Source organism: Cheilinus undulatus, linkage group 2, assembly GCF_018320785.1.
Source record: "Cheilinus undulatus linkage group 2, ASM1832078v1, whole genome shotgun sequence".
Taxonomy (NCBI): Eukaryota; Metazoa; Chordata; class Actinopteri; order Labriformes; family Labridae; genus Cheilinus; species Cheilinus undulatus.
In genome coordinates this window covers 37,817,749-38,063,653 of record NC_054866.1, presented here as the reverse complement: position 1 = coordinate 38,063,653, position 245,905 = coordinate 37,817,749, and the positions used below count along the sequence as shown (strand labels likewise).

At 39.5% G+C, this 245,905-nt stretch overlaps 10 protein-coding genes and 1 non-coding gene across 16 annotated transcripts; 6 read left to right on the top strand and 5 right to left on the bottom strand.

Annotated features, from left to right (window-relative positions):
* The first annotated feature begins 11,991 nt into the window (after nt 1-11,991).
* On the top strand, nt 11,992-21,094 carry LOC121527200 (zinc transporter 1). Its single transcript, XM_041814036.1, has 6 exons — nt 11,992-12,028; nt 14,571-15,236; nt 19,084-19,379; nt 19,956-20,192; nt 20,347-20,534; nt 20,782-21,094. The coding sequence occupies exons 2-6, from the start codon at nt 14,579-14,581 to the stop codon at nt 21,092-21,094; spliced, it is 1,692 nt and encodes a 563-aa protein (XP_041669970.1). The 5' UTR covers nt 11,992-12,028; nt 14,571-14,578.
* Nucleotides 21,095-24,055: 2,961 nt separating this feature from the next.
* trnastop-uca lies at nt 24,056-24,142 on the top strand. The gene has a single exon. It is a non-coding gene; the product is annotated as a tRNA-Sec (tRNA).
* A 1,286-nt stretch (nt 24,143-25,428) lies between these two features.
* Nucleotides 25,429-29,149, top strand: mrpl28 (mitochondrial ribosomal protein L28). The gene is made up of 6 exons (XM_041808004.1): nt 25,429-25,547; nt 26,234-26,539; nt 28,004-28,156; nt 28,239-28,373; nt 28,472-28,558; nt 28,698-29,149. Exons 2-6 carry the CDS (start codon nt 26,255-26,257, stop codon nt 28,791-28,793), a joined length of 756 nt encoding a protein of 251 aa, XP_041663938.1. The 5' UTR covers nt 25,429-25,547; nt 26,234-26,254; the 3' UTR covers nt 28,794-29,149.
* Nucleotides 29,150-44,546: 15,397 nt separating this feature from the next.
* relb (v-rel avian reticuloendotheliosis viral oncogene homolog B) lies at nt 44,547-62,335 on the bottom strand. 2 transcript variants are annotated; one of them, XM_041805357.1, is made up of 11 exons: nt 62,031-62,335; nt 61,803-61,823; nt 59,606-59,733; nt 53,147-53,470; nt 49,674-49,840; nt 49,455-49,546; nt 48,965-49,096; nt 48,755-48,859; nt 47,535-47,750; nt 47,344-47,415; nt 44,547-45,771 (listed from the first exon to the last, which is right to left on the bottom strand). In XM_041805357.1, exons 1-11 carry the CDS (start codon nt 62,089-62,091, stop codon nt 45,320-45,322), a joined length of 1,770 nt encoding a protein of 589 aa, XP_041661291.1. In that variant the 5' UTR covers nt 62,092-62,335; the 3' UTR covers nt 44,547-45,319. The 2 variants fall into 2 exon arrangements, with proteins under 2 accessions (XP_041661291.1, XP_041661282.1); XM_041805348.1 differs by having other exon boundaries at nt 44,547-45,774; nt 62,031-62,334.
* A 2,126-nt stretch (nt 62,336-64,461) lies between these two features.
* Nucleotides 64,462-82,969, bottom strand: clptm1 (CLPTM1 regulator of GABA type A receptor forward trafficking). The gene is made up of 14 exons (XM_041811690.1): nt 82,877-82,969; nt 78,603-78,742; nt 74,855-74,978; nt 74,469-74,627; nt 74,248-74,365; nt 73,364-73,449; nt 71,766-71,886; nt 71,416-71,660; nt 70,864-70,957; nt 70,561-70,751; nt 70,234-70,329; nt 69,892-70,027; nt 67,113-67,280; nt 64,462-65,659 (listed from the first exon to the last, which is right to left on the bottom strand). Exons 1-14 carry the CDS (start codon nt 82,925-82,927, stop codon nt 65,484-65,486), a joined length of 1,905 nt encoding a protein of 634 aa, XP_041667624.1. The 5' UTR covers nt 82,928-82,969; the 3' UTR covers nt 64,462-65,483.
* Nucleotides 82,970-85,138: 2,169 nt separating this feature from the next.
* On the bottom strand, nt 85,139-90,269 carry tbcb (tubulin folding cofactor B). Its single transcript, XM_041813310.1, has 7 exons — nt 90,130-90,269; nt 88,792-88,952; nt 88,513-88,656; nt 88,180-88,276; nt 87,593-87,784; nt 87,058-87,130; nt 85,139-86,952 (listed from the first exon to the last, which is right to left on the bottom strand). Exons 2-7 carry the CDS (start codon nt 88,909-88,911, stop codon nt 86,838-86,840), a joined length of 741 nt encoding a protein of 246 aa, XP_041669244.1. The 5' UTR covers nt 88,912-88,952; nt 90,130-90,269; the 3' UTR covers nt 85,139-86,837.
* Nucleotides 90,270-94,689: 4,420 nt separating this feature from the next.
* On the top strand, nt 94,690-108,361 carry six5 (SIX homeobox 5). Its single transcript, XM_041813389.1, has 3 exons — nt 94,690-95,408; nt 101,397-102,856; nt 105,862-108,361. Exons 1-3 carry the CDS (start codon nt 94,723-94,725, stop codon nt 106,527-106,529), a joined length of 2,814 nt encoding a protein of 937 aa, XP_041669323.1. The 5' UTR covers nt 94,690-94,722; the 3' UTR covers nt 106,530-108,361.
* A 2,689-nt stretch (nt 108,362-111,050) lies between these two features.
* On the top strand, nt 111,051-114,338 carry six9 (SIX homeobox 9). Its single transcript, XM_041798300.1, has 4 exons — nt 111,051-111,088; nt 111,190-111,595; nt 113,338-113,510; nt 114,161-114,338. The coding sequence occupies exons 1-4, from the start codon at nt 111,051-111,053 to the stop codon at nt 114,300-114,302; spliced, it is 759 nt and encodes a 252-aa protein (XP_041654234.1). The 3' UTR covers nt 114,303-114,338.
* A 21-nt stretch (nt 114,339-114,359) lies between these two features.
* Nucleotides 114,360-124,781, bottom strand: qpctla (glutaminyl-peptide cyclotransferase-like a). The gene is made up of 8 exons (XM_041795786.1): nt 124,059-124,781; nt 120,738-120,794; nt 118,856-118,945; nt 118,475-118,768; nt 117,974-118,135; nt 115,716-115,815; nt 115,522-115,638; nt 114,360-115,414 (listed from the first exon to the last, which is right to left on the bottom strand). Exons 1-8 carry the CDS (start codon nt 124,278-124,280, stop codon nt 115,269-115,271), a joined length of 1,188 nt encoding a protein of 395 aa, XP_041651720.1. The 5' UTR covers nt 124,281-124,781; the 3' UTR covers nt 114,360-115,268.
* Nucleotides 124,782-126,379: 1,598 nt separating this feature from the next.
* On the top strand, nt 126,380-132,167 carry LOC121524518 (ribonucleoside-diphosphate reductase large subunit). Its single transcript, XM_041809947.1, has 4 exons — nt 126,380-126,562; nt 128,690-130,671; nt 131,388-131,576; nt 131,658-132,167. The coding sequence occupies exons 1-4, from the start codon at nt 126,544-126,546 to the stop codon at nt 131,850-131,852; spliced, it is 2,385 nt and encodes a 794-aa protein (XP_041665881.1). The 5' UTR covers nt 126,380-126,543; the 3' UTR covers nt 131,853-132,167.
* Nucleotides 132,168-134,421: 2,254 nt separating this feature from the next.
* sipa1l3 (signal-induced proliferation-associated 1 like 3) lies at nt 134,422-243,481 on the bottom strand. 5 transcript variants are annotated; one of them, XM_041802394.1, is made up of 25 exons: nt 243,348-243,481; nt 217,994-218,130; nt 192,827-192,896; nt 177,772-178,493; nt 176,361-177,309; nt 169,817-169,947; nt 165,017-165,205; nt 164,309-164,483; nt 163,313-163,416; nt 160,092-160,249; nt 159,079-159,661; nt 156,810-156,908; nt 156,519-156,694; nt 150,463-150,714; nt 149,483-149,665; nt 148,928-149,052; nt 147,387-147,496; nt 146,862-147,304; nt 143,288-143,518; nt 142,815-142,977; nt 142,563-142,734; nt 142,259-142,408; nt 140,242-140,368; nt 139,755-139,836; nt 134,422-138,394 (listed from the first exon to the last, which is right to left on the bottom strand). In XM_041802394.1, the coding sequence occupies exons 4-25, from the start codon at nt 178,264-178,266 to the stop codon at nt 138,203-138,205; spliced, it is 5,289 nt and encodes a 1,762-aa protein (XP_041658328.1). In that variant the 5' UTR covers nt 178,267-178,493; nt 192,827-192,896; nt 217,994-218,130; nt 243,348-243,481; the 3' UTR covers nt 134,422-138,202. The 5 variants fall into 5 exon arrangements, with proteins under 5 accessions (XP_041658328.1, XP_041658337.1, XP_041658320.1 ...); XM_041802403.1 differs by lacking the exon at nt 243,348-243,481 and adding an exon at nt 234,266-234,352; XM_041802386.1 differs by lacking the exon at nt 243,348-243,481 and adding an exon at nt 231,086-231,195.
* Between the last annotated feature and the right edge of the window lie 2,424 nt (nt 243,482-245,905).

Sequence of the window (245,905 nt, the reverse complement as noted above, 5' to 3'; positions counted from 1 at the left end):
AATATTTATCTGTAAACACATTTTGTGGCCTCTCTCTAAGTAGTATTAATGTCTCAGAAGAAACTAATAATCAGGAAGCAAGCAGCATAATGGAATGTTAAACAGAGCGTCACCAGTTAATCCAACACCAGTTAAACTATTGCACCAGTTGTACAGGTTCTTTGCAGATGGCGTTGCACTGCTGAACTCCTGTCGGGGGGCAAGTAGGGATTTTTGCATGGCTACAAAAGGCCATGATTTGAGCTGTTCATTGCTATGCCAAGCATTCAATGAGTAAAAATAAAAGCATTCTTTATCCTTAAGCTTTTTTGTGTCAATAAAGTAGTCGGGAAATAAAACATTTCAGAAACTCTATGAGAAGCGTCAGCAGGCAGGAATCAAAAAAGCCTCCGTCTAAAGCCCGGACGAGTGGTGTCAGAACGCCCATGTATGGTCCATTTCCATTAAGTGGTCCAGTTTGGTTCAGTACCATTTTGTGTAGGGTCTCTTCTAAGAGATCCTGATCATATGGCTCAGCTTAGTGGAGTTGGTTATTTGATTCCCAAATGGCTCTCCATTTGCTAAAGGGTGGAGGAAAGGAAACTGGCACTCAAATAGGAGCTAGGTAAGAGCCGATTTGCGAAGGCTCGTTTGTGAACGGCACATCATTATATGATTGCTTTTCCCACGAAGTTTTCGATTGATCATCCTCCATGTTTGTTTTTCATCTGAAGTCTATTATTATTGATTAAAGTTCATCTATATTTTGGCCAGACTCGATAGGAGGGTGTGTGAGTGACCAAAATTAAATTTGTGTGCCAGTGTAGCGCAGTAGTTAGAGCAGGTGTTCTCAATGCACTAGTCTTGGGATCAATACTGGTCTCCGTGCGTGTCTTTCTCCCAAAAGATAACCTTAAAAATGTAAATTTAAACAGCCTTCTGCCTAATATTCAGTACATCACTCCCTCCTGGGATACTGCTGCTTATGTTTTGCGTTTATGTCATTCTCTCTGACAGCATTATGAGCTTCTTTTGTATATAAAGGCATGATAAACAAGCATCCCTCTACAACATCTGAAATAACATGATGTTCAAAATAAACTTTTTTCTTGAAATTCCTCAAACGTTTGCTGATGATATTTGAGAACTTTTGAACATATGGTTTGTTGAATGCCTCTAAAATTGACTCCAGTAAAACAAAGAAACGCTCCCATGTTCCCTGCAGTGAGGGTGTGCAGAATTATGTGGGAACTCTGTGATGTGTGTCACTGAAGGAATTCCAGACTACACTAATCCCACCAAACTTACACATTACAGTTAGCAGAGAAAGAGAGAGCTTGAACCTTTACAATGTCAGTAAAAAAAAAAAATCACCCCCTTTAAAGAGACTGAATTCAACAGAGGTCCAAGCCATTGGTGCTAGTAGTCGCACAATTACTGAAATGGGGATCACCCGAGTGAAGTGAAGTGATTCTAATATAAAGACACCTGTGTCTGGAAGGTCCAATCACTTGTTAATCAGTATTCCTGACCACCATTACACCATGAAGACAAATGAACACTCCAAGCAACTCAGAGAAAAGGTTATTGAAAAGTATAAGTCATGGGATGGATACAAAATATTTTCAATGCACTGAGCATCCCCCAGAGTTCAATTAAATTCATCATCAAGAAATGGAAGGAATATGGCACATGTGTAAATCTGCCTAGATCAGACCATCCTCACAAACTGAGTGACCAGGCAAGAAGGAGACTAATGAGAGAGGCCACCAAAAAACCTATGACTAATCGGAAGGAGTTACAAGCTCCAAGCAGCTGAGATGGGAGAGACTCTGCGTACAACAACTGTTGCCTGGGTTCTTCACCAGTCAAAGCTTTATGAGATTTGGAAAAGAGAAAGCCACTGTTGAAGAAAACAGAGTTTGCAGAAAGCATGAGACTCCATGGTCAAGAGGAAGAAAGTTCTTTGGTCTGATGGAACAAAAATGGTGCTTTTTGGCCATCAGACAAGATGCTATGTTTTGAGGACATCAAACACTGCACATCACCACTGTGAAGCACGGTGGTGGCAGCATCATGCAGTGGGGATGCTTCTCAGCACCTGGCCCTGGAAGGCAAAATATGGGAAACCCCTGGAGGACAATTTTATTCAGTCTGTAAGAGAACTAAAGCTTGGAGAAAATTTCTTTCCAGTGAGACAATGACCTGAATCATTCAGACAGAGCTACAAAGAAAGTGTTTAAAGACAACAAGGTGAATGTTCTGGAGTGGCTGAGTCAAAGCCCAGACCTAAATCCAATAGAGAATTTGTGGCTGGACTTTATAAAGGTTGTTCACACCAGATTCCCCTGCATCCTGGCAGAGCTTGAGCAGTTGTGTCTACATTGAGTTGTTTTGATTATTAAAGAGTGAACTCCTCTAATCAGCTGATCACCAGAGCAGGAATGAACGGAGAGAGAGAGACAAAGAGAGAGAAATAGTTTTGTGTTTTCTCAATTTAACAGGAATGTTTTTCCTGTTTAAGACTTAAGAAGGCCTAAAAACGCCTCTTCCTCCTGAGGCTAAACTGACTTACCCGTGAACCTCTGAGGAACTTTTATCACTACACAACAGATTATCCTGATGCATGACTACAATGTCTAGTACTTTGAAGAAGACAAAAAGGATCCTCAGAGACATTTACTCAAGCCATCTTCACAAACTTATCCATCAGAAGGGACACATCACATCCAGGACATTCAATGTTCACCACCCTCACCTCAGGCAGACTTAAACGATTCCCACACCGACAAACAGGCTTAGAGACGGCTTCTTCCCCAAAGCTGTAGACAAACTGTCATCAGCTCCCAAATCCAAACCGACAAGATCACAGGAGCAACCTTACTGCTTTGATATCTAGATGCAAAACCTTATTCACTTACAGTATAACTAGCTATTTAATCACTTATTCACTGCACACTAACTAACACAACATCACATGCTGAACAATGTTTGCCCATTTAGGAAACGTCCTAAATAGAATACCTTCTTAAGTAAATGCTAGGAGGTGATTTAAAAACCTTATATTCACAATAAAGTCACCAAAGAAGTATCACTTTAACTTTAAGCATTACTCATAATGATATTTATGAGTTTCTCATTAATCAAAAATGATTGTAAGGTGTTGGATCTCAAAACACAGTAGAGAAAAACAAAGGATTTTGGTTTAACGCATCTATTTCAACATTCCTGTAACATTATTGTTAAACAAAGATGTCCAGATGTTTGTCTTGTGTTTTTCTGTTATTCATGACTTCTTAAATGATGAGAGAGAGAAACCCCCGGGGCTATCGCTCTGTCCTCATCGGTATGAATCATGTGATGGTGCACCTCAGGGTGGAGAGTCTATCAATGTAAACTTTCTCTCTGTGAAGTTCTGTTATTCTCAGAGAAGACGGACAGAGAACCAGAGAGGTTTCTGCAGTCAAAGGTATGAAAAAGCTGGATTGTTTGATTCTGATTGTTTAATTTTCACTAACTGTTTTAATGCTCAATGATAACATAAATTAGTTGGGTTTGAAGGTGGAAATAAGACTGACGGAAGTGTTATGTACACCTGGTTTAATACTTTTCTCTGAAGCCTTCAACTGGATGATGTTTTGTATTGTAAGCTGCACTACTCAGATCTGAAATATAAATACCTAAATAGCCCATAGCTCATAGAGGAGAATCAACACATCCAAATTAATAAGATATCTCTAGGCCTGGTGTAATTTTAACACAGTAATCCACCAATTCAATTTTGTTTCCTTGTGTCTGTAGACATCTACTAAACTTTAATTTGCATGTTATGAAGACATTTTGGGGCTTCAACCTTCCTGTTGGAGCCAGGGGTCCTCCCCAAGGCTTTTCTGGAAAATCAAAATATGTGTTATACTTTTTAGTGTCCACTTATTTACATTTACAATGCACTTCTTAATCCCTGATAGTAGTTTTAGACGTGATATTTGATGCACATAAAAAAAAGCTATTTTACAATTTGCTAACAGCTCTTTCCCTATCATAAAATCATCTTTAGACACTGGGGAGCAATTAACAGCTAAATTTCCTGATGTTTGTGATGAGGGGGGTGATGTTTGTGTACACTCTGTTGTGAAGCAATTGCCATGTTAATCCATAAAGTATTGTCCCACTAATGTAATCAAATTATGACACTTTAAGGCGCTTGCTTCATTATGGAATGAAAAATGCAAAATTACAAGTTATTATAATTTGTTTAAGAAGTTGTATCATTATGCAGTTAGCATTTTGTCACATAATCAACCAGTTGTTACTTTATGAATTTTTATTACAATTTTTGTGACATTTTGTTTTTTTATATATATATTGATTACAAGCCTTGTCTCCCCTCCTCCTCAACATTAAGCTGCATGCAGCATCAGACTGTCTGCTGTTTAACTGCAGACAGCACAATTTTTACAACCTTTGCAGCATCTTCATTGACAGTCTTTCTTTTCTTCTTTTTTTTTGATGAATATATACATTTCCCATGATCTTTCTCAGATGGAAGTTTAACTTTCTAAGCTGCAACAGAAGACGGGGAGGGGTGTGAACAGACCTTCAGGAAATGTAATTAAGCCTGTCAACTGTCATTATAAAGAAAACAACCAATGGGCCATTATCCCTGCTCTATGGGCTCCATGGGCTGGTGATAAGCAGAAAAAAATGCCATACCAGCCAGAGGGGAAAACACCCAGTATGCCAGACTACCAGTCCAGGCTTGCTCTCACTGATGAAAGTGCAGTGGCTGTATTGTTAGATTTTGTTGTGTTTTCTCTCACCCCTCTTCTTCTACTCCAGTAATCCAGTGGCAAAACACTGCAAGGAGCCACATTTGTCAACAAAGCTTTCAGTAGTGTTGCATCAACTCCTCTTTATATAAAACATTTAAAAAAAAGAAAAATTAACATTCAGTCATAAATCAGCGTGATCAGGGGTGGTTTTAGTGACTTGGAGGCCCCAGGCAAAGATCAATGTGAGGTTCCTCCTGATACCACTCATGTCAACTTCTTTGATGGCCGCCATATGAATGTGATTTAACAGAAGCAGAACAGTGTGCAGTAGCCACTAACAACACATTTAACTCCATTCAGTGTAACATCATCTGCATTATAACCAACATCTGTTAGGTTAAGTATAAGTGAATACTTGGTTACATCAAGATGGACAAACATTACATGAGTTTTTATTATAGTAAGAGAAAAATACAATAGGATCTATTTTCAGTATTTTGTTCATCTGAATCATACTGTACTGCAGCAAAACAGGGGTGTCAAGCTCATTTTGGGTCGGGGGCCAGATTTGCTCCAATGAGACATCCTGCGGGCCAGGCAATACATCTATACGACCAAAGCTGATATATAGGCTGCTGTAATGTTTATAAAGAGAAATGATCCAATATTAGATGCAGGTACCATTTAATGAGTGCTGCATGTTTGCCCACAAAAGGGTTAAGTAGCTACTTTAGAAAGAGAATTTACCCGCGAATAATCTAAACAGGTCAGGCAAAAAATATTCTGTCCTTTAATCTATATGACAAGTTTTACAGATTTTAACGTTTTTAGGACCCACTGATGATGAATTTTTAATATTGAAATATTCATTGTAAATATGCATTTAATGTTACTCTTTATGGATTTAAAACGGCAGTCTATCATCCATAATATTTGATCTGACCCTGAGATTATTTCAACTGACCTGTGATCAGTGCACAGAGTCCAGAGAGGAGACAAGTGAGATTAAGGTGCGAAAGAAAGAGAGAGAGACAGAGACAAGGATCCTACGAGATTTATCGCACTATTGTGTTTTTACTGCTTATATAGCAGCAAACCCTCACCTGCTGAGTGAAAACTTGATTTTTAAGCACATGCCTGAGCCCCTAGAGTCATTCTTCTTCATGTCCACTCTATCTGAATCCTCCTGACATCCCAGCAGGCGTCATGAACTGGGGCATCTCCGTGCGCATTTTGGATGCATTTTAGTACCGCACCAAGACCAAACATGCCAATCTCTCATGTCATATGGCAGCCTGTGTCCAGATTAGGATTGAATGTTCAGTTGTTAAGCCATTTAACCATTATGAGAGGAATTTCTACCATTTAATGAGAGCTGGAGTTAAATATGTCACAAGATTTATAAATGATGTCCTGCTTTAACTTAAGTGATCAAGACCATAATTTCACTTCTTGATGACATAAAATTGAATCATATGTAAATAAAATTAGTTGATATAAGTCTGTCATCGCAGATTTATTATAATGAGGGAATAAATCAGACTGGAGATTGAACTGAGACGCTCACCAAAGCAAGATACGATGTCCGCATTTGTGGTTTAGGGACAGTTACGCAGAGAAAGTTTGTTATCCCTAGAGCAGCTGTTCAAATCCCACTCAGGGGTAGAAGTTTGGTTCTACAAGGCAAAAATCTCTGGATTTGACATTTGTTTAGGCCCTTGTGCAAGAAACTAATCAGAGTTGTGGACAGGACTAGACTCACTGAGAGAGCAGAGGTGATGCTGCAGTTCACCTCCAGTCAGTTCTTGCGTTGTCCATCTTATTATATGGTCTATGAGCCTAACATGACATGTCCTTTATGTCTGTTTGATAAGCACTCCTTCACTGTGGTGTTTGCTGTGCTGTCGTCATATTCTCATGGTCTGTGTATTTTGTGTTTTATATTGTACTCATACTCAAGGGTGGTTCAATTCAAATCACTCATAGCAACTACCAGCCCTCCTCTAGGTTTAACAGACTAAAGATTGAGTCAAATCAAATCAAATCAAATCAAATTTATTTATATAGCACATTTAAAAACAGCACGAGCTGACCAAAGTGCTTCACATAGCGAGGCAAGATAAAAATAGTAGTATATACACAACGGTGAGGAACAATTGACAATAAGCACAAAGAGTGAAGAGACGTTAATAAAAGGAGTGTTAGTTTAGCAGAAAAGGGATATGAGGGAGCAGTCTAATTTTAGTCAAAAGCCAAGGAGAACAGATGGGGTTTTAGCTGTGATTTAAAGGAACATAACGAGGTGGCAGATCTAATGTTGGGGGCCAGTTGGTTCCATAAACGGGGGCCTGCAGCTGAAAAGGACCGATCTCCTCTGAGTTTTCTCAGGGTCGGAGGGATGACCAGGAGAGACTGGTCAGAGGAGCGGAGTGAACATGTTGGGGTGTAAGGGGTTAAAAGGTCAGATAAATAAGAAGGAGCCAAGCCATGGAGAGATTTAAAAACAAGCAATAAAATTTTAAAATGGATTCTAAAATGGACAGGGAGCCAGTGGAGGGAAGAGAGTACGGGGGAAATGTGTTTGCGTTTTTTAGTACCTGTTAAAAACCTGGCAGCAGCGTTCTGGACATATTGCAGACATTGTAAAAGGGACTGGCTGACTCCTAAGTACAATGAGTTGCAGTAATCTAATCTAGATGAAATAAAAACGTGGATCAGTTTCTCAGTGTCATTAAAACTTAAAAATGGTTTCACTTTGGCCAGGATTCTTAATTGAAAGAAACAGCCTTTCACCACCGAGTTTATTTGTTTTTCAAAGGTAAATGCAGAATCAAAGGTCACGCCCAAGTTTTTAGCAGAGGGTTTGACACAGGCTGACAGAGGGCCAAGGTGAATTTGAATTTGGGAGGTGAGGGCAGGGGGGCCAAAGAGAATTATTTCAGTTTTCTGTTGATTAAGTTTTAAGAAATTTTGTGCCATCCAATCATTGATCTCCTGGAAACAGTTGAGTAGTGGTTGTAGGGACTGAGGGCTGTGGGGTTTCAGGGGGAGATATATTTGAGTATCATCGGCAAAGCAGCGGTAGGAGACATTGTGTTTCTTTATAATGCTACCAAGTGGCAGCATGTAAATGGAAAATAAAAGAGGAGCTAAAACTGAGCCTTGAGGGATGCCACAGGTAAGGGGGGCTGTGGAAGAAGGGTTGTTTTTCCAGGTCACATTAAAACTTCTGTTGTTGAGGTAAGATTTTAAAAAGTTAAGAGCCATCCCCTGTATCCCAACCCAGCCTTCTAGTCTATTAATGAGCAGCTCATGGTCAACCGTGTCGAAAGCGGCACTTAGATCTAAAAGAACTAAAATAGCACAGTCTCTATTGTCTGCTGTTAAAAACAAATCATTAAGAACCTTTAAAAGAGCTGTCTCAGTGCTATGATTTTCCTTAAAACCAGATTAAAAAGTTTCAAATAATTTATTGACTTTTAAAAATTTTGATAGTTGTTGATAGATAGCTTTTTCTAGAATTTTTAATAAAAATGGAAGTAGGTCTGAAATTGGATAAAATGTTTTGGTCGAGGTGCGACTTTTTAAGAAGGGGCTGAACCACTGCATGTTTAAAATAAGAAGGGAAGTAACCTGAGGAGAGGGAGCTATTTATGATGGCAAGAATGCTGGGGCCGATGGTATGAAACGCCTCTTTGAGGAGCTGAGCAGGGATACAGTCAGAACGGCAGGTGGTTGGCTTTAAATGGAGGACTATATCCTGTAGGGTGGAGAGGCAGACAGGGGAAAATTGATTGAAAACAGGGACAGCTGTGGGAGGGTTGGGAGGTTCAGAAGGGGAAGGGGTGATTTGTTTTCTAATATCAGTTATTTTATCTATGAAAAATTGTAGAAAGTTCTCTGAAGTTAATGAAGAGGAGTTACAGGTGTTGTCTGCTGGACTGATCACAGAGTTTATGCTGCTGAAAAGAACTTTTAGTCTATGGAGGTTTTTAGATATGAGGTCCGAAAAATATCTTGCTCTTACAGTTTTGACTGAGTCTTGGTACCGGATGAGTAATGCTCCTCTCTTTCCATACGGGACAGTATCAGTGATCAGATCCTTTCCTACTGGCTCTTTCCTCTGGCTTAGCAGTGCCTCAGGAATGTGCTGGTAGCTCGTTGGGATTTATCCAGGGTGTCAGCCCATATCTGCCCTGTTGATACGCAGCCCACTGGACTGAAACAAACCCTGCACCCCTGGCACCATGGAGCAGAGGCTGATGGGTCTGCAGCATCATCTGTGAGGTCATGAGAGCTGAGAATGGGACAAAGAGGTTACACAACTTCAAGAGCTTAAGAGGAGCCAGGGGTCATGTCAGCTGTTCCCCTCGGCTAAGCTAACAGTCTTAGCTTTAGCTTTAGATTTCTTTAGACAATGAGAGTGATATTAATCCTTTAAGGAAAGAAAGGAAAGAAGTTTTTCCAAGAGTTTTTAATCTTCAAACACTAGGTGGAGTTTGTAGAAAATTCCAGTTAATAACATTGTTAGCTGAAGTGACCAGCAGCTAGCATACAGCATTGGCTACCTCTCAACTGCCTAAAAATGCCATTATAAGTTTTAAAAGATTTAACCATGTATAATTTGCCTGAATAATGAGTTAAGCAAAATATCCTCTCAGTATTTTGAAAACAGCATTAGGGAGTGAGCATGCAGTGTGGTTAGTGAGCTAATGCTAATGTGGTCAGCTATACTGTAGCTTTCTGCAAGGTTTTGATGTTATTGTCTTAACATTTGTTTTTCTCTTTTTTGAGCAATATGAAAACCAAGCTAGCTGTTTACCAACTTCATGCCCATCATAGAGTCAGTAGGAGTTGCTATTTAGGGCTTTACTCATGCTTTCCACTGGTAATGATGGACTAAGCAGACTCCATCTCTCAGCTAACATTCGCTACTTTTGGTTCTGTATGAGGATGAAGAAACGCACAACACATAAGAGCACAGAAATGTCCACAACAGTCTGGTTGCAGTCTGCAGCTTGCAGACTACTTTTGTGAGATGGCGCTTCTGTCAGGATAGGAATTCACACTAAAATTTTCAAAATAAAATTAGACTAAATTAGACTAGACTAGTTAGGGTTAAGATAAAAGCCAATAACCTGACCTCCAAAACGTGATGACAAAACATTTAATATAGCAGATTAGCAACAAATGTAGCTAACACGAACAAAGCTACATGTAGCTAATGTAGCTAAAGCTAACAAGCTGGGTTTGTTTTATCTTTATGGCTATGACAGCTTTAGCTAAATTTGCTAAAACCTCACATAGCTAAAGCAAACACAGCTACATTGGCTTACATAATAATGATGACATTTTTTAGTTACCATAGCTATGTTAGCTTTAGCTAAAGCTTACAAAGCCCAAGCTTCCATATTAAAATGGCTGTCTGAACCAAACTTTGGATCCTAAAACAGTCTGCCCACTAACGACTTCCTGTCAGCTAGCTAGCTAGCATTGTGGTTGTCAGATAGGTAGCTTCTGCCTGTCAAGCTATCTGTCAATCAAATGAGACGTGACAATCAGTGCACAGTGAGTTTTTCCTCAATATAATTCTAACCAATATTCAAATTCATTTCTAACCATATGCTGTGTTTCTTTCTGCTGCACTACAAAGTTATATCTAAACACCCTGGCTTTCTTTTTTTACAGTTACTCAAATTTCAAACCTATTTATTCAGATTTGGAAGCCAAAAAAAAAAAAAAGTTTAGTGATCAGAATGAGCATCAGCCAAGTATGCTTATGCAACAAGGAATTTAAGTCTGGTTAGCTTTGATTAAATATGAAAATTAAATAAACTGAAAAACTTTTTCAAATCAAGATTTGGGTACAAGCTCTATGTATTTTTTCTACAAGTCCGTGTGCGTTGATAGCATTGTTGCAATGGGTGCAAGGGGTGTAAGGATGCTGACTAGACATGATCAGAGTATAAAACGTGAGGATGTGAACAGATTTACAAGGTAGAAAAGATCATTTATGATAGCTGATAGCTGATGCCTACAGCATTTGAGTTTCAGTGAATAGATCAATTACTTTCAGTGTTTTGGTACATTGAATAGATGAGTAGGGCGAGTAGATTAATTAGTGCAAATATGCATATGAGAAGAGTTATTTTCAAAGCATATGAATCTTAAAGGTCAGCCTTCATCTGCGAGATTTGTCAAAGGAAACTTTACTGACATTTGTTACAGTCCGTCCCAGCTTCACTAGTACAGTGTGAGCCAACCATCAGACCATACAGCGTGACATAAATCACGCTCAGTGGTCATACTTTGTAGACGATTCAGTCACACAGTGTGGGCTGACAGTCCACTTCAACTGTTACACATTTGACTTCAGATTGCAGTGTTTGCCCAGCTTTAGTGGGTATTAGTTCACTTGATCCAAGCTGGATTTTTTTCTGTGGTTGTAAGGAGGGACTGGCTGGGATGACAGTAAACTCAGTCTTGGACAGGTTGAGCCGAAGGTGGCGCTCCTTCATCCATTTGGAAATATCACCAAGGCCAAAATAGTTGTGCCATCTGGTGGGAATGATAGGACGAGCTGAGTATCATCTGCAAACCGTGGGAGCAGATACTTGCAGTGAGCAGTGGTAGTAGTGCAGTAGCAGTAAGTTTTCAATAGAAAACTTAATGGAGAGCAAAAAACTTAATGGAGAGCAAATGTTGGCTGTGTCACAGCCAACATTTGCTCTCCTTCCTGCTTTTCTTAAGGTATATTCTGATTAACTGTGTTGAATCCACATTTAAAGGAAAGCTGTTCCTCTGTTTCAAAGCTCTGAATAAATTCTGCACAAACTTAAATCAGCAGCGGCTAAAACTGTGCAGAAACATAGTGACTGGGTTTTCAGTTTATTAGTTCTCTGACTGATCAGGTTATGTAACAGCAGATCTGGTATCTGTAATCCTGACAACACAATGGGGATTTAATTAGTGCAAATTAGCTTCACCCGAACTGTTCAGATTGTGAGGGGTGGGTGGGCTCTGTGTGATCCTCTCCCACCAACCAGCTGAGGAGGGAATGCAAACAGGGATAGCTGAGGAGAGGACGATACCACCCACTCGCCCCCTTCCCAGCTCACATGACTGCGATTAGAGCAGAGGAGGAGTGAGGGGGGACAGAGAGAGGGGGAGATGGGAAGACACCATGAATGACATTTTTTTGATCTCACTGCACTGATCACATCAGAGAAGACAGCTTGTCCTGACCGCTGGCCGAGGGGCGTCCGCTTTTCTCTGGGGTAATTCCATTCTGAACTGAAACTTTTGCATCATTTCTCTTGAATTTTGGTTTCTTGGTTTTGCTTTTGTGAACAGTTGTATTGAGCTACATGTGTGCTGTTTTATTTGTAACTTTTATGTGCAAAAAGGTGACCGGATCTTTGTTTTTTAAAATGAAAACACAACAGGAAAGTTGAGAACTTATCACAAGAAAAGGTCATGCATAAATTCTTTTACCCAATAAAAATATTTGCATCAGAATATATTTCACTATTTTTCCTTTTATACATGCTTTCCCTCTTCACAGTTAGATATGCTGTAATACATGCATGCAGTCATTTTTTCATTACTGTGTTGCTGCTGCTCTGCAAGGTGGGCCAAACTTTAATAACTTAAAATATTGATACTTAATTTAGTATTTATCCTAATGTATAGTTTCAAAATTAATCTGTTCATAACTTTTGATATCAGTTTGGAAAGTGATTAATGACTGATGTAATCAGAGACACTCTGGATCAGTGGTAGACTTGGTCATCTCGCAAGTGTCTTTGAGCAAGACACTGAACCCTAAAATTGTTCTTTCTGCTCTGCAGTGTTGATGTTAATGAAAAGAGTAGTGTTTGATGGTCACCCCTGGTATGTGTCAAAACTAGCATCGACCAAACTATTTAGACAGAAAAAAAGCCAAGAATGAACCCATAAATCATATGAAATATTATCAATATGGTATGATTTAATGCAATCATAGAGAACACTCAGTCCGGTAGGACAGTCTTTTCTTTTTAAACCAAAAAGATCAGCTTCTCAAGCATTATGCATGTTGTCTTTTTGGAAAATGTTAGGTACACTGCTAAAAATTGCTGATTCTCTGCATGATAGCTCACCTGTGGAAAACCTTTGCAGGAAAATGTCTTTCTAACAGCCTCCTCAGATACCCTGGGGGCCTCAATGATGATATGTCTCCAAAAAGTCTGCTATTTACACACTTTTCTCACCCAAGCCAACATGACAATCTTCTTTAACCTTATTTTTTGCTGCTTCTCCTTTTGGGCATTGCCTAGTGATTTCAGTCCAGCCATTTAACTTTTTGACCTTTCCACACAAGGTAGCGTCCTTGAAGCAGAGGATGGATGAAACTATTACTATGTACTTTATTTTAGAAAGCCTAGTTATCTAGTAATTCTATAGCAATAATTGTAATTATCTACTAATTTCTCAAGAATAAGGTGTAATTACCTGATTACCCTGGTTAGGGTTACCCTATTTCATCCAAGCAATAATTCGTAAATATAATAATATTAAGGAATAATTTACCTAGAAATGATGTAGTAATTTTTAAGTAATGCCTTGTAATATAGTGGATATCCTCTGGTAATTATGTATTTTGCCCTTACCCTGACCCCTAACCATAGTCCTCCTCAACAACAGTGTCATCGGGCATTGTGAGGAAGTCGATGGGAGATGAGGTTTCCTAACCCTCTACCCTTCACCCTAACCTTCATAATATTGTGGCAAATCTCTGGTAATTAGGTGGGATTTTACCAAGTAATTTCTAAGAAATAAGATGATAATTTTCTATACAAGTTGCTTGATAATTCCCAGATTATTTCTTTGTTGGTTCCACTAAATTAAAGCGAGTCCCTCCTGAATCATTTTTCAAGTCATTTTAGAGTTAGGGTTAGGGTTAGGGGTTAGGGGTTAGGGTCAGGGCAGGGCTGGGTTAGAAATGAAACAATGACCCTCCTCACCCAGGCCGTTGCACAGATTGCAGTGAGCAGTGGAACGAATGTCTCATGTTGAGGAAGTTGCAATAAGAAAAGACAAAGATGGTAATTAATCCAGAAGTGGAAGTTACCGTTACAGGGTCTAGGGGTTTCTGCTCCATGTGTGGCTTTTGAGACAGATGTTCATCATTGGGAAGCTTCTTGCCTAAACCTAACCCTTGAACTTGGATCATCTCAAATATTTCCCCTGCCTGAGTGCCATACCCTAAACCTAAACATTTGGGATGCACACCTAAACCTTGTCTTAGACGTATGGTTGAAAGGTTTGGAAATCTTGTATCCAATCAAGTGCTGCCATTTATTTGTATTAAAACAAGTTGGGTCTCATTTTTTTTACTTTATCAATAATAACAGTTTACAAAATTATTAGGATCTCCATTTATTTCTTTTTTTCATAAGAGGAATGAGGAGTCATTCTAATTGGCCCAAATGGTACATAGTTTGGTAGCCTTTTTGGCATTTGTCTAAATTCCAGATGGCCAATCCATCGCTGCTTATCAGAAAAAAAGGTCCTGTACTGCAATAATTTAACAACACAAATCTTCATATGAAGTTATAAATATTAAGCCCATGATCAGTGTTGAAACACGTTACTTTTATGGTCTGCACTCAATACCCTGAGTTCTCTATGACAAGAAATGTCACCAAGTCAGGCAGTTCAAACATATACAGCTTAAGAAAACAATTTTATTATCTTGATGCAAAGCATGCGCTGTTTCACTTGTTGGAAGAATGTGTTGTGTTCGGTTGTGCTGTAGTTTGTGTTTTATTCTTTCAGTTGCAGGTATGAGAGTGCTAAACTGGTGCATGCTGGGAGTAGCCATCCTGCTGCTAGTGTGCCAGGTCGTCATCCATCAGTTTTGCGAGTGTCTCATTGTCCTGGTGGATGGATTTCACACACTCTTCATCCTTGTGCACATGGCTTTCCCTCTTTCTAAACCTGCAAGCCTGAGAAAACCTCTCTCATCTGTGGAATCCCCTGCACCTCCTGCACACCCTACCCCGTCCTCAGCTGCACCTCCTTCCCCCCAGACTGCAGAGTCGACCATCAAAGCACTGCCTGGCCTCCACACCTCCACTGATGGGTTACTCACCCATGATCAGCCTCCTGTACATCACCCTCCCACTGAAGCAGCCTCTAAAGCGCCTTCTCCAGCTGTGAACTGTGGTCTGTCGTTTACCAGCAGTAGGACTCAGGCTGTGGGAGCTTTCATCTCAGCTCTAGTCCTGACCTCTCTGTGTCTTTCTTGCATCACTGAAATTATAAGTTTTTCCCTAGATCCACACCCAGTACAGCACCCCCTGCTGCCTGTGTTGGTTGGGGCTGTCAGTCTGCTCTATAAGGTGCTGCTGCTATGGCTGAACTGGGATCAGATGCAGGAGGAACAAGCTGCAGTGAACAGGAAGATGGAAACTGAACCTCACCTCGAAGTGGACCACAAAGGTAACATGCTTAAAGCTATGTAATTCCAAATCCAGTGGAGATGAAGTTTTTTCTCCTAGCTAAGTGGAAATCTCAGTTTTCTAAAGCAAATTTATTTCTTGTTTTCCAATGAAACTTAGAATAATCAATATGGAGTTGGTGCTGATTTATATCCTTTTTAAACTCTAAGAAGAGACAGTTAAGTATGCCGCTGTGTCGTCTGCATCAAGGCGCAGTTTAAATGCAGAGAAAGAAATGAGGACATGGTTAAATATAATGGAAAGAGACAATGTATTTATAAACAAGAAAAACATGGATCCATCATCAAAATAGATGCATAACAGTGTAGAATGTACAAGTTTTCAAAGACATTCACTGATACAACTTTCTCAAGACTTTGCACATTTACAGCTTAACAGGACTGATGAATGTGTCATACTGATACAGTGCCTACAAAACTTATTCATCCTCTTGGATATTTTCTCCTTGTATCATTCATTCCGGCATGCATGTGTATTGTGGATATGTTTGTGCACTGTCCTTACCAAATAAACAAATATTGATTTTGTACATCAATCATGGTCACTATAATTTGGCTTTTTGACAAAAAACAATTTAATGTCAAAATGAAAACAGATTTCTACAAATAAATGTCAATTAAACAAAATATGTCAGGTAAAATCAATGACTGCATAAATAATCATCATCTTTTAAGTGACTGACCTAATTCAACAGAGGTCTAGCTAATTGGTGCTAGTAGTCTCGCAATTAGTGGAATTTGAATAGCCTGAGTGCACTGAATGTGTCTAAAATGATAGTAGAATAAAGACACCTGTGTCTGGAAGGTCCAGTCCCTTATTAATCAGTATTCCTGGCTACCATTTCACCATGAAAACAAAAGAATACTCCAAGCAACTCACAGAAAAAACTTATTGAAAAGTATAAGTCAGGGGATGGATACAAAAGAATTCCAAGGCACTGAACATCCCCAGGAATTCAGTTAAATCCATTATCAAGAAATGGAAGGCATATGGTACATGTCCATTCAAGATCAAGAGTTCATTAGGTCAAGAGGAAGAAAGTTCTTTGGTCTAATGAGACCATAATGGGGCTTTTTGGACATCAGACAAGAAGCTATGTTTGGCAGACACCAAACACTGCACATCACCACAAACACACCATCCACACTGTGAAGCACTGCAGTGGCAGCATCATGCTGTGTGGATGCTTCTCAATAGCCAGCCCTGGAAAGCTTGTAAGGGTTGAGGGTAAAATATAGGGAAATCCTGGGGGACAATCTTATTCAGTCTGCAAAAGAACTACAGCTTGGGGAAGATTTGTTTTCCAGCAAGACAATGACCTGAAGCATACAAAAAAGATGCACAGAAATGGTTTAAAGACAACAGGGTGAATGTTCTGGAGCAGCCAAGTTAAAGGGATACGTCAACATTTTGGCAAATTGGCCCATTGCCATAATTCCTATAGTCTTAGTAATAGGTTTGTTACCTTCAGTTGTCGGTGTAAGCTGTTTCTAGATCGGCGCTGCTGAGTTCGGACCTGCTGTGCCAACTCAATGTAAGCAGACGGTATTACAGCTTTCCCTCATCAAACTCATCAAATACACAATCCAACAACTCCAAAACGCTCTCGTGGACAAATCGTGATCTGTACATTCACCACGCTATGAAATAATCATGGAACATTACGAGACAGAGATGTTTTAAAGCTTAATGCAAAGCCGGAACTACACTCCAGACATGGCTGCTGCACTGTGTCACTCCGCCCAGTGCTTTACTCAAGAAATAGTTAAGAGTATTTGCTTCATGTGTCATAGTGTTGCATAAGTATACGTTATTATTTCATAGTGTGAATGTGCAGGTCACAACTTGTCCACGAGAGTGTTTTGGAGTTGTTTGATTGTGTATTTGATGAGTTTAATGAGGGAAAGCCGAAATACCGTCTGCTTACATTGAGTTGGTACAGCAGGTCCGAACTCGGCAGCACCAATCTAGAAACAGCTTGCACCGACAACTGAAGGTAACGAACCTATTACTAAGACTATAGGAATTATGGCAATGGGCCAATTTGCCAAAATGTTGAAGTATTCATTTAAAGCCCAGACCTCAATCTTAGAGAGAATTTGTGGCCGGACTTGAAAAAAGGCTGTCCAACCCCAACAATCTGACAGAGCTTTAGCAGTTTTGCAAAGAAGAATGGAGTTACATTGTACCGCCCAGATGTGTACGCCTGATTGAGACTTATCCACACAGACTCAATGCTGTGATTGCAGCCAAAGGTGCATCTAAATACTGACTTGAAGGGGTTGACCATTTATGCAGTTACTTATTTTACATTACAGATTTTTATTTAATTATCATTACTTGTAGAAACATTTTTTCACTTTGGCATTAAAGATTATCTTTGTAATTTTTGGTAAAAAAAAAAAAAGCCTAATTATGCTGACTGTGATTAATCTATAAAATCATTAAAGAGGTGAATACGTTTTATAGGTACTGTACACTTGATGGGAAAACAGAGCAAACGATTCATATTCTAAGGTGTTTTGGGGCCAAACAGTTCTGAGGGCCCTCTAAGAGAATCTGCCTGTTGAGGCACTCCCTCTAAAACTACAAATTCTAAGACATTTATGCTTGTGCATTCACACTACAGGTGGGACAGCTGAATACTATGATGATGAAAGTGGAGCATCAAAGATCTATGAGAGGAGAGAAAACCGATTTAAGGAGGTTTCAAAGAATAGACTGCCAGAAAAGTGAAGGAATAGTCTCATCCACAGTGAATACTAGTTTCAAATGACAAAAACTTTTAATGACTAAAAAGATCACAAAAACCAGACAGAAGAGGAGACAAACACTCCTAACTTGCTCCTCATTCCTTTTACCCTTTTGACCTGACATCCCAACTGGTCCCAGCTTGGCTGGTCCAGTTCTTTTTTCTCCAAGCAAAAAATAACGTCCCAGACATGTTACAATGCACTCCCAAGTCTAGCCACCCCTCACGCCTCTCAATTTTTCTTGGTATTCTATTAATACATTGTCAAATAATAACTGTAATCCTATTATATTTCCCTTTTATGAATCACTTTGAAGTTTTTTTCTCCCAGAATTCACATCAGCACTTATCCGCTTCCCCTTCTGCTGAATCAATTCACGATGAGCCTTGTGTCCTTTATCTATTTGGTGTCTATTATGAGGCTACTGTAAGGTTAAATGTTTTGCAGTTTGAGGAAGACTCTTGGAAGGAGGGGAAGGTAAAATGGCTCTTTCAGGTTCCCTACCCCTGTACTATACTTAAAGCTCTTATGAGGAACTTTTGGTTTATGCTGATGTTGTCCTGTGCAAGTGCAGATAATGTTTATTTATTTAAGAATAAAATCTCATGAAGCTTTCGTCTAAAAGTTAGGAATATCACTCATTAATGTTTTGTAGCACTTTGTCCTGCACCTACCACTCACGAGTGGATTCAAACAGTAAAAATAACTCAGTAGATATACTCACTTTATCTCCTGATAGTCCCTTCTGCTTCTGTTGGTCAAATAAAAGCATTCATGTTATTTTTAGCTTTTTTATGAACAGCTGAAAACTCAAACCAAAATATATGTGGATGTTGTGATTCTTTTTGAATCATACTATTATTCCCTTTCTCTTTTAAACTGAATTGTGTGAAAGTTCATGACAAATGCTGCATTCTGTCATAACAATCTAGCATTATAGGGGAATTATTATCACTCTGAGTGATATAACTCTCACAGTTTCACTTTGAAGTAGCTGCCAGTTGTGTATTCAGCTGTCAGAAACATCAAACCATGTCCATGTTTGTTTTACATTCTCCTCTTTGTCTCCCACAGTCTCGGCTAAAGGGGAAGCAGAAGGCTGGGCTGATCCAGAGAGAGTCCTGAATGACGTTTGCCAAATTCAGTCTGCCGTGGACGACTCTCTTCACAATGGGGCACTTGTCCTCAGTAACCCGGGAACCTCCTCCAGTGTCCCCGACACAGACTGTCAAACCCCACAGCCACACTCAGGAGTCCAGGATCCTCAGGACAGCAGGAACTGTGAAGATGTGACCTGTGGCACAGGTTTGAGTCACACAGACGATGGTGCAGAGATCTCTGAAGAAAACATGGGACATCATGGTAAGAAAGATTAGATCCTTGGACTTTCACCTTTCTCATCATCGTCCATTAAACAAAAGTGATACCTGAAAAACATCAGCACAGAGATTCTTCTTTCTACATTTGATATTAATATGTAAACAAAGACGTCAATGTGATGAATTAATCCAAATTGTGCACATATTTTGCAATGATATGACAAGAAAGCTTTGTCTTAAAAACTGCTTTATCAAGGTATGAATTCTTGCATAAACAGCTGCAAACCTTTGCAACATGTGTCACAGATAGTGCTGCAAGGTATGAGTCAAATAATCTGTTAATGGCTAAATGTTGATGCAAAATGTAAATCTACTTCAAAATGATCTTATTGAAATATCAGCAAACCCATACATTTTTCAAGCCCTCATGAAAAATATTCCCCTGTTAATACTTTGATTCTGATTTCATTTCAACCCTATCCACAAGGTTATGTGAACTTTCTCTGTCCTCGGAGAATGGAGTTTTAAATTCACATTAAAGTCAAAATTATTGAACAAAATGTGATGTTTTTCTGTCTTTTAGAGGCCAACGCCAGTCAAAATGCATCAAAAACCTCCCAAGTCTGCAAATCCTCAACCCACATTAACACACCTGCACCTTCCAGCGGCGTCTGTCTCTTGCCGTCCATCTTCGTTGTTCAGGGTCTTTGTACCCCCCTCCTGGCTCTGATCAACAGCCTGGTGACGCTGCTGATCGAGCCACATTGTCTGCACAGCTCCAGAGCCTGTGGCATCCTGGCTTACCTGGATCCTGGCCTATCAATGTTGGCTGTGATTACACTGATAGCCACGGCTACTCCACAGGTCAGACACTAGCCGGTCATTTAAAGAGCATGTCATAATGAGAGGCTCTGTTTCACGCAGTATGCTGACAGTCACTTAAGAAGTTTAATAAAAGTGACAAATTGTGATGTTTGAATATAAATCTCCTCTGACTGCTCCCCCTAAATTTCTGCAGGTGCACAGGTACGGACTGCTGCTGCTACAGTCCACACCTCCACACATTTGTGTGTCTGATCTTGGGAGGAGGATTGCAGGAGTCCCTGGGGTGCAGGCTGTGCATGACCTCCATGTTTGGCAGTTAACTGGATCTCTGACGGTGGCCTCGGTGCATGTGCACTGTCACGCCGGGTTTCCATTACACAGGTGAGGTGATAACATGTAGAATCTGCTGATTCAGCCTGTTTATGGTCTCTGGAAGTTCTCTGATTGGCTGGAAGATGTGGCATCAGTTTTAGCATCCATGTTGACATGTCTAATAATAAAGTATGCAGTATATAAATGAATGCACCAACATTTGACTCTTGATCAAAAAAAGTTTGAATGAAAGTGTGAGAGAATGTGTCAAAGCTAACGTTTGAAATTAATGAGGAATCCTTCCACCAACATCCAGGTGTGCTGATGTGCTGTCGGGCGTCACAAAGGTGCTGCAGAGTGTAGGCGTGAGCTGCTGCACTGTTCAGCCAGAGTTTGTCTCCTGTTCTGGCTCCTCAGCAGGTGGTGAGAGTGACCCCTCCCCAGTCATCCACAGAGAGGACCCCACCTTGCCTCCACTCCTGCTGGCCTGCAGCCTCGCCTGTGGAAAGGCCTGCGCTGGAAACATGTGCTGCTCCCCTCTAGAGGAGGAGAGCAGGAGCATGCTGACACCAGCTGGAGAAACAAAAGAAGATCCTCAGACACTCATTATTGAGAATACATTCCTCTGAACTGTCAGCCTTAACCAAAGTATTACCGCTGATTGTGATGATTTCAAGACACAGGCTTTGAAGCTAAACAAAGTGGATGATGGGAACTTCAAGATTAATAAAAACACTGGCTGTACTATTTATAGTATGAAAATGTTCTGATAGTTTTTATGATGTTAACATGGTGCTCTCCCAAAAAGTTTTATGCAGCAAAAATGCTAGCAAATTTTTTTTTAATATTATGTAACTCCACTTGTGCCGGGAACCTTTATATTCTTTGCCATGTTTGTACTGAAATAAAACAAAGAATACCAAAGTTTGCAGTTTCATTTGACTATGAAATAAAATGTGTTTATCAGAGGAGGCATGAATATTTCATGGTTTATTAAGGAATATCTTTTGAGCATATGAGTATTTGATTAACGAGTCATTAATAAAGTGCTTAACAAACACAGTAGTGCCAAGTAAAGGAAAGGACGATATTTATGTGAAGCACTAGTCTCAAGAAAAATTTGATGGACAATCAATATTTTTGTTCATATGCTTTGGTCCATTTCTTTCTTTTCTTTTTTTTTTTGTAAATTCTATTAATTTTCAGAAACATTGACAGCAGCAGAAGACAACCAAACAGCACAGAACAAATACAAAACATGAATAATATGAAAAACATGACTAATACAAAACCTGACAATCACAAAAGATAACAAATACAGAACAAGTGTAAAACTTAACAATGACATTAGGACAAGACAGCACCAAGATCAAGACTCAGCCATGCAACATCACATAACATGTGGTTATCAGAAGTAGTGTAACACACCCACGCTGAAAAAAATAAATCTGCGGTATTGTAATATACCACTTTTTCATAATTTTTCTTAAAGAAAAAATGGTAATAGGATTCATAGAATAAGCACAAAATAAATAAATTAATAAATTAAAATGGAAAATAGGAGCGAGAAATAGTCATTTCAGTCAGGTCGAGTCATTCTTTCCCTTTACATGATAACTTTTAGGAGCTGGGATTCCAACCAAAAGTTAATCTGCCCCTCCTCAGTAAATCTGTAATTTTAAATAGTAAGTGAACTGAAACAGGTTGCCAGATTTTGAAAAAATGTGTCGTTCCCCTTCAATTTAGCAGAGAGGCTTTCCATTGATATAACTTTGTATAGCTCTCTGTACCCCTGTGTTATTGTTGGGGGTTTCTCTTTGATCCACTGAAAAAGAATACAACATCTAGTTAGTAGCAACAGTTTCATAAGAAGAATGTGTTGTGAGGGGTTGCTTTTGTCCATTTATTATGACCTACATTAGTAAATCTGACCGATGGTTCAACCCTTGAGATGAGTCATCTCATTGTTGTTCAAGGTTGTCCTTATCATCCCTTTGAAGGGCAATTGTTTTGCATATGCATCCATTTGACCAACCATAAATAAAAGACTCAAGAACAAACTATTAGAGGCCCAACAGGCAATAAATACAAAAAACAACTTCTAAGAAATAACACTAGCACACAAGAAGTCATTTGAGAAGCCAATGACAGCTGCAACAAATGAGTGTTTTAGTCTCTTAGTCTTGTATACTATCCGGCTGAAACTGTGGTCTGATGGAAGCAACTATAAGATTAAGGGAATTTGTGACCATTCATTCTGTAATGGTCCTAGCCCCAACCCTGAAAAACAGCCCCATACCATATCCATCCTCCAACAAACTTCACAGTTGGTAGTCAGTGGTAACATTCTCCCGGCATCCCCCAGTCTGAGACCTTTCCATCTGACTGCCAAACAGAGAAGTGTGATTCATCACTCCACAGAACACTTTTCCACTGCTCCACAGTCTAGTGTCAGTGTGCTTTACACCACTCTATCCAACAAATGGCATTGGACTTGGTGATGTGAGGCTTGCATGCAGCTGCTTGGCCATGTCCATGAAGCTCCCGATGCACAGTTACATCAATGCCAGTGTAATTCAGAACTCAGCTATGGAACCAGCAGAGTGTCGGCAACTTTTAGTCATCATGCACCTTAGCAGTCATTGACCCCACTGTGATTTTTCACGGCTTTCAGCTTCATCGTTAAGTTGCTGTTATTCCTTAACACTTCCACTTTGTAATAATATCATTACAGCTGACTGTGGAATATCCAGTGGGGAGGAAATTCCCCAAACTCTTATTGCAAAGGTAGCATCCACCTCAGTAACGCTCTTAAAGTCACTGAGCTCTTCAGAATGACCTACTTTGTATCACAAATGTGCGCAAATGGAGACTACATGGCTAAGATTTTATTCACGAGTGGCAATAGATCTGATTGAAACACCTGATTTCAATAATTAGCAGATGTGACCAAATGCCTTTATCCATAAATTTTTTTTTGACTATACAAAAATGGCTTTCATTAGTCCAGCCCACCCACAGAAATGGCTGGGCCCAGAGTTAAATTAAGTTGTGCACATAGGAGCAAAAAATGTAAGACAATGACAGAAAATCACATCACTCAAAGCCATTATCTTTTCATGTAGACATTTATCCGTGTCAAAGCAGAAAAACACCGGCCTAACTGGCAATACTGGTGCAGGTTCAGTGTCGACAGTAACTGACACCCATAAATGGCATGCAGTTGTTATCAGTATGAGCAGTGCCTTTCCTGCATTCATATGTCATCATATTTGTGTTTTATTGTAATCATAAACATTTAGTGTCACTGACCTGCTATGACGTGATGTGGCTCCACCTTTAGATTTTCAGACAGCCAATCACAATGCTTCTTCTTTGCATAAACAACAAGGACCAGACTATTTTATCCTTTTTGGAACTTTTCAAAGAATATTTAAGTACCGATGTGTCGAGTATGTGATTGTACTTCATTTACACGAGCTTTTTCCGATAAATGCAAAATAACATCAACCTAAAACGATGTCACCATGACTGAGAGTACGCTCTGTCATACCAGCTTTTATAAACCGCTGGTGTTGCCAGTGAAAATTGCCCGGATGAGCCTCGGTGGTCCGGGGTGCAGGCTTCAAACCTGTAGCTGCTTAGCGGCAGAGTGGTTCAATTCCACCTTTCGGGCGGAAAAATTGTGAACCTTGACTCGTTTAAGAATGTAGTAGCGGTTCATTATTCCCATTATGGACAACATGCGGAAACCACAATAGCCACTTATATGTTACGTCGTTAAACAATTTCGCAGTTTGAAATTTTAACTAAGGCTGACATTCACGGTGAAAAATTATAATACTTCCCCTCATCATTTTACAAGCTGTATTTATTCGTATTTTTTTCCAACCTACGGTCTCCTGAGCTTGGACGATGCTACTTCCTGTCACGCTTTATTCTTGCATTTCACAATAAAATTCCGAAATTAAACGGTCCTGTTTATTCGACGTTTAATCCAGCCATCTTCTTTTTTAGCAATTTTGACAGTGTTTAGGTTTACAGTGTATCATCTTTGATTTTTCATTAAATGCTCCGTTAAAAAAACATTTACACCCCTCACAGGTTTTGTTTTTTCTTTAATTGTAACTTACTGTTAATTTTGTCGACTTAAACTATGACTAAAATGTCTGTCGAGATTTTTTTACAAGGACCAGGAGCCTTAAACTAGCTTAAAATAGATCTTTAGATAAAACTCTGACAATACGTTTTTCTAGTTTTAGTTAAGGTGACTAAGGTGTTAATGTTAGACAATTTAAATAATGATATTTCCACAGTGTATATAAAAATATCAGTGGTTTTATCACTGTGTTTTAAATCAATTAAAGAATTGATAGCACATTGATTTGAGTGTTTTACTTTCATAATACTATACAGTTTGGCTGCTTACATTTGCTCAAACAAAATAAATATCTTGGCTAAAACTAATGGCAAAAATGTAAGGACTTTTCATCGACCAAAACTGAACTTAAATGTTTTACAGATTTTGTCGACTAGAACCACAAAGAAAATAACTGAAATGACTTTAACTAAAAGGCATTTAATATAAAGACTTAAACTAAGACACACTGAGAAAATAGGAACCAAAATTAAAACTTTACCAAATGTAAATAAGCAAAATGTTAACTGAAACAACCTTAAACTTAACAGAGTAAGTACGCCGCAAATGGCATTAACATGGTAATATCTCTTTTATTAAAAGGGATTTTTATTTTTATCTGCTATTAAAGATTAAAATGAGTGAAATATATCAATGAAATCGATAATGTGCAACTAAAGACAAAATACAACGTAGCATGAAACGACATCCGCCTTGGCAGGGATAATTATTGACTGACAGCTGGACAAAGCCAATCACCGCTGAAGCTTTTTTGTCAGCCAATCATGCTACTCCTTCTGGTAGGCGGGGGCGGGATGTTACAAACGGAAATGAGCCTGAGCTGTAGAAGATGCATGATGTCCTTGCCTGTTCGATTTCGGCTACCAAGTATTAAAAACTGAACATTTTTTGTTAGTGGTCTTTTTTTTTCCTCTTATTTCCGGGTAAGAGAGGCTTTCTACGTTTTCTCAAGTGTGAATTAAACTGGAAGAGTCTTATTTCATCCCATAAAATAATATATAAACCGTTTTTTTGCCTATGCCTTTTAGCATGCTGCTAACATGTAACGTTATGGATGCAACTTGTGTCTGTAAATTGATATATCGAAATTGAATGTGCAGTTGTTACTGAGTAGATTTGCTTTTTAACAAATCTTTGCACCAACACTTATTGTTTTATTAATCAAAAGCTATTAGCGGACAAAGCTAGATTGCAGAGAAGTAGTAAATTCAGTTTTCTATCAAATAAAATGTCAATCATTCACTGTTTCTACACTTTCTAATAAATGAGTGACTGAAGGTTTAACTGAAGATGTTTAGGTGGCCAGTTTCAGCTGTTTCTAGTGTTTCAGTCTACCCGAATCACTATCTAGAAAATATTTACTCTATCAAAGACAAAAGCCCTTTTAAAAATAAAAAAATAAGTTTATGAAAGGGTTTTAATCTTCAGCTCTTAGACAATTTAAACATTTCCTGCATTTAATAAAACATTTTCATGCAAATTGTTATTGCTTCTTCACTTTCAGGAAACGTTAAATGATGGTTTAAGTTGGTCTAGAGTTGAGTTTTATTGTTTCTATGTTTCGATGTCTCCTGTTTCATGGTGAATTCTTCCTCATTCCCTTCTCCAGGTCGACGTATAAAAGTGCATCATGCCTCTTCATAAATACCCACCCAAAATCTGGGATGCTCTGAAACTGAAGCAGGGCATCTACGCTCGCCTCCCCAAACACTACCTCAAGTCCCTTGAGCAGAAAGAACCCACCCCTGTCCACTGGAGGCCTCTGGGAGTCCAGTATCGAGCTAACCCAAAGACTGGGCAGAAGGAACGGGTGCAGGATGTCCCGATCCCCATCTTCTACCCCCCACCTTCACAGGACGGTCTGTGGGGAGGAGAGGGCTGGATATCAGGCTTCATATACGCCAACAATGATAAAGTGAGTCTTTCTGAAGATTGGTTTACTTTTAGTTTTATCAGTTTGTTAACACAATACCACACAATATAAAAATAACAAAGCTCCTCCAGGTTTATACGCTGACAGACATTTATTTCACCATGACCACCCTCTTAACATTTTCTTCCATGCTGTATGTTCTTCAGTAGAGAAGATATATATAGTTTGAATTTTATTAAACCTTTGGGATGTTTCAACTCAAAAGGCTAAGGGCCATATTTCTACCCCGTAAACATCTTTAAAACATTTTCTTTGTTGTTACTGTAACTACCAGGTCCAACAATATTACAGTATACAAACTTGAGCTACAGTTTGACAAAATGTTTTTTTGGTTTTTTTGTTTGTTTTTTGTTTTTTGCTTCATGGGCATAATATGAGTGGGCCTGTTATATATATTGGAAAGTGAATTAAAAGCAAATTCTACCTCTGAATGAAGATTTTTGTATGTCTATAATGGATAGAATACTTTATCCATTGTATCCCAACTTTTTTTTCACCATTATACTTTAATTTTTTGCTTGAATAAATGACAATTATTAAGTCATTGGTTCTCAGACCTAAATGTGAGTCATGGAAGCATTTTTTTACAGTTGTGGATAAAAGAAAAAGTTGTGGCATAAAGTCGGTGTTGCACATTTATCTTATAGGATGTGTTATCACATGATGTTATTTGATTTGAAATTTGATGTCAGTTTTTTTATTTCAATACACTTTCTTAATTTACTGCAGCAAACAACAAACACATATAGAGGCAATAATGCCATAAACCAACAAGTATAAACAATGACAAACAAATGTAAATAAACAAACAGACAGCTCAGATAGGTAGAGTTCAACAGAAAGCTACAGGCAATTATCCATTTTACACTTAAAAAAGATCGATCCATGCTTAAGAAACTCCTTTTAAAATAACGGCAGAGGGATTAATTCCAATGTAATTCAAATAGGGCTCTGAGATTTGCAAAACTTTCTTTGCACTTGTGACATATTTGAAGGGAACCAGTTCTAATACGACTTTATCCTTTAACAGAAGGGCTCTTATTACTAATCCATTGTAACAAAATACTTTATCAAAAGTGAGAGTATTATCCAACCTTTTGTCAGCATCAGTGCTTATATTCTGAGTAAACATTAGCAAGATGATAATGTTATAGAGAGGACAGTTTTTGGTCATTATGGTAGTTGAAGATGAGCAGCCACAAAAACGAACAAAGTTTTAAAATCAATAATTTATTTATTTTCACACCAGAAGTAAAGCCTTTATTTTTCTATCCTGTATCTGTTAAATCTGGAGTTTTTGAACATTCATTCAAACCTTCCTAACATTACAAGGTTTCAGCAGTGCCCTTAAAATAGAATGCAGTTTATTCACTGCCCACACAGACAGCATGGTGTCACACACTGTGCATCTTAGAGCTTGTTGTTCTAAATGTTTTCTTTCCATAGTTGTCGACTCGTCTGAGAAAAACCTGGAAGCCGCAGCTGTTCAAGAGGGAGTTGTATAGTGAGATCCTCAACCACACGTTCACCATCACCGTCACAGGACGCACTCTGGACCTCATCGATGCTGCCTATGGATTCGACTTTTATATCCTCAAAGTAATGTGATATATGGGATGGGATTAACTGTAATATAATTTATTTGACTGTTGTTAGACTAACTTGTTCTTACTCTTGTCAGACATCAAAGGAAGACCTGAACTCAAAGCTGGGGATGAACCTGAAGAGGGCGATGCTGCTGCGTCTGGCACGCAGAGACAAAGAGCTTTACCCTGATGACCCTGTGAAGAGAGAAGAGGTTTATAACAAATACAAGGTAGGCGGGATATTCTGTAACAGCTAAGCTTGATATGAGCTCTAAAACTGAAGGTTTAAATATTAAAACATTTGGATTTTGTTTGTCATTGTGAGCAGCAGTTTGAGATCCCAGAGGAGGAGGCTGAGTGGGTGGGTCTGAGTCTGGAGGAAGCTGTGGAGAAACAGAGGCAGCTCGAGCACAAGGTAAGAAAGTGTTTACTACCTTAATCCAACTAAATCAAAGGTCCCCGTGAAAGTAGATTTGCTTTAAAACGATGACATCAGATTCAGTCTGATGGACAGTCTTGTGGGTGTTGACCCTATTTTTGTTTTTCTCCATAAGGAGCCAGAGCCTCTCTTCAAAGCCTGTGTGGATAAATTGGTGGAGGAGCTGAAAATCCAGAAACTCTCAGAACCACACCTCATAGAGAAGAACTGAAGATCTGAAGTGTTTCTGCAGGACCAGAGGAAACCTTTCAGACTGAAAAATGAGTAGGTTGAACTGTCAGACTTATCCACAATTTGGTGTGGGTCACATTTTCAGTTTGGTTGAACACCTGGGAGAATTTTCTGCCGTTTGAATCATATTTCCATTGGGGAACAACACAGGGTTGGAAGTGATGACAAATGAAGAGGTTCTGTTGAAGAGGAGCTTATTTATTTCCCCAGAATTTAAGATCCATACATCAAACATTAGAGAAACTTAAGGAGGTGTGTAGATACTCCACGACCAGCTGTGACATCAGGATCTTGTACAGAATATAAAATAAATTAAATGTATCTTTATTTCTTAAACTTTGTCTCTGCTCCTCTTTTCCCCATTATGTACTAAACTTGTTTTTTGTTGTTTAATTTGCTAAATTACTGCATGGTTTTGTTGATAGTTTGCTTTCTTGAGTTAGTTGGATGTAAAAGAAACAGTTCAGTCTATTTCCTCCGACGAAGCTCACCAAAACCCTTATTGCTTGTGTTTAACTTGCATAAATCTAAAATAAAGAAGATACCAGAAGAACAAGATATAATTTGTCCATCCCTTAAGGGGAAAATACATTTTTAGACTCTTTTTTTAAATCATGCTATACGCACGTAGGTTGAAATGCATGCACAAACAGGATCCTATGGATGTGCATTAATGGAGAGACTTCACAGTGAGGGGCTGTTGCCCTCAAAGGAGTGTTGCCTGAGAAGTTAAAGGGGACATATTTTACTCTTTTAAGACAAGCTTATATTGTTCTCAGAGGTCCCCAAAACATGCCTGTGAAGTCTGTTGCTGAAGAAAACACTCCAGTATTGGATTTTTGCATGTCTAGAAAAACCCTAGGTTTCTGCCCTGCTCAGAGTGAGCTGTTTCTGTGTCTGTAGCTTTAAATGTTAATGAGCTGTCTGACTCTGCCCCTCTCAGGAAGTGGATGTGGCTTAATGGAGGGCAAAATTTTTAAAGTGGGGAGGGCCAACCGAACTGAACCTGGGGGCGGTACTATCTCCCCACATGACATCATTAGGGGGAAATCCCTAAAAGGCTTGTTTCAGCACACATTTTCTGAGGGGGGGGGGGGTGTTCTGGTGCTTGAGGGGATTGTGGACAAGCCAGGGACACATATTTTTGTTAGAAAAGCCTGAAAAAGTGATTTTTGCATAATATGCCCCCTTTAAGGGTTTAGTGCCCTCAAGAGGACCTTGGCAGTAGTCTGGAAGTGGACTTGGACCTCTCCAAGCTTGTTTTGACAGGGACTTGAGCTTGCAAACCTCCCAACTTAAGCCCTTTCAGAGTGAGCTTCTGCTGACTCAAAAGAAATGACAGCTTAGAGTCACACCAAGACTGAAAAAAGAATCCAGGAAGATATATTTCCCAAACAAGAATCCTCTAGCTTTAGTCACCTGTAAGACACCAAAAATAAATGTTGGATTCTTTTATTCATGGGAACCAAATCCACGCATCAAAATTTAGGTCATTGCGAAGTCGTCCAACTTTCAGCAGTGATCAATCGATGAGACATTCATAAAACAGTATAGATGAAGAAATGGAAATATTGCTTAAAGTAGCAGAAACCTCAGCAGCAGAAAGTTTATTTTACGGTGTGGATAGTGTCGACAGTGCCATATGTGAGACTGTATGAATCTACAGATTAAATACAAGCAACAATATTTCTGCATCTGCTGGACAGTCAGCAATAGCAGACCTATAGTATTAGTATTGATATTAATAGAAACAAAATTATTTGAAAATCAAGTGTCTTAGCAAAGTGCTTAAACAACCTGATAAATCCTGAAAGACGTGGGTTTTTTAAGCTTTGGCCAAAGGAGTGTTTCATGTCAATGCTACCACATCTTTCAACTGAATTAATGCCACAGTTGTCTTACAAGTAAAATTACATATCTGTTGGTATTTTGGCATGAACACGTATTTGTTATAGATAGAGATAAAATACAGGAATATGCATCAAACAACCCAACATAATCAGAAAAAGTCTCAAATATATCATTTTTAGTCTGTTACATCAGCCTTAAATTTGTCTCAAAATGCCAACGCATTATTAGTAGCAATCAAATAATAGTGCACAGTATCATGTAGTCTATTCTCATGAGATTTACATCATACTTGGTATTTGTTTGCTTTACCTAAATATAGCCTGTGACAGAGAATTTTTAGTGTTGTATTTTGTTGGTGAAAGGAAACACTTCCTTTTGCTAATGCTTCTGATCTCCACTAGGTGGAGCTAAAGTGCTCTGAAGCTGCCTTGTGCAATCTGTCTCAGTTGCTTTGACTGACTTCTAACACTGAAGTGAGCTGTTATAAGTACTATCTAACGTTTGACAGCATTGCTTTTCTGTGTCAAACAGCTTTACCCCACATATATGTGAAAATGGTTTATTTGTAGAACATAAACATAGAGAGTAAGGTTGTAAATCTGACAAAACCTGCTGAGCTATATGGAGCCTGATGAAGTGAAACTACTAAATCATTATCAAATGAAAAAATAGAAAAGAGTATTCTGTGACTGCTGAAATGTGTCAGCAGTTACAGAATAAGGTCTGCCTATGTTTAACGGATTTCTGGCACTGATAGATGTTTCATTTTCCATTCTTGTCTATTTAACTCCTGCACTCACCCATTACTTTATAAGGTTCAACTGCCAATAATGCAAATATCTAATCAGCAAATCACTGGGCAGCAACCACTTCATTTGCACATGGAGATATGGCCAAGACGATCTGCTGAAGTTCAGACTGGGGAAGACAGACACTTTCTGTTTCTTTCATTCTCACGCTTGGTTTGAACTTAAGCAGATCATCTTGACCATGCTGAAATGGTTTGGTTAATGCCATGTGATTGGCTGATTAGATACACACTACTATACGTTTAAGTATTCAGACGCATGACTGCAATGACATTGTATTCAAATACACATACTTGAGCATTGTTGGTCCTCCTTTTGCAGCTATAACAGCCTCCACTCTTCTTGGAAGGCTTTCCACAAGTTTTTGGAGTGTTTCTGTGGGAGTTTGTGCCCATTTATTCTGTAGAGCATTTATGAGGTCAGGCACTGATGTTGGACAAGAAGCCTGGCTTGCTATTGCCATGTCTTTTAGTCCTTGCTTTGTGCCCTGGGGCACAGTGATATAGGGCCTTCCTCAAACAGCCCCATAGCATTATCCTTCCTCCACCAAACAAGCTTGCACTTTCTAACAATATCAAAGTTGATGGTGGAATATCCAGCAGGGATGAAGTTCCACAGTCTTACTGCAGAAGTGGCATCCATTGCAGTATCACACTTAAAGTCACTGAGCTGTCCCCAGTTTGTACCACAAATGTTTGCAAATGAAGACTGCATGGCTAGGTGTTTGATTTTATACACCTGTGGCAGTAGGTGTGATCAAAACACCTGAATTCAGTAATTGGTATGTGTAGCTTTTGTCCATATAGTATGTGTTAATGAGCAGGTGTACCCAATAAAGTGGCCAGTAAGTGTAGAGCTTTGTTGTGTAAAAACTTACTCAACTAATATACCGTATATTGAAGTTCTCTTTTTTCTACCATGGGATTTCAAACGTTGGACTCAGCATCTACAGAGTTTCACTCTGAAACACAACAGCAGTTCATTTTATTTTCTAAATGACTCAAGGCTTTAAGAGGACTATACTGGAAATGTAGATGACAAACATACTTTCATGTCCTACATGCTTGTTCTACATTATTTCGTAAGCAGTGACTTTTTCAGTGACACATTAACTTCATTTTTTTATATTTACTGTTATTACTAAGACTGAAAAATGTTTGAGAAAAAAAAAACTTTAAAAAATGTAGCGCAGAGATAGGTACTTAACAATACTTAAATAGTTGATCAAGTCTAAATAAAAACTGTAGTTCAGCTCTTTAATCTGGGTAAATTCTGTAATTTCTCAAACAGTGTCGTAACAGACCACACATCTCATAAACAGCTTTAACACAGCAGAGGTCTGGCTGGTGTACTCGAGTTAATTGAGGGTTGAAAAAAAGGGGGATTTATGTAAACACACAAAAAATAGCCGTTTATCACCTAGTTTCTCTTTCTACACTTGCTGATGTGATCAATGTCAGTTACATATGGGTAACTTTGTGGTTGAAGCTCCCTTTCAGAGCAGGCTGGGGAGTCCCGTGGGTGTGTAACCTAGCAACAGAAGAGAAAATAACCATGCAAGGCACCTGTAAACATTCAGGCCCTTATATAGACAAAGTCTCAGCGTGGAATTACCCTTTCATAAAGTGCCCACAATTAGCAAATAATTCCTATCAACAAAACTAACTCTGACTGACACAAACTGAGAGTCAAATCAGGACAGGTGGCTAAATATGGAGTTTGTAAAGCCTGAAACACAATCAATGCAAATACTCTTGTAAAGGGTGCTGACACTGTGAGTAGGTGATGTCATTCGAAACCAAAGACAGCACAGTGGGGATTGACTGGTAGAGTGTTGATATCCTTCCCCTTCCACTAACTAAATACACATTTAATGTACCAGTAAAAATGTCAGTGTTGGTTTAAAGCAGGCACTTGGAGTTATGGAAAGGTTGGTGACTCTTGTGTTAGTGATCTTTTAATCAGGGGTGGTTGTAGTAATCGGGAGAACTGAGGCAAAGCGCAATATGAGCCGCCTCTTCATTTAGATCAAAAACAATCAGAGCTGAGGAAGAAAAGCATTTTGTAGGATCTCTTTTTAGTCAACAAAGCAACAACACTGTTTAACTACAGGACATAACCAACTGAAAATAATATTTTTCTCTACAACAAATGCAAGAAAGCATTTGTGATCACCAGCAGTAAGTCTTTCACATCACTGTGGAGGAATTTTGGGCCATTTTTCTTTAAAGAATTGTTTGAATTCAGCCGCATTGAAGGATTTTAAAGCTTGAATGGCTTATTTAAGGTAATTCCACAACATCTTATTTGGATTTAAGTAGGGACTCTTACTGGGCCGCTACAAAACCTTTGTTTTTGTTTTTAAAGCCATTCAGAGGTGGACTTGCTGGTGTGTTTCAGATCATATTTCTGCTACATAACCAAGGTGCACTTGAGACTGAGGTCACGAACTGATGGCCAGATGTTCTCCTACAGGATTTTCTGGCAGAGAAAATCCATTACGGAAACTTGTCCAGGTCCTGAAGTAGCAAAGCAGCCCCAAACCATCACACTGCCACCACCATGTTCGACTGTTGGTATGATGCTCTTTTTATAAAATGCTGTGTTATTTTTACACCAGATGTAACAGGACTCATGCCTTCAAAAAGTTCATCTTTTGTCTCATCAGTCCAGAGAATATTTCCCCAAATATCTCGGGGATCATCAAGAGGTTTTTTGGCAAATGTGAAGTGAGGCTTTGGTCTTTTTGGTCTTCTTAGTCAGCAGTTGTTTTGGCCTTGGAACTCTCTCACTGATGCCATTTTTGCCCAGTCTCTTTCTTATTGCTGAATCATGAACTCTGACCTTAACTGATTCAAGTGAGGCCTGCAAATCTTTAGATCTTCTGGGTGAGTGACCTCCTGGATGAGTTGTTGATGTGCACTTGGAGCAATTTTGGTAAGCCGGCCACCCCTATGGTTAACCACTGTTTAAATTTTTCTCCAATTGTGGATAATGGCTCTCGCCATGATTTTCTGGAGTCCCAAAGCCTTAGAAATGACCCTGTAACCCTTTCTAGACTGATAGATGTCAGTGACTTTGTTTCTCATCTGTTCTTGAATTTCTTTAGATCACGTTGTCAGACAGGTTCTATTTAAGTGATTTCTTGATTCAACAGGTCTGGCAATATTCAGGCCAGGGTATGGATAATAACATTGGACTCAGCTTTTCAGAAAATGTAGATAATCACAGTTAATTCATGAGTTAACAAGGGGGTCAATTACTTTTTCACATAGGGCTAGGTAGTTTTTGGATGCCTATTTTCCCTGAAGTAATCATTTAAAGACTGCTTTTTTTCTATATCTTTGTCTAAAATTTGTTTGATAATCATGAACTTTTAAGTTGAAAACACAAGCAATCAGGAAGGGGTGTGTACTTTTTCCACAGCACTGTCAACCACTATTTTCCATCATCTTTCTTCACAGATTTTTTTTTTTTTAAACATGTCACGACTTTTCCAGCTTCTTGTTGCCACTGTCCTAACTTTTTTATAACATGTTGCTGACACAAAATTGATAATAAGTGTATAATGAATAAGAATCCAAAAGAATCCAAATTCTCAACTTCAGTAGTTGATATTTTGTCTTTGGTTTTAATGTTTTGCAAATCATGGCTTTATATTGTTATTATCATTCTCCACAACCTCCCCGCCTTTCAAATGGGGGTTATTTTCATGTACTGTACAATATTTATTTCCCTAACTGTGCGTGTGTGAGTTATATCAGTAAGTGCCTAAGCACACATGATGATAGAGTGGGCATGACTCTGGTGAAAGCCCCACTGTTGAAGTTCTCGATGACTTCATCACAGGAACTACAGTGAAAGTTAAAAAATCATTCAAGTTCTATGATTACATTTTTCCATATCATCACCATAACCACATTTCCATCACATGTCATGACTCATTTATTCCCCAGAGCCCCCAAACAACCAACAGACACTTCCACACAACCAGGACTCAAGGTGTTGTCTTATACAAGCATTTACTACACTGAAATAAAAACCTTTGATAACCTGATATCATGACTAAAATCAAGTTTAAGATTGATCAAATAATAAAGTTTCTTTGAGCTTTTGTGAGAGTTGCTCCAGGCGTGATGCTTGAGTCTAAAGTTGTCCACACTCACTGAATAAACGAATAAAATCATGTGAAATGACATGTTTAAGGGGCATGTGCTCTGACAGTTGGCATCCATTTGACCATTTTAATGCCCGTGTCTGCAGCTTCCTAATGAGCAGTGTTATGGGAATGATCCTTTCCATAACCGTGACCATGATGTTTTCGAACAAAATTACTGATCTCATGGTGAACACATTCCGTTTTAGAGGAGCTGCTGCACTTGTAAACATCGTTTTATTGAGATCATAAACTTCGCTTCAAAGGAACACTCCAGCATTTTTATGACTAAACTGTTTACCTTGATACCACCAGGTCTGGGTCTTACAAAGGTAATAAATCCACCTCCATGAAACTTAAACAACCAAAGAGAACTGTGGACCTACTTAAACATAACTTCAAGTGGTGAAGTTTATCCAACTTAACTTCATGTAACTTGTTAACTTGAGTTGAATACATTTTAATTGCTCTTGTCACCACTTGCAGTCTTTTTAGAGAATGTTTATGCAAAGTAACCTGACACACCAGATGGATTTGTTTCACACATCCAACTGGAAAACCTTCGATATACAGCATTTGGGAAAGGGCAGAGCCTTTGGAAAAAAAACTTGGAGGGTGACTGGATAAACGTTTTGTCTGTCACATCCAAGGTTATTATAGTTAACTAAAACTAACTAAATTACTAAAACTAAAATTCAAAAATCATTTTAGTTAACTGAAACTAAATCAAAACAAAGAATTTCTGAAAAAACGAAAACTAACTAAAACTGTAGAGTGCGCTTACAAATAGAGAAAAAAATATCCTTCGTTTTTAGTCTTTTTTTAGTCTACAACCATATTGACTAGCACCAACACCAGAGTCTGGGTAGAGTAAAATTGCCTGAACTGATTGGTTAAGACTTCATACAGTGGCAGTTTTATGTCTGAAGTTGTATTCAAACATCATCTTTAAACAAATAAAATGAAAAGTGAAGAGTAGCCTGTTTGAATATGTTTTTAAAAATGTATGACGTTCCCTCAGCCCCGACATGTATCCAAAAAAACTAAAACTTACACTAAACTAATAAAAGCAAAACTGAAACGAAGCATTTTGCAAAATAAAATCTAATCTAAACTAACAAGCCAACAGTAAAAACTAATTAAAACTAAATTAAAATTGAAAAAAGAAAGTGAAAACGAAATAAAAATAAAAACAATTGAAAAATCCAAAACTGTTATAACCTTGGTCACATCTCTACGGGCCAATCAGAGCAACAAAACATGTGACGTCATCGCCGCTACAAAGGATAAACTCCATATACAACTGCATAACGCAAACCATGGTGACTACAGACATGTCAGTACACGACTTTTGTCGTTTTTGAAAAGAAACTCACTGCTGTTCTTGGTTCTTCTTTAACAAAGAAATGCCATGAAGTTCTGATAAAACAGGCACTTTAGCAGCATCCATGCAGTCTTCCGCCATAATTGCACCAGCCTCTGGTTGCTGCTTGCCTATATCACCACTCCACCGCGCCCAAAAGTACTGACCCTCGTCGCTGATTGGTGCTGTCACTTTCTAACTGGACCCGAACGGTTCAGACTGGAGCTTAGCAAGATGGATTCGCCAGTGAGAAACAAGGAAATGGGCGTATCCATCTGCTTTGCAAGGTTATATGCAAAGGGTTATACAATTAAAATTTCTCTCTTTTATCTATTTTATTTATCTCATAGTCCCAGAGTTGAGAACTCATTAGACAAATCCAAAAATAGGCTTCACTTTAAATCTGGAACTGCCTTTAACTGTAGGACAATAAACACTGTATGGACTAAAGCATTTGGATGCCTGACCATTACACCAACAAGGGATGTAATGAAATTAGAATCAAATTCATGTACTCTAGAGTTGCCCCCCGCCCTCCTGCAGGTATAACAGCCTCCACCCATCTTGGAAAGCTTTCCACAAGATTTTGTAGTGTTTTTGTGGGAATCTGTGCCCATTTGTTCTGTAGAGCATTTATGAGATCAGGCACTGATGCTGGACCAGAAGGCCTGGTTCCCAATCTCTGTTCCAGTTCATCCCAAAGGTGCACAGTGGGGTTTTGGTCAGGGCCAGTCAAGTTCTTACACACTGAACTCAACAAACCAAGTCCTTATAGTCCTCGCTTTGTGCACTGGGGTTTAGTCATATTGGAAAAGAAAAGGGCCTTCCCCAAACTGTTGCCACAAAGTTGGAAGCATAGCATTGTCCCAAATGTCTTGCTGAAGCATTAAGACTGGCATTCACTGGAGATAAGGGGCCTAGCCCAAACCCTGAAAAACAACCCGGTATCATTTTCCCTCCTCCACCATACTTCTCAGTTGGCACAGTGCAGTCAGACGGGAAATGTCCCATGATCCATTAAACCCAGACTCACCCATCTGACTGTCAAACAGAAGCGTTATTCATCACTCCACAGAGCATGTTTCCACTGCTTCACAGTCCAGTGCCAATGTGTTTTACACCACTCCAGCCAACGCTTGGCATTGGACATGCAGCTGCTTAGCCATGGAAACCCATTCCATGAAGCTCCTGCTGCACATTTTCTGTGCTTACATTAATGCCAGTGATCTTTTCAGCTATGGAATAAACAGAGTGTTGGCGACTTTTACGCACCTTGTGCCTTAGCAGTCATTGGCCCCTCTGGGATTTTATGTGGTCTTCCTCATAGTGGCTGAGTTGCTGTTGTTCCTAAACGTTTCCACTTCCAAATGTCATCACTTACAGCTGAATGTGGAATCTCCAGCAAAGTTTAAATTTTACAGTCTTATTGCAAAGGTGGCGTCCACCACAGCACCACCCTTGAAGTCACTGAGCTCTTATTATGCATCACAAATGTTTGTAAACGGAGACTGCATAGAGAGGTGCTTGATTTTATACACCTGTGTTAAAGGGTCTGACTGAAACATCTGAATTCAAAAATTACCGGATGTGGCCAAATACTTTTGTCCATATATACAGTATCTTGGATATAAATCTGAAGAATGGCTGAGAAATCTGATTAATGAATGTACAGCTGGTTCTGGTGCAAAGACTCTAGGAAGTGGGTATTACAAGAGAGCTTGGATTCAACTTCATGGATTGGAATTAAAATGGTTATCTACAAAATGGAGAGGATAGCGGCTTTTGGATTAAAATGGATGAAATATTCTGAGTAGGCCTGACTTTTAGATCTTTGCAAAATGCCAGTGAAAGTCAGATTTTACATATAAATGAATAAAAACAGGCATAACGTCCATGGTAAACAGCAGCTGGCCCACTAGTGTTGTTTTGTAGAATGCAAAAACTGCTCTAGTTACACAGGAAAATGAGCTGTTATCTTGAGATAATGACATGAATCTCTGGTTAAATAAAGGTTAAATAAAATTTAAAAAACTAGTTTCATCATCCTGAGATTACAGTAAAAATAAGATCTTAAGGAAACTACTGAAATTCATACATTATCCTGCGAAAACCAGTCATTTTCTACAAATGAAAAATCAAGTCAAGAGCATGAGGAAAAAAACAGTAGTTGAATGGAGTATATAAAATATACGTGCATATTTACTTAGGACTGCTGTGTAAACACCTCCTGTGGCCCTGAGACTCATGCTACAGTTTAATTCAGTAAAAATGTTATCTAAAAGATAATAAAAAGTTGTTTTAAACCTTTGTATTCCCGCCTTCAGGACAGAACTGACCGTTTGTTATAAGTGAGCCTGTGAACATGTCCAGACATGTACTACAGATGAGGAGAGATGGTTCCATTTACAGGAAATACTGTCTCTCTCTCTCTGTGAACGCTAGATAAAAGTTCTTGGACGTGAGCCTAGTGTGGAGTTTCCCAGCTGTTAAACTCTGCTCAGCTCAAGTCAACAGTGACAAGCAGAGGAGAAAAGGTAACACCTGCTGTAACTAATACACTCCCAGCAGCAGCACACGACAGGTAAACATGAACACAGATGGACTGAAAGGCTGCACTCATTGTTTGCTTTTCTGCTCTGTCAGAAACAGGTTTGTGGAGGTCAAAGTCATCCAAGTGTAGTGACGTTCAGTAAAACTAAGTTAATCAGCAACATCTCCTCTTCGTGATTTAGGAATTTGTCAAAAAAGGCAAACATTTGCAAAGTAGCCAACTTCTTGTGAGCATATTCTACTAATATCGTTTAGGGTTTTTTAATTCTTGAAAAGAAAGAACAATCTGCTAGAGTCACCCTGGATTACATGAAGTTGCTTATTGGACTGATATTGAATAAACTATTAAAGCTCCTGTGGTGAATTTATAAGAGGCTTCAAAACAAACTAAAAGTCTTACCGATACTTCTATTCAACCTACAAAAGTAAACAAGACTATCAATGATGAGTATTTTATTTATGGTCATTTTTCTAATACCTGTGACTGCTGGAAGGGGTAGGTGTTGAGTGAGACTTTCTTAGCGTGCTAAAGAAATGATCTTCTATTAAATTTTCAACAACAATTATTCAAAATTAAAGCTGCAATGATGAATCAATAAAACTAATCATAACTGATATTTAAATGTGCCACCAAATTATTTAGTAATCATTTCATTGTGTCACATGGTTTTCATCTACGGAGCTGTTTACTTCACACAGAGGTGTTAAGTAATGAGATTTAAAGCGTTTGTTCAAGAGGGGTCTGGCATGTTTTTGGATGCCCCCTCTTGCAAATTGTCACGGTGAAATGCCACCCCTTCAGAATAGAAATACACTCCAAAACTTTCCAAATAAAATCAAGTTAAACTTTTGGTTAAGTTAAGGAAAGCATCGAGATGCCAAAAGTTAAAAACTTGACCTGCAAAAGCTAATTACAAGACATTTAATAAAGCCAAATAAACAGTCTGCTCACAGGAAAAAGTTTTTCCTCCATGAAAACATTCTAATGTTGTGTCTGTAGCTCTGTTAGCTGTGTAAACCACGTAGATTATGTGGAAACATAGCTAAGGCTAAAGCTCACAAAACTCATGGATATCTAAACAAACAAAGCTACGAAGCTAACATTAGCTATGAGTTACAAAGCTAATGTTACATACATAGCTCAAATAGCTAGTTTAGCTCACGTTGATAAAGCTAACGTAGCTACATTGGCTCATGTAGTAATGTTAGCTAAGTAGCTAGCATAGCTATATTAGCTTTACCTAAAGCTAACAAAGCTAAAGTGAGCCACCGTTCAGGCCTCTACTTCAAATGGTTCTTTACATAATTTACCCCTGGATAAGATCTCTGACTTTTTTTTCTCTTCTATTTATAAAATATTGCTCTGTAATGTTTACAGTGTGATTTTTTTCAGGCCAATTACCAGCTCTTGTTTATAAGTAATGGTGAATGTTTTCAAAATAATTTAAAACTGGAAATACGTTTCACCGGTAAATTACGTCATTTTTGTTTTGACAGAGACGGCGTCTCACAGTAATGGTCTGTGAGAGGGGGGCATCTGAGATCTACAGTCTGCTGCCAGACTGTGTGGAAGGAACAAGTACAAGACTATTGTACTATATTTATATATGACATTGTTCACTATAGAGTTTATATCTTAGTGGAAATTGATGATTCCGTTACTTTCAAGTAAAACCAAGAAAAGGGGTAAAAACATTATAGTTTACAGTTTACGGTAATGAAAGGTTTCACAATTTTGAAATGGTTTCAGAAGTTAGGCTCAAAAAAGTTCCCTAATGCTTTATATATCTCATATTGTGTCTAAATATTGCTGATGCGGTGTAATAAGTTCCCCATCATGTCAGCATGTAGTGACAAAAGAGTCAGCGTGACCACAAAAACCAAAAGAAAAGTTTCTGGACAAAGACGGCAGGAAGATATTCAGGAATAAAGTTTTAGGCCACAAGACAGCGTGACTAATTACCACAAACAACAAAGGACATTTTTCATTGTGCTCTAATTTCTTGGACAAACAATCCATTCAAAACTTGTCCTGTGACATTTCTGACATTTAAAAAGCATTAAATCATCTCCTTCTTGTTGCCGAGACTGTGTTTTTAGCTGTGAGCGAGCAGGTCAGGAATGTGTGAAGGAAAGTTACATTCAGAGGTAATGTCAGGTTTTGACCCCTTTATTTCTTCTCACGCCTCATAAATCATCACAAAAGCAGCAGTTGGTTTAAAGAGGAAGTGAGGACAAGACAAAAATAACATGTACTGACTTTTTTATTTTTTTGTTTTATAAAATATTGACACTACAGTGCTGAAGCGAGGGCTGGACTTTGACCTGATTTGAATTCTTATCACGACTGAAACTATACAGAACAAAAGACACTGACATGGGCAGCTATGACTACAAACAAGACTGGTTTCTATTGCATTGGAGTTGATTAAATATTAAACAACACAGCTAGAGTGATGGCCCTTTAAACAAAATCAAGAAAACTGTGAAAAACAATTATTGTCATTTAGGACTCTTTGTGTCTTGAACTTTCTACTCTGTGGACGGCTTCTAGTAGGAAGTGAGTTTGCTTCCTCTGAATCATGATAAGCAAACAGAACAGACCTTACACAAACAGTACATGACAGGAACTTCAGTCTTTCACTACTGATTCACTACAAAACAAAGCATTAAATGGATGGGTGTCTCTTGTGGTCCCTTGTTAATAATGCCAGTAACTTCTCTTTAAGCTCCACTGACACTGTACATCACTTGTCTATGACTTTCAGCTTGAAGCTAAATGCTAGCAGCGTTCAAGAGTCAATATTTACTTATGTTAACCTTCTAAAGCCCTGACCAGCAAGGCATCTGGATAATGACTAAGATTTGGCATTAGTCAGGGGACAGCAGTGCAGTTGTGAAATCAGATTAACTAGAGATTGTGAAAGCAGCTGGAAAGAGACTTTAGCTTTCTCTTGTAGATTGGGCATCTGAGTCTGGCTCTAGGAGCAAAAGTTCAGCGTCTAAGGAGGCTTACAAGCTTTCCAGATGAGAGCTAAATGTGCTGTTACCAATCTCACCATGATTGTACATTACATATGAAGCTGAAGCTAGCAGCTTTTGCTTTGCTCAGCACAAAGACTGGCAACAAGGGGTACTACAAGCTAACTCATGCTTATGCTTCATTGTACAGAAACTAAAAAGGTTTTGTCACAATAACCGGAATTGTTAAAGTCAATAAAATATAAATAAGAGTCAAACAATGTTGAAACTTGTTCTGATACCACAGCGATAAAAGTATTTGGTCATTTCTAGTCTTTAGTTAGCAGAAACTGCAGGCAACATCCTGTACACTGTCATGACGGCATTAAAATCAGGGGTGGAAAGTAAATGACTACATTAACTCACTATATTGTAATTGAGTAGTTTTTTGTTGTTTTTTTTAGTACATTTTGAAATCAGTACTTGACTACACAGTAGCACATAGAGAATGATTCTGCGTCACATCCCAAAACAGCTGATCTACACTTCAAAAACTGGAGTATTGATATCTCAGGGTTATACATTTCCAATTTAATGTAACTCCCATTGTGTAATTTCAACTTCATTTTGGGTGAAATGGTCTTCAGTGTTGGAGTTGGCTTTTTATTCACCAGTGTTAGTTCAATTCTGAAAAGGATCAATTAATCTAAGCACCGCCCACTGCAATTTCAAATCAAGGAGGAAAGTGTGGGCGGAATTACCCATCATGCCCTTGGGCAGAGGTTTTATAAGCGCTTTTAGATGTGTTCAGATATGTTTGGATGTTGCCTGTTGTACACTGATCACTGCTTTTTGATGTGAGACACATTAGCACCATGAGTGGTTATCCACCGAGTTAGGGTTCCCAACTATGAATTTAGGTGTTCCTTGAACCAGGCATACACCGTGCGATTTCAAGCTGACTCTGTAACAGTAATGGCAGAATGCCAGCTCGTACTGTGTGACTGAATCACTTGCGACACACGACCATCACGCATGATGGCTGTGCAGAGTGTTCACACTGTATGAGTGTAGTTGGGATGGACTGACAAAAATCTGTGGAGTTTCCTTTGAAAAAGTCTCATATACTGAGGTCATATCCAGTCATATCCTCGCTCTCTCTTTCTCTGTCCTGCACACACAAACAGTATCACCATCCGTGTCAGCTGCAGGTCTGTGGGTAGGAATATTTCCTGCTCATTTATTTTCTTTATTATTGTGGGGGTGGGGGGCATCAGAAAGTCATTCCTGCTGTTGTCATGACAGTTTTAGATGCTGTCTGATAGTTTATCAAGGAAATAATACCCCAAAGTTGAGAGCTGTACTTTCGGTTCTGCTCTCACTGTGGGATTGTCTGAAGTCATATAATCAAAATATTAAACATGTCAGAAATCCATCCGACCAGTCGAGAGCAGCTGGTCGGGCTGTAGTCTGGCTATGGTCGGCTGTTGTATCCCCCTGTACACAGCACAACAGCCAACACATGATCTGACTGAAAGTTGGCGCGACTTCCAAGGGTGCGACCCAAAATTCGTGACAGAATCTGATGAAATTCTCACAGTGTACGCCCGGCTTAAAGGACAAAATGTGCATATTCTTCATCACTATGCATATCCTTGCTATGATGTTGACTCTTCTTTATTCTTGCCAGAGGAGCCTGCCTTGCTACAGATTTTGAAGAGTTACTACAGCTCTGTCATATTGTAAAATAATTAACATGTTCAACGGTGGAGTTTAAGTATATGTAATGTGGACCAATAGAGACACTTAAAGTGTGAAATTTATTTCTATACAAGTTATATTAACACTGTCAATTTTGTTGTGTATTTAACATTGTTAAAGAGGTGTGGCTTTGCCTGAACAGCCTGGTTGGAGATTGAGTCATTTGTTGTTCTTGCCAACGAGGAAAGATCATATTTTACTGTACAACTCCTCATTAGCTACTCTCTACTCAGTACTTAAATTCAAAAAATATATTTAATTAACTACCTTTACTTGAGTAGATTTACTGGCCAGTAATTTTACTTTTACTTAAGTAAATTTTAACCAAAGTAACTTTACTTTTAGTTGAGTGCAATACTCTGGTACTTTTTCCACCAGTACCTCAGTACCCAAATGTTGCCAATGTGTCAGTTTAATCTAGTTATTGTCATCTCAGCTGTCAACTCCTCTTTCTATTTTTCAGGACTTTAGAAATGTCAGTATTTACAGACATGAATTTTAAGGGCCTGTGTCCTTTTTTGTGCCAGGAGTGCTGACCTCCATCACAGGGGTTTATAGGGGGCTAGGTTATGATAATTGACTTCTGCTTCTCTTGGTAGTATTTATAATGTTGTTTACAAATCACCCCATGCTCTGAATATCTGTTATTTTTAAGCTCTTTGATATTTTTAATTATTTCAACAATGTTGAGGGTATCTTTTTAAAACACATAGTATCAAAAGTGCAAGTATCAACAATGTTGAAAACTTAAAATGTGTAAAAAAAAAAAAAAAAGAAACTACTTTGTGCAAGAATTTCTTTGCCCTGAAGCAGTTATTTCTTTGACTGGGCTACAGGACGAGAACAAGACAAGAAAGTCACTGCATATGAAAAATATGTTGGCTGGATGATTGTTGACCAAGCACAAGCAGAAAAGCAGTTCCCCCTGTTTCTAGTCCGTGTGCAAAGTTAATTGTTTCATTTACAATGAAGGCATAAAAGAAGAGTGAATCACCTCATAACAAAGTGGACAGAAACTGTATTTAAGTGCTACATGATACTGACTCTCCCCATCCTCATAGCTCCTCCTCTGTCTTGACCTGAACGATGTTAGTGGAGTTGTCCTGCAAGTTGGACTGCGTCGTCTGGCTTTCATTCACAAGCATGTTGAACTGCAAGTCACTGTATTGGGAAAAGTCCTGTGTGTATGGGCCAAAGTTTTGGTTAAAGTTGTTCATATCCATGTTGGCAAACATGGCATTGACGTCGGACCCCTGCTCAAAGCCATTGAGCATAGCTGAGGTGAGATTTGGGTCAGAAAATAATTCCTTTAATGCAGGGTTTTCTAGCAGCTCGTTGAGGATGGCTGAGGCGTCGTTGTCACCGTTTGAGTCCTGAAGCTCGCTGAAACCCATTTCGCCTAACGCTGCTGCTCCTGGCTGGACAGCAAAGAGCCGACTGTCTGGAGACATCATGGTTTGAGACTGAGGTGGGAGGACAAAGGGCTGCTCTGGTGCAGGTGCACTCTCTGCTGCGGGAGAGGAACAGATTGAGTTACTGGGAAAATTTAAACTAGTAGGAAATATGATGAAGTCAGTTACCTGCTTGTACCTTTGTCTCAGTTAACCCCTGCCCACCCAAAATTAACATTTCACAAATATTTCAATAAAAGTTCAACTGTGTTCTTAATTAGGTAGGATTTATTAACTGGCAACTTAGCAAATCTCTCTTTGTCAGGGATGGAAAGTAACTAAATACATTTACTCAATTAATAGTTATCAAGTATCTTTTTTTGTGTACTTGTTTTTTTTTTTTAAATCAGTCATTTTTCTTTTCTTGAGTATATTTTTTGGGGCAGCATTGTACTTCACTACATTTTAAGAAGCATTAAGTAATGAGTAAAAATTTGAATTATTAAAAGCTTTCTGCCAACAACATAAAACTGGCCAGTAGTTTGGCTTTGATGACACACAACAGTCAGTAGCATTTAGCAAGAGGAGATTACATTTCATTCCAAAACAGCAGTTGCATCTTGTTTAAGGTAAAGTCATACCTTAAAATAAAAATGGGTTGTAAATTTGCATTTTTCTTGTTGTTATAGCAAATTAGGAATTGTTTTTCCCTGTGCAGGCTTAAAGTTAAGCATGTACAGGTTAAGATAAGGATTTTATTATTTTGTTTGTTTGTTTTTTACTAAAAGCCTAAAAGTAGTTCTTTATAAATAGTGTGCAAGTTTTGCACTGTAGTGAGAGTTACATTAGTATAGGTATGACAATGGTCCCACTTGTATTTACTTGCAATACCTAATATACAAGAGAGTGCTTAATCTGTATCTGATAAGCTGTATGTCTTTGTCTATTGTATGCAGAGTTTCTTCAACTTGTCCCTGCACAGCTTAATTGTGTGTCAAAATCACATTTTAACAAACACCTCTGTGTTCCTGTGCCTCTTGTCCAGCTGTGCTTGAATGCTGGCGTATGCCCAAATTTCTAATATGCATCCAATTTCTGCATCAGACCAATGTGAATCCTTCACTGCCACTGTTTAGAATGATTGTTGAGAGGGATGGTCGCATCTACTACACCAATTCCCAAGCTTGTGCTCCTTCAATTGCATCCATGCCGTGCTTCGGTCCACCTCGTCCTGCCGCGTCAGGGCCAGGGAAGTGTGCAGCACCCAAGCACTGCACTGCACTGCACACTCACACTGGTCTAACAAACTGGACTTTGTGCCCTTACACAGTTTCTTTACCCACACGCACTTCAGCATTATGAGCCCAGAAAAGAAATTAATTTCAATGGGTAAATGGAAACTCAGATATAAATCAGTTTTCAGACACAGTTATGGACATGTTTTCAGCACACTCAGATACTTGCCACAATTTGGATTTTAACAGCCACACTCCCTCTATTTTTACTGTCTGCTATGTAAAACCAATCAGGTTTGTCATCTTTCTATAAATTTCTGGCAGCACTAAAAGGCTAATAGACTGGATTTTTTTTTAGCTCTCAGCTGATTTTTAAACAGCAGAGGAAGAAAGTGTGAATAATGAAAACAGTAGTAGAGATAAAAAACAGAAGGAGCATTGTTTTGCTCTCACCTGTTGCACAAGGTTTGTCACTGAAGCTGATGTCTGATTTGATCTTTCTCTTCCGCTTCACCTCATACGGATCTGAAACAAAGAAACACATTTTTGTTATCCTCTAAAATAATTACATGCTGTATTTGAGTATTGTTCATTTCAGCCACCTCAGCTGACACTGGTGACATAGACATACAGTCCTGACTCGCCTGGGTTACGTGGCAGGTATGTGAAGGTAACAGGCTCACTCTCCATCTGGTCTGAGAGGCGACGGAGGGATACACTGACTACGACCTCCTCTGTGATGTTCTGGTCCTGGTAGGGCGGAGTCTTAAACACAATGGCGATCTGCCGGTGCACATCTGTCTGTGCAAACTCCCCGTTTGCCTTCCACGACCCTCGCCTGAAGATGATCTCTATGTCATCTGTGGATCATTGAAAACAACCAGGGGCATTTTCATCATTATAAATGCCATAAGCTGAGAACTCAGGGTGGATGCAATAACAGAACTCCTTTAATTACCAAAACCCAGCAGTGATGACTAAGTTTGTGAGGCAGTTTTTTTTTTACTTTGTTTACATTAATCAAAAACAGCTTTTTAAACACAATTTTATGAATGCTTTTCTGAAGTACAGTAGTACATGGCAACCTAAAAAAAACTGCAGAGTGCAAACACTTAACATGTAGCATGGGAAAATATCTAACATATGAAGATGATGTACAATAAAAGATACTGGGGTATTTCTTTACAGCAGTAAAGATACAATTTGTGATTAAATAAAAGTCAATAAAGACCAAGCATTAGTCAACACACTGGCAAAAAATATAATATCATATGATCAATATAAGGAGCTAAAATTCTGCCCTTTAACACAATTAATGCTTTTGAGACTATTGGTTTAATATTATAGCATATGTTGCATATGTGTGACGAAAAAGTCTATGAAGTACTGTCTTTAGTTAACAAGCATCCTTACATATTTTTTACTATGGGTACATGAAGTATTTTTTCAATATTTCAACTAATTTATCTTGTTTTCTTGCATTAACATGCTGCTTTTCCCACTTAAATGAGAAAATCTCTCAAGATCTTTGGAAATTGCCAAAACTTTCAATGCTATTATGTGGAATTGTGGTGTAAAATGTGATAGTTTTGTTTCGTCTCTTTTTTAATCATTGTATTTTGTTCCATCTAAAATCCAAACTGTAACATTATTCATTATATAAACATGCACGGCTTAACATTTTTGGAAATCTGGGTCGCAATTAAATTAGTTATTGAAGGGACTGGTGGGTCCTGAAGCAGGACCAATTGAGTACAAATTTTTTAGACAGAACAGAGGATGTGCAAGTTTGATGATTAAATCCTGTTGTAAAAAGTCTGACACTGTGCCCTGCACCCAGATGTGTCTGCACAAATTCTCTTACCTTTTTGCACTTTGTCACACAACATGTAGACCTCCGTCTTGCCTGTACACGAACCTCTGTAAAGGTTCAAACAGGTGATTTTCAGTTGTGATGTCGTTGTGGCCTCTGTGAAAAGAAAACCAAAACACAATAATCACGACTTTAATCATCTCTGTGTGGGTTAGATTGTGGTTATAGAGAGGTGCAGGTGCATGTTTGCGGAAGCCCTACTCTTGTCATAGATGGGGTTTGAGATCACTGGGCTCAGACTGTCTTTTCTGCCATCCTCCCACTCAAGCTCACACTGAAAACACAGACGAACCGAGTTCATGTCCATATCTTCGATGCCCTTTGAGTGACCAGCTGAGGGGGTGACAAAACACAAAAGCAACCATGAGGAAAAAGCAGACTTATCCTTTATATTCACATTTGGAAGCAGAGAAAGGTTGTAGCAACTCATAATGTATTAACGGTTCATAATGTAATAACAGCTCATAATGTAATAACCTAAATGTAATAAAAGTTCATAATGTAATAAAATCACGAGCACATAACGTAACAACGTCTTTGCGCATAATGTAATGATGTAACAATTTATTACATTTAAGGGCCGATTATTACATTATGAACTTTTATTACATTTATTATTTTATGAGCTGTTATTACATTATGAGTTGCTACAAAAGTTGACAAATTTAGCATATGCTAGGCTCTATCTTACTTTGAAAGGGGTCGATATTAAGGTTTCTTCTCTTCTCAAGCGAAACATCAAGCTCTTTCCTCCTTACACACTGAATACCAAGGTTAGCAAAGCTGCAGCATCGAAACGAAAAAAAGAAAAAAAAAATTTAGCGCATTTTGAAAGAAGAATAAAGAAGATGACAGCGTATGAAAGATGTTCTGATAGTAAAAGTCATGAAAAGAAAGGTCTTTTCTGTACCTGTGACGTCGGCTGCTGTGAGGATTAAGTGTGACCACACAGATTCCTGTACCATTGGGGCAATCTTTACCTACAAGGCAGTGGGGGTGAGGTCGGTGTGGGGGGTCTTTGGTCACTAGGGAAGCGGTGACTGTGACCTTCTTTAACTGGTCTATGGGACCCTGAATCTGAAAGAGAGAACAGGGAGAAAAACAGAAAATCCCAGTTAACAGTTAATACAGCCTCCCACGATACAGGTGTAAACTGCGTGTGATAATGGTATTGGCAGGTAATAGCTCACAAAGTTAAACTGGGAGGAGAAAAATTCTACTGATATTAACAGCTGACATATTCACCGTCATATTGGTAGAAATTTTTATATCTCCCAAAAATTTAAAAAGTACAACTGAGTTTGTGGAGTTTTTAGCAGAATCACCAGTCTCAGCTCAACTTAAGCTGAGGAACTTGAGCTTTAGGTCTGAACTACAGCCAGTGTAGGTATGGCAGAAGCCATGTACAGGCAGACACTTCACTGCAAAACTGCATTTTATTTGCATCACAACAGAAACTGCTCAAATAATCCCTGTGCAATAAGTAATATTCATATGAATAATCTGTATACACACACACACACACATATACATATACATATAATTGTGTATGTATGTAGATGTACATATCAACATCTCCACCCTATCCAATCTGTACATAACAGCTTGTACCTACTATTTGTTATTTCTAAGTTGACATTTTTTATTTCATATTTTGTATTTATTCATTGTCTTTAATTGCATGCTCTTTACACTATTTTTATTTTTCTTCTATTTCTATTCTATCATTGTTGCCAATGGCCTGCTTTGTCTACATCACTTTTAACTGTGGTAATTTTTTAATGTCCCCTTGTGGGACTAATGTTAAGTACCGGCCCTTGCTTCAGCTCCAACTCCTTCTCCGTCAACCACTTTGTAGAAAACTTGCATTTACCTATCATTGCCTACATCACTGAATCACATAGTTAACTAGCTATCAGGGAACACTGTGGAGCTTTAAGGATGCACTGATAGTTCAACGGGCAACAACACAAATAAGCGTGTAGACTGATGTCGGACCGGGTGGAGTTCCATCGGAATCTCACTTGTGATTAAAACTAAATACAAAAAATCTGAAAAACAAGGCTACAATCTCTTTTGAGAAATATATATAAACTGAAAACAGATAAAAAATCAAGACTTTATGGTCGTGAATTTAAGACTTTAATACTTTTGAAGAGCCTTATTTTTTGCAATACTTTCAAAGACTATGCAGACACCCTGTGATAGTAAATGTTACAGCATTTATGATATAGCCTATACTTTTTAACACAGATAAAAAGTAAAGGTTATATCATCACTTCCTGTTAGTGCAAAAAGGTAGTGTGCGATTTGAGACCATCCTAGCCCACTGTAAGTGCTCTGCAGTACATTTAAGTATACTGTGTTACAGTGTACCAACAGAAGTATGTGATTTAAGGCACACTCATAATATTTATAAGCAGACCTAACTAAATAAACGTTTAATCATCTGAAAATAAAAAATTGTTGTATTTTTATCAACTTAGTATAAGATTATTAATTAAACCTAGGAGGGTACCCTTAATAGGCTGGGATAGACAGCTGGATAGCTTAGTGGTTTACATTGCTGACCTTGTATCAGGAGATTGAGGGTCTGAATCCCGGTCAGAGCACAACAAGGAACCAGTGTGGGCACATTGGCAAGTTCCTCAATGCCAGGAACATCGCTCCCTGAAGAAAGTCGCTTTGGATAAAAGTGTCTGCTAAATTGCATAAGTAACTTCGCCATCTTAGATTTCTGGATCTTCTGTGTTTCTACACTACCGTAGACGGGACCTTTTTTTTTTTTTTTTTTAATTCCTCTGGTTGCCACTGTTTCCACATTAAATGAGAATCACAACCCAGAATCGGACTGCTACATGTTGCTAATATTACCAATTTTACTCACTGTACCATTAAGATATCCAGGCCTTGTTAATTTACTTTAAATACCTTAAATAAGATGTTTATCTGGACTTGTGAGGCTTTTATTAAATGTAATATGTTTTTTTTAACTTGCAATTTTAAAAACATAGTTGGTAAGATTTTGGAATATATCCTTAAAGGTCACATATTTTATCCTTTTAAGACAAGTTCATATCAGTCTCAGAGGTCCCAAAAACATGCCTGTGAAGTTTATTGCTGAAAAACTCCAGTATTGGATTTTTGCATGTCTAAAAAACCCTCTGTTTCACCCCTTCTCAGAATGAGTTGTTTCTGTGTCTTTAAATGGTAATTAGCTGTCTGACTACGCCCCTGACCACACCCCTCTCAGGAAATGGATGCAGCACTGATGATATTACAGACACTTTTTTCCAAAGTTTAGACTGGGACTTGAACCATCAATCTCACAGACTGTAGTCAGCAGGGTAACCCACTGAGCTATCCAGCATCTCAGCTGGTAGCCAAGAGGATCAGTAGAGGAGAGCAGAACTTTCCTCCAAGTGGGGGAGGGCCAACCAAACCTGGGGGCGGGTGCTTAGGCCCCTGGTGAGGTCACTAAACGTAAAATCTGGGAACGGCTTGTTTTAGCACACATTTTCTGAAAGGTGGAGAAAGAGAGGGGGAGAGGGAATGGATTTTTCTGGTACTTGGGGGGGATTGTGGACAGGCCAGGGGCACATACTTGTGGTAGAAAAGCCTGAAAGGTCATTTTTGCACAATATGTCCTCTTTAAGATCTAAGTTTTTGTAGCATCTCCATCAATAAGCTTTTACTGGCCCATTTAGAAAGAAATTTATCCATTTTGAACATATAAAATAAATATTACAAGGATTTTTAAAAATCTTGTTGTTATGGCACGCCAGTAGTCGAGTGGTTAAGGCACTTATTACATGTGCGCAGGCAACCCGGGTTCAAGTCCGGCCTGTGGCACTATTTCCTGCATGTCTCTCCCCACTCTCTTCCCTGTTTCTGACTCTGTCCACTGTCCTATCCAATAAAGGCCAAAAATAAATCTTTAAAAAAAAAAAAAAAAAAAATCTTGTCATTAGCACCTAATGAACCTCCAGGATTAAGAAATCAAAAGTTTTAGAAGAACCAATTTCACAAAATTAGTTCATTTTAAACTTAATACTATGCAAGTTTTGACCTACATATTTGAAGTTCAGGCTTATTGCAGAGATCTCTCACTTAAATTCCCCTCAAATGTAAGTGTAACCCTCAGCGTGTGGAGTGTTAGGTGGGTATGTTTGTGTCTGTGTAGGAGTGTTGGTGTACATAAGAGGGGGAATCCTTTTGTCTTTAACCACACTCTACTTTGGATTTGTGGGGACTTTCTGATTGAGAGCAAAAACCCACGTTTTTACAGCTCCACCCACATTTACAGATCAACACGGGGGGATAAGAGTGAACAGCAAACAAAATAAACTGTGGTTAAAACTCTCTTCAACGGTCTCAGTCTACCTCTATGGCGGGCTGAGTCTTGTTGGTTTCAGTGCTGGACGCCCCCAGGATGCTTCCGGCCGAGCGTCCTTCACACTCATAGCGAAACCTCATGCCTCTCTCTTTGGGCTCCTCCACTACCACAAGTTTGGGTTTGTCCAAAATCCGCTCCAGCATCTCGGTGTCAGGTCTGCGGTTTGGAGAAGAAATGCAGCTGGAGCCCCTGGATCCCTGCAAAAATGACTGGTCTCGACCCCGCCGGGAGTAACTGCCTCCCCTGGAGGAATGAGCCATCTCTCTGGAGCTGCAAGACTGTGGCAGGGGCTGGGGGAAGGAGCAGGGTGGCTGCAGAAGAAAAACAACACAGTCTTATTACAAAGCAATTGGGCTGAAAACCTCCATGATGGCAGACAAGAACAAGAAAAAAAAACACCCAATGAAAAACACAATAAACAGAGGCATCATTCACTCTTGGACTCCTAGTTTCCATATTCAAACTCTCAAATGGATGGAGCACAACACGTACAGGATCTTTTTTTCATCTCTCTGTTTATATTAGGCACTGTCAGGGTAGATATGTAGCATTTAGGGATACATCGATGTATTGATCAAGCACTGATATTGACCAATCAATAAATTCAAAATGTAAAAATTTCACAATGAATCCAGGTCACTGCATTCGTCTGATAGTTAGAAGTACTTTTAAGTTTTGAGTTACTTTCTAAGATTTTATACAGTGTAGATACATTTGGGAACATTGTTTTAATGTTTAATTTGCAGCTTTTACATCTCATTGCTTGTTCCAACAAAAAAAAAAAAAAAAAGAATTTAATCTTAATGTCTCTGGACCTCAAATATTTTAGAAACAAAGAACAAATGAGAAGAAAACAAAGCAAGAGGAAAATACAAACTACTTTCATTAAAGTAGGGTGCTAAGTGTTGGAGATTTGCTAATTTTTGATTTTTACATGGATTTTTTGGCCAGTACCATTATCAATATCAAAACATTAATGTAGTCCAGACCTAAAACTTCAGTCCTTAACCCTTGAAGACCTAATACACTGATCATATGCCTTTAAAACCAGATTAGATGCTGTTGTGCTTCCAACTTTAAGAACTGATGCAATTTGGATGAACTTAATGTTTAAAAATAGGTGACTAGTAACCTTGCAAAGCAGATGAATATGCCCGTTTCCATATTTCTCACTGGCGAATCCATCTTTGCAAAGCTCCCATCTGAACCGTTTGGGCCCAGTAAGAAAGTGACAGGACCAATCAGAGACGAGGGCCAGTACTTTTAGGCACGGCGGAGTTGTGACGTACGCAAGCAGCAACAAGAGGCCAGTGCCGTTATGGCGGAAGACAAAAGTGGATGCTGCTAAAGTGCCAGTTTGATCAGAACTTGATGACATTTCTTCATTAAAAGAAGAACAAAGAACAGCAGTGAGTTGTTTTCTACTAAAAAGCGACAAAAGTCGTGTTCTGACATGTCTATAGTCACCATGGTTCATGTTATGCAGTTCTATATGGATTTTTTTCCTCGGTAGCTGCGCGCACACCTCGGTAGCGGCGATGACGTCACGTGTTTTGCTGCTCTGATTGGCCCGTAAAGATGTGACAGACAGAACGTTCATACAATCATCCTCCAAGTTTTTTTTCAAAGGCTCTGCCCTTTCCCAAATGCTGTATCTTGAAGGTTTTCCGGATGGATGTGTGAAACAAATCCATCTGTTGTGTCAGGTTACGTGACTAGTGAACTTCAACACAATTTGCTATAATGCATGATTCAGAAAAGATTTTAATTTGATTGAGGATGATGGATGGTTGAGCTTCATCCATCTATTTTCTATACCGCTTTGCTGTTGGGAGTTGCAATGGGGTGGGGGTGGGGGGGCTTGAGCCTATCCCAGCTGTCATTGGGCGAGAGGCAGGGCACACCCTGGACTGGTTGCCAGTCAATCACAGGGCTGACATATAGAAATAGACAACCAGGCACGCTCACATTCACACCTACGGCCAATTTAGAGTCACCAATTAACCTAATGAGCATGTTTTTGGTGGTGGAAGGAAGCCTGAGAGAATCCACGCAGGCTAAGGTGGAACATGCAAACTTTGCACAGACAGGCCATGACCAGGAAGCAAACCAGGGACCTTCTTGATGTGAGGCAACAGCGCTAACCCCTGCGCTGCCGTGCAACCCTTGATTTAAGCTTAAGATCTTGCTTTTTTAATTTCATGGTTTTATCTGCTACCAAGGCTAAGAAACACAAATTTAAGTAACCACTGAAATCCTGTGCATTTTTTTTCAAAACCCTCTGATTTTGAGGTGGTTTTCCAACAAAACTAAGGTTTGAGAGGTTTTTTAATGGTGGCCTTCGGTTTTTACAAATTAAAACACACTACAATGTTTAGGGATGAACAAAGCAACAAACTTCAGTCCTTAGAAAAAAAATAAAATAAAATAAAGTTAAAAGAAACTTAACCTTGTTCATGCATATAACTGATCTTTACAAACAAAATAGACCAATGTAGCAGGCAATATATCAGCTATAAATATCTGAAAAAATGTTAATAGTCTGAAAATGTGGATATCATGCAGATAATTTTGTGCATCCCAATATTTAACACCATCATTTATGTCAAGACCCCTAAATGGTTATCATGTGACTCTAAATTGAGAACAACTAAACTGGATCAAGCAACTGTAGAGATTTTGCCATATCATATTATACCTTAATGCAACATATCTATGGCTGTCGAGCTCAACTGCATTAATGGCAATTAACTACAATCCTCAGTTAGTGCATTCTTTTTTTCAAATACCTGTTAAACGCATGCTTGATTGTATCTTTCAGCACACTTTGGTTAAGCTACTGCAGCATTTCCAGACACTTACAGTGTGATAAATATATAAAAGTCCACCACTGCTTAACAATGTCTCATTTAATTTTAAACTCTCAGACAGCTCAGTGAGCAAGCCAGAAGTCCTCTGTACCTTGTGTTAATGAAGATTTACATTTTTACTGTTTGCTTATTTCCTTTTCAATCCATATCAAGTTCCTTTTTCATGGTTAAATTCAATCTACCTATGAAAGCAGATCTGTATCCAAACTGGAAGCAGATTCCCTTTAGTTTAAGACAGTAGAAAAATCCAAAATGACAAAAGAACAGTTCTGAATGCAAAATAGTGGAAATTTGAAATGTGATAAAAGGGATGTGATTAATCAAAATTAACTACAGAAATCCTAGATTAATTGTGACTAAAAACTTCAATCTTTTTACAGCCTGTAACATATCATTTCACCTCACGTTACATGGCATCAATCAGACATTTTCCCTAGTACTCTGTACCTTTAGTACCAGAATATTTCCCTCCTATTTCTGAACATTGAATATTTACTTTTATATCTTTTCCAGTTTATTTAATTTTAGTGACAGATCTCAATGTCATTTAAGACTATGATGTGTAGGAAAACATCAACTGGAAAAAAGAAAAATCAACAGCATTGAAAAGAGAGCCAGGCTCTGTCATCCATCACACTATGACATAGTGTATATGAATCATTCTGCATCACAGAAGCCATGAAAAGTGAGTCAGTGCATGTTTTTTCTTCATACATGTGCTTTCTATCAGTGCACAGAGTTAACGGCTTGCTCTTTTGACTCCTCCTCTAACATTTTCATGCCTTATTCTTTGTTTCACCGCAGACAATCCAGCCTTTCTGTTACCACCTTCTTTTACAGCCCTGTTTTGCCTCTCATGCTTCAAAGTGACACAAATAAGTGAAGAAGTATCCAAAACAACAAGCTAAACATCATTAAAAACACACTTAGGTTTAAATCTATCAGCAGCATAAGTTTAAAAACAATTTATGACCAAACCTGCAGGGAACAAAGAAGTTCAGATCCTCTCGAGCTGACGTTAATCAGGCTGAGAGCCCATTAAAGTGTAGCTGCCGGGTTATGCCTCTGCACAAAGTCATGCCTCATAATTTCCTCTCAACAGTCTGCTGTCAGTGAGCTCATAGGTCTGCAAGGATGTTAGCCTGAGTTTACCTGTTAGCCTAAAAAGGCAGCAGAGCTAAACAAAAGCCAGGCAGAACCGAGCCACAGAACAGGAAACAGGAAGTTAGCTCAAAGTGACGTGGATCAGCCAATCAGAGTTACAGTGCAAGATGAAGAATGTTACCCCTCAAACCCCCGGGTGGATCTGGCTAATAAACAGAAAGGAAGGCAAACTGAAAGTAGGAGTCAGGTTACAGTACTACTAACCTCCCCTCCTCTGTCTCCTCCTACACAAAAACATGTCAAGGAAGTGTGTGAGCATCAAGCACACACCACAACAATTGTAATTACAGCCAAATTTAGCCCTTTATAATGACTACTAAAGACATAATAAAGAGTCTCAGCTGTCTGCTTGTGCTGACTCTTTTGATTATTACCTGCCTGTGTGGGCTGAGGCCTCATTGAAGCCTTATCAGATTACACCGCTCCCGATCTGCCTGCTGTCTATAAACCACGTGCTTTCTGGTAAGAGCCAGATCGGTCTGCTGAGTAACTACTACTCTGTACAACAACAACACAAACAACCTCCTCTGTGCTACATGTGTGCAGTTTCACTGAGCAACATGTGATTGTCTATGAATTGTTAAACTGAAGCTGCAGACTCATAACACCAGAGAAAAACTGAAGCTACCTTAGCTGTTTTTATATCCACAGTATTTCGGAGAGGACATGCAAAAATAATGATTGAAAAAGTGATACATGCATAAACTGTACGTGTTTCCATGAATAAATAGTGGTGCACAAAAAATCTTTAGTCTAGGGACGCAACAAACAATTAATTCCATCATTGATGGATACAGAAGTTGTTTAAAGTAATAGTTGAGCCAATCAAATGTCATAAAACTCCTTCAAAGTGGCAAGGTAAAAGAAACATCTCCTAAAATCAGTTGTCTGAAAAAAGAAACCCAAGAATGATCATTCAAACTGCCTGAAGGTTATCTGTTCAGCCGGCAAATCAGTTATTCAGACGATAAAAATGGCTTGTAAAGGTAAACATTTGTCATGTTTATTCAGTCATATTTCCTCTCATGAATTCTTTGCAACTTGACCAGCTAGTAAATATAAAATCTTGTCTGGTTTGTATAGTTTTTCAAAGGTGAGGACAAAAGGGGAAAAGCCCACAGCTCTGTTAACATAAAACTAGAACTACCACCTAGCAGTTAAAGCCTCCACAAGTGGTGCAACTGTCCAATAGTGAAAGTGAAGAAAATATAACTTCTAGGAAGCTACAATATGGTCACATGGTCCTCACACAGTGTAAGGTTGCATTGACCTCTGACCTCAAAATTCTAATCAGTCCAAGTTGAAATCTGTGCCAAATTTAGGTGTCAAACACTTCATTTAAAGGGGTATACATAAGACTGGTATGACGCTGGCATAATCATGACATGACACATGTCTTTTCACACCAAGGAGCCTTTATGAATGTTGTCATTAAGTGTCAGTCAATTATGTCACCTTTAATGCAATAAATTAAGAGCATATCTACTTCTACACACAACACTGGACACCCCAAATCAAGAGTGGAAGTTTCAGTGTACAGTACCTTGCACTCTATCTGGTTGCACTGGCCTGCAGTTGTTCTCCTGTCCTGGAGAGCCACATCAGTAAAAACTGGATCTTACCCCACTCTCCCCTATTATTTCCAGTCGTTATGCTAGGCTAAGACAGCTGGCTACAGCTTCAACCTTACTATATAATAAAGCGAAAAGCGAACAAACAATGTCGATTTTGCATTAAAGGTGGCATAAGTGACTGAACAACTAAAAAAAAAATATTAATAAATGTTCATAAAACCTCCTTCATGTGAATGACAGGTGTCAGGTCATGATTTTGACAGTGTCATGTCAGTCTTATGCATACTGCTACAAATCAAGTGTTACCCAAATTTGACCTCTGATGCATGTCAGAGATATTGTGCTCACAAGATATGAGTTCACGGTTACCCTTTTGACCTCCAAATTCTAATCAGCGCAGCCCCATGCAAAAGTAAGGATATACTGTATGGATGTACAGACACATAATACCTCTGCAGAAGTCACCAGCAGGGACATAAATAGTTTAGATTTTTTGATAAACCTAATTCATTTCAATTTTCGGTGATCTTTCTTAAAATTACAGCTCAATAAAGATTCTTTTACAGTAATTATACAATCATAATTTGGTCTGTGTTTGTGTGTTAGCTATCTGTTTGTCAATGACTGTTTCTCAGAACTGTCTCTCACCTGAAACAAACACTTGGTGCCCGCCCCCCCCCCCGGGTGTGACATTGAGTCATTCCTCAAAATGTAGGTAACGGTAAACCAAGAGCAGACACCATCTCATTGACCACAACACCACAGACGACTACACTGTTACAAATACATCATGACAGAACTAAAGCCCGTCCTGTGATGTTTTTCTGATCAAACTCACCTGACATGCAGTTCCTCTCGGCACCAGTCTGGGCTGTTGGACCCCTGTGTGGTCAGTGAGGTCAACAGGAGGGCGAGGGGGTCCAGGGAGGGGGGTTTCATACTCTGTGAGGATTTCTTGAATGAGGTCTGGTTAAAAAAAAAAGAAAACACTGAATAACTGATTTAGAGAAATGGACATTAAACATTTTAAGGTAAAATTGCTCCACCATTAAAATGTCAGCTCTTGTAGAGCTGATAGTGAGAAAGCACCATCACAAAAATATATAAGATGATAAAAACCTGCAGAATTGACACAGTACTCTTTTTAAACCATTAAAATCACACAAGTAGGTGACAGATTATATTCAATCTCTGCAGTTGGATATGGAGGATGTCTCTGAGGACATCAAAGCAGAGTTTTCCACTGTGTTTTACAGAATAGACATATGGCCTGATTTATTATTTATAAAAATAATATAAAAATAATCTTCAGGGTGAAAAATGCACTATTTTTTTAAATAATCGCTTTATAATAACTAAATTTGTGACACACAAGAAAACAAACTTTAAGTGGATTTTTTTCTTGATTTAAGTGTGTATTTATGTCAGTGTTTATATTAGATTTATATTAGATTCCTTTCATGCAAGTTTTAAGCAACACATAAGAAAACGTTACTTTACAAGTGTGGCTGACATCTTCACAAATATAAGCATAGTCCTCTTAAACTTGCAGTTAAACTACTCAAGTTTATTCATGTTATATAATGAGAGGAGGGCCGCTTGAAGACACTTTTTACCATCACTGCTTTTGGTGTCACAATCCCACAGTTTCAACATTTTCTTCCATGTTAGAGCACCAACGTTAGCTGAATGTCAGCACTAAATTGATATTACAACAGATAAACATCTGCTACTGCCATCAGTTCATGCCCTATCATTTGCTGATGGATGATGTTTGTCAAAAGGGCCAAGGTTGGTCAATACCGATGTTAAACTGATGCATCCCTGCATCCCTATTATCACATATATTTTAAATTGGGTATCTCAATAAATCATGCCTCCTTTTCCAACTTTTCCAATATGTCATATTGGTGTTGCACATTTAGAAAAAATAAAGTATATTAACTAAAAATAGATCTATTTGACTTCCCCTTCAATTATTTCCAATATTGGAACATTGTACACCACATTACTGTTGTGAAATCCTAACCAAAGTCAATAAATATAAAATATGTAGTGTTAGAATAGGAAGTTAGTTTGTTGAAGATTCGTTTTTCCCCGGTGATACTGAACCAGTTATGATGTGTGAATATTTTTTCGCTATAGCTACACCTCAGACACTGATTTATGCCTGCGGTTTTAGTTTCTCACACTTGCAAGTAAAATAGAAAAACAATGGTGCCTGCAAGCCCCCCCCCCCCAAAAAAAATCAGCAAGCAGCCACTGCAATCTTCAAAAAGATGATCTATTACCCAACCTGCTACAGACAATCAAAATTTTGTTATATAATTAACTGAGTGTTAATTGAATTGTTTACAAACTAAAATGTAAGAGTCAACTTTTCAAGAGAGATGTTATGCACTACACATCATGTAAAGTGTCATTTAGAAATAATAATAAGCAAAAACAAACAAAAAAAAACACCCTACTTTCCAGTTTTTTAATGTTTGTCTTATTAAAAATGAGAAGTGCATTTAATTATCATTCCTTCTATGCAGCAGTTAGACTAATATCAAATTTGCAATGAGTCAAAACAACTGCAATCAGAATTTTTTTCAACAATTTTCAGCCTTTGTTAAATTTACCAAATATTGTTTTTATTATAATACAGAATTATTTATTGCTTGTTGTATGAGAAATACAGATGTGGAACTTTATACATAACCGCATATTAAATAAAAATTGCAAAAAGATTATTATCTCAAACAGTTCAGCCGTTTACATTATTACATACATCTTTTATAGCATTTTTATATTTTAGGGTATTAATTAAAGACCTGAATTTATGGCCCCGTACAAAGCAGCTGCTATGCGAGGAACATCTTTTTACAAGATGAGACAGCGGAAAAACAAGTAAAAACAAAAACAAAAAAAGAAAACAATCGGGCATCCGACTTCTTTTTGAATGCGTTCGCTACACACTTTGGCACACACACAAATAACGCTTTACCAACTTGTACTATGGTAAGTGTATTTGGGTAAAAGTCTGTACTCACCAAAGTCTGACACCCCTCGCTCTGTGGGACAAAAACAGAGAAAAGAGAGTAAAAACAAAGGTTAGTAGATGTCAAAGCTGCACACCGTGCAGAGCCTTGAAGCCGGGAAGGCGTGCTCTAGTCCCGGGGATGGGTGTTGGCTGCTCTGCCCTCACAAATCACATGTCCCAGGATGATGTCAGCCCTCTCACGTATACACAAACTTTAACATTAAGATTTAAAACCTACCAGAGGCCCCGTTGCAGATGTCCATGTCTTTCATTTCATGTGCGGAGCCGTTGGAGACCATGAACTTTGCTGACGAGTCCACGAAGTCCGTTCAAAAAACAATATTTTGGGCTTCTCTTCTCTCTTGGGTCTGAACGTTACTCTTTACAAAAAACAACAGCTCAGGTTAAAGACTCTCCGGGCTGTTAACCGGCTATGAGAGTGTGTACCAAACAGCGACGACCTTCCAAAACGTCGTACTGTCATGTGTTGGATGTCTAAACGCCAGTTTTTCTCCAGCTTGTGTTTCCGCAGTGCCGCTCTCTCTGATTGGCTGCTTCTGGAGATGGAAATCCCCTTAGCATGACGTCTGTCAAGCTCGGCGCTGTAGGTACCTGAGCGTTTCACGTTTCAATATTCAAAATAGATATCTACTTTTAAAGCTCAGTCTCTTTCTAAAAGAAGGGATTGCAAACTGCCCTTAAATTAATCATAAACGTTTACTAATTTATTATGACATGAACTCATCAAAAATTATGAATAACCGTTTTAAAACTCCGTGTACAACATTTTTTCTTGAGGTGAAGAATAGGGATTGGAAAATACTTTGTTTATATAAAACTCGAGAAGGCAGTTAAAAATAAGAGCATAACACCTAGAGATGATTTTTGATTTAGTCAGTAGAGTGTAAATAAAATCTCATATCGCGAGACTTTATCATTAATGACGATACTCCATATTGTCTTAATGGTACAAATGTGCTTTCATATGAATAACCACATATCTACACACAAGCCAGTCTTAGTTTTATACCATCCAGAGGAACTCACAGCTCAGAAATTTCACCTGGTTGCATCATGACCCTGCTGTAGCCCACAAACTCAGAGTAAGTCTGGGAATTCCTCATTTCATCATGAATAATTACAGCCATTAAACTGCACCAATCATCTCTCTGCACGTTTAGTGACCGCCTCTTAAAGTGACATTTCCTACCTTCATTTTACCATCAACCCAACCAACTTGGCTTTGCAACTAAAGCGAGACAGCGACATCTACCAAAAGAAAAAAAAGGAAAGGCAAGTTATAGGAAAGGGAAAGAGAAAGTTGAAGTGTTTACAGGAAGCAGTGACTCAGCCAAACAGAAAAATATAGAGCTGTTGTTGTGAGTTGAAAGATATCAGCAGCTCATAGAAAAATATAGTGTCACAGTGTAATGCACTGACGGGTGTAGCACTTTAGTCTGTCAACCTCTTTATAACAAATTGACTACTGTACATCGAATGACTTTTTGTGCTTTATGGGAACCTTGGCGTATCAACTGTATTAGAGAAAGTGTTCTTTTTATGCACGTTATACAAAGAAACGCTACTTTCCACATTTTGAGAAAATATACAAAGGCTCATGTAGGCTGCCATTGTACATAGTACTTTGGGGTAGTGATGTCAAATAACTGCATTTGTCTTTCAATTAAGTGTCACATTTAAAGAGTTTTTTAAGTTTCAACTGCAGTGCAGTTTTACTAAAGAAGACATTAGGGAAGAGATTGCTATTAGGCAGATTGGGGTGTGAAAGATGTGGGGAAAAAAGTAATGCAACCATATGACAACATATCCCAGAATGCATTGCAAAACAATGGCAGCCTCCATGTCAATCTATTTTTTTAATGTTTATAAAACGTAGAAATCTAGTGTTTTAGTGTAAAACATACATAAATGTTAATCTAATTAAGTAAACATGGCCTAACATGCAGGGTTTCTTATAAATGCATTGCTTTTATCATATACAGGCTGCATTTTTTGTGCTTCAAAACAAAAAAATACAACGTATTTTATTGTGCTTTTTACCAAAATTGTGTCTATTTGTTCTAGAGGTCATCATGCTGTAAACTACTCACAGCAGGAATTGTTGTTCCAAACGTGGTGTAAAAAAATCCTGGAAATACACTGGAAATTGTATTAGATAGGCCTCTAGGACCAATTTTGGAACCCTTCAGCAGCCATCATCTAATATCTCGCACCTGTAATACCACTAAAGCAGGAATGTGGCACTCCAGTAATTTCTAAATAATGCATACCAGTTATGAGAAAAAAAAATACAACAAATTTCCAGCGTAAGTCCTTTGAATCAGAGTAAGTTGCTGGATGTTGAGGTTTAATAAAAATGTTTAAAATAGGAAATTAGTTTAAAATCAAGATCTTAGGCCTGACATAATAGTCATGACCAGTCTTTTCCTGTGTTAACGAAAACACAATTAATCTGTCATTACCGTTTAAAACCCTCTGATTTGAAGAGTACAGAGGCATGATGATGCTGTTCATTTATAAACCGTATAAGCACATTAACCAACCTGTTTCAGATATTTTAAATGTTAAGTTTAAAGCAAAATTGTTGTTAATAAGCCCAACCTGATAGGTAAATTAGAAATCAAAGACTAAAATCAACAATCAGCATAAACTTTTTAAATCACACTTAAGTTTTACTATAAACATGAATGAATCAAAATGTAATATGTACCAACATGGAACCAACAGCACTTAAAATTAAAACAATAGACTGTAATTCTTCCAGCACACACCCTACACCTGTCTCCACAGTGTCAGGGGGATCTGGTTTGGAGCGTGAAACAACTTAAAATTCAGACATCTGGCTGAGGGAGTGAAATAAAAATTAGACTCTGTAAATTAGCTACTCTTAGACGGTTTTGACATCGGTATTATTAACATGACAAGCTGAGATTCTGTACAGTTTGAGGACATACAAAAGAATGTTTCAGTGACTGGAAAACAAAAATTAAGTCATTGACAATTAATATATTTATATTAATACCAACAAGGCTGTTATTTTTTCATGTTCAACTGAAGAACATTAACCATTTGTTTAAAATCGAGGGTAGTGGTCCCTCTCTGGTGGGTAGTGTTCTGCAGGGTCGTCCATCTTGTCTCTCTTTTCTACATCCGTCGTGGCTCAGGGTCTTTCCAGTTTCCTCCAGTACTACTCACCGGTTTCCAGACAATCTGAAAGCACGGTGCTCACATGGAATGAAAAAAAAAATTCACAAGGAATCTACACAAAGAACAAAAGTCTCACGTTCTTCCCTGTATATGTATATCAAAAAAATAGCTGTGTTACTGCGACCCATTTCCCTCCCAGCCTCTATTCCAAGACACTTTTACCCTCAGAGAAATCATACAGAATACAGTACATCACGTTTTGTTTTACTTCACTTGAACTGCAAAACGAGAGGGCAGGGAACAGAAAGAAGAATTGACCAAAGTCTAGAACTGAATATGATTCTTTGTGGATCCGCACAGAAATCAGAGGGAACAGTTGAACTGCTTTTTTTTCTTTTTTTTTTTTGTAGTGGCATCCATGACGGCTAAACAATGGCTCCCCTCCATGCCTGATTTCCACAAGTCCTCTTCGCCCCAGCAGTGAGGGCCGGGGGGGTGGGGCAGGTGAGGGCACCTTACTGTTTTAATCGTTCTTCTTCTCCCCCTCTGGTTTGTCTGTGATGGATGCAGCTGCAGCAGGAGCAGCATCTGCTGTGTTGTTCTGAATGTGGTCGACTCCGCTGGTGCCAAACTCGTTGACTCTGTTGGGATCCACCCGGTAGATCCAGCGCTGGTAAAGGTAGATGAAGAACACCACATCTGAAAGCAGAGAGGAACAGATTATAGTTTAGTAAAAAACTGTATAATAAAACTGTGTTATTCCTTTATAAACCAGCTGACTATGGCCTAGATTACACAGTCCAAATTAGGGATGCTCAGTTAGTTGGCTGGATTCCCCTGTCGTCTGCACCAGAATTCAAGAAGTCAGTGTAACTAAATATGAACTTTTTTGGTCAGCTCAGGCCCACAATCCCAGTCAAATGCTCTGTCTTAAACTTTAACATTCTGCCATTAGTTGCCACTGTAGTTGTTCTTAATGACTACTACCTTGTAACCTTACAACATTGCTGTGCGATGTTTTAAATGGTAAATCTACTTGAGCTTGTATAGCTCTTCTGACTACTCAAAGTACTTTTACACCACAGTCACGATGGTAAAGGCTGCAGAGGAGAATTTGCCATCAGTATTATCTAATTCCATTTAAATGCCGCCAACGAAGCAGTGGGAGCAAATTGGGGATACGTGTCTGGCCAAAGGACATATCGACATGTGACTGCAGGTCATGGCTTTCCGATTGTAAAACAACCAACTCTACCTATATAGTCGCCCCATTACAGTGTTTAGTTCGTCTAAAGCAGTGATTCTCAACTGGTCTGGTCTCAAGAACCACCATCAACTCCTCGATGGGAAATGGCAACCCAAATTTCCGATGATTTTAGACCAGCTGGATTTATTTAATGAAAAACAGTACAGTTTGGACTGGTTACAATACCCACTGAAAAAGTCCATGCTACCCACTTAGAATAGTTAGCTAAATGCATTTTTATTTTGTGTTTAATTAGATGAGAAATGATACTAGTGTGAACAGAGGCTGGACTGACTTCAGTTGTGTGACTGATTTTGAAGTCTGATTTTCTGTTCAGTCCCGTGTCTTTATTGCACAGCGTACATGGAGGCACAAGGACTAATCATGGCCTGATCAGAGGCTCTTGACCAGCTGGATGAATTTCTGGCATTTTTAAAATTTTGGTCATACAGTTGCAATAAATTGCAAAGTCAAAGCCGTGCCAGAAACACAGTACCTGATTTCTGTCCTAGTTGTGTCTGTACAAAGAGGCAACCCCATGACTTAATGAAGTCTTAATGAGGTCCAGCTTATAAACAAATTAGTAGCTTTGTATCCATGTTTTTAAGTATGTAAAGCAAAGGGGTCTTGTCTGTTTGATGGAGAATGAGCTACCACACATACCAGACAGCTCCTTCCAACGTTTTGGTTGTGGCTGAAGTTCTTGTTCTTTTTCAACGCTTTTCAAGATTCAACCAAATGAGCTTGTGGTAACATTTATGAATCTAGGCTTGTAAAATCTGGTATGATCAGCATAAAGGCATTACATACACTTGTGTAGATGACACTTCTTAGATTTGAGAATAAACTAAGTCAATGCAGTGAGACACATCAAAGCCCTTTTTTGATAGTAGATAGCTCCCTTACCATCTCTGAGGCACCCTATCCTGTACATCATGGGCATCTTGATGACGAAGGCAAACAGGTCATCAATAAAGGTATTTAGAGCCTTGTAGGTGAGCATCCTCCATGGGAGGTGGGCCACAGACTTCATTTTGTAGTTGATGAATAGCTGTGGCGTCATTGTAATGAAACCTAAAAAGCAAGAGAGAAGCAGAAAGAGAAAGACCGGGTCAGATAAACAGTTTGACCCCGGAGGGTGAAAATTAGACAGCAGGCAGCTTGACTGAGAGTGCCCTCATGCAGTCTATTAATACACAACACATTAGCAGAGGCCACTGGGAATTAGAGATGTAACCATGATGCAAGTATGAAAACATTAGCTCTATGTACATCCATATACAGAGCTTGTAATCAAGAGAGACATTAATAATCAGGCTTATCGCTGGTCTTTAAAAATAGATTTTCATGAATAAGAACCGACACTGATGGGCACCATGCGTGAGCAATAGAGAGAAATCAATATTACATCTAGAAGAATGAAACAGAAATTGATCCAGGATGAGGGAGACAAATGGCTATAAAAGGAAAGACATTGAACATAAATAAATATTGTGTTTTAGGGTAATTTATGAATCAGTAAACAAATTCTGAGGACACCGAAAGAAATGAAGATACTGAAAGAAATCCCTGCAGAAAATATGTAATCTGTAAAGTTTTAAGACTCATGATGAGCAGGAATACTTATTTTTCATAACTGAATACTTCCACTAAAAAACACTAAACTCATGACTGGGATTTTACAGAGCACAAATGTCAAAATAAAAAAAAAACTGAAGGCCAGTTTCTCTGCAGCTGTACAGTTTGTTATCATAAACACAGTTCCATCTCAATTTTACCGTAATGAAAAAGAAATTCAAGCTTTCTATCTACTCTATTCCTGTGAGCTCTGTTGTTGATATGATCGTGTGTACAACTTCCAGTGATATAAATGACATAGAAAAAAAATGTTTTCCCAGTGACTAACAATAGTGGCTAATCACCAACTGTGGTTGTTTAGAAAGGGATTTACCTTCAATATAGCATATAACATTTTATTATATTAAATCAAACTTCCAGCCAAATTTTATTATAAGGTGTAAGTTATAAGCTATATTTCTGAAATGTCAGAGCTCTAGTACCTGTTAGCATCTCATCCTGGTAGCACTAATACCTAGATGAAGTTAAATTTGTGGCTTCAACAGTTGTGGTTTTATAAACATGCTGTTAAGTGTCTGAATGCGTCAGAGATGTGATTCTTCAAAAAATGTCTGATTTATTAACCTGAAGAAGTGACCACAGGAACCACAGATAGTAATAAAAATATAAATTAAAAAGGGACTAGTTTTTAATAATATGATTTCCAAAATATGTACACACTGAAATGAGAAATGTTAAGGACCTGACTGGGCTCTACCTCTGCTTTAAAAATATATGACCATGTCACATCTCATTTAACAAAACCTTACTACATTTGTATACAATACCTAAGGCAATTTCTTCATATTGTCCATTTTTTTCATTTGAGATGTAATAGATGATGTTCACTAATTTTAATCTCTGAAATCGCTCTAATAATCAGGATTAGCATCTTGTTAGTATAGAAAAAATGCCAGTTTGACAGAAAGAACCAGAAGGCACACCCAGAATTCCTGAAAAGTAACATGAGGACAAGGAATAAAGTGGCTACTTATCATGAAATGTTGGACTTGGCAATGAAACAAGCCCTTATCTTTAATCTTACTGGACATCAACTAACCCATTCAGACTGGATGCAAGAATATGTGTATATACCGTTAAACCAAAGATGCTGCTGTGCTCCTACCTTTGAGACCTGATATGACATCGGTGCATTTTGGATGATCTTAGTGTTTTGAGGGCATGTGACTCAGGAGATGCGATGAGACTTGCTAAAATACACACTAGGAGGTGCGTGGGTGGGATACAACATATTTTGGTTTTGCTTACCATTTGCCTGACTGATAAAAAAGGTATAAAATTGAGCAATGGCAAACTGTAGCAATGGGAGGCAGGCTACAGCAGCATTTTAGTTGATAACAAGACAATAAATAAGTCTAACAATTTCAACAATAACCCAGATTCTGACATTACTGGAGACCAGCAGGTCATGTCTCAATGGATGGTGGACATTTTTGAAGAGGAGGATGCTGTCCTTTATGATTTGATTGACTGATATTAAAAAATGTTAAACAACTGTATTGCAAGGGTAACTATTTGCAGCCCTGGGTTAACGCTTTTGATGTTCTTTATTCCATGTGTATTTGTCACAGAAGCAGATGAAGAGAAACTATAGTAAAAGATGAAATTCTGTGTGTTATCCTCAGGATTTGGGAGCTTGTTTTAAATAATACTTGACAGCATTACTTTTAGGGAACTTTAGGTATAAATGAGTTTATTAGAGTCAACTCTGTTTATGTCACTTATCTAATTCATTACTCTTTGAGATAATGTTATTGTTGCATGCATTTAATGATATTTTTTTCCTGCCTCAGAATCTCCAACAAGCTCAGCAACAACCTGTTTTTCATTCTAGTAAATTTTAGTATCTAAGGGGGCTTACTTTATTCTGGTGGTATTGAAAGTTATTGATTTTTTTTCACCTCAGGGATGTCAGTGCTCCTGGCATCATTTCATTTACACAAGCAGAGTCATTTTAAGCTAGTGTGCACTCGGTAAATTATCAAAAAGTGCTCCTCTACACTAATTCTGTTTTATACGTGTGCTGTATAATGTCAGACAATCTTACCAAAGGTTAACAAGAAGCCATAGAGCATGCTGAGTACCCATGAGTACCAGCCTTTGTGCTCTACATACAATAAACTGTAGACAGCATAGCAGCCAAATAGAGGGTAGAGCAGCCACGACAAGTACTTGAAGGCCATCTGTTCAAGGAAAGAGGAGGAAAAGAAACAATCAGAAACAGTGATGAAAAATATGTGAAAAACCTGGTCACAACACTACATTGATTTCAACAGAGAAAAGTGTGTTTTGGCCTACAGCACCATACAGCACCACATGATCAGTTATAGCACATACTGGAGCTATCAGACGGTTACCTCTCACATCTCTAAGGTTCTCTTCAACTTACGTCGTCATAGATTTTGGTTGATGACTCCACATATGTTGACTTGTCTTTGAATACCAATTTTGGAATTACCCCTGCAATTTTGTTCTCTCTGTCCAACTGAAAAAAAGACCGAAAATAGTTGGTGAATGGAAAATTCAAAATTCCAACAGCATAAGAGGAAGTAAAACTGCAAAACAGCAGGTGAGCTTTTATTTTACTAAAGGGAAGTACAGTCTGGAAACATGCCAAACTTATTTTTTGTCTGTATTCATGCTTTTTAGTCATCATATAGAATGTTAACACATTCAGCTGCTGTGTGTAAAGAAAACAAGTGTTGTTGTGACTCACTTTGACGTCCATGACTTTAGTGATCTTCCACAGGTCGATGAGAAGGCCGATGAAGACGCTGACCTGCACCACAAAGTTGGTTTCATTGTCTAGGATGTACAGCAGCACCACCAGAGACTGAAAAACTCCAAATATGATGGAGCGCACTGACAGGCCTTCCAGAGACTGTCTGCTGTTCCAGAATTGGATGTCTGAAGAAGAGGAGGAGGAGGGGAGGAGAGTTGAAGTAGAGACTAGACAGACACCAGGGAAAATGCACTTTTGTAGCCAAAGGAAAACTACCTCCTGCTACTGTGATCTTACCGTTCTTGAAGGCAAGAAATTCAAAGATGCTGTGCACAATGGAGACAACTATGGTGAGTCCCAGCAGGTATGGGTTGGTTTCCAGAAGGGCCACCTACACAAAAAGAATATTGGTTTTAATTTGAAGTTACAGAAGGAACTTCATGGTGTAATGGTAGCCAGAAATACAGATTAACCAGTGACTAGGCCTTCCAGACACAGGTGTCTTTATACTACAATCATTTGAGGCACATTCATTGCACTCAGGTGATCCCCATTTAACTGAGAGACTACTAGTACCAATTTGCTCAACCTCTGTTGAATAAAGTTGGTCACTTTAAAGAGAGAATTTGTTTGTTTCTATGACCACGTCAAGCTCACTCAAAGACAGTAATAATGTCCTTGATGTGAAATTTTTCTTGTAGTTCCTCTGCAATGACCATTTAATTTTCAAAGTTGTCCCACCAAGCCCCAAACTGAACTTGGTCCAAAGTTGAATTGCCTTACCGGGATAAATAAAGCCATCCGAATCCTAATCTTAATCTATTCCTTCTGTGGCTTTTAATTTCTTACCTTGACAGAGTCTTGGTCTTCGTCAGACTGCTCATATGTGTCCTCAGGTAAGAAGTTCCATGGAGAGCGAGCATTTTGAGCTGCATACAGCTGCCAGCGCCACAGGGATAGTGGGCAGTAGTTGAGGCGCAGTGGGAGTGTCTTCAGGGTCTCGTTGATAGGATAGTAGTCCTTCTGAAGGTTCCAGTAGTCATTGAAGTAAACAATGGGATAGTAATCACCACTTACTGCATCAAACTTTACATCTAGGGTTAGAGAGGGTAGAAAAGGGTGTAAGTTGCAGGTTTGCCCTTAGGAATTTAAATCACTGTGCTGAATAGGGCTGAGAGAGGACAGTGGGGGAAGCTTACGTTGATCTAGAGGAGGGGGGACAGAGCCTTTCACCCAGGCAGTGTGGTCGTCCACCATGTTAATGGTAAGGTTAGGGTGCCAATGGGAGATGATCTCCACTGGACCATGGCTCTCTGCCCGCTATGAGAAAACATACATGATCAAATATGTAACAGTGATGAGTCTGGCTCTGGAAATCTCTCAGATATGTGATGAATCACCAGAAAACTGAGCTGTGGCTGAGGAAATTTTATGTTTAAAATCAACTTGTCATTGGTCTCCAGACAGCTTTCCAAAGGTGACAATAATTTTAAATGACTTGTACTCATTGTCTAATTAGTTTACATCAACACCAATATAGATTTCTCTTTAATAAGCTGCTTATACAAAGTTATTAAACTATCTGAACAATGCAGAGCAGTTATTTATCAATAACTGTTTTTCGTCTTACAAACAACTAAATGAGAAATTCAACTTGACCAACACTCATTTCTTTAGGAATTTACAAGTCAGACACTTCATTCACTCTAGGTTACCAAAGTTTCCTACAGCGCCTGATATTTGCCATGTGGACGAGGTTCTTGACCTACATCCAGCACTCAAGAGTCTAATTTCAATAGTGTATAATAAATTGATTGGTATAAGAAATGCTCCCCTGGACAGAATTAAAACGGCTTGGGAACAGGACCTAAATCTGCAGCTATCTGATGAGAAACTATACTAAGACTTATAAATTCATCATCTTTTTGTGCCCGCAACTGCCTTCTGCAGTTTAAAGTCGTGCACAGAGCCCATACATCTAAATCCAGACTTTCTCATTTTTACCCTGAGGTCAACCCCTGCTGGGATAAATGTAGAAGTGAGGCTCAAAATTCAAAAATTCTTAATGTAACTCTGAAACCCAATCCTCTGGTAGCCCTCTTTGGCACTACTGGAGATGATGACGTATACCTGACCCCAGCTAAAAGCAGCTGTTTGTCCTTTGCCTCTCTATTGGCCAGGCGTGCAGTATTACTTAGATGGAGAGATGCTGCCCTGTCCCTCCACTCTCTGTGGTTGAGGGATATCATGTCCTGTTTAAACCTCGAAAAGATTTACTACTCGATCACTGGGGGCAATACAAAATTTGAAAGGGTAGGGCAACCTTTTCTGGATCACATTCAAAATCTTCCATCAATTAGTAGTATCATTCTCCTTCTTACTGCTTATCTCTTCTTATACATTGAATTTTTGTGAAAACATTCATCATTACATACATTTCCTGATTTGAAGTACTTTTTCTGGCACCATTCTGCTTAGTCCTTTCTTTATCTGTATTGTATCCTATCTCACAGTTGATCTCTTGTTTTTTCCTTTGATGTCATGATAAGTAACCCGACTTCCAGCATTATTTATTGTACTGTGTGGTTCAATCTCCAGGACTTAATATTAAGTAGAGTGGTCTTGGAATATATCCGGTGATGAGGTCTGTAGAGGGTTAGGGGTGGGGATCTTTATATGTTTCCTCCTTACATAATGAAGTTTTTGTGAATTTCTTATTGTTATAAAACCAATAAAAATATTAATGAGTAAACAATGCAGAGCTAGAAAAACGCAAACATGAAACATTAGAACCAACCTTGATCATTTCAGGATCTGCTTCTGTCTCCCCTGTTAGCAGATTCTTGGTTTTCAGAAACTTTCTTCTTTTGAATTTATTCAGCACTGAAATATAAACAAGTAAAGGTTTACACATAATGGCTTACATTTATTGTCCTTCATATTTTAGCAATCTTTTTTCCACATGACCTTAATTTGTGTTGTTATAGAGGGGTACTGATAGTGTGATTTTTGGTTGTGTATGACTGTTTGTGGACACATAAGACACTTAAGGGATTTGGATAATTATGTACGGATGCATGTATGTGTGTATAGGTCGCTGTTGCTGTTTGAGTTTATATAAGTTCCCAAAATTAAAAATCAAAAAACCTCGGTTATTTTTTCCAAGTTCTTTTTATTTCTTTGTTAATCCTGTCCATAAAAATTAGTTGAATGTCTTTGACTGTATGACTACAAAGCTAGCTTGCAGTATGGACATGGAATCAAAGAAGTCACAAGCACACCTGAGAACTTCATAATATCATCGTCTCCTTATACCTTTCTGCTGGTCATCAGGTGAACACAGAAAATGTGATGAAAATAATAAAAATGATTCTATAGTTTTGCTGTGAATGTATTTTCATTTTATTTTTTTTATTATTTTGATAAAGAAAAAAGACTCTGCATGATGGGAGATTACCTCAAAATCGTCTTGTTTGATCAGTCTTTGTTTGCTGTGGACATTTGCATGAATTAAGGGCCCTTAGTGATCAACAGTAATAGTATGTTTTCATTTTCGTGCATTTTTATAACATCTCTCTGTCCTGAGTAATCTATCTTTTTTTTTATTCCTTTGTTTTCTTTGTTTTTTTGCATTGCTACTCATACTTCTTTTAAAACCTAACAAAATTTCAAATAGCTTACTTCGAGTTGAATGAACTGTTGCCAGTCTGCGATACTGCCCCTTGCGTTTTGGGTCTGGATGAAATCCACTTTTAGTAAAGTAGACGTGCATGTAGAGTGATCCATTCTGCTGCACTTTCTGCAGGCACAGGCAAAACAGGGCAAAAAAAGTCAAATCTGTCTTCTTCATCACAAACATGACTTCCTTGGCCTTTGTTGGCATCATCCTCGGTCAACCTCACCTCAGGGATGTCCATCTCCTTATAGTGCTCGTAACAGCCATCCCCGTTCTCCCCCGTCGTCCAGTCTCCATAGACAAGGTCCCTGTGGAACCAGAACAGGGCTTCTGTGTTGTTGAAGTCAGAAAACACCTCCTCCTGGGACACATACACGTACAGGTCCTGTGGGACAGGTGAGGAAATAAAATGTGTTTATAATATTATATAGTCAAGGAAGAGCTGGTGAGTTGGACTGGAAGGGAGAGTTAACACTGGTTTGCTTTTCTAATACTTAAGGGGATCAGAGGATTAGGACTGTTTAAGAATGAACAGCTTTAATTCAATTACTAAGGTTTAATAAACAGCTGGCTGTGGAGATAAAGGGGTGAGCAAGGGGGCAGGTGTAATACCATTAGGGTGTCCTTGGGGAAGAGGTTCCTGCTCGGTACTCTGGGCGCACCAGCTGGCGTGTTGGGGTCAGGAGTGGACGGCCCTCTGCGGAACCAGCTACTGATCGCCCAGATTATAAAGATTCTAGAGGAACGTGCAAACAGAGTCAGAGGAAGAACAAAACTTAGTATCAACACATTATAGGGTCAAAGAAAAAGAAAAACATAAGATGAGTCCTTGTATTTGTAAATGGACAAAAACTGTGTGTATTAGATTTAGGAACTCGATTGTCTTGAGAGTTGCAGAACCTCTTCAGGCGAGTGAAACCAGGAGGAGGCATATCTTATTCAACTGTATCCAGTCAGACAGCATTTCATGAGACGTCAACAAACACGCCTGTTTTGCAACATAAATCAGTGAAAGTTAAAAATGGTGGATTCAATTTAAGTATCCATTGGGACACAAAATTATATCAAGAACGGGTGTTAAATATAACATTTTGCATGCCATTGCTTTATTTCATGTATATTTCTATTTTGGTTGTTAGGAATTAAAAGGCCTTACAAATAATAAATAAGCTGTTCGAGTGTCATTCTTTATTGAAAGAATTACAGGAAATAGCAAATATTACATGTTTTGCTAACATAGTAAACACACATAGAAATGTTGCTATTTCTCTATTTCAGTAAAACATGATCTTGAACAAAAGCCTCTGCTTTTCTGCTAAAAACTCTACAAACAGATTGTTTCACATAACTACGAGAGACATTGTAGTACTGTAATAATTCTTTCATTGTGTGCAGTTGGCCCATGTATCAGCTATAAATATTAGCAAAAAATGTGGATCTGCTGATCCCACAATTGACTTTCTAAGTTTCATCTGCCATTATCAGTATTATGCTGTTACCCCTACTTTATTAAGGCTGGGTCTTTAATAAAATGTGAACCACACTGTCTGGAATATATGGATGTGTGTGGAGTGTCGTCGTGCAAACAAAACCCAACCAGCTGGTGGAGGCCTGGGAGGGAGAGAGGAGAGAGAGATGCTGTAGGGAAGTTACTTAAATAAGCTGAGGCCTGATTAACACAGGTGTGCACAGTTAACTTCTCAATCCACTGATGGTCCTCCTAACTCACTTTATTGGCTGCTGAACCAGGAAACAAACCAACCAAACTCATTGGCATAGGGCAGGCCATCACAGAAATTACGTTTGGATTGACTATTTCCTCTCCATAATAGACTTTAAAACTAAATTCTCACACAGGAAATCCAACTGAATACTGCTAAATTCTGCTCAAACAGAGTTGTTCTCTAAAAGTTTGACTAATATACCACTTATAAGCTCCATCTGGTAAAGAATAATCTTGCTTATGTGATGGAGATGAGAGTTCCTATTTATATTATTAGCAGATATTATTAGTCCTATTAAAGGGGAGTGGGCAAAAGATAAGACAGCTGCAGTTTAACAAGGTCATTTGTCTGACCTGAAAATTTACAATCCTGTTTATATGAAGGGAATTTCACATGACAAGATTGGGGCTGTCATATAGTAGTTGCTCTTGCAAACACACAGAACCAATTTATGTAACTGGTAAGAGTTAACAGTGTAATGCTAAAGATAAGCATTAAAAAGATCTAGTGCAAAATAATCTGTCATAAATTTAAGTCAAGATCCTGCCTAATGGCTTGTAAAGGCATTGCTTATTTACAGCATGAAAAACAACCCTATGGTTTTTATAAGCTATGTTCATAGTTGGCAGATCCACATGTGGAGCTTGCAGCAAAATACCCCAAGCTCCTGAAATCTATTCATGAGGCTGAACAATAATTATCCCTCAAACTAAATTATTCCTGAATCTGCAAACCATGAAAATTAATTGTTAAAATGCCCTGAAACTACTGCAATCCACCGACACAAAACAGCTACACATAGGCAACAATTCTGATAAATCTCTGGCACTTCAGAGAGCAGACGGGTATGTCAGATCATATTCTGTTGAAGAGCCTGCCCCAATGAAAGGCTAAACACTGTCAATAACTTGTAATTGTTTCTTCAGTGCTGCTGTTAATTCAAATTATTTTGACCTGATCAGTGTCTGGTACAGCAGACATGAATATAATCAATCAATACAGCCAAAGCAAGTGATCCAAAGTGCAGGATTTGTATTCAGGTTGATATACCACAGTCTTAACATAGTATTTGTTGAACTAGGGCTGCACAATACTTGCTAACATGTGAATCGTAATTCTTCTCCCTGAGAATCCAGATCAAGATTCTCCCATGTTTTTTTTCCAACATAAAAATTATTGCACTTGGATAAAGACACCTGTTGTGTAAGGCTTTCAGACACAACCTGTAATAAAGTGCTTAAAGGTATCTTGTGAATGCATTATCTCTTCTCTTTTCTTTTTTTTATAACACTTAAAAATAAAACTTCAATGCTGTAATACAGCACCTGTGAATTTTGGACACTCAGACAACTACAAAATAATTATTTGGTGACTGAGGGTTGTGTGGTATTACTACTGGAGTTTTGCGCTGTGGTTTCCTTGTCTATTACTTCTTACTCCTAAAGAGTTTTGTGGTGATGTTTGACATGGTTATAACATTCCTCTCACCATTGCCACCATTTTTCCCTCATATTGTCACTTATTTTTTCTTTCTCATGAATACTTTGACTTTAATTTCACCATGTTAACTCTTTTTCTTTTCTTTTTTTTTTTTAGAACTACTGGTAATGATGTAGCCATAAACTGGACACAGTGGGAAATTCAAGTAATAGCTGAAGACTTAAGTTGAAAAAATTCTGACCACTGTTGAGCCATCACATCAAGCAAGCAAAATATTTCCCTTGGGGAAGTACCAAAAATGAAATGAAAAACTATGAATTATTTATCCATTTTTCTTGCTCTCTTATGCTGCAATGTTCATGGAGATGGATAAAGTGCAACTTTTCTACAGCTTAGTTGCTGTTTTGTAAATTCTCTCCCTAAAATGTCATTTTTATATTGATTAATACACCATTACAGTTTGCCACGACTTATAGTGCTTTCAGAAAGTATCCAAAACCCCTTCACTTTTTAACTTTATTGTTGCAGCCTGATGCCACCATCAAAATAAAGATGTTTTCCCATTAATCTACAACCAGTACCTCATCATGACAAAGTGAAAACAGAGTTAAAAAAAAAAAAAGCAATTTAATTTAAATGAAAGCCTGAGCAGGCATTCATTTTTTGCAGGGGTGAGGCTTCCTTCTAGCCACTCAGCCATAAGCCCAGATTGCTGAAGGGATACAGCGATGTTTATGCATTGTCAGCTGTGAGGCCTTCAACAGAGAGGTGTGTGCCTTTCTGAATCATGGGTAATCAATTTAATTTACCAAAGGAGGGCTTCAAACAAGGTGCAGAAACATTTCAGCAATGATCAAGAGAAATGGAAGGAACCTGAGCTAAATTTCAAGTGTTTTTGCAATGTGTCAATACCTAAGTTAATGTGATAATTCAGTTTTTTATTTTTAATTAATTTGCATTTTTTAATTCTGTTTTCACTTTGTCATGATGGGGTACTGAGTGTTTTTACTGGTTTTTTGTACATTTTTTTTACTGTAGCTCAGGCTGCAACATTACAAAATTTAAAAAAAGGGAAAGGAGTCTGAATATTCTCCAAATGCACTGTATATTTGTTGCTGTTAGTACACCCCTACTATTAATGTGGCCTTTTAATGGGATGTTAAGAGTATTAAAAGAAGAGAAGAAATCAAACCCACCTGAAGAGAACCCCCTTAATGACCTGCCATGCGTTAGGTGCTTGCTGCTGCTGTTGTTGTTGCTGTTGTGGATCCTGTGCATTTCCAGCTGTCTGCACAGTCTGGCCATCTGTTGTTGCAGCAGTTCCATTGCTGCTCACCTATGGTCAAACACACAAACACAGACACGGGGTCAGCTTTGCCTAAGAAAGCCACAATGACAGAGCAGCCATGGCATGCTACGATGAGGTTTGTCATCAAACAAGTTACACTGGTAGTCAGAACAGAAGCTGATCATGTATTCAGAGTCTGATGAAGCCTTTTGTGAAAATTGGAGTAAATAATGATGCCATCTACAATCTCCAGTTAAAACAGGGGGTATACCCTACATTTTTTTTTAAATAAAGGTGTAGATATGGTGACCGACAAAAAATAAATATATCACAAATATATATAGTAGTGACCTTGAATTAATGCCTTAGTTTCACTCTGAGCTGTGGCTCTAAAAAGGGGACAATCTTCCAATTTACATACTCTCAGTCTCTGAAATGTCTGTTATTCATTTGCCATAAATGTTGTTTCAGGTTTACTTAAGTCTTTTGACTTTTTTGCAAAATTTTCCAGCAGTTTTGAACTTGTTTTACAACAAGTGGGCTATTTTTTTTACTTAATTTAAGTCACACTATGACACATTAATAATACAGTATGGCTGTAAATTTGATTATATTTGTAACCCCTTGTGTTTTGACCCCCATATTGCCAGATTCTTACTACCACACAGCCCCACTCTTATAACATTTTTCAGTCCAGACTTCATGAAGGTTCTGTTGTGGACAAATAATAAAATAACCTTACCAGACATCTGAAGATGGTGTAAGTGGGGCTACTGAGGGTCAGTGAGTAAAAGACTATCTCAATTTCTAGGCAGTGTTGCCATGTTTATTCAGTTGTTTAGTTTCTGTTAAAACATCTTGACCTAATACATCCTTTGTATGTTTGTATATATGACAAAAAAAATTAGCCCCTCTTCTAATTTCCAGGCAGAAGTATTTATATTTTTAAGGTATAATCCGTCCTTGGTTTGCTTTGGCATGTAGACTAAAAACCCCCAACCCTCCAGCAAGGCCACATTGTGTCCAAGTGACACAATACGCAAGCGCATGCCAAGTCATGAGACTCATTCACTATCTAAACATCTAATCTCCCCCATTGTCACCAACACAAGGGAGTCCAGGGGTTGGCCTCCTGAATCAAACAACATTTGAGAATGAAATGTTTCCTGCACAAACCACCAACAGTCTATGTACAGCGTTCCCAAAAGACCTTGAAATGCCTGAAAATTTAGAAGTTTTTGATAATCCTCTTTGCCTTTAAGCATTACAAATACACGATTCCAGAACCATGGAGTGACTCAAAGACAAATGTATGCCTTCACTGCTATGTCTGTTTTACAATCAGAGAGCTGGATCTGTGTCTCCTGGAGGGATCACAACCATTAAAGAGAGAGGGACCAGTGTACTAAACAACAGCAATAATGGCTGCAGCTGAAGGTAATAATTGACAATTTACACACTCTGAACAAGGATTAACAATTAACTTCCATTCAGGGTGCAACTGTTTAACACTGGCTTATCAATAAATGTGTGTTTGTCAGGAAGAGGTTGAAAAGGTTCAGAGAAATCAGTCAAAGAAGTGGAGATTTGTCTGGTAATGTTTACAGAATATGGTGAGGGTTTTAAGAGGTAATCTAAAAAGCTCGAAAGGGATACAAAACATATCCTCTGAATGTGTTAAAAGTAGTTAGAGACAAAAATTCCAGTCTTGCACAGCGCCTGTTCTAAGTACAAGGAGAAACTGAGGCATTAGAGTCACTCAGTAGGATTTTTTGGACATATGTGCTGTGCTAACCCTGACACATAAAATATTATACTCTCCAAAACAGCCTCATTAAAAATGGGGAAAACAAAAGCAGCCACTCATAGTGTGTTTCTATCAAGTAGTCCAGTTTGGTACCATAATCCCTGATTTTTATTGCGATTCCACTAAAGATGGAGGATACTGCATAGAGGTTTGAGGCTTCATTCAAAATGTTCAGGGCTAATGGTGGACCTTCTTAGGTGTGCACCATCCCAGACAGCCCTGATATTTAAGACAAATACATAATACGTACTGCCGATACATGCATTAGAACAACAGAAATTTTCATATCTGCTGATGCAATATGCACCTGCCAAATGTCAGTATGTTTTGAGAGGTGTGAGGTGAATTTGTTCAACCAGCCACTGGGGCAGGTAAATGTTGACAGTGATCTATGTGCTGGGATGGTTCGACTCAATATCATATGAGTAGTTCTGCAGCCTGTTTATCTGCTAAAGGGGTCACTAAACCAATGTTTTCCTCGTGACTGCGTGGCATCGCAACAACCTCACACAGTGGCAGTAATGGGGTGAGGATGAAATTTTATGTTCATCACTTCATTGAATTTGTATGGACTATTTGCATGCAAGCTATTTTATGTTCTCTAGAGTAGCCACAGCCATGTGCCAAGCTAACGGGGATCTAATAAACAATAAACAGTTTACCCTGCCAAAAGATTCAATGAAGATGAAAATAAACGAAAAATTACACAAAGGGCATCAAGAGCAGGTCCCTCCGAAGTCGCCTATGAGGCAGTGCTGCATGCTGACATTTATCAAAAAAGAGAGATAAAAAAAACTGCCTTGAAATTAATTCTCAGCAATCCACAGGATATTTAAGCGTGCCGTGTTACATTTTTCCCATTACTGCTTCTGTTGCACAGGAAGTGGCAATTTTTTTAAACAAACGGTCTGCAGTAAGTCTTGCTCCACTCTTTATGATTAGATAGGCGTGCTTGGTGCCGATGTGACCATAAAGGGACATCAGCATGCCAAAAAAGTAGAACAATACAGATCTGTTTCTTTGATGCCTTTCCTGACTTTGCCAGTGGAAATGCAAATTGTGGACTGTAGTGAACTCAACTTGACCCTTGGTGGAAATGCAGATTTGTATTTTAGCAAGATTAATACCACAGAATCTCTCACATCTGATCTACCAGCCTTGAGAGCAACATTAACAGCTTCATCTAAAGTTAACAGCACATTTATCCTGACTGAACTCTTTCATGGCAATAAAGGAACTAAATTCATATTGTACCTTTGCTCTCTAAACTGCACAGATTTGTAACCTGTTTCTTCGGTGGCAACCATTTCTTTAACCCAGACGGTTGTAAGAGATTTAAAGGAATTTGGAAGGACTTCTAGGAAATTTTGGAGTGCAAGGGATTAATCCATGCTTAGCTTTGTGACTTTACTATAAGGGAAAATACACAGTAAGGAGGTGAGAACTCCTAAAATCACAGTGAAACACGCATCGGTAGAAAGTACAAAACTGCTAATTAACTATATATACCAAGTACGATAGAGTTGCCATAACTTCCTTATGTGCTTGTTTAAGTCTGGGCTCTCATTTGTATCAACAGAAATCTGTGCGTTTGCTTTGCCAATGACTTTTAACAAACAAGGAAGCCCAGGGAGTTTCCTTCACAGATTCATGATTCACTTTGACCTCCGTTAACTAGAGCTATACATTTCTCACATGGAAATTATGACTATCTGGCTCACTTACTTCAAGTGATCCCTATTGTGAATTATAAATTTTGGGGATTTCCAAGATTAGCAAAACTTTAAGATAGCTACACCTGAATTATCTTACCTGTCAATCTTAAAATGAGCTGTCAGGCAAGCCACTGCGCTGAAAACTACAAAATATATCCAACCCCTGAAGTGTTATGTGATGTAGCTGTAAAAAAAAAAAGTCGGGAAGTTGTTTTTAAGTGGATAAGTAATGTGTGAGAGCTGGTTAGGACTGGCCTGGTTAGGCAAGCCAAGCTGCGTTGCTCCGGTTCAGGCCTTGTGATAACGTTAGCTAACTGACTCACTGCAGCAGTCAGCTGGCTCTCACTCACACAATTACAGTCAACTGATTATCTGTTCACCCTTGTGTAGTAGTAAGTCTCCGGGTTAGATCTGACCGTCAACACCGCTCTCACTTCGTCCATCTGTTTGCTAGCAGACAGGATTTCTCAACACATCTTCAACGGCAAGGGGGGTCGTTTTAAAACCAACCGGCACTGACAACGTCACTGGGGCTCGTGTAACGCTCGCCAACTTGTTTCAATTTCTACGGCTTCACACTTAAGACTTAAACAGACCATAAGGACCAAATCACATACACATGAAAAGTTAACAGGATAATGTAAGTGTCATTCATTTTACCTCGCCGTTGCTCACGGTAGCTTTAGTCGTTTCGCTCTCCTGCGTCGCCATCTTTCCTTTTCTCTGTCGCGCACACACCACACTGCTGGCAGGGAAACCACGCTCTGTCTCGCGAGATGTCAAAAGTAGCGTCATAGGAGTGACGTGTGTTTTCAAGGGAGTGAATAAAAACCGATAAAAACCTGGTATTGATAACATGACAGAGCTAAAAATGATATTGTTTGTCACTGTATGACAGGTTTGTTTTATTTAATTCCATGAGTGAATAGAACGAATACGAGGAACAAGATTACAAGTACTCCCCACCCACACATCCTGACATAACAGATATACTGAACCTTAGAGTTGGCAGACAACAATGTTGTATGTCAAAACAGACTTAATGCGTTACATTAACACACAACGGACCTATCACTTCTATTTACACCTGCAAACGCAGGCAAATTATTATGCGTTATAGTCCTTAAGTTCAATTGCAAACAACATTTTTTGGTGTCAAATTGACTACAGCCTATTCACCACTATACCAGCACATCTGCACAGTTCTTCTTTTGCATCTTTGTACATTTTTATGATGTATATGCTTTATAATATTTTATCCTACCACTATATTTTTCTATAAGAATACGTCAGTTTCTACCCTCTCAATATTTTCTCATTAGCCTATTAATATTTTTCATTATCCTTTTAATATTTTATTAACCTCTTAATACTTCTATTACTCTTATTTGCTTCTACACCAAACACCAAGTCAAATTTCTTGTATGTGAAGCTGCACTTAGCAATAAAACTCAATTCTGATTCTGATGGTAATGTTAGGGAGAACTGCCTAAAACACACCAGAGACTTGTAGAGGGTTATCCCCCATGTCCAATATTCAGAGATTACTGCATTGAATGCAAAATTCAAACACGGTCTTTATATCTTCCAATATTTGCGACATATAGAGAACATTACTAAGTAGCGAGGTGTCACTAAATATTAATCTATTTAATTAATATATTGCCACCCTTTTGTATGACACAACCAAAACCTCCTTTAAGGTGAGCACATGCATATACTATAATTGTAGTGATTGAAGTCTAAGAACTCACAGATGTTTAGCTTCAAGCTTTCCGTAAAAACAATTGTACTTTTGCATTGTCTCAATCCCTTCTTGCAGTGTTTTGCAATTACTCAGATTATGATTGTGTTGCCTGTAATGTACAGTACTGTGCAAAAATTTTAGGCATATTTGGGCCAAAATCCAAAGGCTGAAGTAAGGCATAGATTTGGCAAGTAAGCCGCCTGATGGCATCATCAGGCAGTAAGGGGGATTGTCACAACTCTGGTTGTGCTCTGGGTGTCTTCACATATTACCAGGAGTATAGAAAAATAAAAGGCTGAAAAAATGAAGTCCACACTTTTAGCGTGGACTAAGGGGTGGATGTGGTAAGCAAGCATAGCCATGGGTACTGTCCAGGCAGGTAGTAGTGTTGCCATAAGCTCCTGGCTGGCTGTGGTTGTCTCAAGGGTCTGAAAACTGCCAGCAATCTGTATGCATATTACCAGGGACAAAAAGGCCTGAACAGAAGAGAAGCCATCAAGCTTGACTTTGGCTGTTAAGCAACACACTTGTTTTGACATGTATCTAGCTGACCTCCCCTTCTCCAGCCCCAGGTTGTGACACTTTGGGCCCCGTGATAAATCCTCAGTGTCCTACATGCCTAAAACTTATAACCATATTTTGTATACCCTCACAGCACTTCCGCACACCTTTGCAATATGTTTTGTTTCACTTTGCAATAAGTTAATTTTCATGCATTACCTCAACAATGGCTTTCTCCTAAAAAAAAACAAAACAATATTTTCTTGAAATTTTTCACTAACTTTTTGCAATACCTTCCAAAGTTGTTTGTCCTTGCAATGTTTTATATCACCTCACAGTATTCAAATTCTCGCAATTATTTTGTCCAACCTTTCATTGCTCTCCCTCTACTGTACAATGTCTATTTTGCCCTGCTGAATCCTTAGACCCAGGAGTCTCTCCAGAAAAAAAGATGAATGTTAATTATCAGGATGCTGTGCTTTTATCTGTGACCATTACTGTACTCAGGCCATTAAAAAGTTCTCACTGTGTAGCCCTTGGGAGGCTGTTTATCTAAGGGCTCTTGTAAGCATAGACTTACATTATGAAACATCACTGAAAGTTTCTGTCAGAGACACAAAAAAAATGTCATGTGAAAGTTGCAGACAAAATCAAATCAATTTGATAAGCTGCTGCACAGGCAAATCATTTTATTAGCAAGCATTACACTTTGGCACATAGTAACAACAGCACCTTAGAGATCGGCAATTTAAAAAAGGGGGAACAGAAGAAAACTCCATGTTCGTACGAATGAAATATAATTGAAATGAAAACAAAAAAAATTTTTTTGGTAAACTTCAGAGGATCAAACCATTTTGAATCAAACATAAAACAAGACATGAATAAGGCATATGATTCACTTGTAAATTTCAAAAGCAAAAGAAAGGGCTTGCTCAATGGAAAGTGATGTTGTAACTGTTCGGTATTGGGAAGAATCAGATTACACACAAATGGTACACTTTACTATTCAGAACAGTAAGTATATCATGTCACAGCATACCAAACGCCTCACCAAAAGAATTATTTATTACAGGGATGACTGACAGACATTTCTGGAAAGTTCACGGTACAAAAATAAAAAGTGCTTTATCTACGTATAACTTAATGTTTCGTGTTTACATAGGGCTGCAGTCATAAAAATTTAGCTCCTTAAATGGAATTGTGTTACAACTTTTGTACATTTCAAACTGAAATACAAAGGCTTGAGTATCAAATGGACTTTTTCTAAGTGTCTGCTTTCATTCGTTTTTTGAAGTTGTCCTCCATTAGTTAACGAGAGAGGTTGGTTTAAATGACCAACATTGATTTTGATGGCTCACATTTTATGAAGTCAACATACTGAGCCTTAATTTACATTTCAAATTAATAAAGGTCACTATTACAGTGAGTTAGTATGAAAAGGTCACATTTATTTTTTTAAAAAATTGAAATTTTAAATTGGGTTGCTATCATACTACACAGAAACACAAATTGAAATTTGAGGAACTTATAGTTGCTTGGAAAAAGAGTATCTCCCACATTCCTTTTCCATGGGTTGTGTGCTTACAGTATGAACCTGGCAATAACTTTAATACAGCAAATAGGACCAACAGTTCAAGGAAATAAAGGTAAGGGTGTGAGGGTGAGTGGCAAAGATGAGGCTGCTGTTATTTGGGTATTTAAATTAATTCCTGTTGAAATGTCAGTTTCACGTTCACTGAAACATGACATGGTGAGTAATATGCATTGTGACAGCTCGAAAATGTTTTTCCTCAGTTTCAATCAGACAATGATACAAAGCAATATTAGGAACATGAGGAACAATTCCTCTTTTTACTCTAAGAGTAATTAAATCATGTTTTGAACGGGAAGTCTTTAAGAAATGTACATTCTTTGAAAAAACAAATGCTACAGTTGACTATTAACAATTCTATACAATCATCTTTTTACAGATTGATAAGAAATAAATGAGCAACGGTGAATTATTACCCAACCAATTTTCCATCACATAAAAGACTCCCACCTCAGGAACATTTTGGGGCAACAAGTACTGCGAAAGCAAATTATTAGGCTGACCAGGAGTGCTTGAAGTGAGCAGCTACATTATTAACCTTCAGTATGCTGCCTAACATGCAACATTAACCCTCTTTTGGTTTGAGCTCCTAATGTAATTATCCTCTATGATTATCACATCGAGCACACCCAGAGACCTGACACTCATATTAATCAAGCTGGTCTGGCATCAGAGAGTGATGTTAAACCTAAAAGACCTAAGTAACCACTCTCTGGATCATGACTTCCAGGGAAGAAGAAAACTCAACAAAAATAATCAAAAACCTTTCTTACACTGCAGTCCTACATCTCATCTAAACCATAATCCTCCTCTGGAAAATCTCCCACCGTCACATTCTGGGGCTTCACAAATCCACCATATTTGTCCTCACATTCAAAGTACTGCTTCCCTTCAACACTGTAGAGACAAAATTGATGAAAAGACATAAGAGTCAAACATAAACTCAGGATTAACAAGATAAACTTTGTTCCACAGTAAGTGTAACAAATAAAGAGCTCTTACGTTCCGTTGTGCTTCCCCAGGGGCTCGTCGTACTTCACACCCACCCAGTAGCCCTGCTTGAAATCTGTTGTACCTGTAATAAACATAGAGGCATTGTTCTTGAACCAGGTCTTTATACTATTATTACTGTTCTCTCTTCTAGTCATTCATTCTATGTCCAATTCGTGTAGCATGTATATGAAGGTAAAAGCTGCAGTGCATTACAGTGTCAGACTGTGCTGTTTCTCTGCCTATGATCTGGGTCTGATCTGAAATAATGAGGAGTGCCTCCTTAATGTTGACCTTTTAGAATTATCAGTCAAAATGTTGACTATTTGCCCTTTTGTTAGCTGTTAAGTCTCCAATGCAGAGGCACCACCTTAGCAGGCTCGTGTTATCTTAAAGGGTTAAATATTCCTGGGAGGCTTCTTCATCCTCTGCATAAACAAAGCCAGTGATTCAAAACAGTTAAAAAAAACGCTGCAAATGTGATGCACGTTAAAAATCTGCTCAGTTTCCAAATGACTGTAAAGCTAACGGTTTGAGCTGCACTTACCAACATACATGACTGTACCGAGCTTCGTGGGTTGACCAGCAACCTGCACTTGGCATCGGCTGCCGACCGAAATGGCATTAGCAGCAACCTTCTCTTCCTCTCTCCGAGCTGCAAGCTCAGCTTTCTTCTTGGCCATTTCCTCCTCATTATACTGACCAACACGACGATTTTTCATGAATGACCTTGCAGAGTCTGAAAGACAGTTGGATTATACTAAAACTCAGAGCACTCCAGAGCAGACTGTGAACTAGGCAGAGCATCTTCTATGAAAGAAGACTGGTTAATTCATTTAAACTACTTGCCAATGGATATAAATATACATTTTCTTTAGTTTTTACAGTTTTTACCATATATTTTATTATATTTGTCCAGACAACAAAATATGACTCAACAGTTATTTTTGTGGATTAACTTAATCAATTAATATGTTACCAGTAAACTAAAAACTTCAATGTGATTTGAGACCTCTAATCTTTTTTAGCAACAGGAAAAGGTGAGAAAATATTTATATCCATTCAAACAACAGCACAAAACAAAGCTTAAGAGAATCACAAATAGGCCAGAAGCTTCTGTATGTCAGACTTTACCTGTTCTCTTGTTATAAGCTTCATCTGAAATTTCAAACTTCTCCACTTTAGAAACATCAGAGAACTCGTCCATTTGACCTCCACTCCGATCAATAACCTTTCATTGAGAATAAGGCACAGATATTTATCAAACAAACACAGGCTTCAACTTTTCTGTCTGCAAAACTGATGCATCTTAATTGTGAGCTGTTACTAATTTGAAAATAAATAAATATATATATATATATATATGCAAAAAGACAGAATGGATGGAAGCTAAGACCAAAGTGACATCATTTGGCTGTATGCTGTTTGCTACAACTAGGCACTGGTCAAGGCCAAAGAGATACATACATGTATTCTGCACTCGTCATCAATAGGATAGGAACCAAGCAAGGCCTCGTCATCATCCATTTTCTGCAGGAACTTGTCAGATACACTGTATAACTCCAGGTTCATGTTAGAGGACGGCGCACCCACAATCATCTCCAATTTACCCTATATACATAAAAATAGAAAATTAGGAAGGAGAGTGTTTTACACATCATGGTCCTGGCTAAGTCTAATAATAGATCAAAAATGTGTCTCTTCAAGGTTTCCAGTGTTTCATGTATGGTATGGTATTTTTCTCACCTTTAGTTCTGCTATAGTAATCCCTCTATTGAACCTGCGCTTCACCTCAAATGAGGAGATGGTAGTTGTTAGACGCACATCCACAACTGGACAGGAAACTACTGTCACTTCACTTTCCATGGTGATGTTGATATGGACACAGCTTAGCTTAATATCAAATACTGGAAAAAAACAGGACAACAGTTGCATAATAACAATTGGTCAGTTGTTGCATTTAATTTTTCCTTCCTTACAGTAACTTTAATTTAAATCAGTTGTTTTCAATGCAATCTTCTTTCAATTTCAGCTGATACTGATGTATACACACTTGTAAACACACAAGTGTCTCCACTGCAAAAAAGAAAAAAAAAGGCTGAGACAAGTGGGGCAAAAAGAGGAGCAGGGAAGTAGGCTGGTGGATGTTTTTGCTTGGGGCTTCATTCAAAATGTTCACGGTTCACAGTGGGCCTCTTTGTGTGGGTTGCACCCTAGGAAACAACCATGTCTGATGGTACACTTGTACATTTTTACCAATATCTAAGGACAATATGTGTTATATACTGCCTATATGTAGGCAGTATATATAGTATATATGTAAGTTTTTGAACCAAAAATGACAAAAGGTCCTGCACAGTACTGTATATTAGTGGGAAATACTTTGTGCAAAACTTGACATGCACTTTTACAACTATGAGGTAGTTACTATACCCACTGCTGCAAATATCCTAAGGGAAGCCTTTGACTTTAGGTTATTATTCTCTTTCCACAAAATATATAATACATCTGTTTGCTGTTGCTTTTAACATTAATTAAACTGTTAACACTTAAGCATGGTTAACCCTTAGCACCGGTTAGAATGGCAAATGAGACAATCTCTTAGGGAGAGCTTTTATAAGCTGTTACAGCTTTCTTCAGGCCACTACCACTTAAGAGTTCACAAATATTTATCATGCTTAAATCAAACCAATTTTGCTTTAAGACTGACTTTATATGTGGAGAACTAGCTGCATAAGGATGGAAACATCTACATGCGTATTACCCTCCTACATCTAACTGAAGATGCCTGAAGATTACCCCATTTCTACATCACTTTCTAACTCGTGTATTGTTTTGACTTACATAGCAGACTCCTGTATTGTGATAAAGTCTTAAAATATGAACACGAATCTATTTTTCTGGCGTGTTAACATACTTTTTCAGCTTTATTTCCTGATAACACGGTCTCATTCTAGCTAGCTCGTTAAGAAGAGCTAGTCACTGGCAGCTTCAACGTTAGCTGTTTGGGTGGCTAACAGCAGTAGTCACGTTGGATACAATGAGGTCCCTCCGTAAGACGTTAGAGTGACTGTATATACTTACATTTGCCGATATTTAAGGTGATGCAAAGGACGCAGGGGACCACCCGTGGCTTAAATCAACCTTTAAGCGTACAAGTTTAAAGCTTGTAGATGTTTCGATACTGCCTTCGTTGCTTAGCCACGCCAAAAATCACGTGACTGGCCAACCTAGTGACCCGCTCGTTACGTCATACTCTTTCGCATCAGCGTCTCTTGAGGTTGTGTAACAAGGGGGCGCTCTTTGCGATAGGCATCCTTGTTATCGTTTGTTTAGTTTGCCCGTATATTTATTTTTCTGTATTATTTGAAACGTATTCAATGGAAATAGTATCACTCTCGCTTTCAGATTCAAGCTGATACAAAGCAGCACGACCAACGGTTTGTGCAGCAGGTGTCGCCATTTGTAAGGTCTGTAAGAGGGTTTAGAACATGAACGATTTTCTTTACACATGCTGAGATAAACAACAACGCTCTAAATAAAGCTACCTTCTTTACTTCTCACACTAAAGAACTGCTTTTTTGTTAATAAACCGAAGACAAAGATTTATGCTATAAACTGGTTTCTGCCCCTTTATGTGAGACACAACTGTTTTACGCCCAGCTAAACGTTATACCCGCCCCTACACTAGAAAGCACCAATTACTTTACAGAATTAGGTTAACATCGCCCTACGCATTGATTGACAAGACCGATCACCAATCATCATACAAGAGTGAACAAGCCCAGTGAAACGACCACATCGAGGCGCTATTCTCTTAATAAAATCACCGAGTGCATAAATTACACTACGATACCGAAGTGAGGTTTTTCTGTGGTGCTTGACTGGGTATTTTGGGGAAATGACACAAAAGAAATATGCAAATATTTGCAGTATGTAACTCCTGGTTTGACCTTATAAGCAGAATGGTCCAGGCCAAAAAGTATCAGACCCTCATCCAACCCTAAACTATGTTCCTCAGAAATTTTCCAGACTTTTACATAGGAGAAGATTTCCTGCAGTTTACCTGTCAGGCGATGGGCAAGTTTCTGGTAAAATCCGGGTGAGAAATTCAGCCGCTGACGTGCATTACATGCAACTCATCCAGGTAAATTCGGGACATTTTTAAGAGTTTTGTGCAATTGTGAATAGCTGTATAATGCTCTGGTTTTAACAAAATAACAATTTATATGATCACCTGTTTCATACTTAATGTGTTATGGATTGTAAGTGTATTTTTTAAATATAAACACAAAGACTTATCACTTGTTGATCTGCAATCTTATATTTCTTGCTGATTTTATTAATCTTAAGATATCCCAAACTTATTCCCAGCAGTATTACCAGGCCCATCTTTATTCACTAACAGAAGTAGAGCTGTTTCTACAGCATAGATAACAAACCAAAGCATGTATGGGCAGAGAGGAGAGGATCAAAGAAAGAGCTAAACAGCAGGTGGGTTAAAAGGAGGGGGAGCAGTGGGGGAGCTGAGACAAACCCACAGTCCCACAGTGAAGCTTTAAATTCCTATGGTTGTTGATGGAGATCGCTGGCCTCATCAAACTTTCTCTGCTAAACATGACCAAGTCTGGAGCATTTAAGATACAGAGGGAATTGATTTTTAAGGGAATTCTGCTGCAAAAATCTAACAATAAATGCCTACACAAACGCAAATTGTATCTGCTAGACCTAATTGTGAGTGTTGGCACTGACAGTATTTGCATAACCACCTAGCTGGAAAACAGGTCTTACCTGAGCTACATACTGACGTGTTTCATGTTTGCTCATATAAAATGTACGGTAGATTTAAGAATGGAGAGGGCAGTCAATATAACCAATAAATTCATGAAGTTAAAATTCCTGGAAAGCTTTTATATACTATCATAGCTAGAGGTATAATGTGTAAATGCTGTCATATAATTCAAGCTACAAACCAAGACTTGTTCTGTTAATATTAATGAATAGTCTCTTTCTAATTAATATAAAACTTCAATCAACAGAATGAGCTTTTATTCAATGTGAAATGACTCTGAAACAGGTGTCGACACCATTTGGATCTTTGTTTTAAATCAAAACTTGTGCACAGTAAGATGGTTACTTGGGACATACATAAACAAACAGGGCATCTAATCCCTGATTTGATTTTGTTTTGTAAGACAGCTAGTTTGTGCTTACCTGTTGTCAGCTGCGAAACATATGAGCATTATTTTGTCTTTCTTGGACAGATGTTGGAGTTCATTTTTACTTTTTGTGGTCTGCTTTCTCCTTAGTTTTGATCCGCAAGCTAATCCAACGCTAAACACACACAGAATCTAACTGAAACCTGCCTTTATTTGTCAAAACTCTGATGCATTCCCACCTGTGTTTGACAGATTATATTTACAGAAGAGAAATATCATGGATTTTGAATGTCCATCATCCAGCACAACTATTTTTGCCTTGTTTTAGTCTTCTTGATGAAAACTAAACATACATCCTTCTAAGTTTTTATTCTCAAAGACTTATTCATAGCTAGTCTTATTCTTGTCTTTTTCATAAAAAAAGAGGTAGTCAACAAAGGTAAGCAGCCCCCCAAAAAGAAATACCCATTCATTTTCTCCATAGTGGATTTGATTATTAGCAATATTATCTGAAGTATCCAAGCTCAACTTATCACGAGCTGAGTGTGAAACGATTTTTGGTCACCATAGAAGAGTCTACCAAGCCTGAAAACAGAGGCTGTTGACTGTTAATTACAACAATACATGCTGCTGCAGTATGAAGCAAAACTATAAATATTTAAAATTTACCATTTTAAATGTTGTTATGAAAGACTATGATAAAGGTGAGCATGGAAAAGGGGTACGTATGTGGTAAAATAAATTGCAATGAATTTAGGATATGTGGTTTCTTCATTCTCCACAGTCTTGCACCACTGCCTTTTTCCCAGTTCTGAAGGCCATTTTTGCGCTGAATCAAATGTTTTATAGCCATCAGTATTCATGTAGTTAGATAACTTAAATCAGGAGTGTCAAACTCATACTGGGTCTGGGGCCAGATTTGCTCCAGTGAGACGTCCTGAGGTCCAGACTATTTAGACCAGGAGTGTCAAAGTCAATAGCGGATTCTGAATTTAGGCCAAACTTAGAGCCTAACAAGGTCAATATTTTAACCATAAACTGCCTATCTCATTCTAATAAAATATGAAAAAAACGATGATAATTGATCATTCTGAGATGAAAAAAGTCAAAATGTTAAGTTTAAAGGCTCAAAGTCTGAGATAAAAAGTCAAACTTATTAGTTCAAAAGGCCAAAACAAGAAATTTAAAGGCACAATACTGTTTTTAAAAGGCAAATATTTGACATGGAAAGTCAAAATCACAAGTTTAAAAGGTAACAATATTAATAAGAATTTTAAATTGTGAATCTTGAAGGTTAAACATGATATGAAAAGGTCAAAACATGAAAAAATCAAAGTCATAAGTTTAAGTCAGAATTGAGATGCAAAATTGAAAATGTGAAATGACAACACTGATTTCTTTTCCCACCTTCCTGATTTCGTTAATCTAATTATTTGGACTCGTTCTTTACTTTTTCAGATTTTTATAATTTAACAAGGATCTTTAAAATCATCAAGTTAAAGTTAGCATGTTTATACTGGAGGAAATCTGCAGACCTCGTACCGATGGGCCAGTTATAACAGAACGATCTTATGATCTTGCGGGCTGGATACAACTGTACCACAGGCTGGATTTGGCCCCCGGGCCTTGAATTTGACACCCCTGGCTTAGATTATCAATTACAAGCATTGCAACAAAGATATTGCAAAATAATTTGAATGGAGAATTTCATTTCTGGAACCAGCACCACCAAAAAAGTGGGTGAGCACTGTTGAGTTGTGTAGTTTAGGAATTACAGCTGCCAACTAGGGTGGCCAATCAGATTTCCAGGATGGTCATGGCCACCTTGGACCAACCCCTAGATACACCTTTGATCTGGTCCTGTACTCAATATTTTTCATTAATCTGCACTATCCCATTTCAAATAAACATAACTGTTATCATTTAAATTATATGAACATAATGAATAAAAAAAGTTGCATGGGCTTTAATTAGAAGTTTAAAGGTAGGTACAAATCACAGAAAATACTGCAGTATAGGCTACTGAAAACTCCTATCTTTTGAATAGTAATAATGATGATTATCACTAGTATTATTAAAATAAAAATTTACCATTTTTCTTGCAGTGAAGTTCACTTTTATCTGACAAATTGATCTCAATTTAGTAGAAGCATAATGCAATACTTCGAGAGTATTTTTAACAAAAGTTTGAGACAAGTGAATGCTTTCTGTGGTTATATCATCCTTACTAACAGATGTTTCATATTATAGCATCGGAACAGCTCAACCATTTGTGTAAAGCTCTGAAAGATAAGTGTGTGTATTGTAAGAGCAGAGATGGACTGGCATATGTTGATATTTTTCTATCATTATTTAAATCGTTTTGGAGCTTTCTAACAAAGACCAAGAGCTTGAGAAAGGGGCGTGTTCGTTAGTCTTTCGCTGGCACATTCACGGTTTGGTCGACTGGTGGAGAGTGGGAGAGAGAGAGCGAGGGGAGGAGGAGGAGGAACTAGTGGTGGAAAAAGTTAAAGTAAAAATGGCTTCCTTGTCTTTGGAGTCTGCAGAACAATCTGAGAGCCGCCCGGAGGAGCCGACGGCATCGGAGATCAAAGACGAGAAAGATACAATCAACCTTTCGGAAGAGTTGCTCAAAAGTTTTCAAAAATCGGCTCTGAGTTTCTCCACTGACCAAGTATCATGTCTGTGCGAGGCCCTCCTGCAGGCGGGCAATGTGGATCGCCTGTGGAGATTTCTATCCACCATACCTCCTTCGTCCGAGCTGCTACGTGGCAACGAGACCCTGCTGAAGGCCCAGGCACTGGTGGCTTTTCATCGGGAGGAATTCAAAGAGCTGTATGCCATCCTGGAGAGCCACGACTTTCACCCCTCAAACCATGGGTTCCTGCAGAACCTGTACCTGAAAGCCCGCTACAAGGAGGCGGAGAGGTCCCGGGGCCGCAGTCTGGGCGCAGTGGACAAGTACCGGTTAAGGAAAAAGTTTCCCCTGCCTAAAACCATCTGGGACGGAGAGGAGACCGTGTACTGCTTTAAAGAAAAGTCTCGAAACGCCCTGAAAGAATGCTATAAGAGCAACAGGTACCCCAATCCGGATGAGAAGAAAAACCTGGCCAAAGTGACTGGACTGTCCCTCACACAGGTCAGCAACTGGTTCAAGAACCGCAGGCAGAGGGACAGGACCCCGTCAGGGACCCACAGCAAAAGGCAAGACTAACAAACCCATTTACTGATTCAGAGTGAAAATGTGTTCGTCTGGACGCAGAGCTGCTCTGTAAACAACTTAGTTTATTCCTGTCGTAACTATTCGTTAGTCTATGTTGAGTTTAATGACAACAGCGATTACCCAGTCTAGCCCTAATACTACCAGACCAAACCCTCATGGTAAACAAAGACCTACAAGCCTACACAGATCAGTATAGAGCGAGAGCGTAGCTACCCAGTAAACTACACAATAACAGGATTATTCGCCAAAAAAATGCACACATTTAGGTTATTGTCAGAGGAGCTGACTTTTGACAGCAGTGCAGCCACACAGGTCTGAGACAGGAGCATGTTGCTTTGTTATGAAATGTGAGATCCAGGCGCCCACCGTGGCTCAAGTTTCCTGAAACCCTGCACCTCTGCCTGGGCCTGCAGGGTGACCCAGGTTAGAAAAAATTCAACTGAGAGGAGGTGGGGGTGGTAAACAGAGAAAGACAGAAAATCCTCTCAGTGTGCTTTCACACAGACTGAAATCTGTGAGTTTTTACAGCCACTATTTCACCAAGTAAAAGGGGAAAAGATAAGAGAGAATACAGCAGACTTATCTTATCAGACCCAAGAGTTTTTGGTGGTCTGGCTGTCTGTCTGTATGGTCAACCAGGGTGACACATATTTATGACTTAAAGAGTTTTTAAAAACCTCACCTAACCTCTCGTCAACACAGTGTATTATCCACTCTGGAATATACTTGATTTTGTTTTAATGCTGACAAAGAGATGCAAGAAAAATATATTTAAAACACACATGTTGCAAGTTTATTGCTAAAGCAGCTCATGAAAAGGCCACTCCTGCTAATCTAGTCACAGTAATAATTTACGTTTTTACCTTTGGTTTGTATTCCTAATCTGTATTTAGTTATACATTCAATCAGCAAAGACAGAGAATGTCTATAATGTAGTCAAAGAAACTAGTTGTCTCTCTTAAATAATCATCACTTTTTGTACCATCAATACTAAACATTGAACAATTAAGACAATTTGAGCACTCATTACGATTGCCACCTTTCATATAAGGAGCTGCCTAAATATATATATGTAAAGTTTTAGCTGAAAGATATTGCTGATTGAAATTATGTTTTTACAGTTTCCAGTTAAAACTATTTAAAAAATTTTTTTCAAATCTGTGTTTTTGAGTTGTTTACATTTTGTAGAAGTTTTAATATATTACTTATTTTTAAAATTTAATTTTCAAAGCAGTTTCATGACAATATAAAATAAAAACAGATGCAATCCTGCAAGACAGAACCCGATTTAGACCAGATTTAGTCTGTATGTGTGTTTTAATTTTACTGTTTAATTGCTACCATTGTGTAAATAATGATACTTCTTGAAGCATATGAATGAGGGAGCTGTGATGTGATTGAGAGAGAGCACGCATGAGCAAGAGATGGTTGTGTACGTCAGGCTGTGCGTGTTTTTATGTGTGCGCATGTGTGTCTGCAAGAGAGCTAAACTCTGGGAGACCAACAAAGATGGCAAATTTTGTTGTTTTTGGCGTTGGCTATGGCCCACAGTACCCTGCACTGAGTTAGTGAAAGCTTATACAAAGCTGGAAAATGTCCTGTTGTATAAGAAGAGTGGAGGTCCTGATTAAAAAAAAACAAAAAGTTGAACGCTTCAGTATTATACATTATAGCTAGCAAAACATTCTGGTGAGAGGAGTTATGAATTAGCCTCATGTTATTGTATTGCACACACAACTGCCACAAACGCTGATGTAGACAGCTGTTATGATCAGACGTTTCTGTGCTCGTCATCGATGTGTTAAACGAGCAACCACCAGCATCTAAAGGTGAGATAATACAATCATGGCTGTCACCTGTAAATTTTAATAATTGTGATAAAACGTCTATTTATCTCTCTGAAAGTGGAGTGTGTATCTAACCCTAACCAGTTGCTGTATCAATATATGAAAAGTACAGATTAATTTTATGTTGTTGTGCATCGTAAGATCTGCCGTGTTTTGAGGAATAGCGATGCAGGTGGTGGTCATGCACCTGAAATCAGTATGTTAGTGGACTGTTGTTGCTTGTCGTAATAGGAGTTACAGTTGCAAGAAAAAGTAAGTGAACCCTTTGGGATTTCTGCATAAATTGTTCATAAAATATGTTCTGATCTTTATCTAAGTTACAACAATAGACAAACACAGTCTGCTTAAACTAATACCGCACAAAAAATGATATGATTTCATATTTTTATTGAACAAAACATGTAAACATTCACAGTGCAGGGTGGAAAAAGTATGTGAACCCCTAGGCTAATGATTTCTCCAAGAGCTAACTGGAGCCAGCAGTCAGCCAACCTGAAGTCCAGTCAAGGTGATGAGATTGGATGTGTTGGTTAAAGCTGCCCTGCCCTATAAAAAACACACAACAGTTGTTCTCAAGAAGCATTGCCTGATGTGAACCATGCCTGGCACAAAAGAGCTCTCAAAAGACCTACAATCAAGAATTTTTGACTTGCATGAAGCTGGAAAGGGTTACAAAAGCATCTCTAAAAGCCTTGATGTTCATGTGTCCATGGTAAGACAGACTGTCTACAAATGGAGAAAGTTCAGCACTGTTGCTACTCTCCCTAGGTGTGGTCATCCTGTAAAGATGAATGCAAGAGCACAGAGCAGAATGCTCAATGAGGTGAAGAAGAAAAATGATTTCCCAAGTTTATCAAGACATTTTGCAGGAAAACTTAAGACCATCTGTCCGCCAACATAAGCTCAACAGAGGATGGGTGATACAACAGGACAGCGACCCAAAGCATAGAAGTAAATCAACAACAGAATGGAATGGCCCTGTCAGAGTCCTGACCTCAGCCCGATTGAGATGCTGTGGCATAACCTCAAGAGAGCGATTCACATCAGACATCCCAAGAATATTGCTGAACTGAAACAGTTTTGTAAAGTGGAATGGTCCAAAATTCCTCTTGACCATTGTGCAGGTCTGATCTGCAACTACAGGAAACATTTGGTTGAGGTTATTGCTGCTCAAGGAGGGTCAACCAGTTATTAAATCCAAAGGTTCACATACCTTTCCCACCCTGCACTGTGAATGTTTTACATGGCTTGTTCAATAAAAACATGAAAACATATCATTTTTGTGCAGTATTAGTTTAAGCAAACTGTTTGTCTGTTGTTGTGACTTAGATGAAGATCAGAACACATTTTATGACCAATTTATGCAGAAATCCAAGAAATCCCAAAGGGTTCACATACTTTTTCTTGCAGCTGTATTTTTGGTGTCAGTTGTCAAAAAAAAAAAGCGCTAAATATTGATTATTGGGCGATTTTTTTTTGTGCCTTCTGGCAGTTATTGGACAAGTTTTGGGCTGGAAACTATCAACTGTAGAGCTGTTCGTCTAGCACTGCCATACAGTAGTTTATGAAGTGGAGCTTGTCGGTGGTGCTGCAAAAAAAAAAAAAAACGCTGTTAGTGTGGCTCTTTGTTCATGTTAATGATAAAGAAATGTGGTCAAGGTTTGATAAAGCTGCCACTTCTCTACAGCTACCTCCCAGCTTATAGCTGCAGTGGGTAGGGATGCAACTAAAGACTATTCCTATAGTTGACTAGTCGCAGAGAACTGGAACAATTAGTCGGGTGGCTCGCTGTGGGATCCCTTGATGGCTTTGACAACAGCTAGAAAAAAGAGCTTGACTTTCTTACAAACATATGAACTAAAAATAAGGACAGCAAGTCAGAGTTCTTCATTCAGAAATCTATTTCATAACACTTTATTGCTCATACTATTAAACTTTCATTTCAAGTAATATTTTTGTCTAGGCTTTTAACATAAGTGTTGAAGTAAAGTTGAATGATTTTCTTTTATTTTATGTTGGTTAGAGTTTGCTCCACTGTTTAAGTGTTGACAAGTAGCGAAAGAGATGATCTCCCTATGTAACGTGTTAACATCAGAGGTAGAAATGGAATGAGGGGAAAAAAGGCCACCGTAACTTTAAACTATTGAGTTAGAAGTAAAAAGGGAAAGGGTTGTGTCTGTAGCTTTGTTGTGTTAAATTAATGTTAAAAGCCAGGACAACATTGCCAGTGGATGACCAACGTTTGCTAGCATAGAAAGTAAAAATGCATTGTCTATGTGCTCCTGTGATGTAAGGACTGCTTTACACATTTTACCAGAAATCTTTCTTTTTGACCATTGAGAGTGAAATATTCCCGGACTTATAAAAGTTTTAGGATGTGCAGGTGTTGCATCAGGCGCTGCCATTTCTCTCTGTTTTTCTTTTCCTGTCTATCACTGTTGAGCATGCGCAACTCTCGACAAAGATAGTATGAATGACAGATGGCTCACTCCCAAGCATCTCAGCTTGAGAAAACGTTTTTCAAAAACATTAGCAACACACTGCATGAAAGAAAGGTGTGAGGACACAACAAACGTATCATTGACAATAAGATTTGTTGGCGATGAAGTCATCATCAATTATTGTTGACAAAGGCAATGAATCATTGCATTCCTTAGGAGTAGCAACCATTGAATATAATAGTATCAGCGAAAAGCTCGTTTATGTTCAATACATGCATGAAAATAGATCAGTGTGTTTCTAACTTTACAACCATCATTAACCTCATACTGACGTGCATCTATTATGTTAGAGTGGACATTGAAGGAAAGGTCTGCCCTCTGCTCACTTGTGCACTTGCAGGTGTCTGTCTTTGCGCCCAGGTGGGCTAACATCATTGATTATGTTTGTATTTTCTAATAACTAACTCACTATTCGTATATTGCCTCAGAAAACTTGATTAAATTCTTTTAAATGTGTGTTCTTCACTGTGTTTGTTACTCTGGGTTGAACTGTTGGCCGCATTGCTCAACACTGCCTCATGATTGGTGGCGGTATTGCAACGTTCGATCCATATCCATGTTTGAAGACCACAGACTAAAAATGGACGAAATGAACCGAGAGTATGGACAGAATTGTACGCCGTATCTTTATGCAGTTCATTAATGAGCCTTTATGGTACAACTAAACCCCTCCCATAACAATCAATAACCCATTTTGAAGCAGGTCAGCAGAATAGCCCAAACCTTTTTGTCTACCATGAAAAGCTTTCAGTGTGGCTCTTCGGCCTTGTTTTAATAAAGAAATGTGTTCCAGTTCTGATAAAATGGCTGCTGTTACTACATCCAAGCCAATCACTACCAGCAGCCATTGTACATTATATACTGGCTCACAGTACTGAGAGAAATCTGTTGAGATGAGATTATATTGTGTGCAATAAGGAGGCATGTATTACAGATGTGGCTCACTGAGATATGATAATTGAGATTATGATAAAAAAAGAGCATGGAAGATAACAAGCGGGCATGCAGAAATCACTGTGAACTGAACTCGGGGGAGCTTTTTGGAGGCCATCCCTCATTTGACAGACAACTTTATGGAGCTGCACCAGAAAAGACAATCAGTTGAGGTTTTTGCTTTTTTCCTCGAATTGTGCACAATACTGCGCCGCTCTCTCTCTTCCTCGCTCAACCCCCTGTACTGTATCACTGCTTGTGCTTGTGGGATGAAGCAACCTGGCAGCGGCTCTTTTAAACAGCTTTTCTCCCTTCTTATGACCAAAACACACATTCAAAGAAGACTGTGACATATTTACTTACTAAAACCTGCAGTGTATTTTCGAAAGATTTCTCAATTCAAGTAACGTGATTAGCGGACCTCAGCAGTGCATCTCGTAACTTTGCAGTGGGTCTGCACCAGCTAATTTGTTCTGAAGTAGTTAAATCAGAAAAAAAGACAAAAACCTCTCAAATCAAGGGTAAAACATAGTTATAATACAATGTTGATAGGACATCTGTGACTCCCTCAAAATCTACCCTGTCACCCCCCTTCAATTCCAGAGATGGTTATAGTTTAAAATGATAAGCTATTTATAGAGCCCTGCTAACTTGTTCTTTATTTTTGACATATTTTCTCTTTTTCCAGTGAGTCTGATGGAAACCACAGCACTGATGATGAGGCGAGCCCAATGGATGACACTCCTGACAAACTAGAGGAGACTTCTGGCTCCACAGCCTCCATCATCTCTCTCTCTGCTGTGCCCTGCAGCACAGGAGGCCAGCTGATCCTCAACGGCTCTGGTGGCTTTCTCACATCCTCTCAGCCATTACTTCTTAATGGAAACTCCCTCATCTCCAGCAACGGCGGCGTCATCATCAATGGGCTGAACTTGGGCGACTGCCAGACCGTCACACTGAGTCCTGTTGCAACTAACTCTCCTCTGATACTGAATGGGGCTCAGGTCATAACCAAACCTACTGTCAGCATGCAGCAGCAGCAAACAGTGTCTGTGACAGAGCAGGTTTCAGCCATGGATGCCAATCAGAGCAGTCTCCCAGCAGTTGTTCTTAGCCCCAATGCCACGACAACCACAAACCCTCCATCCACCATTTCTCTTCCTCTCCAGACTAAGACAGAAAGCAGCAATGCAATGGATTTCATTGCTGTGTGCAAATCAGAAGACAGCAGCCCAACAGTATCTTCCTCCTCTTCATTATTATCCCCCTCTTCACCGACTCTGTCCTCCCCAGCCAGTCTGTCCTCACTAGTCTTGACGCAAAGTGCCCAACAGCAGGAGTCATTCACCCTCCCAGCATCAATTTCCTCTCCTGAACCTCTTACCAGTCCACAACGGGAGTATGCCATCATAGCTGGTGCTGGCTCCCAGTTAAACACTTCTCACTCTGTGGTCGTCTCCAGCAGCTCCACCCCTCAGGTTTTCTCTCTGCCCCAGGTAGTGCCTTCCATCCAGGGGATACCAGTATCCCAGCTGGTACAGCCCTCTGCTGGAGCACAGTTATCCCAGTGCCCCCAGTTGGTCCCAGTGTCCCCACTTACCTCACCAACACCTCATTTTCAAAGCCAAACAGTGAACACAGGCAGCAGACTGGTGCAGCACCAGCAGAATGCATCAACTCCACCTCAAGGTGCCACCACCATAGTCTCCATCTCTCAGCTGCCACAAAAAGCAGCACAGCACTCAGTGGACCAAAGCACAAACTCAACATCTAACAAAGCCCAGGTCCCACAGGTTTTCTCCATCTCTTCCCCGACGCAGGTGGTCCCAGTCCCCCAGGCAAAAGGCACAACTACAGCGCAGTTAGTCTCCCCATCCATGCCCCAGCTTGTCCCAGTCTCCCCAATCCAAACTTCATCTACCATCACCTTTCCTCAGGTGGTTCCTGCTAGTCCTTCTCTCTCCATTCCCTCTGCTGGAGTGCCTCTACAGATCCTGACCTCTGCTCCTACAGCTCCAGGGGTCCCACAGAGTCCTCTGAGAATAAACCAGCTGAGGCCCATCCAGGGTGTGGTTCCTCCAACCAGCATGGCTCCTGGTGTGCAGCTCCTCAACTCTGGGATCATTCAGCTGCCCTCTGCTCCACCAGGTACTCTGACTTCATTAGATATTTACAAATAAAGAGCACCTAAAGAAAACTGTTATTTTAAACATTTCAGACATTAAATTTCATTTTTCCCCTTGTATATGAAATTAAAGGTCCAGTGTGGAATATTTAGTAGCATTAAGTGGAACAAACTTGGTTAAAATTGTTATTGTTATCAACATCACAGTGTGGAGGCAAAATTTCATGGCACATATAGACACAAAATGCTGCGCTAGCTCAGCCTTGTTATAACTAAGATGTCTCATGAGAATATTTTTTTTCTATGGATAAGTCTAGCTACTACAGACTTGAATTTGTTATGTACTATTAGGTCATAAAGCATTGCATGTTCTGATTACATGTGCAGCTTATGGAGAGGATGTTAATAGCCTTTCAAATTGAGACTTCCCAAATCCCCTTTTCACATTTACCTGCTTAAATGTCCTATAGGCAGCTGTCTGAAACTTGACAAACTCAATTGCAGAGAGGGTTCTGGCTGCAGACTGTTCATCTCTGACGGCTACTCTCACAGACTGTTTATCTGAGACGCCGTATATCTCAGAAAGGAAGTGCCCTAATTTGCCAGAACAACGTAATTCCAGTTTTAGATTTTATTTCCACTCTATTCATAAACAAAGCCTGGCATTGACGTTGATGAAATAACTACATGGTAAAGATTACAGACTAAGCAACATTTCATAAATAAAAAAACAGAAAAATGTCAGAGGAATTATATTATGTATTAATCTGCTTTAGAAATAGTTACACAAGCAGTGACTCGCCTTAGTTTCCCTATCTTTAGCTACAGCCAACATATCTATGCTAGCTATGTAATTATCGTTACTACATAAGGCAGTGTAGCTAAGTTTGCTTTAACAACGTGAGCTTCAGCAAATGTAGCTAGAGCTGACCCAGCTACTTAGATAGCAAATCTATGTAGCTTATTTAGCTGCTTGTAAGCATAACCTTAGCTATGTAGCTACGTTATCTACATAGCTTACACAGATAACTGAGCTACGTAAGCTTCATTTGCTGGGTTGGAATGTTTTCATTTAGGATAACTTTTTCCTGAAAGCAGACTGTTCACTTTTCTTTATTAAATGTTTTGTAATCAGGTTTGGCAGGTAAGGTTGTTTTACTTTTAACTTTTGTTATCCTAACTGTTATTTACATAGATTAACCCTAAATAGAAGTTCAATCCTATTTTAATCCAAAAATTTTATTTTGTATTTCTGTTCTGACATACAGGTGCATCTCAAAAAATTAGAATATCATGAAAAAGTTCAATATTTTTTGTCACTCTTTTCTGAAAGTGAAACCCTTATATTATATAGACTTGTTACACATAGAGTGAAATATTTCAAGCCTTTATTTCTTGAAATATTGATGCTTATGACTTACAGATAAGAAAACCCCAAATTCAGTGTCTCAAAAATTTGAATATTACATAAGATCAATAAAAAAAGGACGTTTTAAACAGAAATGTCAGGCTTCTGAAAAGTATGTTCATTTCTATGCCTTCAATACTTGGTTGGGCCTCCCTTTGCATGAATTACTGCATCAATGCGGTGTGGCATGGAGGCGATCAGCTTGTGGCACTGCTCAGGTGTAATGGAGGCCCAGGTTGCTTTGATAGCAGCCTTCAGGTCATCTGCATTGATGGTTCTGGTTTCTCTCATCTTCCTCTTGACAATACCCCATAGATTTTCTATGGGGCTCAGGTCAGGCCAGTTTGCTGGCCAATCAAGCACAGTAACTCCATGGTCATTGAACCAGATTTTGGTACCTTTGGCAGTGTGGGCGGGTGCCAAGTCCTGCTGGAAAATGAAATCAGCATCTCCACGAAGCTTGTCAGCAGAAGGAAGCATAAAGTGCTCTAAAATGTCCTGGAAGATGGCTGCATTGACTGTGGACTTCAGAAAACACAGTGGACCAACACCAGCAGATACCATGGCAGCCCAAATCATCACTGACTGTGGAAACTTCACACTGGACTACAAGCAATGTGGATTCTGTGCCTCTCCACTCGAACCGAGAAGAGCATCTGCTGGTGTTGGTCCACTGTATTTTCTGAAGTCCACAGTCAACGCAGCCATCTACCAGGACATTTAAGAGCACTTCATGCATAGAGAATCTATGGGGTATTGTCAAGAGGAAGATGAGAGAAACCAGACCCATCAATGCAGATGACCTGAAGGTTGCTATCAAAGCAACCTGGGCTTCTATTACACCTGAGCAGTGCCACAGGCTGATCGCCTCCATGCCACACCGCATTGATGCAGTAATTCATGCAAAGGGATGCCGAACCGAGTAGTGAGTGCATAGAAATGAACATACTTTCCAGAAGCCTGACATTTCTGTTTAAAACATCCTTTTTATATTGATCTTATGTAATATTCAAATTTTTGAGACACTGAATTTGGGATTTTCTTATCTGTAAGTCATAAGCATCAACATTTTAAGAAATAAAGGCTTGAAATATTTCATTCTATGTGTAACAAGTCTATATAATATAAGGGTTTCACTTTCAGAAAAGAGTGACAAAAAATATTGAACTTTTCATGATATTCTAATTTTTTGAGATGCACCTGTATACAGTAGTCTTAGATGGATGGTCTGTGAGAGTGGCCGTCAGAGATGAATGGTCTGCAGCCAGACTGTCTTGTGGGGGAGGAATTTCAGGCAGCATCATTAGACAGCTTAATTCATGCCGTGATGGTAAAGTTCAGACAGCTGCAACTGTGGCCAGCCATGTTAAACTGTCTCTTTATGTTTAGATGATACTGGTATCCCTAATTTTACACACTGTACTTTTAACTGAAGATTTCAAGTTTTTAAGACTTGGATTTTGCATTATATAGACATAAGAACTTATTAAATAAATCTGTTATCAATGTTAATTTAAGTAACTTCTTACTAAAATGTAGCCAAGAAGCCTGTCACAAAAGAACTACACGGGTTCTCAGGTCTTGCTTTTTGTAATCTTTCATCATTAATCAACATTGCAGGTAACCTCCTACTCGGTGGAAGCCCTTACCTGAGTGTCCAGCAGGGCAAGCTTATTTTGACAATCCCAGCAGGCATCCAGCTAACCAGTGTCCCCCTGAAACCAGTCCCTGAAGCTCCATCTGTCTCTGCTAATGGCCTGAGTCCCATCCTCAACACCTCTGCTCCTCCAGTAGCCTCCCAGCCCTCAACCACCTCCACCCCGACCCCCAGTGTTCTCACATCATCCCCCCTTAACTTCATCAACTCTTCTCCACCATACTGCGCTCCAGAGACTGGGACACCTGCCGCTCCCTCCCCTCACTCACTGGACCACGCAGCCACCCCCACAACTCCAAACACAATAACTCCTGAGAGTATGCTCACCCTCAGTCCAATGTACAGTGGAGTGACACCCAGCAGCCAGCTCTCCCAAACAGCCTGGAGCCCCGTGCCCCTCTCCACTTCAGGTGGTCTGACTCTGTTTGACGTGCGCAGCAAAGGAGATCTACCTGTAGACCCGGCTTTGTTGGGCCTTCCTGGAGGAGAGTCACTGCTGCTGGGAAGCCCCTCGTCAGAGCAGGATGTGGAGACTAACTCAGCACTGGGGAATCCAGAGGGGATGGATGGAGACACCAAGATACTTACTCAGCTCCAGTCTGTCCCGGTGGACGATGAGCTGGGCCTGTAGTCTGTTTACGTTGCTGTTTTGCAACCCCATGTCTCAAAAAACAAAAAGAAAAACACACAGGAGGTTACTGAATCTGACATTTGATTTTTTTTTTTTTTTTTTGTTAAGAGATCTGAAGTTTTAGTCAACTTTTTTGATCCTTCTAAAATGTACTGTATGTAGGTTCTGGCATTTACAACAATGCTCTCTCAGCAGGGCCGTCATGGTCTTAGCTGGCACTTTTCAGAAAAATCCTTTGCAGCTGTACTTCACATTGACAGAGCGGCTGACATGATGCCTCTGATTTATTTTTATTTTTTTAAGTTAAAGCCGTACGTGCCTTATTGGACTTATCAGATGCAGACAGAGGAACTACAATGGATTATACTGCTTAACCCAGTTACAGGTCCTGATGTTAGACTATACTATATACAGTAAGATACCATTACTTCACCTTTTCCCCTCAGATCATCTTTGCAGTTCTGAGGACTGCACATCGAGTTAAGCTGTTTTTAAAATGTGTCCAGTTTATGTGGATCCACTGTAGAAAGTTTACACCAGACAATCTAGCAAAGACATAAATCTATAAATCTTTGAGTATTGCTGTCATCTCTTTCTGCATCACAGTCTGAAAATACTAATCCAGCTACACTCCAGGAATACAGGGAAGACGATATTCTTCACAAATAGAACAGAGTTATGTGCAACCATAATTACACACTAGCTTTAAAGATACACAACAGTGTTTAATTGCAACAAGTTACTGAAGTCTGGGTTGAAAAACGCACCCCAACTGCATTTTGTTAGAGAACTGTTTTGAATTACTTAGTCCCGTAAGTACCAGTATAACAGAGGAAATAAAAAGGTCTATACTCTATGCAATACATATTTAGTTTTTAATAGAATAATATGATTGTGAAATGTTTGTACTCTTGGGAGATGATTGAAAGCTTTTAAATATAGAAGCATGACAGTGCATTACACTAATGGTTTGCTGTGATCCCACGTAGTGATATTAGTATCATTGCATCCAAAATATCTTTTTTTAATTAAGTGCCTTATTTTCTAAGCTTCAATGTTTGTTGTTTGGTAAAGTGTGATTATTTTTTACAGATGTTTAAACTGCCTTACACCCAACCAAATCTTGGCATTTACTTCATGGACTTTCAGTAAATGGCTACACCTTTTCTCCATGTTCAATCTCTGTTGAAACGTAATGTGACAATTTTATTTGCATGATCGTAGCTCTCTCTTCTGTATTTGTATATTTTGCACCTTTTATAGACTCAATGTTTACGCTGCCCTGCTGTGTTGTTCTGCCAGTGGTTGAGCTCACATTGAAGTATGCTATTCTTTCCTTATTGACTAAAGCCTTTAGGAAAAAAAGCTTAAAAAGTAACTTAACCCTGGAGTTTCAGCTGAGATGCATGTACCCTGAAATAAAAATGCCTCTAGAATGTTATGAACAGCCCTATCAGGGAGGGGTTTAAGCTCCTTCGCATCACCACCATCAGCGCAACATCATACAGACTGTGCTGCTTTTGCAGATTTTTTTGTTAGCCATTATGTAAAAACCATACAAAACAGACAGCACAAGCTACTTGATTGTGAACAATGGTATAGTACTCCTGTAGAAACACAGGTCCATTTGTAAGCCTCATTTTGAGAAAATCATGGTTTATTCTAACCTGACATGCCAGGTGTATTTGTTTCACACATCCTTCTGGGAAACCTCTCATACTAAGGTTTTGGAAAAGGCAGAGCCATTGAAAAAAAAAACTCAGAGGGTGATTGGATGAACATTCTGTCTGTCACATCTTTATAGGCCAATCAGAGCAAAAAAAACATGTGGCGTAGCCGCTACCGAGAAGTGAACTCCATAAAGAACTATATAATGTGAACCATGGTGACTGTAGACATGTCAGTACACGACTTCTGTTGTTTTTGAAAAGAAAACAACTCAATGCTGTTCTTTGTTCTTTTAACGAAGAAATGTCAAGTTTTGATAAAACTCACGCTTTAGCAGCATCCACGCTAATGTCTTCTGCCATAACTGCACTGGCCTCTTGTTGCTGCTTGCTTACGTCACGACTCTGCTGCGTCTGACAGTGCTGCCCCTCATCGTTGATTGGTCCTGTCACTTTCTAACCGGCCCCAAACAGTTCAGATGGGAGCTTTGCAAGATGGATTCGCCAGTGTAAAAGACGGAAACAGGCGACTCCATCTGCTTTGCAAGGTTAGGTTTAGTTGTGATCTAGGGGGAAAAAAAAAAGAGAGTACACTACCCACAATCCTTATCTCTGTCAAGGGGGTAACTGGACTGGACTTGATTGAGGTTCTTGATGTTTCGCTTTTTCTCCAAAAGGCTTCTTCAGTCAGTTCAGTCCATAACTGAAGAAGCCTTTTGGAGGAAAGGTGAAACATCTTCAGGAACCTCAATCAAGTCCAGTTGCTCCCTTGACAAAGATTTATAGAACCATGACATTAATGAATTAAAACCTACACGGTCACTGTCCAATCAGCTCAGCTCAATCAGCGTCTTTTCAGAAGAGGTGGTAGTTACACGTGTGGTTTAGTTGTACTGCAAGCTGGTGAGGAGACTAGCTCAGGAGTAGCTATAGCAACAGTTTTATCTGAACTGGACAGCATGTTAAAAGAAGAGCAAAGACCTGCACCAAAACCATTTTTTTGCAGAAAAATAGGTTTTCACTTCTCTGCCTAAGAGCTTTGGTGTGAATTTGCTGTAATTAACAACATTGATTTAATGTTAAGCTGGTAAACAGTGACTGCTGGGGAGGCGTTTAGTGTCGATGTAGTGACAGCAGCAGTTTTATCAGAACTGGACATTTATTTATAACAAGAAGAGCAAAGAACTGCACTAAAAACTTTTAATTGCAGAAAAGATGTTTCGCTTATTCCTGGCCGAGACATGAGTTTGATTCACCAGCTGGCAATGAATGACAGTACGCTGCCTGTTGAGCACAGGTTGTGTTTTTTTTTCACCAAGGCTATGCATTCCCACTACATCATATGTTTTCTTGCTCTGACAGGCCCAAAGATTTTTTTTTCGAAGGCTATGCCCTTCCCAAATCCAGACTTTGGGCTGTTTTCCAGATTAAAGTGAAATACATCCCATATGTAAAACAGTCTATCTGGCACGTCAGGTTAGGAGTTACCTGTGAACTTTGGCTGTCATCTGCCACTACTAAAGTTCATTGTTATGGTAATTACAGAGGATTTGAATTGGGAGATTTCCATCCAACACCACAGCTGTTGGAAAAGTGGCAGGTCTCTGTTGAGCTTTGTGTTGACTAAAGCTGGCACCACCTGCTCCAGATCTGCCAATAGAAAAAAATTTAAATTGCAGTAGCCAGGTTTCAGTCTGCACAGGGCAGTTGCTATTCATATTTCAACACAATACTTAGGATTTAAATACTTGATCAGCAACACTATTAAACACCTATCTGAAAACGTGGTCTGGGGGTTAAGTTACTCTTTAATCATAAAACAGGCCTCTGATATCCCTAACACTCCTCTTCATGTGAGCCTTCCCTTGTCATAACACGGGTAGAGGTTTGACTTTTGGCCATTTATGGTACATAAAAACTACACTTCTGTGTCGCATCCAGTTACAATAATGGCCTTGGTGAGTGTGTGTGTTTTTATTAATATGTTTGTCTTTTTGTACATGTAATCTATTTAAAGCATGCATATTCAATCTAGTTTTAACAGAAAGAAAATTGATTCCTCTAGAGAAACACCAATAGGAAGTGGTTTTCATGTTCACTTGGAAGGTCATATTGTTGTATAAAGCATAATCCGATAAAGTGTATGAAACTAATTTTGATGGCATAATTGTACTGAAATGCACCAGGTCATCCCCTCTTTATACATTTTAGGGTTATTTGTTCTAAGTGACCTCTGGGTAGATTATTGAACAGCTTTGACAAATCACTTTAGGTAAAATTTTGCTGGGTAAAGGGAAATGTTTCCAGTATGTTAATTATGGTCCTTTTTTTAAGCTTTTCATACCAAAGTTTGTAGACATTAAAGCCTCTGTGGGCTTAACGCACATTTATACCCATCTGTTTGTACCCTAGGTTCATTTTTGTTTTTTTACATCTTTTCCTACCTGATATGTAATGACTCCAGATTTAACCAAAGATGATGTATTTTGATAGACTTTTCACAGTTTTGAAAGGGATCATTTGTTTGTCATTCAATATCTTGTTTTTCTCGTTTTTGTATTCAAATGCATTCTATTTTTTTATATTTCATATTGTAATAAACTACATTTACAGAATGATTTTGTTGTTTTAATAAGACTACTCTGAGGACTCAGCTTCTAATTTGTCTTGCAAATTTTATTCAAATGTATATTCTTTCTCCTCTCGCTCTGTGTCTGTATTCAATAGCAAAGGTCTAAAATGTTTGTGAGCGTGTGCATGCATGTATTTGTACAAGAGGAGGAGGGATGCAATGGTGTGTTGTTTAAACCCTGATGGTCTCAGGTTACCTGTGATTTGATTCTGTCAGGGCATGATGAGAAAAGATAAACACATTTACCTTCACATGTTCAGGCACAGATGAGCCACAAAGCTCCACCGAGGATTCAGATCACCGTAAAACAAATTCAGAGAGAGAGTTAGATTTTTTCACACACACCTTGGTTCAACTTTAGACTAATAGCAATGGTCTTCACAGCAGAACAGGTGGCATGTGTGTGTGAGGTTCTACTGCAGAGGGGTTGCATGGATCGCCTTGCTATGTTTCTCCGCACTCTCCCTTCTCCCTCCTCCCCCTCCTTCACTCCTTGCCCCTGGGAACTGGAAAGTGTGCTGAAGGCTAAAGCTGCAGTAGCCTTTCACCAAGGCCACTTCACTGACCTCTACACCCTGCTGGAGGGCTTCCCCTTCTCCACACGCAGCCAACCACTCCTGCAGCAGCTCTGGCTACGAGCCCACTATACAGAGGCTGAAAGGCAGAGGGGACGACCCCTGGGAGCTGTGGGGAAGTATCGGCTGAGGAGAAAGTTTCCTCTACCGCACACTATCTGGGATGGAGAGGAGACGAGCTATTGTTTCAAGGTAGGAAAAATCTTATCTTTTCCCTCGTACCTGATTTGCTTTACACCTTTGATTTGGCTTCATTGTTCTCTATAACCATCTAGGCTACAGTAAGGTTATTAACAGATTAAAATTTGCATCTTTTAAAATATGATCCTCTATCAGATAACAGGCTACAATATACACTGCATTCTAAAAGTACTCAGACTCCCTTCACCTTTATAAATTTTTCTTATTTTGTAGCGTGATGCTACAGTTGAAAAAAATCTATTCTCGTTATTTAGAATCAGTACCTCTGAATGACAAAGTTAAAACAGAATTCAGATTTCCCCCCCCCCCTCAAATTTATTAAAAATAAAAAACTGAAATATCGCATTGACATAAGTATCCAAACCCTTTGCAAAAACACTTCAAATTTAGCTCAGATTCCTCCCATTTCTCTCAGTCCTTCTACCTTGATTGGCATCCACCTGTTGTAAAATAAATCAATTGGACATGAATTGGAAAGGCTTGTGTTTTGCACTTAGTAAAGGCTCCATTTAGCCCACATCGGTGGAGGGCTGCAGTAGTGGTTGTCCTTCTGGAACGTTATCTCGACACAGGATGTCTGGAGCGCAGTCAGAGTGACCATTGGGTTCTTGGTCATCTCTCCTATTAGGGCCCTTCTCCCCTGATTTCTCAGTTTGGATACATAACCAGCTCTTGGAAGAGTCCTGATTGTGTCAGACTTATTAAATTTGAGAATTATGGAGGCCACTGTGCTCTAAGAAACCTTCAGTGCAGCAGACTTTTTTTTGTAACCTTCCCCTGTTCAATGCATTGTAGCAATCCTGTCTCTGAACTCATGACTTGGTTTTGGCTCTGATATGCATTGTCAGCTGTGAGGCCTTCTACAGAGAAGCATGTGTCATTCCAAATCATGTCCAATCAATTTAATTGGAGGTGGACTCCAATCTAGGAGTTGAAACATCTCAGCAAAGATTAAGAGAAATGGGAGGAACCTGAGCTAAATTCCAGTTGTTTTCCAAAGGTCTGAATACTTATCTCAATGTGATATTTCAGTTTTAATTTTTCATAAATTTGAAAATAATAATAATAACAATAATAATAATAAATAAATAACTTATTTTTTTGACATTGTCATGATGGGGTACTGAATGTAGATAAGTTACAATAAGAATGTTTTTCTTAGACTGTAAGGTGAGGCTGCAAAGAGAAACAAAAAAGTGAAGGAGGTCTTAATACTTTCTAAATGCACTGTATATTATATTGTGCTATAGCTTCATTTTATAAATTTAAACTTCTCCATAGACACAAGCTACTGTAAAGGCAAATAACCCTGTTAACTGCATATCTTTATCAGTATGTTTTTTCATTTGCATATTGAAACGACTTTTGCACAATCAGTGCTTTTCTTTTGATAAGACAATCTAGAATTTTCTCTTTTAGGGTTTCAAACTGACACATTTTCCTCAAATCTGTGAAGGAAGGATAGTCATTTTTTTCTTACTTAAAGATCTTCTACACCTTACAAAATAAAGCTTGGCCGTAAAATCATGAGTTTGGCATGGCAACACCAACTTCAACGCAAGTTGTAGGCCTACTTCGAATTGTCAATTTCTCAGCGTTAGCTTAGCTAGCATCTTTAAATTATCATTTACTCCCCTCTTAGCTGGGTTTATAGCATACTCTAGAACAACTCCATTTTTTGTGCTTTTGTGATGACAAAAAACACCGTTTTTCTTGACTCGACTTAAAAACAGGAAAAATCCCGGAGTGTGCTCCGAGAATGGTACCACCATAAACCGTATCCCTCCACCCGGGAGAAGCGGGAGCTGGCAGCGGCCACCGGCCTAACGACCACACAGGTCAGCAACTGGTTCAAGAACCGGCGACAGAGGGACCGAGCGACGGACATGGACGAATCAAGGAAGGGGTAATTTTAACTTTTATTCTCCGCGAAAAGACACAGGCTAAATGCAAATAGCAGCTAGAGATACAAAAAAGTAACAACGCTTCCCTCACCTAGTCGCGGATGGATACATGATGGCTGCAGCTACTAACCGTTAGCATTCAGTCTTTAGTCAAATACTACGAGCACTAAGGAATGAGAATTACATACTGGGAAAATAACGTCACCCCTATGTAACTCCAGTTGAGAGAGCAAGGGCATCTCCTAAAATACAGAGGCTTGCTTTAAAATAATTTATACAATTCAATGAGAAATATTTTTTAAATCGATATTGCACTGGGTTTTGCGGAGGGATAAAGAAGTCAAACCGTTAAACATATACTTAAAAAGACAGTTTTCTAAGCGTTTACTTTTTTCTGCAAGTTTACATACTTAGTAACATTTATATGAAAGCATAATGGCCTTTGATAAATCGCTTAATCATACACTTCGATAACAACTTTTGGTAGTCTGTGCTGTAGTAGAATATAGATATTAATCAAATTATGTAGCTACATTTTAAATATGATAGCAGCACCCTCTTGTGGTCAAGTACAGATGCAAAATTCCACTGGGTTTTCATGGACATTACCAGGCAACAGTTGTACTTATCTAATATTTCACATCTCTTTTAGTTTCCAAGTATCTTGCCCTGGCCGAACCTCTGGAGAAATTTGTCCTTCGTCTGATGACACTTCACCTCCAGGCAGCCCACATCCCAAACACTACTGCCCTCCACCTCCACCTCTGTATCACATGGATCAAGGCCTCATATGAGTCCGTCCTTCACAGCTTCAAACAACATATTAAACATTAAATGCCACTTTTCTGGTCTCATTTAAACATAATTGCAAAGAAAACTTTATTATCAAAACATAAATCAGGCAGATGTTGTGGAAAGATACACTGGGACCATGCTGGAAAAAGTATTTTCCCATGTATATCTTTCATAGAAGCTACAGCAGCTTTTGTAGAATCGTTTTTCAATGTTTCTGACCATATTGCATTAAATTGGAAAACCACTTCAAGAAAACCACTTTTCTTATGTGTTCAATAAACCTTTTGCATGGTGTAAACTTACATCTTAAGATTTTATACTCCCCATCAGTCTGACAACTAAAGTACAGTATAGCCATGTAATATGGCTAACATTTAATTACAGCAGGTCATAAATCCTAAAGGGTTATCAAAGAGACAGAAAAGTTCACAGGATATTTCACAAAGGTGACCTATCATGATTTAAACATTGAGAATAGTGTTCACAGGCTCTCTAAGTGTGTCTTTAAGAAACATTAGGGCATGTAAATCATTATGACTGAGGGAAATAAATGCTTGGGTTTTTTTCACAGGAAATAAGAGGCAAAAAATTAATTCACAGAATCAACTTCATGAGCTGGTCATTTGGCTCCATTAACTAGCAACACCCCAATTAAGACTCCTTAATACATATCATAAGCCCACACACTTAGACATGTAGTGTTTTAAAACTGCCCTGATGTGTAATCAAGGTAACAGGTAATTCCAGCAGGTCCCATGTCTTTGGTGAAGTTTCTTTTTTTAGCTGAAGTGCACAGTTTCTTCATATGACCAGGTTCTCTCTTCTTCATTCACGTCTTAATTATGCTGTGCTTTTTTAGCAATGAAGTGCCAGGAGTGTGGCTCAAAGCCATATTACTCCAGTATGGAGTAAAAAGTGAGCAGAGGTCTTCATGTGGACCTTTTCACACAAATTGCACCCAGTGTTCAGAAGCCCAGGTATTCTGCCAGAAACACAGCCAAGATCTTGGTCAGGTTCACTACAGTAGGTCGGTGCATGTTCTCCTCTGTATCGTCCAGTGTGTGCCAGAACTGTGGGAAGGGGGTGGCAATGACATGGAGCACAGGGACACCTGTATCATTGTGAAAGTGAAGAGAAGCCAGTTTTATACTTGTGACAAATATCTTAGCATGATCTTAAGAACAACTTCCACATTTGGTTAATTTTGTTGTCACACACCTCGGTGAAGGAAGGGGATGTGGTCGTCCTGCACAGGGCCGAGGTACACATCCTTCCTAAAATATGTCTGCTCTGAGGGGTGGGACGACAGAAAGCCCTGCCGGTGGAGTCTCCTCTCTGAAAGTGAGGGGTTAAGGAGGAGTTAGGGTGCACAACAGGGAAGTATTCATTAAAGAATTACTGCCAGTGCTCACCTGCAGCAATCAGCCGGTCAAACCAGCGGGCCGTGTTATCAAAATGGTTTGCAATCAGTGGATCAGGTCCACCCAGGAGGTCTAACAATACAAAGAGGTCCTAGAGAGAAAGTAAAAACAGAGATGAAAATGTCTGCTGAAAAAGAACAGAACACAGAAAGAGCAGTCGCATGCAGTCATGTGTCTGCATAAGAGGCAAAACAGGAGCGGACGGTGAAGTGCAAGAGGTGTGACATAATGCCCACAACTTTAAATCCCAGGAAAAACTGGGCTTTGTAATCTACATTTAGATACTCATAAAGATGAGGTAATTTTCTCAGCTGATTTCAGAACAATGACAGCTGTTTCAAATACAGCCAACGCTTCAAGCCCTAAGCAGTTTTTTGTACCATTTAATCTTGCATGGACTTATTGTCTTAAAAAAGCAGAGTCAAGCTCTATGCAACCTTTGGGCAACATGGGCTCTACAAATATGTGTGCTGCAGTAATGTCACTTGAATTTTAAAAAGTTATGGAACTACAAAGACAGAAAATACTAAACAGAAATTCAAACTCTAGACAACTTTTTTGCTTAAACTTGTCCTCTCATCCCTTGGGGACCAAAAAGTAAACAAAAAATCATTCTGTGACGAAAAAAGTCTTCAAAATATTCACATATTTACAAAAAAAGTCCTTGCACTTTTTTGAAATGGCTGTTTTGTAGCCATTCAAAACAGTTTCTGTCTATAATGACACAGACAGCCACGTCACAGGCTTTCTGTCTCTCTTTTTCTCCATTATGATTCAGGCCATCTTCTGCATGATCTGAGAGTAAAGACATGCACAGTTTGGCAAAGCATGAGGTGACGACAGAACAACCTGCCATTGGTTTTCACAGCTCATGTGACAAAACATGGTGGATATGGTGGATAGGTAGCGGCAGAAACGATCAAAAATGGATGACAAAATTGGTACAAAGATGTTTAATGTTGGAGTTACTACTGTGGATTCAATCTTAAAGACACCCAAGTTCCAGGCTTGCTAGAAAAGCCTCTGTAAGGGATACAGAGGCAAAGATGGCATCATTAGAATGGCAAAACAGCTGGCTACAGGATGCAAAAAAAAAAAAAAGGTAAGTGGCTACAATGTATGGTTCCAAGAGTTATTCAACTTTAAACAGCCTGTCTCTTCTTGTCATATACAGCAACATTGGTTTCAGAGGGTAAATCAAACTGATGATGAAATGCAAAGACTCTCAAACCATATTAATTTGTGCAACACGGCTTTAGTAGTGAGATGATGTTTGTCCTTAAAAAATGCTTGGTAGGATATTAAATTGAGTTTATATCTTTTGTAACCTCAGTTTCCAGATACAACGAATAAAAAACGGGATTGCACTAGTTTGCACATTTTTAAAATCTGTGGCTAGGAAAATAATAACCCATGATAAGGACTTTCAAGTATAAAGTGGCATCCTGGGAGAGTAACACCTACAGACAAGGATTTAAATAAGACACTTTGAATAACAGTCAGCTTATTTTGCTTTACTTAAGGTCCTATTTTTCTGTGAAGCCATGTTAAAGTGGGAGATTAATTTCTTAATGCATGTTTGTAAGGTTTTCCTTCTATCCGAACGTGTTCTCTCCACTTGAAAAAAAGCATTAATCCCACAACAGATGCTTTTTGATTTATTGTTTTGCGTACGTGCTTGTTAAAGGCTTATAAAACCTCCTCCCCTTTTCTTTCAATCACTCAATATACAGCAGGTATTTTTGCTAACTTGGAAACTTTCTCACTGGATTAAGCAACTTTTCAGTCTTTTTGTGACTTCATCTTTCAAGAGTGAGAAGCAGAAAATTAAGCAGCCCACTGAGGCCATTATAGTTCAATTCATTATATTAAAATTAATTTTTGACGCATGCTGCATAGAGTAATCACAGTCCACAGCCTTTTTGTGTGTGGGTTTGCTGTTTCCTGTGGTGAAGATGCACCCAGTTCCTCCACAGTATCCTTCTTGCTGGGCTAAGTTCATGCAGTGCAAAGTGTCTTTTTACAAGATTTAGACCTATCCCATCAATTCACAATTCATGAAAACATAGTCAGTCCACAAAGACATGCTAGAGTTTCTGCTCTTAATTTTTAAATGTGCTGTGTTCATGCCGTTTGCTAAATTCAGCCTCCTTATACATAATTTAGTGTGTGTCTGGATCTGGAAGTGAACATGTGACAAAAGAGGCAATTTGTGTTTGCTGCATGGGAGCAAACATTTTGTGTCTCACCACAGCCTGCAGCATGGTGGCATGTGTGTTTCCATCAGGATGTGGCATGTTGGCCATGCGCTCTGCCAGGTGACGGGAGCCATACAGTGAGTCTGTGGCGGTCCACTCTTCGAATGACTCTTCCCCGTCAAAAAACACCAGCTGAAGAGTCACTGGAAGTTTCTAAGAGAAAAGGAGAAGGAGGAGAGGGAATCCAAATTAAAAAGAAGCAGCAAGAGATGCCACCTTCTCTTTCTGCAGTGAAGTTGCAGCGTGTTCCTACAGTAACTACATAAATCAGAGCCTCAGGAGAGATACTGCTGTTTACAGATGACTGCCGCAAAGAAAGCAACGGGCTGGTGTCAGCGTTTCTTCCCTGTGCTGCAGGCTCAGGGGCAGAGAGAAGCCAAGAAAGAGAAACTTTCAGCATCTCAGGCTTTTTAAAAGAAGAAGAGGACATTGACAAATTAAAACTAATCTTCTCTATATCTTTAGCGCAATCACCAGAACATAATTACACACCAGCTGTTTGAATGATCTAAGCTGAGCATCCAGAGACGTGGCCAGCTCCAGGATCATAGCACAGGGCACTGCAGAGTCACTGACTCCCAGAAATACCCGCTCAGGGAACCGGGGGTCCGGTGGCAGGGCCTTGGAGTCATAGTGGCAGGCCAGCAGCAACCTCCGAGGGGCTGAGGGGTCCAGAGTGGCTACAATGTTTGTGAATGAAACCTGCCCACGAGGTGTTGAAGACCGGAAGGTGTCCAGGTCTATGTCCCAGCCGGCCGACAGCGAGGACAGGGTGGAGGTGATGTGCTGAAGCAGAACAGAGAGGGTGGGTGTAAAATGAGCAAGGAAGCTTTTATGTATAGCTAAATGGAAACTATAAATATTTACACGCACCTGCTGCACAGCAAGGCTGCCTTGCGTCCCTGGAAGCCTCTCGATAAGGATGGGCCTCAAGTGATTCTCCCACAAGCGAGTACCATCCACCTGAGAGTACAGTTGTCACAACAGCTTTTTAACACAATAAATACAGAAGTGTTTAGCATCCAGTGTTGGAAAATGTATTGTTTTTAGGCAACAAAAGATGTGAGTTGACTCCTGGTCCCTGTCTAAAATGCAAAAATACATTGACAACCCTCCCAATGACCCTATATTTGTGAAACCTGGAAAGGGTTGCCTCTCTTTCTCTCGTAGCAGCTTTGGTTTACAGAGCCTATAAAAAGTATTAACCCCCTTGGATGTTTTACCTTTTTATTGAATTTATAAATCAATCATGGTCAGTATAATTTGGCTTTTTTGACAAAAATAATCTAAAATGTCAAAATGAAAACAGATTCCTACAAAGTTATGGCAATTAAATAAAAATATGTAATGTAAAATAAGTGACTGCATAAATATTCACCCCCTTCAAGTCAGTGTTTAGCAGAAGCACCTTTGGTTGTAATCACAGCACTGAGTCTGTGTGGATAGGTCTCAATCAGGCTTGTACATTGGGACACTACAATTTTACTTCATTTTCTTTGCAAAACTGCTCAAGCTCTGTCAGGTTGTACAGAGATCAGGCATAAACAGCCTTTTCCTAGTCCAGCCACAAATTCTCTATTGGATTGAGGTCTGGGCTCTGCTCGGCCAATCCAGAACATTCACCTTGTTTTCTTTAAACCACTTCTGTGTAGCTTTTGCTGTATGCCTTGGGTCATTGTCTAGCTAGAAAATAAATCTTCTCCCAAGCTGTAGTTCTCTTTGCAGACTGAATAAGATTGTCCACTAGAGTTTTTCCTTTATTTTGCCACATTCATTTTACCATCTTCCTTTACAAGCCCTCCAGAGCTGGTTGCTGAGAAGCATCCCAACAGCAGGATGCTGCTACCACCATGTTTGCATGTTTGTGGTGATGAGCAGAGTTTGGTGCCCATCAAACATACTGTCTTTTCTGAAGGCCAAAAAGCACCATTCTGGTCTCATCAGATCAGATAACTTTCCTCTACTTGATCATGGACTCTCCCACATACCCTTTGGAGAACTCTAGTGGAGACTGAATATTAGTTTTCTTCAACTTCCTTCCTCCCATAAAGCTTTGACCGGTGAAGAATATGGGCAACAGTTGCCATAAGCAGAGTCTCTCCCATCTCTGCTGAAGCTTTTAACTCCTTCAGGGTAATCATAGGTGGCTTGATGGTCCCTCTCACTAGTCTCCTTCTAGCACGCTCACTCAGTTTGTGAGGAAGGACTCTGGGGGATGTTCAGTGCCTAGAAAATTATTTTGTGTCCTTCCCCTGACTTATTCTTTCCAATAACCACTTTTTCAGTTGCTTGGGGTGTTCTTTTGTCCTCGTGATGTAATAGTAGCTAGGAATGCACTCTGGGATCTTCATTTCACTAATTGTGACACTATTAGCAACGATTGGCCTGACCTCTGTTGAATTAGGTCGGTCTCTTTAAAGGGGATGAATATTTATGTAATCACTTATTTTAAATCAGATATTTTTGTTTACTTGGCATAACTTTGTAAAAATCTGTTTTCACTTTGGCATTAAATAAGTTTTTTGTATTTTGTAAAAGTCAAATTATAATGACTATGATTGATTTATCAAATCATTGCAGGAGTAAAACATCTAAGGGTTAAATACTTTTTATAGACACTGTAACAGTACGGCTGAGGATCTGCATTTTTCAAATCCTCTGCACTTTTTGAGATCATTAAATCACAAGATGTTGTATCATTGTGAAACATTTGCTACCTTGAAGTATAAAGCATTGAAATGTTTGAAAACATTACCTGAGAGGCCAAGCGGCGGATTTGGGCTGGAGAGCATTTACTGGGTTTGTGGGCCAACTGGATGGAAAAGAGAGAAGATGAAATGGTTAAAAGCAAATTTAGAGAGAAACACCTGAATAAATATGTTAGACAGCAAAATATAATGAAAGCAAGAGAACTTTTTTCGCTGTACCATTGTGATGAGGAGGAGATTTTTGGTCAAAGTCACACAAATGTTTGGTTTCAAGCTTTGTTCTTCATTCATATCTGTCTTCAGTTTTTACTAACTGTATTGTAATTTCCATATATTTTCTTTTTATATTCAGAATCTTTTGCATATGTCACTATGATGGAAGAATGATTGCTTGTTTGATGTTTTTTTAATAAGTTTCTCTTTGTTAATTTTCTCATGAAATGTATTTTTTATGTACTGATCTGCCCAAAGAGTCTGAGGCAATATGGATAATCTAAAACAAAGGCTTACATGATGTTGCAAAAGTATGTAAATGTTATTACTCTAATTGTTGATCATTTTCATTACTGTTTTTATATTTAAAAGGTATAATTCTTTTTTTTAAACAGAAAACTGTGCAAATAATGATTCTAATAAATTCACAACCAAGAAGGTGGAAAGGTCTGCTTGTCTTCTGATTTAAAGCTTTACCCTCCAGTGTATCTGGCTTTCTGTTCCTTCATTCCATTTTGAATATCTGAGCTTCACTGTGCACAGATTAAAAACAGCTGATATTTTTCTCTTCTTTTGCTTTATAGCCAACATAGACTTTTTTTTTTCTTTGATCTGAGCTCATGGAGCACAGAAATAGCACTGGAACATCATAGTAACAGCAGCATTTTTATCCACATCTGGTTTCAAATTTACACAAGAGCACTGTTAAAACCCAAAATCTTCAGTTTGCATACAATCAAAGTGCATATTTCAGTTAATTGGTAGATAATTAAACAGCTGAGTGTGTACAATTAAAATATTTGAGTGTTCATTTATTATTTTTCCATTGATGGTAAAGGTAAGGTGGGGAAAGTTGAGGTAGTTTAAAAACTTTTAGGCAAGAACTTATTTGAATGAAAACCATATCAGTACGAAAGTAGCATTCCTGTCCTCTACAGCAAAGTGGCTCCATTCTAACCACTTCTTAACAAATGTGGCTCCTTTCAGTCTCAGTGAAAAAGTGCTCCATTTGGTATATTTCAGTTACTATTGCCATCCATTCCTTAACGTTTAAGGGGCTAAATCCATCATCTTTGCATAAATCTGAAACTGTAATCTTCCATCATGGCGTCCCACAGTGTAATCACTTAGAACATGTTTTTCTTTTGTGTGTTCACATTTGAAACAAACAAGATAACAAGATACTTGTGGACTAATGACAGGATAATCGCTTAGAGAAGAGACCCCTAATCCCAATTATGCCTCTACTGCTAAGCTGCATATCCTTCCTCAGATGCCACTGCAACCTAAACATTACTGCCATCTTCAGCAGATCCAGGCTCACTGATACCACCCTCTTGAGCACAGGGCTCCTAATGGCTCTCACAAACTAAAGGCAACAAGTCGTGGTGCCAACATTACACATGAGAGGAACAGCAAATAAAAGGCAACAAAATATGAGAAGTCTGTCAAAGTTCTCATTCATCCAAGCCATGGTTATCCAAAGCTTGATCCAAAGAGGGAACTGGACTTGGTTGAGATCCATGTAGACATGATCTGCAGCAGTCACATTTAGAAGTGAAAAGGCCTTTAGAGGCAAAGCATGTTTAAGAACCTTAACCGAGTCCTGCCGCCCTTTTGGATCAAGCTTTGGACAAAAAAAGAAAGATAACGAGTAATTCTGAAAAAAAAGAGGTTAGAAAGAGAAAGTCGAGCTGGGGCGAGGTGCCCTAATCCAGGCTGGCTCTCATCCACACCAGACTGGGCTCTACCTCCCACTACTCCCTCATTATTAGGAGGAAGTATAGGCAGGCAAAATATGTATGTCTATTGATCCCAGGCAGGGAAAAACTTCTTTGTTTTCTTCTATTTCTTATTTTAGATTTTAAGAGTTTTTAAAGGGGAAATATTATACAAAAATCACTTTTTCAGGTTTTCTAACAAAAATATGTGCCCCTGGCCTGTCCACAATCTCCCCAAGAATCAGAAAAATCCACTTCCTTTCCCCCTCTCTTTCTCCACCTTTCAAAAAATGTATGCTGAAACAAGTAGTCCTCATATTTTCTCCTCATGATGTCATGTGGGGAGTTAGCACCCACCCCAAGGTTTGGTTCCTGTCAGCTGACATACTGGATAGCTCAGTGGGTTATCCTGCTTACTTTAGTCTGGGAGGCTGATGGTTCAAATCCCAGTCAGGTCCTTAACTTTGGATAAAAGCATCTGTAACATTGTAACATCAGGAGTGCCACATCCTTTTCCTGAGAGGAGTGTGGCCAGGGGCGGAGTCAGACAGCTCAGTAACATTTAAAGCTACAGAAACAGTTTGTTCAGAGCAGGGCTGAAACAGAGGGTTTTAAGACATACAAAAATCCTAAACTAGAGTGTTTTTCAGCAACAAACTTCACATGCATATTCTAGGGACCTCTGAGACCAACATGAACTTGTCTTAAATATGTAAAGTATGTCCCCTTAAAATTATACCTTAGGGCTACGGATTTCTATACTATGTAAATTGTGCTGCTCCTTGATTTAAATCAGTGAGCTACAGATGGTGACGACATAATAATCCCCCCTATGAAAGGTTCTTTTATTCTTTACAAGTATTTCACAAGTCATGTTGAACAGGGCAAGGATTGTTTTTACACGGCTTTTCCAAACATCAACATTATTTTGTTTGCTTACTTTATCTTACTTTGCACAGAATAAAAAACACTTCTCAAAAAAGGACCAGGGTCAAAATTATTAGCCCCCTTTAAAATTTACCTTTTTGTTGGGCCACAGCAAAAGCCCTGTTGTACAATAATGTGCTTTAAAACATCTTGGCAAAAAAAAAAAAAGACTTAGTTTAGACTTGAGAAAAAGAATTGATGATGCTCACACAATAAACTAATGGCTAATAATAATAGTTTCTTCCTAATCTTTATTTCTATACTTCCACTAATCGATTCAGCAGTTAGTAGTCCCACACCACCACTCATGTAATCTGCCTGTCTGGTTTTAATATACTCATACAAGGAAAAGGTAAAGAAACAGTTAAATTCAGATAATCAGTGACATGTCTTGTGAAACAGTCTATGCAGCACCATCTGTTAGAGGTTATATTTCAGTTAACACTTTGGGGTCCAAACTAGTCCCAGCAGGGCAAAGTTTTAGCGTTAGTGTCTATGAATCCTTACCCTTTCTCTGCTTAGCTCTGCCGCTCCAACGCGGTTCACCTGTCCATTTGTGTTGATGTCGTTGGACAGGTAGACTCCCAGGAACCCAGCCAGCACCAGGGCACCGAGGAGACAGATCAGCAGTATCCGGGCACGGGGCAACCGTAGCCGGTCACAGCCGGGCAAAGGGCTGCTGCCGTTGCTCTGCTGCAGAGACTTGTACCGCCGACTAGACCTGGACATGTCTCATAGAGGCTATAGCTGCAGTGTTTATCTGGGTCCCTTCAGCTACGTGTACAAGCTGACTCGTGGGGCATGCAGGAGGGAAATCCAGGAAGTCAGGAGTTCGCTGGCTCTGATCTGAACACCGTGTCTGTGTGGAGTCCTGTTTCTCCATCATACTCCATCCCCCAAGTTTAAGAGCCTCTCTTTTGTGGTCCTGATCCTCGATGCCAGTCTGTGAGTCCGGGTCTTTGAAGGCGAGGCTGAATGAAGGGCTGCTTTGATCATCTTAATCCTCTAAACATTATAATTAACACAGAAACAGATTAAGCCCACGTATCACTGACTGCTGCTAGTCTTTACTAGCGTTACACAAATACTTGTATCTACTTTCGTCTAATAAAGACTAAGCGGCGTAAAACTACCCATGAGGCAAACTTGTCATTACTCTTTTGTAGCAAAAATGCCACATAAATAAGCGCAATTTATTCGCAGCCACACCGCAGGATTTCGTAGTGGCTGCTGGTGTTTCTTCTTTATGTTTTAAGGCAGTAGGCAAACACTGTTATGGCGCACTACCGCCACCAGCTGGTGGTAAACTTCACGGTACACTGCCGCCACCTACTGGACAAATTAAAGAGAACTTCCATATATTCTAGATTCATCTTTACACATTGAAATATCTCTAGACTTTTTTCTTTGAATGTTGATGACTACAGCTTGCAGCTCACTTAAATAAAAAAAAAGACTTACTGTCTCAAAATATTAGAATATCAAAAATATCAGTCCAAAAATTTATGATACAGCAATGCTGATATGGAAAATCAATTCATTTATGCACTCAGTAAATGTTGGAGCTTCTTTTGCACAAATTACTGCATTTATGCTACATGGCATGGAGGAGAGCAGTCTGTGGGATTGCTGGGGTGTTATGAAGCCTGGGTTGTTCTGATTGCTTTCAGCTCATCTGTGATGTTGTGTCTGGTGTCTCTCATCTTCCTCTTGACAATAGCCCAGACTCTCTATGGAGGTCAGGTCAGGTCAGTTGGCAGGCCAGTCAAACAAAGTAATACCATGATCAGCAAACAAGTTTCTGGTAGTTTTTGCTTCACTGTGGTCAGGTGCCAAGTCCTCCTAGAAGAGGAAATCAGTGTCTCCTTAAAGCGTCTCAGCAGATGGAAGTCTGAAGTACCCTAAAATCTCTTGATAGATAGCTGACAGTGTTAACTCTGGACTTGATGAAGCACAGTGGAGTAACAGCAGCAGATTACATGGCACCTAAACCAACGCTGATTGTGAAAACTGAAAACACTGGACTTCAGGCATTTTGGATTCTGGGCCTCTCTGATCTTTCTCCAGACTCTGGGACCTTTATTTCCAAATGAAATTCAAAATTTACTTTCATTTAAAAACAAGACTTTGGACCACAACTGTTCTTTTTCTCCTTAGCCCAGGTGAGATGCTTCTGGCATTGCCTGTGGTTCAGGAGTGGCTTGACATGAGGAATGAGACAGTTGTAGGCAAATTCCCTGATACGTCTGTGCATGGTGGCTCTTGATGAACTAACTCCAGCCTCAGACTGAATTTGGGGATTTTATTTACTGTAAACAATAATCATCCCTTTAAAAAGAAAGAAATACTTTAAATATTTCACTATGTGTGTAATTAATCTATATGAGTTTCACTTTTTGAATCGAACTCCTGATTCTAAATAAATTCTATTAAATAAACAGTATTTTTTGTAACGTGATATTTTTTTGCTTTATAACTAACAACACTAACGCCCATAGGCCACACAATATTCCAGTCCTGGAGCGACTACGGGTATGAACATGAGGTTTATATAAAGTGAGCCTTGTTTGAATATATTCTCCCTCTGCAATCCGTATGTTTAAGAACATAAACTGAACATAATTGAGTGGCCTCTGTAATCAAGTCTGGGCAAAACACAGCACACTGACCTACTTCTCTGTCCCGCCAGATTTTTGTCCGGGAAATTAACGGAAGAGGAAGCTCTTAAGGATTGTGATTGGTCCGTAGATACACAGTTCCGGATTTTCTTGTTCCTGATTGGCTTATACACCTGCCCATCTGCTCCACTAAAGGTGACGCCTCCCGTACAAATGAGCCGTTAGCGGGTTTCCGGAATCATTCGCGCTCTCTCCTGTAAGGCTGGTCGGTGATTATATCAGTTTGTGAGTTTTGTCACAGAAGGAAGATAAACTCGTAGCTAACAGCTACACCTGCTGAATCCTCCAGACGACTAACACCACACTCCGCCGGCATGCATGTGATCAAGCGAGGTGAGCTGACTTTCTGTTGTGATGTAACATTACTGCCTCGGGTTAGCATCAGCGCTCTCCCTGTTGACAATAAAAACTCAACAATATATGTGAAAAGACAACGACTCACTTGCTTTCTCAGACAGACCGATGAGTTGTCATTTCACATAACCGATACTTTCCACGCTGTTTGTACTGAAGCAGCCTGACGTCTGTTGTAAGTTAGCTAGTAGCTAATAGATACCTAACTTAGCTAGCTAGCTTGCTATTTGAGCAGAAGACGCTTCAACCTGTCAGCGATTGATAAAGCTAATCTAAGAGACTTAAAGAGAAGCGTGCCATACACGTGAGTGATGATATTAACTTAATACATTCAATTTCTGCCTCATGTTTTAACCCACGTCATTGTTTATGGATTCAGTCGTAAGCCTTTGTTATGTTTGGCGCCAAAAGCCAAAGTTATTAAGGTTAACTAGAGAGAAATGTGGACCTCAGGGAGATTATGACAAAATGAGCTATGGATATCTGACCCAAAGGACTTCTAAGAAGAGACACCATGTGTTTCAAGAGTATTCTCAAACTTTAAGACCATAAAGTCTAAATAAGTTCATCCGGAGTGCATCGTTTGTTCCGTAATGATCCAAACTGCACACATAAATATATTTATTTATGGAAAAGGGAAAAACCCTTGAATATCATTTATGACTGCAGATATCAATATATGCTTAAAGAGAAAACTGTAAGGCTTATTTATAATGTAGTATTTTTTGTGCTATCTTAAAAAGAGGTCAAATGGCACTTAAAACTGTCAAGAAGGAAAAAAAATACTTGCCAGATTATTTACATGTAAAGTCCATGGTAGGAATGGCCGTCAGAACTGGAAATCCAAGGCACTATGATGTGATAAATATCCATTAAGGAAATGGATGCGCCAGCCTTTCCCAGACTTCATTATGCTGCTGCCCAAATAGAAACCCTGAAAGTCTTCAACAAAATTCCTGTACAATCATAATACAATACTCAAATATTTACCTCTTATTTATCACGTTAGATTGGAAATCGTTTGTGGGGTCAGAAAGTACACCTAATGAGCCTCTGCTATTTTTTTTATAATCAGGTATCTGCGAAGTCACTTAGATTTTCTACACCACTATTTCTCTCTTTAAATGTATTTTTTTGTCCTCATCAGGTTCCAGTGTTTTAGACATTTTTCACCCTGTGTAGCACTCACCCTCCTCTTTCTACTTAAAATTGCATAATAGCATTAATGTGATTATGACATGTTTACTTGGTGAGATTTGAATGCAGAAATAAACTTGTAGAAGATTGCTTGTTAAATTTTATAGCATTTTATCAGAACATTTTATACTTTTTATTTTATGTATTACTTTTTAGAATTTATTATAGGGGACAGTGTGCATTAATTAACATTGACATCTAAATGTGCCTGATTATGGCCAAATGCCAGTTTCTAGGGTTGATGGTATACAAATAAAAGTTTATAACAAGCCTGTACATAATGAAAATGTAAAAAAAAAAAAAAAAAAGACAACACACATAGACCAAACAATATAAACGGTAAACTAAGATCCACAAATAATACACAAGTTGGTGATATGACTATTCCTGAGACTGACCAGGATTAAAGTGACCATTGCAGTTGAAGTGTTTAAGGCAGATGGTAGAGCGCTATAGTGATTATGTTTTGCATATGATTGTAAAGGCGCTTGAGAAAATTGCACATTTGCTATTGGACTGTTTATTTAAAGTGCTGAAATTGCACTGAGTTTGTCTATACAGAGGCATTTATGCCTTTAATATACCTCAGTCATCACTGATTTGTACTTAAAAACCAGTTGGGTTGACACTGTGTGCTTTTTAATATTTTAATTAATTGTTATGGATTTTTAAATTTTACTTATTCATCTTGAAGAAACTTCTCAGATGTTTACTGGAGTTTCAAAGCAGTTTTTACAAAGAAATCAGTGAATTACCTTACTGATAACTTAGTAGCTGTAGTAATAGTTTTATTTTAAACAGCTTTTACAATTTAGCCCCAATAAAATGACAAAATTTTAATGTATTTAAAAATGATGTAAGAGAAACCGTGATAATATGTTTAAGCAAAAACTGTTTTCTCCCCTCTAGATGGACGCCAAGAGCGCGTCATGTTTGACAAAATTACCTCCCGCATCCAGAAGCTGTGCTACGGCCTGAACTCCGACTTTGTGGATCCGGCTCAGATCACAATGAAGGTGATTCAGGGTTTGTACAGCGGCGTCACCACGGTGGAGCTTGACACTCTGGCTGCAGAGATCGCTGCCACCCTCACAACCAAACACCCCGACTATGCAATCCTTGCTGCACGTATCGCTGTCTCCAACCTGCACAAGGAGACCAAGAAGGTGTTCAGCGATGTGATGGAGGACCTGTACAACTATGTCAACCCCTTAAACAAACGCCACTCCCCCATGATCTCCAAGGAAACTCTTGACCTCGTTCTTGCAAACAAAGACCGCCTCAACTCAGCTATAATTTACGACCGAGATTTCTCCTACAACTTCTTTGGCTTCAAAACTCTGGAGCGCTCGTATCTGCTGAAGATCAACGGTAAAGTGGCCGAGCGGCCACAGCACATGCTGATGAGAGTTTCTGTTGGGATCCACAAATCGGACATCGACGCGGCCATCGAGACCTACAACCTTCTGTCAGAGAAATGGTTCACACACGCCTCCCCTACACTCTTCAACGCAGGAACCAACAGGCCACAGCTGTCCAGCTGCTTCCTGCTCGCCATGAAAGACGACAGCATCGAAGGTATTTATGACACCCTGAAGCAGTGTGCCCTCATCTCCAAATCAGCTGGAGGTATTGGTGTTGCCGTCAGCTGCATCAGATCAACAGGGAGCTACATTGCAGGCACAAACGGCAACTCCAACGGCCTTGTTCCCATGCTGAGAGTTTACAACAACACGGCTCGTTACGTCGACCAGGGCGGCAACAAGAGGCCAGGAGCCTTCGCCATGTACCTGGAGCCTTGGCACTTTGACGTGTTTGACTTCCTGGAGCTGAAGAAGAACACAGGAAAGGAGGAGCAGAGAGCCAGAGACCTCTTCTATGCCCTGTGGATCCCTGACCTGTTCATGAAGAGAGTGGAGAGCAACCAGGACTGGTCTCTGATGTGTCCCAGTGAGTGCCCTGGGCTGGACGAGTGCTGGGGGGATGAGTTTGAGAAGCTGTACGCTTCCTATGAGAAGGAGGGGAGAGTGAAGCGTGTGGTGAAGGCTCAGCAGCTGTGGCACGCCATCATCGAGTCCCAGACAGAAACGGGAACGCCTTACATGCTGTACAAAGATGCCTGCAACAGGAAGAGCAACCAGCAGAATCTGGGTACTATCAAGTGCAGCAACCTGTGCACAGAAATCGTTGAATACACGAGCCAAGATGAAGTAGCAGTCTGTAATCTGGCATCTATCGCACTCAACATGTATGTCACCTCTGAGCGGACTTTTGACTTCAAAAAACTAGCAGCTGTGACCAAAGTGATTGTCAAGAACTTGAATAAGATCATTGAGATCAACTACTATCCTGTTCCTGAAGCTGAGAACTCCAACAAACGCCACAGGCCGATTGGGATCGGTGTGCAGGGTTTGGCCGACGCCTTCATCCTCATGCGATATCCGTTTGAAAGCCAAGAAGCTCAGCTACTGAACATTCATATCTTTGAGACCATCTACTACGCCGCCCTCGAGGCGAGCTGCGAGCTGGCGGCAGAGTTCGGCCCCTACGAGACCTACGAAGGCTCTCCGGTCAGCAAAGGCATCCTCCAGTACGACATGTGGGAGAAGACGCCCACTGACCTGTGGGACTGGAAGCTGCTGAAGGAGAAGATTGCCAAACACGGCGTGAGGAACAGTCTGCTGCTCGCCCCGATGCCCACCGCCTCCACCGCACAGATCCTGGGCAACAATGAGTCCATCGAGGCGTACACCAGCAATATCTACACCCGCAGGGTCCTGTCTGGAGAGTTCCAGATCGTCAACCCTCATCTGCTCAAAGACCTGACGGAGAGGGGGCTGTGGAACGAGGAGATGAAGAACCAGCTGATCGCGCATAACGGCTCCATTCAGGTAACCAAGACATCCAGATTTATCCTGGAAAAGGGACAGCAAATTTTCTGTTTTGATGGCTGCTGCAGGAGTTTTGATTTAAGACTATCTAGAGTAAAAAATAGCCTGACTGGTTTGATTCAATTCACTCCAAATTAATCTGTTACTATCTTGATGATTCATACATTTATTTATTTATTTTTAAAGGATTTCCTACCTTTTTTCCATTTATTACAATTAATTATATAAACATTTTTTGCTACTTTCCAAGTAGAATGTCTGATCATCTATTCATACTTGATAGAAAAGGGGTCAGACTGGATTTAGACTATAACTAACTTCATTTAGTCATGGATGTTTTTATTGTCTACAAAATGCCATACAGTAATTCAAAATCACACAATTGATTACAAGAGTCTGGGATGAGAAATTGATGGTAAAAAGATTACTGAAAATATTAAAGATTTGAACCTTTGGTGGGACTGAAAGGGGGAGGATTGAATGTAAGAGCAGCAAAATACCCTTGTTTAAGCCTCAAATCAGCAAATATTTGTTATTTTGGCTTTAAAGATGTCCAAAAAAATTATCAGATGGGTAAAATTTCTTATCAGCTGGGTTAAATTATTTTCAGCCTGGCCAGCTCCCGTGTCTTTAAGGGTACTCAAAAGTCTTAAATTTCAGGCCGTTTCTTCTTCCCCACCACAAAACGTTTCCTAACATTTGTTTTATTTGATCAGGGTATTGATGAGATTCCAGACGATCTGAAGCAGCTATACAAAACCGTATGGGAAATTTCCCAGAAGACCGTGCTGAAGATGGCTGCGGACCGTGGTGCATACATCGACCAGAGCCAGTCCCTGAACATCCACATCGCAGAGCCAAACTATGGCAAACTGACCAGCATGCACTTCTACGGCTGGAAACAGGTGAGCAACACAAATCTGGACCGAGAGTGACGTCTCACTTTAACGGTAAACTCGGATTAAATTTTAATTCTGCCTCCACAGGGTCTGAAAACGGGAATGTATTATCTTCGGACGAAGCCGGCCGCTAACCCGATCCAGTTCACCCTGAACAAGGAGAAGCTGAAGGAGGCGCAGGAGCCCGTCAAAGCCTCGGAGGAGGAGATCAAAGAGAGAAACATGGCCGCCATGGTGTGTTCTCTGGAGAACCGTGATGAATGCCTCATGTGTGGATCTTAAACACTCCTACTGTCTTACTTATGAGGGCTGCTAGGATTAAAGGTGTTATAGTGACTTGAAGGTGAAGCTTTGTGCCTCGTGTTACACAGACTTTTGTAACATTTCTACTTAACCTGAGCATTTTTCACTGATCTCACTCTGATGACTGCTGTGGGCTGGTCAGCATTTATAGAATTAATTTTATTAAAAAATAAGGGTTCTATCAACTCACTGTTGTCAATGCAAGTACTTACAAAATGTATTTTATGTTAGAAATAATAAGTTTTGTGATACAGAATAAAGTTTTACATGCAAGTTGTTCATTGTAGTGCTTTACTTTGAAAGTACGGGTGCAGGAAATGTCTATCTGCTGCTTAAAGAAGGTTTTTTTAAGCTTCATGACAGATGAATAAGATGCCACTATCAAATTATGCACAATAATGGTTGACTATTCAGATTAGTTCAAAACATTTAATCCATTCAGATGTTTAGTGGAAGTACACACCTTTAAACATAAGGGATAAATACCATGTCATGAATTGCATAATCTTGAGAGTTTTCTTACTTCTATGAATGTTATAAATTTCAAATAAATAGACAAAATACTGTGTTCATCTCACTACAGTAAAGTCTAAGATTTCTACATTCATGTAAAAAATGACTACAAATATTTTAAATGTCAAAAAAAAAAAAAAATTCTATCTTTTGTTTACACAGGACTGATTTCTGTTGTCCTTAATATAACACCCACAGGAAGACATCAGATTTATTGATTACAGTATTTAATGTACTGTAATGTTAGAACAAAAAAGGGAGCAAATAATGCACATTTCTAGTTTTACATGTACATTTTAGAATTTTTACAGTTGTCTTGTGCTTAGTATTTTACATAAACTGTAGGTTAGGTATTAAAGGTGAAAAAGTTGCAAAGTTAAAAAATATTAAGTCCCTTTCCTAATGCAGTATTCAATCAAAAGCTGAAATGAATGATTTCAGTTAACAGAGTGAGCATTTGCTCTTCTTTCACTGGTTATGGTATTGACAGCCCATCCTCACACAGTCCATGTCACACCCCCCCCCCCCCCCCATCGTTTCCCGTCTCTCTTCAGCTGTCCTACACCATGTGGACAAAAGTATTTGGCCATCTGACCATTACACCAACATGGACTCTAATGACAGTGTTTTCATGTACTTTAATATGGAGTTGGTCTCCCTTTGCAGCCATAACAGCCCTCACTTTTGTTTGTAGACTTTTTACAAGAATTTACAGTGTTTCTGTGGTAATTTGTGCCCATTCATTCTGTAGAGCACAGTGATCATCAACTGGTGCCCGAGGGCCACACCAGGCCCACAGCAGCTTCCAATCCAGCCCCCAGAAGATTTTTAAAATCAGAAAATGCTCATAAGAAAAATACGTTGTGGTATTTAGGGTGTTATTTCATAAAATCCCTATAGACTTCAAAACTTTGGCTTAATGTTTGGTCCATTTTACAGAAAACTGCCATTTTCCATGTCAACTTTCAACTTCAGGCGCTTTGAGAGTAAATATTTTCTTGCCGGCGAACCTCAAAAGAAGACTGGTCTCCTTCAAGTTTTTCCTGCCAATCACAACCCAGTATTTTAGCATTAAACCCAGTGATGGACAACATGCCAGCCCAAGAAATATGTAGCCATAATATCACATTAGCCTCCTTGCGGCAATTGCAGTAAGGGCTGCATGGCAGCGCAGGGGTTAGCGCTGTTGCCTCACAGCAAGAAGGTTCCTGGCTCCCCTCCCGGGCAGGGCCCTTCCTTGGGGAGTTTGCATGTTCTTCCTGTGCATGCATGGGTTTTCTCCAGGTACTCCGGCTTCCTCCCACAGATCAAAAACATGCTCATTAGGTTAATTGGTGACTGGTGGCCATAGGTGTGAAGGTGAGCATGCCTGGTTGTCTGTCTCTATATGTTAGCCCTGCGATTGACTGGCAACCAGTCCAGGGTGTACCCTGCCTCTTGCCCAATGACAGTTTTTGTGCTCACATTAATGCCAGTGGAAATTCAGAACTCTTCAGCTATGGAATCAGCAGTATTGGTGACTTTCACGCACCATGTGCCTTAGCAGTCGTTGACCCCACTCTGAAACGCTTCCACTTTCTAATAACACGTACACGTTGACTGTGGAAATTTCACAAACCGTATTATTACAAATGTGGCATCCTTCACAGTACCACACTTGAAGTCACTGGTTCTTCAGAATGACCCATTTTTTAATCTAAAACGTTAGCAAATGTAGACTTGGACTGCATGGATAGGTGTTTGATTTCATACACCTGTGGCAACAGGTCTGATTGAAACACCTGGATTCAATAATTAACAGGTGTGGCCAAATACTTTTGTCCATATAGTGTATATTTGAAAATAAGATTAAGTGCTTTTCTCAACTTAAAAAAGATCAGTGTGTTAAATGCCACCTTTGAGTTTAAGGTTATGCACAATTTTTGATATTTCATTTAACAGTGGCTGTAAATTGAAAGTATTTTTGTGATCTGAAGAAGCGGCTGTCGGTCTGGCCTTCATTACAAAAGGAACATAATCAACAGATGTCCTGATAGTTGTTTTTAATATATATTTTTTTTATAAAATAATGAAAACATAATTTACACTTTTAAATGTACAAGTTATTAATACAACCCAAAGAAAACAATATTGAATCACACCTTTTCATGTGTGCATCTCGTACCTCTGCGACATGCAGGAAGCACCGACGCACAAAGAAGAACAAGAAAATAGAAAACAACGAGGAATCATACAAATCAGGTTTTGTACACAGATCAGAAGAAAAAAACGCATACACAAATAAAACACAGTACCCTCTTATCTTCACTATTGTCTGCAACAGTGGGAATGTGTTAAAAAATAAATTATCAAAATATTTAACATCTAAAAAAAGAAAAAAAAACCTAGGCATACAATATAACCGTTAACCATAATGCAATATTAATTTGTTCAACAGGGATCTTTGTCTATGCTATAAATAGCTTACAGTACACATAATATAAACAAAATTTATATTAAAAATAACTAAACCTTGCCCATTATACAAAAGCAAATGAGTGAGACTGGCTGATACTAAAATCACAGCTACACCTGCGAAGCTGCACGAAGAAAGAAGTTGTTCTGAGCACAAACCAAACCTCATTATAGCCTAAAAACGTGACAACAGGCTCAGGTTTAAACTTAACAGCTGTAAAAGTTAACGCGAGTAGCTGGAGGAGAATAAAAGATGTGGTAAAGGCAGAGGCAAAGCAGTGGGAAAGGGCTGTTTGGTTTCACTGCAGATCTTGTGCAGAGAGATTTATTTCACAATGAGGGTTAGGGATGTGGATGAAAAAAACTTTTTTCAACATGTATCAGTGTAAATCAGTTATGGAAGGTCAATTAAGAAACTGTCTATTTTAGACTAATCCAGCAAATGAAACACTTTAAAAACCCATCAACTAATTAAAAAAGTTAAAACTTGTCTTAAAATCACCACTGATTGGCCTGCAAATATGCCTAAAGGGAAAACAAGTGATCTGCATCCCAGCCCGAACATCTACATGGTTAGTGTCTTTAACAGCATCTTAGTAACCTGAGTGAGGGGAAAGTGAAAATACAACAGTTCCAGTCTGACCAGGAAGAAGTACAGTAGCTGATCTATAGAGCAGAGCAGGAGATGATCATTTAGTTCAGTTTGATCACAAATATCAGCACTGACACAGAAAGAGAAGATTCATCCTCTGCAGGGAGGATTTGTCCTTTCAGTACCAGCATCCAAAAAACACAGCGTCTCTGTATGAAAAATAGATATAGTAGACAATATCATTGAGCAAGCTAGCAGTATAAATAGTGTAGTTTGTGTTCATTTGGGGTTTTATCACAGAACACAGGGACAAATCCTCTCACATACCCACTCTCTCCACTACACTCATACAAACAAACAAAGCAGTTCTGATATGAAGGAGCTTCAGTGTTGTCCAGTCAGATTCATTTACAGATTCATGTCCATTAGCTGGCTATGCTGAAAGAATAAATAATAACAATAGTTTGGCTTTTTTGGGAAATGCAAACCAAATTCAGGAAGTGAGTTTGATGAAAAGCCCAAACTTCACTTATGTTCTTCACATTTCTCATGTGAGGTTAAGAGAGATAAGCCTAGCATGAAGACGATTGGAGTCAAAGCAACTAGTTCAGTTCTGCCAAGGTCAGTAGATTTTATCGCCAACAGATTTTTAATTAGAAATCAGAAATCCAAAATCAAGACACAAGTGGTTTCCCAATTATGGTTTAAATATAAAAAAATGAAATAGCATGTCCTTCGCACTTTCAAGCAGTTCACATCAATTTTAGAATCAAAAAACAGAAAAAACAAACAAATTTCCTTTTTCAGTTTTTTTGTTTTCTACAATGAACGAATGATAAAAGGGAATTTTTTCATCTTACTTTTTAATGTTCTAATAGAATAAGGACGATAAAAAAACAACACTTGATGTAACATTCTTTTGTTTTTCCTGTATGTGTGACCTGCTGCAGGTGTTCATAAAAGGAGAATGTTACATCACCAATGTTTCATTATTTGAACTTCCTTTTTTGATCAGATATTTAAAAGAACAAGATGCAAGACAAACTATTTTTTTCAATTTTGTGTTGGAAAACAAAAATGAGGAAACTGAAAAAAATAGTGATTCGGTATTCATGTTCTGATTTTCAATTCCCAACTGAGTATGCACTGCATTAAATAGCCAAGGGCAGGTATTTTCCCAAGTTTAAATTTGAATAAGGAAACACTTTGTTTCTTGATTTGAAATTTCTGATTTCAAATAAAAACTCTGTTGCCTGTAAATACACTGACCTGTCAACCTGAGGCAAAATCTTCTACACAGCAGCTACAAAGCTCACTTTATTACTTTGTATATTTTTGTAACTTCTTTCAATAGAAAGTAAAACCTGTCGAGAGGTAAAACAAGCGAATGAATGTATAAAGAAAGTAGCTGAGGTAGCTTATTGATCACTTTTTAAGTTATGTAATTGCTCGAGCTAACAGATGCTCTGATGAATGGAGCAGGACCCCAAGAAGTCAGTTGCAACAAATATCACCAAACAAAAACAAAATTACTCTACTTCAGGGCAGCGATGCTGTTATTTATAAAAATGAGAGTAAATGTGTTAGTCAGGGAGCTTTATAAGTGCTGCAAAGCTGCTTTGGTCGTATTTAGGCGAAGCAAAGCTAACCATCTTCTGTCTGTTTAGGCTTTTTGCTATGCTAAGCTTAGCTAGGCTAAGCTAAACAGCTTCATATTAAAAAAGAAAGTTAATCTCACTCTACATCATAAGGAAAATGAGAGCATTTTACCCCAAATGCCAAACTATTGTTTTAATTATTATGATATAGAAATATTTCAAATATGTAGGTTAAAATAAGATTTCAGTACAATTCGATTTGAGATGATGCAGCACTGCTGAAAACATGAAAGCTGGAATCATAACTATCACTACATTATGAAACTATTCAGATTGATCTCTGAGCCTTATGACATGGACTGTTTACACTCGCTGATGGCTTGTTTCACATGTCAGGGCCGTGGTTAGTCCATGTTCACACAGGAAAGTAAAAATATTGTGGCCCAAAGGTTTTACAGGAAGTAAACTAGTTTGTTCATCACTCAGACATCCATCACATTCAGCCTCTCACACACAAACAAACCAAAGGGAAATAAAATTAGCACAAAGTTGTGCCTTAATGCTTCTGAGTATCTGTACCATCTGTACACACGCACACGTCTTTAGTACAACTGTTATACAATATCAGTACAATATAGGTAATGTTGATACATGAGAATTGTACCACATCTATCTACAGTACCATGTCTGTAGAGTCTCTTTTAATTCTAGTGCATTCTGGGAGATGCAGTCTGTAACGAGTCTTTAGTTTTTGGCTGATTTGCTGCAGGAACAGTATTAGGCCTCTCCAGGTGATGTAGTGTTCTTTTAAACAGTCAGGTTCTCCTTCTCCACTCACTCCTCCGGCATAGTAGATAGGTATTTACATGGGACAGGTATACAAGACTTCAGTTTATAAAAATAAACGGGCTCAGGCTACAGAGAGGGAGGCTCTCTGCTCCGTGTGTGAGAGAACAGGCTAGGGGAGACTCTCTGAGAGTGTTGCATTTTATAAATCTTTTCTTCTCTCGCTCTCTTTGTGGTTTAAGGCAGTCCAGTGGAAGCTGTGTGAGGTAACATCACTGTAACCTCTGCCGCCCCTGTGTGTGCAAAGAAACAGGATTTCTCTCAGTTTTCCTCCCTCTGTGGCCTGGATTCTCACACTTCTTCTCCTCCTGTTGCAGGTGCTGGTGTCACTCCCTCTTTGAGTCATGTTCATGCATTAAGGAGTGAGCCTCATGGTCGCTCTCAGTCTTGACGTTTGTAAAAAGACGGCTGAACTTTCGGAGCTGCTCGCTGGCGGTAAGGCTCTCCTCCTGCAGACGCTGGTTGTTCTCTCTCAGGTTGGCCATCTCTGCTAACAGGATGACTTTATCTTGCTTCTCCTGGAGGGAGAAGTCAGGACAGAAGAGCAGAAATTCTGACTTTAGAATGTTACTTGATAAAAAACAGTGTGTAATTTTTACTGTTAGTAAAGAGAGCCATTAAAAATGCTGCATCACTGTCCTTGTTCCGGTACCTGCACAGTAAGTGAATCCATTTGTAGAGGATGTAAAGTTAAGTTATGCTGCAGATCAAACACAACCCTGCCCTTTTTGTTTGGATGGAAAAGACAAAAATAAAGATAGTACGGCAGGAGTAATGAAGCAGAGCTCATAATCAAAATGGGTAAAATTGATGATGGAATATGTTTATTTCTACTCATTTCATTTGTGGAAAGACAAGAGAGAAAGTAGACATGCTTTAAGTGCAAGGGATCTATAAAGAATTATCTCATCATCTCATCAAAGACCAACATTTAAGGACTTTCTATTTACTAAAACCAGACTAAATTTCTTTTTTAGTTTTAATCTGCTAAAACTAGACTAAAACTTTGTAGGGTAAAGAGGACTAAAATGTGACTACAGTTACAACTATTTTTGTCTGAAGATGAAAACGAAGCCAAAATAATACAAAAATGCTGCAAAATTAATCTTTCACATGGAAAAGTAAATCGACCTCCTTCCACATTATCTAGAAGTTTCATCTAGTAAAACTAGGAGAAATTTCATTTGGTAAAATTTCAGTTGCACTGATGTTTACATACAGAGTTAAAGTCCAGTTTTAATAGGGTTAAAGTAATAATTCAATCTTTTAAAACTGAAAAATCCCCTTGGTTAAGTTGAGCTATGGTTAGAGTTCAATGAAGCAGATTTTGTGTCTTTTGTAAGAGGAAGAGGAGAAGATTACAAACACAGAACTCTTTAAAACATCTGCCTATGAACAATAATCACTTCCATTTTATTTGGATTTTAATTCAAAAGTTTTAAGATAAGACAAAAATATCTACTGTTTTTCCAGTGTTCTCTAGTAATAGTAATTCACAATACAGTAAACAAATGATAAAATAGAAAAATACAGGGATGGGGGTTAAAAAGGCAAAGTAAAGCATGGTAGTAAAAATCTATGGCAGCATGTAACTAAGACTTTGTTTCTGAGACAGTTTAGTGGTTCTGGAAGACTTTTTGACTAAATTATTCTTTGAAATATCAGCTACAGTGAAATGAGGATTATTTATCACAGGTCAGAAATAAAATGTTGATATCAAACAATGTGACAAAGCAAAACTATCAAACAGTAAACAAGCAGGCATTCAGATGGTTGGATAAATCCTCATTGTCCTGTCTTAGTAAATCCAGTCCAGTTTTTTAAAATTCTGAATCTGAACTGTACGCGAGAAGTTTAAGAAAACTAGAATATTCTCACCCTCTCCAGGTCGTTGTTGAGTTGCTTCAGCATCACTTCCAGGTGGTAGAGCCGACCAGACAAATCGTTGGGCACCTCGTCGCTGTAAACACAAACAGCATGAGTGAGTCTGTGCAGAACACACAACTACAAAAACAAACAAACAAAAACAAACCCGCAGCTGTTCAGGCTGTGTGAGTGGTGAGGAGAACCTATGTCTCTGGTGGTTTTAGGTGTGTTCATAATTGTTGTCTAAAATACAATGAACCTGAAGCTCTTTACATTTAATATCTCATTTTGTTTCTCTCTGGTTTATTGAACAAACTCCACATTTCCGAGTGGGGGACAATCAGAGAGTAAAACAAGTTGGATATTCTATTTAACTCAATAACCACAAGGGGGCAGTCATGATGAAAGTATGATGAAGTAAAGAAAAATCTAAGCGGTACTATGAGGAGGTTTCTGGTCTTTTGAACTACCTTAAAACAATAAATCAACTTTGACTCACCAGCTGAAGGTGGGCGTGGTGCGAGGAGTCTGAGGAGTGTGAAACTGGACTGGACTTATGACTGGTCTCATGTCTGGACCTCCGACCTGCGGCTCATTCAGTGAGAAGAGGGAAACGGCTCTTTGTGCTGCAACAAGGACACATTAACAGCATGGTCAAAAAGCTGCATGAATAAGACTTTTGTTTTGGGATACATGAAACTAAACACTTTAACTCAGGAGGTGCTGGCAGACGGTGAAGTCAGGGATCAAGTGTTGGGGCTGGAGTCTCTTGAGTGTTTGTCTGTGCTGTGGTGGGCTTTGTGATCATGTATGAGGCGTAAACTAACACTAGGATCTACTTTTCTTTCCCAGGAGTATCATGTGACAGAGTAGGAGGGAAAATAGTGAACCCCATCAACCCCTGACGTCCAGACAACATGACTTACATCCACCAGGGTTTAATGTTCAGCTCTTTCTTTTGATCAATACCAATCATTCAAAGTGGCTCTAATAATAGAGATATGTATTTTGAGGAATTGTAGATATTTTTTACCATTAAAGTATACAGTGATAATTTCATATCAAACACTTCAAATGGCTTTACTTTAGGTAGCTGACTGGAAAATATTGTTTCCTTCAATATCTCACAAGTCCAACAGGTCAAAATGTGCCTAAAAGATGTAAAAACACTGATACTTTTCAGTTCCACATAGGGCTGGCCAATATTGTTATGTGTGGCTGATATTTATACATTAATTTTATCCAATATCTTTATTACCTCCGCCAAGGAGGTTATGTGATCGGCAGTGTTTGTTACGTTTGTGTGTTAGCAACATAACTCAAAAAGTTATGGATGGATTTTGATGAAATTTTCAGGAAATGTCAGAAATGGCATAAGAAAGAACTGATTACATTTTGAGACTGATCCGATCACCATCTGGATCCAGGAATTTTTTTTAAGGATTCTGTACTAATGGGAGATAGGACTAATGGCGGAGGTCTGCACTCTCTGAGTGCTTTTCTAGTTGATACTGATATATAAATACAGTTAAGACCCAAAACTTTAGTCCTTAAAAAACAGTCTAAAGTTTAAAGAAAGAGGATGAACAAAGAAAAAGACTTCAGCCGACATAGGCTGGAGTCCTGCCTGGAACTTTACAAACTAATTCATACATAGGGCCAATATTTACTTCCATCCACCACCAAAAACATGCTCATTAGGTTAATTAGTGACTCTAAATTGGCCGTAGGTGTGAATGTGAATTTGGCTGGTTGTCTGTCTCTATATGTTAGCCCTGTGATTGACTGGCAATCAGTCCAGGGTGTACCCCGCCTCTCGCCCAAAGACAACTGGGATAGGCTCCAGCCCCCCTGCGACCCCCAACAGGATAAGCGGTATAGAAAGTGGATGGGTATCTGTTAGAAATATCTGCAGAAATTTTCATATATGTATTGATATAGATAATTAACTTTTAAGGTAATATCTGTCAATACTGACATCATGTAGATAACATTCTGCTGCCCTAATGACACATCTTTAAAAATAAAACAGTCTCTGAAATTTTAATGATCAAAAGCATCAAAAAAGTTCCTTTAACCTCATGGCTTGGTTTTTGCTCTGAAATGAATTGTCAGCTGTGAGGGCTTCTATAGAGAGGTGTGTGCCTTTCGAAATCCTGTCCAATCAATTTAATTTACCACAGGTGGACTCCAATCTAGGTGTAGAAACATCTCCGTAAAGATCCAGATTAATGGGAGGAACCTGAGCTAAATTTCAAGTGTTTTTGCAAAGGTCTGAAAACTTTCATTTTTCACGAATTTGCAAACATTTCTAAAATCCTGGTTTTACATTTTACAGTTTGCACTGTAGACTATGAGCCACTTGCCGCAGAGTACATTCAGACCTGTAGTGTCTACTTAAGTGAAGCTACTTTTTCAAGAATATTATGTCCAAACCAAGTAGAAAATTCCACATCCCACCCACCAGTCCCATTTTATGTTGAATAAACTGAATCCTGAAGAGTCTCTGGTCTCACCTTCATAGGCTTTAGCAGCGTTGACCAGGCTGGACCACTCCAGTCCACAGGCTGTGTCAGGGAGAGGCATCAGCCCGGGGTCCAGCCTCCTCAGAGGGGGGACTTTGTCTCGGACTTCAGTGAGAGACAACTCTGAGGCTGACAGAGGCACTGAAGGATGGGACAGGACAACAGGTTAAGGAAATCAGGAATAAATTAAGAACTTTACAGACTAATCTATGATACTAACAGAATAAGACTTGGCAGCCAAAATCAGATGATTTTGGCAGTGAATGTTTGACCCCTGGCTGAAGTTCAAACTCACCCTTCTTGCTCTGCATGTGGTTGGAGGCGGCGTGTTTGCGTGTGGGCAGCGTGCAGGTGAACAATACATCAGTGGGAGCCGTCTGGTTCTCAGAGTTGGCGAAGCTGGCCTCTCTACGCCCGCTGCACAGAGATTCGTCTGAGAAAGTGCGCTGCAAGGTCCGTCTGGGAGACTGGGGGGAGGAAAAAGAGAGCTCAGAGAAAGTTCATGGAAGAAAGACTGATGACTTAAGAAACTGTGGGTGTTCCTCACTGGATCTCTTTGTGGCATATCTCCAGGGTTGTCCATGATGATCAGTTTCTTCAGGTCATCCTCAATGGTGCTTTTGTATGTCCGTCTTGGAGAACGCAGGTCTCTCAGTGATGCTCGGAGACGAGGCTGTCCAAAAACGTTCTTTGAATTCATATCCACCTGCCTGAAGATGCAAGAAATGAGCACCAAGACAAAAAAAAAAAAAAAACACGTATTCTGTTGTGTCTCCCTTACTGAGCCAAATCATTACAAATAAAGCATATTAAGAGAAGGACACATAAAGACTGGTCAAGATTTTACAGCCAGAACTTAATGCCACAATCTTAACTGCAGGTGACTGAGGTCGCCTTGTAGCTGATCACTGAAGTTTATGAGATGTTGGGATCAAACCCTAAAATAAACCCTGTTTTATTTGTAAAGGCCAGTGTTTCTTTATCACAGCTAATCATTTGAGTTCTTCATCAGAAACTCACTTTTTGCTGTTGTTGCTTTCTGAGCTGAAGGTTGAGGTTGCATTTGAAGGCGATGGGCCGTTATCTTCACCCTGCCAGGCAGTTTGTCTGCCCTTCATGTAGGAGAACTTTGGGGCTGAGCTGGATAGAGGAGTGGAGCCTAGCTGAGCTGAAGTTGGTGTCGTGGTTGCAGCTCGGACAGGCCGAGCTTTCTCTGCTGTAGGAGTCTTGTAACCCTGCGGTGTGTAGGCCCTAAAACGACAAAGTGTGGAACATTTGAAATAATTAACACGAATAACAGCTTCCCAAACAAAAATATGGACAGAAAGGAATGTTCTGGTTCCACTTTCATGAGCTAAAAGCCACCAAATAATGAGAGGGAAATAAACAGCTATTGGGTGTAATAGTTAGACTGAAATTAGGTTAAATTCTTCTTCCCCCATGAGAAAAGAATGATCTTTCTAGTCAACAAAAGCTGAAACAGACTTCAGCACATGCTAGTTCTAGACACCATGATATATGCCACATTAATTCACAGAACACCTCAAGATAATTTAATCAAATTAATGAAAGGAACAAACAGGAAACTGGATTAAGGCAGCATTAAAAAAACTACATTAACATGACATTTCTCATCTCTTTGCTAATTTATTGTTTATGGTATCATTAGTCAATATTTCAGATAACATAAAGCTATAGTAATGGTTCAACCAGAATTAAAATCCACCTATCAATACCTATGAAATAGTGAGACAAAGGGGTGCCAGATTTGAAAACTTTGTGTAGAGCCAGACCATTTCATGCTATTCCTGTTTTCTATCAATCGTAGCTGTTGGTGCTAATTTTTCACATATTGCTACCATCATTATTAAAAAAAATGGGATATAAGTTTTTGGCCACATCTGCAATAAATTAGTCTTTGATTTGTTGTTTTGTTGTTTCTCCTGTCCCTCTCCTCTTGCAGCTTTTCTCCCACCCCTACCCCTCCTTTCCAGTCCTTTCTAATCCCAGTCTGCTAGACCTGCCCCTTAAGGAAGGTTTTTGTCACCACTGTTATTTGGCTACATACTGCTAGTGCTGTTTTCATGATGGTTAATGCTGGCCTATATTATAATAGGGTTATATATAGTCTTTCTTACAGTAGAGAGCACGGTCTAGACCTGCCCTCTTTGTAAAGTGTCTTGATATATTTTGGTTATGAATCAGCACTACACAAACAAAGATTGATTGGTTTATTTCCATTCTAAACTTTGCCAACCATGGGCTGACCTCAGCCTCATTAAACAAACTAACAAAACAAAAATCAAACTTTCTATAGGTCAGCGGATCTCACAGGGCACCCAAAGACTCTCTGAGTTAAACTAGACTCTTAACTCTTAAACTAATCTTTACATAAAGAGATGCACTGATTGTAACTCAGAGCCGATGTTTGAAATGACATTTTAACTGATGATATATACCAATTCCAATATATTCCAATTCATATCTTTAAAAATCATTTTATATTTTATTTTAGAACTATTGTGTATTTATGTTTTTACATCTTTTTCATCACTAATATCTATGTTTTGGCATGGCGAAGCGTGAACTGGCAAATGCTCCCATACCTGACCTGACTTTTTGTGCAGCACTCCCACAATGCCAATATTATGTCTCATGTTTGACCATGTAAAAGATCAGAGTTTGTCCAACAGGTCTCATCTTCTTCCTAATAATAAACCTCCCCTCTTAATCAGCCATTATAGCATCTGCTTGTAGCATCGGTTCATGACCAGATTATTTGCTGAGAGAGTCAAGCACCTTGTCATCAAAGTACTGGTTGCATAACTTGGTCCAAAATAAAGAGCAAATTCATAACAATATATATTTATCACCACAGCAATGCCAAAAAATTCCTTTGGACAAGCACACCCTCCTGCATTTTTAAAACAATATCTTAATTATTAAATCTTCTTGTCATTCTACTTTATATTGCAGCATTAAGTGTCTGGAAGATTTGCCTTCATGTGTGGGCTTTCCTGTCTCTGTAACAAAAATCTGGTAAGAGAAGGCTTGGTATTACTTGTTTTTTTGTTTTTTTTCCAATATTGGTGCTAAATCAATACTTTTTAAAAGGTGCTTGTGCCAAACAGTACCTGAATCAACACTTTTAAGAGAAAATAAGCGTTTCAAAAGTCAGCGAATAGAACATATAAGTAAAGTAAGCAGGTGTAACTTCCTTTTCAGCAGCAGGGGATTGGGTTAGGGTGGCAAGGTACTGCAATGAAGCACCAAAATCTGTGTTGAAATCAGTATGGCAGGTATCGGATGGGATGTTATTGATACCATGTTGGTATTGGATTTTAATACTCATCCCTACACTTAAGTCACATTTTATCAGTAGTTCTTAACTAGCTAAGCTTCAGGACCTACAGTTAACTTGTCAGTGAGAAACTGTGACCCAAATTCCTGAAGTTCTTCCACCAGTCAGATCTATGTAATGAAATATAGCACAGCTTTGACCACAAGAAGGGCAAAATATGACATAACAAAGAGACAGGACAAATCAAGCAAGTTTTAAAAGGGTTTCATAGAATTTTTGACATACATCAGCAATCTTTTGAAATGGGCTTTGCAACCCACCTCTGGTTCCTGACATACCAGCTGAGAACCACTAGTCTCTATTTTTTGTTACCATGATGTCGGCATGATGCAGGGACTTGCACACCCTACAGGTAGCCTCAAACTGAACTGGTTTTGTTTCACCTCTTCTCTAGATTGTGCATTGGTAGAGATAATTCTTCTAGCAACCACTTTCCATATGTCTTTATCCTTTTTATGGATCAGCCAAATAAAGCTTGTCTTACATAACAAACTACAGTGGTGAAGTAACACCGATAACAGCAGAAAAACTGCAGCAGACTTTTGAACTTTTATCATCTAACAAGCAATCTGAAATGTTTTTGATCCACTACACATATTCATCACTCTGCAAAACAAGCAAACTAACAACCATGAAAGTATGAGACTCAAGTCTTAGAAATAACTATCATCATCCCCTGTCCTACAGCGTCCGTCTTTATGTCTAAATTATGTTCATGGTCAAACATACAGTCCACAGCATCAGAGTCTTTGGTACTGAGAGTTTGGATACAGATCGTTTAATCCAGCACACACAGAGATTTTGAACCATCTCTGTGTTTGATGTATTCATGATGGGGGGTGGTGGTAACGTCTACTAGCAGATCTCATGATGATCTGATGTATGTTTCACAAGGATTAGTCACTTTAATCCTTACTGTCCCCCTCACAGATGCATGTTCAGATATACTTTAGTTAAGAGAGATCTAATGGAGGACAATAACGGCTACTTGGTGAATCTGTTTTAAAAGATTTCTCATAACTTTTCTTGTCAAAGTTTTGAGAAGTAGGAAAATTCTCAAAGCAAAGCAGCATTAAACTCTGAGATATAGGCATGAAGTTTTCTCTCCATACAATAAAATCCAGCAGATAGAGAACAGTGAGCTGAATCTGTGCCATCACTACATGAGATTAATATGAGTTATTATGAGCTTCATAAAGCCTGTCGTAAAAGATGCATCTCATCATGACTTACCTGGGTTTAAAAGCATCCATTTTATCAGTGCTGGAGCCAGGAGGTGGGAACGTCTTCGTCATGTACCCTTTGTTCTGATTGGCCGAGGCTGGTATGATTGGCGAAGACTCTCGTCTCCTTGTCTCTCCTCCGCCGCTGCCCCGTCCCACAGACAGCTCCTGCATGCCACTGTAGGTGGCGAAGGAGTGCACAGGTTTGTGGGACTGGCTATTTGAAACGTGGCGAGCGTTGTTGTAGTGGGCTGAAGCGTCAATGCCACTGTCGTTAGACCCTCCCTTGTTAAGAAGGTCAGGGTCCGGGTCAGCTGGGTCAATAAGACAGCCCCCGCTGCCCCCTCGCTCTCCTCCAGCTCCTCCGTCAAACCAGCGCTCGTCGCTGTGGCTGCTCGAGGCGTTGCTGGACAGAGTGTTGCTGCTGGAGTGGCTAGAGTACTGCGTCTCACCCTGCAGAGGATGAGAACATTCAGACTCAGAGGGACAACAAGGAGAGGAGGGTGGAAAATAAGACCTTGTGATAAAGATGTACCTTTGAGTGTCTGTTTGGAGAGTCTTTCCCCGGGACATCCTGTCTGGCCAGTCTCCTCTGCCCTCCTCCACCACCCGGACCCCGAGAGGCAGGGACGTGCCAAAGGGGCTCTAGACAGAAACGCACAGACACTCATAGGATTAAAGCAAATTACACTGAACCTCAGTGGTCGCGAAAGAGGATTAAATACTTACAGCACATTTAAACACTGACCGAAACCCACCCAACAATCCGCAAAATCACACCGTGTTAGCTTTACTTAGCTGTGAAACACACACACAGCTACAAGACAAGGCAGGCTGAAGTTTGAAAATAGCTTTAAATCTAACAAAAGCTACTCTAGCCACCTATTATGTTTAAGACAATGGATCAGTATACACAGGGCAACACCGTCATTCTTATGGAGTCATGTTTTGGGGCCACTTGATAAGCAGAAGTCCAAAGTTAACTCACTTTTAGCTCTGTTTTTGGGCTCCACCAACTCAGAAATCTATGTTTATAAAAACAGCTAATGTTTATTAAAAAAAAACAATAAATAACCAAAAAGACTGAAGTGGGGAAGAGCTGTAACCTGACATGGTAGATAGGCTCCTTTCACATATCCACTGCATTGTAGTTATTTCACATCCATGTGGGGAAAAGCCCACAGTCTGTGTTTGGGAAGGAAACTTTTAGGAAAATTTTCAGCAGGTTGCTTGATGAAGGTTTTGTCTTTCATATTCATCACAGGCCAATCAGAGTGACAAGACATGACATATTGGGCACATGCAGCCCAGTTATTGTTGTTCACCATCAGTGGAGGCAGTAGGTGAATAAAACAAGAGCAAAAACATCTTAACTGCAAAGGAAAGCTTTCCTGCAATTCTTTACTCCTCATTTGATTAAAAAATGTTGTTCATTGGTGATAAAACTGCTGTTATAGCTACATCTGAGCTAATCGCTGGCAGCCATTTTTTTACCCGATTGCAGTAAAAGTAAGCCACGCCCATAGCTACTGTACAGAATGAAGGGGCAGAAATTCCCACAAAGCCTCGCCAGAAGAGTGGAGGCTGTTAAAGCTGCAAATTCCATACAAGTACGTGTATTTGAATACAATGTAATTACAGTCCCTGCTGGTGTAAAGGTCAGGCAGGCAAATACTTTTATCTAAATTATATAGTGTTTAATAGACAACTCACTGTAACGAATAAAGATGCCATCAATTCAACAAATCGGGAGCATGAAGTTGCAGACGTGTGCATATACCGGTCAAAATAATACTAAGTTCTGGTTTTCAAATCTAAACTACAACAAGACTCTAGTTTAAGATGACCTTGTAGCTCAGATCCAGATGATGGAGCAAAGACAGAGCGAGTTCAAAGAATTTCATAAATGATGAAACCAAAGGCAAGAAGGCACTTTATGTAGCATGGCCTTCTAAGTATAGATGTACCATCATCCAGTCTTCTGCTGTATACAGTGAATGCCTTTAAGTTCTGCAGCAGGTATCAAACTTGTCGCACATTAACATTAAATAAAAGAGCATTTTGAGATTGATGTACCTGTTTTACAGCGCTCCATGGTGCTGTCCTGACTGGTAAAGCCTGAGGAAGATTCTCCACTGGAGGTGATGTCCACGCTTAGGTGGGGCTCATAGGGCAGCAGGGGGCGCTGTCCTGTTCCATATCTACAAAGATGGATCAGAGGAAGGGGAGGATGATAAAAAAATATATTCTAATGTACTGTCAGGTATACAGGAAGTCCTTAAATGTTGCATTTACATTCAACTGAGTAGAGCAGACTTCCAGTTTTTGTTTTGCATCCTGATGATGGTGAATAAAGCATTTTTTTTGTTGGATGGGTGAGATGTTATCAACCTCCACACTGTGAGGAAGAGCCACCCACACAACAGATCCTTCCTCATGGAGACACAGTGTTCATACACGTCTAAATTCAGACCTGAATGTTTCACATTATTCAAACCTGTTCTAAGGAGAGACATTATCTGTCTCAGTACAAAAAACAAACTGTAGTTAGGAGTGATATTAGATGTGTTAAATCAAGATCAAACAGTAAAGAAGGAGAGTGTGAAGAAAACAAAACAAGATCGCACAAACCTGTCGGGTGAGGGTTTGTAGCGGACGAAGGGGCCTGGTGTGATCCCAGGCGGACCCATCGTGGCCAAACTGACCAGGCCTGAGGAGGGGGATGAGAAGCTGGCAGAGGGGTTTCTGTAGGGCAGCACTCTGTCGCCCCCTACAGGAGAAAGACTGTAGTGGTTCTCTGGGTAGCTCACAGGCCTGACGAACACAAAAAGAGACCGAGGGTTAACCAGGACCAATCCTTAGAGGAAGACACGAGTAAGGCTGGGATGAATGTCTTTGGAGGGTAGTTTATATCTTGAATTATAGATCAGTTTGTTTGAGTAACAACTTGACGACCCCTAGCATGTGCAATCAAAGTATGCATTACTTTAAAGTCCTTAGTGATGACCTGCAATCAGAATTCTCATTTGGCACATGATAAACAGTGAATTTGCAATACTGTTCCTCTTCCACAGAGATTTACTGTGCAGTAACTTAGGATGTAATCACTTTAAATTGAATGATTGTGAGAGTCACTGCAGTGGAAATGATGCATCGTCTCCTTCAGTCGCTGCGGTGTAAACTGGTCACTTTTGACAATGTCGCAGAGAGGTCAGTCACAAGTAGCTGTAAGTTTTAGCTGTAATGCTGTGCATCTTTGGTCTAAAGTGGGCTTTAACATGAGAAGAATTAAATCACTGATTTAACCAGTCAGGTGTGGGGTCAAGGGGTCTTCATCCAGCATATTGCTGTAAAATACATTTAAAAATAAATTATTTTTGTTTTTCTCCATTATCATTTTAACAACCTTTTCAGTTTATATCAAATTTTACTGTTTTATATATATAATAGTTCACATCTATAGTAGATTTTTCTTTCAAACTGCAATCCAACCAGGTTTAGTATATAAACATGTACAAGGATCCATATAAATACATTCACTGATGCTCTAAAACTCCCTGTCGGCTCCTTCTGAAACATTAATGTGAAGATTAAGCAGCTCTCTTCCTCACCTCTTTGAGTTGAGGTGCTGGGGCTCCCTGTAAGGAACAGGCATCAGGGTTTTGTGTGGGCGTGTCAGTGGAGGAGGTGGAGGGCCCATGGGGGCCCAGCGCTGAGGGTTTGGGACACTGTGGAGCCCAGGAGGAATGGGTGGGCTGTCCCACCTCCACGTGGGGCGAGGGGAGGGTCTGTAGCCTGCTGCCAGAGGCTCAGGTTCTGGCTTCTGCTCCATGGTTTTCATCTCATACTCCTCTGTGCAGCCCCTGAACAGACAGATGGATAAGGTCTGTTAGTAAACACATAAAGCAGGAGGCTTTTCAATTCTACTCTTACGCTTACTATGGTATCACAGTAGCCTCTATACCCAGCACATATCTTTTACACATCATTATTATTTAATTCAGACAGTCTATTACAGCAGGCAGGAGGCATCAAATATGTATGGAGGATGTGTTCAAGTCGAGACGAATGCCGAGAGAAAGAGAGTGTGGGGGGGGATGATGGGGAGGAGAAGTGCTGTCAAGGTGAGAAGTAAACGTGAAATCACAGCATTGTTAAACTCAACAGGAGAGGGCTGAAAAACACAAAAATGAACAAAGAGGCAGAATTTGAACAAAGAGAAAATGCTGGATGCTGTTTACATGGAAATGGCTGGTTCTGTATAATTGCTGCTACATTTTACTATATATGAAAAAGAAAAAAGAGACAAGAATTAGCAAACACTCTCATAGACTTCAGAGTGAAATATTTAGATGAATGTCATGTATTAAACTAAATATAAAAGCCAAAGATAATCTTGTGCACTTATTGGCACAGTTTAACTGGCTGCAGTTCCAGATGTTTTTTATTACTTCTTTTAGAGTTAGACTTAGCATGCCAATGTTTTCTCTCTTGTCTGTCCATTAAAACAGATGAACAAATGTCTAAAAGGAGATTTCTTCTCTATAAAAAGTCTCATATTTGATCCAGTAGTTCAGTTTGCTAGATCAGTGGTTTCTCAACTGGTGGGTTGGGATCCAAAAGTGGGCAGTAAACCTGTTACCGGTGGGTCATAAATGTCTGCAGGAAAAAATGTGACAAAAAGTCTATGATATATGGAAGCTCTATGTGGACATAGAGTACAGCCATGTTTACCTGTGAGAACAGGTAAATTGCTGTCTTTTTCCTTAGGAGTTCAACTTAGTTATTTTATTTCCCCCAAATAACAAAGCTAGCTCTCCCAAATAATGAAAATCCTTGAGAAATCCCCAAATTCCCATGCTGTCTCTTGAAAATTGAGTAAAATTAAATGTTCATGCATCCTTCTTCAATGATATGCTTTTAAACATGGTTGTTTTATCCTGTTTCTTTGTTCAGTCCCACTTTGTTTCATTTAGGGGACAAACTGCCACATTATAAATTAAATGAGTTTAAGTGGTTGGGGAAAAAAGGGTAGGGGAGGGTCCTGATTCCTCACCAGTTGAAAACCACTGTGCTAGATGAAAGTATTAAATTGGTCTAGCACAAGTGCAATACCTGAGCAGTTTCTCAAAAACAAGGAAGGGTCCTGGAGCAGATTTATGGATGCTACGCCATCGACTGCCATTGCAGGACTATTCCAATGTCAACTTCTTGAAAGGACTGAGTCCTTTCAACAGAGAATTTTCAAGGATGCACATATGCATCCTCTGCTTGCAGGAATTACCCACAATCCAATGCAAATTGTTTCAGTTCTCTTATCAGGTAGAAGCTTCATCTTCAACTGCTCAGTACACTTTTAAATAGTAGTACTGTACTGTCCCGCTTCCACCATTAATATGTCATCATCATAATTTTATGGCATCAAAGTAAAGCTGTACAGATGAAAGCAGTGCCATAGATAATGATGGTACACTGCTGTCTCCATTTTGATTTCTGCAGCCGCCACATATACGAGTGTGACCATTCCAATGATGTAATCACGCACACACTCGTTAGCCTGTCCCAAATGTGTGTTTGACAGCCTTGCTTTACCTCCATAGGACCCGATTCAGATGGATCTGAATCCATCAGTGCCGATACCAAGCTAAGTACACATTCTTGTCCTCATAAAACATTGCCAATACTGTACTATTATTTTATGTATCTTAGCCTCTTATTATTTTAGCATGTAGACAAAGTCGTCATCTTGTCTGCAGTTTGATGATGTTTTTAGACAAATGGGGGTGAAACAGCGAGCTATGCACTGTCAAACTGTCACGAGGAGAGGTGAGTAACATCTGATGAAAATTAAAATCGAAAACCAAAAACTGTCACAGTACTAATAAGTTTTCATATTTCTACTCAGTATCGATGAATTCCTGAATTTAAGTACTTGGACTTGATATGAAAAAAGTGGTATCATCCTTAAATTACGTAACAGGTAAACAATGACTACTATAGATGCACAATATTATTTGCATGATATCAGTATTGACAGATATGAATATTTCAGCAGTTATTTACAACAAATTTGGCTATAGAAATCTGCCTATATCACCTGCAAATATTGGCCAAATAAACAAATAAGTCAGTAGAGTTTTAGGCTGGACCAACAGATATGTCAGTTGAAGTCTTTTTCTTTAGTCATCATCATTCCTTACACTTTAAAGTCTGTTTGAAGGACTAAAATTTGCTGATATGTTCATCTTCAAATTTTAAATTCTGTGTTAAAAGGAATGAAGTATTAGGTCTAAACTACATTTAAATACTGGCATAAATATCAGTGTCTGATGAAATGAATTCAGCAAAAACCCAACATCATGCATCCCTAATGGCTATTAATAGCTGCTCTTGCCACATTATTTGCAGATGGCCAATGTTTATCAGAAGGCCTAATACCGATGGTAAGGTGATGCATTCCTATAAAAACAATAACTTTGAGAACAAAATATGTATAAATAAACTAATTCATACAAATAAAAAAATACATCTCAATATTTTGAATGGTAAAAAGCTGAGCATTATGTTATTTGTTCTTAAAATGTAGACCTTTTTTTAAAAGATTGAAGGATATTTTGATTATGAGAAATTCTCAAGAATATCTACAAAACATACAAAATATTTAACATTATCATCATACAATCATGATAATAAACATCGATACAGCTTATTCAATGAGGTTTGACTCAGATGAAATCTAGCTTATGTGATCACCCAAGCATATTTAAAATGACGCACATTGTTATAAAGTGTATTGACATGCACTGTCATAATGCAATCAATCAACAAATAACAGGGGGGTAATTAAATGAAAGATACAAAAAGCTTTAGAAACCTGATGTGAAAAGTATCATTGAATTACACTAACCTTAACTTTACTGTTGTGGAATCAGCCTCTCATACAGACACAACCAGAACTCTCCATGGATAAATTCAAGTGATACTAATCTAAACTAAGAGAGTCTATAGAGTTTAAATCTCTGTTAATCCCAGAGCCTTACATAAACACCTCAAACGGCGACTTTAAATATAACAAACAAAACCACATAAATATAAATACGCCACATCAGAAAAAAAACACAAAATAATTGCATATCAGTGCCATAAAGACAGCTGTACAACGATTCAGAAAACGGCGTGCAAAATGTACACTTAAATCATTAAGCACAAAATATGTGAGGCTTAAACAATAAAAAATGCTGCTGGCATAATCAGCATCCATACAGTTACACCAGAAGATGCCAAGACATGGACACACAAGAAGAAGCGACTACAAACCTCAGAAGGAGCTAAGCCTACACATGTTGTGTTTCTCCCAGCACACCGGCAGAGGTGACACACATCTGGATTCTCCAACACATGAACACTCACAGCTGGCCAAGCACACTAGAGCATCACACCTCTCTGCTGCATGCGTCCATCTTGCATGTGCGCGGCAGATTCAGAACAGAAAAAGAAAAGCATTTCTAACTCTCCACCGTCTCTCTTCCACCCACTTCTCTCCCTCTCTCTCTGTGGTGTTGAAACTCGTCCTCCTCACCAATCGTCTCTCTGCCTCTTCAGCTCAATACATTCATCCCTGCCCCTTTTTCTCTCGCTCTCTCTCTCTTCTTCTTTTCAGTCCTTTTCATTCGCACAGGGCATGCATTTTTAATTAATCACTTCCACTCATTTCTTTATTTATTTTTTGTGCTCTCTTTTTTTATTCCCTCTACAGATTTCGGGCCTTAATCTCATGCAATCTGCTTGCCTGGCACACAAACGAGTCAGAGAGAGAGAGAGAGGGGAGGGGGGTGAAATACAAGACTCTAATTATCAGCTGCTACTTGATAGAGAGAGAGAGCGAGTGTTTCTGCATGTGTGTGCGTGTCAGAGGGATTTAACTTGGTGTAATTAAGTGCTTCCAACATTAAAGAAATCAAACCACTGTGCGATCACACAGCCAGCCACAATTACTGTATTTAGGACCCTGGTTACAGTCAGAAACGCACACTGTGGTTATTTCTCCACAGTGACACTGGATCAGTGTCTCACAAGGCCTCCTTATTCTCCCTTTTATTTATTTGTTTCTTGTCAAGGACGTCTGTGTGCAGATGAAAGGAAGAAAGGATTGTGGGAGGAGGGGAAACAAGGTAACAGTGGGCTGAGTGAGATGACAAGTTAAGAAGAATTCACACTGAAACAATTCTAGACTTTCTCTTTGTCTCCATATCTAGCTTCGCCCAGCTCCTCCTGAGCCACACACCGTTCTCTTCTGTGTGTTCGCTCGCTTCCTCTTTTCACACACTCCCACACAGAATCCTCTCAGAACACTGGAGTCTAGCCACTCTCACCCATGCTTTTGTGTGTTTGAGTGAGGAGCATCCTGTGCTCGTTGTTGTCCTTCCACTTCTGCTTGCTAACACTGATGGGAAGTGGCAAATGCAAGGTAACTCAAGCTGCGATACAAAAAACGATACGATACGAAACAGCACAGCATGATACAATACAAGACAGTGTGATACAATAGGTTCTTTGCAGATGATGTCACACAGCTGCAGAGACACCTAGAGTTTATGACTAAGCCAAGCATTCAAAGTATGAAAATATAAACAATCTTAATTCTTTAACTACTTTGTGTCCCAAAAGTAGTGAAATATTAAGGCAAAAAACTCACAGAGAAACAGCAACGGGCAGGAATTAAAATGGTCAAGTTTCCACAAAGTGGTCCGGTTTGGTTCAGTACAGTTTTGTCATGGTTAGCACATTAACTCTGATCTTACCCATGTTTATTCAGCTGACATCTGTCTTTCCAACCTCCAACCTCTTTTGTTGTGATGAGAAATGCATCTATTCTAAGAGATCCAGATCATGTGGCTCAGCTCAGCAGAGCTGAATGTTTGGTTCTTAAACAGCTCTTCATTTGTTACCAGTTTGGCTTTTTAAATGTGGATCAAATAACAACAAAAGATGGAGGAAAGGAAACGCCCTGGCACAAACAGGAGCTTGCCAATGTGTCTGTGGCTCATATTAAAGAGCTGTTTCATAGAACAGGCTCGTTCATGAACGGCACATCTTTACTCAGTCACTTACCCCACAAGGTTTATTTGGTTGATAGTACATCACAGTTTCAATTTTAAAAAACAAGGGTTTTTTATCTGTTAAAGGGACTTAGTTAGCCTTGTAGCTCAGACTCCTCAAGACTCTTGTCTCCCTTTATTTGGCTAGACAATGCTAGACACCAGTTGGTCTGCAGGACTGAGTAATTTGTGGAATTTATCAAATCCCTTTTTGTCAAGTGTAGGGATCGTATTCAATGTATTTTCTGATGATAACTGCAGCATAGAGCGTAGAGATTTAGAGCTGTAAAGTACTAACTTTCCTCAATTCCTCCTCATTCCTAATGCTTTCCCCCACTTCCTGACTGCTAACAGACATTCGGGATCATGTGATAGCAAACAGCCTGCTGTCTGTGTAAAAGACTGTGCCTTATTTTCTTTAACCAATTTTAATATCAATATTCACCACTAATTATTTAATATTGTGTCACAGGCTTCATCAAACCTTGTACTGCTGTATGGATATTTTTACACAGTTTAAAGTAAACCACTCAGCTTCAAACAAACACAACAAGCTAACTTTACTATACCTGCGAGGCCCGCCCTCTTCGTATGGAGGAATGATGACCACTTTTACTGTGACTGACGTCCTCAGCAGGTCGATCATCTGCTCGTGAGTCAGCGTCACCGCCGCCACTTTGCAGATCTCCACCAACCGGCTGCCCTGTCTCAGCCCCGCCTGCCAGGCAAAGCCGTACTCTTCCACCTGCAAGAAAAACACAAAAAAAGTCTTCAAACAAACCAGCTAATGTGCTGCCAAGGATTTTCACAGAAAAGTATCAGTAGGAGAGCTGGTGCGGCAGATGGTCATCTGTCGTTACCTCGGCCACAGTGCCATCCAAGCGAACATGGAAGCCCAGTTGTCCCAGTCCGTTTCTTCTCAGAGTCATATCAACCGTCTCACACCCCACTGTTAAAGACTGGCAAGGAGAGGGAGAGATAAGAATAGAAAAACAAAACAAAACAGTATTATTTCATTATGTTTATACTAAAACCATCTCTAAGTATCTTCCACAATCACAAAAATACATGTGCATTAACTCAGGACACTAAGAAATAATGTTTCAGTATAAACTAGCCTATTTATGTATGGATGCAGTTTCTATTTTTAGAAAGATTAACTCTTTTCATTTTTTCTGATGGATTAACAAAGAGCTCACTGAAGTCCAGAAAATCTCCTGTTCCCAGCATTTAATTCATCAAATTTAACAGGGATTATCACATATTAAATCTCTCATCAGCCACTGGGAGCTGTTGCATAACTTCATAGAAGAAGAGAGTAATACGGCTGCATAGAGAATGTGCATGTGTTTATATATTATTAATCATCTTATGAGCCAGGACTCAAGAATAAAAATACAATCATGTTATTTCGTGGCCCTTCGAAGTTTTATTCCTACCTCTGTCTACTCAGTAACGAGTGTTAGTTTATGAGAAAAAAATAATCTTAACATTTGAAGCTTTCTAGGATGCTGGGAAAATTTTTAGGGACTATAAACAACAATATTTAAAAATCCACAGAGATTTACATTTCAAAGGAGGTTTAACACAACAGAGGTCTAACAAAGTTTAAAATTTAAAAAGATAACTTCCATGTTGTGGGATAATTAAATTTGTGCATAGAAACCATTGAAAAACAATAATCCCTAATTGGTACAGAGGCATGTTTTTGCATAACAAGGCCAGATGTTGCATTACAGACCAAAACTTAAGTAAGGAAACAGGATGAAAAACAGGATTTTTTGGGGAAATTTTATGCATGAGGGTTATAATGTTGTGATGAATAAATAATTTAAGATTCAGCTTTGGAAATATTTCATGAGGAAGGAAATGAACATGTTTTTCAAACCTTCAGAAGAGACATTGTGTTTGCTGTTAAGAAATAATAAAGGCTTTATTAGGAAAATTATGAAGAAAACTTCAAAGTCTGCTAGTGGCTGGAGGGAACTGAGTGACAAAGTTGACAAAGTGTGATTGTTAGCTCACATTGGTTTATATTTTAAGTTCACTTTATCATCATTTCTTAAGTATTACCACGATGTTATTGCTTTTGTCATTTATTTGTCTTTTCTTGTTTTGTGAATTGGTTCAAAATAAAGATATCAATCAGTCAGTACTTGTAGTTATGACTGTCAGCATTAATGTATTATTCGCGATGTGATAACAGTCCATAATAAGTGTTCTTTTTTTTTAAATTGCATGCTCTATTGTACCTTTCGTCTTATTTCTATAGTTAAGTTAATGCTTTAACAAATGATTCTTGTTTTTCTCAAAATGAAATAATTTTTTAACCAGACAGGAAAATGACCCTTGGTTTAAGACCATACAAACACCAAACACGAAACAATAAAGGTTTTAAAAATGCAGTGTGTAATATTTAGCCTGTCAGCATTTAACTTTTATAAGGAGGCTTCTGTAAATTAGTGTTTAATCACCTAAATATATATTAGTTTAATTTTCATTGACTTAGAAAAAAAACTTTTGTTCATTCACAGGGAAGGCCCCCTCCATGGACTCTGCCATCTTGGATTTTTGCATCTTGCACGTTTTTGCGGAAGGGAGAAGATTCTAATTTTAAAATATGCTTTCCTTTGCATTTTGCAATCTGACAGATTTGTTATTATTGCCTGATAATAGGAGGCGGCAGTAGCTCAGTCTGGAAGGATTTGGGAATCGAGGGTATCTGGTTCAAGTCCTGATTGGACCATAACTGGACTTTGACCTGGTAGCTGGAGAGTTGCCAGATCACTTCCTGAGTACTGCCGCAATACCCTTGTGCAAGGCACTGAACCCCCAACAGCTCATAGCATTGCTTCAATGAGAACAGCAAGGCCATCACTCTGACGTCTCTTCATTAGTGCATGTACATGGGGATTCTGTTTGTGTGTATTTGCATGTTATTCAGCCTATGTGTGTAGCATGTTCAAAAATAGAGTGTAAAGATAAAACTTCCCTTCAGGGATTAATAAAGTACGACTTCACTTAGTTTTACAAAAGGGAAAGGGAGAGAAATATTAATAATAATTAACCACAGAATTTCTTGAGTAACCATAATTTGACAGTCTTACTTGTAATGAAACTAGTTCTCACCTTTAGCCTCTGCACCATCTCCCTGATGTCCTGAGCGCAGCCCTCAGGTACCCGCACCGCAATGTGGTCTCCTCTGCCGTAGAAGATCCTGAGCGACAGCCGCTCTGGTGTCCACCCAATGACGTCGGCACAGAAACAGTTAAACACCACCTCTTTGGTGGAGCAGTCCATCAGCAGGATGTACTCAGCTGAAAAACCCACGGCACAGGGGAGCTCTGTCCCACCTCCGCTGAAATCCTGGGCCAAGACCCTCCATGCGACGGCTCCTGCCGCCCCAAACTCCGCCCCTTCTCTCGCTTTAGAGCGCTCGCGTTTTTTGGATGCAAGCGAGATGAGGTTGTTGAGTTTTCCAGCTGAGTCGAGCGGAGTGCTGGTGACGCAGTTCTCAGCAAGGTCCCGCAGATACTCCTGCCGCGTTCTTGTCGCCATGGTGTGGAACTTTTCTGATTTGTGCGCGGCGTTTTCTGCATTGATAACTTTGGCTAGGAGGAAATTACGAAAGGTTTCTGGGTCCCTGAAGGTGACGCCGCTGGGGATGGGTGGACCAAAGGGAGGCACATCCTTCATTCTGGTAACGGCAACACTGAAGGAGAAGGATTTGAAGGGTGATTAAGGTTGTCTAGACATCTGAATTTTAATATGATACTAGCAAAAATGAAAACAACATCAATATCTGATACAGTTCCACAGAAAATCCCTGCAAGAGTTCAGGAGTTTGATCTCAGTTTAAAATACATTGGCTATGCATCTGTGCAATCTGGACAATTTTTAGATAACACAAGAGTAGGTACTTTATATGTCATTTATTATGAATTGGCACTATGCCAAAAAGAACCGGCTGGTCAACTGTTGAATCTGACGCAAAGAGTGTTGCTCACTGGATAAAATGTAATAGAAATAACAGAGACTGTATCATTTAAAATACATGGTAACATTGACAACCATTAGAGTTATTCTTCATTCTTCATCATGTTTTTGTGTATAGAAACATGAGCTTGATTGCTTGAATTTACCTGTAACAGGTGTTTTCAGAGCAAGGATTGTGCACACGCACAATAACGAAGACGTGCTGGAAATGTGAGCGAATGTTCTGAGGGGTGAAAGGCAGAGCTCCCGGCTCCTGAAAGATGATGGTGACGATGTCATTCCCTATGTGCCTCTTTCTCAGGAGCTGAGCACAGAGAGGAGAGATAAAAGGACAAATTAATGAAATCAAATCACTGACATGACTGACTCAGTCAACAATCGAGAAAGTCTGACGAGTGAAATGAGAGATGATTGAGACGTTCACTTGACACCAAACAACAGCTCTTTATGTAATGTGTTTCTGTCAGGTTCTGTGTGGGCTATTTGTGTCTGTGTGCGCGCCCGTTTGTCAGTCTATCTGTGTTTGTGTAGGAGATGTGGTGCAGAGTCCAGGCTGTGTGTCTGCGCTGTGGTGCTTGCCAATTCCTTCTTCATCTGCAGAGAGAAGTGTGAAAGTACCAATTATGTAATCCAGCCCACTGTTTGGCTGTGGATGCATACATCCTCCTGCAGGATGGTGCCACAGGAGCATCCTGCACTTCTACTGAGACTGCAGACCTAATCATTTGGATTACTGTGCTTTTGAATACTCATTTTGATTTAAGGGATAGATATTTAGACAGAAAATTATGTCAAATGTTACATTGAAAGGCCATTTTTTTTGTTTTGCATACACTACCAAAAAGATGATGCAGCTGTTTTTATACTAAACATTCAACTTATATCATACCAGAGCAGTAACCTTCACAGTGTCTGCATTTCTTCTACAACCTTCCTGCCTCCTTAAGCACTGCAGGTTATTTTTTTAGTGTCAGATGCTGCCATCTAGTGGTGCATCTGAACAAGTAAACCTTCATGCTACTGCATTCGCTAAACCTCTGGATGGAGTTATCGTGCAACTTATTAAAGTGCATTTAATGATGCAAGAGCAGAGAATACTGTATGAAGTTTGAAAACACTTAAAATTCTCTCAATTAAAAGGTGCAACCCTCATACTTTCTTTTCCAGGATTTTATACTAGATGAAGTAACTGCTAAAAAGCTGTTAATAAGAAAAGAACATTGCTGTGAAAGAATTATGCCAACACCACCAAATTATCTTAAAGAAAAACAAATGTCTGCTCTGTATCGTGCACTGTTCTGTGATGATTGTTTCTAAATGCGTACAATAATCAAAGCACCCACAGAGCCCGTCTGATGACATGTTTACCGGTATGAGCCTCCACACAAACATTTATGCAAACTATTAAAAAATGCCCACATGAAGAACATTATCTTACACATAGGTCACTCAGATGACGCAGCCTACGCTTATGCACACAGCACCCTGGTGAACGTGTGGGAAAGCTGCTTCATTTAAAGGAAAAAAAGAGGAGAAAATAAAGAAACTACTCTCTACCCTCTGAACCCCACCCAGCTCTGATCCAGTTAAAATGAGGCAGGGCAGAGGAAAAAGCAAGAGAGAAAGAATACAGAGAACAAAGATGATAAAAAACATGAGTGATGAATAACAAAGAAAAAAGACTCAAAATAAAGAGGGAGGCACAAGTCATGGGTTTCCACTTGATGGTTTATGATCAACAACACTGCACAGTTTTTAGGCAAATACCAGACTGAAAAACACAGCAACTCTGCCTGAGAACCAGTAGAGACCCAGGTGATGGTGCTGGAGACGGGTTACTTCTACACTCTTTAAAAAACGGCTCCACCAAATAACATGTCCTCAAAGGCTGTAAGCCGAAATGACTCAACATAAAGTTAGAACAACTTAAAGCTAGCTAAGCATCGTCTCTGACCCCAACCATGGTCTGGACAGCAAAAGACACCCGAAATACAGCATCCTACACTTTGATAAGGTCTGACTGAAGCACTCTATTATATACCAGTCAATCCTTAACCGAATAGAGAGCTTGATCACAGATCAAAATCTTAATAAAGGCCCTTGAATATTTGTTTGAGCTTAAAATGTTGAAACAATAAAGGATAGAAATCCCACTTTCATATGAAGTTCTTTATTTGTGGAAAATAAACACTGAACTTCTGAGGACAGCTGACAAATTTATTTATTTAAAAAAAAAGGCAAAGCCTTAACAGAGGCACCCAAGATAAAGGACCGCTATACTGTTATGCATAACTTACACTGTATATGGACAAAAGTATTTGGCCACACCTGTTAATAAATAAATTCAGGTGTTTCAATCAGACCCATTGCCATAGGTACATAAAATCGAGCACCTAGCCATGCAGTCTCCATTTGCAAACATTTGTGATACTAAACTGGGTCGTTCTGAAGAACTCAGTGATTTCAAGTGTGGTACTGTGATGGATGCCACCTTTGCATTGTGAAAATTCATCCCTGCACATCAAAACATCAAAATTCATCCCTGCACAGTCAATTGTGATACAAAGTGGAAGCCTTTAGGGAACACAGCAGCTTGGGATGAACTTCAATGGGAGACTGTGAGTCAGGCTTCTGGTCCAGCATCAGTGCCTGACCTCATAAATGCTCTACAGACTGAATGGCAACAAATTCACACAAAAACACTAAAAAATCTTGTGAAAAGCTTTCCAAGACAAGTGGAGGCTGTTACAGATGCAAAAAGGGACAAACTTAATATTAAAGTATAGTTTGAATACAGTGTTATGGTCAGGAGGCCATACACATTTGCGTATAAAGTGTGTATACTATGGAAAAGTTTACTTTTTCTGTCTGAACTGGAGGAAAGAAAAAGAACAGGATGTTCCTCTAGAAGATCCCCTTGGTGCAATGCTACAATGTTATAATTGTCATTATGTGTTTGAGTTGTTTTGTTTTTGGCCCTTTTTTAAACTATACTTTGAATGTCAAAATGTTATTATCAATGACTGAACAAGAGCAAACTTGTTATCAGTCCTTACATAATCTGGTTAAAGAGGAAAAATAGTGATTGTGTACTCAAAGGACTTCTGCATTGCATTCAGGGGTTGATACAGCATCTTGTTTTCACATATGTCTTTTTTTTTTTTTTAATTTAATGTCAAGATTTGAAAATTCTGGAGGATATGTACAGAATAACTCTCAATATAAAGAGAATAAAAAAAATGAGTGAAATGTTTTTATCTTTGTATTTTATCTTTAACTTTTATGTTGAAAACAAGGCTGCTGTGATGCATTTTAAAAACTGTGGTGACATACAGTGCTATCAATCAACCAGATTAGAAGACCTCACCTGCTGGGGATTGTTGGGCATGTAGGGCAGCATGGTGGACACGTGGAACATGACCTCATAGCCCTGGTAGGTGGTGTAAAGGGAGTGGGTGCCCGTAGAGTCAGCTGGAGACACAGGAGAAAGTGTTCACTGTGATGCTGAATTAGAACGTTACACTTTGCTACGACGATGATGATCATGCTCTTTGGATGAAATTCCACCATGTCAGCACAAAGGAAGCAAAGAGTCTAAAACACATTCATGGTCTTAAATATGGAATATGGAAATACGGCAAAGAAAGGAGTACAAAAATGTCAAAATAAAGCTTTTCAGGGAACATAGGGGCTCAAAACTGGAACCATGACACATGGCTTGGATACTGCTTTGGACTTTGAAAACCTGTGGCTTCACCTGTGTTAAGCTAATGGATTTATTAGTGTAGGTATCTTCTCTGGAAAGCATCCTTGCAGCTTTGTTCAGGCATGAAAGGAAAATTAACGGTCTGTAGGAGGAGGATTGTTGTCTCTGATTTCTCAGGCTGCATTAATCAAGAATTTAAAAATGTTGTTTGCTGTTGAATGCTAAAAAAGTACTCAGCCTGTTTTCCTCTGCTTCATATCCAATCAATTTCTGTATCAGTTTCCAGATAATGTGCTTATTTTGTGTCCAACAATGCACAAGAACTTTTATAAAGGTATTTATTTCTGGACTAAATTCCTTTTTGCTTGCATGATTTGCTTTGAGGAATCACATTATTTGTGCTAAAATTTAACTGCAGGATGAAAGAGAGGAAGATGGCTCACTCACATGCTTTTATGATTCAATAAACTGATTCTATTTTCTCATAACACAGGAGAAGATAATCCAGTAATGACTTTATTAAATTGAAGCTAATATGGTGAACCAGAAGTGCTTTTTATAACTTTGTTTTGATGCAGACTCAGGTGTTAAATCAAACATGCTACTGATAAACAGTTGTAGAGAATTTCCTCAAAGGGGGCTCTTGTAATGACTTACTCTTTGTGTCGAGCTGTGCAGCATATTTGGTGAATCCTTTGAGGAGCACTTGTTCCCCCAGCAGCTCTAGGAAGGCAGAGAAGGCGGGCGACGCCTCCTCGTTGTTGTACATCTCCTCCTCTGTGCTCTGGCCTGCACGGCACAGCAGAACGCCCACCTTGTGCTTCTGACTTAACTGCAAGGCAGAAGGGAGATAACATTTATATTACGCACGCACACAGAGAACAGTATGAGCTTTTAATGCAACTTAATGACAAAGTAGATGTAATGGATAAGAATGTAAATCTGGAGGCACTTAAAGCTTATCTATGTTGTTGTATAAACCACCTACACAAACAAAAACAAGCTGGTAACCACCTTTGCTTTGCACTTCAGCCTCCATTAAATAAAAAGGTGAGATAAAACAGCTAATCATTAAAGCTTTTATGGTTACACACTTATGCTCAAACACCACACCCTCCCGGCTTCACTCAGCTTTCACTGCTCTCAGCCAAATGCTGCAATCTGTACCATCTCTAAGTAACTTATTCTGATCACAGAAACTTTATTACAGACTTTCTTTGCATACCAACTGCCACTGTGCAACTATACCTGATATATTCTTTGTTTAACAGCCATTTCAGCAAGACTGACTTACCCCACTGGACACTTTGTCATTTTTACTGCAAGATCCCCTGTCGAATGTTCAAACACAGACATGAAACTCACCCCCTGTTCATCCAGTTTTAGGAGCTGCTCCGTGACTTTGGGTGAGCTGACTGCGAGTCTCAAACAGGACACGTTGAGCTCAGGGACAACCTGCTCCAGAACCTCTTTGAGCGGCAGACCCCTCACTGTCCCGTGCCTCCCCGTAGATGCTACTCCATCCTCTAATATGGAGCCTCGCAGGGTCACGAGCTGTATGAAGAGACAAAAACTTAGTTCAAAAACTGGCAGCAGTGACAATACAGTCTTAACTTGAAAAAAAGAAAAACTGAAAGTGTCAAGACATAAGTGCATATTTGCAAAAGAAAAGAGAATTGCTAATATAGATTATTTCGAGATACAAAAAACTGTTGCAATTGTGCTTCAAAGATTGCTTTGGTCAGCCCAAGAATTTGAGAAAAAATAAGTTAAGCCTGTCGTAAGAGTGTGGAGATGGGACAAAGTTCCAGAAAGACAACCATCACTGCAGCCTTCAATCCTCTCCGCAAAAACACGAGAGCCCGCTTTGAGTTTGCAAAAAGCTCCTAAAGGACTCTCAATACTGTGAGAAACTGGTCTGATAAAACCAAGGTTGAACTGTTTGGCCTCAGTTCTAAACAATATGTCAGGAGGAAACCGAGCACCTGCCCAGTACCACCCCAAACGTGAAGCACTGTGGTGGTAGCATCATACTGTGGAGGTGAATTTCAGCAGCAGGGACTGGAAAACTGCAAGGTGTACCTAATTAAGTGACTGATGAGTGTATTTCTTTTTTCTGTCTCCCGCTGCTCACAGTAGTTTTGATTGAAATCGTAGCTGTATATCTGTTTTGTTTCATACATTTACAGAGCACATAAAAAAGTATTCACTCCTCTTTGATGCCTTACACTTTCAATGATTTTATAATCAATCATGGTAAATGAAATTCAGCTTTTTTGACAAAAGAATAAGGTTAAACAGTTGTTTTCATAAACAATCACCCCCTTTAAAGTGACTGACCCAATTCAACAGAGGTCCAGCCAAATGGTGCTAGTAGTCTCACAAATAGTGAAATGGGGATCAGCTCAGTGCAGTGAATGTGCTATATTGTTCCTCTGTTTTGCCACTCATAAAATGCTGTTTTCTGTGTTATTTCATTTCAAAACACAATAAAAATATTGTAAAAATGGCTGAGGAAAAGCATATAAAGTAATACTATTGATCAGGAAAGGGGTCCAGCACAGAGAGTACCACGCCTCAGGAAATGGAGATGATGATCAGTAGCCTGGGAGCTTAATGTGGGTCCATTAGATGAGGGATGGTTTCACCACTCATAGTAGTGCCCTGGTGCCCTGAAGCTACACTTTCTCTCACATGCTCACACACATGCACAGTGAGAGAGCTCTGTGTGGAGGATTTGAAGTCGAGCAGTGTTGTGAATTAATATTCTGCTCAGTGTTGTGCTGCCACAGAGTGCTGCTCCCCGGTGAGAGGAAATTGACCTGCTTCAAAACAGTAAGACTGTAATAACCTGAGATACAGTGAGGGAGGACTGTTCCCTCTCACTGCACTCACTCACACAGCTTCATTAAAAATGCATGGCAGACTCTGGGGCTGGCAGGGGCCGGAGAGACAGTCAAACCTCGGAGAGTCGGGTGTGTCTCAAAGATATGATGCTGATTGACATGCGGCTGAAAATTATGGCGCTGTTGTTTCTGTATGTCAGCTTCTGTGTGATGGCAGAGTGACTGTGACATGCAGCGCAGGAATGCGTGTGAAAAAATGTGTGATGGAGAAAGAAAGAGGAAGTCCCTGCACCTTGCTGTGTCAGCAGTGCTGCACAGAATGAAATGACAGACTTTGGGGGTTTGGATATTTGAGAGCAGCTGCGGCTTGAGTGGGAGAGAATAAATTCTGCAATCAATCTCTCTTCTTTTTTTTTCCTGTGTGGGAACAGCGGTCCCAGGCGTGCTGGCTGTGTGTGTTAGCTGAGCTTTGTGTACTTAGACGGTGGAGAGGCTCCATTGTTAAAGCAGAGCTAAGGTGATGAGGCCAGGCAGCCATGTAATCCAGCTAAAAACAACACAGAGCTACAGCAACACAAAGCAAGATGCTGTATGTATACAGCGAACAGGAGAAAACTTTACTGTTTGTTTAAGCAGTGACCTTGACAATGATAAGACATTTATTTCAGGAAACATTAAGAAGTAGGTCAAACCCAGTGTGAAAGGTCAGGGTTTTTTTGTTCTGTACAGCCTATAAAAAGAAACCAAGAACAAGATTCTTTACAACACTGTCTCTGATTGGCTAATCATTCATTTTAGACTTATGATATGCAAGGCCACCAATAAGGAAGGGAAAGAAGAAAGCATTCTGGGGCCCGGGCCTTCAGAGAATGCCATAGGTGTGTGCAAAAACATGGTCCACCATCCTTTGAAGAAATGACAACCAAATTTAATTTTGAACCACAACACTTCCAACTGTCACAGTTCAAAAATAATAAAAAATACACATTCAATTTACTGTTGCTTCAGTTAAAATGTAGCCTGTTTCAAAATTTAAACCCCCTCTCCTCAAAATTGTCTGAGAAATGACAATTCCATATGGACCACTCAGCAGACACAGAGTCACTCTAAAGACCCATAAACCGTTTTTTTTTTTGTAATAATTCACCTTTCTTCTTGAATGGAAAAAAAAACCATGTCCACCAAAAGACTAGCACCAACACTAATGATGGGATATGCTTGACATCATTAATTCACATTTTGCTAGGGAACCATTAACTAAAGCCCTTAGGGGGCCTGCCATTTCTCTGGGCAGCAGTTCAGCAATATATTGTCACCTTAACCACTGTGATTCAGTTGTCAAACTGCTGGTGGTAAATATTGATATTTTAAAAATATGGCACTCTAAAAGGTTTTGGTGGTGTTTATGACATGAATGAGGGAAAAATAAATGAAAGTTCATTGGCTAAAGATGTTGGCAGTAAAGAAGAAGAAAGAAAATGTGGAATAGCCTGACAAGAGGTCAAACTGACACCAAACTGAAGTGAATAAATACATGAATGCCCTTTACCTTTTATAGTTATAGTTAGCTTTATAAGATATCCTGATCTATCATGAGGTAAATGTCTTGCAATATTAATTACTGCTGAATTGTTGTGTCTTGATATTACCGCAATCATGGGCCATATATCACATCATGCTGTCACGAATCAGCTAAAATTGTCTCATTTTATGTTGTTTTTTACTCTCATTTAAGAAGTGAGAAAAATTAGGTACTTGGCAGTTTTGCTTTAAAGGGATACTACAACATTTTGGCAAATTCGTCCATTGCCATAATTCCTATAGTCTTAGTAATAGGTTAGTTACCTTTTAGTTGTCAGTGCAAGCTATTTTCAGATCACCGCTGCCGAGTTCATACCTGCTGTGCCAACTCAATGTGAGCAGATGATATTCCGGCTCTCCCTCATCAAACTCATCAAATACACAATCCAACAACTCCAAAATGCTCTTGTGGATAAGTTATGACCTGTACATTCACCATGCTATTAAAAAATAACGTAGAATTATGTAACATTACGACGCATGAAGCAAATACTTGGAACTATTTCTTGAGTAAACCACTGGGCGGAGTGACACAGTGAAGCAGCCATGTCTGGAGTGTAGTTCCGGCTTTGCATTTAGCTTTAAAACATCTCTGTCTTGTAATGTTTCATGATTATTTCATAGCATGGTGAATGTACAGGTCACAACTTGTCCATGAGAGCGTTTTGGAGTTGTTGGATTGTGTATTTGATGAGCTTGATGAGGGAGAGCTGGAATACTGTCTGCTTACATTGAGTTGGCAAAGCAGGTCCGAATTCGGCAGCAGCGATCTAAAAATAGCTTGCACCGATAACTGAAGGTAACGAATCTTCTACTAAGACTATAGGAATTATGGCAATGGACAAATTTGCCAAAATGTTGTAGTATCCCTTTAAGTCATAATATACAAAACTTTAAACATTAATGAAACAGAAATCAAATGTATCCACACTAAATAAATCATTGAGTGATAACTTTGTGAAGTCAAACTCCTTTGTTGGTTCGTTGTTTGTTTTCACACTGACAGTACAGCGTGTCCTTCAGCTTGTTTAATTGTTAAATTAAAACAACAGACATTTTAAACTAAAGAATAATTTGAGTTTTTTGGTCAAAAATATTTAAAAGAAATAAGAAACAAATCAAATTTGGACAGTGAATCAGAATGGAGATCAGTCCTGTGAAGGTTGCACTAAGTCTAAACACTGAAAGGCGTGGGGGAAGGGGGAGGGGGGCGATGCAGTTTGTTTTGGTGTAAGAGACCTGTTCTAAAATGCTACATCCACTGAAAGTTGCACATAATACCTTTAAAAAGGAACTCAAACAAATATTTGATTATCAGATTAGGAACAGGTTTTTGCTCTGAAAGTAAAAGAGCATGAATGACTCCTTTGTGAGAAAAGTCTTTGAAGAGATCTTAAAGAGTCTGCTAACTGATTCTCCATGAACACCAGTCCATCACTTAATGCATTAGGACTTTTTGATCCATCAGAATGGAAAAGTGGTTGGGTGTGCTCCCTCTGAGAGACGGCCAAACGCTTTGGGCAGAACAGCCAGTGTTTGGTTTGGCTTTTCTGTGCTGAGACTGAGCAGGTGGAATTTTCCACAGACAGAGAGGGGTGAGGGAAGCAAAGGGGTGAGGTTAATATCAGGGCAGAGAGAGGATAAGAAGAGTTACAGGTAAGGCCGGGTGAAATGAAAGTAAGAATTAACTCAAGTATGCACACTCATCCTGACTCATTACTGGCAGATCTGTTCATACCTCGCTGGTTCTGACGATGAGCCGGTATTGGTACTGGTCTTTCAGGTCTTTGGTGTCATCCAGTTTCTCCCTGCGGATGCTCACAGCCACGGCACCCAGCTTTTCATCGGTCCCAAAGTAGTTTGAGTGCTCTGGTGAAGGAAAAGGATGAATCACAGTTATGATTTTAGTTAGTCGTGGAGGGAATGTTCATTGATTTATTTATGTTTGAGAAAAAGCTTGTCCTTTTCATATCTGCAATGCATCAGCGTGAAAGATGACGTGTTGGGTTTTAAAGACAAAGAGTAAAGTTTGATCATTTTTGCTTTTTAATTAAATCAATCAATTACAAAGCAATGTCATATGTTATTGATTTGTTACTGATTTGTTATAGGGATGCAGAAGTTTCTTGAGTAAATGTTAGGATAAATCAAATGCAATGGGGCACAGATGGTCTTGTGCTTAGGTCGTGCCCCATGGACGCAGGCGGCTTGGGCCCAATTCTGGCCTGTGGCTCCTTTCCTGCATGTCCCTCTCCCATGCTCTAATCTCTGTTTCCGACTCTATCCAGTGTCCTCCTCTGAGAATAAAGGCATAAAAAGCTGGGAGAATACACTAGCCATGACAATTACTTAACTAAACAAGAAAATATGGAGAGTTATATCCCATCTCTGGATTCCCCTGTACAATGCTTGGTAATGAAGAGAGCCAGATCCTTCTTTTTGTCTAATCCTACCAGTGTGGGATAGATTTTTTCACTGTTGCCCCAATCAAGACACAATATAAACTAAAGGTGGACATTAAAATGAGCTATAAGTGGCAGTGTCATCTTAAAAGTCCCATGCTGCAGCTGCTATTTTGTACTTTTAGTTCTAAATATACTGAAATATTCTGGCAAAGGTTGTGACTGCATGTTGAGTGTATATCAATAAATGTTTATGTGTGCAGAGTAAAGGGTGTGGGGCTTTAAAATACTTTCATCTTCCACAGGGTGGCTCGGCTGTAAAAGTTTGGGAACCACTGTGTTAAGGTCTGAGATGGCTCTATACTAATTCAGATTTGTTTTTAGGTCCAGGCCTAATCCTTTTGATAATTAACCCTAAATAACATAGTTCCCTGAACAAATATCTTCAACTTTCTTAACACAATCAGCTGAACAAATTACCTTACTTCTTTCCAAGTATTCAGCCTTAACTTTTGTATTTTTTAAACCTCAATTTAACATATAACCGCAGAGAGGAGACTTTATTGCATGTAAAACCTTTACTGTGCCTACTGTCCAGTAAGCAGGACTGACAAATGAGGGACATTAAGTCAAGGACAAGACTAAGACAATGACATGTTATCTAATAATCAATACTTGCATAATTACAAAATCAATGCAGCTGACACAAGGTAGCTCAGAGAAAAAGATAACGAGGACTGAGGCACACGAGGATTAAAGGACTAGATATTCATGGGACGTGTGAGGAGCACAACTACGTAAAAGATTCAATAGACACAACTGATGATGTGAGCGTTTAACAAACTAGAGAGGAACAAATACGTTTATAGTCTTGCGAATCAATACACTGGACAAAGGGTTAGAAAGAAAAAACACATTTGAGGGTTCATAAAAGCATTGGCAAACAATGCATTCAACTAATAAGAGGCTGAGAAAAAAGCTACCCACAGAACACCAGAAGTCATAAAAATATTTAAAGAACCGAAGAGGAATCAGAGGATTTTCAACCTTTCTATTATCAGATGTTTGGGAGATGAGAAATGTCAGCATTATGGACTGCACAGGAAGGTGTGTTCTAAAGTGTGTTCAAACAGCTCACCCATAGTGCCTAATAAGTATTCACCCCCTTGGAGGTTTTACCCTTTCAATGATTTTAAAAATCAATCATGGTCAACATAATTTGGCTTTGTTGACAAAAAGTAAAAAAAAAATAAAAAAAAAACATCTTTAATGTCAAAGGGAAAACAGATTTCTACAAATGAATATCAATTAAATAACATATGTAATTCTAAATAAGTGACAGCACAAATATTCATCCCCCTTCAAGTCAGCATTTAGTAGACAAACCTTTTGCTGCAATGACAGCACTGAGTCTATGTCAATAGAGAGTGAAGAGTTGCAGAATGCATAAGATTGTCCTCCAGGATTTTTTTTTATATTTTGCCGGATTCATTTTGCCAATAGGCATCCCCACAGCATGATGCTGCCACCACTATGCTTCACAGGGAGGATGGTGTGTTTGTGGTGATGTGCAGTGATTTATGTCTGCAAAACACAGGCCATAAAGCACCATTTTGGTCCCATCAGACAAAAGAACTTTGTTCCACTTGACCATGGAGTCTCCCACAAGCCTTTTGGCAAACTCATCGACATTTAATGAGTTTTCTCAACAGTAGCTTTCCTTTGCCAGTCTCCCACAAAGATGTGACTGGAAAAGAACCCAGAGATAGTTGTTGTATGCAGAGTCTCTCCCATCTCAGCAGCTGAAGCTTGTAACTCCTTCAGAGTAGTCATAGGTGTCTTGGTGGCCTCTCTCACTAGTCACTCAGTTTGTGAGGGAGGCCTGATCTAGGCAGATGTGCTTTTTTCTTCACATTTCTTAAGGATTGATTTAACTGAAATCTTGGGGATGTTCAATATCTTGGAAATTTTTTTGTGCTCACCCCTGACTTATACTTGCAAAGGGGGGTTAATACACAGTCACTTATTTTTTATTACGTATTTTTTTGCTTAATTGACATTAGTTTGTACAAATCTGATTTCATCAGCACATCACATTAAAGAACCTTTTTGTATTTCTTGTCAAAAATTCCACAACATATTGATAATTTTTCTGATGAACATCCATGCTTCCTGTAAACTAGCCATGGCATATGCTATTGTTTTGTGCCTCACACCACATGATCATCTCCCTGAGCCATCTAAATAAATTCAAAATGAAATAAATGAAAAACAGTTCTCAAAAGTCAAGCTTGTCCTTATCCTAAGCCCCAAAACTTAGCCAAAGTAATGTGAACGCCGCAGGCACAGAGGGAGTAGAAAGACAAATTCTCCACAAAGTCAGTGAGGATTCTACGTCGACTAGTACTCCTCCTCTACCCCCGTCTGGTCAACATACATATGAGGAAACCCAGGCCTGTTTAGCTCCCGTGCCACATCCTGTGGTGAAAATGTCAGCGTTTTGATGAGGCTTTCTGACGCGTGCACACACAATCACAGCTGCATTCTGCGGGACAGCTAAGCGGGAAACGAGCAAGCAGATGAACATATTTTTGGTGCGATAACCTTTATCTGTGTTGCTGCAGGCCTGCCTCCCTCTCTCTCTCACACACACGCTCACTCGCATACGTGTGCTCCCAACAGCATCTGTCACTAATTAGGGTGCAGCCAGATGATGCTCTGCCGAGGGGAGAGTTTCATCCACACTGTCTAAGGACGTGGTGCTGACAAAAATGCCCATGCATGCACACACAGATGCACACACATCACACATGTCTCTGTGAAGGTAGGTGTTACTTCTGACACTAAAACCAGATGTAAGACAAAGCGTTCCTGGCTGATGTTGTTGAGTGGTACTTATATTGGTGTACAACGGCAGGTGGTGTATCATCAGCTCAAAGTTTGCCAACAGTCCAGTGGCAGGTACATGTGTAATAAAAACTCTGGGAGCGCTGCCAGCTTGGCCCCTCGCTCTGCCCCGGCCCAGCTGGATATCAACAGCCGGAGGAGGAAATGTGGGAAATGACAGCAGGGAGACGACATCTTTGCTGTCTAATTCACACTTACGGATAACAGCAAGGGGCTACATCAGAATATGAAATCTGCATGTGCATACAGTAGGGTGAGATATTAAGGATTATTTTCACTATTGAATACTGTGCTTTTGATTTTAATGATGATTGAAAAGAAGAAAAAAATCTGAATTACATATGCAGTGATTGTGAAAATCAGGGCTAAAAAATAATCATTTAGCTGACTGACAATAATGATGCCATTTTCATCAGTTCTTTGTTAATTTTTTGTGCATTTTTACAAATGAGCTGTGGGAATGAGTACAGTTTAATAGTTGACAATGGTTCCTTTCCTGAAACATCATTAAAAATGGTATTACAAACTGCATATTGATAATCTTTCCGACAGAAATTTTATGACTCCCACACTGCCCCATTTTAAAATGACAATGAATCAGTTTGTGCAACAGGGGAATTCCTCTGCCTCCCCAAAAACATCCTCTTTGAATCATCAGTGAAGTGTACTTGCTTTCCCAAATAAAACAGATGTGACATGACAGATCAGTGTTTCCCACAAGCCTTAATTTTACTTGCAGTAGTCAGTAGAGAGGGACGACTTTACTGAAGCATGAGAAAGTTGGCTTATATTTAAGAATCTGTCAGTAGCTTTAACTTTGGGTACAAGCAGGCAATTTGACCTCCGCTTGTACTTTCTCTAATATCATAGAATAGCCTGCAAAAATCCTCTTTGATCAGCCTGTCTGATATTGGTCTTTTCACTGCTTAGTTTCAGTGTCTAATATCTAGTTGTAGTGACTGGCATTATTATCAATAGTATCATTTTGAATTATAATGTGACATATTGTATTATACATTAATATTAAGTTTAAAGTTTGTATGTGTCATACATATTAGCCTTTTCCTTATACACACAACATAAATATTCAACAAATAAGGCAGTGTGGGATCACTAATCTAAGAAACAGGCTCATCACCCTATTTATGATAGATAAGATAACTTCACAGTATTACAGTAATATTTCATGTTTTTTGAGCATTCACAGCCCTGGTTCTTCAAAAATTGCATTCTCTGGTTTTAGTAACTGTGTGTGTCTTCTATTCTGCGTCTATACATTCACTCACATCTCTGCCTCACTCATACTGCTTCCTCTTCTCCTCTCTACATGCATGTGGGATCTTTAACTGTTCTCAGCAGCAGTATGTTTCATGAATTTATTTATTTACAACTCATTATGACAAAACTGTTCATGTCACAAAGCTTATGAAAATCATTCAAACATTGCTAGACGGAGAGCACTGCAGATGCTAACACTTTATGAAATATATAAAATATCATAAGTGTGATTTCCAGGCCAAAATTCATGCCTATACTGGTGAAACAAAACTTTCAAATCTGCAGCAGTAGCTCATCCAATTTTTTCTTCTTCCTGTTGATTTGTGAAGTGACAGCACAACGAGGAAATGCATGGAAGTCGAGGTGTAGGACATAGTGAGATCAAATGCTGCTGTATACAGGGGGAAGACAACTTTGTCATAACTATTTAAATATCAAAATGCTGAAATGGCCGGTAATTTTACTTGCGCGGGCATCAATATACAGGTGTATATACAGGGCTGATATAAGCTCATACTGATGTTTAACTGATACATTCTCTAAGATCTGAAAATGTGTCAGTTATTAAAAATTTTATGATAGAATAGATCAGATAGGGATATAACTATCTGCATAGGCCTCCAATGAAAATGCTGAATCCTGTTCGATGAGTGTAGCTGACAAAGCATTACACTGACCCTGTACTATGATCATTTAGTATCAGCCTCCACCTTCAGTCTCAAATTTCAAGTAAATAATGACAAAAACACAATAATGCACTGTGGAAAGTGTTGCAGAAACGATAATATCTAAGCTGCTGTCTTTGCTAAATTAAGTATTATATAGGAAGCTGTATTGGGTTGGTTATATGCACGTCATGCAGGTCAAATCCTGCTTAACCGATTTAAGTGTTGTACAAGTCTTTATGATGTTTAAATGTGCTTTAGCTTGATTCTGAATCAGCTCTTAATGGATGTGAACTCCAGAAAAGCACTTATAAGTAATAATACTGCAATCATAACCATGTGGAACCAGTCTTTCCTTATTATGTTTTATAGTGTTTTTCTCCTAAAAATACAGCTGCCATGTAACTTTGCAAAGCAGATGGATTCTCCCGTTTCAGTGTTTCTCACTGGCAAATCCATCTTGCAAAGCTCCTGTCTGAACCGTTTGGGCCCAGTTAGAAAATGACAGGACCAATCAGCAACAAGGGGCAGTACTTTCGGGCGCAGCAGAGTCGTGACGTGTGCAGGCACCAACAACAGGCCAGTGCCGTTGTGGCGAAAGACATTAGCATGGATGTGTAGCATAGTTTTATCTGAACCTGGCATTTCTTTGTTAAAAGAAGAACAAAGAACAGCAGTGAGTTGTTTTCTTTTCAAAACGACAAAAGTCGTGTACTAACATGTCTATAGTCACCATGGTTCGCGTTATGCAGTTCTATATGGAGTTTGCTCCTTGGAAGCTGCGTACACGCACCTCGGTAGCGGCGACAACGTCATGTGTTTTGTTGCTCTGACTTGCTCGTAAAGATATGCCAGAACGTTCATCCAGTCACCCTCCGAGTTTTTTCAAAGGTTCTACCCTTTCCCAAATGCTGTGTATTGAAGGTTATCCAGATGGATGTGTGAAACACATCCATCTGGTGTGTCAGGTTAGCTGCCATCAACATCAGTGATTTTTTTTTGTTTCAAAAGTGTCATCTGGTGTACTTACCTTTCCCATGAAAGTAGTCTCTGTAGTATCTGGCCCCCAGGTCTACATGCTCAATGCTGTACAGTTTCAGTCGTTCCAGCCTCGTCACCTGCTGTTCAATAGGAACCTCCAGCACCGACACGCTAGCGTTACACTTCCTGAGCCAGCCCCTCAGTCCGTCTCCATCTCCTCCTCGCTCTGCTGACGAGCTGAGGAAGCTAATGTTTCTCTCCCCGTGGCCCCCGGTCTCATTGAGGAAGTGGGGGCAGCAGAGGAGCAGCGGGCTTGAGCCGTTGGCTCCTGGAGGTCCATCTAGGGGGTCAATGCCTAGAGAAGGTGTAGTGGATGCAGGGTCGAGGCTGAGGGTGAGGTCCTCTATACTGGAATAAACCGGGTCATTCACAGCTGATGTTCTGGACACAGACATGGACACTGAAGCAGCTGATGCCCCAGTGGCCGTATTCCTCCGCTGGGCAGCATAGCCCCGCTGACTGGCTGCCTCATGGAGGTCAAACAGGATGCTCTGAGCATCAAAGTGGACAAAGCTTTTTGGGCAAATCCACGGTTTGTATGAAGCCCCATCCTCATTATTCTCTCCTTTACCTCCATCTAGCTCCCCACGACTAGAGCTCCTGAGTTTCCTGAACAAAGAGGAGGTGCCTAGTGATGACTCTGTCCCTCCGCTTTTTTTCCTCACTCTCTCTGAACTATCTTTCTTCCCTGACCCCCTGTCGTCCCCACCCAAGGGACCAGGTGAGGGAGCAGAGGGGAGTGGCGTGCTCGTGTCTGGGGCGCGCAGCAGCTCCCTGAGTCGTGAAGGTGCAGAGCTGCGCTGGTCCGGCCTCTCCTGGTGGAACTGGCTGAGCATGTCGAAGAAGCTCTGCTCAGGAATGCCCTGGATGTCGATGGAGGAGGTGCTGCCATACTCTCTGAACAGGGTCCCCATCCCACCACCTCCGCGGACCTCCACCTTGGAGCACAAAGGAAAACATTTTGTGATGACATATTACAATTCACAGTTAAATTCAGGCAAGTTTCAAACTCAACAGAGGTTTGTTTTTGGTGTAAAAGTGGACAAAATAACGAAATAAATGCGAATTTAATGCTACACTACAGTCGGTCAGTGTGCAGTAAAACATCATGGAAACCTTTGGAAACAAGTACATATTTATGCAGCCATACTTGTGGGTGAACAAGGGGTCTTACTAAGAAAGAAGAAAGTGGTTGAGTTGTGTATTTTGAAAATTCTTGATAAAGTCTGAGTGACCACACACATGCTACTCTCCCTCTTTGTACCAGAGTTCATGATGCTTTTTATTGTCCCATATTGCCACACTGTGTCAACAATATCAAAGAACTAAAAAGGAAACATACTTTATTATTTAACTGAAAAAAAAACAAGCATGAGAATGGCTGAATATTTAGGACTCACCTCATTCTCGTCCTGCTCACTCAGCGTCACCTCACTGTTGGAGCGTTGTCTCAGCGGAGGAAATACTCTGAGGTTCAATGGTGAACCTTTTTCACCGCCGAACACTCCTCCTCTGAACTCTACATCCTTTGACCACCGTCTTGGCAATCTAGCAACTCCTCCTCGTACCAACCCAACATCCGATGATAAAACAGATGAGGAAATTGTATCACAGCAGTGATTTCCATGGTGGTTGTTGCCCATTTGGCCATTTTCAAGCAGCGACTCCCTGGACTGTGCACGGCGCGGTGGCCATTCTGCAGCCCGGGCCCGAACACCCATTTTGGGCACGGAGATGCGTGGGATGGCAGGGTCTGTATGTCCTGGAGCTGGGTGGCCATTTGGGGTGTGGCGAAATGGATTTTGCTGAGGCAACCCACCTCCTCCGCCTCCCCCTCCTCCATCCAGGAGGTCCGAAGAGGTGCAAGTGACCCCTCTGTCTCTGTAGCTGTTCATAACACCCCAGGAGAGCTCAGGGCAGGGAGGCAGAGGGCTGGCATCCCATGGCAGGAGGGGTGTTGGGAAATAGTGAGAGGAGGGGCTCCACACACGCTCTGCTGACGGTGCTACGTCCTCCAGCTCCCAAAAACATCGCTTATCACTTGAAGAAAGGGACAGTTTTACTGGTCCATCCAGGACCAGTGTGAGTCGAGGCCAGTTGCTCTTCTTCCACTTCTTTTAGTCTGAGAAAAGACCAGAAAAAATACATCAATAGAGCAAAGCAACGGCAAATCATCTGCACAACAAAGGAAAAGCAAAGCTAATTTTTTAACATCACAGAGCTCATGTGACCCAAATTTTTCTCCACAGGTGTAAAGAAAAGCTGAGCTCTAAACTCAGAAAAGAGTGAGCCAGTAAACTGTGAAACACCATGAGGCTGATAAGACAGAGAGGGAGGGAAATAAGGTGAGGTGATGTGACAGAGGATTTCTCCCGTTGAGGCTAATCTTCAGGAGGCTGACAGGGGATATTACTATCACACTCTCTGTGCACTCCAAAGCATGTGTGTTCACACTCATATACCCACAGGATGGGAACACTGTGGCTGCTCTGCTGCAGATTAAACCAATGAAACACTTCAGCTAGTACTATCAGACTAAAAAGTAATACAAACCATTAAAAAGACACACTTTAAATGTCCCCGTCTCTTTAAATAAAGTAGAGCAGACCTTGTTTCTGTGTCACCATGAAGCCCAATGACTTTTATAACATGGAGATGAATTTGAGCTTTGTAGAAGGCAGAAAAGGGCAGAGGCAGAAAGTGACCTAACAGCTGGAGAGGTGAGGTGGGGTAAAATCCAGAAATAGACGGTTATAGAGTCAAGAAAAAGCAACGAGGAGAGCGGCGCATTGCTCAGTGAACCACAGTGGCATGCTTTGATGTGACAGTCAGGCTCCTTCAAGTTTAAAAAAATCCACTGACCTTGTGAAGACTCTTTACTGCTTAATCAGAGACAGAGGTTCAAAGTGAAGGTTTTTCAGAGAAGTAATGTGTTCACGTATTAATGAGTTGTAAAGGAATATTTGAGCTTTAACCTTCCTGATTTATATTAATGTTAACACTTGATTTGGTGATCTAAATGCATCAAGTCATGGTTGAAATGTTTGGGGTTTGTCTCTGTTATTGAGAAACCAGCAGGAAATTGATATTGTAGCAGTTTTTGGTAATATGCAATATGTAATGAGCTATGGCATTAATGCTGGATGTTGGATCTTTGCAGCTTTAAGCATTAAACATTTCTCTAGCTCGTATCATCTGCTGTGTTTGTCTGGTTCATGTTTGGGTTTCTATTGAGCTAACCAAAATTTAATTGAGAGATTTCAAGTAATCTTTAGGACCTTTACAATTGCATAAAAATGTAAAAAAGAATGTTAAATGTTAAATAGAGGGCACTAAAAATGATTGATGTTTAATGTTATCAATGCAGTTGTTTCTATTATTCATAATCTTTTCAGGGCAAATCAATGTATATAAACACTTAAAGTTGAATATGTGTGCTAAAGGCTACAGACCATCTTAAACACTAGAACTGCTGTGCATCTCTGTATACCTAAAACAGCCAACAGGTCAAATTTACCTGTCATTAAAGTGCCTTGATTTTCATAAATATCACTGAGCAAAGGCTGTTAATTAACCACTGACACTGAACAGCTTATTAACCACAGATAGCAAACTAGATCACTGTTGGAAGACGATCCGTCACATAGAAAATTGGACTGACTGTTAATCCCCAAACTTCCTCATCACTGGATTGTTCTTCATTAAAAGCACTGAGATTAACTTTCGACATTTAACAATGGTAAATGTCTTTTTTTTCCCTGTTGTATCCACGTTGAAGGTTGATCTATTGACTTCTGATTAGGCATAGCTGCAATAGAGGGAAGGTATTTCCATTGTCCCATCTATTTATTGCTGTTGTGAAATAAAACAGTGGAAAAAAAATGGGGTAAATTTGACCTGCATGGTAGTTCAAGATATAAATGCCCATTAACAAATTTTGGGTTTAGGCAAAGATTTCTTCTATGTCACCTGGTGCTATAAAACAAACTTTTAGGAAAAGTCAAATAATGACAGTCTTTAAGATTGTACATACATCAAGTAAGATACAATTAAAGAACAGCCTTGGGTAAATTTTACCCATTGGCAGTTCTAGTGTTTAATGAATGAGTCATATTATTTTATGGAGAGAACAGAAGAAAAAATATCAAGTGACAGAATTGCTGTTTTAACAAGTAACTTAAATTGCTGCTAGTGATCAAGTAAGAAATTCAACAAGCATATTCAATAATTTAAAATGTGTAATGAAATTATTATACATTTATTAGCTGTTTCTAATGTTTCAGTGAGTAGTCAATTCAAAACTGCTTTTTAACAGTTTCAGCTCTTGGGCTGATGTTGAGAGTCTGTAAAACAATTGTTCTCAACTGGTGGGTTGGGGCCCAAAGTGGGTCACAGATCCATTTTCAGTTGGTCGTGGATGTTCTATGCCTAGTAAAAAAAAATGTGTCAAAAAGTCTTTGAACCACTTTCTTAAAATGTTTGTTTTGTTCAATTTCTTTGTTTTATCACATTCTGTATCTTGTGAGGGCCAAACTGCATTGTTTTTAAATAAATAAATCTGATTGGTTGAAAATTTTTAAAAATTTGCGACAGGGTTTTTCCCCAAAAGAGTTGGTAGTGGTTTCAAAGGCTAGACCAGATGAGAACCACATCTTTTTTATTATACACAGACATAGAAATGTGATAACTGACCCCTTCTGCCAACACAGTAATGCCCAAAAAAGACTTATTAGTGTTTCCCACACACTGATAAGTCTTGGATGGGCCGCCCAAGTGTATTCGCGGACCATTTTTTTTTTCTAATGTATATAGTCACCATTGTACATCTCTTGTAAATGTACTGATTGTGGTTACATGTTAAAAACTGGGCTTCATTTACTGTCATTTTATCATTGTTCTGCAGCTTCTTAGCCTTTAAACCCACAGCCTACCTGTGGCTATCACAAAACACTGAATGAAACATCAAAAGGTGAGTGATGTTTTTCAAGTGCGTTCAGAAAACGTACTAATGATGAATGCCATCAGGAAAATCAGAAACAAAAAATTTAACACACAGAATGGGAGAGTGGGATTGTCATCTCTAGTCTGTAGGACACTGCTTACGTTTCATGTTTGCAAAAATGAATAGGATATTAGCAATAAAAACTGAATACCACATACAGAGAGGAAAATTAAGATCAATGTACATGTTCCCCAGCCTTTACTGTTAAATATTTCAGCTTAAGTTAAATGTGTAAAGTGTAAATGTGCTTAACCCATCTCCGCTGAAGCCTTACTGCTTCATTTTGTGAATTCCCTTTCCATTCTCAGATTTCTATGAATCCCATTCTCTATTGAAGTCTCCATCTTTGGATTTAATCTCCTTTATCTACATGTCTCCTCACGTTGCCAAAGTCTTAAAAATAGATACCAAGTTTATTACTGCTATCTTTTGCCCCAATTCAGATTCCTGCAATAACGAAAAATGAAACCTTCCTGTCATTCTTTTATTGGAGTAAAACATGTGATTCAACTGCTCACTATCACACAATTCTTATCAGAGAAGTTTATTCATTACTAAGGCTATCTTGGTTTAAGAGTGCTGACTTTTTTATTCTTCAGACCAAGGGCAATAATACTAGTATATCAGAAGATTTAACCACAAGCAGCAAGCAGTTCCATTCAGACTTTCATACAGCCATGTTACAATTTTTGTAGCTTCACAGATATTTCTGTTAGATGTGGAATATCAGGTTAAAAATGAGGAATTTTACTTGTCTTGCCAGAGAAACTCAAGATTGCCACCGCGCATGTGCAAATGGGCCGTTGATCCGGTAGTGACCAACCAACTCGATATGGAAGACGCTAAACAGCACGTTGGCCCTCCCGATGGTAAATTTGAGTACAAAAAAACCCACAAGATGGAACAGTTGAACGACATAAAGTATTATGCACATTCTGCAGGAAGGAGTTTTCTTTTCACCAAAGCACTTCCAGCTTTAAATACCACATTAACGCGAAGCATATGTTCGTTGGGGATTCTGCTAGCACTTTGGCTAATGCGTCGCCAAGCTTGCAAAATGAAACGCGATTCATATAGATTAAAAATGAATGATATTTAATCATGATTAATTGAAATTAATCCACAGCAACCCTGTGATTAATCTGATTAAAAATCTTTTTAGTTTGACAGCACTAATTTTTCTTTTTATGAAAATAAACATACTTCTACAAATCATGATTAGATTAAATTTGTACTACTGATTTCCAGTAAGTCTTACTGCCTGTAGAAAGCTTACAGCTGGAACATTTCTACTGGGAGCACAAATCTTTGCTTGTCTCTCCTCAGCTGTCACAGTACGTTCTACAAACGTTGACTCCTGGGATGACTATCTCATTATGAGGTCCAAATTTGTTTACCGCTGAGCTTTTCATTGTGTCAAGGCATTTCAGAGTGGTTTGTGTGTGTTTTACAATACACAGTGCCTTTTATAAGTCCTCGCTGAATTAATTTTTGGCTCCAAGACTGCATTAGTCATTCACTCATACATGCACATGGGCACAATCAACAGAACTCATTCACAGCAAACAAAATCCCCTTATTATCACACAGATGTGAAAATGTATTACGTCTTTGTTTTAGGACGACCGAAGACACTTCCAGGCAAAAGGCTGCTGCTCTGATCATGCTCTCTGACAGAGTCTCTCCTCAGGGCTGTCCTGTGATCCACCATCAGGCTCAATCCCAGATTATCCGACCCCAGCTGCAGGAGCAGCAGAATGGCTTCATTATGTGTCTGAGGTGTCTGGTGAACAAGGCTACGCACAGAGAGAGGATTCACTGATCTCTGTGAGTGACTTCTGTAAGAGTACAGCCTATAAGTGAGAGATGTGATAACTTCAATCAGACAACGACTACATGGAAAACAATAATTCCAAACAAGACTTCCTTCAATGACATCACAACAAGACTAAGAGCGTGCAGCCATGCCAGAAGCTCTAGGTGACAGAACTTAAGCTCAGAGCTCAGAGCAAGAGCTAACACTCCAGCTGCCTTAAAGAGCTGTGGGGTAAGATGGGCACACACCAGTGAAGGCAGTTTCCCACTTGACAGTCCTAGTGATTTTAGCTCTTACTGCCCATTGGTCTATAACGTTGGGTAGTTGGGGCCAAGGTGGGGCTATGTGGTAGGGTAGCACTGTCACTACCTGACTAGCCTACATAAACAGAGCCTGGGTCTATTTAAGGTGGTAATGCTGTTTGGATACGGTAGCACATAAGAGCCATGTAACTCATCAGTGGAGCACAAAGGCTTAAGTGGGACAAAGTATCTTGTGTTTGTTTCAAAGAGGGGTGCTTTAAGCTAAATGCTAATGTCGCACACTGACATGAAAACAAGAGACACTGCACCCAGGGTGTCAGAGAGACAGAAGGTTGCACACAGGACAGGACCTTTTACTCTGAGTCTGCTGCTGAAGTCCTGTTAGAAACTGTCTTTTATTTTTCACTGAAGATTTATTTGAAGGCTTTAAGTTTTAACCAGTTTCCTACACAGTTCTAAAAATGAAATTTAAGACGTTTAAAGACATTTTAAGACTTGAAGTGAGAAAAATTAATATTACTTTTAGCTCAGCAAAAAATCGTTAATGAAAGGCAGATGAGATTTCTCAAACAGAACGACATTTTCTGATTCAATGTAATGTTTACTCAATGCCCAACAATATAGGGCAGTAGTTGCCAAATGGTGTGCCTTCATGAGAGTGCAGCTGTTCCATAGGACTTAGTACAACTATATGTCATAAATACAACTAAAGGTACTGTCCCATGCATTAAAGAGACTATTTGGATATGAATATGGTGTGCCTTAAGATTTTGGCTTGATCTTCCATGTGCCTTGTGCAAAAAGTTTGAGAATCACTGAAGAGCAAAAGCATAAAAACAATTGATATGATATGTCCTTATCAGGTCAATACCACAGATATTTGCCTATCCATGTGTATAATAACAAATTAAACACAACTCAAACGTTCATTCTCAACTTGTGTTGAATCTTGCATACACAAAGATCTCAATAACAAGACTGTAATTTTGTGTTTCAGTTGTGACTAAGTAAGAAATCAAATCCACAGTATACAGCCCTCAGCCATCTGTAACAAACACCAGAGTGACAAGTTATCACAAGCAACTGCTAACGTTAAAGGGGAAAACAGAAACAATACTACTGAAGATCTGCCAAGATGTTTGTAATGGATACAAGCTATGTATTTGTTGGGCAACTTTCAAGCATAATTATAGCAATGAAGTTGAGTCTTGCTGTTTGGAGCCATATGTGAAGACAAATAGTCTCAACTCAAATTCTTTAGCAAAAGGAATCGTTGCATAACAACATATATACACTCAAAATTTAAAGTTACACTTGTGAAAAGTTGTCTGAGATCTATGTTAAAATAGTTTTAAAACTAACACTAACAGGAGAACAGGGTCAGAGGCTAATGAACCTTACACCAGAAAAATTGTGAGGAATTGAGAAACAGTGGTGAGAGACTTGCAGGAAACTTGAATCAGGGGCAATAAGACTAAAAGCACCTTGAACTTTACAATTTATTATAAAAAGTTGAAGGTGGTAGAGCAAAAGCCAAGTCCAGCAGGTGTGAGTCAGGACACCTAAACCCATCTCTGCTTCCACCATCCTCTTTCTAAACTCTCTCTTCAGACTCTTTTCTCTGTTTTTCCACGGTCTTTTGTGATCTCTTTGCCGTCATCGTTCACATGTTATTTTGGCAGCAGGACTAGTTGTTTCATATGTTGTTGCAATCAGGGGATAGAGTAGGTAGTACAAGTGTTGTCACTACCTAAAGCTTGCATGTGTTCTAGGTCTGTTGAGGGCAGCGTGGCAAGGCAGGTAAGACAGAGGAAGTCTCAACAATTTCAGTTTTCAGCCATCCAGAGGTGTTGTGGGACTAATTGGAGGGGTTCGCCCTTCACACCTATGTTGAAGCTCTGGTGTTTTACTGTCCATTGGTCTGCACAGTTGACTTACTTGGGGCAAATATTAAGGGCACAATTGGGTTAAGCGGTTCCTTCACTGAGCGCTTAACCTTTCAGTAGGGCACAAGTATCTTGTGTTTGTTTCAAATATTTGTGAGATGAAAGGGAAGAGTATGAATGAATAAAAGTTACTAAATAAATCCATAGAGGCGATTAAGAAAATAATCCTGGGAAAAACCCTCTAATTGATGGAGATTAATTTTTTATTCTCACGTTAAGACCTGAGCAGACACACGCAACTTTGAAGCAGACTTCAGATGATCAAGTGCAGACATTTGATGCCTTTTAATTACTCACATATAGTAATTAGTCAGCTGTGGGATATACCTCCCATGTTTTGACTCTCCCATTCATGCTCCTTCCCTCCCTCTCTTCTTCCACACACGCTCAGATCGGGTTTGCATGACGCAGGCTTGGCCCGTGCACCACAAACACACACCGTGGCTGGTAATTACACTGGTTAGATGGTAGTAATGACAGAGTTAGTGGAGGAGTGCAGCTTCCAGAGGAATGAGCGTGCTCTGTGAGGAGGAGGTGCCTGCTGTCATACTGGTATGCTATACCCATACAGGCAGACCTGAGATCAGTCACATGTGTGAAAAGCTCAGAGACGAGGAGAGACCTGCCATATGTTTCTGTCTCTGCTGTTGCCAAAACAGTAAGCAGTTTAATTACATGAGAGATTAAAGCAGGGATGTGAATCAGTAAGTAAAAGTCAAATAAATGTAAAGTGCTTCTAAAAATCTACAATAACCGTGAAAACGGCAGTAAATTCAGGCATTTACAATGTATCAAAAAAGCTGACATGGATTATTAAACTGGTTCTTGAAGTTTACGAAAGAAAAGAGACAAAATCCACATTATGACATCCATATGAAAACATCAGCAGCAGTTAGTGTAAGTGTATAAATAAAGCAGCAATGCCATAGAGTGAGCGAGATTATGGGTTTGTTTGACTAACAGATGGTGGTACATATGATGGGCAGATGGCAGACAGGAGCACGACTCTGTAAAACAACACAATACAGCACTGGCAGCACCCACGGCACCCTGACGTCTGACGGAGTCAGCAGACCATGTGGGGGTGCCATCAAGTCTGCAGTGACCCAAAACTCAACCTGAATAAACTCGACTCATTCTGAAAGAGGATGTCACTGAAGATCCACGTATTGTTGGAGGTTACTGGAGGTTATAAACCGACAACATCAGGAGACATAAAAATAACCCGAGGCCATAGGAGATTGTTTGTAAGGTGTGTGGAGTTGGCAATACAAAGATACACCTGTATTTTTGGTTTTAGTCACACAGAGAAAATGAAAATAAAAGCTTCTGATTTGGCTTGAGTCAAACTTAAAAAATATCAGATTTGACTCATTAGCGTTACAAAGGAAAAAAGCATACAAGTTGAAGGCTTTAACAAGATAAATTCCTAAAATAATACCAATTGATAATTGCAATGGCAAGTACCTACTTCATAGCACACATGAAATGAGTTTGAAAATAAAGAAAGACCTCTCAAGACTGCAAACATATCCTGTGATGGTCAGTGTTAAGCAACCTAAAGGCATACGACTTGATGTAGTCTCATGATGACTGTCTGTGTCGATCTGCCCTTTCCTTATGTGATTATAAGGACAACCTGCTCTCCCTTCTGCAATAACAGATTTGATAAACAAATTGTTGTCATTCTGGAAAACATACCAAACAGAGGTCCATTGCTTTGCATCCAACCAAACACCTCTCTTGAATTGAAACAGCCTACGTCAGGAGAATTGTCCCGTGTGCTATAAAACCACTACCCTGGGAATTAGATGTATCGGAGAGCTTATTTTTTCATTTGGCGATGCAGATGCATCTGGTCCTTTTCTAACTCAGACAGATTTCAATCAAGCCTGCTTACAGCTACACAACTAATCTCAATTTCACTGTAATAATAAACACATAACAGCTTGAATGTTTCGTCAAAATTACAATCTTTTCTGCAGAGCTGCTTTCTCACTCAGATGCATGGACCATTTCAGTGCAGTTAAATGAAGCTTAGGCTATCAGGTAATGTATCCTCAGATGAACTGGTGCCAATGTAGTGGTGGAAAAAAAGTGGTGGAATAATAGGTTGCAATCACAGGTGTTACGTAAAATATGAAGAACAGCAGAGCGACATAGAAAGATTGAGTATAGGTGGTGTGCCCTATTTAAATGTTTGCATTCATTGCACTTGGGGATTGCTTTGCAGCATTATATAATGTTGTTGCTAAACCCATGTTTTTTTATATATCCTGCAGACTGCATATTAAGGATAGAACAACAACCACATAGAACTGAAGCCAAAAGAGTTAGCTCCCCCACTGCAAACTGGCTGCTGTACATGGCCATGTCAGCCCACCCTCTCTGCATGTATGGTTTTGGTTGGTTTAGTTTCCTGGTTCAGCAGCCTATAAGAAAGAAAGGACTAGGGTTGGGTATAGATGCACAGATAAATTGATACTTTTTAAAAGGTGCAATGCCTAAACGGTGCCCAAATAAATATTTTTAAGAGAAAAAAATGTTGTGCCGAGTCATCATCCAGGGACTTCTTAGTGTTCCATTTACCTTGGAAGTTGGATGTCGGAGCTGGGAATGACATCACATCTAAGTTGACGCGATCCTTTTGCTATGAGCTTAACAGCTGTATAAATGAACACTGGATGTGAATTAATACCATTAATACCAACACTACTACTGACTATAATTGTATTACTTGGAGGGAAATTGGAATTTACTCATTTTTTCCCACTTTGACAAAATTTTCACTAAAATGATCTGTTATTAGTTAATTTTCCTCAATCATATCACTGTTGGAATAAAAGTAATGTGGGTAGCTTCTTATAGTGCTTTCACATTAGGCCAAGTTGTTTCGAACTGCACCGCGGCGCGATTCCTCCCCTCCCCCCTTCCCCCACCGGCTTGCGTATTTACCAGTTTTAAACAGCAGGTGGCGGTATGCACGTAGCTGGTTTACAACCCCACCAAGGAGGAGAGAGAAGAAGAAGCTACCATGGCAACCACTGGCATCATGACCTGAGCGAAGATTGTTTTTGTTTTGACCTAGCTAAAAGTCCATCCTGCAGCCATGGATGGTTTAAAATCACTTTTAAGATGCCAGCAACTTCGCTCTTTGTATCTGCACATCTACTACATCTACTACAGCTCAGAGGATTAAATGGGCTCATGCTGCACAGATACAGCGGTTTTTGAGGTGACAGGAGACTTTTACTGCCTTTGCACCTCCTCTCACTGATTCCAACTTTTGTTCATCTGTAAGGTGAGTCACAACACTGTTTTAGTGACTGGATTCTGATGATTTCAGCCCTTGAGGAAAAATGTGAACAAACTGCTGCACTGTGGAAAGAAGTTTAGCTTTTACAATGACGTCATAAAGCTGATTCAGAGCTCTGTCCCCTATCTGGCCGCGGTTGCATTCACATCTCATCCGAACCAAGCCAGAGTCCACTTGAATCGCACCCGAGACCACCTCCCCAAGTGGGCCCGGGCCAGGTGCCTGGGCGTGGTTTGTTTGCATTCACACTACCCAAACGAACCAGACTCTGGGCTCAAGTGCTCTCGGATCCAGGACCGGGCCCCTAATGTGAAAGCACCCTTATTCCTTTTTTCCTTATTAATGATTTCACTCAAAACTCTCCAAGCATTTTTAATATCAGTCCTGTTTTCATCAAGTAGTTTACCATAATATATATGCAGTCTGCTCCAACTGCCTATCTCGGCTCAAAATGATGTCACAAGGGTAATATGTTGCCACCCATTGTGGGAATGTTTTAACTTCTCTTTGTACAGTGGAAGAAGATAAATGTGCACTGTTAATACGTATAAACAGTCGGCCTGATCCAGGTTGGACCCATCAAAATCATTTACCTATAGGAGGTATTTTTTGTCAACAACCAAAATTTCTGCTTCTGGTATTGGATTCTCTGAATGTGCTAAAATGTGTTGGAAAAAATAGATGAGTAATGATCAAACTGAAAACGTTGGTAACTAAATCCTGTAGGCAAGGAATATGAATGAAGAGGCTAAAAGATTGAGCTTATGAGATGGCATCTGACCTAAAACACAAATATTTGTAGCACAAAAAGTCATGTATCAAGATAAAACAATTTCCCTCAAGGGATCCTGGAAGTCTGAAACTAATATCTCATATACAAACTAACCAAGTGTCTTACCAGTCCAGTAATACCAAGAAACACTGCAATTAACTCTGACGTAACAGAAGATAGATAGAGCTGGAAGGAAACACACCATAGCCTGTGACTCTGGTCTAAATTGGGCTTTAAGTCTGGCTTATCTGCAGGAGACATCCCCCCCTGCCTCTCTCTCTCTCTCTTCCCTCAGACTGGAGTTTCACTGGACCACTGCTCTCTCCGTCACCCTGCTTTCCTTCCCCTCCATCTCCTTCCCACTCATTTCCTTTAGACTGTCGACCCCACTGTCATTGTCTCCACTCGTTTCCGTCTACATTGTTATGCTGAATTGCGCTGATGTTGCTACTGTCACTTCCATCTGCCTGTCCGTCCATCAGGCTGCTGTCCCAGGACACTGATGCAGCGTGTGAAGAGTAGGAAGAGGAGGAAGGACTGGGGTTTAAGATGCAAAGTGTAGGACATGTTTGACAAGAAAATATTGAAGCACGCAGAAACACTCGGGCATCCACGTGATGAGTCTGATGTTTTTCATCTAGTTGGAGGAGCACAGATCACGCAGCCCACATCAACATTCATCATTATTCATTCATTTGGCTGCAGGAGATGAAAAAAGGAATGTGGTGAGAAAATGAGGAGGAGTTGAGGAACTAGAGGTGGAGAGGAGAATTAGTAGGCAGGTGTAGAAAACTGAGTAAATTATCTTTTACTTAACTGCTTTGGCAAGATGTTTTAAACCTGCTGGTTAGCCAAATGTTAAATAACCAAATTCCGGCAAATCCGGCAGAGACACAATCTTCTCATCATAACCAGTCATTAGGAGGTCATATGTCTGTAAAGAAGCAGGTTTGAGGAATTTAGTGAAATTCTTTCTCAAAGTGTAGCAAAGGTACTTCAAGCTCTCTTTCTTCTCTCCATAAGCAGAGGAAACACTAGACTATAGGTCAGTAAAGGAACAGAGTTAAGACTTCTGAACTGATGCACCAGTCAGCACCAAGAAGCAACCTCTGGTGAAGTCACAGCCAAAAAACTGTGGTTCCTTTAGTGCCCAGTGCTCACTTCACATTAGCTGCCAAAACCCCAGAAGTCAAAACATACCTATACATATACTCCATTTTTACAGGAGATATGGATATGTGAATGTTACTACCTGACTAAAAACTAAAAATTGAGTCTGAATAGCTCTTTTCTTAATTAGTACAGACTGTACCCATCCCTTTGATTTCATGAGAGATAAGGGTGTTGTGCCCAAAGTCTGTCTTGAAACAGGTAAAAGGAGTTTTAGGTACGCTGCTCCTGCAGCCTGGAATCTGCTGCAGGAGACTTTGTGCCTGGGGTCTCTCAAATGTTTTTCAACTTATGGTATTGGAGGAAGATGCATCAGGTTGTAGATGTGTTTGACTAATAACTTTGTGCTTTGTGATTTAGGATTTTGACTGAGGCTTTCCTGTTTAGATACATCTAAATAAAAAGTTATTCGCTGGGATGTGGCTGACCTGACTGACAGGTGGGCACGATGTAGCCGCTTACCAGGAGGCCTAAGGCCCGCCTCAGCTCCACCTCTTTGACAGTTAGCAGCATTTCTGCTTCAGAAATCAAAGGGTGGCATCACTGACACTCTGTCCATTTTAAAAAAGACAAAGCATCTCCATTAAGCCCCATGTTAATATGCACATCATTATCAAAAGAAAATAGGCATGTTTACAGCCTGGTTCAAAAAAAGGTCTTGGTCTTGAGAGCTCATGTTGTTACTGGTGCACACTATGTGGGGATTTTATGTTTTTATGAGAGATCTGTTTTGATTTTATTACTCCTTACAGTTACTCATAACTTCCATAAAGGGGATGTGGTTCATTAGACCAACAGGTGGGCTTCGACTCCAGCGGTTTGTCTGTGTTTAGTTGACTAAATTAGCAACCACAATTATTGGGCTTCAAATGGCCTCTTCAGTAACTTCAAAGACTATATGAAGCTTAGTGTTAGTTAACGCAGGACACAGTAGTCATATGCCCCGCCATGATCAGATGACAACCAGCTGATCCTAATTATCACCTCCCAGCTCCCACAGCCAATCACTCTTCTTTCTCTCAACACAGTGGTGTATTTAATATGACATACTTCTCACTAATCTCTGCTTGCATTAATGCTAATGCACCATGATGCTGCCGCTGCTGGCAAAGTTTAACCTCCTCCACCCCAGCCACCTCCTTTATAGCCTAAAGCCTGTTGCACCATCATATTCAGGTTTATGCTACTATGGATTCATTCCTTTTGAACTAATTTTACTGTATTCAATGCACATTGTCCTAAATGTATGACGAGAGTGTTCCTGTCTAAAATCCATGTTTATACAGGCTGTAGTCACTAGTTCACACAACAAAGACTCCATAAGATTGTGGTAATTCTTTAAGCCTTTCATGATTTTCCTTTTGTCATTTGAGTTTCAGTCTTCAATCAGACAATCATTACTTTGGAACAATTACCACTGACAATAGGATCTAAAGGAACAAAAAGCATTTTTTTTCATCAGGTTGTCCATGCTAGTATCTCACTGCTGTTGTCTTCTCTGAGTCCTTGGAAATTATTATTGTATTACAATTTACAATCAAAGACAACGAAAGTCATGAGAAAAGACAAAGGAGCTTATTTCATAACTTTTTGACAGCTGTCTTTGTGTTGACTGGAGCTGTACGTGCAGCTGTCCATCATGAAAGAGAGTCTACAACACGTGGCCTGCTTTGTGTTATCAGTGCTAAATACAGACAAGGAAGTGTGTTAACTGCTTAACAGTGGAGCAGACGGCTCACCCCTCCAGTGCAGAAAAGTATCCAGGTCATCAAGTCTATTAGCCTTTTATCAAGGCCTTTGACTTCACTTTTGAAAGTGAAAAGTGTTACAGCTCCAGTTAAATGAACCAGAAAAAGAGACATCTTTAAGAAGAATGACACAGCAGGATTCCTACTAGACTAAAAACTACATTTTAAATACATAAACAAATAGATATGCAAACTAAGACCAGACACAAAGTTAAAACAGTTTGTGTCAGATTAGCCTTCCAGAAAAAACCTGCAAATCCTGATAATTCAAAACATGTGGATAACACAGCTCACAGAATAGTCTATGGTTCTTAATTACGGAAAGTAACAATCTGCCAAGACAGCACCTGTGATTTTAGATAAACTGTCAGGTTCTACTGAATGAGCTTTCAGTTTGTATTATTTACATTTTTAATACTTACAGTGCAGTAGTATGTAGGTGAACAGAGGCTCAACGTCACAGTGCAGGAAGTGGAGGCTCAGTGTTTTAATCTGTGGAAAAGAAAAACAGACAAATTCACAGTTAAAAGTTATTTTTTCTGACATTGATTTGCTTTATACATGTTTACTTTCATTGAATTAATATTAATTAGATTTCCACATATGTTTATTCATGTGCATTTTCCATACTGAGACACAATGTTTATGACCTCATGTGCTTTACATAATCTGTGTGTTTTGGTGATAATCTGTCAGCTGTAATCAGTTCCACGCTTACCAGGTTATCAACCCAGACATGTCTATTGTTTGTGACGAGTCTGAACAAGGATGCCTGAGGCAGTCTCACTGCACAGCATCTGTACTGTAAACACATTTGAAAACACGCTTGCACACAAGAAACCAGCTTGCACACAATCAGGTTGAAAAATAAAGAACGCTAGCATTTCTCTCTGCAAAAGAGGAGCTTAAACATTTGATCAAGCTTTGTTTTTAAAATCTAAAACATGCTTAGGTGAAGTGAAAAGTAAAAAAGGTAGAATTGTGTGTGTGTGTGTGTGTGGGGGGGGGGTGGTTCTTTGATTAGAGGTCATGGGGCCCAAGAACAGAGGGGGATAGAAGTAGGACATGGAGGGGTGAAGTGAGGCCAGATGAGGGAGGAGGGTGGTGGGAATCAGCAGACATGATGTCCTGAGGGGGAGGCCCATAAATGTCTGACAAATACTGTTCTAATCAATACTGATCAATCAGGCTCCACTTACCCTGCTGCATAATAACACTGTCTTTGCTGTCTGATGGGGGAGAAAGGATGGAAACTATAAGGGGCCAGTTATAATGAGAGTGTCAATTTTTCAAAAAGCGACAAGGCACTGCTTAACAAATCAGCAGCGTCAGCGTGGATTTAAAGCTCAGGCTTCACTTCACTGCCCCGAGGACAAAATTAAAAACTCTAAGTGAAAACTTCCGAAGATTGGCTGACTTTGAACCACAGATTCTAGCCTCAAAGTGATTAGAATACACAGTACATCTTAGGATGTATGCTGCTGTGTGTTTCATCATCATACACGAAACACACACAAATGCAGTCAAGTGCTGCTTTGGGAAAATGTAAACAGAAATACAAAAGTATATGAAACATCTCACAAGGCATTACCTGCAGTTGTTAAATCAAGCTATACATGATACAAACTAGTAGTCTAAGACAAGAAAAAAGGACTTAATGATAATAGCAGGGCTTATTGAATGCTTCATGAACACTCCAGAAAACTTAATGTTTGTTTTGTTTTGAAGATATTAGCTCTAAAGTATGCACACTATTAACAAACAAAACATCTATGATGATAGAAAGGGTTTACTCTGCATGCCTATCAGTGCTCCAGCTTTGATTTTTGTGCGCATATCAGCCTGATTTCTACCTCATCTTTCATTAAACTGTTTCTTACCTGCAGAGTTGATGCAGCTGTGGTGTGGCTTTCAGATAAAGCTGTTATCACAAATGCCTAAGTGCATTTGATTTGTTGCAGTCATTTCTGCAAGTCCACTAAACAGCTGATTCATTAGTTTTTTTCATTATTGTGCAGATGAAGTCAACTGTTGGACGGACTGATTTTTTTTAGGGTCAAACATGAGAGAAAATCTCAGCAGTGTGTGGGGGTCTAGACAATCTCTGGAAAGTCCAACGACATCAAGTTTAGAGATGTTCCTCCGACATTTCAAGAGAAGGGATGGCAGGGCCAGTCAGAGCAACAAGACAAAATAAAGTAGTAGACATGCACAGCTCCAGTGCAAACCTGAGCTATACAGGTTAGCGCTGGCATCGTATTTGAGTGGCAAAGCTTATTGCTGGCTAAAATTCATGCTGACGCCTATCAGGAGATGTGCAAAAACATCTTCTCTGCTTTAAGTGTGGCTCTTTGCTCTTGCTTGAAACAAGACTTAGGTCTGATTAAACTGCCACTTTTCTACAGCTACATCCAAGCTAATCCTTACCATGGTAGTAGTCACTGTATACACTGGCTTACAGAACAACTCAGCCCCAACGGTAACGATCCAAATTCATGCCAAAGGAGGCTGGGAGAAGAGAAAAAGAATCATTTCTGCCATGAAAAGATTTCAGAGGTTCTTTGCTGTTGTTTTATTATAGAAATGTTGTCCAGTTCTGATAAAACTGCTGCTATACTAAAACTACATACAAGATAACCACTACACTGGCAGCAGCCATTGCTACAGACACACAGTACAGGCATGGTCATCTCTACCTCTCAAGTACAATGTCAATTTGTGGCAAATTCTGTTTAGAATTAAAAAATGGAATCTAGAACACATAATTGCTGATTTAGGTGGCTTTCACACTAGGGGCCCGGTCCCGGATCCGAGAGCACTTGAGCCCAAAGTCCGGTTTGTTTTGGGCCCACTTGGGGAGGTGGTCTCGGGCGCAATTAAAGTGGACTCTGGCATGGTTCGGATGAAATGTGAATGCAACCGCGCTCGGATACGGGACAGAGAGTCATATCAGCTTTATGACATCATCGTAAAAGCTAAACTTCTTTCCACAGCGCAGCAGTTTGTTCACATTTTCCTCAATAAAGGGTGGAAATCATCAGAATCCAGCCAATAAATGGTCTGTTGTGACTCACCTTACAGATGAACAAAAGTTGGAATCAGTGAGAGGAGGTGCAAAGGCAATAAAAGTCTCCTGTCACCTCAAAAACCGCTGTATCTGCGCAGCGCGAGCCCATTTAATCCTCTGAGCTGTAGTAGATGTGCAGATACGAAGAGCGAAGTTGCTGGCATCTTAAAAGTGATTTTAATCATCCATGGCTGCAGGATGGTCTTTTTGCTGGGTAAAAACAAAAATAATCTTTGCTCAGGTCATGACCCCAGTGGTTGCCATGGTAGCTTCTTCTTCTCTCTCCTCCTTTGCGGGGTTGTAAACCAGCTATATGCATACCGCCACCTGCTGTTTCAGACCAAGTAAATACGCAAGAGGGCCCGGGCACAGTTTGATGTTGCTAGTGTGAAAGCAAGCTGGGGGGGGGGGGCAACTGGGCCTAATGTGAAAGCGCCCTTAGAGAAGAGGTTTTTTTATCAGGCAGAGAAAGTCATCTGTTGTTGGATGAACTATGAACTTTTTTAGAGGACAAACATCGTAGCAAGTCTGAAAAACAGACAAGAATGAAGAAGTACAAAGAAATAATAAAAAATACAGCTGCCTCATTCCTGATTTGATAACCATTGCCTCTCTAGATTTTGGCTTTTAAAAGTGTTAACAAAGGCCAGATGATACCTGACTCAAGAGCCACAGCCACAAACAAATCTGGTCAGAAACTGAACAACGGGAGAGCAGGGTCATACTGATATAGCTGGTAAACCCCATTCACACACACCACAAAAATACAGGCTGAAACTGCCACAGTGTTGAATCATCACCTCTGTGACCGGCTCAGCATCAAAATGCTGGGTATGAGGATCAGAGAGGTGGTATTTTTGGCTTTGCACCTGTAGCTGTAAACTCACTCTCATTCAGCTCTTTGAACCGTTTTCTTACGTCAGCGAAACATGGATGTGACAGATGGTGGATCTATTACAGCATGACAAACTTGTTAAAGGTCCTCTGGTTCTGATGATTGCCTGATATAGCAGGGAAGGTCTCAAGATACACTGCAAAACAAGTCTGACAGAAGATTCACGAGCACCAGGATGAAGACAGATGACCTCTGCGGTCTCTGTAAACAAACATCAGTACACATCAACATTACTGAACCTTCAGGTGAGGAGCAGAGCTGGATTCAGAGCAGACGTCTACACATGCCCAGCTGTGGAGAGACTTTGCAGTAAATTTAGTTGTGGAGTCAGTCTCGGTGGCTCTGCCTCCTGCCACACAGAATAACCGTCACAGAGCCAAAACGCAGTTGGCTTACTCCTTGTGTGTATGCATAGCAGGCTTTCAGGACAGCAAGACTAAGAGTTTGGCATAAAGATTTCTATAAATAAATAAAACTGTCTGCTACAGGAGACATGCAAATCAAAGACAACTAACCCTGATGGGATAAAAAGACTAGTCCGTTCTTTCACCGTCACTGGATTTATGTTGTGATTACGGTGGGATTACTGTCACTACTCTGATGCATGAATATTTCAGAGCTTTTGCTGAGTCAGGACTCCTCTAGAGTTCAGTCTGGAAAGTTTCATGCAGACCGGGAGTTGAAAAGAATGTGCCCACATCATAAAGGCTGAAAATCTGTTAAGCTTGATTTATACTTCTGTGTTGAATCCATGTCATAGCATGCACCATGACTCCATGAAGCCCTGAACCTCACATACAGGCCTAAACACAAAGCTGCCTGCACCTCCTCATAAATGCAATTATGCTTAAAAACAAAGCGCCGTGATTGGTCTGCTAGGTAGCACCAAGTAACATCAAAATGCATATTATGTGTTATCTTCAGCAGACAGCAAAACAACTAGTCAAATCTACTTTTCAGCCATAAAAATGATCAGATGTGCTTTCCTCACACACGGATACTGAACGAGTCTAAAAGAATCCCCCCCTTTCTGCCTCGGCTGATTCAGTGACCACATTTTCCATCTCCTCTGATGTCTCCTCTGTTTCCTTTAAAGCAACTGCAATCTAATCAACTGCTGCTCAATATTTATTAGCTCCAAACACAACATAATACACTGCTTTCCAGTTGCAATGGCTTCTGTTCACAAACAAGCAGGAAACATGGCAGCTGCACCAGGAACTGGCATAATAATTGCACTGCCAAGTAGTGCTTGGGTGGAGTATTGCAGAGCATCATACACGTATAAGACGCTCTTCAACATAAACCTTACACCAGGGTTTAGGAAGGAATATCAGGCCACATACAGCCCCATTCCTCTCTCACTGTGGCCCCCAAGATAAACTTAAATATCAATGTAGGGTAAGCAACTAGAAAACAAGATAAATCTGTCATCACGGATTTCAACTTGAGTCAATGCTGGTACAACACAATAATGGAGACATTTCTATCATAATCTTTGATTACTAGTGTGTATTTTGTTCTGCTCAAGAAATTAGCGGATATAATTGGCTCAAATTGTCTCTGCAAGGAACTTTATTAAAGCATTATTAAATTATTGGAGAAAAATTAAATGTTTAATGCATTTAAAAAGCAGGTTAAGTTGGCTTTGAGTCTGTATTCAGCCTATTAATATCAAGCATAAGTAAGCATGAGTTTTTGAGGTCTAAGATATCAATGTTGGTCAAACAAATTCTGATAAAGACTATATATGTGCTCCTTTTATTCAAGTATGAGAAGCCCAGTTGTAATTGACTGATTAAGAGCATCCTTCCATTCGTTACAATGTGGCTCTTTTGGCAATTGAAGTTGCATATCCCTGATTAACTAAACACAGTGAAAGAAAATAAATGAATGCATGCAACCAAACCAGTTTAAATATATTTTGATATTGCTAAGAATGTGTGTATAATGTTTATAAGAAGCTTTCACTGCTGGCTCCTCAGGGTGTACTTACATTGTTACAATGTCAATGCTTTGATCAAAAGTGATGTACATCTGGGCCTGGTACTGCTGGCATTAAGCACCTTGCCCAAGGGCACATACTGGATACTCATTGTCCCTGACAAGGATTCAAACCTTCAACCTCCTGTAACAAAGCCAGCATTGTAAACCACTGAGCTATCCAAGCATTAATGCCTGTACTGATAACATGCTAATAATGTTGTGAATCCCTGATGCATTATCAAATAATATCCAAATTGGGCCCTTTAACTGAGTCTATAAGGGGCCCAGTAACTTTGCGTGGGCGGACTTGATCACCGGTGAGGATTATGACGCTTTTAGCAGGATTTGAACCTGCGTGGGAATATCCCACTGGATTTTAAATCCAATGATTGGTTACAATACTTCTAACCAAACTGAGGAAAACTAGAGCAGGAAAAACGCTATAGCTTAGCTAAATTACAGCTTAACAGGTACTTGAGTTATTGCTTGTTTCTTGGCAACCAAAACATTAAAGATATTTTCTCAGCAACACTGCAAATGCTAAAGGAGACGGACAATACAAACTTAGAAAAAGTGTGCAGGTACATTTTAAACAACTGATAAATCAAGTAATGTTAGCTTTAGCCCCTTCAAGACCTTACATAACATTGAACTTTGATTGTTATCTCAGACTTGTCTGCTTCTCTAACTTTATAATTCTGACTTTCATCTTCAAATCTCACCACAGATGTAGTCAGTTTATTACAAATCAGCCGTCGTTTAACTTTTCTGTAAATACTATTTCCAATGTGCACGCTGTTTAAATACCATGCAGTTGTCTGCTGTAAACATGCTGCATGAGAGGGAGGGAACCCCTTGCAGAGAGGGGTGGGCAGCCCCATTCACACTCCAACACCAGGAGGTGGGGACTACCACGCTTACATCCCTTTCACATCTCATTCTTCTACACACCCCTCTGTTCTCAACCCTTTGATTCTGTCCACCTTGTCCTTTTGGGATAAAAATAAAGCATTGGGTTGATTCTTCTACAAGTCACACAAGTGAATGGAGCTTCATTAAGACAATGTGTCATATTGCAATATCTGATAGGTGTCATGCAGTGATTTACATTTCTATTCTTGTAGCAAGTCAACAAACACCATATTACTGCCATCCCAAACTGCTCCAGGCTGTAATTATGTGCTCTGAGAGCATTTTTGACAACAATCTTGACCTGTGCGTAGGTGTTTTCCAACCATTATTTATCCAGGATCATATTTTAAATCATAACTTGCTGAGAAACTGATGACTGCTAACAGAAAAACACAGTTTTAAGTGACTGATATGTCTCAATTTGTAGAGGATGGAGAAAGCTCCCTGGATGACTGTGTTCTTTAAACTCTGGGCAACATAAGGGGAAAATACAGTGATGAAGTCATATGCAACACACAGAGCTCCTTTCACCAAAACCACTTGGAAATGCTGCTGTAGCTGTTTGATGGCTATGCTGGAGCTGGTTGCCATAGAAACGAGAAGGTGCGCTGGCAAAAAGGGGGGGGGGTGTATGATGTAGGCGTCAGGCCGCAGGCAATCAGGACACACAACCTGAGAGCAGAGCGATAAATAATCAGACTCAAATGCCGTGATCACCATAACACTGCCATCAGCCGGTCACTGCAGCATGTGTACTGTCGCTGCAGCACTGCAGCAAAGCCCACACCACAAAGACACGGCACGAGCTTGACTGCACTTCTTCTTTAATTCTTTCATTTATTTCTCCGTCTCCGTCATAAGCGTTCACCCAGCTGTCCCGAGATCTGCAAAGTCTCCCTCTGTGGTTAAATTGGGCTGTCCATGTCCCCTAGTTCGCTTGCTCTCTCCCTCTCTCTCTCTGCACCCGCGACCAAGTGCCATGCGAGCATCAAAGCCTGTTCAAATGGCCTCTAAACTCTTCAAACACATGAAAATGCTCAGGGCTGTAAAAGTGCACTCATCAGCAGACTTCCAGCATCTGTTACTTGTTTTTGTTTCCATAGTATAATCCAGTGGAGCAAATTCCTCCTGTTTCTATACATGCTTGTCTTATCTCACTATCTAAGGTGAATTAACCAGCCATATGCTACGCTTTGGAGCCAGGTGTTAAGGACCAGCTTTTCAATTACATCTGCAAGGCTTGAACCTGGTGACAAGGTAGTAAGAGGGATTAGCAGAGGAGGTTAAGGAAGGGAAACTTTATGGTGTGACTGGAAGTTTATGGGTTAAGGAACCACAAAGAACCCTCTGGCCTTCTTATTTGATGACTTTACAAGTGTCTGAGAAAAAGCTCTAAACTCAGAGTTGCTCAGTCTGATATTTTAAGTGTAGATGTTTGGAATGACTTGCAAATAATGTAATGTTTTGTAATAGTGATGCACATTTCAAGTGAAAGTACTATTCTAAAGTCACTGGCAATAATGCAAATAAAGGTCAATAGTGCCAGAGGGTCAACATGTGCTAAATTACAACATTTTACCCATAAATAGGAGAATCTGACCCCCCAGACACTTTCTCAACACACAGCCTTTCTCCTGCCTTATTGAGACACATCACCTGGCATCAGGTGGCTGAGTGAGTCTCGATTACCATCTAGATTTTCGTCAGTGAGCTACCTGCCATGGCTGCACACTGCCAGGCCTGCATTTTATCAGACTGTACGACAAACTGCCAGACACATTCCTGAGTAGTGACGCTCAGGTCAGACACGAGAGAAGTCAACACCTTTCTTTTGAAAAGAACACACCGCCTTCACTGATTCTTTATCCAAACTCAGGCCAGAGGGCAAATTCCTGACAAGACCGACGTGTGGACCCTGGACGATTATGTCATGCTTTTAATACCTGCTGAAAGAAGGATGTAATATCAAACTGAGACCCGCCATCTTTCTGTTGTCCAGGAGCACCAATGAAAACCTTAAACACTCCACAAACATGGCAAGACTATGATTAAGATACTTGGCACATCACTCACAATGCAGAAACAAATAAAACAAAGACAACAGGAAGTGACAAGAATCAGCTCCTACTCTTGGCCTCGGCCTGTGTCTCTATGGGTGTGTGTGGTGACACAGGGTGTGTTTGTGTGCAGCAGCAGCAGTGATGGCAGGTCCTCGGGGTGACTTACGCCATCACAGCTGTTACTGCTCCCACAGAGACGTCTCAGGGGAGAGCAGAGGGCTACTGCTGCTCCACATGGATTAAGCAGAGGGGTGTGCACAGGGAGCACTGAGGAAAACGCTCACTCACACACACACACATTTACACAAAAACAGGAGCAAGGCTGGCTGTTTACTCCAGCACTAACATATGATTGTACGACTTAAGTTGAACAACAAATAATTCATTTCCACTCATCTATATTAATAAAAAACAGTACTTTACCACATTTCGTCTCTAAAATAGGCATTTTGTTAGCTTTCTATTGATTTACTTCTGTAGTTAGTCAGGTCATTAATTAAGCTTTCAGCAGACAATGCCATACCTGGTTCTCTTCATCTCCTCTGATTATGTTGTGGTTTTATATGGATCTTGTGCAATATGAGTAATGGGAAATATACTGTATGCTATTTGTGTTTTTATTTAGTTTATGCCTCTTTGATTACAAGTGTATTGCTACTTGCTTTGCTTGATTTTTCCAATAAAAACTGTTATAAAAGGTAAATATGTGCAGCGCTTGGAGCTCCTGCATGCAATCCCTTCCATTAACACTTCACTGATGCACTATTAGCACATATGAAGGTTACATCACTAATAAATGATACAAAAACTGACAGTAAGGTTTTGAATTTTCTTAATTTCAGTGTCTTGATGAAAGTCAGTATTTAGTATAACATTATAGGCATATTCTATAACAGATTCCTCTTGAACAAATACATTTTAAGAGCTAAAAGAAGCATAAAATAGGAGGAAAATTAACAAAAATTGAACACACCTGTACAACAACAATCACATGATTTAAACGTTCCCGAGCTGTGGCCTCTCCATTTGGCTCTCTTTCACCTGCTTTTTGCAGGCATCACGTCTATGACTGTCTCAAACAAAACTATGCAAAATATGAAAAAGCTGAGTGTATACACCTGCCTGTGTACTGTAACACTGATCCACCCTTTATCATCTTTCATATTGTTGAATTTGAGTTTGCTCACCTGTCGAGAAGCTGAAGGCTATGATTGCAGATCCTAAAAGCCGTTCAGCTACAGTAAATCCATCTGCCCTTTTCAGTTGGTCAGGAATAATAGTGATTAGTTGCAGATGTTTCCCATCCATGCTCCACACATGCAGCATGTAAGAATAGGGGCAGTCAGACTACTGTACAGTGCAGTAGCAACAGCAGATTAGCAACTTGTAATCCAGCTTTTTGAGACTCTTGCAAACTGCAAGAAATGAACAGCAGAAAAAAGAATATAGAAAACATTAACAGAACTTTAAATGCATCCAGTTGATTGCATTCTGAGGTCAGTTGCAAATTCAGGCAACCATGCTTAGGGGAGTTATGATTAATGGACTTTATGCATACACTTAAAACTAATGACATGCATACTCCAAAAGAGTAGCAGGAGCAGCATCCTCTGCTGAGGATATGCACTTGCATCAATGCCTACAGGTAACAAACTATGGTGTACTTGTAGACCAAAATCAATAGGTTTACATAGTGGCTTTGTAGGCATGTTTGCAGCTGTTGTCCATCCTTTCTTTGAGTTAAGGTTTCCAGTAAAGTTGTTACTTTGGGGCTTTTATTCCTTTTTAGAAAGGCAAGTGGAAAATTCGGACAATGGGAAAAGGCAGAGAGCAAAGAATGACATGTAGGACAGAAGCCACACGCTGGGTTTGAACCTGGGTCACCTACTTCAAGGACAGCAGCTTCTATAAATGAGGCAGACAGGCATAACCACAAGGTTACTGTCTGGCACCCCATTTATCAACAGCTTTACTTCCTGTTTCCAATTGGATTTTGCAGGATTTAGGCTGTTTAATATATGCAATAATCTCTAATAGCTTGTATCAACAAAATTGAACATGTATCACATTAAAAACCTCAAATGATGCTGTTAAAAATAAAATACTTGTAGACAAACACGCCTACAATATATATAGTTAGATATCCAATGCATACTCCTCTGTTATCTTCTACTTTAATGCCTTCCATGGAGGAAGCAGACGCATGACTGTGTCGACATGAATATGTGTGAGTCTGTGGTTATTTCAAGGTTCTTCCTGTAACCAAATCAGAGCAGTGACAGACTAATGAGGCTAAATGATGATGAGGCTTCAAGAAGTGAAGGCCTCCAGCGGGGAGAAGAGAAGATGTGTCAAACAGCTGGGAAAGAATTAGGGCTTTTCTCCGGAAGCTTTACTTTTATAGAAACTCTATATCTGGCAGAGAAGAGCCGCTCTCCTCATCTGAAGTATCCACTGGGAGCTACAGTTAGAGCTGTGTGATATCTATAAAATGTCTCAGAGTGAAGTAATGAGTATTATAGGATGTATTTTGGACCCTCAAAAGGATATTTTCTACTCCAAAGAGGGTCAGATGTCAGGGTTAACAGCCTGGTCTTAGGTCCTTGAAGTACACTCCTTCTTTTCACTACCCTGCATCTCTAACCTTAAGTTATATCTTGTACTAATGCAGTCTACTGATGTAAACAGATGTGAGCTCTCATTCGGCACCGCCACGCAGGCAGCCAAGCTGCAGCCTTACAAGTCCATCGCACCACTTCCACTGACCGGATCAGGGAGGTTCAAGCTCCGGGTAAGCCTCAATCAGAAAATTCCTAAAGCGCATTCCTCCATTCACCTCACTAAAAACAGATTATTTAATCAGTGCATGCACAGAAATGAGCCAAAAATGGGATTTAAGGCTAAGACTGGGATCAAGACATGCTCAGCAGAGAAAAAGAGGCTGTGATACCGCAGCCCATCATCTTCAGACAGACACAACAGCGGTAAGTGATCAGGCTGTCATGACAGAGATTATAACAGAAGTGCAGAAGGTCAGCCACAAAAACGTGCTCAAAATATGAAACTTCAGAAATGAATGCGTAAGCAGAAGTTAAACCTGAGTCACAGTAAATGACTGACAGAAAATACAGGTGTAATTGTAGCAATAAGAAGTGGTGACCACACTGATTATTCTCTCCTTCACCAGCTCCTCATTTTGTTGGTACGCCTCTATGAGGAAGAAATCCTCAAATAAAATGTCTCTCATTTTTATACATCTTCATTTAAACCAACACTCTGCTTCATAGATATCTACAATCTGCAAAACAGAAAACAAGCAAAAGACTTGTAAAAGACATTCTCTGGTTAACTAAACAAGTCATCTTAGGCAATGGGCAAAAGGTCACAACTAGGGATGCACCGATCGATCGGCCAAAATCAATATCGGCGCAGATTTCCTTAATTTTAGGAGATCTGCGATCAGCCGATCCTTGTAAATAAGATCGGTGGGTAAGATCGGCTTCATAGGTACATCTACCCACTAAAATGTGAAAAATGAAAGACTAAAGGAACTGATATATGCTGTCAGTTATAAAAAAATTGGTATCGGCCAAAATCGGAATCGGCATGTCAGGCTTTTAAAAGATTGGTGATCGACCAGAAAATTGCAATCGGTGCACCCCTAGTCACTACAACAATATACTGTCATCCTGACTTGGGTGATGCAATCATCAAATTGCTGCTGCCAAATATCAACATTATAAATTAAAAAAATTAACAATAAACAGTCTTCTCTGCCAGTGTGACTCACTACATCAGAACAGCACGACTCCACAAAGTGGAGCATATGTCATGAATAAGAGTAATGTGAACAGAAGTTAGTTTGCCAAAAAAGTAGTTGGCAGCTGTGGAAGAAGACGACAGAGAAAGAGAAACAGAAGAAGAAAAGGAGGACAAGGAAGAATGAAAAGAAGGAAGATGAAGAAGACAAAAATGAAAAAGAAGATAAAAAGATGAAGGACATAGAGAAAAAGAGGAGAAGAGGAGAAAAAGATAAGACAGAAGATAAAGAAAAACAAGAAGAAAAAAGAAGGGGTAAATGAAGAAGTAGATGACAGAAGAAAACTGTAAGCGATAAAAGATTATGTCATAAGAGGTAAAACTTTCACATCGTCTTGTGTGATGTCAATCATGGCAGAAATGCCATGTTTTGTTGTTGTTTCATGTCGTATCGATCATATTCTATTAGGGGCGTGACGAGATCAAAATGTCACGAGATTTCTCGTCAAGGAAAAATCCATCTCGCGAGATTAACATTGCGTAGACACTAGGAGCAGCAGCACTCCTGACAGAAAACAAATACCAAACTGGTAATTATAAAAGATCATAAAGATGCCCTGGACACTTTAAAATTGTTGGTTTGACAGCTAAAGAAATAACAGAGCTGATTCAGCCTATTCAGTACAAGAGGAGTTAGTTTAAACATTTCTGAATTGACCTGATTGCTTTGAAATCATGACTTTCAGCTGTATAAAGGACATATTATCCACCCATGTATTTTTTTTTTCCAAATAAAAAAAGTGGAAAATCTCGTCTCGTCTCCGTGTCTCGTGGCTCATGAGATTGGCGTCTCATCACACCCCTATATTGTATCTTATCATGTCATATCCACTCCACTTTTAAACATGTATTCTATTGTTTCGTGTCATTCTGATCAATGTGCTACATCAGACACAGCAACATCATATATTACAGCAAACTCCTACCAACAATTCACACAGTCTCCTGGTCTGATAAGTTAGGAAAAAAAATTCTCATTCCCCATCAGAATCAAGATATGTACATCAATGTCACTGAAAAAAAAAATATATATAGAGAAAACACTGCCACATCAAGTGCCAGAGGCTAACACCCAGCAGTAAAGCAGATGAAAATAAACTGTGTGACATCTCCATCAGTTATGTTTTAACAAAACTGATTAATGAGAAGTGACACCGCTGTCCTCTTTTTCTGCAACCTCCTCTGCATGACGCATCGACAATAGCAAACGAGCACAGGGTCAAGGGGTGTGAGTGTCTACAAGTGTATGTGTGCTGGGGTTACAGTGTATTCAAACAAAGAGGGACTGTGACACACATCCAGCCAGTCTCTCCCTCTCTCTGCGTGGCCCTGTTTGATTCACCCTCTTGAATGGCTGCATTGAAAGAAGAGGCAGTTAGGACCTTATTGTATGAGGGAATAAATGAGCTCTCAGAGACAAACTTGACTGTTGCAGATAATTTTTCCCCTCAGACAGCATCCCTAGACTAAATGACTCACACAGACTTTGGGTCAGAGTTTGCTCTTGGCTTAAAAAATGTAACTACACAAGAAAATTAAGTTAGCATGATTGATGAAGGACTTTTAAATGTCTTTTGTTTGATTTGGAGCTATGAAACCCATGTCTGCAGCCGCCCAGAATTTGTGGAGCTGTATGGCCTAGATAAGCTCAGCTGGTGGAGATAGAATGTGGCACGGCTGAGAGATAGCAGTCAGAGATAGAGATAATAGTGCCCGCTGGTTCCTCTGATGCCTGGGAGATGATGTACTCCTTTGGGGCTTTATACAAACAGAAAGTACTGTAACTGGATTTTCAGCAGAGAGCAGTTAGGTCCAGAAAGAGTGTGGGAAAAGCTTGGCATATTGTCGAGCAACACTGTAAGGTCAATTTAATCTCAGAACAAGCAAAAGGGTTTAACCACTGGTGTATCTGGAGATTATTCAGAGCAATTTTTCCCCCATGAAATTAGAATGGCTCACTTTTAATTTGCTTCTCATTAGAAAAACCAGACACTGACTGCTTCAGCTCTTATAAAGGCTGGACATCAAATATACTAGCCTGGAAAAATGTCACAGTTACAGGCTTTAAATTCCTCTCACACACTCTCAGGTACAAAGTGTGGCTCAAAGTTCCCCTTATTCTAGCAGTTTTAAAGTAAAAGAGATATCTATGCAAGAACAATATCACCTTTTCACTCAGGACCATAACAAAACAATAAAACCATCCTGAAGTTTGCATTTATCAAAGCAAATCCAAAATAAATCTCTCCATATATTGTCCTCTAATCTCTTCCTTTATGTCATGAGATGATGTTGCATTGCCAAACATCCTGTGAGAATTTATCTTGAGAAAGAACTGGAGCTGTTGGGTGGAGAGAGGGATGCTTGATTGTGGCTTTGAGTCACTTTTAAACTTTCCAGCATTGCTCCAGAACATAAACATGCTTTTCTTTTATTGTTAAGATCAGGTTACGTATGTAAACCAGTCTGAGACAAATAATAAAATCTGTAAACCTTAAAAGTTAAGACAAAGACAATTCTGACATTCACCCGTTGATTTTAAAGTGAGAATTGTTAATTTTGTGCCAATTTTGCAGCCTCTGTCGAAAAATTGTTCCTCCGACCTCTGCCTATTTTGTCATAAACATACCTCAGTTGTGTTTTTAACAAAACATACTCTGCTTTACTTAAAAAAATCAATCAGAATACCAATGCTAGATTTTCCTTCAAAGAAGACTGTTCAAGCAGCGTGCAGTCAGTTTGACTGACTCCTACACCACAGCTGTGGTTTCAGATGTAAAAAATTCCAGTATAGAAAATAATGTTTCCAAGATGTTCAAGACTTCAATAAATCTTGGAGATACCACATTTTATTACATGTGATCTTTATTGCTCCCCTTGTTTTGTTGTAGGCCTATCACTGCGCCTACGACCAGTACGAAGAGATGCCTAGCTCAAATGTAGCTATTTGGGGAAAAATATCCCACCTTCCATGCTAATATGCTTAAATTAACATATCAATTAATGAAACACACTGTCTGTTCGAATGAATATTTAAATTGGATTGTCAGAATTCATGCGGGATGTGGCACGCTTGTTACAGGCACTGGTGGGAGTGAATGGCATGCGCAGCAGGGACAGGCAGTAATGGTCAGAAATCCAGCAGGAGCTGGCAGGAGTGGGATCGAGAAAGAGTCCTGCAAAGGGCTCTAGTTTTTGATAACTGAAAACAAGACATGGCCCAATAACACGTGCCTTGGACTGCTATCTATTACAATAGAAGTAACATAGGTGTTGACACTGTTCAGTCTGAATTAGTACCATAACTTATAGATTTTGGCATCTTCACAAATTTTGTTGTAGATGGACTTGTTTTCTTTTGTAGCTCATGCAATGAGAATTTATTTCACTCTTTTTATGAACATTAAAAACTTATTACGAGGGCTTTAAGGGGCTTAATATACAAATAAACATGGTCTCATCCTGTGGATTTAGAAGAAAACAGTCAAATCAAAGAACGGTTTATCAGTTCTTGATATGGACCACATGGGCAACTGTGACACACATGGTACGCTGTAATCAAAACACTTGGTTTCATGATAGACCTGGCTTTTGTACATGTTATCATTGTGTAATTATGAAGCTTCCCTGGTTTTATGACCAGCTAAAAAAGAACCGGTCCAGACCTGTATTATAGTCTGTCTATATACAAAACCCACAGATCATATGCAGGCTGTAATAACCTGTCTTTATTAGCCATTAATCTTACAGAGCAATGAAACTGTTAAAATACAGGTATTAAAACCTCTGTTGGTCTAATAAATCTGTCCTGTGTTCATCCAAAGCTAATGTGAGGCTTCAGCTGTCTGAACATGTCCTTTATAATGTGTGAGGCCTTTTTAAGATCACAACATGTGCCATCATGTAAATTCAAATAACTGTGGAAAAAAGCACAACAGCATAAAGGTCAAATGTTTGCAGAAAAGAAGGAAAATAGGCTGAATGTAAAGATAGCTCTACTGAGTGTTGGTAATAACGACCACAAAGAAGAGCCGAAGGTTACAGACTCATGAAGGGACAGAAAGTCTCAGTCTTCAATGTTGATGTGAGGAAAAGCTGACTTTCAGAGGAAGAAAGGAAGGCAAACTTTTCCTTGAAAATTCATATAATCTAAATGTCACTTCACTGTCCTAAACCGACCTCGCTCTCTTTCCACATTCAATTTGATGGTAACGCCCCCACACCACCACCACAGCACACCACATGACCCTGTCCCGGGCTGATCCTGACCCAGAGCCCCTCAGTCCACCACAGGGACGGTAGACGGAGGCAACAGAGCAGCAGAAACGGGCTAAGAGCTGCGAGAGGAAATTAAAAACACAGCTACCACTCCCCTGTTCCTCCCTTTTCCTCTCTCTCCTCTTGAGTGGAGCCAAATCCTGGTACCTCCCGCTAAAGTCAGTGTGCTTAAGTTTCAAACCTCTTTGAATATTTATTGCTGCAGAACCAGAGTCTAAAATTAAAAGAGACAAAAAAGCCTGTGTATGGCCTCTAAGTGTCCTGCAGATAAGGAATCCACAGAGTTCTGCAAAAAAAATAAAAATAAACACTGCTTTCGGGTACTTGAAAGAGTTTTTCTCCTAGAAGTCAGAAATATCATGATAAAAATATATTTTTTTAAAACACAAAACCCTTAGTAATTGCCTTAACTTTGGCTCCTCTCTCTCTGCCTCTGTGGTCACAATGGTGAGAAATGTCTGGAGTTAGATTTCAGCAGACTGAACATGGAAAATACAAGGAGGAGGAATGCACGGGGGAACCCCAAAATATGATCCTCTTTATTTTAACGGCCATTCAGTCAAACTTTGAACGGCTGAAATTTCTCTACTGCTGTGTCTCTACAGAGCCCAACTCTTAGACAAAACTCATTTTCAAAAACTTACAGACAGAATATTCAAAAGTCTTATTAAACTATACCCTCTGTACCTCCCTTAACCACACCAAATTTATAATTACAGTTTTATTTTAATGGTTTTACTAATGTCCTGTCACAACTGGATTGATATCACTAAAATAAAGATTTGGTTCATGTTAGTACGCCCCTTATCACAAACATCTAAGGCCACTTTTTGCATCAAAAATATCAATTTAACAGTAAAGAAGCCTCTGCTGTCCATCTAGATTTAAGACCACCACTTTCTCAAACCTAATCTGCTCTGAAACGAAGTGTTAAATCATGATTGATTTTCTCTTTTAATAGACAATGATTTGATTGATATTGATATTAATTGATATTTCACACAATGTTTATGGGTAAATCTTATTCGGAAATACATGATTTGAAACAAACTAGATCTAACAAGTTGTTGGACTGTGACTTTTTGGATTGGGGCTTGTTTCACTGCTGAACTACTTTCCCTTCATTGAACAATGAAAATAATCTGAATCAGAAGGGGCAGAGGTAAAATCTTTCCCTAATGGAAAAACACTTTAGTACTCATGCACTCCTTGCCCCTCCAACCTATCCCAGCATGCTAGCAGGATGTCCTGATTCTTGTTGGAATGAGTATCGTTAAGTGCTAGAAGTACAGTAAACCTTGCAAAGCAGGCCGATTGGCCTTTATTAAATACAGAGCAACGAAACACACGGACAGTTTTTCACAGGAAAAAATGTTTTCACTCTTCTGCTGATCTGCGTTGGTGTGAGTTTGCGATCATAATGCGAAAAGACGTTTTCACTGTTTCAGGAGACATTTATGAGGTGATACATTTTGCTATTGATAAAAGAAAGCTGGGATTTTTTGCCATTAAGCACAAGTTGTAGGACCAAATTAGCAGAAAGGGAAGATACTGTTCTGTTAACAACATGCACCAAAATCAACACAAACCAGGAGCTTCAACGTGTAGATGTAAAGCCCTGCAGATCTGTTGGAGATATTTAGAAATACAACTGTACATTAAATTCACTTCAACTGCTAAGATACAAAATGTAAGGCACAAGTCATGTTAATAAGTCCCTACCTATTGTAGTCCTCAGTGAAGCCAGACTGAGTATGGAGTAATAAGTAGATAAGTACAGGTTTAGTTTTCCCTCTTGGCAGTAACTGATGAGAAGGTATCTCATCTGATCTATCCTCAAAAACATTTTACAAAGGTGATCTCATCACTTTGTTTTTCATTCACAGAAAAAATATTGAACTGTTTTGTCTGTGCCTCCATGTCTATCACTCCAGTGGAACGGTTTCAAGTAAACACGTTCAAATGGCCCAATCCCACAACCCCCAAACAAAGCCGCTGGTTGCTGGAAGTCCTTGCAAAACAGGAAATACAACTTTATCACAGCAGCAAGGATGACTGTGAGCAAAGCAGGCAATCTAGTTTCACTGCACCATGACTCACTGCACACCTCCACGAACAAGGCGAAACAATTTGTTTCTTTGGCAGTCATGCCGACAGCACGCTGGCCTACATGCACACACAATAACCTCCTGACTAAATCCAAACAGAAACTGTGGGAGAGCTTTGCTTTTGTAAATGTCAGCTGATCTTTTCCCAGGAAGAGAGGCGATACCTCCTGAAAAACTCAAAATTAGTTTTTTTAAACTTGGATTGTTAAAATTTTTGCTTTAAAACACAATCTGTTATTTTAATGATGTGTAACATCAAAAAGTACCAAAGCTTGAATTATGGTGCACTCACACTAAGGATAGTTGCCTGCAGTGTGAAGCCTTATCACCCTCCCCAGTCCCCAGCTGGCCTGCACTTACACTGCTTTAAGTCAGCCAGGCCTGAGTGCAGATACATCATCATATCCTAATATGACACACGCAGTTTGATACACACATTGTCAGTACAGGAGAAACACATAGGCAACATGACAGTAACTTCAGCTACTCCACAGACTATTTTGAGTCCTTTTGGAGGGATGTGCTCTCTTACAATCCACCATTGTTTAAAATGATTGTCAAGAAGTGCAGTGATAGCTATATTACATTACCTTGCATGTGCTTGAGCAATTGAACTGTGCTTGGTAAATAATGATACCTTTAGTTAGTGCAGGGCATTTATTCAAGTTTCAATTTCAATCATGATTTTGGTTTCCCAAGATCACGAAACAAGATATCCAAAATTTAACAATTACCATGCCACATAGCATGTTGTGCCGTTTTGTTCATAGGTTTAATCATGTGGTTAATGTTTAAGTGTCTCTTTTTTTCTCAACTCTCTTTGCATAATAGGCCATATGCTCTCTTACTCCCTTGTTAAGAGGTAATATGAGAAATAATCCCAAACTGTTATCAGACAGGATCAAGAAAAGAGGAGAAATGTTTCCTATGCTTTTAAACAGATAAAGATAGGTTCTTAATATTATTTATTTTCATGCTGCGCATCAATGGTGAGCCACATTCAGCTGCAAGTTTACTCTAGGCCTAGGGGAGGCTTTTAAAAATGTTACAGACTTCTTCAGCACCCATGTACCTTTTGACTTCATTTGCATAGCACATACAAAGGACTAACGTATATTTAAATGTTTATGAAAAACGCTCAATGGTTTGAACTGTGCCTTGTGTTACTGCTGCAGCATGAAGCACCTATGGTTATTAACAACTATGCATGATTTTCCATCACTGTATTACCCTTAGAAAGAGAAGTTAACAGGTTTTAAACCTACAGTACCATTGATCATAAAACTTGCAGTGTGTGTTTTAACAGTTTGACTTTAAAGGGATACTTCAACATTTTGGAAAATTCGCCCATTGCCATAATTCCTATAGTCTTAGTAATAGGTTCGTTACCTTCAGTTGTCGGTGCAAGCTATTTTTGGATTGGAGCTGCCGAATTCGGACCTGCTGTGCCAACTCAATGTAAGCAGATGGTATTCCGGCTCTCCCTCATCAAACTCATCAAATACACAATCCAATAACTCCAAAACGCTCTCGTGGACAAGCTGTGACCTGCACATTCACCACACTATGAAATAATCATGGAACATTATGAGACGGAGATGTTTTAAAGTTAAATGCAAAGCCGGAACTACACTCCAGACATGGCTGCTGCACTGTGTCACTCCGCCCAGTGGTTTACTCAAGAAATAGTTCAGAGTATTTGCTTCGCGTGTCATAATGTCCCATGATTATACGTTATTATTTCATAGCGTGGTGAATGTGCAGGTCACAGCTTGTCCACGAGAGCGTTTTGGAGTTGTTGGATTGTGTATTGATGAGTTTGATGAGGGAAAGCCGGAATACCGTCTGCTTACATTGAGTTGGCACAGCAGGTCCGAACTCGGCACGCCGGCCTAAAAATAGCTTGCACCGACAACTAAAGGTACAGAACCTATTACTAAGACTATAGGAATTATGGCAATGAGCGAATTTGCCAAAATGTTGAAGTATCCCTTTAAAGTCTAGTTATTATGCACTTTCAAAATAATAATCTGTCCCTGAATTGAATTATTTATTGTGATGTGTTATGCTGACTTCTTAGCCAGGTCACCCTTGTAAAAGATCTCGATCACAATGGGTCTTTATCTAGTTAAATAAAGGTTAAATAAATAAAAAATAAGAATACAGCACTGTGCTGCAGCCATAGGCCATGGCGCACGCTGTGCTGTGAGGCACAGGCTTATATGAGCAATTCCTGGTCTGTTAGAAAAGTTAGCCTGATATCATTATCATGACTTTTGTTATTGTTTTAATATCTTCACACACACATAGTGCTGCTACAGCCTGTAGAAACAGACCCACATTCTAGAGGCATTTATTATAAACATGCTCCCATTACACAGCATCGCTTTCCTGACTGTAAATAAAGCTAAAACAGTGGCTATTTTTAAATACCCTTGCATACTCTATTACTATATTACTGTCCATTCCTAGTTAGTATATTACTGTATTATCATATTTATAGATTTAGTTTTTTACTCATTTATTTTCATTTATTGTTTGTCTTTCCAAGTGTTTAGTGTTTGATACATGCAAATAATAAATAACCATGATGTAGTCTTTTGGTGTCTCACAGAAATGAAAAAGCTGTATTTTTTTCTCTTGTGTACTGAGAGAGAACAGTAGAAGTGACCATGTCTAAACAGCAGTGATACAATATTTTGTTTCCAATGTATTTTGCCATGAAAAAAATTAATTACCCAAAATGAGATGCCTTGGTTCCATTTTTTAAACAAGTATTCATATCATTTTGTTAAATTCTGGTATTGCAACATAAAAATACAGGCAACAGAAATTCAGGAATCAAAACTCCTAAATCAGCAAAAAGGAAAAAAAACTAGACTAAGTTCCTACCAGACTACTACTCCCTGTACACTCCCACACTGAAACTCTATCAGGGAAATGTTAAGTAACTGGGGTGTTGTGGGTAACTTCAAAGCTTCTGTTGAAGGTCTGGTTAATGAGAAGAGCTGGCCTCTTTATGCGCCACATGTGTTCCTGAACCTCACACAAACACACTTTTACCCTCACACCCTTCAGCTCGTAACCATCTCTGTATATCCATTCTCTCCTCCATTTTTTTTGGCGTCATCCTCAACTTTTTGCTGTTTATTTTCTCACACTTCTTTTGTGTCAAACTGGCAGCTCTTCCAACCTGTGTGTTGCTGCTCATTTTTCTCCCTGCCTGCCAGATGGACAGAGTAGAGGGTGAGGAAGTGGGTGACAAACAGCAGAGCGTCCAGGTCTTGCTGGGTGGCCTGCGTCCGAGCTGTTTGTAGACGGCGTGTCACAACAGCAGCTCACAATACTAACGTTAAAGCTTAGCAGCACTCACAAATGCTGCAGATTTGAGTGTCTAATGAAGCTACTGCTGCAGCCACCCACCAGCCACTTAGTGCTGTGGTTTTTGCTTGGGTGCTTTTTATAAACACGGACCTGGAGAACATGGGGAACAGGTGTCACGCATACTCTGCGGCAGCTGAAGGAGCTGAAAGAAACTCAGCACCTCTGTTTAAGACATTTGCCAGAACATTTCAGTTTGTTCTCATGCCAGTGGCAACGCACTCACTAAGGCAAATATTGATTGAGGGCAGGTTCGGGCCCTGCCTCTGTGCTGCACCGCATCACCTTGGACTTAGACTCGGAACGCTACAGTACATGTTCAAAGCCACAACACCCACCTCACTGTGTTACTCACTGTCTCAGTGAGTTAAGAAGATCATAAAGACATGTATTATTTTACGGTGAAACCCTCAGATCTGCATTTGTAAGAAACAAGGCGTGGTGTCATCACATTTGGGAAGGTCAAGCGGCAGTTCAAACTGACTAGTTAGAACAGGCCTGTACTTCCTGATGAATTCTATCAAGCTGGATTTTTTAAGCTGACTCATACAGGATTTGATTCTGGGATCTTCAGATTTATGCTTTCCCAACCAAGCTGAACTTAGGCAAACTGAAGCCTTTGTTATACAGCCTCTTCAAGCCAAGGCAGGACTGTTACTCCTTAAAGAGGTAGTGAACACTATAACATTTTTTTTCAGCTGTACACTGAAGTATCCGACTGAACTATGATTAAACACATCAACGCTGGTGTTATTTCTGAAATTGGCACCAAACTGATACAAATCTGCATTTTATAGCTTTTAATTAGCTCAAATGGATATCTGCTTTGAAAAGGCGTGGCTTACATGACTGTTACTGCTTCTAACTAACTTTACCATTAAGAGGCCACTCCAATCCTTTCCTGCACTGCCTCAGCTCTGGCTTTAGTTAGTTTAGGTACTGGAGCCAACGGCCCAAACAGGTAGTGCTCAGGACCACCATGGTCCACTGCCACACTACTGCCTGCTTCAGGGAACTCTGGAGGGGAAAAATTCTCCACTTCAAAAGATCGGTGTGAGGCAGCAGTGCTGGACTCTGCGTCACTTTCTGGCAATGGGACGTCACTGTCACTCCCATCTCATCTGGAAAACCCCGTCCTTTCCCCCTCCCTCCTCTCAGTACCAACCCACCCATTTCTTCTGCATTTTTCAAAAGTCTGAAGTGGGTGGAGTTAGCCCTGAGCTCTTACACTTTAAGTCTGCCCCACTGTTTTTCTGTATCACTCAGTATAATTACAAGCATAGTTAAGTCATGTTAAGGTAATGGCTTGATAATTAGATGGATTTTTGCTCTTGGCCCATACATGCACAGCAGGAAAATCATTTTATTGATGGGGAGCATGCCCCCCTCTGCTAAGAAGGCAATATGCCCCCTTTAAGCTGGTTACTGTTGATCCTGCTAACTAGAAAGCAGGCAGCTAACCAGCTGTATGTCAGACAGTGAAAATATGAACTAACTGTACAGCTCTGCACATTACATACTATGTGCTTTACTTTTGTTTGAATAAGATGAATGCCATATCTCTAGTTTATGGTGGTATCCAAAGGCAGATGACAACAGAACCCCTGCTATGCTTAGGATTTATGCTATTCAACTTCTGGCGTGAAGACCTGGTCCAGTCTATATCCACTGAGGTGTATACATGCAAGTATGCAAATCGATCTGCAGCCGCATTATCTAGGTGAGTCACAGTCACAAATCCAATCTAAATCAAATTAAATTCATATTCAGTCAAAATACTCAGGTGCTACACACACAAGGCCCTTTGTGAGCCCTGACATTTTGAATTAACCCCCATTTACAAGCAAGGACCACACAACTGACAGTTTGTGATCTGGCAATTGTTTATTCATTAGAGATTGTAGAATGATTCTTTTGAGATAGCGATGTGAAATGTTTGCTGACATTGGACTGGAGAGGCTTAAAGAACACCCTTTGGACCCTACTAAAAGTGGGAAAGAGAGAAATGGGTGGTGGGGTGGAGGATAGAGGCATGGTTGAGGTGTGGTCCTGCTCCTGAACTCTGCTTGTAAGCACCACAACGTAGACAACCACCAGACTGTCTACTCTCCCCTCTCAGTTCTGCTTGACTCAGCCTCTCTCTGCAATTGAGATACTTTTTGTGTTCTTTACAATACAAATAGGTGTATATAGATCAGTATTGGTTAAAGTGTGTTTGGAAATAGCAGCAAATATCCAATACTGTGCATCCCTAAAACTAACATGTTCACATTTACATTATAAAAGTCCAGCTGGAACCTACACAACAATTCAACTTTTTTCTTGTGCAAACAGACCTTATTCTGTTTCATTGTAATGGATCAAAGGTAAACGCAGATAGAATAATGCTAAGTGGTTCTGCTTGAAAGCAAGTAGCAGAGGTAGAAACAAAGCCAAATGGAACTTGTGTACTGTCTGACATGGCAGGATGTTACAGCTCTGTGAGTGTGGTTGTGTTGCCAGGTTCTGTCTGAACATCTCATTGATTGGTCCTGCATCACTGTGACACTTGGCTGATTTCACTTTTTCTTTTTACTTTTACTGAATCCTGCTGGCGTATGACACTGAAGTCTGAGGGTGTGATTATAAACTGTGTTACAAAAGGACAAGAGACTGTGAAGAAGCAGCAGGAGTGTCACTGTTACACATATTCACACACATATGCAGCACTTTTCTGTCCTGCTCGCTCCAACATTATCTGTGACACCAATTTACCTCTGTTGCCCCCTGGTACCAGGCCGGTTCAATAATGTAGCAACATTGCTCTGGAATTCTGCCTCCCCGGGCAGTAAGGTGTATGACAGTCTAACAGTGCTGTCTTAAACAAGAAATGTATATGGGACTACTGTGTGAAATCAAACACCAAAGCAGAAAACGACAGCTCTACTAACTATCTGATGCTTCAAAGTCTGCATGTAAACAATGAATTTTGAAGATCAGCCTTTAGATCTAATGCTCCAAACATAGAACATTCACCTTGATTCCTCCTTTCAACCAAAACCAGCAAAAGCCTGACTAGTGAATGGATCTAGAGATTATCTTACCAGAGTTTCCTGTGGTGTGTTAAGAGTAAACTTTCCCTCTCGGATCCGCTTGAAAGATGATTATTAAACATCTTCAATGCTCATGATTAGAACTCGTGTTGTGTGGGGGGAACACCAAGGACAGCGGAACAGGATTGCTGCATGGAACAGAAACAATAGTCAATCAGGAAGCAAGCTAACCAAAGGAGAGAGCACAACATACAGCCATGGCAACAATCATAAACGTGATGCACAAAGCCTGATGGACATCTTGGAGGACCAACTTGTTGCTTTGTTGCAAAAAACATGAGTGTTAATACAAAATATGCTCTAAAACATACCATAAGCAAATTGGTAAGGGAGGATCTGGATTCAAATTAGAACTGCAGTGGATGTAGCAGGCATAGAAATTAAAGATTTGAGCTGTTGAATCATTTTACTTCAATGTGTGACTGTTTTCTTGGGGTACTGTTTCTTTTTTTGCTTGAGTTAATTGCTGTAGTTGTGCATTTATATCTCAACATCATTATAAATGGAAGAAACCTCAATGATTTTCAGGGCTGACATGAAGGTTGATGATTATATTACAGTCAGTAAAAAAGCAGTGATAAAGATGAATCTTTGTGTAAAAGTTCATTCAATTTCTGTTTAAGGTACAAACGTAAAAGCAATGTTTGATTGTGACAATGAGAAAAGCAATCCCAGCCTCACAGCTGTGGATAGAATATAAAGTGAAAACAGTAGACAGTTTAGTTTAATAAGGACAATTAAAGGCTTTAAAAGGGTTTATATGGACTTCAGCGTGACTTGTTGGGGTCTTATTTCATCAAGGTGTTGTCTGTGAAGCCTATTGATTTGCAGTATAGTAGAAAATAAATATTACTTGCTATGAGCTTTAGAGATCCTGAGATGTATGGTCAGACAGTCGGGTTTTGTGCTGAGTCATGATGCCCTGCTGGGTTTGGGACTTTGTTTATAACACACAGAAATGAGTGCAGTATCATCATAAAAGGTTGTTCCTTTTAAGGTAGCACAAATTTCTTCCTATCCACACTGGTGTTGATTTAGTATCGCCCTATCATGCCCGGGCATTAATCAGTTGTATCTAAGAAGTCACCCTGATGTCACTTGTAGTCCAGATGGTTAAGAGTCTGTCTGCAGGGTTCCTCCCTCCACGACACTGAACTGCACTGAGCCATCTGTTTAAACCAGCCAGGCTGTGCCATGCCAAGCCAGGCCAGGACAGGCCTTACAGTTGGCCTTGCCTCCTTAGAACTGCAGACGTTTTGTTTGCATATTATTTGCATTCCCGCTTTCAAACTCCCTTCCTTGAGTAAACATGTAACCTGGCTTGTTTAAACCAACACCATACAGAACATCAATCTTGTTACATGTGCAAGAAATAAAGATCTGTCTGCCTGTTTGATCCAAAGTTCCTCTATATTTTAATATTTAAACTGAAGTCATAAAAACTGACCTTTACAAACAGATATGACAGTAGTAGCAGAGTGTAGCTGCACTAAAACACAGAGCAGTAGCCCTAACTTCACCAGAGATAAGGGAGTCTTGGGAGGACAAAGATCTTTTATGAGATGGTAATGAGTCTTCATGCCTGCCTGAGCTCATCAGAGCATTTATGCACTGTTGGACGACATACCACTGTACTGCAGGCTGCTCTTAAAGTGGAGGTCTGCCATGGCTAAGCAGCTTAGACTTTGCCAAAACTTGTGCACAAAAACAGCACAACATCCATCATTGTGTCTCATCAGTGAGCGTCTTTCCTTCCTTAGCCTCTATTTGATATCCTATCTAAAAAGCCCAATTTGTTCACCGTCCCCACTCCATGCTCGGCTCCTCAGACAGCTCTCCCTTTCAGTGCAAGAATCATCCTTTGTTAATTATAAATCTCACCCTGTCCTCTCCTCCTAACGGGAGGGAAGTACTCAGAGAGGATGAGATGAGGGGAACTAACAGAGGTAGAAAAAGTGAGACAGGGCGATTTAAAGGAGGAGGTCAGATGACAGATATGTGAACAGACATCGACAGGAGAGTTTGTTTTGGGGAAAAGAGGGATAAAATAAGGACTGGGAACTAAGTGAGGAAGCGTGGCTGACCCCGATTCAGCCATGACTCTATTCTGCTGGGGGGTGGGGGGGTGGGGGTGGGGGGTTGGAGTCCAGACGAAAACCTACAGTGACAGGGCTGCTGCTGCTCCAACAACGCACCAACCCACCACTGAATCAGCCTTCACTTTTCCTCTTCATTCTCTTTACTTTACACTTCTACCACAAGAGGAAAACTTCTTAAATGACTGTATGCTAATCTGCTGTCGTGAAAGTACTACACTTACAAATAAACAGATCTTGAAAAGCTGAGTGCACATTGGGCCTTATTAATGGTCTACATTTCTCAGTGCAACCCACCCTTGCATGTGAACAAAGGGGAGAGGAGCCTGCACATAAAGAATGCAAGGAACGTGGCGTTATGAGCCCGTTTTATTAAGAGAGGGAGCCCAGCATAGTTTAGGGTAAGCAGGCATGTGATGCTGGCAGTAAGCTAGGGGAGGATGGACTCTGCTGGACTGTAGTCGCACCCCTAGGGGCAGAGGCCAGCCCAGCACAAACCAGTCTGGAGGGGGGTAAATAAACATGCCAGGCTGGCTGGCTGTGAGGGCTGCAAGGGCCAACAGGGGGGCTCACTTCAGACCAAAGCGAGGCTTTTTCCCTGAAGTGTTTATGGTCAGGAAGCTGCTGATCAAAACACACAAACACTTCAGCGAGATGAACGGTGCTGCACACGTGTCCACTTGTGAAACAAATAAAATCAGATAATAAAAAAAAAGTTACAGATAATATTTATATGCAGTGAAACAAGAGAACTGCTGTAAGCAACAAACTATCAGCTCACTCTGGGAAGAGGATTAAAAGCACTAAGCTCACCGTTTTGGCAGGAGACCCTGAGATGGTGCGCTAAGTGGGTTAAAGCTCACCCCAAGTCTCATAATCGCTCTGGACTCCCCCTCCTCCACCTCACTCTGTCTGCCAACTCCAGCCGAGGGGAGAAATCACAAGTCCCGTGGAATACGTGAAGATTTGAGGTAAAGGGAGAAGTGTTATTAATGGGAAAACACTCGCACTAAAATGTGAACTTCAGCTGGACACAAATGTGCATCAGAACTCTGAGGAGGACAACGGCCAAGTCTTCCTCCTCTCTGAGGATGGGTTGTCTTTGTTTTACAAGGGTCTACTGCTTTTCCTCTTACACCTAATGTAATGCATAATCTACTCTTGCAAACTGAATCTCTTTATGTTAAGATGTGTTCTTGCAGTGTGTAGAAGGAAAACTTCACGTCAATGTGACTCCTCTTCTACTGGTATGGGTTACAAAAGAATAATCACCGAGGACCACTTGCACCCGCACACAAACACATACACCCCTAATTCTCACAGAGCGTCCCTAGCCCGACACAGCTGTAACATGAGGCTCTGGTGAAACTGTAGTACTGAATCCTGGCAAGCCTGGCTCCTCTCTTAGCACTGTCACAGGCCCCAGAGAGACCAGGCGCTGTTTGCCTTCGGGACTTTGACTAGTGAGAGCAAACACAGTACAGTAGGTCCATTGAGAGTGAGCCGAAACACAGAGCTGCAGAGAGCACTGTACAAACTGACGCTCTGAGAAAAAAAGGGAGAGAAACAAAGAATGCAGGCCGAAAGCCAGGGAATTAAAACAGAGCAAATAAGACCAGAGGTAAATCTCAAAGGTAAGTGCATACTGTGAATTTGGCTCCTATGTGCTCTGTTAGAGCTGTACAGGCGTTTTGAGACGTCTTTAAATGTTTCAGACCCCACTTCAAATGTTCACTGTCAGCACTAGTTATATGATGTCACTGCTGAAGAAACAAATCTCCACTTTAGACATTAAACACTGTTGTTTTATGTCTCTGATTTCCCAGAAAATTGATCCTTCCATAGAAAAAGTATGAAATGCTACACCACTATAATTATTTGACAAAGAATTAATACATGTTGCAATCACTCTGGCAGCCATCATACAGTGTGTTTACAAGCAGATAGAGAAAGACAAATTAATGGACTAAACCAACTAAGACTGGACTTTTAGATGCATGCAAAACATGTTAATCTGAAATCATAATCAGATTTCTTAAAGTCAGACTAACACTCCATGACGATTCAGGGTTACACAGATTGGTTTAACATTAGGATGCCTCAGCTCCTCTGCAATACAAGTAAGCAGGGCTCCAAGGAAAAAGGTTGAAAACCACTGAGCTAGAGGGATAGTGTGCATTGCACTTGTACCAAAAAAACTTAAGTGTGCACAAAATAAGCTGAGCTTTGTCCATTTTTCTGTGTTCAACATACAACCAGGTTATCACTTGCAGACTTATTAGCAAGGTCAATAGGAAGAAGGTCTAATGGCAACTAGCTGATAGAGAGTATGCAACCAAGCAGAGGCAGACTTGTTCCTGTAATAAATCAATCCTCCTGCTTTACATGCATATGGGAACTGGGACTGTAGTCCAGCCTGATAGAGCTTGGGCTGCAGCTCAACTTAACCATGCTTGTAAGCTCACTGAGCATTGAGAACTGCAAGTTATCTGGCGTAAAATCGTCAGTATTTTTGATACTTATGGATTACATGAGTTAAAATAACTGGACAATTTAAAAGTATGACATATCTTCTACCACATTTTTAACTCAAAACTGTCACCAGAGAGAATTTTTTTTTTCATCCTGTGAATCAGAACAGACCTCTGCTGCTTAAGTTTCTACAAACCTAAAGTTAGGCTAATGTCCTTACAGATAGCAGAGCACCATCTAAATGCCACAAATAGTTTGAAAAAATGTTGCATTGGTAAAGTTGATGTGCAATTTAGATAGTGTGCAGGAGTTAAACAGCAATTATTTGTATATAAAATCAAGGAACAAACCACTAACCGTAACCTTGCAAAGCAGATGGATACGCCCGTTTCCTTGTTTCTCACTGGCAAATCCATCTCGCAAAGCTCCTGTCTGAACCGTTTGGGCCCGGTTAGAAAGTGACAGGACCAATGAGCGACGAGGGGCAGTACTTTCTTGCGTGGTGTCACCATGGTTCATGTTATGCAGTTCTATATGGAGTTTATATACTAACTGATGCTTAGGACTTCTAGTTTTGTTGTTGTGATAATGAAATATACTGTCTGTTTTATTTTATTAAATAAGCATTAATGAAAACCTGTGGATTTGAACTGAAATACGCAAATTTGCACCATTGCCACAGCTGTAGAAATATTTATCTATTACAATTTCTTCTTATTTGGCTGATAGATTTTTTGTTTGGTCACTTTAAAATGGAAATGTATAAAAAAATTAAATCCTTCATCTGCCTGCTTCCTCATGTAAACACTTCAGATGCCAGTGCACACACCAACACAGGCAGGAGCTCAAATTTCTGCCGAATTAGAGGCAGGTGGTGAGCCCAGGTGAACGCAGTCTTTTCAGGAGATATCATAAAGAGGGGTTTGTCTGCACTGAAAGAGGATTAGAGGGAAAAGGTGTGGCTCCTTTTAACCCACAGTCACATTGTGTGTGTCCGTGCATGTGTGTATGAGTGCGTTTCCCCACTGCCTGTTTGAACACCTCATAATAAAAGTGAAATGGAGATACAGGATCTTCTGTCAACATCAGCCTTGACTTTTTTAAAGCCCATATCCCTCTAAGCAGCATATGGTTTAGAAGATGAAGTGTCGGTGATAATTTATGTTCCTGTGTTGGTTTTAGGTCACAGTTTCAATCACACTGAGGAGGTGAGGGGGAGTTTTACACACTGACAGAGATCTCAGCCCCTCAAAACTATCTCAGGCATCTGGACCGACTGCAGCATCTCTTAGGTGGAATTTGCTCAGTAATAACAGCCGAGTGGAAGGTGTGTCTGTTCCAACCAGCCTCAAATGAAACTCCAGCAGAGGAACTGTAGCAGCAGATCAACATCATTACTTTGTTCCTCAAACTTAGACCAAGGATTGCTGGAAGGCCTGCACGCATGTCACTCTGCTCATTGTTCACCCTGGGATCCACAGTCGTCACTGTCTGGGCCCAAACTAGTGCAGAGAGCTGTCACAACAAGCTAAATCCCTCCAGAAGTCGCCTCTCTTTCTCTCTGTGTTTGGTTTAATGCGTGGCGTGAGTCCAGGGTGTGGTTCCACAGCCATGCATGTGCACCCACACCGAGCTGCACATGTGCTCAGTAAAGCAAACACTAGCCTAGTTGTTTTCCAGGCAAAGACAACTGTGGTGTTGAGTGAAAACATTTGACTAATGGCAAAAATGTTGAAAGAAAAAAAATGAGAAATGGATGGAAAGATGGAGAGGACAAAAGAAGAGTTTAAAGGGAATGTGCCTTTAGTAAGCACATACATGTAATGTATTTACTGTTAAAAAATGCAGCATCTAGGTGTGGGATCAGATTTTGCCAAAAGATTACCTTTTTTTATTCCTGGTAATATCGCCTATTAGCATTTCAGAGGGGAGCAGCAGGAACAGTTTGCATGGAGAAGGCAGAATGTAATTGGCATTAACACATTCCTGAAACCCAGGGCAGTCATCTAATGACAATTTAACCTAGTTTCATGTCTTAAAAATAGACACCTGCATGCAAGTTCAACTAACAAGTTGGTGTTAGACATCATTTCTCCATGTCATCTCCATTCTTGGATCTCATGTTGCTAGTCAGTCTGCAATGCAGAAAAAAGGAGTTCAACAATTTTTCTCTTAAACTTTAGGCTGCACCAGAAGTCATCCATCAGTCAGAACTTATTCAGAGGAGTTCTGAGGAAGCCCAGAGGTTCAAAGTACACAATAAATCCCATAACTACCCACACTCAAGCCAAAGCGAGACGCACTTGTAAAGAACTTAGATTTGTATTTCTTAACATTTCAATTTAAGAGTGGGATACAAAACAGAAGGTTAGTTTGAAATCAAAAGATGATGATCAGTTCATCAGCTCTGTGTAGACAAGTAATGAAAATTAATGAAACTCAAGAAACGAAACCGTAAGATATGATACTCTATGATACGACGTGATGCAAGACACATGGTCCAATAAAACTGATACAAGACAAATACAAAATCAAACACTACAATACTGAGTTACCTGAAAAATATCCAATGCCCTTAAAATGTTAAGTAGAGGATTAATGAACATATTAAACAGGCTTTTAGCGTCAGCTTCATCTCTTATAATGCATCATCTTTTTTTTTTAACTTCTGTGATCTCACTGTCAACTTCCTCTACGGCCAAACAAGCAAAATATTAGTTTAATTTGTTTTGCAGCAGAGATTATATGCTTTACATATCATGCAAACATGATTCAAGTGTCTTTTTTCCTAGAATAGTTTGCAAAAATAACTTTTTCCATGTTGTTAAAGCGTTTTGTTTTTTAAATGAGAATGACAAAACTGCAAAATGAGTCAAAATAATTATAATTACTTATTTATGAAAAATCGTGCAGTTCTAGTTTAGAGCAGTTATTGGCCTGGCCAGTTACCTGTGCTGATATTTGACATTTGGCTGATCATCGGGATCAGCATTTTATTTTTCCAGTAATTGATAAAAGCAATAAATTCAAAGATGTACCCTATTGCATGGTGTCTTCCCCTCTGTCTTTTTCACTCTCTACAGTCTCACCTCATGTCCTACCCACAACATTGTCTGACTAGCTTGATGTAACACAACTACCAACCAATAAACTCTGGGGCCTGGGTGGAGCTGACTCAGGTGCTGTTTCTCAAAGCCAAGGAAGGATCTTTAAATGGCTGATTTTGAAGGACACTACGTCATCCACTGTCATCTGAGGACAATGTTGCTCAAAATTCTTCGATGGACAGAATTTTTAGTGATGCACATTAGTATCCTCCATTTAGGAATTACTCACATCAATGCACGCCCATCCTTCACTTCAAGAAACTACACAACAGCATAATAACAGCAGGGAAGCCCCGTCCTTGATCACTCGATACACTTTTCAATCATCATTCAAACTTTATTGATATAGCAACTTTAAAACAAATTCAATTGCAGTTCAAAGGTTTTTTTAGGATTGTGCAAAAGTGATTGAAAAAGCCAGACTGAATAGATGAGTTTTCAGCTTGAGTTTAAAAATCGTGATATTCTCAGCTCCTCTTTTAAATGTGAGTATTGTCCCATTAACACTATAAATATGTTATTCTCATAATTTCATGGCATCAAAGTAAAGCTGGAAAGGTCAAGACAGAGCTACAGAATATGATTTAATTATAATACATTATATATCATATGATTATATGATGATATGGTAGAATATCAGACAGCGCTGGATTACAGTTTTACAACGCTGTCGTCAGCATGCTTTGATTTCTGATGCCGCAGAGTATGTTGGGGAGACCATTCCAATGACGTAACCATAAAACTGGCTAGCCTGTCCCAAATGTGTGTTTAACAGTTGCCAGGGAGAACTGTTGCATAGGGTCTGACTCAGAAGCATCCTTTCAACAGAGGAAGGATCCTAGACTTTGAGAAACAGCAAGGGAGTGCATAACAGCTCTTCCTGTTTCCTGCTGCTCTGTTTTGTTTCTCATGCTGACAGAACCAGTGTTAAATTGTTTATTTTTTTCCTGAATTTTTAACGTGCAGTTTTACTTACATTATGTACATTTAAATCATAATAAATGCATATTGATTCTAATATGTTATTAGTCTCATGCACTATTAATAATCAGTCTTACAATCAGCCCTAAAACAATACTGGCATTAATACTCTTAGTTTTCAAAACAAAATATAGATTGTTGACATCTGCAAAATGATAATTGCATCACACAGGTCAGGAAGGTAATACACTGCCATATTGTTGTTTTATGCCACCCAGACCACTGTCTTCATGTTATGTAAGGTTATGCTAAGTCTCTGTTAGCACCTAGTTACAGTTTAACAAAAAATAAACTAGAGGGGTATCCATCTCCTGATTTGAGTCTTGGGAAGACAGCAAAGAAGTGTATTTCTGAAAAATGTTGACCTCCTAGTTTATAAATTGTGAAGGAGGGGAAAAAAAACCTCACAGCCTGCCGGTTCCCTCCTGAGCTGCCAACATTCCTGTCAAACTCAGACGTGGGAACCACTGGAAAAACACAACTCCTCTGTAGACAACTGCATGTGAGAGAGAGTGGGGGGGGTGTATGCAGAAGTTGCATGGTAGAAATGTGCTTAATGGATGCAGCCATGTGTGTGCTGAGGTGTTTGGCTGAGAGCAGTGACAAGAGTTCACAAGCAGAGAGAGAGAGAGGTTGCTTAAGTGCATGCTGAGGTGAAGGAGTGAGGGAGGGAGGTGTTGTGAGTGTAGTGCCTTTGGGCTACAAAGTGGGTCAACTGGGGTGGGGTGAGAGCAGTGACCTTCAGAAGACAAACACCGAAGCATACAGTCACCTGTTAGCAGCAGAGACACAAACCACTGGTTTCTTCTTCTTCTGAAGCTTTTTTTTGTTGCGTCTCTTAATTGTACTCATCACAGCCAGAGGAGATCCGCTCCACATACAAACCCTCCCCAGAGAAAACAACACAACAGAGCTTTCTGTGCAGATTCACACACGATACACCCTCACTCCCTCTCTCTGGGGGGAAATGTATCACATTCACACTCTCTTCAATAGCATTTGTCTCCCTTATTTTTGTCTTTTTTTGATTATCCTTATTATTTCTTGTTACAGCCTCACCTGACACACTGAACCAGACGGGTAACTAATCTTTGCTGGGCCTTAGGGGTCGTGGGGAAAAGAGGGAAAGAAAAGGGAGGCCAAGTGAGGGAGGTGAAAGAGGAGAAGGGCGCACATTGGCTGGCTTTCTTCTCTCAACAAGCCTCCTTCTTAGCCTCTCCCTCGCCCTGTCCTCCCATCCCTTCTGCCCATGTCGAGCCGTTTCTCTCCCCTCTGAGTTATCAGCTCATCCGTCTCCTCCTCTCCCACGATGATAACAGGCTCCACTGTTGTGTGCAAGAAACACCCAGACTTCTGTCACTTCCTTCTCCCCTCCACTGGACTATTCCTGCGGGATGGTTAACAAGGTTGTCACTGCCACACACTCTCACACACATGCAGAGACACTGCAGGAAGGAAAGAAGCTTGTACCATGGTCCAAGGCTGCAACAAGTGATTACATTAATGAGTGACGTTTCTGACTGAATGAAAAGACCGCAAACAAGTGTCACAGCGGTGCATGAGCTGAAAGAAACTGGGCAGCTGCCATGAAACACTTCAGACTGAAGAGTAAAAACAGCCAAAGAGACATTTATTATGAAGAGTTTCAAAGGGTGTCATCAGCAGAGTTAATTACAATACTACAAATTTAATCAAGCTCTTAAATAAACAGCACTGGAAGGCATGCAAGTCTTCATATGCTGGAGCCAAGGGAGCATCTTTGTTGAGACTCAGCAAAAACTGAGATACATGTGAGTTGTGCTGGATGAGCAGAAACTTTATTTGGAGGCAAACAGAGCAGAAGCACTTACACTATAATTTCCCTCTCAACTGCCTCTCATACATTATCCTCTTATAACTATATGCATTGAGTTAGGACAGCTTAAAAAGAGGGGAGTTTGAACTGTCACAGCTTAGGAATGAAACAGTCACTGGTTTTAGTGATAACTACAATAACATTTCCCCATGGTTATACCATTCAAATTTTAATCATCATTAAAACCTTTAGTGATAATCGTGCTTTAATATCACTGTAAAAATGTCCAGACAGCATTCTACGAGGATTTTTTTTCCTGGAGCAAATTAACAAAAAAAAAAAAAAAAAAGCACACAGGTGGACTTGGATTTTAAGGAAAACACCAACATCAGACCTTTTTTTTCCCCTCTGCTCTCTCAACTGCAACACAGCACTAGAGAAAAACTAACAAAAAAAACCCAGACTGTGGGAGTAGCATGCACCCACTGTCCCTGTGTCTCAAGCTGCTCCTCATCTGCTCAGATCAACCGTGAAAGTCCACCCAAACTTTGAGGCAAGACCTGTTAGTCAAAAATATTAATAAAAATATATATACATAACATCATTCTTTTTCTTAGGAAACATCAGGAAAATAAAAATTCAGGTCTGGATAAGGAAGTTGCATAAATGCAGCTGTGAGGATGAGAAATCTTGTTTTTTTAGATATATAAAATAGACAGACCAACTGGAATCATGACCTTAAATCAAGCTTTATTTAACACCATGTGTTAAGAATTAACAATTCAAATTTTCATTTGTTAATCTCAGGATTTCTGCAGTTAATTTAAAATTCCACAATTCTGCATTAAAACTGTTTTTGTGTTACTTTGTCTCTCCACCGACAATATAAAAGCACTGATAGGCGTATTAGTAAAGAGGATTCGGACTGATGAGGAGCTTTGAGCTGAAGATATGACTTGTGTATCTGTTTATTCATTATTACTAACTTTGATATTTCTCTGTCATTTCAAATAGCAGATGGTTTAGAGCATGTGGTATCAAAACAGCATTAAAGTAATTTGATAACATCATTTACAAAGCACCTTTAATAATGCACATTTGATTCAATTTTCATGTTTACTCTTAACAGGTTAATATTTTAATTTAATAAAAACAAAAAGTATATATTGGCCTGCGCTGCTAATTTGAATTGTACTTTTTAAATAAAAAACTTGATGAAGTTATTTTACATGACTTTTCAGTACTTTTTGAACATTTTCTGCAAATTATAACAATGCTATGATAATACTGTTAACCTTGATATTTTAAGTCACAATAACTGTGATACGGACTTTGAATATCGTTACATCTCTATCACAAATGTCCTGTTCTTTGTAGTGCAACTTGACAAAGGCTTAGATAGGACTGGGCGATTATGGCAAAAATCAAAATCACAATTAATTGAAATTTTACCTTGATTACAATTCATGAACGATTATTCCACTTCCAACCTCTGAGTCTGTTTGTTCCGTTAATATCTGCATAATTTTAAAACTATTAATTGAAAGGAACATGCACAGATAAACAATTCATGGCTTATTGAAACAACTGAAATCAAAACACACAGCAGCTGAAATCCTTTTTTTTGGTAAAAACTCAAACTTTCCAAGAAAAGTAGAAAACAAACACCTTGTATTTCTTGCAAACAAAATACATTTTTTTAGTCTTTTGTATAAAAAGGAGAAAATTACCATGTTGCTAATGTTGAGTCAGCTCCCTGTTTGAGTTTTAGCGGTTTGGATGGGATGGTGTCACATGACTAGTACTAACGCTCTAGGCATTCCAACAGGCTACATGCCTTGCAACACCTGGTTGTTATCACATGACTACACAGCCAGTAGGTTGTTTGTTAGAGACCGATGCATTAATAGAGAGAATCATAAGGGAAATAATTGACATGGCAGGTTTACGTCCGTTAGAGGCTCTAACTGTTGGTTTTGATTATTTTTTGATTAGCTGCCCAGCTCTAGGCTCAGATAAGCATGGCTAATGCGGTTACAAGCATATCATATTGGTGTGCTATGCTGCAGATTATTAATATTAGATAGTTTGATATGCTCTATTATGCAAACAAAGGGAAACATTTCCTGAGGTTCTTTAATCAACAAAATAGATTTAATAAAACTAAATGAAAACAATAGGATTAACTTCAGAAGGTGGCATCAGTGGCACAACCTTTACAGTGTTTCCCCTACCGTTCTATTAGGGGGGTGCCCCGCCCCCGGCCCCAACGTTCCCTCTGACTCCATGCCAAGAGCTGAGCAAACCCACACGCTCACTGACCAGAGAGCCCCGCTCCCTCCTCCCCGTGTCAGAGCTGGGGTCTGATGTTTACTAGGATGCCTTGACTCAGTATAATGAGAGATAGTTCTCCAACCGATTTATCCTCTAAAGTTGTGTATGAACCGATGCCCCGCTTGTTTTACATCTGAGATAGTTAAATGAGCGTCGGATTTTGGCGTGAGACTGCAGCAATTGCACACAATTTAAATTCTTGTAACAAGTCTGACACTTGTAATGCAGGATGATCCTGCAATCCCCCGTATATCACGCTGCAAACTGACAAAACATTAGGAAACGTGGTTGAAATTACCAATAGCTGGGCTCATCCGCACCAACTCCCTCTTGATCTTCTCAGCACAGCAGGCAGAAATACACACGGCCCCTCACAGGTGTGTGTCGGCAGGTGTGCTGTGAATATCGGAGGGGATCAGTTCCTATACAGACTGACTGAGCGGCCCATGCGCAGGTCACCTGACGATCGTTTTATCATTTAAAATTCATTGTGGATGACCCCTTTCGTCTTTTTATTCCTCGTGTGCATATTTCTCATAGTGGGGGAGAATTGACAAAAGATCAGACAGGCAAAGAGACAACAGGAGGAGATGGAGACATGCAATGTGTGTGGATAATAATAGAGAAGAGAGGGAAAGTGAGTAGTTACAGTCAGTGGAGGACAATCAATCATCATAAAGAACATTTACCAAAATACATAATCTTACCTATTATAAATATGCTGTATGTTACAATAAATGGTTTCCTAAATCGTTTTATTGGTCATTTATTTGTTAAATCTTTCAGATGTCAGACCCACTCATGTGGGGAGGCCTTTAAACAGTATAGGTAAACTTTACACTTAATATTGGTATGATACAGTCCTAAAGTTACTCCTGATGTGGCAGGAAGGCAAAAGTTCATTTCCAACCCTGTCATTCATACATGCCTAAAAGCCCCCCCCCCCCCCCCCAAAAAAAAGCTGTAAATCTAGAGGAATGCTGCTTTCTTTGTGCAGTTTGCATGTTCACCCTGTGAACGTGTGGGTTCTCTCCGAGCGCTCAGGCTTCCTCCCACAGACCGAAGACATGCTCATTAGATTGCACTATAATATGTCTGTAGGTGGGACTGGCAGTGTGACCGCTTTTTTAGTCTCTAAGCCCTGTGACTGACTGGAGACCAGTTCAGGGTGTAACCCTCCTCTCACCCAATGACAGCTAGGATTGGCTCCAGCCCCCTGTGACCCCGAAGCGGATAAGCGGCATAGATAATGGATAAGCGGATGCATGGATTATGCAAATATGCTTTTATGTTGCTAAATGGAGCTTTATCAAGAAAGCCAGACAGGGGCAAAATGAATTGGATTTTTTAAATATAATTTTTATGTTAAATATCACCATGGAACAACTGCAATCTGATCCACTTAATTCTTTGGTTTTAATGCCTGCTTTAAGGCTTTTGAGTGGAAATTACAGCTGATGATTAGGTCCATGTTCTGACAGATATAAGCACTGCAAAAAAAAAAAAAGAAAAAAAAAAAACACAGCCTCGTCATTAATTTCTACAAGATCACTGCATTGACAAGGTAGAGAGATGCATAGGCAAAAAAGCAGAGCTCAACTTTTGCTGCACTGCAAAGTTCTGCAGACAGATGGGTGCAAGTGGAAAGCTCTGGTACTAAAGTCTGTAAAGTGTTTCATCCCTGTGCTCTAAACTGATGGGCATCCATATGCATTAACAACAACCCTTTTAATTATATTTTGTAGCGGTGCACTCATGTGAAGGACAGAAACCAATGTTTGAAATAACAATTTGGCTGATTCTGAGGATTTTTCATGCTTTTTTGGTGCAATACTCCGAGGATGTCAACATTTTCTCTCACATTTGACCATGAAATCAGATCAGTTTGTCCAACAGGCCACTTTTTCTAAAAGAACCTCGTACTTGATTCAGTAGTTGGTACACCAGATGCCAGCATACAGGTACATCTAAAAAAATTGGAATATCATGAAAAAGTTTAATATTTATTGTCACTCATTTCAGAAAGTGAAACATACATATTATATAGACTCATTACACATTCAGTGAAATATTTCAAGCCTTTATTTCTTGAAATGTTGTGCATTTGTTGTGCATCCCCAATATTTTGTCCACTCCCCTTGGAAGAAGCTCACACCCACCTTCCTTCAGTTTTGTTCGCCAATACTCACATTAGGAGACACCATGAGCTTTGGTAACTCAGGTCTACTGAACACTAACACCAATTACTATTACTAATACTCAGTTTTAATCTAGGAGAGCTGGTTTAGCTTAAGTTTATGGACAGAGGCTGCTGCTTCTTACTTCCCTTCAGCTCCTGATCCTGATACTGTTTGAGGTATGTAACCCCCCATTCCCCAAATTCCCCGTCTTTCTTCAACTGTCCATCAAAGCCCCCAAAATCTTACAAATATCACAACAAACTGAAACACATGCAGCAGATTACATAGTGAGATTTTTTTAGCAAGCTCCAAAAGACAACAGCTGAATACACTATGTTTCTGTAAAATTACTGTAGTCCTTCTCATAAGGAGACTTCACATAAAATGTGCCATGCCTCATTGACAGCATAAATGCATTAGCTTCCATGAAATTTGTTCAGAGTGGACCAAATTAACTTGTGCTAAGCATGACTTTAAAATAGCCTCTATCCCAGCATCAAATCTGATCTGAAAACTGGGAGGAAAAAGACTCACATTCTGATACAGTACCAAAAATACTGGGCCTGGAGGCATTCATGGAATGACCGCATGCTATATTCAATTAGCATTAAAACAATGGCTCCACAGTCAGCAGGCATAGTCAGAGATCTTAGCTGTGAAGAGGAAATGAGTGGGAGACCATATGAATGTATGCATGCTTCTGTGAATGTCTACATGGATGTATGCATGCCTATCTGCACACATACTACACAACACAGAAACACTTTTGATGTGTTTTCAGCCAACAATGAGGAGGATTGAGGAGAAAATGTACTAAAAACATCTATAAAACTCACTTTTAAAATTCAGACTCATCCACACACAAATGGAAGATGATGTGTCTTTATCTGTCTGTGTTTTCCACAGACAAGCAGGTCACTAAAAGAAAAACATCCTGACTGACCGAGGAAGGGGGAAACATGCAAATCTTTATGCTTCCTGATGGCGCTACGCCCTTTTCTCCAGCCACTTTTATTTTCCTACAGCATTTGAAAGCAGCTGTTCTCCAGTGACCAAACACTAAACTATCCTAAAGATGCATGGGAAAAGTCAATTCCAGGACATCAGCTGAATCCAAATGGTGTTAACATTTTCTCTGAGCTGTGAATGAATGTTCTTACTCATGACCTGTGAACTGGTCATCCCTCTGCGTGACTGATCTCTGTAGTATGAGCCCACTTCTCTGACGCTTTGTGTCTGATTCATTACAACACTCATCTCCACCACACACTTGCATCCTCCTCCGTGTGTGTACTCACTTCCTGTGTGACTGCTCGACCTCCGTCAGGCAGCACACAGAGCCAGAAAGAGCGCAGAGGTCTGCGAGGGCCTCCAAATAAAACACAGATGGAATTTCACATGAGGTGTCTGGGGGCTACAAAGATGCTTTCATGGCTCTACAGAAAGACACAAAAATGTGGTCATACACACCACTTTGACAATGAAGAATTGGCTAATTGTTCTGACGTGGTGGGCTGAATCTTTACAGCCTCTTGTTGATCCAGTGATTCAGGCCACTGACCAAAGTACAGGGTTTAAACTTCCACATTCTTGATGACTGATTTAGAACATCCAGTCATTTTATCCCAAATTAATAATCAAAGTCTTATGTAAAAACATACCCTCCCATTGCTTTGAAGCATCTTTGCTGACTTTTCTATATATCTGCAGCCTCTGTTGATGTATGTGCCCTATGGATGGATAAAATAAAGAACAACTGAAATAGATGGATAACAAAATAGATCATATCTATGATTAAAAGAGCCATTTGTGCTGTAAGTCCAATATGTGAACAGACCAAGCCCTCTGCCTGTACTTTACATTAAAGAGCATAGGTGTGTGTCTATAGAACACACCTCACAGACAGCAGACAGATAAACATTACAGCACCACACTGTATGCACTATATCTGAAAATGTGACTACTACTACTAGTAATATTTTTTAGTAAAATAATTAGTTAAAAATAATTGATCAAATTTACTTATTTTTATTCTTTAACAAGAGTTTCAACTTGGACTTGCAATAAGTGACTTATCTCTGTAAAAACAAACCCGATGGAGCCTGGCAGCTCTGCTCCACTGAAGAAACCTCCAAACTTGACTGCATTTTGGATTGAAACACTACAAAGACAGAGGTAAACTGAACAACAAAAGACCATATACAGGATGGGCCACATGGAGGTAAAATAGTGATGTAGGTACTACTAGTTTAGGGTCAATTTTTAATGCAAACCCTGAAATTTTTAATAATGTGCCTAGATGGATCATTCTTTGTACTATTTCCAACTAAAGTTCTCTGAGAATCTCTCAAATGTAGAAGCAACCTAGGATTTTTCACTAAAATATCTCTACATGAATCGATACTGAATGGAATCAAATCGAGAATCGAATCGGAGCCTTGAGAATCGGAATCAAATCGATTCAGGAAACCAGTGGCAATATCTAGCCCTACTACCGACAGACCTTTTTCTTGAGTTAAGAGTGGAAAATGCTAGATAAATGTCCACTGAAAATATAGCCTACGTCAAAGTTGAAGGTAAAATTTTAAGTTCTTCTTTTACCTGACCAAAAGACTCAACTCCAGAGACATACATTTTACTATACTTAAAGAAAAAAACCATCAGAGTGGCAATTATCAGGTAAATTTTGTCACTTTAGTTGAAAAAGTCCTTAAAATGGTTCAACTCTACTGTAGCACACATCCCCACAGCTAAGACTACGATGGATAGCAATGTCATTTCTGACTTGACAGGCGTGTGATGGTCAAGCTCATGTGTACTTGGGTGAATGAGGTTAATTTACTTCTCCTCACTCCATAAAAACAGACGGACACGAGATCAGCTGTTTCTCTACCCCTTCATGCCGGATTTCCTCTTTCCATAGCATTTCTGTTATGTTGGTGTATGACTGAGCTCTTTGTTCACACACACAGACACACACACCACCTGTCCACCCTGTGTGTGAGGCTTTAGTCAAGGACAGATTCGAAGCAGGTGTAACAACACACTGTCCTCTGAGTAGCAGACAAACTGAACTTCCATGTCACAAGAAACAAAATGTAGGAAGCAGAAAGGAAATGAAGACATCAGCGAGTGAAAGAGGCTGCTGCCCCTTTCAGCTGCATGACAATTCATATTAATGGATGTGTGTCTGAATGCTTTGGAAGTCTCTAGAACAAAGCCAGTTCCCCAGAGATCTAATGCATGATTTGTGCTTCTTCTATCAGCAACAGTCCCTTAGAGAAGAGCACTGAAACACCATTTAACATCATCAGTCTCTCTTTGAAAGGCGTATAGGCCCGAGAGAAACATTATAAAAGAGGGGAGAGTAACAGATAAGAGCTCTTAATGTTATGGAAATGAGCACATTCAGAGCTGCTCAGGGACTGAGCAGGCCTGTAGCCAGTTTCTGCAGCGATTTCTGTTCCTCATGGCCTTGATTTTAGTGTGACGACTGAGAAATAACCCAAACAGTCAGTGCTGGCTTTATTGCAGTCATCTCTGTGAAATTCTTTATTTCAATAATACTTATCCAAGTGTTTTAGCAAAGTACAGGCTTTTTGTTAAGTGGACATTTATTTGTGTCTGCACAGTGGCGTCTGTGTTAACCTGCTAAATGGACAGCTATTGTAGGCATGCATAAATCAGTCTTTATGAGCAGCACTTTGTCAGGCAGTCTAAATGTTTTGTAGCAATGTATACATCTCCATAACCCTGTGTAAAGCTTAGTGTTAAGCCTAATAGCCCTGTTTAAGTGAGTTGTGGTTGGATGAGAAGGCATTCCCTCTCCCACTCTCTCCCTCTGCTACCAGCACTGACCAGAGGGAGAACGCAGGCCAACCTGTGGCAAGAAAAGGCCTCCTCAACATCTGTGTTTATCCGCCAGCTCAAACCAACAGAGCTATATTTACCCCGGTCAAACATGCCCAGCAGCACAGAGAGGAAAGATGTAGCTTTGGACATTGAACACAGGAACCAGCTAAAACTGAGAAGAGCCGAACCTTTCAGAAGATAGCACACTTACAGCAACAACAGTTGGTGATTCATCTTCTTCACAGTGATCAAGATGGGGACTGGTAAGCAACACCTCGAGTCAATTTGACCCCAGAGGGAAGATAAAAAGAAGAGGCAGCCTTGATAGATCAACTACCTACCTAGCGAATGTTTTATAGCCGAACGGTAGGCTGTAAAGCAGCGACTCATTTCAGCAAGCATGGAGTGCTCTCCTCTTTCTGTAAATCTCTGACCTCTTGACACTGTCATGCGAGCTGACTTATGGATATGGCCCTCACGGGAGGTAAATAGATCAAAGAGAGCAGGATGAAGAGAGGGGGCTGCATTACTGTAGGTGGTCTAACGCTATTTCATCTTGAACTGTACACCTGTGCTCTGACTAATACATGTGTATGACGCAGGTCTCCTCATTTCACATTCAACCTCTTTGACCCCGACATTTACGTGAGGCTGTTGTCAGAGGTTCATTCTTCAAATGGAGGGCAAAAACTGCTTCAGTTTGTTCATTACCACTGTTAATATTATACAACCATTCAACTACTGATGCATGATAGGACTTTTACAGATACAACATGGCAATATCAAGCTCACTTTAGTTGGAGGACATGCTAACTTTCTCAGATTAACATCAGAGGTTTTTATTAAGTTGATTTAATAGATGTCTACCTTTTGAGAACATTTAAAAAAAAGGTTCAGGATGCTGGTTTAGCTCAGTTGATGCAGACAGCCTGCATCACTGTCTGGTACATGTGCACCCCATGTCTTCCCGCGCTTCCTGACTCTGTTCAGCTGTTCTATCAAAGTACAGGCAAGGGGCAAGAGGAATGGTCTTAAAAAAGAAGAAATAAATAAATGCACATGTAGGCTGTCATTACTGTTAAATGCTTTCTTGATAATGATGTCCTGTGAGTCGCATGACTCCAGAAATCTACAGGCTGTCTTTATACAACTGAGTTATACAGTTATAACAACAGTTAAACATCAGCTGTGACTGCATCAGCTGATAAAGACAACTTTTAGAGCGATTATCTGCTGATAAAACTGTGCCTCCCCCTAAATGAAATGGTTATTGTTTATTGATGTAGGGCTGCTCCATTATGGCAAAAATCACAGTCACAAATTTAATTCAGATTCATCCTGAGAGAATGATTTTAAATCTACAGTAAGTAAATTCTGCCTCTAGAGGGTTCCCAATAAAAACAGTAACACAATACGATGAGTAGAGACCAGCACAGTGCAACTCTCCCAATCTCCGCCATTTCTTGTTCCGAATTCAGGACTCCATACAGTGCATTTGCATTATGATTTCATTTATAAATTTCACATAATGAGGAAGAAAAGCTGTATAAAGTGCCCTTCCGGATTTGTATTAGTACTTGCAAGGGTGTTGGGATCACTTAAAGCGCAAACCCAGAAAATCCCTTTCAAACAGCTTTTCTTTTGAACATTTGAAATAGAAAAAAGAAATACAGTGAAAAAAAACAAATATATGATTTAATAAAAACTAATAATAATTGCTAACTAAAAATACATTGCCTTATTTTTGAAGTGGTGGGGAAATACTCTTTTGGCTTAAATGTAAGAACAAACTACTAAAACTTGACAATACCTTTGGACAAAATGAGCACAAAATGGCATGCGCCACAGTGACCCTTTCATCTCACCTATCTTGTTTTCATGATGGTTGAGATACCATTATCATAACTGAAACTTGATTAAGCGCCCAGCTGCACATTACTGTTTACAGTACACCTGTGTCCAAAGAGGCATCTTTCCAGAAACATCTCACACACACAAAGGTTCACAGCTAGATTTTTCACAGTTCACACAACCTCTCCTTTAATGCTGCAGTGCTGTACACACAGACAGCTGAACCACAAAATCACATTAAACTACACAATATTACATAACAATCAAATAAATTTTGTTTCCGTTTCTCTCTGCATCTATGCTGGCTCTCGCCCACACACCGTCCATACTCCTCCTGGTTTCTGTGCTGCTGTCTCTTTCAAAGGAGGAAATGTTGCTTAGCTATAGCAATATTTTAATACACTTGTGTTGATATCAAACTATTCAGGGGATTTTATATATACATTTTCATTTACTGAAATTATGACTCTGTTTTAAATGCTGTTTGACTACTCTGTTAACCTTACATAAAGCACCTTGAATTGTATTTAAATCCAAAAGATGCTAAACAAATGACCAAAGAGGGCTTGGTTATCTACAGTAAAAGGGACACTTTTTATGTGGTGTTTAAAATACAGTAAAACACAAGACACTGAATGCAGCTAGCCCACCCACCAAATATTTCTCTCTACAGCAAATGAATGTACTGCATTCAATTTAAGTAGGGAGGAGGCGGTGATGCCAGGTGTGATGACGCGTGGTGACCCTTTCAGATTAACTGCTGACATGGGTTGAACCTGCGTCACAGTGTTGATTTAGAGGAAGAATAAACCAACAGCGTAAGGCAGCAATGAACAGAGGCAGAGAGAAATATATAGCTCAACGAGAAGGAAATGTCAGCTGCATCAAACAGGCCCATCACACAATGGCTGGAATCTATGAGATCAAGCTGCATGTCATATGCACATAGACATCTGTACACCTCAACATAGACCAGATGGTATAAGGTAGCCTAAGGCATCGTCTCTGTGACCTGTCAGCATACACCCAGTGACTGTGATCAGTGCTATTTGAGATCTGAGTGTGTTCTTTTGCACACTATAGTTCATTCTTATTAACCTTTATTTGACTAAGCCGCCTCCAAGGATCAAATATAAAACCTGGCAACAGGCTTTTCTTTCTAAACTTGCAAACAGCACGACTGCTGCCAAGGTGTCGTGGTTGGGAAATGAGAACTTTAACAAGAGCTGGAGCCAAAACAAAAAACTTCACTGCTTTTAAATAACATCATAAAAGACACAGTTAGAAATATGTTATTTTACATCCATCAGATGACCAAGATTGCGTGCCTGCATGTGAGTAAAAAAACCTCTAACTGAATAAAGGAAAATGCATACATCATACAACAGATGAGTCATTTTGACCAAGATAAACATGGTGATTCGACGTGATGTTTACAGGCTAAATAACTCAGGTGGCCCATATTCGGCTCTGTCTTTGAAGACAGGATCCTTTGTTCCCACAGATGTTTTCTGTGAAACATCGAAATAAGTAGCACAAGATCTGAGATGATACTCAAGATCACAGACAGTAGTAAGAGTTATCTGTTACCCTGAGGAGCCAACCACAACATGACTGCTGTAGGTACTTTACAACTATGTGATGTAGATCCAAAAACTCTAAATGACTCAGAAAAATGTGATAACATTTCCACAACAATCAGGGTTGCTATACAGATGTTTAGACAGGCAAGGGTTTCCACAGTTGTGTGGTATTTGCAGCACAACAAGATTTGGAAAGAATCTGAAATATGAAACATATTTATAAGGTTCATGTGCAAGCCTAGCTCTTATTTTACTCTGAAAAGGTCCAGCTGAACCTGAAAAACCGCATGCTGAAATGTGACTTTTCAACTATTTTGAAGATGATACACTTTTTCTACCCAGAGCAAAACTGGACGATCCTAACTGGTATTTTTGTCAGGTTTAGGAGATGGTTTTCAAAAGGCATGCACTGACTTTAACAGTGATTTGACCTCAGGCAGTGGTTCTCAAGTTGAGTTTCAGGACCCAAAAGTGGGTCACGGAGCTGATTACTCCATTTGCTGTGATAACATGTATATGATGGATGTTTTCTCAAGATCAGGGCGTATATATTTGGTTAACTTATGATAGAAAAGTTGGTATTCCAATAATAATACCTTAACTTCTCAAGATCTCTAAAAGAAAAAGCCAAAATACACAGGAAAAAAGTAAAAAATGTATGCATATGTATGCTCCCAGGGCTTCTGCAAATACATGCTTTTTTGAAATGTTTTTTTATGCTGTTCCTATGTTCAGTTATAGCACATTTAGGTCCAAAGTACAACATTTTTCATTAAATAATTTGAATGTTTGTTTGCAAATTTGGTTCATGATTTTAGACTATGGTGATGCGACTTGAGGAAACTGATCCAACGCACTCAATGAGCAATATAACATTTAAGCAGGCAAATTATTTTATTGAAAGCCTCATACATGTCAAAAACTAAACAAAAACTGAAAACTGACTATAAAATACTGAATACTAGACTATGAAGTGTCATTTTTGGTTCTTTGCGGGTGGTTTCCTCTATTAAGAATGAAAAAGATATTAGAAATATCCAATGCCATTTTTATAGCCCAATTTATGCTGGCTCCTTGCCTGACATGTGAAAACGTGCAAACATAAATCAGCAGCACATTCCTCTGTATAAAAGTCCACAAAGTCCACCTAAGTGAGTGATAAAACTCTTAACTGATAACATCAGTTAATGGATGATTATGCCTGCAAAAAAAACAAAGTCTACTGTCTTCTTTGCTTTCTTTCTCTTTTTTAATTCACAAGCTCCAGTTGTTTTCAATGTATCCAACATAAACAGCTTGCAGGGACATGCTGTGGCAGTCACTCACGTAATAAGTCATGCTGAAATACAAGTGTACTGCAGGTTATTTTCAGTCAACCAACAATTAAAAGCATATTTGGCTTTGAAAGGAAGGTGGAGAGATATGAAAGAAGACAGTAGAGGAGCATGAAGTGATTGTGCGTGACAAATTACTTTTAATATGAGGAATTTAAAACATCAAGAGATGTACATTTCTCAAGAGAAACTTTAACAAGGCACATTATGTAACTGACTTCTGTAGTCTACTACACACTTTTTGCCTCGATTGTGATTAATGAACGATTATTCCACCTCCAACCTCTGATTCTGATTGGTCTGTAAATATCTGTATAACTTTAAAACAAACAGCCGAAAGGCACAGGAACAGATTAATAATTTATGGTTATTTATTGAAATATTTGAAATCAAAACACACACCAGCTAAAATGAAAATGGTTTTCGTAAAAAGTCAATTTTTTCAACGAAAGGGAGAAAAAAATGAAATAATTGACACGGCAGGTTTACGTCGATTAGAGGCTCTAAGTGTCGGATTTGATTTCTATTTTCTGTATTATTTTTCCACCGATTAATCGCCCAGCTTTACTCAGGATTCCATCACTGTGCTGCAAAGGGTGGCCAATGCTGAGCTCCACGCTTGTGCTGCTACAGGCGAGTAGGCAGAGGGATAACCCGGGCTAGACTGTAACACATCATTCCTAGATTTTCCCTGTAATAATTATTCCATTAGTTCTAGATGGAAGGAAACGAGCGTAAATGATGCCCAGAATATGTGCAGCGCTGCCATGCTCTGCAGCTCATGCACGGCAGATCCATCATCCTAGACCTCGACGTGTCGTTTCCTGAGGGCTAGGGGATACAGCAGCAACACGGGGGGATCTCTATGAAAGGAAGACGACACGCCGAGGCATCATCACCTCCCCGTTCAGTGTACACACTCGACTGCACACACACACACATACACAGAAATACACGTCTACTGAAATTACGCTCCTGCACATCCACTATGCAAACGTCTTATGACAGCTGAACAGAGTCTGCACGTCCAACCACGTTGGAGCACATTCAAAGCTCATTACAGGAGCACATTAAAACATGTTGCACGACCTATCATAGAAAACCTGCTCCATGTTTAACTATTATGATTCTCCTACAATTAAAAAAAACAAACAAATATGAGTGTTACCGGACAAGCAAAACAATACCGCATGCACCTCATCCTTAAACAAATCTTCTGCCAGAGCAACTTCCGATTTGCAGCACAACTACTCGAAATTCAAAGCTCGTACAGGCTAACTAAACGGCTAGCACTGTTCCCAAACAAAGCTCCCATTGTCTGGAACTTGTAGTCTTACCGTTTTCTCTTGGCCCTCACATCTGCGATTAACTCAGGTACGAAAAAACTACAAATCCGAAGTCTGCCAAGGAGTGTGAGCATGCGCACTGAAACGTTAATGATCAGGAAGGTTGTGGAATAATTGGTAGTTAATACATTTTTGCGGTTAGCGGCGTATGTACGGCTAATTATATACCCTGTTGAATGGCCAGAGGTCAAAGTGAAGCAGCGAACTGCTGTGACTAGTTTTAGGGGGTGCTCAGACTAACAGCCAAGCCGTAGTAAAGCGTCTGCTCCCTGCATTCACTGAAGTTGGTCGGCTCGACTGGCTCTCGGTGTTTGCACTTCTCGCCAACGTTTAGTTCACTCGTCACTTTTCACCGCTTCGGGATCCCCTTCACTCCTCAACTTAAACTGTTAAGAGAAAACCGAAAGAGCTTACCTTTCTTGACGTCTTTCCGGTTTTTTCAGTCGGCTCCTATTCCGTTCAAATGTCTTTCAGTCATTTTAGAAACACTCCTTAGCAGACGGTCGGGAGCCTGCTCACTGAACGAGACGTTGTTAAGAATGCTCACCGAAACCACGGCGAAGCTGCGCCCGCACACTTACTGCGCATGCGCTTCCACGGTTGGTGCAGCCTACTGATAGTAACACACAGGGGGCGGCAGACTACTACTACTGAGACTGTGAACACATCGTTTTAATGACCATCTGGTAAAAGTGAGTTTTACTCCTAATATTGAAAATACCGTAAAGTGAAACTCAAAGCAACATTTACTAAAAACATACCCCCACGGAAGCTCTGTATTTATGCGGGCTGATCAGCATCGTCATATGCATCGTCCGCTTATTAGCCAATAGCACAGCCTTGTGGTTGCTAAATAGGATTAATTCTCTACCTTTTCAGTTGGTATCAAATTAGTTAGAAGGGAAAAAAAGTTGAGTTTAAAACAGTTTAATTATTTGGGTAATATCCTGCTATACAAGGAATGGGAACAATTTACCAATGAACTAAGGGGAGGACAAAACTTAACAGACAATTTGATTGTTGTAATCCAGCAGCAGCTCACAAATATCTCCATCATCAGGTCAAAGTAGTTTTATTGTTTTGGGAAGAGTAAGCACAGTATTGTATATTTTCAGTGGTATTTTCTTTTAAACAGGGACAGAGAGCAACATAATATGTAGAAAATGAATAAACTCAAACTCAACATAACAAAGCAAAAAAAAAAAAGGGGGGGGGGGGTGAAAACTGGCAAAAATGGTTAAAAGTGGCAAACAATGGTGGAAAAAAAGCAGGGGGAAAAAGTGACAAATGTGGTAAGCTAAATTGGTTAAAATATATCAAAAATAAATTTAAACCTGCAAAACATAACATATACAAACTGGAATTTTTATGGACATGCATTACAAAGAGATGTCGAGTGATGGCGTACCTGAGTACCTGAGCTGTTGAGGTTCAGTGCCTTGCTCAAGGGGACCAAAAAGTGAGCTGGCAGCTCTCCAGCTATGAGTTCAGTTACCAGGCCTGGCCCAACAAATTACCCTCCAGTTCTCAACCCAAGGCATGCAGACAGAGCATCCATTAAGTAAGCAATGGCAAAAGTTATCACATGATATTTCACAGATTATTCGAAGCAAATTCTTGATACAGTGTTTATGGACACGACTCCACCATGGGTACATAAGTGGCAAGAGTGGAGAGGAAATAACTAGTGGCTGAATAGAGATAGTGTTAAAGAAAGTGTATATTTTCTTTAAACAAAAGGACAAAATAACCACTGCAAAATGTGGATTAACAAAGTAAAAAGGCAGTTTATATTCTGAACACAATTAGTGAAATAAGTGGTGAAAGATTTAGATCTTACGGTTAAGTAAGACTTGATGATGCTAAATGTTCACATTTCAGGTTTAGAATAACTAGCCGTGTAGCAGTAGGCACTCAAAGCATCAGAATTAAGAATTAAAGTTTTCCATTTAGTATTGACGTATTGTGTGCTGCATCACTTATTGTTCATTTTATCATTCATATCATGGCCAGTCAAGGTGTAATGTATAGTACAAAAGTGAAAACTTGGCCCATAGCAATACGTTTAGATTATTTTAGAAAAAGCTTTTATTTGGACCAAAAAAAAGCTGCCAGCCAAATAAAGAGCAATTACATGCAATATTTCCTTCTGTTGTGTTTTAAGGCAGTAATATGTCGCTGATGATGGACATAATCAATTTTTTTTATGAACTTGCACAAGGGTCAATGTAGTTCTTTTGTTTTAGGCACAGCTAATTACATACAAACCTGCATATGTTACTGAAATACTAAATTCACTGCATTTCACTCCTTCGCCACCAGGTGTCAGTGTAATTTAAAAATTGATGGAGGTCAGTGCTACAGTTTCTCTACATTGTTTGCATAATCTTTCGATTTATTTTATTTGGAAATAAAACTGTTGTTACACATGACTGTACTCAGAGGTCATCTGTATTATTTTATATAAAAGTTCCTAAAATATTTTGATTTCTGTGCTCAGTGTATACAGGTCATGCCATGCTTTTACCTGAAGAAAACATCTTATACAACATCAAGAAATAATTATCAAAGTATTACTCACCACTTAATGTTGCTTTGTGTGAAACCTAAATAGGGGGAAAAAAGTTAAATTCTACCCTTGAACGCCAGCCTCATCTACTGTTTATTTAATTATTCCATTAGAATATCATACATAACATATGATTGTTGTTTTTGGTCCTGCTAATCCTGGAATCTCCAAAGTGTTATTTAGCAAACTGCTAAGCCCTGAACAGTATAAAAAAGAAACATGCAGGCCAACAATCCAATGTAACTGGCATAAAGAAAGCATTCAATAGCCGAAATGATATATTTCAATCAACTGAATCATTTTCTTTCGAGTGTTAAGAATCGTCTGAATCGTGGGTGACACTAATCTTTCGTCATTTGATGTTTATAATGCTAATTATTTACTCCCATTGACTGCCAGAATG

Excerpts from the sequence above, each read along its gene's own strand:
- LOC121527200 (XM_041814036.1), top strand. The coding sequence starts at position 14,579 with ATGAGAGTGCTAAACTGGTGCATGCTGGGAGTAGCCATCCTGCTGCTA. Across the intron at positions 19,380-19,955 it reads TGGGACATCATGGTAAGAAA|AAATCCTCAACCCACATTAA; the intron begins GATTAGATCCTT and ends TCCCAAGTCTGC. Across the intron at positions 20,193-20,346 it reads TAGCCACGGCTACTCCACAG|GTGCACAGGTACGGACTGCT; the intron begins GTCAGACACTAG and ends AAATTTCTGCAG.
- mrpl28 (XM_041808004.1), top strand. The coding sequence starts at position 26,255 with ATGCCTCTTCATAAATACCCACCCAAAATCTGGGATGCTCTGAAACTG. Across the intron at positions 28,157-28,238 it reads TCGACTTTTATATCCTCAAA|ACATCAAAGGAAGACCTGAA; the intron begins GTAATGTGATAT and ends TACTCTTGTCAG. Across the intron at positions 28,559-28,697 it reads AGAGGCAGCTCGAGCACAAG|GAGCCAGAGCCTCTCTTCAA; the intron begins GTAAGAAAGTGT and ends TTTCTCCATAAG.
- relb (XM_041805348.1), bottom strand. The coding sequence starts at position 62,091 with ATGGTCTCCAACGGCTCCGCACATGAAATGAAAGACATGGACATCTGC. Across the intron at positions 49,097-49,454 it reads TAATATCGACCCCTTTCAAA|CTGGTCACTCAAAGGGCATC; the intron begins GTAAGATAGAGC and ends TCACCCCCTCAG. Across the intron at positions 47,416-47,534 it reads ATACCTGCCACGTAACCCAG|ATCCGTATGAGGTGAAGCGG; the intron begins GCGAGTCAGGAC and ends TCTTTGTTTCAG.
- clptm1 (XM_041811690.1), bottom strand. The coding sequence starts at position 82,927 with ATGGCGACGCAGGAGAGCGAAACGACTAAAGCTACCGTGAGCAACGGC. Across the intron at positions 73,450-74,247 it reads AACAGTTCATTCAACTCGAA|TGCTGAATAAATTCAAAAGA; the intron begins GTAAGCTATTTG and ends TTTATATTTCAG. Across the intron at positions 71,661-71,765 it reads CCCCCCTCCTCTAGATCAAC|ATGTAAAGTTTGATGCAGTA; the intron begins GTAAGCTTCCCC and ends CTCTAACCCTAG.
- tbcb (XM_041813310.1), bottom strand. The coding sequence starts at position 88,911 with ATGGAAAGTGAAGTGACAGTAGTTTCCTGTCCAGTTGTGGATGTGCGT. Across the intron at positions 87,785-88,179 it reads AGCTTATAACAAGAGAACAG|ACTCTGCAAGGTCATTCATG; the intron begins GTAAAGTCTGAC and ends ACTGTCTTTCAG. Across the intron at positions 86,953-87,057 it reads CTGGGGAAGCACAACGGAAC|TGTTGAAGGGAAGCAGTACT; the intron begins GTAAGAGCTCTT and ends TTGTCTCTACAG.
- six5 (XM_041813389.1), top strand. The coding sequence starts at position 94,723 with ATGGCTTCCTTGTCTTTGGAGTCTGCAGAACAATCTGAGAGCCGCCCG. Across the intron at positions 95,409-101,396 it reads TCAGGGACCCACAGCAAAAG|TGAGTCTGATGGAAACCACA; the intron begins GCAAGACTAACA and ends CTCTTTTTCCAG. Across the intron at positions 102,857-105,861 it reads GCTGCCCTCTGCTCCACCAG|GTAACCTCCTACTCGGTGGA; the intron begins GTACTCTGACTT and ends TCAACATTGCAG.
- six9 (XM_041798300.1), top strand. The coding sequence starts at position 111,051 with ATGAGAAAAGATAAACACATTTACCTTCACATGTTCAG. Across the intron at positions 111,089-111,189 it reads ATTTACCTTCACATGTTCAG|ACTAATAGCAATGGTCTTCA; the intron begins GCACAGATGAGC and ends GTTCAACTTTAG. Across the intron at positions 111,596-113,337 it reads AGACGAGCTATTGTTTCAAG|GAAAAATCCCGGAGTGTGCT; the intron begins GTAGGAAAAATC and ends ACTTAAAAACAG.
- qpctla (XM_041795786.1), bottom strand. The coding sequence starts at position 124,280 with ATGTCCAGGTCTAGTCGGCGGTACAAGTCTCTGCAGCAGAGCAACGGC. Across the intron at positions 118,946-120,737 it reads TCCGCCGCTTGGCCTCTCAG|GTGGATGGTACTCGCTTGTG; the intron begins GTAATGTTTTCA and ends CTGTACTCTCAG. Across the intron at positions 118,769-118,855 it reads GCAGCCTTGCTGTGCAGCAG|CACATCACCTCCACCCTGTC; the intron begins GTGCGTGTAAAT and ends GTTCTGCTTCAG.
- LOC121524518 (XM_041809947.1), top strand. Across the intron at positions 130,672-131,387 it reads CGCATAACGGCTCCATTCAG|GGTATTGATGAGATTCCAGA; the intron begins GTAACCAAGACA and ends TTATTTGATCAG. Across the intron at positions 131,577-131,657 it reads ACTTCTACGGCTGGAAACAG|GGTCTGAAAACGGGAATGTA; the intron begins GTGAGCAACACA and ends CTGCCTCCACAG.
- sipa1l3 (XM_041802394.1), bottom strand. The coding sequence starts at position 178,266 with ATGAACAGCTACAGAGACAGAGGGGTCACTTGCACCTCTTCGGACCTC. Across the intron at positions 165,206-169,816 it reads TCATCGTCAGAACCAGCGAG|CTCGTGACCCTGCGAGGCTC; the intron begins GTATGAACAGAT and ends CTCTTCATACAG. Across the intron at positions 156,695-156,809 it reads TGGATGGCACTGTGGCCGAG|GTGGAAGAGTACGGCTTTGC; the intron begins GTAACGACAGAT and ends TTTTTCTTGCAG.